The sequence below is a fragment of the Perca flavescens genome, chromosome 13 (genome assembly GCF_004354835.1).
Source record: "Perca flavescens isolate YP-PL-M2 chromosome 13, PFLA_1.0, whole genome shotgun sequence".
NCBI lineage: Eukaryota > Metazoa > Chordata > Actinopteri > Perciformes > Percidae > Perca > Perca flavescens.
This window is the reverse complement of record NC_041343.1, coordinates 16,757,032-17,045,389: the sequence shown is the minus strand read 5'-3', so window position 1 is coordinate 17,045,389 and position 288,358 is coordinate 16,757,032. Positions and strand designations below refer to the sequence as shown.

General features: G+C 39.8%; 15 protein-coding genes and 1 long non-coding RNA gene across 24 annotated transcripts in view; 10 read left to right on the top strand and 6 right to left on the bottom strand.

The window, feature by feature from the left end:
• The window catches only part of mtnr1bb (melatonin receptor 1Bb), a 24,828-nt gene extending 18,842 nt beyond the window's left edge, over window positions 1–5,986 (top strand). Inside the window, exons 2-4 of the mRNA XM_028594711.1 lie at window positions 4,410–4,528; window positions 4,633–4,977; window positions 5,451–5,986. Coding sequence (XP_028450512.1) covers window positions 4,410–4,528; window positions 4,633–4,977; window positions 5,451–5,873 — 887 coding nt within the window. The 3' untranslated portion in view covers window positions 5,874–5,986. The remainder of the gene's footprint in view (window positions 1–4,409; window positions 4,529–4,632; window positions 4,978–5,450) is intronic.
• Window positions 5,987–51,431: 45,445 nt separating this feature from the next.
• On the top strand, window positions 51,432–57,081 carry LOC114566826 (T-cell surface protein tactile). Its single transcript, XM_028595607.1, has 7 exons — window positions 51,432–51,570; window positions 51,808–52,146; window positions 52,626–52,735; window positions 52,841–52,997; window positions 54,742–55,215; window positions 55,816–55,915; window positions 56,119–57,081. Exons 1-7 carry the CDS (start codon window positions 51,489–51,491, stop codon window positions 56,273–56,275), a joined length of 1,419 nt encoding a protein of 472 aa, XP_028451408.1. The 5' UTR covers window positions 51,432–51,488; the 3' UTR covers window positions 56,276–57,081.
• Window positions 57,082–57,802: 721 nt separating this feature from the next.
• LOC114567105 (uncharacterized) lies at window positions 57,803–61,956 on the top strand. Its single transcript, XM_028596019.1, has 6 exons — window positions 57,803–57,910; window positions 58,740–58,844; window positions 58,953–58,992; window positions 59,172–59,296; window positions 59,781–59,836; window positions 60,630–61,956. The coding sequence occupies exons 1-6, from the start codon at window positions 57,904–57,906 to the stop codon at window positions 61,134–61,136; spliced, it is 840 nt and encodes a 279-aa protein (XP_028451820.1). The 5' UTR covers window positions 57,803–57,903; the 3' UTR covers window positions 61,137–61,956.
• Window positions 61,957–65,789: 3,833 nt separating this feature from the next.
• On the top strand, window positions 65,790–67,743 carry timm10b (translocase of inner mitochondrial membrane 10 homolog B (yeast)). The gene is made up of 3 exons (XM_028595990.1): window positions 65,790–66,098; window positions 66,182–66,277; window positions 66,770–67,743. The coding sequence occupies exons 1-3, from the start codon at window positions 66,072–66,074 to the stop codon at window positions 67,448–67,450; spliced, it is 804 nt and encodes a 267-aa protein (XP_028451791.1). The 5' UTR covers window positions 65,790–66,071; the 3' UTR covers window positions 67,451–67,743.
• Window positions 67,744–69,219: 1,476 nt separating this feature from the next.
• Window positions 69,220–76,766, top strand: ilk (integrin-linked kinase). 2 transcript variants are annotated; one of them, XM_028596211.1, is made up of 13 exons: window positions 69,220–69,381; window positions 70,008–70,166; window positions 72,382–72,547; window positions 72,662–72,757; window positions 72,930–73,026; window positions 73,147–73,230; window positions 73,315–73,400; window positions 73,493–73,602; window positions 75,052–75,179; window positions 75,365–75,486; window positions 75,628–75,727; window positions 75,953–76,083; window positions 76,247–76,766. In XM_028596211.1, the coding sequence occupies exons 2-13, from the start codon at window positions 70,078–70,080 to the stop codon at window positions 76,394–76,396; spliced, it is 1,359 nt and encodes a 452-aa protein (XP_028452012.1). In that variant the 5' UTR covers window positions 69,220–69,381; window positions 70,008–70,077; the 3' UTR covers window positions 76,397–76,766. The 2 variants fall into 2 exon arrangements, with proteins under 2 accessions (XP_028452012.1, XP_028452011.1); XM_028596210.1 differs by having other exon boundaries at window positions 69,221–69,381; window positions 69,997–70,166.
• A 1,491-nt stretch (window positions 76,767–78,257) lies between these two features.
• Window positions 78,258–84,779, top strand: smpd1 (sphingomyelin phosphodiesterase 1). Its single transcript, XM_028596205.1, has 9 exons — window positions 78,258–78,525; window positions 78,700–78,972; window positions 80,328–80,648; window positions 80,920–81,200; window positions 81,743–81,916; window positions 82,271–82,442; window positions 82,711–82,787; window positions 83,218–83,363; window positions 83,453–84,779. The coding sequence occupies exons 2-9, from the start codon at window positions 78,754–78,756 to the stop codon at window positions 83,869–83,871; spliced, it is 1,809 nt and encodes a 602-aa protein (XP_028452006.1). The 5' UTR covers window positions 78,258–78,525; window positions 78,700–78,753; the 3' UTR covers window positions 83,872–84,779.
• A 200-nt stretch (window positions 84,780–84,979) lies between these two features.
• Window positions 84,980–94,715, bottom strand: tpte (transmembrane phosphatase with tensin homology). Of its 3 annotated transcripts, none has more exons than XM_028596209.1 (19): window positions 94,694–94,715; window positions 90,492–90,576; window positions 90,261–90,341; window positions 90,114–90,161; window positions 89,865–90,026; window positions 89,259–89,378; window positions 88,219–88,318; window positions 87,997–88,060; window positions 87,799–87,863; window positions 87,592–87,652; window positions 87,421–87,502; window positions 86,967–87,055; window positions 86,766–86,827; window positions 86,596–86,676; window positions 86,032–86,137; window positions 85,825–85,922; window positions 85,653–85,748; window positions 85,480–85,550; window positions 84,980–85,370 (listed from the first exon to the last, which is right to left on the bottom strand). In XM_028596209.1, exons 2-19 carry the CDS (start codon window positions 90,536–90,538, stop codon window positions 85,268–85,270), a joined length of 1,536 nt encoding a protein of 511 aa, XP_028452010.1. In that variant the 5' UTR covers window positions 90,539–90,576; window positions 94,694–94,715; the 3' UTR covers window positions 84,980–85,267. The 3 variants fall into 3 exon arrangements, with proteins under 3 accessions (XP_028452010.1, XP_028452008.1, XP_028452009.1); XM_028596207.1 differs by lacking the exon at window positions 94,694–94,715 and adding an exon at window positions 91,091–91,460; XM_028596208.1 differs by lacking the exon at window positions 94,694–94,715 and adding an exon at window positions 90,965–91,084.
• fgl1b (fibrinogen like 1B) lies at window positions 92,839–97,697 on the top strand. Its single transcript, XM_028596212.1, has 9 exons — window positions 92,839–92,878; window positions 92,970–93,068; window positions 93,329–93,590; window positions 96,045–96,204; window positions 96,344–96,441; window positions 96,558–96,646; window positions 96,734–96,856; window positions 96,969–97,033; window positions 97,299–97,697. The coding sequence occupies exons 1-9, from the start codon at window positions 92,873–92,875 to the stop codon at window positions 97,477–97,479; spliced, it is 1,083 nt and encodes a 360-aa protein (XP_028452013.1). The 5' UTR covers window positions 92,839–92,872; the 3' UTR covers window positions 97,480–97,697.
• A 1,035-nt stretch (window positions 97,698–98,732) lies between these two features.
• On the bottom strand, window positions 98,733–106,433 carry thsd1 (thrombospondin, type I, domain containing 1). Of its 2 annotated transcripts, none has more exons than XM_028595544.1 (9): window positions 106,369–106,433; window positions 105,083–105,158; window positions 104,118–104,234; window positions 102,705–103,099; window positions 101,946–102,606; window positions 100,769–100,930; window positions 100,218–100,632; window positions 99,609–100,122; window positions 98,733–99,518 (listed from the first exon to the last, which is right to left on the bottom strand). In XM_028595544.1, exons 3-9 carry the CDS (start codon window positions 104,167–104,169, stop codon window positions 98,880–98,882), a joined length of 2,838 nt encoding a protein of 945 aa, XP_028451345.1. In that variant the 5' UTR covers window positions 104,170–104,234; window positions 105,083–105,158; window positions 106,369–106,433; the 3' UTR covers window positions 98,733–98,879. The 2 variants fall into 2 exon arrangements, with proteins under 2 accessions (XP_028451345.1, XP_028451344.1); XM_028595543.1 differs by lacking the exon at window positions 106,369–106,433 and adding an exon at window positions 106,261–106,362.
• A 668-nt stretch (window positions 106,434–107,101) lies between these two features.
• On the bottom strand, window positions 107,102–111,990 carry vps36 (vacuolar protein sorting 36 homolog). The gene is made up of 14 exons (XM_028595401.1): window positions 111,790–111,990; window positions 111,553–111,621; window positions 111,393–111,463; window positions 110,871–110,985; window positions 110,652–110,741; window positions 110,058–110,144; window positions 109,843–109,875; window positions 109,587–109,664; window positions 109,229–109,363; window positions 109,011–109,076; window positions 108,806–108,870; window positions 108,342–108,426; window positions 108,088–108,164; window positions 107,102–107,924 (listed from the first exon to the last, which is right to left on the bottom strand). Exons 1-14 carry the CDS (start codon window positions 111,883–111,885, stop codon window positions 107,843–107,845), a joined length of 1,149 nt encoding a protein of 382 aa, XP_028451202.1. The 5' UTR covers window positions 111,886–111,990; the 3' UTR covers window positions 107,102–107,842.
• Window positions 111,991–112,217: 227 nt separating this feature from the next.
• On the top strand, window positions 112,218–121,498 carry proser1 (proline and serine rich 1). 2 transcript variants are annotated; one of them, XM_028596417.1, is made up of 12 exons: window positions 112,218–112,858; window positions 112,941–113,006; window positions 113,503–113,571; window positions 113,790–113,884; window positions 114,010–114,103; window positions 114,445–114,555; window positions 114,835–114,936; window positions 115,691–115,769; window positions 116,057–116,149; window positions 117,346–118,693; window positions 119,380–119,524; window positions 119,665–121,498. In XM_028596417.1, the coding sequence occupies exons 1-12, from the start codon at window positions 112,814–112,816 to the stop codon at window positions 119,788–119,790; spliced, it is 2,373 nt and encodes a 790-aa protein (XP_028452218.1). In that variant the 5' UTR covers window positions 112,218–112,813; the 3' UTR covers window positions 119,791–121,498. The 2 variants fall into 2 exon arrangements, with proteins under 2 accessions (XP_028452218.1, XP_028452219.1); XM_028596418.1 differs by lacking the exon at window positions 116,057–116,149.
• An 897-nt stretch (window positions 121,499–122,395) lies between these two features.
• On the top strand, window positions 122,396–126,618 carry stoml3b (stomatin (EPB72)-like 3b). Its single transcript, XM_028595374.1, has 7 exons — window positions 122,396–122,526; window positions 124,309–124,412; window positions 124,529–124,601; window positions 124,789–124,871; window positions 124,973–125,176; window positions 125,448–125,582; window positions 125,740–126,618. The coding sequence occupies exons 1-7, from the start codon at window positions 122,463–122,465 to the stop codon at window positions 125,926–125,928; spliced, it is 852 nt and encodes a 283-aa protein (XP_028451175.1). The 5' UTR covers window positions 122,396–122,462; the 3' UTR covers window positions 125,929–126,618.
• Window positions 126,619–131,767: 5,149 nt separating this feature from the next.
• On the bottom strand, window positions 131,768–167,517 carry mtus2a (microtubule associated tumor suppressor candidate 2a). The gene is made up of 15 exons (XM_028595938.1): window positions 165,466–167,517; window positions 162,942–163,200; window positions 159,570–159,821; window positions 143,780–143,944; window positions 139,383–139,481; window positions 136,948–137,072; window positions 136,686–136,811; window positions 134,979–135,045; window positions 133,756–133,970; window positions 133,534–133,639; window positions 133,357–133,430; window positions 133,026–133,124; window positions 132,538–132,657; window positions 132,345–132,442; window positions 131,768–132,248 (listed from the first exon to the last, which is right to left on the bottom strand). Exons 1-15 carry the CDS (start codon window positions 167,515–167,517, stop codon window positions 131,768–131,770), a joined length of 4,338 nt encoding a protein of 1,445 aa, XP_028451739.1.
• Window positions 167,518–180,990: 13,473 nt separating this feature from the next.
• Window positions 180,991–201,911, bottom strand: slc7a1a (solute carrier family 7 member 1a). Of its 2 annotated transcripts, none has more exons than XM_028595047.1 (13): window positions 201,618–201,911; window positions 193,054–193,308; window positions 192,780–192,962; window positions 192,463–192,621; window positions 192,056–192,233; window positions 191,252–191,385; window positions 189,544–189,766; window positions 187,871–188,007; window positions 186,941–187,043; window positions 186,146–186,351; window positions 185,871–186,022; window positions 185,640–185,748; window positions 180,991–183,903 (listed from the first exon to the last, which is right to left on the bottom strand). In XM_028595047.1, the coding sequence occupies exons 2-13, from the start codon at window positions 193,238–193,240 to the stop codon at window positions 183,722–183,724; spliced, it is 1,953 nt and encodes a 650-aa protein (XP_028450848.1). In that variant the 5' UTR covers window positions 193,241–193,308; window positions 201,618–201,911; the 3' UTR covers window positions 180,991–183,721. The 2 variants fall into 2 exon arrangements, with proteins under 2 accessions (XP_028450848.1, XP_028450847.1); XM_028595046.1 differs by lacking the exon at window positions 201,618–201,911 and adding an exon at window positions 197,549–197,681.
• A 243-nt stretch (window positions 201,912–202,154) lies between these two features.
• Window positions 202,155–214,627, bottom strand: paxbp1 (PAX3 and PAX7 binding protein 1). Its single transcript, XM_028595663.1, has 18 exons — window positions 213,962–214,627; window positions 213,587–213,706; window positions 213,039–213,251; window positions 211,391–211,612; window positions 211,189–211,289; window positions 210,773–210,996; window positions 210,225–210,414; window positions 208,955–209,078; window positions 206,812–206,914; window positions 206,359–206,474; window positions 206,055–206,254; window positions 205,807–205,954; window positions 205,574–205,695; window positions 205,364–205,440; window positions 205,190–205,256; window positions 204,750–204,896; window positions 203,903–204,057; window positions 202,155–202,955 (listed from the first exon to the last, which is right to left on the bottom strand). Exons 1-18 carry the CDS (start codon window positions 214,284–214,286, stop codon window positions 202,835–202,837), a joined length of 2,775 nt encoding a protein of 924 aa, XP_028451464.1. The 5' UTR covers window positions 214,287–214,627; the 3' UTR covers window positions 202,155–202,834.
• Window positions 214,628–256,250: 41,623 nt separating this feature from the next.
• LOC114566202 (uncharacterized) overlaps window positions 256,251–288,358 on the top strand; it is a 72,912-nt gene continuing 40,804 nt past the window's right edge. The window contains exons 1-3 of one of the 3 annotated variants that reach the window (XR_003694029.1): window positions 256,251–256,389; window positions 256,659–256,782; window positions 281,143–281,764. This is a non-coding gene — a long non-coding RNA (uncharacterized LOC114566202). Of the gene's footprint in view, window positions 256,390–256,658; window positions 256,783–260,669; window positions 260,988–281,142; window positions 281,765–288,358 lie in introns of those variants that run through there. The other 2 variants (XR_003694030.1, XR_003694028.1) reach the window with 2 other exon arrangements.

Below are 288,358 nucleotides of genomic sequence, written 5' to 3'. Positions count from 1 at the left end.
ACTGTTTTCTTGTCCCCATGTGTAAAGCGTCCGTGGTGTTCATGAAATGCGCTATATAAATCTAAGTTAATATTACGTTGGTTGCTACAACAATCTCTTAGTGCTTTGGCTCGTGACAGTGACACCCCTGGTTTAGCTCACGAGACATCCAGGCTAAGAATAATACTTGAACTGCAACGATGCGATCTGTGACGCGTTCTCTTATTGTAAATGAGCAAAATATTCATCGCGACTATATGACCTCCCGGTAACGCTAACTCACAGTAATACATAGTGGGTAATACAGCACCGTAAAGAAAAGACTTTTAAGTCAGCAAGCATAAAAACACTATCGCTTCTGTCCAAAGCGGCCGCTAGAATCAACACAAACTCAGTTACATAACCTCTTTACATTTTTTTTTTGGAGCTATGTTTTCTAAAATACGCATATTAAATTAAACATGCAAAACATTGTGTTACTTAAAATAATAAAGATATAGCTTGTTTTTATGTATTTTTCTTTATGACAACCTAACTCTAATAATAACGTATTCAACACAATTGTCCAATAACTTACAATATGGGAATACAATCAGCACATGTCAGAGGATACTCAACATATTGCACCCTCTCAATACATCCATGTTTGCGATGTATAGAAAACTCCATTCAGCAGACAGTTTCCCCCATTTAATCCTACATGACATATAACGCTTTGCCACTGCCCAGATCCCATCAGTCCCTAACCGAGTCTCCATCATGGTGCAACAATAAATGTAGCTAAACATGAACACTTAATCGACCATACAAAATTAAAACCCAGATAATTTAATTGCACACCCAAAACATTAACAGAACATTATTAAAACACACTTTAGCTAGGACAGAAACAGTTCAGAACATGTTTTTTGTCTTCCCATGAGCCTTTGCACCGCTTCAGCGCAGACCAGTTCAAATGACCCCGCCCCCCCCATACATACTTAAGATCCTTAGATCTGCTTAATATGATCTGTGCACTGCATACTTAAGCTGATTATTACAAACAACTAATGTGGTTTAATAATGAATATGGTTTTTAACGAAACATGAAAGAATAAGTAGACCACTAAAAAATTAGGGTTTACAGTGGTGCAGCAGATTTAAAACTTTAAACCAGAGGTCAGTGAATCTGCTGGACTTCCTGAATCATATTTTGTTGTTTTATCAGTACCTAGAACCACTCGCCCCAACCAAAGCAGCCCCTTGCATTGTTTTATGCAGATGCAAAGGCGGGTGTGTAGTGTGTCGTTGTACTGCAATACAAAATCTCTTCAGCACGAGGTCAAGGAGAGTAAATACTATGTGGTAGGTACGAAACACAAAGAAAAACAAGGCAGAATAAAACAAGGAACAGACAACAAAAATCTCTGAACAGTAAATTACATTCATGGCTAAATGTTTTACAGTACTTAAAATGCAGGACACGTTTTAGCCTATTGGTCTTTGTACTTCCAATTTTCTGCCTCAAAGAGAATCTGCAGCAATAACCTTTTTTTAATTGATCTACTGTCCATCCAAATGTGCATGTCCCTGTTTGATGTATTTGAGCTGGTTAGAGTCGAGCACTAACTTCCAGGTACATTAAGACGGTCAAATCGAAAGGACTTGTCTCATTTCTTACTGGATAAATTGCTGCACATTTCTAAATACAATGTTACCTCAGGGATGTTTATACCAATTAATTGAACAGGATAACATTCCTCCTCTATACTTACTGGTGGGTTAGATAAATGGTGGTGTCTAGCCAAAAAGGCTATTCGGTGAGCCATGGATGAAGTGTTTGCAAATAAGAATTGTCTAGCCATTTATTTATGGGGATTTTGTGGATTTTATTCATTCATGCTGTTATTTCGTTGGTCCCAGTTCGACCGAAAGCTCAAAGAAAGTGAAACACTGCATAAATCTAAGTGCGGATATCCTTTCTATCTGTCACGAAAAAGCAAAAATCAGATACTTAAAATGTGGATTTGCTGTAGGCTCTATGTGTCCTTGCTCTTGCAAAAAACATTTAAAAGGTTTTACTTACTGTACAATATTTGCCTGAGGCAAAAACTACTTTTCAGTTATAGCATAATACTACATCTGAACTCTTAAGAACAGACTAAAAATTTGCTGAAAATCCTGTTCTTCTGTGAACTTCTTTTAATGTGTGGAGTCTAGAGAGTGATGCAGTGCACTTTTTAGGTCATTTTCTTCACATAGTAGTAGCCTGACATGCTTCCAATCCATTTCGGAGTGGCTACATGGCCTGATCATCCACTCTGCAGTGTGTGTTTTGTCTCTTTTCTTCTGTGAGAAACACATTTAACCTCTGAAAATAAGGTGAAAAAAGAAAAAGCAGGATCATTAAGGAGCTCAAAAGGAGGGTTATTGGGTCGTATCATTCAAAAATAACACTGGCTGAGACATTTGTAGCAGCTAAGTGAATAGACACAGGAAAGAACAGGCAGTGGTGGAAGTGGTAGACAGGTTTGCCTTGTGGGGTCAGCTATGTGTGACCAGGCAGTCGGCAGGGCAGTAGAGTGAGGAAGCTGCTGGCCTGCTGAGGAAAGGGCTCTGATGTATAGTAGTGATGACAAGATCGTTTTTTGCCTTGCCTACAAAACTATGAGAAAATGCATTACTCTTTTATCTTGTCTACTGTCATCAGCTTATTCTCCCTTCTCTTCTTCTGCCGCTAACAATCCCATCCTCTGCCGACCTTTAACCTCCTTTTATTTTCCACCATCTTCCTAATTTTCTAATTGACAGATTTGATCATTCATCTCTGAAGATTGAGTTAGACATTGCCTCTTTGTCTTTGTGTCATTTTCTTCCATTTAACAAATTACTAGAGTTGACAGCTTCATTAAAAAATAACAAGGCTGTTAATTGTCCAGATCATGTCTTGTGGAGATAGTATTTTTTAGCCTCCTTAAATGAGATTGGCTCCCCACTTTTAACACCGCCTTTCCTCATGAAAGTGCAGCTTTTATCATGCCTCACCACATTTCCCTCCACTCCTTTCTGGATTCAGTCCCCATTCCTGTCATTCCCTTACCATGTTTTTTTTTTGGCCCCACAACTTCACTGAAAACAAATGTAAATGCAACAATGCAAATCTGCCTAGCATGTCTTCCTACATGAAAGGCATTTAAAAAAGCAAACGAGAGGAAAATCTTTGCAATCCCTCCCTGTAGGCAAAATGCTTTCAAACATGCCGGAAAAATGCACAAAAATAATTTTTGGTTCTAATAGTGTTTATTACAATGATGCATAGATGCCTTTGACAAAGCAGATTAGGTTTCAGTCAACATTATCATATGCAATCATGTGCATGTGAATAACCTGGTGAAGAGCTGTACAAACATCCAATCCACCTATTAGGCATAAAATGAGGGAGAAAACAAGCAGTAGTGCAAAAAATACTGTTTACTATGCATGTTTGTTCATTTCCTCTTTGATTGGTGCAGTCAAATAGGTTGCTACTGCAAATTAAAATCACTGCTTCAGAGTGTGTATATGCTTTCATATGGAAATTCAAAACATTCAAGGTCTCCGAGCAGTTGCTCGTCCAAATTACACCCCTATTCCAGTGGCTGCTGGGTAAATGAAGTTGTAGTGTAATCTAACTATAGTTTACATTGCTCTAAACCCTGAAACAAGATTGTCTCATTCAAGCTTATACTCTCATTTATGAATATGATGAAATGTGATCACCATCATAATCCGTGGTTTAGTGAACAGATGGTTTAAAAAATTCTCACAGGTGTGAATCTACGTGCGCTCATGTGAAACGCGCTGCACTCTATCAGGCTAATGTAGGAGAAAGTGAAGCGGCCAGCTACTGCTCTCGCAAGCACGCACACGCACACGCACGCGCACACACACACACACACACACACACACACACACACACACACACACACACACACACACACACACACACACACATTTCTTTGGTTCATGCCAGAGCAGTGCACATGTGGCAATGGCTGCTTATCCAGTTCTCATGCATTAAAAGCATTGTGTGGTCAGAGAAGTCATTAACAGCTATCACAGAAAGGATTTGTCTTTGCATTTTTGTTGAAAATTACAACCATCTGCCTTGATTTTCCACTGATACATGTCCATTATAATAATAATAATAATAATAATAATAATAATAATAATAATAATAATAATAATACATTTTATTTATATGGTGCTTTACATACATTAGTTGTGTGTGTGAGTATAAAACACTATTCACTCCTTTATCTCCTCCTATTTAACTCAAATTAGAGGGTGAATCCAGTGTTTATAGAAAAGCATATGTATGGTGTGTCCTACATAATAAAGGATGTGATTCATCTCACAATCAGAGAGCAAGTTACAGTAAGAGACTGTTTCCCTCGTGTCTTCTTCTCTAGGTAATGTGTTTGTGGTGAGTTTGGCCTTTGCTGACCTTGTGGTAGCCTTCTACCCATACCCCTTGGTTCTCTATGCTCTCTTCCATGACGGATGGGCACTGGGAAACACACAATGCATGGTAAGGCCGCATCCGTTACCACATGTTTCAGATTACGAACAATACAACACCAGTAAACCCTGACACAAACACTTCACTTACTTTCTCTCTGTCTTTCTGTTCAGGTCAGCGGTTTTCTTATGGGGCTGAGTGTCATTGGTTCCATTTTCAACATCACTGGGATTGCAGTGAACAGATATTGCTACATCTGTCACTCATTCTCCTACAGTCGTCTGTACAGCTATCGCAACACTCTGCTGTTTGTTGCCTTAATTTGGGTGCTCACAGTATTGGCTATTATCCCCAATTTCTTCGTTGGCTCCCTGCGCTATGACCCGCGGGTCTACTCCTGCACCTTCGCCCAGAATGTCAGCAGTTCCTACACAGTGGCAGTAGTGGTGGTTCACTTCTTGGTTCCCATTGCAGTGGTTACCTTCTGTTATCTACGCATCTGGGTACTTGTGATTCAGGTCAGTCTCCTGCTTCTCTACACGGTTATTTACTTCTTTACAGGCACACAGTAGGTATTAATGACGAGGGTAATAACACTAACCAAATAAACCTGTAAACATGCCATCAGTTGTAAATAACACAGACACCCCTTGGACCAAACAATGATAAGCCATTAGCCTTCCAGGGTTCAACCTAATTGGACCTGTAATGTAAACAATATGGTCACTCCAAGTTTACTGGACTACTACAAGTGTAGATTTAAAACAAACTGAACACAGCAACGATTTGGCAAAGTCGTGGAATATCATGTTTGACAGGCAGATAGATGGATGAGATCCCTGGAGTGGTTGTATGTGTGTATATCTGTGTGGGTGTCTGTCGGCTTTTGTGTGTTTTGATGTGTGTAACATAGAGAGGCAGATAGCAACAGTAGCTTTATGGCATCATTAATAGTCTAATTCTTATCTTATGTGTTTTCATCATCGTCCAGGTGCGACGTAAGGTGAAGACAGAGGAAAGCCTTCGCCTCAGACCAAGTGACTTGCGGAATTTCATCACCATGTTTGTGGTCTTTGTGCTGTTTGCCATCTGCTGGGCTCCTCTTAACCTGATTGGCTTGGCCGTGGCCATAGATCCGTCCCGTGTGGCTCACCGTATCCCCGAGTGGCTTTTTGTGGTCAGCTACTTTATGGCCTACTTCAATAGCTGTCTGAATGCCATCATTTATGGCTTACTCAACAGGAATTTCAGGAACGAGTACAAACGCATTGTCACTTCCGTCTGGGTGACTCGGCTTTTTGTGACAGAGACTTCCCGAGCCGCCACGGACGCCAGGAGTATGAGGAGCAAGCAATCGCCGCCTCCGCCACTCAACAACAACGATTCAGTCAGAGATCGCACAAACAAAGAATGAAATCTTAAATCCTTGAGCCTGTTAATTCCTGTTTTTATGTGGCATCTAGTCAGTTGTGCAGCTGAAGAGTATCAAGTAATGGATGAAGCTGGAATATATGGCTTGGTTTTCTGTTTGCTGACATCGAACAGAACAGGGCGCAGATGTTTACATCTGTGGAGAAGTTTTTTTAAATCATTTTTAAAGTTGAGAATAATTATATAATAAATATAAGTTCTTGAAAGTTTATCATTTGGGGGATTAATTTAACAACTTTACTATAGTGCTAAATAAGGCCAAGTTTCCTCTGTGATTATCAACCACCAAGCATTAACAGAGCAAACATTTAAGAGATGAGTTATGTCCTGGGAGAGCCATGCATTGCAGTTTCACTTTGCTTGTACTCTTCCATAAACATTTCATAAAAAATGTAATATCCTTTAATATGTACTGCTGTAAAGTCTTTGACATATTTCACAAAACTGGTTTAAAAGCCTCAAATAGTACAACTCGCCTCACCTGAATGCCAGATGAGGAGATGATGTCAGTCTGTCTGTAATGTATAAGATCAGTTTGGGGGGTTTGACGTGGTGACAGTAATGTGGCAGTAGCATGATACTTCACTCTGCCTGGTCTGACCTTCTTGCACTGCAAAGAATGACAAACAAAACCTTAGTAATGAACATAATACACAAATTCAGGAAATTAACTCAAAGCAATTATTGCACAAACCTATCACCACACTATGTAAAAAGTGCCAATTAACATGTTTGTTTTGGTTTTTTAAAAGTTCCAAAACAAATAGTGTATGTGATGTAGCAGGTGGAGGACACCTACTGTACATATCTACAAAAGTTGCTGTATCCATCGTTCTACATATCACCTTACTACTACAATTACTTCTCAGCTGCTGTGGTTTGACCATTATTTAACTTATTGCAAAACCAAATTGCAGGATAGGTCACTGTAGACTGCATGTAAAACCTCACTTGATATTATCTTTTGAATCCAAAATGTTTCTAACTATGAGCAAAAACAATGTAAGAAAAACATAAGCAGCCTATTTCCTGGAGGGCTAAATATTAATTTCATATTTAAGTTATTCTTAAAAACATTTTTTCCCAAAATATTCCATTTGTTTTCAATTGAATAATGTTGAATAGTTTTCAAACGAGTACATTTACTAAAGTTTAATTAACTATCAATTTACCATTCATTAATAATGTTTTTTATGAAGTATAAAAAAACAATCTCAATATACAGTATACTGTACGACTCTTAACGTAAATATTGCATATATAGCTTCTAGGATTACAATTATTGTTTATTTCATATTAATGTTGTTTGTTTATGTATGCACCAATCACTAAGGCAAATTCCTTGTAAGTGTTCTCCAGGCCACAGCAGGCCAACAAAAGGATTAAAATACACGGAAATTCAGAAAGCCTCCAGCCAGAAAAAGGAAGCAGATACAGTATAACATTTACTGAATATGCAGCAAGCAATCGAAGGGGCACATGTTCCTCTGCCTTCTACATCATATGCAGGATGTGGCAGTCTGATGCATTGGTGATTTTTATTCTTTATTCTGAAATACTTATGTACATAGGTAATGGATCTTTGTAGTTAATTTATTTTCTAATGAAATGTAATTCACCAGGAACACATTTTTATGATTTCAATGTGGAAAAACAAAAGTGTACATAGGAGTTGTACTCACTTTGTCATATTTCTTGACAGAAGAGTGACATCCATTGCCTCTTGATTGAATAGTGTGTTGAAAGATGTAGATTGTTGAGAAGGTACAGCTCATATCTGTATTCCCATCTCAGGGTGCCTATACCGAATATTTTGTCATGCTACAGAGTTGTCTCTAAAACATTTGCAGGTTATAAGCTGTCATATAAGGGAGTCTGAAGACATTTCAAAGGGATATTTCGTACATTACTGTCAGTGTGTTTTTTAACTGTGGTATATTGTTATTAGAGATGTATTCAAAATGTGTTTTTATAGCCTTTATATAATCTGAAGCTAAATAACCCCACACAATTAACGTTAATTACCAGGTTATGCCTAACCTTTATATCCATGTAATTCTACTACAGTAAAGTGCATCGAAAACAACCTCTTGCTTAAGCATGTACATGGCACCACTACGAATACATGTGTTTTTCAGTGTGGAGTGATGAAATCAACTTCTAATTGCATAAATCAAACATCCAAGAGTGGCAAAACAAGGTGTTCATAACAATTGTAATGTTTTTAATTTTATTTAAATTCATTGATGTTTTCTATTACCGGGTAAAAATGTGCAAAACCATATATCAAGAATAGTAACAGATCTCTAAAACAGATCTCTAAATCTTTAAAACACCTTGGGTCTTTAAGGTCTTCTATGGCAAGTGGAATATTTTATATTAAAAACAAACCCATTCAGCAAACTTTGTTTGCCTCCAAAATGCATCTTTTTACACATTCAGGCCAGTAGTCTATACATTTTCTCTTCAGCATCGTGAAGAAGGCCTCAGGCAGGACATTCACTTTGCAGTAGAAGAGAAGAACAAATATTATCTTTTTTTCCTCCTTTGTGTTTTCTTTCGATTCACCCTACAGCAACAGTATGTAGCTATGTTCATTTATCTTTCCTATATGCTCACTGTCGGCAGCCTTACTTTGGGCCTTTTTCTTCATGAGACCAAGCGCTAGCTTAAAGGATAGATTCACACAGCATGTTTGTAAAGCACAAGCTCACTAACCACTCTGCTGCAATGTCTCACTGAGCTTTAACTCAGATGACATCATTATTTAGTCTTACAAATCCTATGGTGAATCTTAATCAAAATTGATAAACTGGCAGTAAAACAGGGTCAAAAACACTATTTATTAGGTGGATTAATGCTGCAGAGTGTAAAGCTAGTTTCTCAAAACAGAAACTACAGGTGTGCTATGTATTATTGTAACTGATTCTGAGTCAAAAAATTGCAAACCTAGCAGTGAAAGTCATTGCAATGTTTTACATTGGAAGATAACAGCTAAGGTTTCTATGTGCTACAAATCATTTTGAGTGGTAAACTCAATGATGCAACATTGCACCTTTCTTAACATCAGTGCACAAATTTCATGCAAGGTTGACGTTTTCCTAAAAGAGGCTTCCCTGAAAAGTAGCATGAGTGAAGTAACCGCTTTGCATTTGAAAAGGCTTGTTTTCGATAGCTTCTGTAATCACAGTCGCTTCATTTTGCTTATTTTTACGGATGCAGTTTTTAATTACGGTCCATAGATCACAAGATATCCGTAAATCAAATTTGATCACATATAGTGATGTACTATTTAAGGTTGTTGCTTATTAAGGCTTTGGTATGATTTTAAATACAACACAGCAGAACTTTTTGATCAGTGTCACTGTCTGCTATGCAGAAACCTGGCAACTTCATAAGCAGATATAAAATATGATTTAAATTTACTGCTCACGGCACAATTCAGACTAGAAGTACCCTTAAGCCTCACTGTTCTCTTCCTTTATTTTTATCTGGACATACTCAGTAGCCAGTTTAGTTTTCTTTGTGTCATTAATGGGTTATGTAACAGCATGACAACATCAGCTGACAGCTAAAGGCAGAAAAGGATGCAACACTGATCAAATTATGTGCAAGGTACCTTCAATTAGATGAAAATTAAATGACAGGCCCTGGGAACATAATTGAATGCACTGATGACAAATCACAGAAACGTAGCTGTTTATGCACCTCCTATACATTTTAGACAGGAAAATAATTGATACATTTCAAACAGTGAGTATGAAAACATGAATGAAACAGCTATTGCAAAGCACAAATCCTTTTCACCTGATAAATAAATATACGTACTCTCAGTGGCAACTTATTTGGCTGCAACTCGTTAGACGTAGGTCAGATCTCTGTTTGCTCGCGGCCTGAATTCTTTGAGGCATGTTCACAAGAATTCCTGTTCAAGCTGTAATGTTTTTGTGTGTGTAAAGAGGCACCAAATTAAACAATTACAAAATTTGTTTTAGAACATGAGCGAGATTGGATATTGCTCAGTGAACTTTGAGCTTTTAGCCAGTCGACTACTCGTGTCTTGATAAGTATCTTTTAATCCAGAGGCGTGTGTGAATGTGCATGCTTGTCTGATGTTGTTTATGAGGTGATGCTCATTTACAAGAGTTCACTAACAGGTGAAGGTCACAACGCCCAGAGGATGGTCTGCGTAACCAAATGGAAATCTGTGGAATGTAATGGACTTTGACATTTCTACATTCAAAAGGCTTAGTTGTGACACTGAGTCTCATCAGAAATGAACTGTGTGTAAAAATATCTGCATTATGTGTACAGTTCTACTGAAACACAATGTTATGTAAAATAAAATTGATATATCATACTTGATATTTGCTCATTAATGCATTTGTGAAATCAGCACTCTCTGAAAGACTTGTTGCGCTCTTATTAAACATATTTCATATTCCATCCCTAAGTACTGTAAGTGGTAAAAAAGTTTTTGTAAAAGCACAAAATGCAATAAAACCCAACACATCGCTCATCGTAGACCAGGATTCCAGACTTTTTAGGGGTGTTTTAATTGAAGGTTTCCTAGATGAGCCTCTTAAGGCACAGAATTAGGGTGAATTGGAGCAAGAGAGCTTTAATTTGCGTAGGAGAGATGGATAGATCGTTTGAGGGGAAAGCATACTGCTGCCCTGTGTTGGTGAAAAGGTGCAGATTTGAATGAGGTAAGCAGCTTGCAGAGTTTAAAGGGAATAAAGTGGGTCACATTAGGCATGCTTGCTGCAATGTGAAAAGATACATCTTGAATTTTGAATGTTGTACTCTTGTTTATCCTTAAAACTTAAATTAAATTGACTGATTGATTAAAACAATTTCCTATCATCAGCCCAAAATAGTGTTTTAGCAGTTTCTTTATACTGACTTACAGTCATATAATACACATATAATAAACATACCTGTGTGTGTGTGTGTGTGTGTGTGTGTGTGTGTGTGTGTGTGTGTGTGTGTGTGTGTGTGTGTGTGTGTGTGTGTGTGTGTGTGTGTGTGTGAGTGAAAAGTAAATGCAGATTGATTTGTAGCAGACGGCAGGACATGGATAAGTGGCTGGAGGTGATCCAGCAACGCAGGAAAGGATTATGATTAAGAAAGGGGGATGTGGTTGAGATAAATTACTGCTTTGCTCATGATAAATAATTGTAATCCAGATGGTGGTCTTGACTCATCCCCATAGTCAAAGTCAATGCACAAATCAGCGCTTTACTGGGATTATAAAGGAAAACAATCAGTCGCTTCAAGAGAATAAAATCAATAAGTGGGAGATTGTGTTATAACAAATTACAAACATTACCACACACAGGCAACACAATATGCGGCCATAGATGAGGAGGTCAACTGATATGAAAGTGATTAATAAGGCTTTCAGGTATAATAACTTTGTTCCACTATTCATTATTGCCATACTCCATTCTTTGCTTACACCCCATCTTAAAAAAAGATGCCTTTGCCTGCTGCAATATCTGTTGGTAAGTGGCCGCCACATGGCAGGAAATATCACGAGTTCAATAGATCAGCAAATAGTTCACACACATTCTCTCAACAGCCAGGCAATTATTATATCAAGGCTTAACTGACTGGTTGAGTTTGTCTTTAATAATTCTGATTAAAATGTAATGTGTGAAAGGGCACCTAAATTGCACCTAATGCATGGATTGACAAAAAATAATCCATGCATTAGGTTAATTTTGTTAATCTGTGTATCACATTATACAATTTTAATTTTCTTTAAAGCAGAGATTAGAAGGCACTCTTTTATGATGTAATGTATCAAAGGCACATATATTATGAGGTTAATGTGTTTATTTAGAAAGTTAGAATTACTTTAATTGAAGAAGCTTTCTTTTGAATTAATTTGTCACCATACGCACAGTGAGATAAAGAGAAATAGCCTTGATTCGAAGATTTTGAAAACATGGCTATAATTATCGTAGGAGCAAATGAGGAAGTAAGTAAAAGAGTGCCAAATTCCGGATAAGGAGGCAGGTTGGGGTGGTGGATGGGTCAAACAAATACAGGACTTTGACTCAGGAGGGTTTGTGTCCCGTGTGAAACAAAAGTCTACTGTCATTTTTAAATTAACCTAGTTAATGTGATGTACGGAGCCCCTAAGGGGACATGAGCAAAAAAAACTTTCATGTGCTCACGTGAAACTTTCATGTGCACACGCAAAACCTTTTCATGTGCGCACATGAAAGTTTCGTGTGAGCACGCAAAACTTTTGTGTGAGCACACGAAAGCCGTATATTGATGTAGCCTGGGCCACACTGGAGACAGTGACAGCTAGAGAAATGACTACAGTACAGGAGTTAGTTGCACTATATTTTAATCTAGGTCTTCATTATAAGGACATGGACATTGCTGCTTTGCTTGCAAATAGTCACCATTATATTGTTTCGATACAACATTTAAAACATTTTTTAAAGTCTTGTAATCTGTTCTGGAGCAAGGGATACAGCGATTTTGGATTGGACAATTACTTTCATTTCTGAACAGTTACAAACATCTGGCCAACTCCACGGATATAGGTGGATGTACACAAAATTCAAGGAGAATGGATTAAACATAAGGAAAGAGGATGTTCGATTAATTCCACGAGAACTCCAAGGGCTGTTGAACGGGAAAACGAGAAAACGCTTAACGTGGTTTAATGTACCTAAACAATGATCAGTTATTACCAAACTTCTCTCTTATATTGCTCCTCATAACCTCTGAAAACTGTAAAAAATAAAATGTAACCAAAAGTGCAGTTATTATGGACGTTATCTGACATTAAGCATTTCTGCTTCACATTTTCAGCAGGGCAGCGGAGCGGCTGTGGGTTGACTTTCTATGGTTCTCATGGGCTTTATAAGTTTAAGAATGTTCCTGTTGAACTCAGAGTGAGGAGACGGCTACGTTGCCAAAACTACTTTGCTAAAGGGTTTAATTATATTTGGCACTTAGACAAATTGAAGCCTTTTGGCATCTATATAAATTCATCTTTAGCCGCCATCCTTTCTAACCGGAGTTCTTTGCTGCAGTGCTGCTGACTGTGGCACTGGCACTGTTCATAACAGCGCAAAATGGCTTTCAAAGCGGCGCACATGAAAGTTTAGTTTCATTTGCTCACACAAAACTTTCATGTGCGCACATGAAATGGTTTTGCGTGCGCACATGAAACGGTTTTGCGTGCGCACATGAAAGTTTCACGTGAGCACATGAAAGTTTCATGTGAGCACATGAAATTAAACTTTAGATTTTTTTGGCTCATGTCCCCTTAGGGGCTCCGTAGTGATGCAACCTAACGTCCTCATTGTAGTAGTTTACGTGACTCATTTTAAGCTGAACCCTGATGTGTTTACTAACCCAATTTTTTTTTTTGGGTAACACTTTATTTGAAGGTATCTACATAAGAGTGACATGACACTGTCATGAACACATGACCCTAACCCATTATTACTTTAAGGTTGGAAAAGCTTGATGGTATTTTTTGCCTCCAACGGCGCCTTCCAGGCAGCTAACCCTAACCTTAACCCTAAACATAACCATTGCCACGCTGCCTGGAAGGAGACGTTGGAGGCAAAAAACACCAAAGACCGTTGGAAAAATCATCTTATTCCGGAGGCCTGAAAGCATCATATTTAATATCTATCAGCTTGTTCCGACCCTTCATTTAAGCCACAGGATATGTTTACACTCAGTGAAATATTCAAACCCAAGACTCCATGTTTTTCATTGCTGAACCATACATATTTCCCAATATATACATATGTTTTGTCTGACATAGTTGATATCTTTGGAAACGTTGAGACCTCTACTAGAATTTAAAATTTAGTTTTGTGGGTTGCAACAATGTTTAGCTGTACAGCATGAGTGAATAATAACAGACGCACCATATCACAACCCCAGCTCCTAGTATTCGTAATGTTGCTACTCTGCCATAACTCTGTCTTTTCAGCTCCAGCCACTCCCTTCTGTCCTACATTAAGCCCTCTCCCACCATTCCCATCACTTGATCTTCCCCACCCACTCATCACCTGCTTCCTATTTCCATAATCAGCCTCGTAGTATATCGGCCCATCTCTTGTTCTCTCACTCATTTCCTGCCAGGTTTCCTGCTAGTTTGCATCCGCCCTAGCTTTCCAGCCTTTGTTCTGCCTGCCTGATCTACGGTTTTATGATTCTCTGCCAGCCCCCTTTTGAATAACTTTGACCCTTTCCTGTTTCCATGATTAAGTAAAGTTGTATCTGTCTGTGAAATGTGCTTTTGAGTTTGGTTTGCTGTTTTTTTTAGCTGTTACACAGGGTTTAATAGCTCTGAGCTTTAACACTGAAAAGTGGACTGCAAAGTTCTAATACAGTTTAAGACACATGCCCTTTTCTTTACACCATCAAAATATGACTGTAATTACTGTAAACCCTTTTCTTTCTTTGTTTTTTTTTTCAGAGAAATGACTTGGTCTATTTTCCAGGAGCCAGACTTCACTGCATTACCAGCAGAAAAGCACATTCATAACTAACGATTTTAAACTGTCTTATCCAGAATACAGCTTTTGTCCTGCTGCCAACAAATTCGGCAAACGGCAATGACTGCTCCACTTCAAACACTTTCAATTACTGTACTTTGCAGCTGGTAGAACTACTGTACACTGACTTGACTGCTACAGGAGTCAGCTGTCTGCATTTGATGAGGACTAAAGGAGCCTGAAGACTATGGTTGTCAAGACAACAGACGCTGTAACAAAATAAAAACAGGCCCAAAGAAACAGAAACTGTAAGGCAGCCAATCTGTCATGTTCCTCAGCAATTTTCTTTTTCTTTTCAGTCTGTTTTATTGCAGCACAATACTCTAAAGTAGTGGTCTGAGCTATCATCCAGTGCCATCTTTAGAACAATGTTACTGCTTGACATAGGTCACAGAAATATCCTTTTTCATTTACACTGAGCCATTCACAGAGAAGGCAGTACATCGTTTAGTTGTTGAGACTGTTCTTTTTTATTAATGATTTCATAGTAATGTCTATTTCTAAAATATAATTTCCACCAAGATCAGAATACTTCCATTATCCATCATTAAACACTTTCATTTTTCTCACATGTATGGTGGCAAAGTGATAGTGTTGCTGGTGTTTTTTGTCTGTGAGCAGGTGCACTAACTTCCCTCCCCACTGTCCACTGACACATGCAGGTTGGTGAGATGGGAGCTCTAAATTGTAGGTGTGATTGTGAGTGTGAATGTGAATGTGTTTGTCTGTGATGGAGTGGAAACCATGAACACAATGGGTTGAGAGGTGGGGTACACCCTGGCCCAATCATGATGGGCTCCAGCCTCGCGTGCTTTAGACAGTGGATGAATGGGTGTGAAAACAAAACAGTATCTTTGATTATTGTCCAAATCACACGCATAAATATGCTCGTGCACCTCTCACACAATACATAAAGAGTAAAATCATTGTTTAAAGTTTCACAATCAGTGTTAAAACAACTGTAGATTCAACTCCACTTGATTTACAGTTCCCAAAATTGATTTCCTTTCTTCTCACATAGCTTTTGTTTTAGGATTTCCAGCATCAGTGCTTCAACTTTGCATTTTCAATCCACTGTAAGATGAAAGTTTCTCTCACTTCACACCCCCTCTCCACCACTAAATTCACCTCTTCTACTTCTAATACTTTTGCTAAGCTATTTATGCCTTTCTCCTCTATTTTATTTTCCATATTTAAACATTTTTGTACTGTATATGATTAATTTTAAGGTCACAGGAATATTTTGTTACATCTAGCACTATGGCTCTTAAGCAAGAATATTTTATTATTGAATTTGCATGTGAATTAAGCTAAAAAGCCAAAATTGACTTGGTGTGTACATGTCTTAACATTTAGACTGGATCTTCTTACACAATTATTCTTTGTTGCATAGAATTTTAGTGGCTATGTGTAATGTATTACCTTAATACATAAAGATACAATGCAAAATCCACATCAGCAGCTTATATTAGTAAGCTACAGTATGTTATAACAAATATGCCAGTACAAGTGAGTGATAATGTATTTTCCAATATGTGAAATACATATAATATAGTATAGTATAATGTATATATCTGAGAAATTATTGGAATAGGTGTTTTGTTAGCAGTGAATTAAATAACCAGAGTTTGGGTATTTTAAGCCCACATGATCAATTTCATCTTAAATAGAAGTAGGGAGTGAGAACATAATTGTTTGGGCAGGCTTTAATTTAGACCCTTAATTTGTGCCCTTTTCAAACTGAACTCCAAGATAATTTTTTTTAAACAGTAAATTTGAAGGGCATTTAGGATTTCCATGAAGCTCCCCAGATGTGACGGACATGACTTAGCTCTTTTCAGCAGCTTACTGTGGTCCCATTGAAGTACATCATTTTATCTGAGAATTTTTTTAATTCATCACCATGTCAAAATGTCAACAAAGAGTCATATAACTTTAACTTCTAACCTTCTAACCCTATTAAGATGCCTTTAAAATTACTGTTACCCTTTCTAAAAAAAAATCTGAATCTTTTTTTCCCCCATCACTCTAATTTTTCTCACCATCTTTCCCTTTCTCTCTTTCATTGTAACAATACATTCTCACAAAGGACATAAAGAGAATAATGTATGTGTGAGATCTGATGCAGCCATCTGGCATAAATTAGCCAGTAATTGATAACATTAGTGCGGCAGCAGGCGTTTAGTTTAATGGTCAATAAATCAACTGGCTGCAAAGTATCCACTAGACAGTATACAAAAGCAGTAAAAAACATATGTCTAATTATATATCACATCAACTTTAAAAGTTAAAAAAAGCAACATTAGCCTAATGTGCAAAAATATAGTGTTTTGCCTTGACTTTCAAATTTCTGTCAAAAATGATCTTTTTTGTAACCTGACAGCCATGTGCAGTGTGATTAATATACTTATATATTATCACATTTGAGGAGGAGTACTCAAGGAGTACTCAAAATAAAATGTGTCATAATTTCTCTTTCCAATTTCATCCCTTATTTAATGTATATGAATTATATTTACTGGTTAGCACACAACAGATAATTAATGTCAATGGCAGGCTTTGCGAATTCTTGATAGTTTATTAATTAATTGAAATGGATACATATAGGCTAGGTAATATATTTTGTTAACTATAGTTAATGTAACGGCTACATAATACCTTGTCAAATGTTTATTTGATTATTATTATTAGTTTGGTATTTTAAAATAAATGTGTCCGTTATTTTCAGGGTAAATTCTTACATTCTCTAAATCGTGGCTGCTGCTTCTAACTAGCTATCCATGACAATTATTCAGTCAATATAAAGTGAATAATAATTGTTCATTTTGTATTATCTATGCAGACATGCTGAGTGCCAGTGGGATCTATGTAGATCTATGAGACAATCTTGACATCTGCATGGCCTGCATTTGAAAATGCTTGTGAAAAGGATGATGGATTTCTCTCCTTTCTGTTTGTGTCACAGATTTAACTGTGAGACTCATTTAAATTTCAAACATGACTGAAGTTGCCACAGTGTACCCATTTTATGAAACTGTTTGCAAACTGCATTTCATGGTGCTTTACAGATACATGTATTTGGTTAATAGGCTATTTCCTCAATGCATTTGAGTGTTCCAACCCAGTCTCATGGCAGTGTTCACATGCTGAACACTCACTGTGCTGATTGGCAGGCAGTCCCAGCTCTCCTGATCCAAATCTGCTCAGCAGAGGCAGTCCAGAAGGTGTCTCAGTTGCCTGACTGGAAGGACTAAAGACAGCATCAAACAGTAATCTGAGATCTGTTCATTACAGCTCCTCTGATAAAATGGAAATATGGATGTGAGTTAGGCAAGTTGAACAGAGAGAGAGAGAGAGCTCCTGAAGACTGTCAAGGTAAATGGTGCAGACACAATGAGAATAGTTACTAAAGATCAATGACATAAGAAACAGTAATATATTTCTCAACCAGTGTAGTTAAATTATTGATTACGTGACACTCTGACCAGTTTATCATAATATGACTTGGCCATCAAAACAATTTAATTCCAGTTGTTATAGTCAGTTTAGTGCTTATAGTGAAATAATCCATTCTGGTAATGACAAAAGCTATGAATTACTCACTGTGCATTGAACTCTCTGTAATACTTCCCAAAAATCATTAGCTTCATAATCCATTTACAGAATATGTTTCATGTTACCTCATCTTACCTCCAGTGAAGCATTCTAATGCTTGGATCTTTATCAAAAGTTTAGGCCTCTAACCTTTTTAACACTTTTCTTCATATATAACGTATCACCTTGTTTTTATTATCATTAATAAAGTCAGTCATTTATTTCATATTGTAAATGAAGATAACACTTTAACCTTCGTACTGCTGCCAAAAGACACTGACTTGTTCAGATCATTCTAGAGGATTGTACACGTGGGTTGGTTTTAAGTGAATTTAACAGCGGTGACAGCACTAAATTACATCTCTCACTTCGTCTTTCAAGCTAGCTCAATCTTCTGCCGGTCTTGCCATTTGATTAAAGTTGTCCTTGGGTGTGTGGCTTCATAAAACATAAATCATTAACAGAGAATGCAAACTTCATGCATACATGAATTATGTTCTATGCGTCACATTTTGTTTTTCCTGAATGGAACCAGAAATAAGTGACAGATTAGGATCCAGATTGGTTACTAACCAACTATGTTACTTTTGTACAAACCCCAATTCCAATCAAATTGGGACGTTGTGTAAAACGTAAATAAAAACAGAATACATGAAATGTGTACCAACATTATGTTGTACAATATGTACCATGTGTAATTTGATTGTCTTTATATGATAATACTGAACGGATATGCCAAAAGAATAAAGACTTGTCTTTATACACAGAAATTAATATTGATGACAGTAGCAATGTTCCACCTCCATCTACCTCCTTCAGTTGGTTCATCAGCAGTGAGTTCAAATCCACTCGCTATATCTGTGTAATGTTGAATTTCAAATGACCATCCATATTGTACTCAGACTCGTGTTGATGGTTGACTTTTGTTGAGTCAAATTTCACTGGTTCATAGCCATTTTCACAGTATTTGCTAATGGTTGATGAGCACAAAGAAAATGTCTGATGTGCAGGTGTTTGTGGTCCACTGTAAATGGGCTTGTTGGACAATGTTTGTATCTATGTTGATTATGTGAAAATAGGCCATATTCCTGATGTTGGGTTGATTGCAAAGTGTTGATCTCTCATATTTCCTGGTCATGTATTAATATCATATGTTGATTGGTTCCAGAATAATCTGCCATACTTTCTGATTGCAATATGGTAGTTGGACTGTGTGTAGAACTTGTATGTATTTATGTGTCTTGTATGTGTTTATACTTGCTGCACATAAAGTTGAAGTTGACTGTAATTTCACCGAGTAACCTGGTGGCCATGTGATGATGTTCCAGCTCAGTAATCACAGTGACTCGGTTTTTTCACTGGTTTGCTCTGGCAGAAAAGAGGTGGGTCCACCTATAATGAAGTTTGGCAAATGAGGTGTGCTTCATTGCTTGATAGGCTGTCCTCTCAGAAAAGACTTGGGGCTTTAAGTTTGGTTGTCAAGCGGAGGGACAAGCTGCATTACTGGTTAGCACACACTTTGAAGTCCAACAACCAAATAAAAATACTGAAAATCACAGTTTACTTCCCTCAGATGTTCAGCTTTTCTCTCCTTTTCAATAGATAAATTGATGTTGCTTATTAATTAGTGGCACAAAGAGCTGTGTTTATAAATGCCCTCATATGACATGTAAACTTGGTTTGCCTCGCAAACAGTCTGCGTTTTCCTCATCTCTGTGTTTTAAACTCATCCCTTTACACCCTATGTTTCACTTTGCCTTAATCAGATGCTGTGCATGTTACTCTTGCCATGATAATAAATCAAAGGATACTTTTGCTATACTTCGCAAGCTCTTATTAATGTATTTAATAATTGGAAAGTACAACATGAAAGCCACACAAATGCAATTTTGTCCTACTCCATCCAACCTCCACATAAGAGCTTGTTGCCATCAAAGACTGTACGTGCATCCCTTCCAAAAAACAAGTTGTTTTTTTTCTGTTGGTTTTTGAATGGCACAAAAGTTAAATTGTATTACAGTGATTCCAAACCAGGAGAAGTTCCACAAAAAGTGGAAATTGGGATTGGATTTTAAAAATACTGTATATCTACATATTTGTGTATAAACATCCAAATGTGGTTATTCATTAATGTTGTGCTAGAGTTTAGTATTTGGACAATAATCAGAAAGCTGCCAAGATGTAACACATTAACACCATGTACACCAATAAAGTAACCCAAACCTGTGTTGCAATTGAGAATGCATTAAAACTACAATAGTTCATGATAACAGGAGCCCAATTCTGTGTGCTACTCAACTGAGGTGAGTATAAGCAATGGTACCAGTACCGTAAGCCCCACTCAAAGGTTCAGGGTTTCAATGTCGATGTGTAACAGCCTGAGCACAACAACACGACAATTCTTCCATTACATCTAGCAGTGGAGCCTTTTCCATGTGTTTGAACAAAAACCTTAACAGCTTTGATTAAATAAGGCTGGACTTTTTAGAGTTAGAATAACCCAGCTGTGAAGTATGGCAGCTAGCTTTTTCACAAATTAATTCACTTACGATAGATTTGTTACAGGGGAGAATGGGGAAAAAAAGCCCCAAATGAAATGAAATGGGAGGATGATTATTTGTGTTGAATAGACTCTTTCAGCAAGCCACTTCTTCTGTAAGGTTAGCACAAGTAACTTTTGTTATTTCCTCTGTGTATAGAAAAGTATACCACCTTTGATCCTGTTCTTCATGCACAGGTGTGTTAATGCATTAGTATGGTTGAGTGTGTGTGTAACCAAGATGTAAATATGGATTCTGCTCCCCTAGTTCAATTAAACACCTCATCAAACAATAAACATGCGTTAACAGACATCACACAACAGACGTCAGACTTGCTATGAGTATGCCATTGGCTATAGACAGCTAAAGGCATTTGATGAATTATTAAGGTTTTTTTTATAATTGATGCCAGTGCCGTCCTATTCAAACCAACAGACGTTTCATTTCAGACCACTCATCATCAAGAAATGAAAAAGTGAGCAGTTTGATCTTTCACTATTAGCAGCAAAGACAGAAAATTGAAAATATTCACAGTTCTGATTGCTTCTACACTTTCAACACTTCGCAGGAAATTTGAGTCGTCCCATTTTCCAAAATAAAGGGCAATATAAAATCAGCAAATCAATTTAATAAACATGATGCGGAAGTTGGCTTCTGATTCAGCGGCTAAGGGAAAACTTAAGGGAAACTTAAAGCTGAAGTTAGCTTTCACAGTTTTTTTCCGGTCCAGATCCAAAACCCCTACACCTAGACTTGTCAAATCTGGACCAAATTATCCCAGAGAGGCTAAGGATTCTAAAAAACACAGTTTCAGATTTGTGAAAGCTTTATTCCATTTGTGAAAATGCAATTAAAGGAGATTTCCCTGTTATTTTTCATATGTAGACCACATAAGACCAAGTCCAGATCCTAAACCACTGTACCTAGACTTGTCAATTCTGGACTAAATTATCCCAGAGAGGGTAAAGATTCTTAAAAACACAGTTTCAGATTAGTGAAAGCTTTATTTATTTATATATCTAGTTGTGAAAATGCAATAAAGAAAGAATCCACTTATTCTATGCGTCTGATGTGGTCTACATACAGAGGTGTCAAGTAACGAAGAACTTCGTTACCTTACTTAAGTAGAAATTTTGGGTATCTATACTTTACTGGAGTAATTATTTTACAGCATACTTTTTACTTCTACTCCTTACATTTTCACGGAATTATCTGTACTTTTTACTCCTTACATTTTAAAAATAGCCTCGTTACTCATATTTCAGTTTGGCTTGTTTTCATTCCGGCTCGTCATCGTTCAAAAAAACACACACAAAAAACCCTATCCAAATCGCTCCATCCGGAGAGAGTGAATGTGATTGTGGTTGGATGAGAAGTATAAACATAGTCATTCCGACACCCTATTGGTTTGTACGCGATCCATCAAACCTGCACAGACCCGGTGCTAATACGCCACTGATGCTTTAACGACCGTTATTTACTGGACCGAATTGCAACGCGGATTTCGGTGCCTTATTTAGGTGCCACTTAGATGCCTGCGCTTCTCTCTGATGCTCCAAAAACAGACGTTAGAGGGAACTGAAACATCGCCGCACGGGACGCTAGTTAACACTACAGTTGGCAGCAGCTAACATTAGTCTACGGTTAGCTAGCAGCTGGAGTAAACACGGTTAAAATTCTGACAGCTAAACGGTGTAAAAGTGTGTCTGTATTTCACTGGAGAGGATTGTAACACCAGACTGTAGCTGCCGTTGTCTGAAAAACACAGACACAGAGATGTGTCACCTTTTTCAGCCCTTCTGAGTTTGCAGGTATGATTTTAATATTACATTATTATTATTATAGTCCCATGGTCCCACCACCTGTGGGAGGAACCGCTGGGGTCGGGTGCGCTGCCACATGGGTGGCAGTGAAGGTCAGGGGCCTCGACGGACCAGACCCGGGCGGCAGACGCTGGCTCTGGGGACGTGGAACGTCACCTCTCTGTGGGGGAAGGAGCCGGAACTGGTGCGGGAGGTGGAGCGCTACCGGTTAGATCTGGTGGGGCTTACCTCTACGCACAGTCTCGGTTCTGGAACCGTACTCCTGGATAGGGGTTGGACTCTTGTGATTGGGAGGAACGGCCTCCCTGATCTAAACCAGAGTGGTTGTTTGTTGTTGGACTAGTAACGGATCGTCTATAACGAACACCATGTTCGAACATAGGGATGCTCATAAGTGTACCTGGTACCAGAGCACCCTAGGCCGAAGGTCAATGATCGATTTTATAATTGTTTCATCTGATCTGAGGCCGTATGTTTTGGACACTCGGGTGAAGAGAGGGGCAGAGCTGTCAACCGATCACCATCTGGTGGTGAGTTGGGTCAGGGGGTGGGGGAAGACTCTGGACAGACCTGGTAAGCCCAAACGTGTAGTGCGGGTAAATTGGGAACGTCTGGAGGAGGCCCCTGTCCGATAGACTTTCAACTCACACCTCCGGCGGAGCTTTTTGTGCATCCCTGTGGAGGCTGGGGGCATTGAACCCGAGTGGACAATGTTCAAAGTTTCCATTGCTGAAGCTGCGGCGAGGAGCTGTGGTCTTAGGGTCTTAGGTGCCTCAAGGGGCGGTAACCCACGAACACCGTGGTGGACACCGGTGGTCAGGGAAGCCGTCCGACTGAAGAAGGAGTCTTTCCGGGATATGTTATCCCAGAGGACTCCGGAGGCAGTGCAAGGGTACCGAAGGGCCCGAAGGGCTGCAGCCTCTGCCGTGAAAGAGGCAAAGCAGCGGGTGTGGGAGAAGTTTGGAGAAGACATGGAGAAGGACTTTCGGTTGGCACCAAAGTGCTTCTGGAAAACTGTTCGCCACCTCAGGAGGGGGAAGCGGGGAACCATCCGAGCTGTGTACAGTAAGGATGGGACACTGTTGACCTCAACTGAGGAGGTAATAGGGCGGTGGAAGGAGCACTTTGAGGAACTCCTGAATCCGACTAATACGCCCTCTATGTTATAGGCAGAGCTGGAGGATAACGGGGGATTGTCGTCGAAGTCACTGATGTAGTCAAACAACTCCACAGTGGCAAAGCCCCGGGGATTGATGAGATCCGTCCAGAAATGCTCAAGGCTGTGGGTGTGGAGGGGCTGTCCTGGTTGACACGACTCTTCAACATTGCGTGGAAGTCTGGAACAGTGCCAAAGGAGTGGCAGACTGGGGTGGTGGTTCCCCTTTTTAAAAAGGGGGACCAGAGGGTGTGTGCCAATTACAGGGGTATCACACTTCTCAGCCTCCCTGGTAAAGTCTACTCCAAGGTGCTGGAAAGGAGGGTTCGGCCGATAGTCGAACCTCGGGTTGAGGAGGAACAATGCGGATTCCGTCCTGGTCGTGGAACAAAGGACCAGCTCTTCACTCTCGCAAGGATCCTGGAGGGAGCCTGGGAGTATGCCCAACCGGTCTACATGTGTTTTTGGATTTGGAGAAGGCGTATGACCGGGTCCCCCGGGAGATACTGTGGTGCTGCGGGAGTATGGGGTGAGGGGGTCTCTACCCAGGGCCATCCAATCTCTGTACGACCAAAGTGAGAGCTGTGTCCGGGTTCTCGGCAGTAAGTCTGACTCGTTTCAGGTGAGGGTTGGCCTCCGCCAGGGCTGCACTTTGTCACCAATCCTGTTTGTAATATTTATGGACAGGATATTGAGGCGTAGTCGGGGTGGGGAGGGGTTGCAGTTTGGTGGGCTGGGGATCTCATCGCTGCTCTTTGCAGATGATGTGGTCCTGATGGCATCATCGGCCTGTGACCTTCAGCACTCACTGGATCGGTTCGCAGCCGAGTGTGAAGCGGTTGGGATGAGGATCAGCACCTCTAAATCGGAGGCCATGGTTCTCAGCAGGAAACCGATGGAATGCCTTCTCCAGGTAGGGAATGAGTCCTTACCCCAAGTGAAGGAGTTCAAGTACCTTGGGGTTTTGTTCGCGAGTGAGGGGACAATGGAGCGGGAGATTGGTTGGAGAATCGGCGCAGCGGGTGCGGTATTACATTCAATCTATCGCGCCGTTGTGACGAAAAGAGAGCTGAGCCAGAAGGCAAAGCTCTCGATCTACCGGTCAGTTTTCATTCCTACCCTCACCTATGGTCATGAAGGCTGGATCATGACCGAAAGAACGAGATCCAGGGTACAAGCGGCCGAAATGGGTTTCCTCAGGAGGGTGGCTGGCGTCTCCCTTAGAGATAGGTTGAGAAGCTCAGTCATCCGTGAGGAGCTCGGAGTAGAGCCGCTGCTCCTTTGCGTCGAAAGGAGCCAGTTGAGGTGGTTCGGGCATTTGGTAAGGATGCCCCCTGGGCGCCTCCCTAGGGAGGTGTTCCAGGCACGTCCAGCTGGGAGGAGGCCTCGGGGAAGACCCAGGACTAGGTGGAGGGATTATATCTCCAACCTGGCCTGGGAACGCCTCGGGATCCCCCAGTCGGAGCTGGTTAATGTTGCTCGGGAAAGGGAAGTTTGGGGTCCCCTGCTGGAGCTGCTCCCCCCGCGACCCGACACCGGATAAGCGGACGAAGATGGATGGATGGATTATTATAGTCATATGATTTTGTCCTAACGTTTTGGGGTTAAGCTGTTGTCCTTAATGACATTGTTTCCCCCTTACATCAGGGGTCTTCAACGTTTTTTAAACCAAGGACCCCTTAACTTAAAGGGAGGTGTAGCAGGGACCCCCTATTACATATTGTATGAAATTAAGTTGCCTATTAAACTGGGCCTACAATAACAGTTAGGGCAACCTAAAGCGTTCTTACATACCCTTTTTTCACAAGCTATTAAAATATTAATTGTTGGCATGATTTTATAATCAATAATTTATGTAGCAAAGCGGTACTTGTGCTATGATATGGCTGAGTGCAGACTGCGATATTCCCACTGCTGATGCTATGACTGTTTGAAATGATCCTGCTACCAATATTTGTAATGTATCGAGGAGTTTAACAACTGCTGGAATGGAATGTGAATGCTGAGTGGGTGATTCAATGTCATCTTTGATTTCTTCCAGTAACTCTAATATTGCATGGCTGCTTGATCTGTAACGCTAAATGATGTTGTGTTCACTGACAAAGTGTGATTCTTGTGTTAAAAATATTTTCAGCCTCGCCTATGTCTTCGTCTTGCTCAAATTACTGTTGCCATTTCACCAGCGGCATAAAGGTCTACGAGGAAACTCGATTGCGGCTGGTTTAGACCTGCTTTTAAGAGGCGGAGAATTTCCCCCGCAGAATAGAGACGCGCTCTTACTGACAGTCTTTGTAAATACCACGGAATATATAATTAGGCGCACTTTGCGCTTATCCTCCCACCTTTTTGGGTGGAACTCCCACTTTCCCCACGACCCTCCCACGAACGCATATTGAAAGCGCAACTTGTCTCTTCTCGCTCATTTGGCAGACAATCTGCAATTTTACCCAAGTGCGCCCTGTCTGTAAATAGCCCACATCGGTTACGTCTGTCTTTGCGACCAATTAGCGCCTGGAAACAGGCGCTAACGGCTTGATAAATCTAGCCCTGTGTGTACTGATTGGAATAAGACAGTGGATAGACTTAATGGTGGTCTTGACTATAATACCTAATAGACATAATTGATGGTGCTTATAGTACAGTCAGAAAAACAACTTGGCCAGGGTTCTCTAAGAATTTTTCAATTTACTTTGCTTCCACAGTGCAACATAGAACAAGATAGATGTTCCAATTTTTTATTTGAATAGTTGTTCAGGAGCAGTTTGAGGCCATCCAAAAGTCCCCTTTCACAGCTTCTCCAAATTCCATCCACCACACTGACTTTCTCACCCTTACTTTCTGTCTCGCTATTATGGATGTAATTCCAAAGGATATTGTGTCATGACTGCTGCTATTCCACCCTCTTCACTTTCATCCTTTTCTTCCAGCTAGGTATGGATATTTACATGCATACTACACAGTGGCACTGAGAGCTCAATGCCCTGCAAAATAAGAAAACACATGTAAATAGACAAAACAAAAGCCCATTAAGGAAATGTCTTAATCAATTTGACAACATGTGCGCAGCATTTAGAAAAAAAACTGCAAAGTGAGAAAATGCACTGCGGGTCAATGGATAAGATGTATTGCACCAACATGGAAATTTGACACCTTGTCAAGCCCACACTTTATGGCAGAAAATGAAAAGTTTCGCAATTTAGCTTTGCCAAGGTATTTAGATTGTACCCGTTTCAATTGGGTTGAATCTGTAGGAGGAGTTTGTTAGGTACAACATGTGGAAATGGTAAAAACTGTCAAAATAAAATGCATTTTCAATTCAAAATGGCCGACTTCCTGTTGCCACACCCAAGCCCAACGACCACTGAAAGCATTTCCAAAGAGGGACATCCTTCTTCATTAGCCACATTTCCAATATAAGTTGTGGTTGTTTTGCCTACATTTTTTTTGTGTTTTACAAGCATACTAAATACAATGGTATATTGCAGCTTTTTTAGATGTGGTAACAGATGCTGTGTGACTACTTTACTCTGTTTAATTACTGTACCACCCCATATCTCCCTCAACTTCATTGGTAAGTTCATTGGTAGTATGCTACAAGTCTGCTGAGCTGTATTACTGTCATTCTTTGTTTGACAAATGTATAAACATACAAGTATTGCCTGTTCATTGTTAACTTATCCTTCACTTGGGTGGAAACTCGTACAAAGGACATGTAAAGCAGAACATATTGTTTTAATCTCAATTCTGTGTGTGTGTGTGTGTGTGTGTGTGTGTGTGTGTGTGTGTGTGTGTGTGTGTGTGTTGTTTCTGTCATTGAAGAATGCTGGGAAGTGTTTATCCTGTATGTGTGGGTGGAGAAGGGACTCCTCCTGGAATTTACATATACAGTTCCTTTTTTTTCTCATTTTATTTTTCCAGAAATTCAAATCCCGTAAGAACCAGAACTTCCCCAGGTCATACTTTATCAACAGCTCTGCCACCTCTAGCTAACATTAATATGTGGCCCATGCGAGATTTGACAAAGTCAATTTTCCTTCAGGCCAACTGAGTTCAATCCTCAAGAAAGGACACACACACACACACACACACAATTTTGTCTGGAGCTATTGACAAAACCTTTCTTACATAATGTAGAAAGAAGCAAGTATTGTATAACTGACTTGATACAAAAAGTATGTATATCGTTTTCACTCAAAAAAAAAAATTTGAATTTGTGTTAATGCATTCATTTTGACAGCAATATATATATATATATATATATATATATATATATATATATATATATATATATATATATATATAAGCACTTTTGCCGAGTACGAGTATTATACGAGTAATACAAGTCAATATCTGTGCTTGGATTAAATAAAAATCCTCATTGGCTAGCTGACAGTGTCTGCGTTTTGTGATAAGCTAGTCACACAGCGCCCCTCCCCTACACACAATCAGATTTATTGTGTTGCTAGTGGTGGTATAAAACTATATTATATTATTCTAATCAGCAATAAATATAACAATTTCTGATCAACCCATATCAATTGCATGCTTAAAATAAGCCCCGCCAATTTCAAGACAACCCGACCCACTTCCGGGTTAAATCCCGTCCACTTCCGGGTTAGGCCTCACCCAGTCCGAGTACAGATACAGATACAGATAATTCATATGGTTAACAGATACAAATACAGACCTCGCTCATCCCTATATATATATATATATATATATATATATATATATATATATATATATATAATGTAGGTCCTCACTAAAAATTACTATGCACTGCTCTACCCCTGGCGTCACGCACCACTCGGATTTGCCGCTTTGCGCTGCGCTCAATGGTCAAATTATGGCCGCTGACCTTTCGAAAGCGCAACTATTGAGATAACAGCATGTCATGTTACCTAGCAACGGGAAATAGCTTCCTTGCCACTATTGATGACAAATATCTGCGATGCGCTTTCCTCTCTGCACTTTGCTCTGCACCATACCTAGCGGTGTGCAGAGAGGAAATCACTTATCTTGTGTAGGTGGCTTAAGGCATAGACATATGCAATCAGCATGGCTCGTTTTTCCCCCTAAATAGCCAGCAGTATACCCTTTCATGTAACATCACAAGTGAGGCAGAATGCAATATCAGAGGTGGTTTCAGAATCTATAGACATATAACCAAAACAAATTACAAAGAATTCACGCTAAGTCCCACATGCCACATATTCACGTGTTCAAGTGTTTCTATATTGTTTATTTTTTTGGCATTCTATTGTTATAAATAATTGTGCATGTTGATTTTGGAAAAACAAAACGTTTTCTAACATTATTCGATCAAAGGTAAAAACATCAACAGATTGTTAATGGAGATTTATTCCACAATTAGAAATTAAAGGTGAAGAATAAGTAGAAGGGACAGCGTTATTCATTTAGGTGTGCATCTCCTGGGGCCTGACTGCATTGCAAAACTCATTCCTGAGCTGGTGTGGAAATATATCAACAAAAGATTAATAGAAGTTTTCTAATACCCCCTGTAAAGATTTACATTATTTTTGCTTTTAAATTCACTGAAGCCCCACTTCTTGCCCTTAAGGACAAACAGCAATTTCGCAGGTGCTTTTAGCATGGTAGTCAAAGTTTGCAAATTGATTTCATACAGCTGTAAAAACAGCTTTGATCTATGAAAATTTCCTAACTTTGTAATTTTATCCTATAATAATGTACCACTAAGCACGTATTCTTAAAAAAGAGAAATTAATTGGTGTTCTACAAGAGATTCATTCAAGGACATAAGTACAATATTTTGAGAACACTACATGAAGGGGTTAAGGCAAATTTAAAAGGCACTCAACTCAGGTGTTGTTTCAAATATTCTGGCTGATTAGACCTTTATTCAGGCTGACATTGGACAGACACTGCATATACAAGAACATTTTTTTATTAGCCCCACAAACTCTAAAATACAAGCTTCTGATGAGTAGTATTTCTCCTTGAGTGGTTAGAAAATGTCTTAGAACCTCAAATTGCCTCAGAAACTCATGCACAGCTGTCACGTACTGGCAGCAGGCATTATACCTTAATCCCAGATTAAGCTTTGAAGCAAGGTTACTCAGTGATTAATCTTAGAAATGGTACACAATTTGGTATTCATCCATCAGTATTTAACTGGGACTTCAGTTTCATAACTGCACAATGTGCTCTGTGAAATGACAGGATGGATTGCATTAGACAAAAATCGGATTCATACATCAATGAATCTGCTCCAGTGTCTCACTTCACCTTTTTTTAAATCTTACTTTGCTTTCTTGTCTGGATTTGTTTCTGATATAACCACACTTTGTGAGACATAACTACCTTTTATTTTACAAAACACTGTGACTTGAGCATTCTTATGCTGATGCAGACTGTGTGATACTTATATGTTTGCTTTTAGACCACCAGGTTGTGAGATCCCAACTCCCTCTAACATTGCACTGGATGAAATAATTGTAAAATATGTAAACTGCTCATATGACCAGACCTACTTGGGCCAAAAGACACTGAGCCACATCTACACTGTGTTCACTCACAATGACAATGGTCTCAAGTGCCTCTATTTCTTCTAAAGGTGTTTCTCTTCCCTTAAATTGTCTGATCATGCAGCTTCTGACTGAATGATCAGTTGTTTATTTGAGACAATCTGCTGCTGAAAATGTAAAATGTAATACTTCCGTAGGCTCAGAAGACACAGCTTTTTAATTGTATTGTGTACAAGTTGAAAATGTGCTGGGAGTCTTTGGACCATGACTATACAAAGCCAGTTTAATCAAAATGTTCCTGGTTTCAGTGACCTGTCCCCAGCTGGAGCTGTCCCCGGAAATGTCCCTGGTTTTCACTGTGACTGACTGACCCGAAATTTGAACGAAAAAAAAGTAAACATTGACCAAACGTATAGTTGCGCACCCTACACACGCAGGCTGAAGACAGCCAGAGCATGGGCTGCTCAGAGCTCAGAGATGTTCTAGAATTTTGGCAGCGTAGTAAGAATCTTTGCCCTTTGTGAGACAGCTGGGCTTCTTTCATCCATCCATTCATTCATTAATTCCTTCCTTCAGCCTACTAGCTCTGACGAGTGTGAGTAGTACAATATCGCTAACTGATATGCGTTGAGTGCTTAGCAAGCTTTCGAATAACATGCTATCGATTCACGTTAATGATATGAGTAGTACAATATCTTATAGGATAGGTAAACCAAAGGTGTTCTTGTAGCCTAAGTCTTATTGTTTATCATCTATGTTATATATTATGTAACGTTTAACCTATATATGTAACATTATTAGCAGTGATACAACTAACAACTAACTACTACTACGGCACACAATTGTACTATAATGACATTTCAGTTTCACTTGAGCTAGCTACTTAGAGGTAGGCTACTTGGTAACTTGTCATTAAATGAAATCAAACCACGTAATAGAGTAAAGACTTATTAAAGTATTCATCACAAACTTGTGCCAGCTGCATTAGGTTGCCAGCCTGTCACTGACGACTATCTCTGGCTGGCTGGCTAGCTCAGCGAGCAAATGTTGATTACAAAACTGCCGATTCTACTCCCTTGCAATTCATTTGGCATTGTTTTTGCCAATAGGCCTACAGCAAATTGCTTGCCTATTTCTCATTGAAAACAGACGTTTTCTTGCCATATTATATCAGTGAATCAATTATGTGTGGGGTGATTCTGAAATGTCATTGTTTAACATACTTACGGTAACATAATTAACATGCTATTTATTTAGCAGGAACTGAGGACTAACAGTTAGTTCACAAAATCAGTCAGATTGTTCTGCTATGGTCCTTGTAGAGAGAGTGGAAAGGAAGGACAGAAGACTGGACATGAAGACGAGTGAAATAGATAAGAGCAAGAAAGGGCAGTGAGAAGAGAGTGAGAAACTAAGGGAGAGAAGAGTGAAGGGACAAAAGAAAATGAATACAAGTGAACAGAGGAGGACAAGAAAAAGTTAAAAGTGCATACAGTGAGGAAAGCTAGAAAGACAAGACGCAATAATGTCTCTCTCCAAGAAAAGAAAATGTAAGGTTAATGACAATATATTGAAAGAATTTACATTTCCATGGCCAGGTCATGATGAGGCAATAGCTTTCTGGATGCTCTGCAATTCCTCTTTCACTGTGGGTAGTGGAGGAAGAACATCTGTGGTAGAACACCAACAGACAAAAATGTATAAAGCTGCCATTATTGCATAACAACAAACGATTCCACCTGTGTGTGCATGGTTATAATTCTGAAGTGCAAAATAGTTCAGGCTACAGCACAGATATTTCCATCCATAGATGAGAATAATCAAGTCTAACCTCTGAATTTCTTTTCAAAGTGCACCAGATTGATGCATTTAAATGTTAAAATAGACAAAACTTTTACAAGGGAGCATGCCCATGGACCCAACTAGGGGGGTTTGTGCCTGAGTGCAACTCTAGGTCTAGTGAGACCCCTTGGGCAGTGTCCCCATTTTAAGTTTACAAAGATAAAAACATTACCTGTTTTGGAGGTATTAATGCTTCTGAGCTGAAAATGTTCCCAGATTTTGTGAACCTACAGTTGTGAACCTACAGTTGTGAAGCTACAGTGTTGTCTTTCTGTTCCTTTAAGGGCCTGTCCTAACTCTCTCTTTTCTGTTTTGGTGAACTTGCTGATTTAGATTAATTCAATTGTTTTTTGGATACTGAGTGAAAAGCTTTAGCAAAAATGCTAAATGCTATATTTATACATACAATTGAGTTTCTTGTTAGGTGGTGACCTCTCGTGTCTGTAGTAATTATTGTAAGACAAGAGCAAACAATTAGATTAGATTAGATTAGATTAAACTTTATTGTCATTGTGTAGAGTACAAGTACAAAGACAACGAAATGCAGTTTGCATCCAACCAGAAGTGCAAAAAGAGAAGAAAAGTGCAATGTGATATTCAAGTAAAGACAGGACAAGAAATATAGTGCAGTGTAGACAGTAGTGTACAGTTGGTTTACAGAAGGTGGTTTAGAGTAATATAAATTAAATATAAATGTGTGCAGTGTATTAGCAGCGGAATATGGCTATGTAATATGAACAATGTATGAACAACATGTACAGATATGTGCAATGAAGCAGAAGTAACATTATAATAGTAGTAAAAAAAATAATATAGATAAATGCAGTGTATAAACGAGGAAGTAAAGTGACGAAGTATATAAGCGCCAAATTCCGCGTGAGCACATAGGTTTGGGTAGCGGAAGGGTCAAACAAACAATACTTTCACTCATGAACCAGGGTTTGTACTCACGTTTTACAGACCTTAGTCCTTGACTTGCATTTCCTAATTTTAGTAGTTTTACGTGTTAGTCTTAAGTATTATTGTTGCCTAAACTTAACTAGTTCCGTTTCACAACTACGTGTTTAAGACTGCGTCCTTATTACTAAATAGAGCGGTCACATGATTACAGTCACATGATCAAACCACCACTGTGAGGTGTCTAAGTAACAAAGACAATTTCCAATAATTAAGAAATTATAAACAAATTCATACTATACAGTGTACAGACACATAAAATACACTTTATACATACGTGCTTTGTCACTACAGTAGCTATGTGACCTCTTCATAAAGGTCTGATAACATGATAAATCATGATCCTGCAGCAGTTGTATTTAGATGTTTATCAGGGAGTGACTAAGGAAAACTAGATTTTTCAGAGCGAATAGAAAGAGAAGGAGGGCTACAGAAACGGCGTCACAAAAAAGGGGGAGAGCATATGTAACTTAATTAAAAGTGACAAGACTTGAAAATGTCACTCTCTGTTAAGACAAGTCTGTAATTAAGAACCCTGATTAAATTCTGGCCATCTCCTAAAGACTGCATGGTGCATTTAAAACATGCCAGTTTAACTGTGGAATCTAATTAGAATGAATGACTTGCGGATCAAGTCCAACTTAGTCTGCCATGCTGCATTCACAATAATGGAAATAGAGGATGAGGAGATTGGGTGGATCAAGTGAAGTGGGATAGAGAAGAGTCTTTGAACAAGTAAAAGAGATGCATGTGTTGGACCATATCAAAGCCCCGTGGTTCCTGTCTTTGTCTGGCTCACTTGTATTTCACTCACTACAATTTGGTATAATATTCTTTTACTGTTAACTCGCCTCCATCAGGCAGACACTTATTCAATTCAGTCTAAAATTAAGACTGTGAACAAGTGTGATAGTGACTGTGTGCTCACCCTACTGATCTAAGGTTGGTATCACTTACTGTGACACTGAACATCAACTAACTTCTGCTATTGCGCAGAGGCTCCGGTATTTATAACAAGATAAAAAACGGCAACACTGGACTGGTTTTAAATTTCAGGGGAAACTGGCCCATCTGGGAGAGTGCTGATCATTCTGTGTCTTATAAGATAGTTAATAAGTGTGCAATAGATAATGACATTATCATTTTTACATCTCAGGAGTACAGCTTCTCCCCACTGGATTCAATCTTTCTTTTCATAAAATGTTGAACTCTAACTAAATCTTTGTTGCTTAATCTGAATGGTTGCTATGTGTATTGATTGCTTCAGCGAATGTTTATTTAACTACATTAGATATATTTTGATATTTATTCATCACAAAGTGCAAACATTCACAGCCTGTGCCTTCTATGTCCAAGGCGTGTAACTATGATGTGTGTTCCACACCTTACAGCTTATAATAGACCAGTTGTTGTCATTGTAAGAAAAGCAACAGAAGAGGAGGTGAGATATACTGTTGACCATAGCTTGGAGGTGTTGTGTTATGTGATGCCACTGCGCAGCTTGTTATGAGTACTGACTGATTATTTTTGCACTCCCAGGCAGGCCTAGTCCACGCGTACACAGGTATTTTTTAAAACAGGGTTTGTTCTTTGTTCGTTTTCAAAATAATCCCATCCACAAATGCACTCTTTAGAAAAATGTATGTCTACATACCAACAAGCCAACAGGTGACAATATAAACCCTGTTGTGCAAAGAAGAAGAAGAAGATGTTGGCCAATTCAGAAGCCTGAGAAAAAGCTGTTACCCGAAGACTACCAACTAGAAGTCCGACATTCTCTTCAAAGACTGGCGATGTTGGTGTCCTGGCAGTGTTGGACTACGTAGCAGTGACCTCCATTCTGGCACCTCTGTTCTACAATGCAATTGAAGAGTAACTACTGTATACATTTACTGTATGTGTAAACATGTTACCAGCACTATTTTGGCCATGCCTGCATTGCAAGAAATGTTGCCTCATTTATGATAAATGTTGTTACAAGCCAAAAACACAGTTAGTCTACAACCCTGTCTACATGACAACACAAACAACGTTTCTAAAAGTCTTCACCCTGCCCAGAATTTTCCAAAAGCTCAATTGTCAGTGACCTAAAATGCTGTTTGTGTGGACGAAATGCCAAAATACATAAAAAAAGCTATGTTTTTTAAAATGCCTGTGACGTATGGAGTAGGCTTCAGTAATATCCATAAAATGGTCCACCTCCTCAAGTGTCAAACTTTGTCTTCCAGTATTTATGCTCCAAAGAAGACCATGAACATAAATTAAAGTAATACAGTGTGTGTTTTCACATAAAAGTGACAGAGGCAGAAGCAGAGGCAGACAATGTGAGGGTATTATCAAATCTTAAGTATATGAGAAGTGAAGTACACTGAGCTGAAAATGTTTTTTTATTCAAGAACTAGCTTGAGCAGCGACAATAACAGTCGTAGAGGAGCTACAGAGAAAAACAGAGCTGAGAGAATCAGATCAACAAATATCCCAGCTACACATTTCATTAAAACTTATTCTGTTGCAGGCAGTTAGCCAAGTACTTAATTGAGGGGGACAGCTAGATCATGCCCTTGTGGAATAGAAGCACTGAGTGCATTTGGGACTGCAGTGCAACAGCAAGCTCCTGCCACAACAATACTTGTCACATGATGCTTCCAGGGACTACAAAACCAGAACACAACTGCACAGCAGTCTCAGCAGAGGTTGGAAGTTGGTAATGTTAAATTGGCTTTTTGTGGAACCACATGAGGCTACATAGTCCATTGTGTTGTGCTAAATGCAGATGAGTTTTCAAAGTTAGACTAAATATACTGTAAATATATTAAGGAATCAACCCTGTCTCCTGGAAATTATGTTTATTGTGTGTGCACCAAATTTGCTTTGCCTAGACTGTATTGCTAGGATTACGTTCCGTAGCAATGTTTGTTTTTTTTTGGCGAAAATGCCACATTTTTGTACCATTATTTAATATTTAGCCAAAAGCACATTCTTTCCCTAATCTCAATCAAGTGCTTTGCATGGCTAAACATAAAAAAAAAAAACATGAATCATGCTTTAGTTGCTACAAGCAGATATTGTAGGAAAACAAACTATATCTGTTATCACAGAGAATATTGCTGATGCATTTACATTCATTCAAACTGTTTCCCAATTATGTTGGTAAAAAAGCATAACGTTTTTGTCATAAAAAGAAAAAAGGTGACAGTGTTGTAAGGAATATATTTAGAATTTGTATTTTTTTGTCCTATCGTGAGCAGTACTCACTGAATATCTGTTGTGTCGGTTTTGGTTATTTATCACTTTTTCTGCTTTAAAGACATGATACACAGTTTTACAGTAGTGGTTGCCTATTAGCTTGTTTGCCAGTGTTACTTTCCAATGCTTACATGACAAAACTGTCCCACTGTTCGGTTATCAATTGCCGTTTTATATTTTGTTCCACAAATAATAGGTTATTTTAAGCAATGTCTTCTTTGGTGAGGACAGTCTCTGGAATTTGAATTGCTTACCTTTTTCATTTGTTGAAAGGGTTTTATGTACGCAGATGACATCCTTTTGCTTCGACCATCATTTTGTTCTGTGATTGATAACAAGGAAGAGGGCAGATGATTAAGGAGTGAAAGCAACCCTGAAACATTCACACCATCCTAATCAATGCAATAACAACAATTTATTTATTTATCGTGAATTTCGTGGGCAATTCTGGTTGGTTTACTGAAAAGTGAACGCCTCTAAACAGCTGAATAGTTTTACGATGAGAGTGTGGTGATTGAAGTTATTAGAAGTCTTCCTGAAAGAATTGAAGAAGTGATTTTAAATCACTCTCTTAGTAGGATTTTTAAGTATTTTTGTTGTTGTTGGCAAAACTACACTCTCTCCCTGATTGTATGCTGCATTGGCATAGAGCCTACACTTCAAATAGAGCCGCCAGCTAACCAGCTGGGAGTCAGGATGCACACACCATGACCATGCCATTTCTCTGTATGTGGCTACTGGAACTGCTGTTGCTGCTGTACTTTACAAGCTAACTAACTGGCTGTTTGTCTGAGCAAGAACAGTGGTAGTTGCATAAGCAGGCTTGATGTGGGTAGAGGAATCAGGCACAGATACTGCTTTGAAAAAGAGAGATGCCTAATGTATAATCGTCTTTGATGTCCCATTTGTTCTCTGGCAGCTTTTGAAAGATGAAGAGAGCGCTCGTATTTAACTTAGGATTTTTTTGTGATATTGTGTAGGTCTGTTTCCAGAATGTTATGTAATTGTCAAATCATCATGTTCTATTGTGTTTATGTTTATTGGTGTGCACCATTCCAATTATCCATAACGACAAGGAAGAGAAGCTCTTCACATTGGTAAAGAATGTGCTCCACTTGATCACATTAAGTTTTCTGAACAATTTGCTTATTTTCCCCCTCCATTAAGATCCAAATTCTTAACCTAAAAAAGACTTCACTGGTTCTTTTGGCCCATTAAAACTGGGCACGCTTTACATTACTGCCAGCTATTTTCCAAAATTTACCTTTAGATTTTTAGATTGATTTCCTATACCTTCTCCTTTCCGAGAGGCAAAATCAGGCCGGTGGAGCATGTCTTCTTAGCGAGTCTGAGAGAACCCAAACCATGAAAAGTAGCTATTATTATAAATTATGCTGTCAGAGTATACTAGCAAAAAGGCAAAAATCGTATCTGCCTCACCCAGTTTCATTCCGGTCCAAGCACAGTAAACTGTAATTGCGTAATGCGTATATACAGACTTCTGCCTGAAGCTCATCAATGATGGCAGACATGCAGGAACCTATAGTGAGAAAAACATCCTCTCTGGTAAAGAAAATAACAAGGTTACAGTCTCATTACAGTACTATCTTTGCCCTGACAAAGGCAGGGTTCTTGACCGTTAACTGGCTTAGGGATGGAGGTCTTTTGTGGATCTGAATGATACTGTTCCACAGAGACAATATAGTGGAAGTGGAGAGAATTCAAATTAAGAGACACCATGTCTCTTAATTTTTTCAAAAATGTCTTTTTAGAGTGTGATCATATGGTGTCCATTATTCAGATGTCTAACATTTAGCAATTTTAACAGCAAATGGCTCTGCAGATGGCAATGTTGCTCTTTCAGTCCCCTGACTTTCCCTTTAGTGCCACCCACAGGTTGACATTTTTAGTCCAGAGTGAAATGTCTAAACAGCTATTGGAAGGATTGCCGTGGATGTTTAGTACAAACTTCCATGTCCTGCTCAGGATTAATTGTATTATCTTTGGGGATTCCCTGACTGTTAATCTAGCCCCATCATCAGGTCAAAATTGTAGTTTGTCTAATACTTTGGTTTATGACCAAATACCTACACTACCAACTATTCCCATCAGCCTCAGCTGTCCTTTGTGTTTACGGCTAATCAGAAAAATTTTATTATGCTAACATGCTAAACTAAGATGGTGAACATGGAAAATAAACATCTGCATGTTAGCATTCTGATTGTAAGCATTTTAGCTGAGCCCTATGAAACACTACAACTCATTTAGACTTAATTTATGTATGCTTATGATACATTTCTGCCTTTAAATCTAATTACTTAAATCTATTTTCTCTATAGTTTCCCCTAAAGGTGCATTTAGAAAGAACCGGACAGTTTTGCTATTTGAAAAAGAAAACTCATGCATAAACTAAACAAATACATTTTTCTAGTTTTAGAGCGCAATGCAATTTTGAATATAATTTGCAAGTTTGCTGTTATTTTGATGACGTGATGTCACTGGCTTCCCAGCAGATCATTGGTGATAAACAATATCTGGATGCAAAAGTAAGAACGTGGGTGAAACATGAGTGTGTTTCGCTATTGCTAAACATTTTATGGAATAGGACTCTGCAGTTGTCAAGAACCATCATCCCCAACTTCAGGATAGCATATAAGGAATATATAGATGTAATCAATACTAATTAATATGATATTTGGAAAAGTTTCTCAGCAATACAAACTTCTAGTTTGACAGTAACAAGGATGTTATAATGGTATTCATCTACAGTAGCCTATTACATACTGATGATGTTGCATAATACTGTAACCTGCGCACAATAATTTTTACATTTTTATTATTTTTTAGCCACCTCTTAACAACATTTAAACTGACATGTTGACACTTAATAAATGAAATCTGTGAGCATGAGGGGATGTAAATTGCTGGTCTTAAAGCTGCTCAGTGGTTGTGAGAAAAGATATTACAAGAGTGGATCTGTCAGTCAGAGGGAGCTGGAGTGGAGCTAATCATGACGACTAATAGAAAGGGGTGGTTGAAGAAGTGAAAGTGAAATTAGCCACAAGGATAATGAGTCATGTCTCAATGTGACATGTTACGCCGTGCCAGCACAGAAGCACATTATGTCACTCCAAACACTGCTGGCTAGTTGGCAGTTCTCTGCTCACTCCTCAAGTCAGAGTGCACAACAAAAACCTCAGAGAACTGAGTTTGCAGTTTTTCATACAACAAAGAAGGTATGAGTGGTCTTTGTGTTCATTATAACTAACCTCCATTACTGTCAGAACGTGAAACACTAACTCTAGTATGTTTTTCTGACACTGAATCAACATACAATCCATTGTGTATATTTGATGGAGGTGAGTGGAATATGCTATTTTGTACAGCGCTGGAAAACAAAAGTCATCAGTAATTAAAGGGGTGATGGAATGCAAAACCGATTTAACCTTGTCATAGTTGAAAAACGACAGTTTGGAGGGTAAATAGGACATACATAGAACCTCAAAATCCCACTGACACCTCTTTCCTCTGCAAATCTCACAATTAGAAACTGCTGCTGAAAACGGGCAAATCTCAACAAAGCTAAAAGTTGACGTCAAATCCTCAACTCCTAGTCTTTGTCACGCCCCAACATTTGCATAGGCTACACCACTGACCTGAGGTCAGCTTAGTCTTCTGAATCTAGCTAGGTCATGCAGATCTCCAGAGGTCCACTATTTAATTACTAAATTCACTTCTGAGACTTTTTTTATGCGAGAAATCAACTATGTAGAGGTCAAATATGGATAATTTTACAAAAATTGATGGCTAATTGCAAATTTTGTCTGACTGTGTGTCACAGTTCAGCAGGCTATCTTGACCGTGGCCGGTGCTGCCTCGCCACCCGGCGTGTCCTCCTTCATAGACCCCGGCTTGCTGTGAGCTAAATGGATCTCAGTCACGACCGGAAGCCTGCGGCGCTCCATACCCACGCAAAGTCACTGTTTCTGGGTTACTGGACTACTAAATGCAGAGGCCCTGACGGAGCTCCAGGGCCTGCAGCTTGCTGCGATCTTTACCCATAGGATTGAAGGGACACCAGTAACTAACGAAACGCAGGTAGGACTTTTAGTCATTGAAATATGTTCTCAGGGCAGCATTGCATCTTATTGGTTCTCTCAGCCGTCCAATCAGTGCCAGGAGGAGGCGGGACATGGATTATTTGAATTTTTTAAGAGGGGGGGCTTGGATTATTTGAAGGAGATCGTTGCAAACAAAAGGAGATTGTTGCAGTCAAGGTAATTGTATGTTTTATGTTGAACTATATTAGAAAATGTCAAGATATTAAAGTATTTGTATTAAAGTAAAGCTTTGTTTTTTATCAACCTGTTATTTAACTAGCTAGCTAACTAATGTAAGTAATCTAGCTTGCAACTTTAGCTAGCTAGTGCTAAGAAATGACAGGATCATAGCTAATGTTAGCTTATATTCTATTAATTACCTTAGCCTAATGAAATGTGTAAGTTTTAATGGCTATGATAGCAGGTTACACTGTTCTCATTGCACCTTATGTTAGGTTTAGGGACATTTTTGCTGCGGTATTCTTGCTGCTCTCAGGGTATCTTGTCATAGCTACATGCTAGCTAAATGCAACTAAATTATTGGCTGCTCTCAGTGCATTTTTGCTGCATAAATTCTAATACTGCTCTTACAGCACGTTGTATCTGCATGCAACATTCATTGGCTGCTCTTAGGGCAACTTCTCTGTATATTCTAATACTGGCTGCTCTCAGGGCACCTTGTAGTATCTGCATGCAACATGAATTGGCTGCTCTTAGGGCAACTTTGCTGCATATATTCTAATACTACTCACAGGGCACCTTGTAGTATCTGCATGCAACATTCATTGGCTGCTCTTAGGGCAACTTCCCTGTATATTCTAATACTGGCTGCTCTCAGGGCGCCTTGTAGCCTTGTAACATAAAACATACAATTACCTTGACTGCAGCGATCTCCTTTTGTTTCCAACGATCTCCTTCAAATAATCCAAGCCCGCCTCCTAAAAAATTCAAATAATCCATGTCCCGCCTCCTCCTGGCATTGATTGGACGGCTGAGAGAACCAATAAGATGCAATGCTGCCCTGAGAACATATTTCAATGACTAAAAGTCCTACCTGCTAACGAAACCCCAAAAATGCATTAAATTGAAAACAGACACAAGTGTTAGCTTTGTAAGACCTTAGGGTAGCTGTTATATGCCGTGACGAAATTCAAACTGTAAATATATTATAGTTATGCCGAAAGTGTAGCTAGCTAGCTAGCCTCGATCTGTAGCTCTACCCATAGGATTGAATGGACACTAGCAGCTAACGAAACCCCTCCTATTCACAAAAATGCATTAAACTGAAATCTGACACAAGTGTTAGCTTTGTAAGACCTTAGGGTAGCTGTTATATAAGTGACGTGATGAAATTCAAACTGTAAATATATTATAGTTATGCCAGCAGCCGGCCAGCTCCGCGGAGCCCCGAGCCCCGGTTGTCCAGTAGCTAACCCAGAAACGGTGACTTTCTCCTGGGTATAGAGCGCAGCGGGGCTTCAAACCAATCAGCGCGCAGCTTATTTAAATATTCATGAGCATACCATATTTGGAAGAAAAGCTCTTGTTACAAATAGGGTCATATTCACAGGGTAGTTATGGGCCCATAAAATAGCATTCGGGCAATTTTCAGCCCAACCAATGTTACATACCCTATTAGGAGACCTTAAGGAACAGTGTGAAATACCCTATCTAATCATTCTATCACCCCATTAAATTAAGGTAACTGTTTTGTGTGCCAGTACTGCAACCCAAAGGTAGAGAATCATTTATTTTCCATTTTCTCTAAAATGGCCCAGTTGTTTAGTTTTTGTCTTGTTTTCATCTTCTCTACCTTCATTTAAGTAACAGTTGAAACTAATATATATGTGAGAGTTTTGGGGTTATTGTAAGTAATCCCCTTTTTTTAAGCAGCATTTTGAAGCAATTTGATTTAATTATTTAAATGTAAACAACACTACAAAATGTTTACTTTGGGAAAATGTAACATGACATGGCGGAGACTGGATGAGGACCTTAATGGGACCAAAACTTACATCGACAAACAGCACTGTTTTCTGTGTTTACAGCACACACAATGTTGAGATTGTAGCACAGAAATGGCTTAAGTGAAGAATTCTGTCACAGAGTACTGTTGCACAAAGGACACTTTTCCTCACAGTGTTATTACAGAAAAGTTGTTGTTTTTGTTATGTTGTGGGTAAGAAGAGCTCTACCCTCCTCGCCACAGTTTTTACAGTACTTTAAACACGCCACTACTAATGCCACTACTAATGCCACTACTGCCACTACACACTGAATACCAACTGGGGCACATCAATAGACAATCAAACATAAATAGCACACAGGGTGAGCCAACACAGTCGTACAAATACTGCCTCTATGATAACACTGAATTGGATAGGTCGGACTCGAAAGAAAAAGCTGGAGGGGAGTTGTTTACTTGTCCCCTGCCCCAAAAAACACATGAAAGGACACACACAAAAGCACACAGACGTGCAGTGTGCACAAACATTTCTGAGCTAGATTAGATGACCCACAGTGCACTCTCTCAGGATCCCTAGACAACTCAAAATCTTAAACCTTCTCAAATGTCATTATAGATAATAACGGACAAGTGAATACTGTCAGAAAACTGTGTGTGTGTGTGTGTGTGTGTGTGTGTGTGTGTGCGTGCCTGTGTGTGTGTGGTGTTAGGTTAGACTGTGCAGATGTCCATTTCAGGAAGAAGGTTTAACTAACTCTGAGTCTAACCCTGATCTCGGAGATACCCTGAGATGGGAAATTGAGTTTTCGGTTCCAGAACAGCTGATTCGAGTTCGTTCAATCAACTCAGAGTAGGTTGACTCAGAGTTAAGCGCGTGCACCAACACAATAAAAAGGCAGCATGAATGGAGCCATGATACTACAAGTCACCATGGTAACAACCCAACACGGTCTTACGGCAGTTCGTAAATGGTCACGTATTTTTAATCTATTGATTCGTGTTCAAGGGGACGTTTTTCAAATTTTTTTTCATGGTGGCCAGTACGAAATGGTCTATACGGAGATTAACGGGGAAAGTAAACGTCACACCCCAGGACACAGCCGCAGGGGAGGACGCCTCACACACCGGGAGACAGCCGTGGGGGACGCGCAACAATAACTGGATGGCGGAGGTTGGGTTTAGGAAAAAAACAACCGGGAACGGACGCCTCACATGCCGGGAAACGGCTGCGGGGGAAGACGCCTCACACACCGGGAGACGGCCGCAGAGAATGAGCAAAAATAACGGGATGGTTAACGGGGAAACAAAATACCAAACGCGGGACGCGATCCCTGGCCCCTTGGGTGAAAGTCCTGAATTGTTTGACCCATCCACCACCCCAACCAACCTCCTTACGCGCCATTTCATACTACTTGCTACCGTAGTTGTGCTGTGACCACGACATATGCTTCCCATTTAAATACATTAGTTTCCATTTTCATGCTGGCCAAAACGTAAAAAACGACAAAAACATCCCTGTGAACATGAATCAATAGATCAAATAACGTGACCATTTCACAAACTGCCATGAGACTGGGTTGAACAACCACAAACAAACTGGTCGGCGGAATTACTCATGCGCACATGCAGCGAGTTTGAATATATTTTGTTTTAAGCAATACAGCTGCTGCTGCTGCAAAATAGTGAGAATTGGTGTGGGAGAAAATTGCTGCTAGAGTCAATGCGTAAGCTCTAATATAGTGTATTAATTTCATATTTAATCACAGGTAACCTATAATATTACTGGTGAAAACTGGAATGGTAGTAGGCTACACCTAATTTCATTTAGGTGCAATCCTGCAGGCAAAAAAGTAAACTACTACTAATCCCATTCTGAGCCTGCAGCACCATCATTAACAGAATTATGATTTACAATCATTTATTTATTTTTAATGTCTCTTACTGGTTTGTGTCTCACGTTTCAGAGTGAGTCATACTCTTCTGACGGCGTTGTAAAGAAAACTGCCGTTTGCAAAAAAACATAACGCGACAAAGAATCTGCTGGGATGTAGAGTATGTCCACGATGGGTGACGTTAGTGATATGAGGACGGATAAGGTTATATAGGCTACATAACTGATAGACTGGGAAGAAAAACGATACCGCTCAAATAGGTAGTTATCTAGAAATGAAACTACATCTATAGTCGGGGCCTCAATATCATCTCCCAAAGTAATACAGCTTCTTCATCAACGGAGGGAGGAGACTGAGAGAAACTTGAGGTTTATTGAAGAAAACCTGCTCCCGACCAGGTTAGGTTCACAGGCTCAGTTACCATAGTAACAGACTCTGAGATTAAAGAGGCGCTATGCAGTTTTGGCCATTCCGCTTTTTGCTCGCAGGTTTCTCTATAGAGCTCCGGAATAGATATTTGGCAGCTCCTATGTTTACTTGTGTCTGACTCCTCACTCAGTCAGTCTGCCGTTTCCTCTTTCTCTGTTCCTCCGACAACGCTTTCCTAGCTTTCTGCTTCTTTTTTGCCAGCTCAGCCATGACGATGGTGTGAAAAACTCCATCGCTACCTTATTAGCCTGTTCCTGAATGGGCTTATGTTTGCAATGGCGTGAAGCAATTTGTTACATTGCGAGACCTGATACCACGCGATACTTCCTGACGCTCAGGCCGAAATTTGCAAGGGTGGTTTTTCAGCTCACAGGCGCTAGGGGGGAGCGAGATGACCACCATTTAACCCGGAAAAAGTCATATAACCATTCCAATGACTCCGAAGCTGATCAGTTAAGGTAAATTAAGCTAAAAAAGCTGCATAGTTCTCTTTTAAGTTACCTCTCTTTCTGAAACAGAAACAGAGTTTCCCTCATCTCAGGGTTAACAAACTGAAACTGAAAACGGGCCTTTTATAAGTTATCTGTAACTTTGCTGAGAAAAACTGTCCACGTTTCATATTCGAGGTCCATGGGTTTGATGACACGTTTCCCTACAGACATATAGCCTATGATAATAACAAGTTATGTGTTAACATTTTGTTGAAGTATTGCAACTTGCTTTCTTACAAGTAAAATTTTACAGTACACGTGTCCTCACTTTCACACAAGCTGATAGAAAGGTGGCTTCTTTTTTGGTGATTTATTTTTTAATTGAAACAATGAGCGAATAGAGGCTAGCTCTGTAGAGTTGAGTAATAAGTCTCTGTGGGGTCACTCATTTCACATTGCACATACTCATCTGTTTGTTGCTAATTAATCAAATATATCATTGGTGCTGTTTATTACAGCTGACCTTTTAGCTAAGCATACTTAATTGTCCATTTTGGTAGATATTTCCAACCTAGGGTGACCAGACTTCCTGATGAATTTAGGACAGTCCCGGATTAAGAGCAGTTGTCCCAAATTAAGAGCAGTTGTCCCAAATTCCATCCCGTTTGTCCAGAAAAGTTGACTTAACCCGAGTTCAGCTTATTTATAGCCTAATAAAACATTGACATCTGATAGATTTCGATGAAACATTATGGTGCTGCCCACAGACGGGCACTGTGACATGGAAAAGTACAAGTTGGAGTGAGGGGTCACACACGAGATGGAGCTGTGTCTATCATAGTAAATTAAAAAAAGATTAGCATGTCTCTCCCACCTGAGGGAGTAAATTAATATAAAGAGAATTAATTAATAAACAAGAGAATTTAACGGCTTTCACACAAAGCTGTTGTTTGTTTAGTTTCATAAGATCAAAACATTTTTTTAGATAGACCAAAAATAAACTCTTCACCACTGGAGGAAAGTGGCTGGATGCCATTCTTTTTGTTGTGTAAAATAGCAAGGGGGTGGGGGGAATGACAACATTTCTCCATTCAAAATCCTACATTGCCAACACATTCACTTTTATCCTCCCTCTGTGCTTTGTTTGAAAGAAATATTTTATTCATGTCCAGGGGATAATTGGGGATTATTGGCTCTAAACTGGCATTTTGATGGCTTTTAAAGAACACCAATTTGAAGACAACCAATAGTGTGTTTCTAAGTATAGTTTTATTATGAGCTTATCTGTAAGAGAGGGAGCCATTGTGAAAACAGGAGTAGTAAGAAATGAACTGACCTCAAACTGGGTGAAGTTGCCCACCTAATTAAATCTCTTTTTGTTGTGTAAACTATTTAAGTAGTCATTGTAAAGTTGCTTGGAATTTTGCTGCATTTTTTTTGTTTGTCCTCAGTGAATCAAAGGCCTAGGGGTATCATGCTAAATTTTTTTAGAAGGGGGCAGAGGATAGGATTGACCATAATTGATAACATCCTTCAACAAACCCACTGATGATGTATAATAATGTATAATAATGTATTATTCCCACTCGGCTTTCATCTGCAGTGCACCCCGCGTGCCTCCCACCACGAAAAATATATCAAAAGTTCACAGACACAATTTATGCACACTGCATACTGTACACTTATCTACACTTTGTACTCTGTTTCTTGATTCACAAAAATAGGGCATCTCTATCAGTGCATCAAAGAACTTAATATTTTGCAGCTGGGTCACTTTATCTTTCATGGTCTATTATAGTTAGAATCATAAAAATAGTTTTCGTTCACCAGAATGATATCACACAAAAACACATTGAATTTGCTTGTTCCCACTGAATGAAAAGGGGCTGACTAATTCCTATGTTTCAGGCCTAGATATTCAATTCAGTGCAACCAAGAGTAAAATAAGTTGAATATCTCTCATTGGTCTTAATCAGTTTAGGTATTATTTTACTGTTCAGTTTAATACAGTTGTTGGTGTTGCCCGAGCCCGACGGGCATTAAGATATTTATATCCTAACCCCTAACCCGAGCCACAGTTAAAATCTCCCTTTTTTAATAATGACACATGTAGGCTACATTTGTTTGTGTGGAAAGCCCACTTTTATTAAGCAACTGTAGGAAGGCATTCAGTAAATGTCAACAGATGAGCGCATCAGTGCACACAGGGCAACAAGCGCATGTTAAAACACAGGCGCGCACCTACATAATAAGCTGTTTTAAATTTAAAATGTGCAATGCCTCATCGCGCTGATCATTTCTAAATATCTGTCGAACCTGGCCTGGCCCGTTGGGCTCAGTTTGGGTATCCATCCTCTAATGTGCGTCCGTGCACGTGACGGAAAGGTGTGTCAGAGCTTTGCTGGGTAGTCTATATCCTTGACATTCCACTTCCGGGATCGTTCTGTTGACGACTGAAAGTCTGCCGGATTTCACTCATTTAGGCCTTGGGCTTCCTTTGTGTGGCATTTTAAACTCTGGTCGATTTATGAGGACTATTAACCTTTTCTCAGATCTCTACAAGGTAAATCCAGACAACTAGTTAGACTATCTGTCCAATCTGAGTTTTCTGTTGCACGACTAAAACAAAACTTTTGAACGTAGGCTACACATGTTCCACCAAAACAAGTTCCTTCCCGATGCTATTTTGCAGTGGCATCGCAGCTTTTCTCCAGTGCTTAATACCGCCCAAGACAATTGTGATTGGTGTAAAGAAATGCCAATAAACCAGAGCACGTTTTTCTCCCATTCAGGAATTCTGTGGGGACTAGCCAGACCCTCCTCCGCAGCATCACGGTGGAGGAAGGTCTGGCAAAGCGAGACTATTTGTTGAGTGACTATACAGATGTTTTTTTATGTTTGTGTTTTTTAATGTTATCTGTTGATTGTTGTAGCAGACGATGAAAGAACATTTTCTGTGTGAACAGACAATAAAGTTTTATCTTATCTCTTATCTTACAAGTTGGGTGAGTGAAAGATCAATGAATACATTGTTACATTTCTGTTTTTGCTATCCCACCTTACACCCCCTTACACTATTCACCATCTTAACCATTTTTTTCAAAAGAAAAACATAACTTTTCCTAAATATTGGGGGTAACGAGGAAAGAAGGAGACACACATAAAAGGAACAATTGAGGAAAGGGGAAAGAGGTGAACACAACCATAGTAAATGTGTGTTTCCCCCCCCAAAAAAATAAGGGCAGTAACAGAAGACCCTCAAATTGTTATTGTGTCTTAATAGGGCAGTTTGCCTTCAGTCCACCCTCCACCATATGCCTCTTTTTGACATCACTTCCAGTGCAGCCTAAAGATTGTGATGGGGTTGTTTTTTTCTTTTCGCATTGGTCCAAGAGACTAGCTCAACATGTACCGACTGTGGTACGTATTAACCTGACTCCGCCAGATGGATTGCTTCGCATTTGCTCGGCACATCTGGAAACTTTCTGTTGGAGAACTTTTGGGAAGGGGCGGAAATACTGGTTAGCTGACTGGATGAACCATCTGTCTATCACCTATGTTGGTAATAGACGGGCCAAATCAACCAATCAGATCCACGAAGCGTATGAAAATACAACCACAAGCCCGCTCCTGCTGCTGCAGGCAAAGCATAGCTCGTTAGCTCAGCAAGCGAGCAACATGTCGGTAAAGGATATTTGCCGTTTGTGTAACGAGAATTTAGGAATAAAAGGCACCATTTCAGGTCCCCGGATCTCAAGATGCCAGACTGATCTGTGAGTGGAAAAGTGGAGCTCGCGAGATCAGGACGGTCTCACGAGGCTAGGTACGTATATCCATGGTTCCCAGAACATGATTTTGGTAACCTCCCTGAAATGTTGCATAGCATCACTAGTCAAAAGGTTGGGTGAGGGTTAAAAGCAAAACTTTTTTTGCCATAGCGACTAGGAATTTTCAAACTATTGAGTCATCATCGGGAAATAGAGGATCCATATTACAACACCAGGAGAGACATTTTAACATTGGCACTATCACAATAAAATTGGGATCTCTGGTGTCCCCTCTAGGGCCCACTAGTTGGGCTTTAAAGTTTTAGTCTTGGTGTTACAATGTTACTTTGTGTAATGTTGTTATTTCAAAAACAGAAAATGTGCCCACTCCTCATAGTATTTGTTTTTCAGTAGGAATGCTTGAGGGACAAGTGCAGACAGGGTAAAAGGATGAAGTGAGATTGAATTTTACCCATCTGGGGTTTTTAAAAGAAAAAAAGCATGTGTGCTGTTGTAAATGGTTCCAGGTTATCCACCACTCCACTCCTGTTTTACACAGATCTGACACTGCTCAGCTCCAGCATGAAAATTAAACACAGGTTCCTAAAATACGATATATCATGAAACTATCTGAAAAAAACCTTTCATTTACAGAGCAAGTTCTTTGTGGAACAATATCCCAAATAACATAACTTTTATCACAGGAAAGGTACATTTTAGAAAGAAAGTCAACTCTTACCTTCAGTTAAATTATTTATCTTGAGGTTTTATATTTTATCTTATTGTGTGGTAGAAAAAAATTAATTTCCTTCTTTGTTTATGTGAGCTACATTGATGTTAACTATGTAATATACTATATAACTTTTTTTGTTTTGTTTGCTTTCTTGTTATTTAGTTTTATAAGCAGATATTATTATGTTTCTTTTCTTTTCTGTATGTGTTATAAAATGTTTTAATATTGTCTGATTTAATGTTGTTTTGGACCCCAGGAAGACTAGCTGGTCATCTAGGCGTCAGCTAATGGGGATCCTTATAATAAATACAAATACAAAATGTCAAGTCCCATGCTTCTTGCTTCCTTTAAAGTAATGAGAGTTCAGATCCACATTACTTGTGTGCCATGATCAATACTCCAATGTGATATTTAAAAAATTGATTGAAAGCCTGTTCATTATATTTTGTAATGAATGTAAAAGTAGTATAGGTTACAGTCTTTATTATATTTAGTAGCAGTACATTGAAGTAGTCTCTCAGGGCTCTGACTGGTTTGTAGTCAGACAATCTGTAAAACATGCCCAGATTTCAATAATACACTGCCTCTAAAAATCACACTTGTTCGCAGAGATAACATTGTGCTCACAGCAAAACTGAGCAGTGAATGTGGCAAAATGAGCAGTGGAGAATGTGTGAATATGTGTCAACAATGGTCACATAGCCCTTTAGGTCACACAGATACAAATAAGAGATTTCCCACGGCTCCCTGGTGGAGTGATGATGCCCTTATCAAATGAAGCATTGCAGCAAGATCCTGTTATACTTTTATAAAACACTGATAGAAGTCTTCCAGATAGTAGTCACTCTTCTAAGCCCTAATTTAAATTATAAAGGTCATACACAGAATATGAATGTAAGGTAATCAATCATCTAACTGCATTGCAGGGGCTTTAAGGAGTATTCATAATAAATGAAATGGAGAGCTCATAACATTTGACGGAGAATGAAAGGTGTTTGGATAGCAGCATTTTGTTATATTAATAACAGTGAATATTGCTTTCTTTCTGAATGGCTAACAAAATTAGATACTGAATAATTGCTAGCCTAATCTTTGAAAATATTGCCACTCATTCATCAAGTGTGTATATCGAGGGTTTATCTTATATGCCTACATTTCTACAGAAAACATTTGCCTAATTATCATCTTTCTCTTAGCAGATAAGATTTTTCCAGTTTATTCTTATGATGAAGTGCTAATTGGATGTAGTTCGGCCATCTTTCTCTCTCTCTAAGATGCAGACACATGAGTCAATTCGTTGTAAAATTAATGTAAGACTTACATTAACAATTAGTCCTGTAATATTTCCTTCTATCTCTTTATCCCAGAGCAGAACTTAACTATAAAACTTGTCATACAAGTTTTATAGTTAAGTTCTGCTCTGAGACATTAAGTACAGCGGGCAAAACAAGGCTATCTAAAGGCTAGATAATATAAAGCAATCAATCACAATTTTCAGACACATAATCTTTAGTGGCTCACCTAGATATTTCTAGATTGTATTGTCTGTTGAGTATGAATTGACCATCAACAGAACAGAAGTTAAATAAAATATATACACATACACATGATAGAAACAAAACTATGACAGATGTATGTACAGCATGGGCCTTGTGTTTGGAAGTACCTGCAAGATTTTTTTTATTTGTGTTTCTTTATTTGAAGAAAGGGCCATGCCTGCACACGTAGTGTATTCATTTGCTCATAAAGACAAAAACGGCATCTGTCTTCCTGGATGATTTAGCTCATCAGTGATGTATGAGTCAATTATCTGCATCTTGTTAGTGAGTCCCAAGAATGAATGTGATAAGCACTGTGGAGATTTACGTCTTCTGCAAGTGTCTGCTTTGCACCAGAGGTTTTCACCGCAAAGCTGCAGCACCAGCACATAATAACTCTGTGTAGCTTCCTGTGAAGATAGGACTTCCTGGTCTCTGTCTCACACTCTCTACCCCACTCTTTAACCTCAGTTGACAGTATACTCTTTCTGTCTTTGCAAATGCCTCGATGGATTCAGCCTGATTGATTGTAATGAGTTTGGGGAGCTCAAACATGGCTGGAGGTGCACTGGGAACAGCCTTCTCGCTCCTGTTTCTTGCTTCTATTATACAAGGTAATCCTGGACAACATGTGTGGTTACTCAAATGATATACCACCAAATATGGGATATTCAGCAGGAGTTTGAAATGTGTATTGGCTTCTGGTGTGACAAGCTACCACAGTATAATGCTATGATTGTATCTTTCTACATTCCAGCAGACTGCTGTCGGTAATATCCATTTCAAAGTGTAGGTGATGTTGTCTCCTCACTTTTTCTTTTGCTTCCAATGCTATCTGATGTGCTTGACAGGGCTCCAGGATGTTGAGGTGTTCCATTATGAAAAGATGGAGGCAGTAGTGGGCCAGAACGTTACCTTACCTTGTACTGTAAAAGGCAGTACTGATCTCAAGATCGTCAGTATTGAATGGAGAAAGAACAAAAATGAAGAAACAAAGCTGGTTCTGTACAGCGAAAAGTTTGGAATCTATCAATTTTGGCCTAATGTCACCATGCAGATTGAGAACACGTCGATGGGCTCCCATCTCCACCTTTTCCAGGTGACAAAATGGGACAGTGGTTTTTATATTTGTGACATCACAAGTTTTCCCCTGGGCAACATCAGGAGAGAAACCGAGTTGGAGATCAAAGGTAAGACGTAAGCTAGTACATGCAAAGCCATACCTACATTGCTCAACCAGACGCTGCAGTCTTCACAGGTTTCTATCTTATTCTCCAATGCATATATTTCATGTTACTCCTGATTGCATCAGAGCGCCGCTCCTCTGCCAAAGTCAGCAGTTATTTACTTCTGAGCAAATGTATCTAATAATTTTAAGAACACATCAAACAGCTTTGGCTCTGTTTGGCCCTATTTTTTTCCCCTCATGAATCATTTAGTCGTCCATTGACACAGGCACAATACACCTGTACCTTCTTTTCATCTGTAAACGAACTGAACGGGTGTTAGGAACAAAATAGAGGCTGCAGAGGACAATGTGCTGTTCATGTGTATTGCATCTGACAGTAATCCTTTGCTCATAGTAGTCATTTGCTGTATTTAGCAGATGTTTTACATAAGCATTCTTTCGTTGTCAATCCAAATTAATCTCACCTTTTCTCTCTATTAGATGATGTTAAAATAATGTGTGATATGGATCACACTGTTGAGGTCTATACTGGAAAAAATTTGACCATTCAATGCAGAGCATTCCCTGATGCACAGTACAAGTGGACCAAGGTAACAGGAAACAGTTAATCGCCCCATTTCAAAACTTACAATACAAAACACATCTTCTCAATATAAAAAGGTATTTGTATGGTACATAATCTTGTTTTGCCCTAGAACAAGATACTGGTGTCAGAGAATGCATCTCTGGAGCTCTGGTGTGTGACTGAGGCTCACACAGGGGTTTATACACTGACTGTCAACACAGGAAACAAAAGTCTGCATCAAGAGTTTATCATCACAGTGCTAACAGCAACCACAAGCTTAAGGACAGGTAAGCCTTTCCATTTCTTTCTTGCCGCTATTTCTCTCTTTGTGTTTTACTCAATTTCAGCTTTTCCTCAGGGCGGATTAACAATCCAGTAGAGTGCCCAAGAGACGGAATGACTTAAAAAACTGCATTGCAACAGAGAGCTGATGCTTGGCTTTTGTAATCATATTGTAGCTCATTCAATTTTAATTTTTAATTAGCTGAAAGGAAAGTGAAATATATTTAAAGGAATTTGAAGCTGCCAGCCATGTTATGAGACCACACCAACTGTGAATAAATTGGGTACAACATCAAAACTTTAAGAGTGAAACTCCCAATTATTTGCTGCAAATCAATTGCCCTGTGGGATTAGGGTCAATACTGAACCAAGCTTAACTAAAAGAGTATTCACAGTTTTAAATGATAAAAAAACCAAACAGCATGTTGTCTGCCTCCACTGGGTATACAGCTTGGTATAGTGCTGTTGGGGTGTGCTTAAGCAGGGAAATAATCCCAGACTGTATTCATGTTTCTCACAAGCATTTCAATGTATGTAACTAAAGCATACCTAACAGAAGCCACACAGACATCAGAAGTCACTTCCTGCTCTTTCTTTCTTTCCTATCTACTGTCAAACCACAAGAACAAAATCAATCAGCAGTCTCAACAGCATCTCTGAATGGTAACATGGGTAAGAGCACAATCTGTTGGACAGATTGGAGAAGTACAACCAAAATGAGCGTTTGAAAAAAATACTGAGAAAAGCTGCTTGAAACGGATACAGCGTTGATTTAAAGCACATTGCATTGCAACATCGGATTGCTTCTCTCAGTTGCGTCTTATAGGGGGATGTGAGATAAGATTAATTTGTCCTGGTGATTGTATGGGAATATGCAGGGTAGAAAACAAATAGTTGAAAACAACTGACACATAACTGATTAAATGTGTTCATTAGTTATGCATTTAGAATTCATGACCAAACCTTTGCTTTAGTAATCTGTATCCATCACAGTCCAGGCTCTTGAATGAGATCTTTGCCTTATTTTACATATTGATTATGTGCTCATATATGCCAACCCGGTCCACATTTTAATGATGTATAACATGCATTGGGTATTATATTTTTCTACATTCAACTTTACAATGTGAAGCTTGTTAAAGGAATAGTTTATTTATGGAAATGCGTACAAAAACCAAATTCTAACATTGACAACTCGCCATTTTACAGGGGCGTTGTGTATGCTGGACTATTTCTTAGCCAGGAACCGTTGTCAGGCAACCAGGAAGTTACTGCACCTAGTGAAGCACATAACTCCCTGTAAAACCACAACTTGTGGGTTTTACATTTCTGTTTGCTTAGATAAAACAAACAAGACATAACCTTTGGAGGTGCTCATTGGCCGAGAGCCAGGCTCGCTGTTTTCCTCTCTTTATGCTAGTATTTATGCTAAGTTAAGCTAACTGGCTACATTGTATCCATACAGATATGAGTGGCATCAATTTTCTCATTTAACTCTTGCTAAGGAAGTGATTAAGCGGAGTTTCCAACACATCGAACTATGCCACTAACCTGAACAGATTCCCATGTGATGGATAGGCTACAGTTTGTTAACCCATGTGCAGTTGTCCATGTCAGGTATTTTTATTCTAACATGTGAGTTCTGTTGAGTCCAAGAAAGTATGTTTTTGATGCAGTGGCAACATCAAAATAGTACAGTTGTCGCTGACTGCATATCTATTGTTGACTAACTTGTGTTGCTACTTTCAGATGTTGTGACAGTGTCACCACAGTCTAATGCAACTGCAGAGGGTTTGACTGAATCAGCAGACAGCAGCTTTACCACAACACCGACCACTGGGCTTTCAACCACTGACAGTAATGCAACTTGGACCATAAGTATGGGCACAGCTGTAGGCGATGATAATCCAAACTCCAGAAATGTCACAGATGGAGAGCATATGACGTCTTTAACAAATTCTACACATGTCAGTGTCACGTCATCCCCTGCCACACACACTGATCCCTATCACTTCAACAACTCCACGGACCAGGAGATAAACCCGACTCACAATTTAAACACATCTGAAGGATCAGTGGCCAGCAATCTGAACACAACATTAAGTTATGATAATAAAGTGTTCAGATCAACACAGGACACAAGGAATGCGTCCATGGGAGGCAATCCTGGTGCCACCCCAACTCTGGGGACTGTAAATACAATGATGCCCATTGATAATGAAGGTAATAGTTACTTAATATTTCACATTTAATTCTTCAATGTTGGCAGATACTAGATTTGCTCCCTTTCCCTCCCATGATCCAATTTCAAGGATAGCATATGTGACCATTGTGTAGAGTAAAAATGAAGTTTTAGGAAGAAAAAAATATATGCTCAGCAATGCATTATATTATGCATTTCCAGTCTTTGTCTGAAACCCAGAATCATCCAACATCCCTTTGTTTGCCTGAGATAGCCTTTTGGGGTTTTGTGGGGCACATTATTTACTCTGTGATCTGCCAACAGTGCACTTAGGTTTGTTTGCGGCTATTTAGGTGAGGTGAGCAGCAGCAGTGCTGTAAAGTAAATAAACAAGAAGTTTAAAAGCAGCACATGACAACAAACAATAATGCTAAATGTTCAACAGGCAAGACCTACTTAAAAAAAAAAAAATACACATGAATATCATCTGCAGTTTTGCAGCCTTACATTTATTATCAATATTTGTTGGAGTCTGCTGGGTTTCACCAGAGTAAGCTGATCAATAGCTTAGAAACACATACTAAGCTGTTGCTGTCCTCCAAAATGACTCCCCCCCCCTCCCCTCTGAATCTGCTTCTCAGATACTGCTGGTGTACGGAGACATCTGTTGTTGCTGTTAATCATCGTTACATTGATTGCTGTGGTTGGCTTTCTCTACAGAAGAAAACTTATAAAGGACAGGTAAAGCTCTCAGGTTCTATCCATACAGCTATCCTCTATACCTGCTTGCACCTATTCAGGGTCATGCACTTGTTGGACCTGATATCTGTCTTACTTCAATTGATGCACATTATCTTTCTGATATATCTGCAAGCTTTTTGGATACAGCCAATTTTCGAGCAATGCCACCTATATTTAAATATTTGTGTTCTCTCTCTCTGTAGGATGGATCTACCGCCTCCATTCAAACCCCCTCCTCCTCCAGTAAGGTATACAGCTGCAAGACACCATGATATTTCAACACAACAATTCCCCACTTCAAGATGTAACTCAGTGACAGAACTTAAAGATATGAAACAAATTAATATGTATATATCTTAATATATAGTGCCTGATATATTGCACAATGACAGCATGCAGTCATTGTGGGGATCTGTGGGAGGCTGTATCCTAACTTTGTTACATGCAGAATTAAGGTAATACTTGCAGATGTAGACAGTATCAAAGTGCAGTTACAACACAGTTGCAGGCAATTGTACAAATGTGGGCTGTGTATATCTGGGGTGGTTTTTTTTTTTATTTTTTAAATGTATTAAATTTTACCATACAGTTTCTAACATTTGAAAATAAAAGCTGGTTTATTTTGTCTCTAAACTGACTTTGAGCTGTTGCACTGCAGGTGCTTGTGTTATTTACATTCTTGCAATATTATATATTCACTGTGACTTTTTGATGAAGTCCCAGCTATTGTATCTTACGCAGCAGTAAATAAGCATCGCAATACTTAGAAACATAACTGTTGGAACTATATGGCAGATTTACTTCCTTTAAGGTAATTATGGCTTCATCTGTTAAGCCTGTGATTTAGGATTTCTTGCACAGAAGCCCAATGTATTTCTCTTGTGTAACTGTTCAGTGCTAATGCTGCAAATTGACTGACGGCTCTATATCAAAGACCACTGTTGTCCACACAAACCACAGGCTACCACTTGAGATTGGGGCGTACCACAAACCACATGGGATAAATAGCTAACAAATATAACTACCACTGGGTGCCATCATATACACAGAGGGAGGAGGTGTTGGACATATTAACTATATTGTTTTTATTATTGTTGAGTATGTACTGGTTTTATAAATATTGTTTTCATTTCGTTTGCAGACCAAATAAAGTGAACCCTGTTTAATTCGGTCTCTCAGTAATCATTTATTTTTTAAACACACATTCACACGCATTTACGGTAGCTGTACTGAGAACCTTTCAAAACTGTTTATTTTCTTCTTCTGATTTTCCGACCACAGCAGCAAAACCAAAATGTACCCTCTGTATGCACGATATACATTCTTGGTATACAATGCTCTCAAGCCCCCGTGCACACAGACAACTGGTATACAGTAATACCTAAAAAGCTCTATTGTACTGTACTGAAAACAAATCTACGTTTGCTTGTTATTCATGGCACTGTGGGGACTCTGGCTTTCAGTGAACTGAGCAGATGGTCACCACAAGTGTATTTATTTTAGGGTTAAGACTTGGATTTAGAGTTAAGTTCAGAATCAGGTTTCTGTAAGTTAAGGCTACAATAGGGGTTGACATTTTTTAAATTTCCCAATTATTCTGAAATTTCTTAGCTGACAAATAATTAAGTGAAAATGTACATTTTCTTTGTATGTTTGTGTGTTGTTTAATTATAAATCCTAATATAGTTGCTAAGAGATATTAATAAACCATTGTAGTCTTACTACATACTAATATGGTGATCTATTCGACATAGTACTGTACCTCACAATGAGATCGAGACTGGGTGCCACAGAATGAGGTTACATTGCTTCCTGTTTGTAACTGAAGAGCAGCCTGTTATCAAAGCACTGTGACGAGAGAGGTAACTTAGGCAAAGTAAAAATAGACTTCAGCGTAGCACACCTCACTGACTAAACACTGTAATGTCCTGTAGCCAGAGAGCAATCGTGTCAGACAGACAAAACGTTAAGTTCAAGACGGCTGGAATATGACAGGTAGGTTCTAAAATTAGATTTAAATGTACAAACGTGGTTCTAATATTGCTACAGCGTACATATCTGTTAATGTTGTATCCCATCCTGCAAAATATTGCGTTTACCACAAAAACAGGAAAGCTAAATCATTTCTAAAGCGTATGTCACAGAACATGGCAGAACAAAAGGTGAAACAAAACAGTGAGTTGATAACCATAACTGTACAGTATGTATAATATATTGCTTCGTTTACTGTAGTTTAGTATCTACACGTAACCTTTTTATGTCACAGTACGTACGGTTATCGTACCATGTGCAGCACACTTGATTTCCGAAACCTAACCAAATTATTTATGTTGCTTACAGAGAAATTAAGATGAATTTACAGTAAAATGTTACAGCAGGAAGAATGATTGTATAGTGTATAATTTGTCAGTGTTTTTTTTTTAAATAATTATTTAGCCTCTAGCTTATTAAAAAAGCAAACATTTTAAGATATTCCATGCAGTAGCACAAAGTACATACACGTGTAGTATACACTTATAATTTAAGATTTGCTATACCAGTTGTTAATGGCTAACTTTTTCTGTTCTATTTTTATTCTTATAAGGTCAGGGATTGGAATTGTCCAGTATTGTTGAAGTATTTGACTACATCTTTGTTTTTCACCAGCGCAAAAGCAATGATGCATTTGAAAAAAAGTGTAATCTTTTCTATTTGTTATTGAGATGTACAGTGGGAAATTCCAAATTGTATTATTGATAGCTGATGAAAATGTTGACTTGGAATACTCTTTTTTTTTATTCCCAGGGAAATACTGTAAGTTTAACTGTTTGAGTTTGTCTTTTAGACTCTCCTGTATATATAGGTCTGGGGCTGGTATCTCTGGCCTTGTTGATCTCTTTGTGTCTCAATGTCATCTTCTGCATCAGACAAAGAGCCACTTTATGCAGAGGTATGGTTACATGTCAAGTCAATTTCTTTTTTAAATGTGGTCGCCATTGACTCTAAACCCTTCAGCAACAGGGCATTATATAAATTGCTAAATATTTTGTTCATACAGACACAAAAGAGTGCTGCTTCACAAACATTTCTGGAGAAAGGTTTGCTTTTTATTTATCTTTTTAATGAGGCTTAAACATGTGTGCATGTCAGCACATTATTTAGTTTAATACATATTCATTTTTAATAAGTAATGAGTGTTCCAATATATTTTTATTTGTAATCTACAAATGACATCGTATTAATGAAATAAACTGGGAAATTATTCCTGTTGTTGAAGCCCGTCACAGGTTGAAGGGCATTATTTTGATAACCTCAATCATGATGAGCAGCAGGAAAGTCCCCACAATCATCACGAGCAACAGGAAAATCCAATCTACGGCAACATCAGCTCAGACAGAAGAGGTGAGCGCAGGCGTGCTTTCTGTAACTTTTTTTTTTTTAAGTACAAGAAATCATTGCATTTTCTTGGAATGCTAGCATACACAAAATTATTATGTATGTCGACCCAATTTATTTATAACAATTATTATAATATTATGTTTCCTTTTTCTTTAGTTATATATTTTAGCAAATGCCATGACGCCAAGTTTTAGAAACATTAAGCTGAAAGTTCATTTGGATCTATTCCATGCAGGTTAAATATATATACTTGCATAATACATAATAAATGCATTTAGATAAAAGTGCATTTCCTTTTCACCCACTGTTTAAATACCCTTAGATTTCCAAATTTTAGATGTGTTGTTTGTTGTCATTTATTCAGTAGAAGAACCTCTAAATGTCTAGATTAGACTCTTCTATTTTCAAATGTATGCAATTCATGTGCGCCTACTGTGGTAAGTAGAATGTAAAACAAATGACCAAATCCTGTCTTTTACTTGTTCAGATTCTGCAGAGCTTTGCTATGAGACGATGACCATGTACCCAAGAGATCACAGGAAGGTAATTGCTGTGACTGTAATGTTCAGACTATGGCCTGTGATGTTGTTACGTACTGTATAATGTACATATTATTTTGTGATACATTTGATAGCATTTGTAGGGACTGTCAGCATTATCGCCGAGTGAAAAGTAAAAAAACTTAAACATGCATGGCTTATTTTTCACCTGCTTGATGTTATTAATTTTCACTGATTTATGCCATTAGTGTTTTTGTGTGGAATGCATGCTAGAATAATGAAACTGTTAAACTTCTCTAAAGCATTGCATCTCCAATACGGAAGATGAAAAGTACTGGATATAACATGCACTAAAGGTAAACAAGCAAAATTGGCTTTGTGAGTTGTTTACAAAATATAATTATATTCTAAACCTAATCGCTTGACTATAATTTGCAAATGTTGGTATTCTAGTTATAGTCCTTGTTACATTCACACTGAAACCAAATATATGGTAACGCATTTGGTGGTATGGTATATGCAATATATGGTAATACATTTGGTGTAAAAATACACATGCAGACCAGTTTAAACCCATGCTCAGTTTGCTGACAGATTTGCTTTCAGAACGGAAGGCAGCTGACACCATAGACATTGTGGTCAATGAAACTGTGGACCAATTAAGAACAAAATGTTCTAAAAATAAACTACATTTACAGAAATACATGAGAACCTATAACCACAAGATCTAGAATGTGTCATTTAAACTGGTGTGAAGTGCTGCAGCTTTTTTTTTCATCAATGTAAACGCCTAAAAAACAGCATTAACTCGTGTTGTCTCTATTGTTTGGAACCAGTCTCTAGAGCCTGACCTGAATTATGCCTCGTTGGATCTAAAGATAGCAAAGAAACGCCTGAAGAAGAATCGCCATCAGCAAGGCCATGCTCAGGGAAGAAACAAACTTCAAGATGAGCTGCCGGTCCACCTCACACCCCCGACAAATGCTTTCTTGGAGGTGGAGGCAGACATGGATGCTTACCTTCCTTCCAGAGACACCAGCACCATGGTTTCACACAGTAGCATCTACCTGAACAGTCAACAGATCGCCCAAGAGACAGAGGAGATGGAAAGAGAAAAGGGCATATACACAGAGAGGAAGAATGGGGGTTGGGAAGGAATAAGAACGAGGGAAGAAGGGCGAAGTGGAGAGTGGAAAGGAGTGCAAGAGACTGAGGAAAGAAAAGATAGTCAAGATAGTAGTAATGGGAGTGTATTCACACAGCTTTCAGAAGTAGAGGCTATTCAGAACGGCACAGATCATTTCATCAGCAGCTTCAGCTACGAGCGTGACCAACAAGATTAGGCAAGACCTCATACTAAGTCTCTTGTTTCAAACTTTTCCGAACTGAATAAGCAACCTGAAAAGGCAAATAAAAGCGCTGTCCATGAATGAAATGTCACTTTCAATAATCAACGAGCTTTGCGCAATTTCCTCTTTGATGCGAACAAACTATGCATCAAAGACTCTCCAGATTGAGCAACTGAGGAAAAAAAGGTGTGCTTTTCTGTGCAGAGGATGTAATAAGCATAGAGGATATGCTGAGAAAATGAAACTCTGTGTGTGACATTTAGAGGTCAAGGGCCACATGGAAATTTTCAGTTTGTTGCAACAGATAAGGAAAACGTCAAATCATCACAGGCCATGGAAGATCTTTGACTGTTTTGGTGACCTATTATCATACATCAACAGGTGTCTCATAGAATGGTGTAAAGGGAAAAAATGAATCTTACATTTGTTTTCCATGCTGTAGGCGTTGGCCAAGGCTCAACACTTTCCTGAATAACTGTACATGCCTGAGCATGGGAATCTGCTTTTGAGTCATGTTATGACTGACGATAAAATTAATAAGATAAAAATTAAAGGCATAGTGGGATAATATTAGTAATGTCATTGTATTTCCCCTTTGGGCATATTGTTATGTAAATGTCAGACACAGAGGATTTTTCACATCAAAGTTACGATAATGGTCATTAGCTTTCTAATCTATTGTATTTATGAGCTAATGCGGATTCTGCTTAAATGATTATTTCCCTTTCTTCCCTCTTGGGGAAGGATAATTCACTGCCTTGCTATCTGCTGAGTGAGCTGAAAGGCGCTATATAAATAAAAGTTATTATTATTATTGTTGGCGCACATTTGTTCCTTTGTTTGGTCTGTATTTTACACGTAGCATCGGTGTAGATGCGTGTTTTTAAACAAACAATTGCCAATGAATAACTTGTCCAAGAGTTCAAACTTAAAGTTGGATATGGCAATCCATTTATTTTAAGTAAACAGCAAAATAATAAAACAAAATAATAATTCTTCTTTTAATCTTACCACGTTATCATACACGTATATGGTCAAAAAAACTGTGACCTTGCTGTGCGCAACACAGCTGAAGCAATTAGGCCACATTTAAATAAACTTTTCCACCCCCAGCGTCACACGCTGATTGCCAATTAAATGGCTCCAACAATTATTATTATTATTATTATTATTATTAATAATAAAGTGGAGGTCTGCAGCACACTAACTGTTTATTGACAGCTTTTCAGTAGCTGACCATGGACTCCTTCCCCCTATGGATTCATTTTAGGCCTCAATTATAATACAGACATACAGGAAAGAAACATAAAAAGACACACAAACAACAAGGCAGGCAGTCCTACTAGATTGTCTTCCTAATGCTTTATCAATGGAAGTGATGAAGGACAAAATCCACAGTTGTTGTTTTTGTTATTCTGTGCAAAAAATGAGTTCTAATCTCCGATCTCTTTAATTAAAAAAGTGCATTAGGATGGGATTTATGTCCAGTATTAACAGGAGTGAATTCAGCAAGCAGCCACGTGTAGAAATGCTCTTGGTTTTCTCTTACATGCCTAGATGTGATTTTATTATACTTAGCTAGACCATTATGTGCTCAAGCTACAATATGTATGTGTTATATTGTGGCAATAAAGGCTGGTCAGCAAAGGGAATACCATTCAACTGTAGTTTGATAATGAAGTTTTTTTCTTCATAAAGTACTCTTAAAAATAATTGTGCTATCCGTGGTTTTAAATGTGTATGCAATGCAATCAGAATAGCTCACCAAAGATACATTTTAGCTCCCCCCCAAAAAAAGACTGTTGATTCTTTTTTCCAGGAGACTTTGCTTAACTGCTAATGGTGCTTTTCCATTACATGGTACCTACTCGCCTCGCCTCGACTCTACTAGACTCTACTCGCCTCGACTCGCTGTGCGTCCGTTTTCCATTGCAGATTTTAGTATCGCCTCAGCGTGGCTGGTCGTCATAGCGACTGCCGTGGGCGTGGCTTAGTAGCTTGCTTTTCCCATTGACATATCCCCGCATATCCCCAACGCATTTCCTGGTTCTCCGTCTCCGTAAACAACATGATATCAAAGAGATAGTTAACGTTTACTGCTCCAGATTTCCCACCGTGGTCACATATATATGACTCTAGAGTCGCTACTCGCTTTGTTTCTCTCACATATATATGACTCTAGAGTCGCTACTCGCTGCGGAGATAATCGCCGTCACTCTCTCACTTCTCCCTCGCTCACTAGCTCCCCACACACACATACGGCAACTCGACACACACACATCACACATGCACACACCAGCGCACCAGTATAACCATCAGGCTACTTGTATGCTACGGAGAAAGCTCTGCGTGGAGCCTCCGGCAGCAAAAAAACACCGCTGGCTAAACTATTTAAAAATGCCATCTCTCGCTAGCAATGCAGTGATCAGTGACGCTTCTTTCCGACCAATCAGCAGCCTGCAGGGTTTCACGTCACCTTCTTGGCTCGCCTCAGCTCGCTTGGAACCTCGACTGAGGAGGTACTAAAAAAAGTACCTGTTAGCAGGTACCAGGTACTTTTTTTCGTAATGGAAAACCAAAAAAGGCGAGTAGAGTCGAGGTGAGGCGAGTAGGTACCATGTAATGGAAAAGCACCAAAAGACTGTCCTTGTGACCTGATATTTGTTCATTAGTGAGAATTCAGGGAAGTCGGATCCCACCATTTCCATGGTGCAGATGTTGTGGTTGCCATGGTCACAAGGCAAGCTGTGGCAAGAAAGTGGCAGCCGCCCTCTTTCTGCAGCTTAGCTTGTGGTTTGTATGTTAGGTCTACTGTAGCTATAGTGGCACTGTAAAGTTAGTTATGAGTTGCTACTGGGCTGGCCTGTAGTTTAACTTCATTTATACTGTATAAGGACAATGAATTGGGATTATGCATATAATAGCATCAGCATTTCTGTAAATGTGCCAGCGTTAGCCAGGTGGCTAATTTTGAACTGCAATCCTTTGGCGAGATGTTTTGAAACCAGTAATGTGATCGCTCAAATTTACAGACAGAAGCCAACAAGACGCAATAAAGACAGTAACAGCAACCATTCTCAAGAGTATGGGCAAAACATGCAGAGTAACAGAAAACAGCAAAACACATAATGCAGCAACAACATCCACTATTTGGTACATGTATCTGCACAACCACCTGATTATAACCATTTTTTTGACACATGCAGACATGCAGAGCAGCAATAAGCTATACAGCGGAGCATACAGTGGCGACTGGTCATTAGGGGCTGGTGGGGCACAGCAAACAAATACATTATTTTTAAATAAATTTAAGATTATGATTATCTATAATTTATTATCTTCACATATGTGTAAAATACGACAAGCATTCAATTTCTTAGTGGCATGAAGAAATAGTGTATTTTTTATTATTATTATTATTATGATAATTATTGTGGTGTACTTTACGCACAGTGGAAAGATTACATGAAATGAGGGAAGCCAATAAGGGTGAATTACATGAAAAAAGTCTTCAGCTAGACAAGAAGCATATAAATGATATGTCACAAACATCACTAACATTGAGTCATGTGTGTTTTCTGATCTGCCACCCCCTATGGTTAATACAATTAAGTTCAGGCTATTTAAATTAGGCCTATACTTGGGAAGGTTAGAAAAGTATTGTGGTCATCATTGATTATGGAAAGATTCTCTTCATTATTCTATGCCATGAAAGCCTCATGCTTTGCATCCACTCCACCTCCTCCCTATCAGTGTTAATGTATACTACTTCTGGCTTTGCTACTGAGAGATTTCATCATCTTATCTGTAAGAGGTCATGAAAGGAGAATATTAACATACATTGTTTTAGGTGTTCGAATAACATAATATGTTGTCTACTATAAATAAATAGCCCAGGCTTATTGAGAGTAGACCAAACTAACTGAACATTTTTAAATCCAGTATGCACACTGTAATCAGTAGGCCTACTTTTGAGGATAACATACTAAGTTATTGACCACTTAACCTGTTTAGGCTCCAGGAAGACGGTTTGCTAGCTTTTCATCCTTTTGACTGTGTGTGACAACAACATTCAGCAACAAGCAGCTGTTCTGTGTTAATGCTAGCAAAAAAAAAAAATTGTAAAATTAAAAAATTAAAGTGTTAAACGTGTATGCATCCTAACCTTACTAATTTAGTTCGGGAAATATACAACAGAGGCGGCCCTCTTTGGATGCAAATGCCTTACTATACTAGCTAGTTTGGTGAAGGGGACTCCAGTAACAACTCCGAACTATTTTTTTATTTATTTATTTTGACTAAGAATTAAACTATTAACGTCAATAATAATATGGACGTATTACAACGAAAATCAACTACACTTAAGAAAATGAATGATGAGCTACTATCTTTGTTTGGCTGCAAGAATCCAAACTTCGGCTATCGTGACTTTTTTGTCGAGCTGTCAAACCACTTATCGTTTTACATTTTAATATCTGTATATCTTTCAGGGAAAAAAAAAACATAGACTGTTAATTTTACATATTTACAGTCTCTGGGGAAAAAACGGAATTGTCAGTTACTATCCAATGCAACTAAAAGTAACATTTAACGCATTCGAAAGGCTAAAAAACCTATGGTTGGACCCCGGAAATGGAAACCTATTTTTTATTTATTTTTTTAAATTGCAGAGTGAAGCGTCACACAGACGTAGACGATCTTTGTCACAAACATGGCAGCGCGCATGTGAATGTCATGCCATTTTAATCTATTCCCTGAATCAGTTCATGTTTGGGCACGCTTACGTTAAAGCTGACGTGTAAATTACATTTTACAGAATTGTGGTTTGATTCACCTCAAACCGCTAAGCCGTAACTTAGCTACTTGATTCATTAGCTGACCAGCTCTCAATGTTAGCATTTTAGCAACAAATTAGCAGTCATCTCTACGATGGATCCTGACCAACAACTGAGAAATGTAAGTCGATCACATTCATACACAGTGTCCGTTGGGTGACATTGCAAATTAACAGTTTGATGGTGATTGTGTGTGTCTTGCAGTTGCGGGATTTCCTTTTGGTTTACAACCGCATGACTGAAACTTGTTTCCAGCGATGCAGCAGCAACTTCAACTACAGAAACCTTACCATGGACGAGGTAACAATACTGAGATCATATGCCTTAACTCATCACCTTTCATTAACTGCTATTTTTGTGCATATATCCTTAAAAAACATGGCCAGAAGTATGTACTATGTAGACAACATTACACCCACGTATGTGTGAGTGTTGATATATCTCCAAAAGCATTGGCATTTATAAGCTCTTATAACAGCCTCTTCTGGGAAGGCCCTCTGCACGATTTTGGAACCTGGATGCAGCAAGATTGTCCCATTTAGCCATATGAGCATAAGTTGGGGTATATGGGGTTTTGTATGAATTTGGGTTCATGGTTTTGTAAAGGTCAGTGACTGACCTCGCTTTGTGCATCATATTGAAAAAGGAAATTACTGCCCTGTCCACATGCTTTTGGCCACATAGGTTAGGCCATATAGTGTTTTATGAACACATAATAAACTTTTATTTAAACAGCACTTTTTTACTGTAGTTATCCACTCATCACCTGTGATTTCTGTGTTGTCTGTCCAGGAGCGATGTGTGGACAGCTGTGCGGGGAAGCTGATCCGCTCTAACCACCGCCTGATGAGCACCTATGTGCAGCTGATGCCTCGGATGGTGCAGCGTCGGATGGAGGAGATGGAGAGCAAGGCGGCAGAAAATGCCAAGGCAGCAGAGGCAGCTGCTTCTGCATATGTGGAGCCCCCTGCCACAGAGGCCTCACCAGCATTTTCAACCACCATCACCTTATCTCCACCACCACAAGTATCTCCACTGCTGGATCAACCTTTTACCTCAATGACGATTGACGATGTCGGAGTCGGACCACAGGCCCACGGCTCAGTCTTAAAGCGAGCAGGATCAGATATTCCAGTTGAGCTTGACACTGCTGTTTCCAAATTCACAGCAGCCCCAGAAGTTAAATTATCAGCTGCCTCCCCACTCACACCTGTGACTGAAACGGTGAATCTCTCAGTGCTTAATGAAGCTGGCAATGGACCATCTTATAAAGCAAGCTTTGCTCAGCCGCCAATAGCTGGTGCCCAAATTGAGTCTGAGATCTCAGCGCCTGTGTTTATGCCATCTAAACCAATGTCTTTATCAGGAGATGTGCCTGTGTCAACAGTAGCTGCACCTACAATGTCCAAATCCATTGAGAGCCTGTCAGGCCAAGAGAGAGCCCCAGAGGTTCCCCCGCCATCAGGCCAGTAATGATGGCCATTCTGGGTCTGTCTTAGGTGGTTAAACTGTTAGCGATATGGCCCTGACTCCCACCACAAACCGTCAGTTTGAGTAACTCAAATGTGAGATTGCTGAAAAAAATAGTTGATTAATAGATTTACATTAATTATTGAATATATCAACTTTTCAACAACTAATATACATGATATGTCATAAGTTTTTCTGGCTACAGTCTCTCAAATGTGAGTATTTAATGCTTTTCTGTTTTCATATTGTAAATAAAAAATTGTTGGTTTGACAAAACTAGCAACTTGAAGACCTCACATTAGACTGTTGACTTGTGCAGGTATTGTCGTCATTATTATTATTATTACTATTATTATTATTATTATTTTTATTTTTTATTTTAAATAAATCAAAATAATTGATAATGAAACCTTAACTTGCAGCTTTAGTGCCCTGTGACCTACGAGGAAAATAAGATTAACCTGGTGAGAAAACATAGTCAAGCATGTCACTAATGATAAGAATATCCTCTATCTATCTATCTATATATTATTTTATATATATATATATATGTATAAAAATATAAATAATGTGTGTATGTATGGTGTTTTTTTTTTTCTGACAGTACTGTGAAGTGTCAGAAATGGTAATTTAAAAAAAAGTAACTTATTTGGAGCATCCCGGAGTGCTCAATCTAATGACCCACTGAACATACTCCTGCTATTTGTTTTGAAATGTGACACCGTAAATGCACACATTGGATAATGTCATAATGAAAATGAGAGTATTTACTTTTTTTCACCTGTTCTTTATTTTAAATGCCCCATTGACAACCTCTTGTATTTGTTGTTTGAAAACATTAAAGGCCCTCCTACTGCGATGGCCTAATTCAACAGTGACTTGGGGCGTTTGTCACATCCTCTCACTGTTGTGAGTTTGAACCTGGTTCATGCCTTTGTCACATATCGCCTCTCTCCTCCCTTCATTTCTGTTTTTTGCACTAAACACGCTATGTACTATATTATCCAGCAGCAAAAGATGATAAGCGATCTTAAAACAGCATTTACAGTGGCTTCATTCCTCAACCACAAAGTTAGTGCCATTCTTCAGCATTGTCAGCCAACAGCTGTGACAGTAAGGATGGTAGAGAAATGATTTAGGCTATATGAAAATGGATAGTTCAAGCCATGTTCCTGTTTGGATAATATGGTCATGTAATAATCAGACATGTTTAGCCATCCTGCTGTTGCTGTAGAGTCCAAGCCAATGAGAGTTACAGTCCCTGTCAGGAACCAGCTAGTACAATAAAACTAATTTAATAATTTCACAGTGGCACATGGAATATGTAACATTATCCAAAAACACAATTTGCAATATTTTAACAAAGTGTCTCTTTAGGAATCATCAATGATTAAGTGTTATTGTGTGTGTGTGTGTGTGTGTATATATATATGTATATGTATGTGTGTGTATATATATATATGTATATGTATGTGTGTATATATATATATATATATATATATATATATATATATATATATATATATATATATATATGTGTGTATAAATGAAACAGAAAATACATTATCATTGGATTTTTCACTTTCACTTTCAACTACAGATGAATGACTAATAGGCATACATTTAATTCAACCAAAAGGGCCCACAACCCTCCGCCACCACACCTGACCTACCTCGGTATTTTCGGCCCCGTGTAGTTATGCCGCTGGATGTAGCATCATTGCATAGCCTCCAGCAGGGAGCGCTGCTGTGTACTGTCCGGGGGACATGGGCTACCAGTAGCAGAGGTTCTCTGTTCTTGCTCACCAGCAGCCCACATCAACTCGGAGGAGCGGGGCGTGGACTCAGACCGACTATTCTCTGCTTTTAAATTTGAGGCGACCGACTATCGGGAAAAATTAGAAACTGGCAAGAAATCGATCGATTCGTACCTGGTAAGAATTTGTAGACGTTTTTGTATGTTTAATGCCTTTGCTTACATTGTGGCCTTTAGAAGTTGTGTTGTGGAAGTCCAACTTCACTTTGACTTTTTAACAATAGATTTCAAAGTGATCCAATAGGCCAGCCCATGCGATTTTCATGGAGGAGGACAGAGCCAAGGGGAAATGTGGGAATGTACAGCTAGGCTATTTATAATACTTCATAATTTCATTTTGATGGGCTCTGGTTGGTTTATGTTTCTTTTTGCAGCAGATAGTGTAAATGTTGCATTTAACAATCAGTAGCTATAGGCTAATAACTTAAAGATTGATCTACTACTAAAATGAATATTTAGGAATACACTGATACCATAAAAGACACAAAAAAACAGTAGAGATAGGCTTCGAACACACAGTCACACCTGAAGGGATACACACATTCATTTCACAATAATACAAGTCCACTTAGTCTCAAACGACAGTGAGTAATATCTGTTTACCTGCCTATATCAGTCCCCTGGAAGATGTACTGTGCATGGAAAAATAATTAGTACAAACCTTTATATTTACTTTGTTTATTGGGGAGCAGAAACACAACTTTTACTCTTATACAAGGAGTCTTTGTTTAAGACCTTTTGCAGGCTACATGTTCCTGATCCCAAAAGAGATTGAAAGAACAAACAGTCCAGAGAGGCAACCCGCAGCATAACCATGGATGACATCTTCACACAGTGTCGAGAAGGGAACTCTGTGGCTGTTCGCCTGTGGTTGGACAACACAGAGAATGACCTCAACTTGGGGTAAATAGATATAAATATGCACATACACACACACAATTCCCTAGAATACATAAAGCTTTAAAGATCACTGCCTTTATCTTGTCTTGGATGTTAGAGTCTAGGTCTATTGTGTAAAGACGTGTGCAATAACACATTAACTACGGTCCTCTGATGAACAGAGTTGACTTTATAGCAAACGCACCACATTTGGTATGGTGGGTGAATGATTCTATGCTGGTGTGTCTGTGTGTGTGTGTGTGTGTGTGTGTGTGTGTGTGTGTGTGTGTGTGTGTGTGTGTGTGTGTGTATGCATACAAAGCAATCCTTGGCACATTAGAGGTGGTCAAATAGTTTCCATATTGTGCTCACCCTTCAACTCCACACACTGCTGTACGTCACCCAGCTTTAGTAATTCCAGTCCAGTTTTTTTTTCCCTTTTCTTCTTGGATTTCTCTCCTTATGATGTCATCCCCAAAAACTGTATGTGTGTATAAAAAGCAGTGGATGACTTATGGAGGTTTCGCAGTGACGTAAATGACTCAGACAACAGAATAAATTTAAAACTCATCAAACGCGAGACTGAAAAGGACATACCTACTTTAGATTATAGTGCTGAAATTATTTAGTTGATTCACACAAAATGTAACAATAGCACAACTGATAATCATTTTAAATTGAATATTTGTGGTCTGCTGGTCACATAAAACAACCATTTGAAGTGGTTTGATGTCACCCTGTTCTCTGGGAACAAGTGATTTTTCACAAGTTGTGACAAAGTTATACATAAAACAAATGAATTTATCTAAAATATAAGCAGTAGAAGAACTTATAATGGTCACAAGTTGTACCCCTATTAGGTAAAAAAAATGTTTAGGATACACAGAGCAGTTTGTTTACCTAATTTCCTTGCTAAAAAGGCGCTACAAGACATCACCGCTTAAAGACCATGGCTATCTCATTCTTGGGCCAGGCCTTATATGTGCAGTTTGATGACGTTGACTTTGAGGGCTGCATAGCTGCTAGCCAACCACGCAACAGCCAAGGCCATTTCCTCTGTTCAATTCCATACAGGGCCAGGCCCTTGCTGACAGAGTGTCTCAGGCAGCTAGCTGCAGTCCCACATAAACATCTAAGAGACCAGTCATTATGCTGGAGGCCTGCTTTGTCTGTTCATCTTAAGAGGCTCATCCGTGTGTGTGTGTGTGTGTGTGTGTGTGTGTGTGTGTGTGTGTGAGTGAACCGGCCCTTTTTTCCCTTCAGAATATCCAATGTGTAACTTATTTTGCAGAAAGAAGGAACTGGAGAGTGAGTCCACTGAGACAAAAATTAAATGCCATTTCAGATCTCCCCTGGGAGCTGCATGTGTGTGTGTGTGTGTGTGTGTGTGTGTGTGTGTGTGTGTGTGTGTTTGAGCCAGTGACACAGAAAGACAAGGAAAAAGAGAGAGGGAGGCTCACAGTGAATGCGTAGCTGAGGATTCCGCTTACTGCTCCTTCATTGGCGAGTTTTTTTTTTTTTTTGCCCGTTACTTTTTATAGCACAGGGTTGGTCAGACCATGAACTGTCTGTCCACAGTGCTGTATCAGTATTAACAAAGAATGTGACAAACTGCTATTTCATTTTAGTGTGAGCTAGCACTGCTGCTATTTCCTACAGGCTATAGAAGCCCTCTTGAGGTTTATTGTCAAACAGAGTATAGAGTTTGTGGCTTTGCTGGGAGTTGCGAGAAGCCTCAGCAGCTGCCTTGGGTTCAGCTAATGTACAGGAGTCACTTGGGTGAAGGGGCCAGTCACAAGTAGGTGATAGCTTGGCTCCTTCTAGACTGCAGCAGTGCTATGTACGCTGTCTGTGTGTTTGTGTTTTTGCGTATGTTAGCAGGCATTCCAGCTTGCACAGACATTTTTATCACTAGGCCAGTCGTCAGATGGGTAAAGGCTGCCGGCAGCACAAGGAAGCATGTGCTTAAGTCTAAATAAAGATTGGTAGGTAGTGGGTGTGAGAACCTGTATGGCTGTGTGTCAACGAGAGAACCACACAGATAGTATTTTGTTAGCTGGTATATGTTCAGAGTTGTTAAGAGAGCACCCTCCTATGCATGTTTCCTGGGAACAAGTACCCTCCAAATGTTGTCATCTTATAGAACATTTTAATTAGACTTTACATTGTTTTAAAGCAAGTTTATCAAGATTGATGGGCTAACTCATTTTTCATTTTGCTCTTCATTCTTGTGTTTTAGTGATGACCATGGCTTCAGCCCTCTCCACTGGGCATGCAGGGAAGGGAGGAGCGGCGTTGTCGACATGCTCATTATGCGAGGTGCTCGTATTAACGTGATGAACCGTGGAGATGATGCCCCATTACATCTCGCCGCCAGTCATGGACATAGAGACATTGTGGCTAAGGTAAACACACTATGTTTACAGCTGGAGCATTCATGCGTTTGTAACACCGTCTTCAAGGAGAGAAGCCTTGCTTTGTTGTTCAATTTTCTCACTTTATGACCTGTGCAATGCCAGCTGATTCAGTGCAAAGCCGACCCCAATACAGTCAACGAGCATGGAAACACACCACTCCACTACGCCTGCTTCTGGGGCCAAGACGAAGTGGCAGAGGTACATTACAGTACACTCACATACACTTCTTTTAGCACAATCTGTTGGCTGAAAAGGCCCTCTTCTGGGGAGAAATGGACACTACAATGCTTTGTTGTCAGTGTCTTTGCTTTAAATCCAAAACCTATGTTTAAAATGTAATGCATAACACAGTAAAACCCTTCTTTTTTAGGACTTGGTGACGAGTGGTGCCCAGGTGTGTGTATGTAACAGGTATGGACAGACACCTCTGGACAAGGGAAAGCCTCATCTAAGACAGCTGCTTGAAGGTCAGAGGTCATTTATGGGCATTTTAACACCCTAACAGGTTATATCTTAGGAAAAGTAAATGATATATTAGCAAAATAAAAATTATCACTTTTTTTTGTATTGTCATTTCTTTTATGTAGAAAAGGCAGAGAAAATGGGCCAGAGTATGACCAAAGTCCCATATAAGGAAACTTTCTGGAAGGGCACTATGCGAACACGACCACGTGAGTAACATTGACTTCATAAAAAGGAACAAATCATATCAAATCAGGATAATTGTTTAATCATTCATTATTTGGCACTTTCAGGTAATGGTACCCTCAACAAGCAGGCTGGTATTGACTATAAGCAGCTTTCGCTCCTGGCAAAGATCAATGAAAACCAGTCTGGAGAGGTCTATTGCACTCTTTGTTTACTGCTGTGTCAGTATTTTTAATTTCTTTTCAGCGCCCCAGTTTTTTACTCGACAATGTGCTCTGTCTGCAGTTATGGCAGGGTCGGTGGCAAGGGGATGAGATTGTAGTGAAAGTGCTTCAGGTGAGAGACTGGACCACCAGGAAGAGCAGAGACTTCAATGAGGAGCATCCGAAACTCAGGTAATTCAAACGTCAGTGTCCTAATAATGGTGGTGGCTTTGGCAGGCTCTTAGCCATATTTCCTGTGGTTTCTGCACACAGAATAGATTTACCAGGGTTCATTTATGGGCATCACACAATCACATGCTGTCAATCTGTTTGCATGCATAAACTAAGATTAATGCATTTGGTTCTGTTTGAATCTCTTCAGAGCCTGTTTGTTTGAGCCATACACAGTCTATAAGCATTTGGACTGACTATTACATGCTGTTAAACATAGTGCTAATGTGAGCATGGATGTGACAGATTGGTGGCCATTGAGGTTGCTGTGGTCAAAGAGAATTTAGTATCTGGTGCAGGAATATTTTGCAACTAGGAGAGAGGGGTTGTAGATGGTTTTGTGACAAAGCAGTTGCTGGCAACTGTTTACTGTGTGATGTGTTTTTCTACAATGTGAAAAACAAATTCCACAAACCCCCGATCACAGTAAACATGAAACCGAGTATAACATAGAATTAAAACCATCATAGTAGAAATGAAACCTTATTTTGAATCCGGTTTGTCATTTTTTCATCAACATTGCCATTTTTGATGTTGTGTCAGTTTGAGCATTATGTTTTAGTGGCTGTTGCACCATATTATTGCCCAAAAGGCAAAAAGTTGTACCTTTCTTAAGTTGTAGTAGTGAGCTAAAAGTCAACTCATACAGGCATGTTAAGACAGGTTTAGCAGGGCCCCCGAAAGGAACTCCCAAATCACTATTGACATGATTATGGCGGTGTTGTGCACATATTCTAAAGGAGCAACTCACAGGCATGTGTCACATGTATTAACACAGAATAAGCCTACTAATTAATACACCTAAATCACAGAATAAAATGACACAATAAAGAACAGTGTAAATCAAACAAGCAAAACACAACATAAAGGAAAGCATATTAGCATATTACCTAAACCAGCTTAATCAGTGCCCACCAACTTCAGCCCCTCATAAAGTGACAGAAAAAACTCACAACAAAACCTTAATAGGACAAAAATAAAGAAACCAGCCCAATTAAAATAATGAACCCTCAGCACTAAGGCTGAGTGTGGCATTGGAAGAACTTAGCAGTGTGCTTTCATGTTGGCTTCAGTTCTTGCCTTCTTTCAAGAATTGAAGCACACATAAAAGTAAAAAGTATTTGGGATGAGTATGCTGATAAATTCAGAGGCCACATATAATCTGACATGTATTGCAAAAATGACAGTATAACTTTAAAGGGCCACCGATGATTCAAATGTGGTGCATAGGTTTCTTTCTGCAGAACAAGCTTTAGGTTATTTCTTGTCTTGATGTTTTTTTCTTAATGGGGTTTCATCCCAACCTTGAAGTTGTTAATTCCTTATCATCTGAGAAAGACCTATGTGTTATAATAAAGTACTCTCAACATTTACACACACTTTCTCTTTCTTTCTTTCTTGTCTTAATAGGATCTTTTCTCATCCAAACATTCTGCCTGTTCTTGGGGCCTGTCAGTCACCTCCATCCCCTCACCCCATCATCATTACCCACTACATGCCATATGGATCCCTCTTCAACATACTGCACCAGGGCACTTGTAAGTATTTTGTGTTTATGTACATATAAAATAGAAATGGCTAATATTTGCATGTAAGTTTATTCTAGCTCCAAAGCACTATGACTGAGGATTGCTACTGCAGACGAAGGACATTACACACCCATCTTCTACCAACTGTATTTTTGTTACTTTTCTCTCTTTGTCTTCTTCTTCCTTTTTCTCAGCTCTGGTCGTCGACCAAAGCCAAGCAGTGAAGTTTGCATTGGACATTGCCAGTGGCATGGCTTTCCTCCACACCTTAGAACCAATGGTTTCACGGCTTTACCTCAACAGTAAGCAAATCATGGTAAGACATCATTCGACTGTCTTTGACCCACTGGCGTATAAGGAACCACAATTATCAACTAAAGAGATTTTCTGCTAACACACAATTAAGGTGTTCCTGTGACTAGGTGATGAGTAACAAGCTGATGGGGTTAATTTGCAGATTGATGAGGACATGACAGCCAGAATAAGCATGGCAGATGCTAAATTCTCCTTCCAGTGTCCTGGTCGTATGTACTCTCCAGCATGGATGGCCCCTGAAGGTATTCATCCCTTTTTTCCTTCTTTGTTCTCCTCCCTTCCGCTTACCTCCCCCTCCCATAATGCCTTCTCAGACTTTATGACTCATTAAGTAAGGAACATACTGTACCTTATAATTTAGTCCCAGTTCAGTGGTAGTCACGCTGTGTATCTGGTGTTTTGGCCCTGTTACGGAATAAAAACAAACCCTCTGATGTTACGGTTTTCTTCGTCCCTCTTGTTTTCAGCCCTGCAGAAAAGGCCTGAAGACATAAACAGAAGATCTGCTGACATGTGGAGCTTTGCGGTGTTACTGTGGGAGCTGGTTACCAGAGAGGTCCCCTTTGCTGACCTTTCACACATGGAGATAGGCATGAAGGTAAGTGGGCGCAGTATTTATCCACCCAGAGGCTTGTACTGTATGTTCACATCCGCATCTCTATATCACTTGGAAATACTGCACCAAACACCATACCTTCAAAATATCCCAAGGCTTTTACAGGTTTCTAACTTTGTATCTCGCCCTCCCCCCCCTTCCTCAGGTGGCTCTCGAAGGTCTTCGGCCAACTATTCCACCGGGGATTTCCCCTCATATCTGTAAGCTGATGAGGCTCTGCATGAATGAAGACCCAGCCAAGAGACCCAAGTTTGACATGATTGTCCCCATCCTGGAGAAGATGCAAGACAAGTGAATGTCTTCGCAGTAATCTGTACACTTACTATGTCTGTATCATCAAGCCACTCTTTATCTTCACTTCAACCATGTATCTGCTAAGCCACTGTAAATAATGCCAGCAACCACTTTCACTACACAATTCAAACTATTAAATATTATATTGCTTGTATAATTTAAATTTGAGGTATAAATGTTCTTTAGCCCATGTGCTCCTTTATTATGCCTGAAACATGTTCACTGAAGTATTGGCAAACCTTTGAATCCAGTGTGGATCATATTCAGTGATAAGTCAGACAAAAACAGATCCAAAGAAATATGTAAAGTAAGGAATGCTTTTATACACATTAGCGAATCCAATGCAATAAATGTTTTATATTTATGACAAATCCTTGTTCTATTATTTTGAGACAGCATCTTCCTTCCTGGAACACATAATGCTCACATCAGTTTTCCAAAAAATAATTTTTAGCACAAGGTCCGCTTGCTGGAAAGTTTTTAGCCAAATCTTGTGGCTTTCTTCAGTGGATGGAGTTTGCTAGTCTTCATGGAAATTATAAGATGATATATACTTTATTGTCCCCAAGGGGATATTTTGCTTCGGCAATAGGGCAACACAGCTGCAATCATCTTAAAACAATACAAAGCCACAATGCAGAACCGTGGCACACATAAGACAAAGTACATAAGTTACATACAACAAGGATATGTAAGATATTGAACATGATATGTAAAAGGATCTGTAAAATATTGCACATGCCCTGGTATTCTATTAGTTCAGATATCCACTGAGCAAACTCTCCACTAATGAAGGCCACAAGATGGGGCTGAAAGCTCCAGGAAACCCTGTGGACCCTGTGCTCAGAATTCTTTTCGTCAAATTGCTATTTCTCAATTAAACATAAACAAAAGAATATAATATTCTTCAACCTTGAAGACAAGGAAATATCAGATAAATACAAATAAGTAACCAAAAATAAGGACTAGGGGGATATAAAAACGAACTCATAAATAAAAACACCAAACACATACAAAATCTAAAAAAAGGAAGCAAAGACATTATGATCCAAAACGTAAAGACGAAATTCCAAACAACAATAAATTAGAAAAATCTACACTTCTCATTTTTGCACTCCTGCTGGACTGCATCTTTCTTAGTGAACAGAGAAACAACTTAAAGTCATGTATAAACCAGTTAAAGGAGGGTTTACTATTTTTCCATTTGCTACAGTGAAGATGATATATATATATATATATATATATATATATATATATATATATATATATATATATATATTTATCCATATAATAGCGAATGTGAGAGATATCAAACTGCCCTCAGTCTTAAGCAATAACCAATTACTTATCGCACCAAAATCTTTGGGAAAAAGGAGAATCTCCTTTTTCCCAAATATTTAACTCCTTAGGAGATAGAAAAAACATGTGGTCTAAGGTTTCTTCATTCTCACCACAAAAAGTACAAGGGTCCACTTATAACCTTTTTTTTAAGGAATGCAGCTGTTGGATAAATTCTATTATCTTAAAATGACTTTCTTTAACATTTGGTGAAATGGGCCACTTGATAAATTTACGGGTAGGCCTACGTTTATTGACTGGGATCTACCCCTCATAGTCATAAAACACCTTAGATTTCAAAAAAGTTCTTATTACATTTCTTATCATATAGTTTACTGTTCAAAAACTAAATCTGGTAATATTGCCTTAACATTTGCATACATTAAGACACTTAATTAACTTAAACATAGGTACCGCAATCCCTTTACATTGCCTTTTGAATTCTCGATGACAGTAATCAACCACCTGCAGTTTGTTACAATTAGCTCGGACCAGGCTCGGACCATTGACATATATATAAGGCTCGGACAGGGAAAGAAAGAAAAAGGTTTGTCACGTGATGAGTCAGCTGACATTCTGTGCCTTTTACAAGACTGGGCAGCAGAGACTCGCATCATAACAAGTAGACTTCAGTGTGCTTCCGACCGATGAGCATACGGCAGGGCGTCTTCTTCTTGTGTCAGTAGCCCACTATTTGTGGAAGTTGGAGCGGGACTGTGTTGGATCTCCTGACCGGCCTGTGTTCACCGCTCCCGGGGAAGACGTCGACGGCCCTCCAGCACTTTTTGACAGGTATGTTACAGTGGCAGAGGAGTAGCTAGCTAGCTACTCAACTTTGTTAGCAGGCGGTTCTACCGGTTTGTGTCATGGCCCCTTCAATGTGTAAGTTGAGGTGTTAAACTGCCGCTGAGTGTTAACGTTACATTACTTCCTTTACGCAACCCGCCTTTCGTCCTGTCCCCACAGAGGCTGCCAACAAACTGTTTTCGGAGGACCTTGCACCTGCTGTCAGTTAGGACAATGAGGCTCCCAACGCTGCTGTCCTCTTTCGGGCTGATAACCTGCACTCTGGTTTTAATGTTGCCGCTGTTTGGGTCCTGTCATCCAGCACCGACCTCAGAGGAGCCAAGGCTGGTGTTCATGAATCAGTTTAGCTTTCTAAAGGTCGGATTTAACTGGAGAAATGTCACCTGCCCCTTGTGCAAAGCCATCTTCACCATCCTTGATATCGCCCTTCTGGTAATGTTTGAAGATGTTTCTTACTCTACTAACGTTACACTATCCTAAGAGGATGCTAGTGCACTTTCGAGAATGTGAAATCCTGTAGGAGAGAAAAATATCTTTTAAAAAAATACTACATTATCTTAAATTCCATCAAATTAAGTTGAAAAAAGCCCTAACAGTTGTTTTAGCCAACAGTTTAGTCCAGGAAGTCAAATATTTAACTGTCCTAAGCAAAACAAAAATCGGTAAGTAGTGGGCAAACAGAAACTGAGAGGAAATGTGCAATATATTTAAAAATACAGTTGCCGTTACACATGTACTGTATCATTAGCAAGGTCATTTTCATAGTATCCTGTAGATTTATTTGCTGGTTTACAAGATCCTTCTAGCTGAAACTAATGATTACACTTCTCAGTGTAACGCACAATTCAACAGAACCACAAACTAAAGGCCCCCCCCCCCCCCCCCCAAAAAAACTGAATAGTATAACCTGGTTGGAGTCAAGATTAAGATATACTCTACTGTAAAAATGACCTGGATAACATTAATGAAAGAGAGATGTTTTTTTTTTTTTTTTTTTTTTTAAATGCAGCTAGGCGTTGTTCCTGTTTTCTGTTTGCTTCTCTTAGTTCTTTGTATAACCAGTGCAAAGATGTCTGACCTCCTATAGTAGCTTGATCTGTGGGCTAAAAGGTTGCTTTAACTCCTGGTTAGATGTCACTGATTGTTGTAGCATCTCTGTTTTGAATATGTTAATATCAAGAGAATTTATTTCTTGAAAATTGGGATGGGAGTACGGTTAGGTTGGTAAGATGATAATCTGACTAATATCATGTTGCTTAATGCAAACATACTACAAAGTTAAAACCAATTATACTGTGATTAACTAATACAGGGTTACTCAAGTTTGCAAACAAATGCAGCATTTGACACTAAGGCCTACATATGGAGAAGGTTGTTTTCCTGTTCTGCCCCTTGAAAACCTAATTTCCTTTTTTCATATGCCCTGGTGTTTATAGTTGATTCAGCCCAAAAACATCCTTGAGACATCTTGGTCATACGGTCTCTTTGTTGACCTCAAGTGCTCCTGTTCAATGGCAACAGCTGTTGACCTCCAAAAAACATGCTTTCTAAACCGGCCAGATTAATTTTTATTCAAATCAAAAGTGTATATAGTACATTTCAATGCTGCACCCGTGCAAGTGTGTGACTTGTGCATAATGTCAAGTGTTATGTGGTCTAGTGGGGGGATTCAGCTTTGCTTGTTTTTCAGGAAGTGGTTTTGTCATCAGTCAGTGAAGCATCATGTCCAAGGACCTTTCAGATGAATCTTTACATGAAATTATATTTTCACATCTCTTTGCCCCTAGAGTGACTCCAATGAAGAGCGAGTGGCCCGTGCAGTAGGTGAGGCGTGTATCCGTTTACATCTGGCTGATGAGCGTGTGTGTCGAGAAATAACGGAGTTGTTCCGGGATGACTTCATCCGGGCTCTGCAGCAGTCCTTGCTGTGGCCCACTGAAGCGTGCTCCCTGCTGGTGGGCCCTTCCTGTGGCAAATTTGATATATATGCTGCCTGGAATATCACCTTGCCAAAGGTCCCTAAGCCCCCTGTTACACCACCCTCTCCTCCCAAACCTGGTTCTCCACAGAGCAGGGTCCTGTTTCTAACTGACGTCCACTGGGACCAGGTGAGTGTTAAGACATGAGCCAAAGCAGAAGAGAACTGAAATAATCACCCCACGGCAATTGCTGGTACACCAGATCCGGTTATACTGCAGTATAAATTCAAGCACCACAGTGCTAACAGCTATGTTAAAGTTACTGATTTACTTGAAATAAATGTTACCGTTTTTACCAGGACATTTTGAATGACTAACCAGAAAACGATAGGACTGTGGGCACTTGACTTTGCTTTGGATCAAGCCCTGCTTCTAAAAAAATAATCCTCTCCACTGACAGGAGTATGTAGCTGGCAGCGCTGCAGACTGCAAAGACCCTCTGTGTTGTCGTAAAGACTCCGGCTATCCCAGCTGGAGGCGAAGGGAGGCTGGGTACTGGGGGACCTACAGTAAGTGTGACCTGCCTCTATGGACGGTGGAGAACCTCCTGGAAAATGCTGCCAGAGACGGACCCTGGGACTGGGTGTACTGGACAGGAGACATACCAGCGCACAATGTCTGGTCTCAGACCAGGAAACAGCAGCTGTCAGAGCTTACGGTCATCTCCAGGCTCATCAACAAGTAATGTTTCTTTAGGATTAACTTTGAGGTTGTTTTTTTTTTTTTTTTACACAAAAGAGACATAATTTCTCTTTCACACATAACATAGTGGATGTGCAGGACTGCAGATAACTTTACCACTTAGCTGTTAGTTATTAAATCAAATAACTTGTAAAACATGTTGAAATGTCAGACCTTTCAACCTTGTTGCTGGTTTTTGACAGCTGAGGCCTGTACTACGAAGCAAGATTTGGCGTTACCGAGGTAACCCTGGGTTGATTGAACTTGTTAACCACTGGCGTCGTGACACCGCTTATGCTGGACCGCGGTTGTTGGGTGAAGCCGGGGTAACTGAAATAAATCCAGGACATGTTGATCTTGATTTAGTAGTGCAGGGGTCCTCTATTGGAATTTGTGGATAAACCAGTTTCTCTAATTTAACCTCAAAGTGGTCTTGTACTCTGACTCCGAACATGTTTAACATTTGGGATGTTATGTCATGTTACCTTGAATAGATCCAAACCGCTGCTGACTCTCTCCTCTTCCTCCCATCTTCTTTCCAGACACCTGGGACCTAATGTGACCGTTTACCCTGCTGTAGGGAACCACGAGAGTACGCCAGTGAACAGCTTCCCACCACCCTTCGTTCATGGCAACAGATCATGCGCCTGGCTCTACGATACAATGGCAGAGGAATGGGCACCATGGTTACCAGAGCAGGCTTTGAAGACTTTGAGGTTTTTGATCTTTGTTTTATTATATCTTAACATGGATGTATGGATGGACATTGTCGTGCGGGTCAGGCCACCATGCAGATAAGATGGAAGTGCTGTTAAAGACAAAGTAAAATCAAGTAACGTTATTTATTTAACGTTATTTATTTAGTTTTTATCATAAACCGTTTTATTTCAGATCTTTGTACTTGCAATTTTACTTTGCAAAACAGTGGGATGTGAACTACAACCAAGCAGAAGTGGTCACATTTACAGAATATTTTTCCCTAGAAAGAGGATTTGGAATGTTGATGGGTGCCCACAGAGCTGAATTTGACATTCTGAGTCCTTCAGCTATGTTTTTGGGTGTAATTTCAGATATGGAGGATTCTACACAGTGGAGATTCAGCCTGGTCTAAGGTTGGTCTCTCTCAACATGAACTTTTGTGCCCGAGAAAACTTCTGGCTGATGGTGAACTCTACAGATCCTGCTAACCAGCTGCAGTGGCTGGTTCATATTCTCCAGGCCAGTGAGGACAAGGGAGAGAAGGTGAGTGGAGCAGCAGAAACAAAAGATGGCCGAAGACGTTGCGTCTGTTCGGTCGCTTTGTAAAGCTGATCGAACACTGGGCTTTATTAATGAGGCTCAGGCCTATGTCCCACTTTTGCCATGTGCTTCATGCTAAATTTGGATAATGACTATGGCATTCTCATTTTACTTTCCTGTAGTCACGGGTACTGAGCATGCAGTTGCAATAAAACACTTTACTAGTGCAATAATCTTCTACGTGGTGTAATTTCCTCCTTTTTTTATTTAGGTACATATCATTGGTCACATCCCCCCTGGCCTGTGTCTTGGCAGCTGGAGCTGGAACTACTATCACATTGTCAATAGGTAGTTACATAGACCATTTCAACCAATAGATGCTGAAGTTGTTGTGCAGTAAAGACAATTGCAGTTACAGTACACCATTTCTGTATCCTGGTTTACTTGCTGTTGTCACTGAGAAGGGGACACAAAGTTCTCAACACTAAACGGGGGTTTCTTGTTAATGTACGATGTTTCAGACTAGTGAATGGAACACTCATCTCCCCAATGTCAGTTTATAGCTCTTGGTATAATTAGCAGATTTGAAGATGATTAGTCAAATAAACATGGTTAACATATTACTGGCAACACTTGTTTCACATCCTCTGTTTGCATGGCTAATATGCAGGGTTTAAGCAGCTGCATGCAGCTTTCTGCAACCTACAAATTAAAAGAGATGAGAGAAGTTGTACAGCGGCCTCTTTCTTGTTTAACACTCAATTTCTTTTTTCCCCAGATATGAAAGTACAGTTACTGGACAGTTTTTTGGCCATACACACATGGATGAGTTCCAAATGTTTTATGACGAGGCAACCATGACTCGCCCATTGGGAGTTGCATTCATTGCTCCCAGTGTCACTACTTACATTAATCTTAACCCAGGTGAGGTTATAAACTACTTGAGTGATCTCCCAACATTTCAGAAGCAACACACAGCTAACTTTTTCTTCTTTTTTTCTTTCTCTATGCAGGTTTTCGTGTCTACTACGTTGATGGGAATTACAAAGGTAGCTCTCGGTTGGTGCTTGACCATGAAACCTACATCCTCAACCTCACAGAGGTAAACCACAGTCCCGGAGCGCCAAGTAGCCCAGAACAGAACCCCAAATGGACACTGCTGTACCGTGCCACTGAGGCCTATGGTCTCACCAGTCTGTTTCCTTCCGACTACGACGGAATGATGCGGACCTTTATCAGTGATGACCGGGTCTTCCAGAAGTTCTGGTACTTAAGACATAAAGGACATGTGTCAGAGCCCTGCAAGGAGACATGCAAAACGTCATTGCTCTGCTTTCTGCGAAGCGGGAGGTACGATGAGCTGGAGCAGTGCGACCTCTACTATGGTTTTGGAGGAAAGTTGGCCCGGGCTGCCAGAAAAACCCTCTGTTGACCTTAGGAAGTTTGCATGGAGAGAGAATGCAATATGACCAAATATGAAATGTAGCTGAAAAATGTATTTTTCTTGTTGCTGGTTAGTCAACAAGGATTGTATGTGTTTGAAGTCACCTGAGCCATTACTCATTTCTTTGAATTTAGATTGTGTGATCCTGACACGTCTGAAGAGTTATGCCTTGTGTTATCAGTAATGTTTTTACAAAGACATCGGATTGTGATTGCAACAGGCCTAGGGTTTGTCAGCTACCGTTCTGCCCAATTTTGTGAAAACTGCTTGAAATTATCCTGAAAGGTGTTGTGTTTACTTGAAATGCACAGAATTGCAGCAGTTAGGTTGTTTATTTTTATGAATTTGGCAGTTCTATTGTGCTGGGTGCCTTGTATCAGGAAAATGGTTAGAAATATCTATCCTTAACAGCATTCTTGAAACCTCAAAATGCTCCACAATGCAATGTTCACATATTTGCTGGGATTTGAAGGTTGTAAAGCAAATTAATAGGCCACTTTTTTGAATTTGGTGAATCTCAGCCATCACTTATAAGCTTTGCAGAGTTGCTACGCAGCACACAGTATCTTCACTCAATTATTTTTGACTTTCTTCAGCAGCACTTTGTCAGTATTCATCCTAATTCTTAGCACCACCTGCCTCAGCAAAGACGTCTTTAAACCTTAACAAGGAACAGTATTTCTCATGAAGGTTTACTTCCTTTTGCACTTTAAAAAACTGTTTTGGCTAGTTAACATCTAGGTTTGATAGACTGAAAGTGTGACAAGAACTGGGAAGGCTCTTGTGATATGCAACCTGTCGTGTAACATGACAAGTAATACAACTTGTAAAATCAGCAAACATTTGGAGTGTATAAAATTATAAATAAAATGTATATTATGAAAGATGTAATTTAATATTTGTCTACTTGTTTGGCTTGCTGTGAAGGAATAAACAGAATACAAATTTAAAGTTGTAATACATTGGTGAAATTTCTCAAAACGAAGGGTACTTTCAACTGCTTTTTATTCTGTAATGTAACTAAGACTCAATGTCAGATTTTTAAATTCTATTTTAGGACACCCAAAAGAACCCACATGCATACAGATGCAACTGATTCAATGGAATATATAACATTTAATGGTAATCTCTACATCTCCATTATAAATTTCAGTTTAAGTCCCACATGACTCTTGAGAGCAAAACTGCAGTCCATATGATTTGACTCAGTGGAGTACTCCACTGTCCTTTTAGATCATACATTCTAAACAAGTAATTTTATGCCTCTCTTCAATTTTAACACTGCACTCTCGTTCATTTGAGTGTGTCCAACCTACTGATTTCTGCTCACAATTAAAAGCACAACTGTCACAAGCCATTTGTTCATCTTTCTGAAGGGCTTTTATTATGGTTCTGAGAAGAACATAGTGACCCCAAAGTCCTCCTTGTACAGGTCCCAGGTTTTTGGTTTGTGTGGGTTGTCTAGCTCCTCCCTGGGTAGAAACAGCCTGTGGAGAGTTTAGAGGGAATGTGTTGAGTTTGAATGAGTTCAGTCGGCAACACAATATGAAAAGTTTGAATCAAGGAGCTAAAGAAATGATTGCATCAGAAACCTACTTGTTGTCCTCTATGAAGGAGGTATTGAACCAGAAGTAGAACGGAACATCTTCGTATCCTTTTGGAAGACCCTGAGGGGAATGATTAAACCAAAATAAAGTGAATCATTAGACACTCCAGCTAAATGCAGTATGCTAATATGCAATTTAAAAGGTGTAAATGCAAACACTCACTGCACTGGATTCAAACATGATCTTCACATCCCCTTCAACCACAGGCCCATTCTGTAGGCTGATGACTGCTGCATTAGCACCCACATCCGGAAACACCTATATAAACAAAATAACACAATCACACATTCAACCAATGAATGAGTGCATGCTGTGTCGAGTGTGTGAGACTTACTGTACAGTTCTCCTGTTTGGCACACACACATTGAAATACCAGCTCTTTCTTCACAATTATCTTCACCTTGAGATCACTACCATCACCTTTACCCACACCTGGGTGAGAGGGGGGAGGAAGCAGATATACATAATACCACAGGCACAAGAGATATGTAAAGGATAAAGTTATGTGTTGGGAGTGCCCTGCTGGTTAGCTGGGTTCTACCTGCTATGGAATGGATGCGGATGCTCTTGATCCGGAGGCTTTGAGGTGGAGGCAGCTGTCTATTGAACTTGTCCTTCATGATCTCGTAGTACCCCACGTACCGGCTCTGTGGATCAACACACAGCAGAGCTAAAACATCTTTACCAAATGATCCCAGGTTTTATTATTAGGTAAACTTTTCTATACTGACAATCTATTCAAATCGTCATAAACTCTCCAGAGTAATCATGAGCTTATAGCAAGTGTATACACTGTATGTGCTGTACATAATACAAATAAATATGATATACACTAGATATGGTAAATGATGAGACTGCTAGGAATTGTATAATCTTCTTAAACTACTTTGATGGCATAAGTTCTAAGAAAAAAAAAAAGTGAGTCCTGTCTATGTGCTTCTTTCACCCCTTGTCTGCCATTGTTTAATTTTTCATACTACCACTGGAAGGCACCAGTCAGACTTTTTTCAAATTCTACACAAAGTCCTAAAATGGGGGAGTTCTAATAAATGCCTCTATTAAATAAATAGTCTGTTAGTTTGGCCCCTGAGTGACTTGTTCTTACCTGAGAGGGAGTCTCCACTCCCTGAAATTTGGAGCTCTGACTCTTGTCTGTCCTCCTCTCACCAAAATACTCCAGACTTTCCTGGTGGACAAACAGAAATCAATGTAAGGAAGTGTTTGAAAATGTTTTGCTCATTTATTAACCCTTCCATGACCAAATCTCATATGTACCTGTGCGCTCTCAAACTGGTCGCTGTCAATAAACCAGGTGCACACCATAGTACCTGTGCGTCCTGTGAACGAGAGCAGTAGAGGGTAAACTAAGAGTGAAAGTTACACACATTCAGCAACTGTACACTAAACTAATGTCTTTGTTCAACTCAAATAATTCCCTAAATGAGAATGAAACAAGTCAGGATCTTTTGGAATCACCTTTCCCTCCTTTACAGTGAATAGCGATTATGTTTTTGGGATCAGCGGACATCCACTCCCTCACGTTTGCTGTGTATTTTAGCATGTCCCTGAGACACATAGTAGAACATACAATGATAAAGACATTGAGATAACCTGGCAAACTACTGTACAACACATAATGCTAGTTAGTGATACATCCTGTTTCTGTATGTGTTCATAATACTTTACAGAAATATTACACACACCTAGACAAAACTGTGCAAACACGCAAGATAAGATAAACTTGGTTGACAGCACACAGGGAAATTTAAGTGCAATTTGCAGGCATTATGGTTGTGTCAATAATGTCAACCTAATGCATCGATACCATTAGAATAACAAAAGGTGTGTAGCTGTAATCCAAAGTGCTTCAGTATAATTACGAACAAAAGGGGGAGGTGAAACAAAACATTATACAGAAAATGTTACACACTCCAACGAAGGGACGTTGTGGTCATCAATAAACACCCGTTCAACCTTGTAGTGGAAAAACTGGGGGTCGTAGCCTTTCTCACCTGGAAACAAAAGATAACGTTGACATGGTTTGTGTGGTTCTACATACAAAGGAATGCAGTGCACGTGACGAGAGGAGGTGCCAACTTACTGCACAGGTTGTAAACTTTATAGTGGTCTTGGTGTTTAGTGTCCAGGAATCTCGCCACTTCCTGCACAGCAAGAGAACAGGAATTATGTTATAAGTTCCTTTTAACAATGGTGCGTATGAATAGATTCATTTTTAAATTGGTGAGCGTATTTAGATTAAAACCATCAAAAGTTAGTAATGCATGTACCCTGGTTGTGTCAGACTTACCCTGATTGGATTCCTGTAGAATGACTGCTTCCCGGAGGAGGGGAAAGACATGGCAATGACACGGTCTACAGAAGATGTAAACAAATGTTCCACTTCTTAAAAAGGGTGTCATTTTTTTAGTCATATATATTTTAGTCATGCATTTTTTTACATGCATTTATGGTGGGCGTTTTGCATTACACAGCATGTAACAACTACCTGTGACATAGGTAAGATCAAGATCAAATCCATCCTTCTGATAACGGCGCTTGTTCTCAGAAACCTGAGAAAAATAGCAGGTCAATGATTAGGAAGTAGTAGACCTCTTCTCTCTTGATGCCAACCCGAATTCTACAAAGCTGCAATCCTCCAGGAGACTCCAGTGAACTTCACTACATTAGTTATTCACAGTTTTCAATGCATCCATGGTGAGGAGCTTACCATCCTCCTGGTGACCTTCTCCAGCTCTTTCCTCTGAGCTGCCAGTCTGAAAACTCTCACCAGGATTATTATTCTCAGGAAACGGAGAAATGTCACCACCCTGATGAAAAAAAAAAAAAAAAAGAACTTATGAATCAATTAACAAATGTAAACATCTTAATGGCATTGGGTATAATGTAGTATTATAAAAAGGTATTTATAAAAAAATTATAAAAACAATAATATGGTATTAATCAGTATTTTTAAGATATTTTTAAGTATATTCAAAATGTGTTCAATAATTTTTTGATGTTCCCTGTATTGATTGTTAGTTGTTCAGTCTGGGTTAAACAAAACGGATTATTTCAATGAAATACTCTGCTCGTTATGAAACGTTTAGAAAGAAAAATGATGTCTATCACAATCACAATCTCGCAATATCATTATTAAATAAATAAAAAAATCCACTGAAGCATTCACATTTTTATTGCCTAAATCCTTGCAAAATATTTAGAGCTCCCAAAGGAAAAATAATCTTTGTTTTTGCAGTATTTAAAAGGGTTCCCAAAATGTGAAAGTACTACTGTAATAATAGTCTTAAAGGCCCTGCTCGCCCACACAGGTGTTTTAATTACTGTGGCTGATGAGACAGCCAGGTGAAAGCTGGGAATTCCGTGATGTCAACAAACTCTACGGAGAGAGGTGTAAAGGGTCCCACCTCACAGGTGCAACCAAACTAACAGGAGAGTGAGGGAGATTAAATTGTCCATTAAAGAGTTAAATTGAGCACAGTTTATACACAGTCATGAGAAGAGGTCTAATCAGGCAACATAAGTGAAAACTCCTGTGTGGGTGGACTATGAATGTGTGAAGGCTAAACTGAACAACAATTTGTGGATTATTATAAACTAAACCTTTATACCCAAATTCAAATCGTCCTTGAAGCCTCCATGTACTTTTATGATTCTTTATCCACTTTACAAAAAGACCAAATGTCCAACACAACAGTTTGAGCCATTTCTAGTGATATTACATGTCCGATAGCTGGGGAAAGCAGGTACCTGGGGATGAGCTCGACTCCTGACAGGTCAGTGAAGGTGTAGATCATGGTCACCACCAGCGTGATAACCACAACACAGGCATCTATGATGTTCAGCATGGAGCGGAAGTAAACTTTGAACCTAAAATTTGGTTAATTGAACACAACATGAGAGAATTTCCATGCTGTTGGAAAAAACAGCCCAGATCATGCAACTAATAGTATGTGCCTAAATCTAACATTACTGTAGTAGGAAGTATTTATTCAGTGACACTGCTAGTACTCTGAGTCATTATGTTTTCCAAGGAGAAGCCCCATACATGCCATACATTTCCTGTCCAGCTTCCTCTCATAACTTCCTGTTTAACAGCTAATCACTTTTGGTTTCTGCTGACAGCGGACTCCGGGAATGTTTGTGTCACTCTTTCAAAAGATTTCTGGTTCTCACATTTACTAGCAAGTTTACAATATTTTGCAATCTATTACAGCAAAACCACAAACTAGTGCCTGAATGAACTCCCTTCTAACACAGTGTCAGCTAATAATTAACATAAGCTTCACAAAGGTAAGATTTAAAAGTGGCTATACTACTACACAACTGCATGCAAGGCCTTCCTTTCTCACTCACCCTTCTACATAGACCCGCAAGAGAACGTCAGCAAGAAAGAAGAGGGAGATAGTGAGGGACACGGCCTCTAAGGCATCTCCAACCTCTCTGCTCTTGGCTGGCAGGGATAAGTCCACAATGACCAGCACAAAGTCCACTAGGATCAATATCACTCCAAATATACTAGAAGAAAAGACAACATCATCAAACACTACCAGGCAATTAAAGAACCATCATTGTCCTCCAAAAGAGTTTGCAAAACACACTCACCGAAATCCAAAGGACATAACAAAAGGTGCTATTTTCTTCCGGATATTGCTGCAAAGGAGAAAAGAAAGTAATGCCTGCCAGTAAATATGCTTCTGAATAAAAGTGTTGCAAACAAAACTGTTTGGAGTGCAAGATGTATAAACTTACTGATACATTGTGTCTGGTACCACACTCTCATCCTTTCCATCGTCAATCTCCACTTTAGCATCCTCCATTTTTGCAATGTTTCTAATAGAAAAGGATAGCAAGATAGATAACATAAACGATATAAGATCTTAACAAAAAAGCAGACTAAAAAGACACACTGCCCTCCAAAACAACACCACCACGCTCACATGTCAAATAAAACAGCAGTTCAAACATTAAAACATTCCTCACCCATTTACACCTGAATCCGACCCTGGACTGAAATAGACAGAGGACATGATATCTTCCTTCTTGCTTTGTTCTTAACGTGGATTGTCTGCATTTAAAAACAAGAGTGTGAAAAGATTAAAACTCCCTTGTTCAGCATGTTGCTCCAAAGTTACAATGTTAAAAAATAAATAAATGGAAAGGCAAGCTAGAGGACAAAAACGTTGTGTCCTGTACTGAAATTAAATACTGCATCTCTTTCACATAAATCCCCCCTTTTGAAAGAAAAACAAATCATGATCAACATCCTGGGTGCATTAGTGCTTCCTAGAACTTATCCCATAGCATCCAGTGTTTACAGCATTCCTGAGTCCTGCCTTCGGTGCATAGCAAGGAAGAAGTAGTTAGCAAGTTGCTTAAGAAAGTATCCAGAATGCAATATTGCCTATAGGAAAAATGAAAACATCCAGCTAGATTCAACAACACAAACCACCCGCCTTTCAGCTCCTCTTTTCCTCTTTTCTTTTCAGCACCTTCCCACAGTCTCTTCCTCTCCTTTGGTTTCCCCGTTGAAACCAAATTAGCCCCAAAAACTCTAATCTAAACTCTCAGCGCCTGCTTACCGTTAGGACTGTCATTCGTGAAATTATACGGGAGTTTGTCTTGTGACTTCTTGTGAGGACAAAGGAAGACGGTTCAAAGGTTAACCGGGTAGATTTTCTTCTTTTTTTTCATTCGCTATTCCTCTTCGTTTTTTTGCAAGCGTAAGAGTTTCGGACTTCCTGGAGCTCAGTGAAAAAACCTCTGCCCTCCTTTTCCTCGCTACTCTTTACTCATCTTTCTTATCAGAACCACACGAAAACTGACTTAGTCTGTGACCAACCTTCCTGTACAAAGCTTTTTTTTAACCAGTGCTAGTATTCGCATTAAAATGCCAGCCAACCGGCTTCTACTGCCCTCTCCCATCTCCCTCCTCTCTGTAACATCTGTTTTTAATTGTTGCGCATTCTCAAAAAGCCCTATCCTGTTGCGAGTATAATGGCATAATGTTAAAAAATTGACAGCAAGTGCTTTTTTGTTGTAACATTTTTAACTAACGTGTGTAAATTATATTTTATTTAGTTAAATGCATGCCGTTATAAAACGTTTGGCAAAACCAAGGGAAAGGCTGAATTAAAGTAAGATGCCGCAGACCAAGGTAGAACAATATAATAACAATATTTTTTTTTTTTTTTCAATTGCCTAAAGTCATGGTTGAAGACATAGCATTAGGCTATCACAGTCATTCATTTTTTTTTTAAATGACGTAGTAAAAATGTAGATTTGATATGGGTGTCTTTTCAATAAAAAAATATTTAAACCGTGTTGTTTAAAACACAGGTTTTTTTTACCACCGACTACAAACCAACACAAGAGGGAGCCATATCCACAGCACTTGAAGTGGATTTACTGCTTTGTTCAAATCATTGTGGATTTAATGCATCACTTGGGTCTTTTGGCTGTTGGTTGGACACATTTAAAGGTCCCATGGCATTTCACTTTATGAGTTTTTCTTAACATTAATATGAGTTCCCCCAGCCTGCCTATGGTCCCCCAGTGGCTAGAAATGGTGATAGGTGTAAACCGAGCCCTGGGTATCCTGCTCTGCCTTTGAGAAAATGAAAGCTCAGATGGGCCGATCTGGAATCTTCTCCTTATGAGGTCATAAGGAGCAAGGTTACCTCCCCTTTCTCTGCTTTGCCCACCCAGAGAATTTGGCCTGCCCATTAGAAAGAGAGACATCGTGGCTTTCAAACGAGCAAAGTGGCAGTTGGTCAAGGCCACACCCGCCCCCCACCCTCCACCTTGCCCCCCCCCCTCCTCAATAGCTACATGCAGAAATGGCACATGGGAAAGCTCATTGTGGGACTGGCTCTAGTGGCTGTAATTCTGCACCAAGGCTGAATTTCGGGAAAGACTTCAGATACAGTATTAGGGGACCACTAAGGTCTATATAAAAGCATCCAAAGAGCACCATGTCATGTTTAATCAACATCCTTTCCCATATCCCTTTTCCATGTAGGCTACTCTAACTTTGCTGTAGCTACTGCAAAACAACCCCTGGGTTTCTGTTTATTGAAGACACCATATGTCCTTTGGGAGTGCAATGAACATAAATCATTAATTTAAGGAAAATAATATACACATTTTAGAATGATTTTATTTACCAAAAAAGGAGAGAAAAATAAGGACAGTACTTTGTCAGTACATCAAACTGGCTCAAAAGTTCATTGTTTGGTAAGGTTGTCGAGTCTGGATCCTCTAATATGGACCATGCAGAACCAGCCCAGTCTATAAATAATACTGACACATTTTCAGAGGAAAAGAACACTGCACCTGGCAAAAACAAGCAGAAGCACCGTGAAATGAAGGTAGGCTGGTGGTGCAGAGATTTTGAAGAAAGTTTGAAGAATTGAAGTATCAGTTTATTCTTTAATCTTAATTATGTGTTTATAATTTCAGACTGATATTGCAGCAAAAGACTTCTTCCTAGAAGTCATGCCAGTGTTGCTGTTGCTGGCTTTGGTGTGCCCAACCATGGCCTCTTCTACACCAGTGTCAGTAAGTAGCTTATCCAACTCTTTAAGGGCTTCAGAATCTTAGTTATTGTATCATTGAAAATGTAAAACATATGGTTCAAAAAGCACAAATCACAGTCAGGCTTTTACATAACTGTCATTCCTAGAATGTCCAGAGTGAAAATCTGTTTAGATGCCTGCAAATGCGGCCAGCTATGCTTTTGCTGGCCCCTCTCTGTGTACCGACATAGTACAACAAATGGGTAGAAATTTCATGTATAACTTTGGTTTTCCTCATTGAAGGCAGAGGAATCATGCGGGCCAGAGGTTACAGCTCTCAAACGCAGCATAAGGAAACTGGAGAATAAACTTTTGATCGGGACTTGGCAGGTTGAGCACTTGCAAATGCACTTCCGGCCATTTCAACCTGCTTTATCTAATACTAAACCTGAAACTGACGCACCTCCCAGTGTAAACCACAACAGCAGTGGGACATTAGACAATCATGATCTGACAGTGATGAAATCACTTCCACCAGCAGGCAGTTTGATTGTCCACGACAGAGGTAAGAAAAGCTTACATCATGTCATATATGTGTTTATTTTAAGTCAAATTACAGTTTCGGATGTGCTAATTACAGAGCCCACAGTGCATGGAAGAACTATGACCTAATATGCAACATGAAGAATGTATCATGGCTTACAATGGCAACGCATTCTCATGAACGGGTTCGTGATATCAAACGAAAAGTTATGCACTAAAACGGATGATATTTAACGAAAACTAAGACCTCCGAGTGGTCACGTGACATCGGCTACTGATCGGCAGTTGCTAGCTGTTTAAGCTACTACACAGCTTCGTGCCGCCGACTAGGGTGCTCAGCATTGTGCTCTGTCAGGTCAGCGGTAGTTGGTGGTTCATTTACCCCAGAATAGGTGACTGTGAGCTGGGTACAGAGCACCGCGAGCTGCCGTTCCTGGTAATCGGTCAGCAGTTACTCCATAATGGGTGACTGTCGGCGCTGAGTGCAGAGCACCGCAAGCTGCTGGTCGTAATGCTTCGTCAGGTCAGCGGTAGCTGGTGGTCTAGTTACCCCAGAATAGATGACTGTGCGCTGGGTACAGAGCACATCGAGCTGCTGGTCATTTCGGCGAAGATTATGATTAAGTTTAGGCAGTGATGCCAGTAACGCGTTATGCCTTACTCTAATCTGACCACTTTTTTCAGTAACGAGTAATCTAACGCGTTACTATTTCCAAACCAGTAATCAAATTAAAGTTACTTATCCAAGTCACTGTGCGTTACTATTTTTGTCATTTTCCTTAGTAAAAATATATAGTTTTGCTTTCTTCTTGTGTCTCGGGGAGTGAAGTCACGTATGCGACAAGTCACGTTTTCAGCATGTGGACAGTTCACGTTTTCAGCATGTGGACAGTTCACGTGTACCACGCAGCAACACAAACGTAAACAACAATGGAGGGAGGAGAGAGATGTGTGTTTTCTAGCTGGAAATACAGTCACTATTTTGAGTTTGTGTCAGCTAAAGACGGCAATATTAAGGTTCGTTGTACACTCTGTGCTGGTGGCGACAAAGTGCTATCTAGCTACAAAAACACTACGTCAAATTTGAGGAAACATTTGGAGTCGCAGCACTGCAGTCAAACTTACAGAGCAGGTCCCACCAGGTGGTGCGAAGCAGAGAGCAGGAGGTCCCCCACCACCCACACAACAAAAGCTGAACAGTAAGTGGGGGAGGGTTGAAGAAGTTGGTCGGGCAGTATGTTGTAGAAGAAATGCTGCCCTTAAACACGGTTGACTCGCTCTCTTTCGTGCCATAATAAACCAGATCCTACTACTGGCAATGCCGAGCTGCCTCACAGTAAACCGGTTGTCATTTTTATGTCGAGGCTGTGGGGGTGTTGTCGGCAGTTGCTGCATGTAACTAATAAAGTAACTTGTAATGTAACTTTGTTACTTTTAAAATCAAGTAATCTGTAAAGTAACTAAGTTAGGGTGACCATATTTTGATTTCCAAAAAGAGGACACTCGGCCCGGCCTCGAGACAAATCCAGACCGGCTTCTCAGAGGTTAATGAACATGCTTTATTGTGTCTCAATGGTGCAAAAATATCTTCTAATAAAATAAAATTAAATTTGTAACAACCTCTAACAAAATAATAGCTCTCTTTTAAAATAAATAAATAATATGAAATAATGTTCTAAATATGATCTCTTCTGTGTTAGAAAATCCAGCTTCAACAAAATATCTCTTAATACCTTTTCAATGTAATAAGATAAATAATACCGTCCGGTCCCGACCTGGTTTTGTGACCACGGTGGGAAATCTTTAGCAGGAAACGCTTCGGCATTTTGTGTGTAATGCTGCTCCGCTGTCTGCTCTGGTCCCTGTGTATGTGCGCGTCTCAGAGCCGCCCACATGGCAGCCTCTCGGGAATTACGTCACACAACAAAGTACCCTAGTATTGTGTGCAAAGCGCCGGTCAATTCAAGTACACACTTAATGGTCCCATGAAAAACAGTGAAAACCGGACATTTTCATGAATTTATAAACCCCCAGACGCCCTGGACAGTAGGTAAAAAGTGGACGTTTGGTCACCCTAAACTAAGTTACTTTTTCAAAGTAACTGTGGCAACACTGAGTTTAGAAAAAGAAAAAGTGAGCGTCATGCGTCAACGAAAGTTTAGTTTTGCACCAAAATGTCTAGTTAAGTTTAGGAAAAGATTGTGGTTTGTATTGTAACTCTCCTAAGGAACACGCATTTCCCAGGTGAAAGTCCTAAATTGTTTTCCCCGGGAAGCGAATTCCGCTCCCTTGCTTGTAAATTCCCAGCCGCGTTCTTACAGCAGCAGTCAATGGTGCACACGCAGCAGGAAGAAAAAATGTGTAAATCATATGAATTACAGTGCTTAACTTTTCGGACATGTTCATGAGAACATCCTGACAATGGTAAGGATGATAATCAGCATTCTTTACGGTATTTTTAATGCTATTTTCCCAGACTGTTCTGAGCTGTTTGACAGACTGAGATCACCAAGCGGTTTCTACCGCATCAGACCCAAATTACACCAGGAGCCCTTTTTGGTTTACTGTGACATGGAGGATGGAGGAGGATGGACAGTGTTTCAGAAACGTCGGCATGGAAAAGTTGATTTCAACAGGTATTTGAGCAGAGAAAGCAGCCCACATGAGAAAATAATAAGTCCCAAAATCATCGCAAAACCCAGCATCGTGTGACAGTGTAGGTGTTGATCGAGCTTACAGCTGTGAGATAAAAGATCTGCCTAATTCTCTTTTTAGAGACTGGGTGGACTACAGAGATGGCTTTGGTGACTTCAAACTGTGGAATGATGAGTTTTGGTTGGGGAATGAGCACATGTATTCGCTTCTTTCAGAAGGTCAGAAATGGTTAAAATCAGTTTAATTTTTAAAATAATATTTTTCTTACAGTATCTAAATTGTCTGGTTGGTTGGCTTTTCTCTCATTTGTTGCCTTTATCTCTTTGCCCTGAAGGTAAGAACTTGGTGAAGATTGATCTAATGGACTGGGATGGCCAGAGAAGTTATTCATTTTATGAGAACTTCAGGATCACTGATGAGGCTGTAAGACAATTTTACAGTTCTGTTTCTGGGATATCAGAAGTCACTGTGATTCTCAAGAAGCATCACATGCTCAATTGTCTATTTCAGAACAAGTACCGTCTCCAGTATGGGCTGTATAGTGGGCGAGCTGGAGATGCTCTGACTGGTGGTGGGATGGTAGAGCAGTGGTCTGCTTGCCTCAGCGGAATGCAGTTCAGCACCAGAGATCAGGTTAGTCATCTATCCCTTTTTACCATTATAAGATGTATGATGCTAATAACTGCAGGATTATTCAGTATGTGCAAATGATGACTGTGATAACACCAATGGTGGTCATTGACAGGACAATGACCGCTACCTTCAGGGCAACTGTGCTCAGGAAAATAAGGCAGGTTGGTGGTTCAACAGGTGAGACCTTTCAAATAAATGTATCTTTCTTCTGCTTGAATTTGCACAAACTACTTCTCTAGAAATACTGTATGAGTTTCTGTACTGGGTTTTGTGAAGACTCATACTGGTCAAGCTAAGGACACAGTTCTTTCCAATATATTGTAAAAGAAAGATTAGTTTAGAACACAAATGCTTTAAAAATACACAAGGGTTTAATCACTTGAATTTGTCTTTTGGGGAAATGTAACATCCTAGATATTGTATATTAACCTTCTATCTACAGATGTCATGCAGCCAACCTAAATGGGAAGTTTTACCGCACAGGGAAGTACAAGGGCCAGTACGACAATGGTGTGGTGTGGGGAACATGGAAAGGCCTTTGGTATTCCCTCAGACACACCACTATGAAGGTGCGGCCTCTGGTTTTCTTGGACAACATGGGCAGTGGAGCAGGGGGAATTTAAAAACACCAGGCCCCACATTCCTGTGTGTGATTCACAGTGAAAAGAATGCGGGCAAAGACTGATGTCATGTTTTAAATTCTTTGTATTCAAATTTCTGCCTTTGCTTCATCATTTGAAACTATTATCTAATGTTGATATTACAGTATCTTCTATTTTCCAGTAAGCAATGCTTTCTATGAAGTGTATATTACTCAAACAATAAACCAAACAGCATCTTAGCCACAATGTCTCAATGACGTTCATTTTTTACTGTCCTCCAACAATAGTTACAACTGCATACTGTTCCTCTACCTTGTGCATTTTGCTGAAAAATGCTTTACAATGCTTATGTCACACATAGAAAATTGTCCCTAAACAGTAAACTAAAGTGTAGTGAGTGGTTCTCACAACAGCAGTGTTGTACAGTGGGTCTTCACAGCATGATAACAGCACATTTAGCAGTGTAGAACAAGACTAACCTGTCTTCTGTAAAGTTTTGAATACTGTTATTGATATTAAACAGAGCATTATACAGATGGTACAAGGCCGTGTTAAATATGATTTAAATACTGAACCAGTAGTTGATATACAAAGAAACCTACGGAGACATTATGAATAAAAACATATATTCATACACAGTATTATTATATTAATGCATATCAAAATGTGAACTATTTAAACAATTTCAATAAAAAAAAACAATAGAACATTTTTTTTCAAACAGAACTTTAAATACAAAAAATTATGTTTTGCTCTCCTTATAGATGAGCAAACATTCTCTAACATACAATACAATATTCACTGATATGTGTATCTGTGTTAAGATTAAAGTGCTCATATTATGCTAATTTTCAGGTTCATAATTGTATTTAGAGGTTGTACTAGAATAGGTTTATGTGGTTTAATTTTCAGAAAACACCATATTTTGTTGTACTGCACATTGCTGCAGCTCCTGTTTTCACCCTGTGTGTTGATCTCTCTGTTTTAGCTACAGAGTGAGGTATCTCACTTCTGTACCATGTTTGTTGGGAGTTGGCCATGCGCACTACGTACTGCTAGCTAGTCAGTTGCAGAGCATGAGGTCGTGTCATGCTAGCAGCTAGGCGCGCATTATAACGTGCATTACAATGTGACGCATGTACGTCACGGAAGTAAAGGCTGGACTACAATAGAGCTGTTTGGAGCAGTTTGTGAACAGTGTTTTCTCTGGAAGATGGTAAGTCCCTTTGGGGTGGACTTTGGGCTTTTTCACTTTGTAAACCTATAACGTGCACCAAAAAGATATATAACAAAATAAGGAAAGGGAAAAAGCCAAAAAGCATAATATGAGCACTTTAAGTCACAGATATAGCAGAGAGGATTTAGGTTAGGAATAAATGCTAATAGCGATAGCAATTCCTGCCGTATAGTACTACATACCGCTAGTCCTCTTCCCCTACATATGCTGAGGACAGATCTAGGTCCAACATCCTCTGCTCTGCCTCACTCAGCCTGTAGGGTGAGCCCCCACTGCTGCTGCAGCCTCCAGACATTGGCAGAGAGTGGCATAGACTTTTCCTCTGCTCCAAGGGCGATACACTAAAGGTGGAGCTGCGCTGCCGCCCTTTGACCCCAGAGCACGACTGAGCCTCCTTTAATTTCCGGGCCAGGATGTTCCTCTGAATAGGCGATGGCCCGCGACGGTTCCAGTTCTGCTCAGCTCGCTGTGCGCGATCCACACTCAAGCTGGAAGGCCCCGTGGCGGGACCCCCAATCCCTGAGATTCCCTCAACACCTCCTGTCTCATCACTAATTTGCCTTTCCCCGATGCCACTGAGGTTTGCTTTAGCATGTTTCTCAGATGCTGATATGCTGTTTGTGTTGGTTCCTGTGTGTTTGAGTTCATTGTTGTGAGAAGGAGCAGCTTTCTCTATCCAGGGCTTCCTCTGGTCATTTCTCTGTGGTCTGGATTTTGCCCACTCTGGGGTCCCGTACTCTGGAATGGGGTAAGAGCTGTATGGCTGCCTCTCCCGTCCTGCTTTATTCCAACAACTTCCTTCAGGAAGGGTCCGAGATCCCACCTGAAAAGGACAAATGTATGATCTTTGTTAATTGAAAAGGCTTTAACATAATAACTACACAGAACACATAAATAGAAGTGGATAGGTGACCTGGGTCATGCTCCTTTCTCTGAACTGTCTGGAGTGTACAGAGGATAGAGGCTGGGGTTTGGTGTCATTAAAACTGGAGGTCCTGCGGAAATTTGGATTCTTATGATAGGAGTTTTCCATCCCTGCATCTCCTCCTCCTCTGAAACCTGCTAACCCACTCCTCTCTACCATCTCCACCCAGTCAGCAGTGCGGTCACGCCATTTTGAGCTGCCCCCACTAGCATGAGCAGAGACAGAAGGACCTAAGACCAGCTCCACTCTGGGACTCAGTCTGTCCGGCGTGACCCTACTTTCTGCAATACAAAAATTATTGTGGTTAGCGTCGTCCTGGAGGCCCAAAGGGAGTGTGAGATGAGCAAATCCAGTTGGTGCAGGGATGGGGGAGTTTGTGGGGGAAGCTGATGTATCCACCACAGTGTCATGAACTGGGCTTGAAGAGACATGGTACAGCTGTGTTGCCTCCTTTAACCCCTTCTTCTTCATTTCTTTCAACTGCTGCTGAGCCAATCGGTACCTGGAGGACAATTAAATTGGTATTTCTGAGATTGGGAAGTGACAGATTAAGTTTGTGTGAATGTGTGAAGAAAGAAAACAATATTGTAAACATACCCAAATATTGGTGGCAACATCTTCTGACCTGTGGGGGACAGTCTTTCTGGGTCCTGTGAGAGAGGTATCACCAGGGTCTGTGAGAGAGACTGACTGCCCAGGAAAGGCCTGTCTTTCTGGGCTACACCCACGCCTCCTGGGGGGACGTGGCCGTCAGACAGGCTCGGTCTTTGGAGGCTGTGGCCACAAATGGATGCCTCATCGGAAAGCTTGCGTCCTCCAGGGGAATGCATGGAGCCTCTGCGGACAGAGCTGCACTGAGGGGTCTTGCAAAGCTTTCTCCACAAAGTCACCACAACAGTAGCCAGAATCACAGCTAGGCAAAGGGAGATACCAGCCACCACAACCATGTTACCACCTAGGGGCACAACTCTGACAGCCACAGGGGGGAGGGATGGAGAAGGAGCAGGCAACACTGGGAAGAAAGGGAGACACTTATCTTAATATGTGAAGTATGCTCCACAGGGCATCTAGTTGTTTTTTTATTTTCTAGTCTAGAAATGTGAGGAAATATGATAAAGTTAAATTCCACATAAAATGAAGAGACTGACCGGCACAGTCCTCCAGTGAGCAGAGAGACTGTTCCTTCACCATGCCGGTGCACTGCATCCCTCCCACACCTGAGGGCAGCAAACACTCACGCACTCGTTCCCTCACCCCCTCTCCACAGCTCACACTGCACACACTCCATGGCAGCCACGGGCCCCATGACTCTGCAGAAAAACAGATTGCCTAATTTTTTTTGGAATTGCAGATAAATTAGTACGTGTACAAGCATTAACCCTGTGTTGTTAATGTCAATTTCATGCAATGCTGGGATCATTTTGAGGGAAATAAAAATCCGGTAGAAGTTTTAACAAATTGGACAATAGATATCTATTTAAAGTGCCCTTCAATTTAGTGGGACTTCTATATATATATATATATATATATATATATATATATGTTGGTGTTGAACATTATAATTTCTTATGAATGACTCAGTTGTGTATATGTACACTGTGCTGAGTTTGAAATTTTAGTATGACGCCTATTTTATTTATTTGATATGTTACATTGGCATTGATTTCATGGTTTGATATGATGATGCTCAGTTTGCACACTGCATTTCCATATCCTACTATAACAATTTCTATATAGTAGCTCAATATCTCACTACAAGGATAATTAATGTGTGATCTTGTCATGTCGACATAGGTGACCCTCGATCTCAATATCAAACAAAAAAAAATTCTGTCTTGCGTGCCCTAAAATAACAAATAATGATATGGTCTTTCTTTTCTCTTCTTAAAGTTTGCATAATAACAAACTTATGAAAATGTCATCTTTTTTTCATGATGCAATGTTCAATCCCAACAGGATATTGCTATTTATAAATATGGAATGACAGTGTGCCAATGAGCAAGCAGACACAATGCCAGGAACCGGAAACCAAAGCAGCTAAGTGGAATTCTTTCATTTTCATTTTAACACCTGTGCTTTTCCTACTGTGACAAGTCAAAATGTCTTCTTGAAAAAGTCTTCTTGACTACTCCATAATGAGGCCATTCCTTAATTACTGACTGAATTTTATTCACCAACACATTTTGTCAATCTGGGAAAATGTGGATGAATTAAGCTAAGCAACTCTTTCCCTTCCTTAAAATCCAGGTTTTACTCAGAATATCACAGTGTAAATGTATTCCTGACAGCTGCCAAATGTGAACGTGTGGACCTATTAAATCTTACCTATACTCCTGTGAACCACCAAACAGGTCTGTGCTGGACTAGGGGAGCGACTGAAGTTGAAAACAAAGCGAAAGCAGTACTTATTCCTTCCTGGGTAAAACACAGAACAGTTGAATTCTGTCTCATTCTCTCCCTGAGTCAGCCAGTTAAAGGCCAACAGAGGTGAAGAGGGCTCATCTGGTCCAAACTCCATCACTGCTGTTTCACCTGCTTCCATCCCAGAGGAAACAGCAACCCCTCTTCCAACACCCGCATCCTTATACAGCATTACTTTGCCATTGATGTGAGCACAAGGTGGGGTTATCAGTTTAACAGTCATAGTCCCTTCACAAGCACTCCTGTAAGCATGGGTGTTTTCCACCAGCAGCTTATAGGAGAAGATACGGGACAGGTAGAGAGGTCCAGAGCTCTTCACATCCTGTGCTGAATGAGGAGACCGTAAAGCCACTCGTATGAAGTCTCTTTCTGTGAAGGGGAAAGCACAGGACAGCTCAACACTCTGGGAACGGAGGGGTTTGATTGGGTGTCGGGTGCGGGCTTGGACCTTGTCGATGCTGTTTCGCCCTATCTGGTTGTACTCCATGTAGCTGACTTCTAGGAAGAGAGCCGAGTCAATGCCGCTGGAGCAAGCCTGAAAGTGTTCATTAGTGGATATCCCAACCTGGAGATAGAAGAAGAGAATATAAATCACTCTGATCACCATTCTGCAGCACAATAAACCAACTTAGTGTGTAAAGTTTAAGATCTTGTTTGTCTTGCCTGAAAAGATCCTGAGTGGTTTCTAGCCCTGTCCACAGCGATGTGAAAGGTGGGCCACTGCACCTGCAGTTCTGAACTCCACCACCAGGAAGTGCTCTCTGTGCTACTGTCGTGGGTGCCATTAGCACGAGAAAAAGCAGAGATGCTAGTCTGCCTCAGCAGGAACCGGAAAGTTCCTGCATACAGGAAGCAAGAACAGTTGAACTCCACCTTACCGGCCGATTGGTTGTTGGGGAGAGTCCTTGTGAGAAGGGTGGTGTTGGTTTCTGTGTTGACCAGAGAGAGGCTTGTGTTGCGGATGGTGCTGCTGTTGGATCTAGTGCTGAATTCCACAAATACACTAGCATTGCTAAGAGCAACGTGGAAGGAGGGCCAGATATTGAGCCCTGCAAAAGCTACAGGAAAGGATGCACAGAAGTCAGAAAGGGCAAAGAGAAAGACTATTTTACCTATTTTATGATGTTTATAATCCTTGCACACACATTTCTGAGTATGTTTAATATGAGTAAAATGTCGTCACACAGATTTTAAATTGTTATCAATTTTTATATACAGTATGCGGTTTGTATATCTGTTTTTTCAATTTTCTTGATGTGACTGTGCAAGCTGTCTGTTATGATACCCATAGGGTCTGTTTCTGGCTCAGTTTACTGCAGTGATTCAACAACATGAGACAGATTTTCTAGAATTGATATATCCTAACATCTGTTAAGGATGTGGAATAGTATAGTATAGTTGACTATTTAATGTTTGGACTGTATGGAAAGTGGAAGTCAAATGGGAACTGGCATTTTTAGTAGACGCCATTTTTAGAAATCAATCTGGAAGAAATGTGACTTAATTGCTTCACTTCTGACAACATAATTGTGCATCATCATTCAAAATATTCCCATCTGATGTATTTCCCATGTCAAGTTCAATTTTAATGACCACACAGCAGCCACAATTGATGGAATTTGCTCATTAAAACTAAATAATGAGCTCAGTTTTCAGCACAGACACTGTGGATCCAAATAAACAACTTTTAAGCATCAGTAGTAGTAAGCCACATATTTCACACAATTCGACAAAATAAATTAAGTAGGCCTAGTTAATTGCTGAACAGTACCTCTGAGTATCTTATTACAATATCAGTACCCAGGGGAAAAGTAAAAATGTTGTACAGTAGCATATTATTTCAAGAGCTATTGTGCTGTGTAATAGGTAAATCCTGTTGTGTAAACCTCACATCCTCACAAAACAAAGAGGGTGTGGGAAGAGGAAGAGGCTGACCCTCCATAGCCTCCTTCATTCCTCCAGGGTGGTACAGCTCATTTAAGTTAACATGTTTGATTGACCAGATGAATGAAAAATAAATAATCCAGCTTTTTTAAACACGTAGTTATGTTAATAAGATGGTGTAGTGACACTTACCATATCCCATGAGCGCAAGCAGGAAGGGCAGCAGTGAGACAGCCTGTGGCATTCCGATGTCCGTGCCTCTGTTTTCTCCTTCACCACATGACCGTCCTCTTCCACCATCCCTGACCTCTACAATCCAGAGGCAAATCCCAAAATGAACAAAAAACAAAGAATCCACAAGAAGGCAGCAGGCAATAACAAATTGTGCTTGTGGGTGTCATCAGACTGCAGAAGGCATGGAAGATGTAGTGCACTAATCTGAGGTATGAAAAACAGGAAGGCTAGAGCATGGAGCTTTTGACCAGTTGTCTCGATTTACAGTGGCGTCTTCCTATTTCCTCTTTCATCTTCACAATGGGTATGGAGAAGTGTAGTAGTTGTTGCCCATAACAAATATTTATAAGGTAGGGCCAACGTGTTTTTTGGTTGCAAAGATTTCCGCTGATTATTTTTCTAGTATTTCCTTAGACACACAATAGACTCCTGACTTTCCCAGACTTTCCTGAGACTTACATTTTACACTCCTATTCAAATTTGGACTATTTGGGATCTGCTTTGGACCAGCCATGGACTAATTACATAAGGTTCCAATTAATAAAAGCAATACATTAGGCTACTTAATGCACTGTAGCTGGAACAAATGTTTGCCTAATGTATTCTAAGGTGAGGAGTTTAATAGATTCAACTCCCTACCAAGTAGTTTACGTTACCTAGAGTGATTATGTTTCTCCTTTAAATATATACTTTACTCAAATAGCCAAAAGGAAGGGTGAATAGGCTATGTGTCAAAATATGTCACGTTTGAAATATTTTCTATCATGAAACACCTCTTAAGTATGAAAGTTATGATTCTAAACCTGGGTTTTGGCATACCTAATAACGTTAGTGCTTAGACCTGAAGTTTAACATGCCTTTGGCACATGTATTGCTCATACCCGTCATTGTTTTGGGATGGAAAGTAAAGCTGTTGTACTCACATTTCATGACTCAGCACAGCATTATCCCTCTCCAATTTTCCAACACTGCAACCGGCATCAGCGTTCCCTCCATGTGCTGTTAATACATGTATTCTGGTTGATAACCTGAAGAATTTTTAGCGACAGCGGAACAAGCCTCACAGACCCAACCGAGTTCTCCGAAGGCGCGCGACCGTGTTTAGAGCGCGTGAGAGAGATCCGCTGACAGTCACTTCACGGTCAGCAGCAGGGCGGATTGAATATTAGCCTGAATATGTGCAACTCACTATTTGTTTCGTCCCTGAACAGGCACAGTGAAAACAACGGTGTAGTGGTAAACAAACCAATAGGCTACTTTCTTTCAAAACTCAGTTAAGAGATTAATATAATTAAAGAGTAGGCCTATTTAAAAAAAAGAAGAATATAAGGCATATATATATATATATATATATATATATATATATATATATATATATATATATATATATATATAATCAATCAACAATCTCCTTTATTAGATACATAGTCAGTTCTCAAATGCCTTTTAAACTCAGTTTTGATGTTTTACCCGAAGTAGTTCTTACTGAACCTGTGTGATAAAATGTATTCATTTTCTAAATATTGTTTCTCAAGTAGCCCATGTAGAAGTGTCCATGCAACACCTTCACCTGCAGTTTCTTTTAAATACAAGATGATAAAGGGCATTATACAAAAACAAGGCACAGATGGAACACCATCTCCTCTCCCGACCTTTTTAAAAAGTGCACTGTAGTGTATAAAAGGAACAAATAAATACACTGGTATCAGTTTAAACAACAGGCCCCTGGGTAAATTAAAAACTGAAGAAAGTGACTACATATATTTGAGATTTCACAGATGGATCTATAATTTATTCATTCAGGCAGTCACACATTAATCTTTTTTTATGTAAATGTGTTGTTAAAAGATTAGATCTAAAAAGAAACTCATGATATAGTCATACGGAAATCCTGAGGATAGCACTGTGTATCCCAACTGCACCAGGAGGCAGGGTAACAAAATTGTAAACAGCAGAACTATTCATTTCACAAAATCTGATTTCCTTCCTCCATATAAAACGACTGACAAGTCATCCTTCTATAATCCATTGATGAAAGAACACATTACTGAGATTTGAATAGTAGACAGCCATTCAGGATAAGGTTAAATTTAAAACGCACCATTGAGTTAATCCATCTCAGCATACAAAAGCAGGACCTATTTTGTCTAGGAAAACATTTCCCAAAAGTTCAATGTCATGCATGAATCCCTAATTACTACGATCAGACCTGTTCTCAGTCCAGCTCTCAAGATTCTTTGAATACAATTAGGTTTATCTAGCATCATAAGTGAACCATATGGCATGGTAATCTAATCAGCTGTAGAGTTCCGCAGACTTTTTTTTTTTTTTTTTTTATCCAGAGAGCTGGCCAAAAACAGGAAGCTTCTGTGGAGAAGAAACAACCATTACTGCTCAGCTCAGTTCACAATGGGAACAAAGAAGTGTTCTACTCTGTGTGTAAGAAGCCCTGCAGGGACGCACGTTTATTAAAAATAAAAGTACAGTGGCAACACTCCCAGCAGAAAGTATAAAGTTTAGACATGAAGCTGCTTATACCAGTTGGGATTTATTACAACATGCTCATATCTCAAGCATATGTCCATAGTTACTCTCAATACATATGATATACTGTGAGTAGATATGGTAATTTTACACACACTTGTTTTGAAAGCTTCACTGTGCCGATTTATAGGGTGCTCACCTTTCAGTTTGGCTTTAAAAAAAAAGTTTTTTTAAAACCCAACCACAGGGACCACAATGGAAATACGTCTTTGGGCTTTATTGTGTTATCCCTGACTAGTTATGTATTTTTAATGTATGACACAGAGTGCTGTTTCATATTTAGGTGGTCAAATACAATCAATCAATCAACCTCTGCAATGAAGGGATTCATTGGCTGAATAATGACATTTGGCAACGTGCCCTACATTTAATTAGCTGTGAACAAAACTGACAGCAGATCAGGCATGTTTTTTTTTTTTATATATTTTAAAAGTTATTCAATGACAATGTAACTGGAGAATAAAGGTCAAAGGTCACATTTATTTATAGAGCACACTGAAAACACACCAGGTTTGTGCCAAAGTGCTTTACAACACACATGATGAAAGGTGATGTAGGGTTTTTAGATTCATTGAAACCTTGACACCTGGGCATATTCTCTGCCTCCGCAGAAGATGAGATAGCATGACACGCTTCATAACAATCCACACTACTTGTAAAAGAAAAAAAAAAAGAAGGTATAAGCTCTGCAACACAAGAATGTGTGAAAAAATGTACACTGTGTATTCCATTGAGTAAATTTTCCCAAACCCATTTATTACTAAACACTCATGATGATCACTCCATCAAGCAGAGCAGTGGTAACACTGCATGTACAGTATTTGAGCATTTATTTGAGCAGTTTCTGGAAAAGCATCTCCTTGATAAACTTTATAGACAGAGTCTAGCTTTAGACCTAGATAGAAAAAGCTGGTAGAACGTAAAGTGGATTGCAGAGATCTCCCACTAATAGAATACCAACCGTTCAAAAATCATCACTAGACCGGGTAGGTACATTATTGCGCTTAAAGTACAGCAGGCACTCTTCTGCTGTACCCCAGTAGGTACATGTAGTAGCAATGCATCAGTCTATCACCATAGACAGTGCAGCCCAGCTTAAGTTATTTTTTCCTATCTCAACAATAATGACTGTCAATAGGTCAAAAGCGGTTTGGGTAGAATCTCAAACCCTCAACAGAGTCGTCTCTACACAAGTGGCCCATCTTCTCAGCCAGCAACAACCTGGAGATGAGGAGGGAATAGAAAAGAAGATACAAAGAAACGACTGAATGCATCAATAAAGAACAATAAAAAGAGAAACAAAGACAACTGTAAATATTCTCATTCTTAAACAATACTGTGTAGTAAAACAAACAGACTGCATCTACAGTATAAGTGAACTTACCTTTCTTTACACAGAAGAACAGAGAGACCCAAGAGCTTTGCAAACTCCTCTGCTGTCAACGACCCTTTGTCTGACACCTGTACAAGAGGAAGAGGAGGAGATAAGACAGGGAATAAGATAAAAGCCTCCAACCTAAGGGTTTGTGACTGTGACTTATCTCAATATTTTTCAAAGATACATATCCAAGATAGCATGCTGTTTGATTAGTCTAAAGCATGTCAATGTCAGTATATGTTTGTAATGGTAAAGCATACACTGTCCAGTGCTGAGGCTATCATTTCCTCTTCGCTGTGAGACTGCAGCTGGACCACCATCACACCGCTGTCAAACACACGCAGCCTGCAAAGAGGACAAGATGGATTAAGAAAACAGTGTGTGTGAGAGACAGATTTATGCTGAATGTTTTATGAAGCTAAAATAGGGAGTAAGGTAAAGAACAGCAACCAGTTTGGGGTACTAGGAGTAGCATGGTAGGGAAACAGACCAGTGATTCTTTTGAAACTCTGGGAAGTGACAGGAAATGACAGTCACAGAGGGCCGGACAATACTTCCAACAACAGGAAGCCAGGCAGGAAGAGCCTGGCCTCTTTCTGGAAAAGCCACAAACCATGTCCTATATTCGTTTAGTAAATAGCCTGGTCTATACATAAATGAATGCATGAAAGTGTGAACATAAGCTAAACAAAACAATATAATGGCAAACAAAAATTCAACTCACCTCAACGGGAGCTTCAACGACTCAAACATCTTGCACGCGTTTACCAAATCTTCTGGAGATAAAAGCTGTGAAAAGAAAGTAACCTAAGTATCTGACACTTTGATTTGTGTGTAGCATGAATGTATAGACGCAAAGTTATGGCATGCCCACTCAAGTACTGTATGAGCTATAAAAACATTCTTCAGTTGTTTTGTGTGAGCATTACCTCCATCCCTCTAGCACGGTTGACGAGACAGTACACTTCAGTGAGGGCCATCATACCCCCACGCTCCTGAGAGAGTAGGGAGTGGTAGAACGAGAGCACGAGAAATAGAGTCAGAAAGAGATAGAAATTGAAAAGACAGTAAGAACATGGCTAAAATTAGTGCTGAATCTTAGCCTGTGTAGATGTGAAACACATGACACACAAAAATTAACACCTACCTCTAGAGGAGCCTGTAGCATATCTCCCAGCTGCTTAGCCAGCTGCATATGGTAATGTGTGCCCGACCCATACGTATCCCTGGTAACAGGGTTAGCAATACCCATGCTCAGTAGGTAGGACTTAAACCGTATTGTCTATAAAGCAGAACATAACTGTTAATAAAAAGCAAACTACTTGAAAACCAAACTGCATGACGTGGCGGCATCATGTAATAACCCTATCAGTTGTGTGTATCATGGTCCAGTGGGGTTAGAGAGTATTACTTAGAGGATTTTATGATTAAAAAGGTAACTATTGCTGCATGTACAGTAATTGTCCTCTTGTTTCTGTGTCGGATTTTGCTGGTCAGTTTCTTACCTCATCTTCTGTAATGTCTCCCTGCTTGTCTTTGATCTTGTTGGCTATAGATCTGGACAGCTCCACCATCTCTTTGGCCTGTTAGTTAGAGTTCAGCATTCATTCAGCAAATCCCACCGCATAGCAGTATATGAGCTTAACACAGGTTTGATATCCATAGCTATGATGTTTTAACAATCATACAGTATAATGGATAAAATATAAGAGGACTTCAAAAAGAAAAATAATGATGTGACAAATCAACTGCATTCTTTACCTTCACCATCAGCTTACTGAGATCCTCGAAGGCCTGAAAAAAAAAAGACCAAAAAGGATAATAGTGCTAATAAATGTTCACAATTTAAATAAAAATTACAAACTCTGTATTATCAGTGGGTTCACAATCATTTTCATCAAAATATGGCTTACTACAAAAACTTCAGCTTGGAGCTTTGAGGAGACACATTTCTCAGTATTTTTGCTTTACAGTACCTCAGAAATGTTTTTGTCTGTTTCTTTCCTTTTCTCCTCTATCTTTCTCTCAATGCCAACAATCCCCACAGCACGTGTTCTTCCTGCCTACATGACCACAAAGGAAAGAAAAACACAAAGTGAAACACAGAGGCAATTCAAAGGACAAGGAAAGACCAACAGTGAGGAAGGAACACATTGTGGTTCACTACTGTTACATGTATTCATTTTAGTGACTATGATGTATAGTGTTTATAAAAAGAAAAGTTTAATGTAATCTTATTTGGAGACACATGACCTAATGTAAGTGAAATGACAGACTGTAGTCCTGCTGTGGAATACTATACTTGCCAATTTCTACCAATTGAGCAATAAGTGGCAGTATCATATCTTGGTTGATAGTCAGAGGCAGAAGTTCTGACTATTTTAACTGTCAAGCCCATTAAAGACAACACTGCCATCCTGTGGAACAAAATGTGAATTGACAGGTGTGTCATCCCCATGTATGTGGTGTGGTAACAAATCACATATGTTTCTGGCATCTGAATAAAAAAAGATATCAAGGAAAATGACAGTGAAAAGGAGAATAGGATAAGCATCTTTTCAGCTTCTAACCTGAGAGCCGGTTCCTGTGGAGATGGGTTGTGAAAATGGCGTATTCTCCCATCTCTTCTGAGTCATTTCCTCTGTTAGCCTCCTGTAAAACTATAAGCATATGACACCATGTCATTTTCAGGTAAATAATCAAACACAGAGTCTCTCTTAAGAAGGCTCATTATGGGGTAAACAATAAGTACAAACATTTCAAACTGCTACTTGTATAAGTGGGACTACCTCAATCTGCCCGTGTTCTTTGAAGGACAGCTTGATGAAGGAGTACTTGCTGTGTTGGTAGGGACCTGGCTCCTTGTTGGCAGGTGCTGCATGCAGGTGGATAACTATTTTTGCACTACAGGATAAAAGATGCCAACAGTTAATTTTCTTCTTGTAAATTGGAAGAATTGTTGTTTTCAACAGGAGGGGAAACATAGCTTAAGTTCCACTTTTTCGTTTTCCCCAGAGCTTTCAACTGCAGGGGGCTATCATATTCTCCCCAAATACAACCACCAGATATCACAAGATCAAAGTTCCGTACTTAATTCCCATAATGACAACTGAACAAACTCCATCTACTGATGAAGACAATGAGAGGCAGTTCTAACCGGCAGAAAATGTTTTATTAAGTGGACCTTGATTAATTGTTATTGGTCAAATACATATTTAGGTATAAAAACTAAAATATTGCCGTTTGCTTCTTTTTTTATGTAATACTGAAATCCTACTTCTCATTTCTGTTGTTAGAACCCAATTACTTACCTCTTTCCTATTCCTGCAGCCTGCTCCTCAAAGAGGATGATCTGTGACAGGGGCATGGCTATGCAGCATTCCTACAGGTGACAGAAGTCATAATGAGCGTCAGCACACAATATGTGAGCAATAACTGCACTAGTACTCACTCAATCACATGCTGTCTTACATGATTTTTAACGTCCCTCCAGATCAACCGATGGGTGCTCAACAAGACAACTCCAACGTCCAGCTTAGCCTGGTACAATGACAGACGTTATTATTTTCTTATAATTTATTAAACCATGTACCTGAACTTTATCAGTACCTCATGTGCACTGTCAACACTGCTGCGTTGCATGTATGTTTTAGCTGCTGTGTTGTTGTTACGGGCTACAAACTAAGCTATCAAGAAAAAAAACTATACCTTATCATCGCCGTCATATAGTCTGACACCTCGTTGCTGGATCACTAAAGTTTCGTTTATTTCTAATAGCCCATTTGACCACGAAAAACGATCCATTTTTATTATTACAACAAACAACTATTCCTTATTCTACTAATTCTAATCATGGATGTGATTCTAAGAATTCTACTGCTCCGAAACCCAGACCCATTTTATGTTTACTTCCTGTACGCTGTCCATAATTGGCCTGAAACTGTCTGCAGAGAAACACTAAAAAAGAACATACAAATTATATAACTTATACAGCCAATTTGATTTTTAATTATGTTGATTATAGATGAACTCTTTTAAATTATACTGTTACTTAAACTAGCTGTAATTATATTATTTTTTTACAGGGTTTTCTGACAGGCTTCCTCGGAGGGGTCCTTTCCGGTGTTGACGTTCCTAGCGCTAGCTGTCAGTGGAAGCTAGCAAGACTGCTATCTTTCCCTGCGCGTTATTTTAAGATTCTGTATGATTTTTTTTTTTTACATGTTCCAGTCTCTATCGTAATTTTAGCCATGACTGGATTTAATCTTAAATTTAATGAACCGATGTACACATATTTTCTTTGCATTTTCTAGTGTTTTTTTGTTGAGCTGTGCTCAGAATTAAGCGTAGCTGTAGCTGGCTAGCTTGTTGTTAGCTGCGGACAAATCTGGTGCAGACAGGTTTAGCACTGCAGACACAGCTTCTCTTGTTTGGAAGTCATTGTTCATGGGCGGAAAGTTGTATTGTATACAAGGACTGTAAAGACCATGCAGCTTTATTACAGAGCTAATGATTTACTGCGAATATGCAATACTTTAAATTATGCTTTCGCAGCATTATGAATTTTAATTAGTAACGTTGGGTCAGTAACATAGTATTTAGACTTAGTCATCCGAATGCATTTTTATCTTAAATCACCTTATCTGTATTGTTAAAAGTGTACTTACCAACTTCGTGGTATAATAACTGTTTTTATTGACAAGAGGCGGGACGTTTGTTTAAATTAACAAACATGGACAAGAAATCATTTGATATTGTCTTGGATGAGATAAGAAAGGTAATGAGTGCCTATTCCCAAATGTTTTGTCCGATTTAAGTTTTGAAATCAGAGTTTAGTAATTCTTTATTCTGTGTTTCAGTGCGTCCTGACCGATCAGCGGATCAAAGCCATAGAGCAGGTGCATGGATATTTCTCCAGTGAACAGGTAACTGTCGAAACCGTACCACTGTCATTTTATTTAGTTTACTGCTCAGTTGGTCCGCTGTGAGAATGTCCGCAGAATCTTCAGCTCACCACGTGCTGTATTTTACCACACTAGATAGACAGGGTTCCCACACCTCTGTCAAGTCCTCACAGTTTGTGCGTGTTTAAACGTGCTTAAACGGTCATTAAATTAAAACATAGTCCCCAAATTCATCCATATGCCTTATATTAGAATCTGATAGTATTACTAATTATTGACTTACCTTATAACCAATGCTGCATATGGTTAGAATTTATTTCTTAAGTACATGGATATGGTGTGTTATATTTAGTTAGATCAATGCTTACTGAGGATAAATGTGTTTTTGCAATTGTTGTCATGCGAAACAAATAAAGTTGGTAGTCAAAATTGTCATGGTCTTTTATGCTACTTCCATACTAGAGCCGTCCATCTTTAGTGTTATTGCAAGTTGTAACCCTGTCTTGAACATCTGCAGGTGATGGAGATACTGAAGTATTTCTCATGGGCAGAGCCACAGATCAAAGCAGTTAAAGCTCTGCAGCATGTGAGTAATATGTGTTTTAAGTGATCGGCACCAAAGTTAATAGTTTGCATTAATAAATATGTTTTCAAAAATGGATATTATTAAATGTGTAAAAGCTACAACATCAACATTGGTGAAGCTTTAAAAAGTTATCATTTTGTCTCAAATTGCCACCTCTCTCTGTCATTGGTATGTTTTAAAGTGTTAGTTAAATATGTTTCTCCTTCTGTTGCTTTTAGAAAATGGTTGCAATCCCTACAACCAAAGTTGCAAATATCCTGAATTGCTTTACCTTCTCAAAGGACAGACTGGTTGTCCTGGAACTAATAGCTTTGTGAGTACATTTTAAAAATGCGTTGAAGCACCCTGAATGTACTTTTAACACTATGCCACATGTTGTAATATCAGCATTTTTGGTTTGGCTAATTGGTTACTTGTTTGATTTCTGTTCCCATACAGGAACATTTCAGATGCTCAAAATTATCGTCCTGTGGAGGATCTGTTCCGCATACACTTGTCTGAGAAGAAGCGGGCTCGCAGGATACTAGAGCAAGTAAGTATCACCTTTACAAGTTCAACTTCATGGTGTTGTTTGTGTTCTAGGTAGGTTAACATAGGAAACCTATCTGCTACTCTTATGTCTTGGTATCAAAAGACCTTGTGGAATCACTTTGGGGGCCATAGCCCCAGGGAACAACTGTTGCTTTGTGAGATGTACAGAGACTAAGTGATAGATGGACCTAAGATAATAATGCAATCAAAAATTAGCTTTTAGAACAGCGTCGTTTATGTTGACAAACCTAATAATTATAATATTTTTAATGCATACTATAAACACAAGCAAACACACACACACACACAGTTTCTAAACTAATACTACTTCTGTGTCACTAGGTATGTAAGGTTGGCTGCAAGGCTCCTGTAGCCATGATCTCCTCCTGTGGTATGATACCAGGAAATCCATACCCAAAAGGCAGACCCAGTCTGGTCAGTGGCACATTCCCTGTAAGTATGTACATGGTTTGTGTTGAGCGTTCCTGAACCATCACCAACTAAGGACAGACATAAAGATATAGATTGTATTATTTATTTTTGTATGTACGTCCCTACTTGTTCCACTTCCATTGTCTCAGGCTATTAATGAACAGAACAAAGTACATAATCTATGTGACATTGAGTGTATTTCTTTGTGTTGTGATTTTAATTGAAGTAGACAGCAAAGAATTGGCATATGGCATGTTTTTTTTCTGCCTAATTAAACCTGACCATTCTTTATGATCACAGGGAATCCCTCCAGTGAAGAAAGAAGGCGAGAAGAAAGAGGACTCTTCTAACAGTCTTGAGGGGAAAGGAATTTCTGCTCGTATTATTGGACCATTCAAACCTGTAAGCACTAGAATGGGAATCGCTGACTAGGATAATGTAACAGTGCCAGGTTGCCCCAGAAAAACCTAATAACAGAGTGACAAGGCTTTACATGCCTAATTACATTAAGCGTGATAAAAACTTCAACCTACATGCCAAGCCATGGTATATACAGTAAGTTAATGATTGACCGTGGTTAGATTGCTGAACTGACTGGAGTAAAGGCTTTAGCAGAATAATAGTAGCACATACAGAAACAAATGAGTCATATATGAGTAAGAACACACACTCACAACGGTCACCCTTCAAATTTAGATGCAAAGCATAGAAATGGACTTTCACTGTACTCCAGCTATTTCTATATAAGGTAAATGTTCTGATGTCTGATGAGGCTATGAAATATGTTTGACTTCTGTTATTTATTAATAACCATCTTGGAATATAGGAACATTATTTAAAAACAACCACCATCTGCTGCATAAAAATGACCATCCAAAGCAGTGGTTTGATCTTCCATATTTTTCCTTTTGGTTTCCATATTTTTTGTCTTATCCTTGATGTAATTAACCTGTTAGTTGTCTTATATTGCCTTTGAAAACACTTGCATTACAGATTCTCAGAATTAGACAGAATGTGCTCATCAATTAAGTGTTTTGTGTGTGTGTGTGTGTGTGTGTGTGTGTATATATATATATATATATATATATATATATATATATATATATATATATATATATATATATATATATATATATAATTTGTTATCCTTTTCTAGTTTCCCTCAACCTACAACCCTCATCGGCCTGTGCCCTACCCTATACCACCGTGCCGACCCCACGCCACCATCGCACCAAGTAAGAAACCAACCACTTACACACACTTATTCCTACCTTCCCCCGCCCTGCCCTGTAATCCAACACTGTTTACAACTTGCCAATAATAAGAAACCAGATGGATAGAAGGTTCTCAGACAATTGAGGAATTTAGTTTCAGGTACAATTAGGAATTCTTTTTTTTTTCTTACTGCCATCTGGGATTGTTTGAGGTGTAGTTAGTAGTGGGATGCGTTGTGTGTGATTCTTACATTTGTGTGTGTTTATGTGTGTGGTGGACGCTGTTAATATTTGCAACTGCTACTCAGGTGCGTACAACAACGCAGGCCTTGTTTCTGTGGGAGGGGTTATTACAACCAGTGTGCCCCCTCCCCCCTACAACTCCACCCACAAAGTAGCAGGTATGATTCGATGGAAGCTCGTGTGTGTGACAGCAAATAGACAATCCTTGAAGCTTGCTGCCTAACTACCTGGCATGTTGCTTACCTGCGCTTCTCAAGTTTAAGGCCTTTATCAGGTGAAGAATGTGCTTCTTACTTCTGGAATGCACTGAGTGACCAGAAAAATGCATCCCCCTTATATTTTAATGCAATGTTGGAGAGATGTCAATTTAATTCTGAATTCATTTTAAGGGGGTGTTTCCGTATTAGATTGCATCCAATGCAACCACATTTCTGTTATATTTGATATAATCCAGAATTTGTTCTTCTCCGAATATGTAGGTGAAGTAGACAAAATGGAAAAATTCAATTTCAATACTTGTCAATGTTATACAGTACAACACCCCAGAATGGTATCAACACACAAACAACTAAAACAGTGGTCATAAACATATTTCTTTTGCAAGGCTGTTGTATTGCATTGCAGGCGTTTTCTGTTTTCTGGTCAGTCGGTGTAGAAGTAGGCTTATGCTTTGGTGAATTGTGTGGACAGGTCTTTGGTTGCCTGGACTGGAAATGGCTTCAAACTAATGTCATTCATGTTTTTCTTACTGGAATCATGCTGTGAGCTAGCATTTAACATGCATCGCTTGGGTTCACGTATTTTTATTTTTATTTTTTTTACACACTGTCTAATCAGTTTTCACAGTTGAAATACATCTTTTAGGGCCTTTGGGGAGATATGTGGTCATATGCATAAAATGTTTCAAGGTGCATTAAATTGACAAATGTGAGATAAGCACACTGTGTCATGAAAATTAATTTAAGATTACCAAGCAAAATAAGTTATTTAAACATTTCCCCAAAGGTAAAAAGAAGACATATTCCAATCTTGAAAATGTTTAGAATTTCCATGTAATAAGTTGCTCGCAGGGATGCTCTCTGACTATTCTTCCTTGCTGTCTCTCCTCTCTCTTTCTCTCTTTTTTTTATAAATGTGAGCGTATTGTTTCTTTTACAATAGTTTGTGTTGGGTTTAACCTATTCTGTCTGTTTCCTGGATAGAACTAGTGATCAGAAAATATGCAACTATGTGATACTGTTTAAATGTATTTCTTTTTTTCTTTTCGTAGTTGATTTGTAACATCATGTCACGTAATAGCAGTCTTCATTTTAGATGACCTTTTTCACCAACTCTGATCTTTTTCTCCCTCAAGGTTACGCCAGGCCAGGCAATCTGCAGAACACCACACCTGGAGTCAACAGCGGGCCCCTCCTCATTCCTCATGGGTCCACGCCTTCTACCCCCATCCAACCCCAGGCTTCTCCTGCTCAGCCGCCTCCCACAACCCCTATAACACCAGTTTTCCCTGGCATGGTTCCCTCTCACAACCCTAATGCCCCCTCTCCCTCCCCTGCTCCATCCCCATCTGTGATTAAAGCAGGCCCACAGACCTCCAGTGGCCATGCTACACCGACACCCTCGTCTGTCATTAAAGCCCACACCCCTTCAGGCACCCCTTGTGGAACTCCTGTCCCCGGCAGCGGGGGCTTCTCTCCTTCCCCCTTCCATGTCGTTTCCCGACCAGGCACCCCTGCCACCTCCCGCAGCGGCCCAGACCCCATATCTCAGGCGAACTCCATGGGCTCAACTCAGCAGAGGGGTTTTTCCCAGTCCACAGACCACCAGTCAGGTCCCACTCACCATGGCATACACCCACAAGCAGGTAACCCCTCTGGGTCAGTGATCCGAAGTTACACCCCCTCTGGACCATCCACTCCAGTTATTCCGAGTTGTTCCACCCCAGGCCCCAGTCCCAAACTCTCCCCAGCTCATTCTGCACAGATTCAGGCTGCCATGGCGGCAGCTGGAGTCCTCAACAGACACACTGGGGGTAGTAACAGTGGCAGTAACAGCCCTGTGCCCTCTGCTTTCAAGGGCACCTCTCGCTCTGGCACACCATCTCTTAGCTCTCTTGTGGTTCCAGGTTCTGCCCAGGCTGCCTTGGCTCGTTCTTTGGGTCTCTCACACCCCTCAGGTTCTCCCCAAGTCTCTCTCTCTAGTCCTGTTGCTATCGGCGGCTTCCAAGCCCTGTCCTCCAGCCCAGCAGCCTCTCATTATCCTTGCCTATCCCCCTTTTCCTCCCTTTCTTCCTCTCTCCCTCCTTCCTCCATGGCTTCATCCATGTCCGCAATGCCTGCCACTACTAACATGTCTAACCATCCACCAACCTCAATCTACCCAGGGCTGCCTCCCAACGCTGCCCCAGGTGGAGCCTCCCCTTTTGGTCTGGGCCTCACCTCTGCCCCCTCCATATTCCAAGGCCTTGCGCCTGGTCCTAGCCCCGCTGCCTTTGCAGGGTTGGGAGTTTCAGGAGGGCACGGTGCTGGGAGCCCTGTGTTGTCTTCATTCATGGGACTGCCAGTAGCCTCTTCATCCTCAGTAGCATCGGTGGCACCACTGCAGGCAGCAGCAGCCGCAGCAGCAGCCGCAGCTGGAGTTCCATCATCATCGCCAGTTTTACCAGGCTTTGCGTCTGCTTTCAGCTCCAACTTCCAGCCTGGGTATGTGAGCTTTCAACATTTTTACTGGCCAGTATACAGAAGCCATGTTATATGGAGAATCTAAAATGAACCTAATGATTTTATATTGATCTCCTGATATTATTTTATGTAGCCTACATGACAATACCATAGCAGCTACTCTATTTTAATGTACTGTTGGTCTGTGTATGCCGATTTTTCTGGCTGTTACAGTAGCCTTATTTTGTCTTCCATTTCTAGTAACCACAGTAGTTAGTAGTTTGATCATATGACAATGATTTCCACTTGCGTGTAAAATGGCTGAAAAAAGGGCGTCATAAATCATGTAAATCAATTTTCCACTTTGGGTTTTATAAGTGGAAACACTGCACCCACAAGTGCAAAGTCCACTTGTACTTCTACTCTGGAGTGTCGGGCCTAGACTTTGGTTTGTGTTGTTCTTTGGCAGTTTGTTACTAGCTGATTGTTGTCAGCCATATATTTAGTGAGTTATCTTTTCAATGAACAAGTGTTGGAACAAACACAATCCTCACCTTTTGCTGACATTTTACACACTCAAGAGGTGGGTGATGTCCTTCTCGCAAGAGCTATTAACTGAGCAAGCAAGTTATATTTCTTTAATATTTATACATGGGGAACGGCAACATAGTTTAGTAAAGCATGAAAAAATATAAACAAATATAGCGTGTGTATTCTGTGTGTTAAAGGTTGAGCAGTGGACTCCAGCCTCCAGGAAGTAGTGGGTTCCCCAGCTTGCTGTCCTTCCCTGGGGTACCAGGCTTCTCTCCCTCTGCTTCCCCTGCTACCCTCGGCGGCCTCCACAACCCAACCATGCAGTCTGCTCTGCTGCAGGTAGACACACACACACACACACACACACACACACACACACACACACACACGCTGTACTCTGGCAGAGTAAAATCATTTACATATCAATTTGATAAAGCCTCTCTGCTACAAAAACACTGCTTTTCTTTGTTTTGTTCCAGGCTCATCCCACATCTGGTTTGGAGAGCTTTCCTCCTCAGCCCAACAGTTTCACCAACTACCCTCCAGGCCCAGGAAACCCCTTTCCCCTCCAACCAGGCCTGCACCCACAGCTGGGTTGGCAGTGAAACCCACAATACACTTTGAAACATTGAGTACACTTACACAACGACCCTTATTGTACACCCTGCCCTACCCTTCAGCAGTTGAGACGTTCACTTTCGCCTGGAACCCTGAAGAGCACAGGACGGGTTGGAGAGTTTCAATAATGTATATGTTACAGCCAGAAGAATGACTTACTACTACAAGAAACACTATATTGAATACAGTTGAAATAGTGTGTGGGGGAGATAGCATATTTCCTATATTATTCATAGTGAACAATTGTAAATATCAGTTGTCAAAGTTGGTAGGTTTTACAAGTAGATGGTTACTGGTTTCAATGTTAGCTGGACTTGGCTGTTTTTAATCAAGTTTATTGACTTTTATTAGTGAATAATGAATTATAGAAATGAAATTGAAAATCATGTAATGAATTGACACTATCCTCGTGTAGTATTTCATGTCCATTCTCAGTGAAACAGACATGCGTGATGAGACATGATACTGATTGATTGTCCTAAATTGAATATTGTATTATGACATGACATGGTTAGGTGAGCTGTATCGCGCGGTCATATTTTGAAGTGGGCACCCCATAAATATTTGTAATCCTCGTGCTGTGTCAAGGGTGGGAGAAAACTAGCATTTGGCAGTTCATGTCTGTGTTTCAGTGAACACACACTTGTGGCTGTCAGCAGTTCACTGTGATACACATTTCATTTCATATGTTTACAAATTTCTTTGAAACGATGCCGCCCTGCTAATGCTATTATTACAGTATTTGACCATATATACTGTATGCAGATGCTTCTGAGAACAAGCATTTGTTGATTGATATATGGACTTGAGATATAAAATGTCTGTATTCTTCAGTAATGCTTTGCAACATAGTGAAAACTGTCATTTTACCTCATTTACTGTACACCTCAGTCCGCTAACAGACAGTTGAGAGTAATAGACACGTTGTGTGTTGCCCTTGTTTTTTTTTTTTTTTTTGTCTGTTTTGCCCTTTTTTTGTATTTGCACCTGTTTTATTATTTGTCAGTAAACTGCTGATTGATTGCTTTAGCTGTTGCTGTTCTCTATTCTGTGTGATGCCATGCCTATCAGGAAATGGAATATAATTACGTGAGGTGTACAGGATAATGTAAAGATAAATATTGACAGCTAGACATGCTATCCTATAGTTGAAGGCCAGTTGTTAAAGAAGTAATCATCACATACCACACCCACCTTATGGACATACTGTATTGTACCAGCAAAGTTCAAAAGGTTAAAGTAAAGGTTCATGATCAGAGAAAGACTTAATTAACAGGATAATTGTTAAATATTACAAAGTACAGCCTCAACAGTGACCAGATAATTGAATCTGTACTGAAGGCTGTGGTAAACATATACCTTAATTGATAGGCAGTTATTGTTTTACTTTCTGTTATTTCATCCAACCCAACCGTTTTACAGCCTACTTACAGTCCATTTATGGCACATCTTGCTTATCATGAGCATTCTTATTATTGCTAAACACTCAGGCGATGCAATCAGTCATGTGTCAATTAGTCATGAGAAACCAGTCACGGGATCTCAATGGAGCCATTTCTTTTTCCCATCATTAAAAATGTTCCATTTCCATTCCTAGTCATACTCTGACACCTGTTATTATCATTGTTATCTCCTTAACCAAACCTGTTATTAGTGGACATTATTTTATTAATTATGCATTATGTTTTTCAGTCACTTAATTAATTTATTTCAAGGCACATTATCTGCTCTTTATAATTTATCTTTATATAACTTTGCTATGTGTAATTATTTCATCATTTCATCAGCAGCAGAATTGCAATATAAATGCTTACATTTATTTAATTTCTATTATGTAAGTAATGTTACAAATTAGTCGTGTACCTTGCTATTTATTCTGAAGGAAAATAATATTAATGTGACAAACATGGTCCCATGTACTACAGCAAGTGTACAAGACATTTTGTTCACCCCAATTAACAAATGATGGCCTCTCTGAAGCCATTATATTTAAAAGACATGTTTTGAGTTTTCCCTATCTGTTCTTTATTTCTTTATTCAATTTAACTCATTTTTACAGACACCATAAAACATTGATAACCATGATTGGTTCTCTACAAAAAGAGCTGTTTTAAAACAATAGAATTGAATCCAGTTTTACAGAGTCAAATGAGCTTGTTTTTGGATATCCACAGATGTTGAAGTGAAATGAGGGAAAGTACAGCATTGCATTCTGCATCTCTACTTTCTACAAAGAAATGCCATCAGTACATTATTTCTTAATCTTTTGGGTTGGGACTGGTAAGGTTGACTATGCAAAGGCCCTATTTGGCAATGAAAGCTGCATTATGAAAAAAATAAATAACATTCATTTAATATCCTATATTATTCTATGTTACCAGTATTTTTAAATTACCTCCTTCATTTATATGCAAAAAATAGGATTTCTTTTTCTTTCATGAAAACTCAGTATTTTATAAACATTGAAAGTATAGATTCCTGTTAGCATCATGATAATTGTATTTGTTGATGATCAACTCAGTGTCGGAGCCACACCTACACCTCTGAGCCACATTATATAGCAGCATTACAGCTTTAAAAGGCTGGGTGACTCCCTCCTCATCAGATACACTTCAACAAACTCTCTCAACACACTTCCCCTCTCAGTTGTAACCAGCACATGGAAATGGATGACCAAATGGAAAGCCAGAAGAGAAGAGGAATAAGCAAAGATGATTTAATATGTAAGATAAACCACATTTCTTTTGTCTGTCTGTGCTTCTGAGCTTTAATGTTACTTCACTGGTTGTGTTAAATATTACTAACACCAGAGTTGGTGTAAGGCTTAGATCAACAAAGGAGTTGTTGACTCTTCCCTGAAACACAAGTTCCATGTTGAATGTTACCGTGACATTGTCAGTTATGTGAGCGGGAGTGTATTGTGTATTATGTATTATGTATGATGTATACGTAGGAGCTCACCTGTGCAGGCGGAAAGCAGCCAGAGAGGCTAGGGCAAAGTAGAAATCCATCGTCATAGAAACAGAAATCACATGAGTCACTGAGATAAGAGTCCCGAAAGCATGTGACTCTGCTAAGTGTTTGTGTGTGTCTCCCTTTATATGTGTGTTGCTCCGTGAAGTCAGGTGAACAAGGAGCTGCCATGTCACACATGTTACGTTTTGGCTTGGGTGTAAATGGGCCTAATTTGGTTGCTGATAATGGCTCCTTTTCATATCACATCATGTTGAAGTATAATTACAGTACTTTCCAAATCTTTGTTATCACCAACCGGTTGGACAGGATCATGTAACGATAGAAGGCTGTGTGTATGCATCCTTTACATGCGCACACGTTCACTCAGGTGTTAGTGATGCACAACTCAACAATCATCACTGGGTGCACATGTGAAGATTTGTGTACAGTTCCAATTAGAATTCCTCCATCCAAAGAAACCCACAGGTTTTGGTGCTATTAAAACCTATTTAATTGAAAAAAAATACACATATGTATAATGAAGATTGGTACAGTGTAAACTAGGATTATATTCCAGCAATTCTCATAAACTATTCAACGGTTTTTCCAGTATTTACCATAGCTCAAGGGAAGTGAAGTTGCAAGGTTCTCTAATGTGCAACAGTGCTCCATTGCAGTTTATTGCAGTGGTAAAATGTCCTTTAGTTCAAAAACAGGAAACCATATTTTCTGTGGTTTGACCTAGAAAGAGAGTGTAATGTTGCTTATAGCACAACAGGAATTATAACCACAGCAGTACAAAGACCATAGAGTTGAAGCTTTTTGCAAATTAAAATATAATCCGCATATGACAGTGTAATACTGCACGGTACTGCGGTATAAACCATTGAGTCTAAATGTGCCCTTGATATGTGTGCATACATTCAATGGAAAGCTGTTTTGTCTATAATCACAAGGTAAACACTGTGACCACCAGGGACTCAGTGTGAAATGTAATGACTTTGTCACAAAACATGCACAAATAGAAACGGAACTACAGTCATTTCAGTTGAAAACTATGACACGGTACAACCTTTCCCTCTCTTAATGACTCATCTTATTACCAAAGCAGCACTCCAGAGATAATGTTGCATGGGTAAACATTTAACTATTTGCACTTATAGTGTGAGAGTTTCTCATAGTGTTAACTGTGCGTTTCTCTGCGTGTGCACTGCTAGTATCAGTGTTAATAAATAATGTTCTATTATGATTTCAAGGACAAAATTAATACCATTGTGTGTAGTGTGTTGGCCTTTTTATAGCAGCTAAGGGTTGAAAGAGGGCCCAAAGGAATTTCAAACTGATCCGTGAGCTTCTGGACCGATGTTTGTATTACCCCTCATTATGCCTCAGTGAATCAGATCTTGTTTCTCCTTGCAAACCTGTTCACATCTCTTACTTTGCTATAACAAGGAGGCTTTCCTCTCTATTTCATATTTGTTTTACGGATTTCACAGTGTGCCATACAGACTCAAACACACACTGTTGTCCCTCTCTCTCTCTCTCTCTAGCTGAACGGACAGGGTCTTTGGGATGCGTTGGTTGGATCCTAGTCATACTCTCTGGCATCTTCACATTTCTTCTCTTCCCCATCACCATCTGGTTTTGTCTGAAGGTGAGTGAACTCAAAAAGTCAGCACAGCAGGTTAGAGTCCAGAAACTGCTATTTCCTTTATTGCACATCTGAATGTGAATTGAGCTTGTGCTGTGGTCATCCTGTTGTTATTGCAGATTGTTCAGGAGTATGAGCGCGCAGTTATCTTCAGACTGGGCCGCATTACAGACAGGAAGGCTAAAGGACCAGGTAGAAACACTCCCAATTTCTATTTGATTTTTTTTTTTGTAAACTGTAAAAAGAAAAGAAAATCCTGGATCGGGTATATCATTTGTGGTTTAAGAAAGGCGTAGTTTTAAATCTTTGATGCAATATAGTAATGTAATGTTTTCTTTTTTTGAACTGAAAATTTATGCTTTCTCCTGTTCGTCCATAGGAATTTTTTTTGTTATGCCGTGTACCGATTCCTTTGTGAAAGTGGATCTGCGAACAGTTTCATTTGACATCCCACCGCAAGAGGTAGGGGTGGCACAAAGAACAACAACAAACTGTCTGAGGGGAAATTATTTTAATTAAAATCTGTGGACACACACACAAACTGCCATGTATTTCTACTCTAGATCCTGACCAAAGACTCAGTTACAGTTTCTGTGGACGGAGTGGTGTACTTCCGGGTCAGTGACCCCATTGCCTCTGTGGCCAACGTGTGTAATGCTGACTTCTCCACCCGTCTGCTGGCTCAAACCACCCTGAGAAATGTCCTGGGGACTAAGAACCTGGCTGAGCTCTTATCTGACCGCGAGGGCATCGCTCACAACATGCAGGTACTGGAAACTATCAGGCGGGCATCTCTGAACCCAGATATCAAATCTGTCCTGTTCATAGGTGTTTGATGGTTGCTGAAGGTTTCTCTCAATGGAGGGCACCACCTCATTTTCAAAAATTGTGAGACATTTGGATGAATCATTTTTCTTTGAATTTGTATTCCTAATGGACAGCTTTATATGTGAATTCCATCTGTGGATGGTATGGAATAAACAATCAATTACACTGTAAGCTACAGGTGTGAGTTCTCCCTCTTCCTTTCTCTTCCAGTCCAACCTGGACGAAGCCACAGACAACTGGGGCATCAAGGTGGAGCGTGTGGAGATTAAAGATGTGAAGCTGCCACATCAGCTGCAGAGAGCTATGGCTGCCGAAGCAGAGGCTACACGAGAGGCCAGAGCCAAGGTCAGGCCATGTAGCATGACACATACAATACATGTATATACTGTACAATGTTATACAATAATTAACACACAATGTGCGTTATTGTCAGGTGTATTATTTTAGGCTAATTAATTAAATTGTGTGCCATCCTAATCTCTCTTTCCTGATGTGCGTATAGGTGATTGCAGCAGAGGGTGAGATGAATGCATCTCGTGCCCTGAAGGAGGCGTCCCTCGTGATCTCAGAGTCTCCGTCAGGCCTGCAGCTTCGCTACCTGCAGACTCTCAGCACCATAGCAGCAGAGAAGAACTCCACCATCATTTTCCCCCTGCCCATGGATATCATATCTCACTTCATGAAGAAGTGATCCCTCAGTTTGCTCATCCTCTAAAAGTCACTGCTTAATGAAACATTAATTGGATGGGATCAGGATACATGCCTGTGCCTCCTTGGTAAATAAACTGTCAGGGTGCAAGATAAGCTATTGTTGTATGGTCGCCATTTTTTTCAGACTGATCATGGAAACAGTTAGTCACGCCGTGACCAGGCCAGCCTGCTAACCAATGGGATTTTGATTTAAGTCATAGTAGTCAGCATGCTATTGGCAAAATGTATTATGAAAATACCATGGCATCATATGTTGTTAAAACTATATGATACATAGTGTCTCATTCATAATAGGCTATTATATGATGTCATTTTGGCCAGTTACATATTTTGATACTGAAATAAATGTAAAATGTTTAAAACAAACTCTAGTCTTATTCTCAGTCATACAGCTTAGAAAGCTTTGGTTGCATTGACTCTTGAATCCCTCATATGCGATATTAGTTTATGTTTTTGTCACTTCACTAGTTTAGAACGTGTTAGAGACTTTATCTCTTCACCATTGAACAGTATTCATTAAAAAACCTGTGCTTCTCCTTTGAAATAAGCACTTTGTTACACTTCATAATAACCATCATTAATACATTTTAAATTGGTAATCATTAACAAATACTTAATATACTATACAAAATGTTATAATGTGTGCAACAATAAACTCAATCAAATCAATCATCTGCATCCATTTTCCATTACAATATTTATATGTTCCACATAATATGGACACCACCGGCTGTAGGGGCTTGACAAGTTAAGGACGCTGTAACCTCGGAGCTTTGAAACTGACTGTCTGCCTAGTTTGTCCTTTGATGACTGCAGGCCACAGTCGTTTTTCCCCAACATGTACTTCAATGCCATTTGCATTAAAAAAGGGAGGAGGATAACGATGAAAATAAAAGACAAGGTGCCAGTTATGAAAATGAAAGAGAGAGAGAGAGAAATGTGAGCTTACCTCTGCAATGAGCTGAGACAAGCGGCTGTCCCTCTGTGAGTAACATTAATAATATTAGTAAACATTATTAATCATAATTTCATTGTTTGATATAACTATTAACTTAAGTGTAATTAACTAACTAAAACCTTTAGTGCGTAACTTTTTGATATTAATAAACGTCTGTTACATCCAAGCCATTGCCAAATGAGTTGCTACAAAGCTAATTAAGACTATCAGCTCCACACAACTCTCTCTCTCTGTATTTCTCAGCATGGCTATGTTCAGAAGATTGTGTGGTCCGGTGGGGGGCTTGTATCATGTGGATGAACGGATTACTTAGAATTCCTCATGTGGGAGACAGAAACTATGCACTATAGATTTAAATCAATTTACCATTTATTAGTGTAAGTGTTACTGTAGACTCTGTGGCAAAAAGTACACTAACTTACTTTTCAGCAGTGTTGCCACAGTTACTTTGAAAAAGTAACTTAGTAACTTTACATTATACTTGATTTTAAAAGAAACGAAGTTAGATTACAAGTTACTTTATTAGTTACATGCAGCAACTGCCGACAACACCCCCACAGCCTCAACATAAAAATGACAACCGGTTTACTGTGAGGCAGCTCGGCATTGCCAGTAGTAGGATCTGGTTTATTATGGCACGAAAGAGAGCGAGTCAACCGTGTTTAAGGGCAGCATTTCTTCTACAACATACTGCCCGACCAACTTCTTCAACCCTCCCCCACTTACTGTTCAGCTTTTGTTGTGTGGGTGGTGGGGGACCTCCTGCTCTCTGCTTCGCACCACCTGGTGGGACTTGCTCTGTAAGTTTGACTGCAGCGCTGCGACTCCAAATGTTTCTTCAAATTTGACGTAGTGTTTTTGTAGCTAGATAGCACTTTCTCGCCACCAGCACGGAGTGTACAACGAACCTTAATATTGCCGTCTTTAGCTGACACAAACTCAAAATAGTGACTGTATTTCCAGCTAGAAAACACACATCTCTCTCCTCCCTCCATTGTTGTTTACGTTTGTGTCGCTGCGTGGTACACGTGAACTGTCCACATGCTGAAAACGTGACTTGTCGCATACGTGACTTCACTCCCCGAGACGCAAGAAGAAAGCAAAAATATGTATTTTTATTAAGGAAAATGACAAATAGTAACGCACAGTGACTTGGATAAGTAATTTTAATCTGATTACTGGTTTGGAAATAGTAACTCGTTAGACTGAAAACAGTGGTCAGATTAGAGTAACACGTTATGTGGCATCACTGCTTTTCAGTGTACTAAGATACAGATTTTAGAAATAAAAGGTTAGAAAATTAAAGAATTTGTAAAAAAAAGTTTATGTGTTAGGTGGTCCTAACACCTTAGAGAGTTGTTGCTGGATATGAATGAAAAACGAAAGAAAAACAACAGGATATGATGTCAAAAAGGTCAATGCAGTACCAGCAAACTCTAGTAGTTCTGCCCAATATACTTTGATGCTTTTGATCCAAACCAATCCTGAGTATTTACAGCATTATGTGTTAACTAGGACAAGCACTTGTATCCAGAATACATATAGCAGGTAAAAACAACTGGAACTCTTGTATGGCCAGCACGACTTATCTATAAATGAAACAAGGACACCACGTGACTTTTCTTGAATATCTTTTAATACTATGTTCTCCCCAAAAAGTACAAATAAAGCATCAACATATTTTGTATACATTACATGTTGAGCTATCTCATTCCTCATCCTGTAGGCCTCCTACGCTACAGTTACATTTTGACACTCACAAATGCAGAGAGGTAAAAGAAGAGAAAGGGAGAGCGAGAAACAGCAAGGACAGAAAAAACATGCTTCTATTATTTTGTTGGTGCACTAAGACACAACTCATGTCGTAAATGTATTTACATTCAAACGTACAAGCAGTGCCAGAACAAACAAATTCAGAAAACTTTGTCTCTGGACCAAATCCACACAGGGTAATTATACAGCTTACCTCCTCAAATTCAGATTCTACTGCTGAAAGTTGATAAGCCATGGAAACATTTGCTACAACAGCATTTAAACATGAACATGGATGTTTCAATCACTAATGGATTAGATAAATTACCCATGTTTCTTGTGGGGAGGCTCAACCAAGTGCTACATATGAAATAGCTGCTACAAAGTGGTCAGACAAGAGGTCTTATTATATCAAACAAAATCACATGAATTCTATAAAATGCAGTCATTACATCTTTAACATTCAGCGCATAGTGAGACACAAATGTCCACAGGACACATTGAAGGGTCATTACAATACCAGTTCATTGTTTAGAAATCATAGTCCATTCAAAGGTGAAATATTAATTGAAGATGAAATATGTGATTTTACGCTGCCATTTGTAAACAATAGTTTTTGTTGCATCTTTGTAGACTTGTATGTTTTTGCAGCTGAAGTGACCTTTAGGGGGACCCTGAAAAACCATTCAATGACGTAGGTGAACTGCAATCCTACAACATTCGAAAACAAAGTGACACTCTGACTGGTATATTCTTACAATTGATGGTTATGCAAAGACATTCTCAAAAACCATCAGTGTAGGTATAAAATCAGTGAGAATTGAGATACATTTCTCAAATTCCTTTGCTGTATTTGACATTCTTTCGTTCAAGAGCATTTAACCCTGTGTGTGTCATACAAAAAATCTCGAAAATCCATGAAAAGATTTTTTTTATTTTTATTTTTTTTACTTTTTCACGGCCATCAAAAGTGCTGGTATAGCAATTAAAGATCTACTTAAAAGTCTATTACTTTACTGAAAAACCGGCAACCCAGAAATGCCATTCTTCACATGCTGGTAAAAGGTTACATTTACTCAGAAAAGTGACTAACCCTAACACATGCTCCCATTAGCAATGTTGCTGTGACTGCCAACAGCCAACACAGATTTACTCTCATCCCTTCTCACTGGCCTTTTTTATTTACAGCGGCTCATTTACATGTTGTTGTAATTGTTCATGTGCGAGTAAATCACTGAGATTACACTGTATTATACTGTGGTTTTCATTGAAAAAGCCAGATGAAAGAATAGGACCCTGAGGGTAAGTTAGTCAGTAGAGTACAGTACAGGAGGCAGCTATGACAAACTGTATGCTATAAAATAATTCTCATTTTTATATACCAAAGGTTGGTTTCTCTATTGTATTTTATATAAGTGGAAAATGATCCTGGGAAATATCTTGGGTGTATAATGTTCTGTAGAGAAGCTATACAAAAGAATTTCTAATCTAAATTTAGAAAATAATTCCCTGAATGATATATTCTTGCACACAGAGAATTCAGTGTAGCTCGCAAAAGTTTGAAGGTAATCCTAAGGGATAAAAAGTGTCATTCAGATAAAGAAACAAGAAGCATCAGAAAAAAGGTTATGAAGAGGTTAACACAGATTTAGAAAGGGCGACACTCATCTTTGCAACACAAGTCACAAAGAGGTAAACAGGGGGTTAACCCATTTTGTTTAACCTACATAGCTTATAGTCCCATTATAATAGCATAAGACAGTCCCCTGAACACTACCTATGTATGTGTAATGACAGCAAGTCAGTATAGCTCCTTTCTCCTGGGGTACATCACATATTCCACTTGTGTCTTATAGGTGATATTTTCAAAGTTACAAACACCATTCATTTCCTTCACACCTCAAACTTAATAAATAGACAGACCACAGCAATAGTAAGTTTCACATTACGACTGGAAGACTTTCACAGTACATGCTTGCTTAATTAGCAAAATACATGTAAATAAATAAGATATAAACATCAGATTTAAAAAAAAAAAAGAAAAGAAATCCACAACATTTAAAATAGTGATTCCTGTGTTAGGTTTCCCGCCCCCTGTAGCGTTGAGCTCCCTGGTAGGTTTGTGTTTTTGTTGTTGCTGTTGAGCTATACAGACACAACAGACTGCATGTTCCCGATGAGGTAAATACAAAATGGCAGACATAGTTTTTGCAAGTAGACCTGAGGGATCCCAAAGTGAAGAGTAGCTCAGTGGCGAGATGCTGCAGGAAGACCTGGCAAAAGTTTAGGTCGTCTGGATTTTGCAGGTAAAATGGCTGGGGTTCCAGGTAGGGTTGTCCCACACGAGTAAAACTACCATTGTTGAACTAATTAAAAAATGTTAAATACACCTTGAGGAGGCTGAAGAACATGATTCACTTTGATTAAGAAACCAATTCTTTATCCAAAGTCCTTCATGAAATAAAAGGTTGGTCGTTCTCTGCTGGTGAGACGGCAAGACTAAGTATAAGGCGCTTTGTTGGGGATTTTTTCAGACAAAAAACAAAAACAAACAAAAATTGACAATGAGAAACTAATCCCAATGAGAGAGAGAGAGAGAGAGAAAGAGAGAGAGAGATATTATATAGCTTATTTTATCAAAGACATGAGCGTGTTTTTAACACACCAGAGAATTTCTTTCTGTTGGCAAGAGTGTGCTACTTTCCATCTGTACAGTTTCTGTCTGTGCGGGACTCATGACTACCCATGCAGGGAGGCTTCACTACATGTCGACACAATCTGTGTCACTATCATACAGTATGTACAGTCTGCGTTTCAAGACTCATTGGGGACAGAGAACTGAGTCATCTGCATCCATTTTCCATTACAATATGTTCCACATAATATGGACACCACCGGCTGTAGGGGCTTGACAAGTTAAGGACGCTGTAACCTCGGTGCTTTGAAACTGACTGTCTGCCTAGTTTGTCCTTTGATGACTGCAGGCCACAGTCGTTCTTCCCCAACATGTACTTCAATGCCATTTGCATTTAAAAAGGGAGGAGGATAACGATGAAAATAAAAGACAAGGAGCCAGTTATGAAAATTGAAGCGAGAGCGAAATGTGAGCTTATCTCTGCAACGTGCTGAGAGAAGTGGCTGTGTTACAGCGATTAGCTGGCCCTCTGTGAGTGGGCGTGGCCGGGCCAGGTGAGTAATTTTGATTGCTCGTTGCCCTGTGAGTGGGCGTGGCCGGGCCAGGTGAGTAATTCAGATTGCTCGCTGCCCTGTGAGTGGGCGTGGCTGGTCCAGGGGAGAGATTTTGATTGGTGGTGGCTCTGTGGGAGGGGGAGCAGTATTGAGCCTGCTGGGGGCAGCCGTGGCAGTGGGTTGGAGAGTCGCACCCTGCAACAGGTGAGGAGGAGAAGAATGGGGATGAGGGGACAGGGGAGGTGGAGAAGGAGCGGTGCAGCGGGGAGGAGGCGGGGGACATGAGGGGGCTGGTCTGGAGACGCCACAGAAGCTCCTCGTTGTTCCGACTCAGCCGCTTCTTCTCACAGCTTTCCTTCTCAACCGAATCATGGAGGTTGGCGTTCTCCTCAGACAGTTGCCTGCACGTAAAAAAAAAAAAAAAAAAAAAAAACGCACAAAGGAAGAAAGTGAAGTGAAGAAAACAGCATCAATGATTATGACTGAGTGTGTCTTACCTAGACAGGACTAGGTTATTTTCAATACGGGCCATCAGATCTTCATTCTGCTGCTGCAGAACCTGGACCTTCTCCTCAAGGAACACGTTCTTTTGGGCCTGCTCAAAAGTAAAATACAACCACAGTGTAATCTTAATGCACCAGACACGTGTGTGCATGTGTGTGTTTGTTGAGATAGGTTGTTTGAGCCTACCACTTTCTCCAGATCGGAGATCTTCTTCTCTTGTTGGTGTATCTGCTGGTTCTTCATTTCCACAACCTCCTTCAAGCTCTTCAGATCTTGCTCAATGTGCTGGTATGGAGCCAAAGCATCCTACAGACACGCGCGCAAACGAAAAAAAGAGAACAAGAAAAGATAAGAATGTGATTGATGGGGGTTGGAAGGATTTTTTAAGATTTGTTTATGACAATGCACATTAATCAACATTTCTGTAAATGTGCCAGTGATACCCAATCAGCTAATTTTCAACTGTAGTCCTAGTTACCTAGCGTGCATGTCTTTATGCTGGGAGGAAACCCATGCAAACACGGGGAGAACATGCAAACTCCACGCAGAAAGGCCCAGAACGACCTGGATTCGAACCAGGACCTTCTTGCTGTGTTAGCAGTGCTAACCACTGAGCCACAGTTCTGCCCTTACAGCAGTGTCTGTGTATTTTCTTATAGAATAGGAGAACTCACGACTATCAGTTCATCTGTACTCCTCCTTAAAGCCTCCTCAAAACGTTTGGCTTTGTTCTTCAGACTCTGGTTTTGAATTGTGAGGGTATCCACTTGATCCTAAAAAAACATCCATCCATCACACACACACACACACACACACACACACACACACACTAATGACTGATCAGATTTCATGTGAAAGATCACTTCAAAGCAAACATAATCATTTTGACACATCTCCCATGATGCCTTTCTTTCTTTCACCTGTTCCTGATACATCGCCTCAGTACATATCAGTGGGCATCAACCAAACAATAAACCCTTAAGTATAATTTTTATGGCAACATACCTGCAGAGAAAGCCGGAGTTTCTCAAAATCCTCCTCGAGAAGCATCTTCTGTTGCTCATGAGCTTTTCTCAAGTCTACACACAAATTCAGAAGCACAATAGAAAAAAAGAGTTGATGTTTCTAGCAGTGCTGGTGTCATTTTTATTTTTTATTTTTAAAAGAGGTCTAAAATCACACCTCTCATGGTACGGGCGTGCTCCTCATGCAGTGTTGCCATGGTGATGTTATGCATGTCTCTGAGCTCCTGAATGGCTGCCTCATGGTTGACTGTCATCTCCTCCATCTAACACACACACACACACACACTGACTGATCAGATTTCATGTGAAAGATCACTTCAAAGTGAATATAATTTTGTCTCTCTCTTGTCATCTCCCATGATGCCTTTCTTTTTTTCACCTGTTCCTGATGCTGAGTCCTCAGCTCCTCCATCACTGACCGATGCTCCTCCTTCAGGTGTTCCGCCTCTGCTGAGTGACACTTTCTGAGCCCCTCCTCCACAGCAGCCAGCTCCGCCTCCTGCTGCAGCTGCAGCTCCTGCAGCTCTCGCTCAAACGCCACCTCCAGTGCTGTCTTCTCCCGATGGAGTCTCTCCCATCGCGCTGAGTTGGATGCTGTGTATGAAACAGAGTGTATCTTGTGATGTTATCTTATGACAGAGTGCAGAATAATAAAGCTTTACTTTATATTCATGACTATACAAACTGGGGTCAGGGTTAATTCACTTATATTTTAGCTAAATACGTCAATATATAATTCATTTTATGTTTTTTATTCAGAGTATAATTTATCAATCTCTTTTAAAAAACAAAGAATTCAAAAGGTGCTCCCTCAATCTTTCAAACTCTCAGAACACATGACTTGTTCAAATCACTAACGAGCCATTGTTGGTAACTGCTTTTCCTACAATAGTCCCTTTCCAACCGGAGGGATTTTTGCAGTTCCTAGAACCTTTTTTTCTCGTGTTCAGACTGGACCAATTTGGGGATTATTAAGTTCCTCTGACCGCAGTTCCTGTAACTCTTTCAGCTCAGGGTCTTTCCCTTTTCCCTTTTCTGCATCTTTTTAATATTGTATTAACTTCACTGTTTAGCATGCCTTCTACTTTTGTAAACAGGTCTTTTACCTATTTAATAGAAAAGTGGGTTACTACAGTTATTTGTACATGCACACATGAAGGTAGGCCTACCTGCTTGATTACTGTAAAAAGAGCAGCAGCAGGTTAAATGGCTGTGGTATCATAACAAAATATTGTGGCGGCTGTGTTAACAAAAGGTCTTTTGTGTTCACACAGCCATCTAATTACACCTGTTGACATTCTTGTGAATTTTTTGTGTTATCATCTCAAAAGGTCTACACTGGCATTCAGACAACTTTGTCTGAACTCCCTTACCCCTCCTACCAGTTCCCATGGCCACTTGGCCAGTGCGAATGCAAACGGCAATACCGGTTTTGGGGGAGAGTAGTTAGTAGAACTGTTTAGAAGTGGACTGTTCCTATAACTACGTTCCTGTAACTACTTGGTCAGAAAGAGGCTATAAGTCATTAGTAATGACTAGTATCTGAAAAAGTCCCATCTGATTTGATTGATAAGGTATTTCATTTGTTTGGTTCTCACTCACCCATTTCCTCTCTGATCTGTTGCATTTCCAAAGACAATTTCCTTTGATTTTCTTCTGTAGTTTTATTCTGAAAATTGGAGGGAAAAAAGTTTTGACAAAGTGCAGGTTCCAAGTACCATAAGTACTTAAAATCAATTCTGGAGTATGGATGCTAACAGTGAAACAGCTAGTTAACATAACTGCTGTATAATGTAACAAGACTACGACCCTACAGCCATGCTAGCAGGTCTGTGAGATTTAAACTTTTGGACAGTGGTGCTTTGAGCTAAACATGAACATCAGCATGCTAACATGCTCACAATGACAACAATGCTAACATGTTGATGTTTAGAAAATCATGTAAATGTTGACCATGTTCATCAGTTTAAAGTGATAGCATGCTAATATGCTAACATGTGCTAATTAACACAAAGGTAAAGCTGAGGCTGATGGGAATGTAACATAGTATTTGTTTAGTTTCTTGGTCATAAACCAACATAGAACTGTTGGACAAGCTTTTAGAGCCACGTGCTAGCATGGTTAAAAACAGACCATAGAAACGTGCCAACGTTTTTATAAACCTCCATGTATAATGCATGGTTCTACTCCACTGCAAGCAAAGCATGGACGAGTTTGTGAAAGGACTGCCAGGATAACGTAAAGCAGACAATGAAGCTACACCAAACATCACAACTACCAAAACAAAGACAAGAAATACTCTCTCGCTCTCGCTGCTTCACAGAGAAACAGCTGATCTCGATTCAGTTCAAAGGGGCTTTATTGGCATGGGAAACAGATGGCTTGATCATATCTGTAGGCCTATCTACAAAAGGGGGCCCTGCAGAAAAAGTTTGGGAACCACTGGCCTACCTGGTGACATAGGCCTACTGTATAGACAGGTTTAACTGAATTTAACCTCATACATGAGTTGCTCAGGAAAATACTGTCATTGTTGCTTGCTTATTGATATGAATTAACGCATAATACAGTAGCCTACTGCATGCTGTTCGTTGTCCATAGCTATACAGTAGCTGCTCTGTCTGACTAATGCCAGCAGAGGGAGCTCAAACATACTCAAAGAGATCTGCACTTAAACCTTTCCTGTCTTATACAGTATGTGCATTGTGGGCTTTGTGATTGCAGCACCCAGACAGTGACCATAAAGAAATCAGACAGTCCCTCGACAGTCTGGCAGCAGTATTACAGCTATCGCACCTCCGAGGCTAAATCATTCCATCAGACACAGAGAGCTGGATGACACCAGATCAGTGACTGAACTCGGGAGGACCCTACCTACAGTCACAATCACTCTTGCTCATCGTGCTGCTCGTGGACCATGCTGTGAATCTCAACTCTGGATGTGAAATACTATGTGTTCATGTTTGTGTGAGCATGTGTTTTCTACAATACAGGCTCTGAGTAAATGGAAAGGTTGAATCATTGTTGTCTATTTACATAGGATCATTGATTTACCCAGTAGTAAGTTAATAAATCAGAGGTTTGATTGTGGGGGACATAGACATAATTATAATGATTTGTACTGTCCACCAAGGAGTAGGCTATTTTGACATTTTAGGCCTTGTAAATATTTAATTTAAGGAAACCTATGGTTAGTACAACATAACACTACAACTCTATATGGGCAGGTGCCCTAGTACAGGATAGCCTTAATATGGCGAAAGACAATATTAATTTTATTGAGTGTAGTGTATTATTCAAGCTGGCTACCTTGAGGCAGTAATGCTGAGTGGTGATAATAAAGGCTTCCAGACCCAAGGAAGTCTTCCTCAGTTCTTCTCTAAGAGCTCCCAACTGCCTCTCCTGCTGCTCACAGCGTCCCTGCAGCCTCTGAACCTAAGTGGCGAAGAATAACATTATATACAATAGTGCAAACACCAAGTGGCGCTGCAGTTTCTCAGCAACTCACCTCTTCTCTTTGTTCTTCTTTTTCTCTTTCCTCTGCTTGCCTTTCTCTCTCTTTCTGTTGAGCCTCTTCTTTCTCCCTCTGCAGGCTCTCCTGCTGTTCCTGCTGCAGCCTCAGGGGGGCCACGCGGCGAGGGGACCCCGGGGGAAATGACCCTCGCACTGCTGCTGCAGGCCGCTGCCCACACTGGACTGTAGGGAGAGAAAAAAACAAACATTTAATCAAGTTAGAAAATAGTCTGCGTGACCATGCATTTTTCACCTGGGAAAAACACTGTAAATACATATAATACAGATATTTAAATGATACATATAGAATATGATATATCCCACTTGTCAGTAATTAGTCATGTACCAATTCTTAAATTTAACTAGGACACACATATCTATAGTAATGTAATAGATGAGTATTAAATCAGAGGAGATTTGACCTGACCTATTGCTAATGACTGTGCTCACATGATAAATGATAGCAAGTTAATTGAATCTTTCCTACAGAGGAATCCTTTGGGATTATTCCCAGTCTGGTGTTCTTCATGATGGACCATCTAATCTCATGATCAATGTGATCATTATCAAGAAATGATTGAGCAGCAGCATGCAATAATGTATGGACATTTGTTACTGTATTGAGTACTTAAGTACTTGTACTTGAGTATATGAGTGTATCATGTGTATTGTGTGAAAACATTTGGCACATGAAGTAAAGGCCATTAATGATGGAGCTAATGTAAAGGCCAGTCAAACACAAACATGTGAAAGCCATTTTCATTTGGAGGGGGCACAGTCATTAACATACAGGCGGGCCGATTAACCTCTGTGTGAGTCACCTTGTCATGTAGTGTGAGCACATTTAGCCTGTGGAGGTACGCACAGCTTTACCCGGATGGACAGAATTCTTTTAAAATGTACCGTCTATACACGCTCACACAGACTCACAGACAAGCCTACGTGTGTAAGTGTCTACACACACACACACACACACACACACACACACACACACACACATGATAACAAAATCTCTGCAGCTCCACATCACCTGCCTAAACCATGTCATTTAGGCCTACTGAAGCATGTGTGTCTCCATGACAACGTGAGGCTGGGCTTGGGGTGCAGGGTCCCAGGTAATGAGTGAAAGATTGGTTAGAAGGAGGTGGGGGGAGGAAATGAGGGGAGTGCTATGGGCCACGGGTAAACGAGAGAAGAGAGTGGAGAGACAAATAATTCAGTAAGAAGGGGGGGAAGGTACCTGAAGGTATGGTGTGATTGAAATGGTGATAGACCTTTAAGGCCAATTTAGCATAAGGTATAAATTAAGTGTATGTGTGCAAGTAAAACCTCAAATAGGGGAATTTTCTCTTGTAAAATGTACGAAATAAACATTAAAAGGTAAAAAAGGATTTATTTCCATGGAATCTAATAATCAAGGCTTTGGTTTTAAAAATGTGAGAAACTGCAAATATCAGCAAGTGTTGCAATATTACATCTTAATCTGTGTCTTTGCCTTGAAGGCACATTAGGATTCCCCGTCTTTGAAAAAGACTAGAAGTCTTGTGAAAATGATATCTCCCTCTTTTGCAGGCAGGCAGGCAGGCAGGCAGGCACGCACACACACACACACACACACACACACACACACACACACACACACACACACACACACACACACACACACACATACACCTGTAGGGTCTAAGGTAAGGCAGAGCTGAGTGAATACTAAATGAGTTTATGTGATTGAGTGTGAAGTCAGCATGCAGATGATAGCAGAGGGGTTGATGGAAGAGGATTAGTGATGCAAGAAACAATGAGAAAAGGTGATGGCAGACCTTGTGCTTGTGGGGTGCAGAGACTAGTGTGTGTGTGTGTGTGTGTGTGTGTGTGTGTGTGTGTTCCTGCCAGGGTGTGGTTAAAGCGTAATTCATGAGGTACATTTGATTTCCATTTCTGGTACACTCTCCAAAGCAGTAAACAACAGGCAAGCTACAATGCTGAAAATCAGAGAGAAAGAAAATGTTTTTATTTTGCGACTGAGTGGGAGGAGACAAGGTCAGGCACAAGATGCAGCAAAGAGAAAGGTGAACAGTAACAGCAGCACTTTGGTGAAGTGAGCTAAGAGAGAGGTGTAGCTTGAGGAGATGTGTGTCAACTCTGCAAGGAAAGATGGGGAGGCCCTCTGCAATTCTATAAAAAAAATATTTTACCACCGCAGAGCCAAGACGAAGAAAGGTACAGACTACATGGATCAAATCACGACATTCGAAAAGGATGCAAGCTGCAAGCTGCTGCTTCTGAGTGTGGGTGGATGAAGAAGAGGTTATAAATGTATGGACAATTTTTGGAAAGGTTTGGGAAGGTAGACGATTACAGTAGGTGGGCTTGAAGAGGAAAATTAGAAGCCACAGTTTATGTATGTGCATGTATGTTACGTATTTTGTTGATGATACTGTATATACATGCATACATACATGATGCGTTTTGATTATGAGGGAAAAGACTCACCCGGGGACTGAGGTTTGGGAGGAACCACCGCCAGCCTCTTTGGGGACGAAGGGAGAGAACGAGTGACCTCTGAACTCCGATGAAACTCCTTCCTGCCAACTGTCAAGGATCATTGGGAATTACTTTAGTCAGAAAAGCACACAATGGCATTTAGATAATAGATGACGAAGTAAATGCAGCAGTAAAAAAAAGCTACCTGCTATTTATATAACATTATGTCAATCAAACATCCTCCTATATACAGACACAAGCACCAAACCAACCATCCTTTGCAGCAGACTCCTCACTCTCTTTTCCCTTTCTTTGCTGATGTTTCCCATTCCTAACTTTTTTCAATCTTTCTGTTACCCTCCTGCTTTCATCTCCAGCTATCTCCCCCCCTGCTGTGTTGTATAACTATGTCCCAAAGGACTCTGGGTCAAAGAGAAGCAAAGCATACTGGGGGAGATGTGCCCATCATCTCCTTGCTCTCTGTGACATTACACTTTGCAGCCAAGGCAATCAAGAACTCTGTGTCGCAGAGTAGGTGAGGTGTGTGGGAGTAGAGAACGTAGCTGGATTTGAAACAATAAATGTAAGATTCCTTACCCAAGATAAAAAAACGTTGGAGAAAAAAAACAGATGATAGTGAAGAAGAAAGGTTTCAGGAGTTTAGCAAGGAATCTGTTGTGAAGCAGAGAGTAGAAATGGAGAGAGGCCTTGAAAAGAAACTAATTAGACCTGTAATGGGAGAGAAGCCTCTGATCCTGAACAAATCCCCCAAATAACCCTGGAGAGATACTTCAGGCCTGCAGAGACAGTGTGTGTGTGTGTGTGTGTGTGTGTGTGTGTGTGTGTGTGTGTGTGTGTGTGTGTGTGTGTGTGTGTGTGTGTGTGTTTTTGCGTGTTCATATTGCATATGTTGGTGTGGTCATGCAAATGTTGCTCTCAGAGTGACTCATTATTGCCAAGCGAACCCACACACACACACACACACACACACACACACACACACACACACACACACACACACACACACGCACACAAAAACCATAGTGTTGCAGCAAGACTGTGTTCAACTTGTACTTGAAGTTGGAATGTAAAGTCTACTTTAAACAAACACTTTCCCAAATATATTTTGGAAAGAGGTAGTTGTGCGGTGTTTAGCTTAGCTGAAAACAAAGACTGGAAAGAGGGGAGAACATACTGTATATCAAAAGTAAAAAAATAAATTAACATGCCTAGCTAGCAACTCACAAATGATCTTGTTCACAGTTATTGGGTAGTAGAAAACTGGGGATAAACAATATGTTGACATGTGCATAGGGCTGGGCGATGTGGAGAAAATCTTTTTTGACCAATTACCTCGATATCGATACCGCAACGATATTGTAGTGATGACTATTAGTGCTTTCACAAAATATTTACACAATGACATTTTTGATAAATAATCATCAGTAATGTGGACATAATGTCTAAGTGGGGAAAAGGCAAATAATAGAACAGCTAGAACATTCTGGTAAGTTCAGAAAAGTACATCACTTTACTACAATGCAACCTTTAAAACCAGGAAAAGAACTTATGCCATATTACGATACACAAAATCTAAGACTAAGTCTAAGTCTCATATCACGATATTGATATAATATCGATACATTGCCCAGCTCTCTATGTGCATTCCATTTGCTAATTATACAATTTATTCTGCAGTATTGATTTACAGTAAACAGAGAAACTCTAGTTGGTTTAGTGCTGGATATGTAACAAGACTAGTCTACAGGCATGGTAGGGGCTCTGTGAGGCTGTATAACCACAGCAGTGCTTAGAGCTAAATGTTATGTCAGCATGCTAACATGCTCACAATGCAGGTATGAAAGTTTAAATGTTTACCATGTTAGTTTAGCCTGTTAGCATGCTATCATTTGCTAATTATTACTAAACAAAGTACAGCTAAGGCTGATGGGAATTTTAAACTGAATTGTGTGTGTGTGTGTGTGTGTGTGTGTGTGTGTGTGTGTGTGTGTGTGTGTGTGTTTGTGTGTGAGAGAGAGCCTCAGGTGAAAGCTTATTGTGGGCTCTGTGCAAAGTATTTTTGTCTGAAGCCTTCAAGGGCTCAGCAGGACCGAGATGTCTGTTCACTGATAGAACGTGTGTGCACATGTCTGAAAAATGTGAGTCTGCACTGTATTGAGATAGACAGAGAAAAATTCAATATATAGTAAAAAGTCTGTGTATGGTTGACAGAGACTACTCAGGTATTTCTTCATCCATACATTACAATTTAAAACCAGCTTGGGCCTACAGAAACACAAGGTTAGAGAAGTTTTTTTTACAGCCATTACTAGGGCTGGTTATTGTTCAAAATAATTTCAATCACTAGCATTATTAGATCTTGGTAGACACATGCTGCATGCTTATTGGCTTACTGACACTGATGAAATGTACTCCTTAGGTATTGAAATTTGGTATTGAATGACGAGGCATTTTTCGATACTCAATGCTATAAAGTGCCTAAAAAGTATTGAAGTTGGTACCCAGCCCTAGCCGCTACTCTGTCTGCATACCTAGCACACAGACTGGCTGGGAAAAAAAACTGTTGACAACAACACAAGAATGATCTCTACAATTTATTTGTTTATTAGTCTAAACAATTTATTAGTCTAAAATGCATTTTGTCCTGGTAAGTTGTGGTCGTTTTTAGATATTCTGCTCACACTACAATAAGAATTCTGTGTCTTTCATTCAATCAGTCAATGCAAAAGTGTAAAGACATGAGATAAGTGTGAGTGAGAAAAGTGTGATACTACAGGGCCTCTGGTGTTAATTTCCATGTGTGAAAAATACAGCTGTATGTGAAAAGCATCACTACCTGTGCGCCTGAACTAGAGCTGGGCGATATGGATATTTCAGCATTCAGGTTTTCAATTGTATTTCATATCTTGTATGTAGGGTACTACACAAGCTTAGTCTGGATATGCAAACGGAAATCAGTTCATTACTTCGTCACTGTCTGGTATTTCAACATCAAGTGCAAGTCGATTAAAAGATGTGCATGAGAAATTCAATGTAACTGAACTCATTGTACTCAGCATTTGTTAAAGTCTTCATCTCATTTCCAGATATTTCCCCATATCAACAATATTGTTGACCAAATACCTCAATATCAATATTGCAATGATATTGTAGGGTTGACAATTGGTGCTTACAAAAAAAATTTACTCTAACTGATTTTTGATAAATAATCATCATTAATGTGTATATAATAACTAAGTGGGTTAAGGCAAATAATAGAAAAGCTAGAACAGTCCGGTAAATTCAAACAATTACATCACTTTACTGTAATTCAGCCATTAAAACCAGGAAAAGACAACACTTATGTCATATCACGATATTACGATATACAAAATCTAAGACGATAGCCAGTCTCATATAACGATATCGATATAATATCGATATATTGCCCAGCTCTAGCCTGAACAGACCATATTGGCACCGTCAGATGACAAGGTCATCAACACTTATTAGCCTTAGACCATGTCAAATCTGTGGTGTTTCTGTTTCATGATACTTCACCATACGTTTAAAAGACATGTATTTTAAGCTTTGAAAACATGAGAAAATGCTGTCATGAACAGGAGTACACTGGAGTAAATGGCCTAAAGAACACTTGAAATGCAATTCCACTCTTGATATCTCTAACGTAGTTCGACACATTCTGTGATTTGATCTTGTAAGTGAAGTGAAGTGTTGAAGTGTGAAGTAAATGGCTTCCAGCATTTCCCAAAATTACTTTCAACAGCCCCTGAAAGCAGAAGCTTGTGATTAGTTAGGTGCTATCTGGAGGAAGAGGAAAGTTGAAAAATAAAAGTTGTGTAGTTTATGCACTGAAAACACAGTATTTCTCTGCTACCATGGATTTCTTATGTAAATATTTGTGCAAAGTGCTTATATCTAGAACATACACACTTTCTCTTTGAGTCCCAAGTACTGACTATTAAATCTGTTGTTTACTATTGCCTTTTTAGAAAGCGGAATGTTCCTCTGCTTCTGAACACCAGTACATACATAATACATCATGTATGGTTAGCTGGTTATTAAATTGTTTACGGCATATGTGACAGCAGCATGTGACAATAGGACACAATCTGTTGCTGGTAAAAAAATGCTTTCTCTCTCTCTCTCTCTCTCTCTCTCTCTCTCTCTCTCTCTCTCTCTCTCCAATGCATGAAGCTTAGACTGTATTTGCACATGGATTCCCTGCTTGTTCCCTTTATGACCACATTTCAATATTCCTGCACAATACTGAAATACACACTTTGATTGTCCATGTAGAAATTGTGCAGAGCCAAATTACAAAAGAATTCTCTCAAAATCCACCAAGAATCATGCTCTGTTCTACCATAAAGTCTTTGACTGACCTCCAGGGGAGCTTCGTGGCTGGGCAGGCAGGTAGCGCCGAGGCAGGGCTGGGGTAGAGGGCGGCTGGAGGCTGTTGCTGCGACATGGTGCCCCTCTCTGGTGATCTGTCGACGGAGGGCCAGTGATCACTCTGTGAAGAGGAGGCTCCTCGCTTACACTCAGACCTGGAATACACACAATTATAAATATGTTATGTGTTATATGTTAATTTATAGTATGTATATATATATATCTTCAGAGTTCCCTCTTTTACTATATCTCAGTTGCTGTCTCTTCCTTCATTTCATAATCACATATTGTTTTTTCTGTAGCCTGATGGGGCTGTGTTATGTCTGAATTTAGGTTCACTGGACTGAGAAATGGTTTGTAACCTCTGGGTCTCGCTGCTGCTCTCAATCTTCCTTTTGGTTAACCTGGAGCTCTGCACTTATCCTACACACACACACACACACACACACACACACACACACACACACACACACACACACACAGTTTGGCACACATGTTTACATAGGGACACTTTAACGCTTCCCACTGAGCAAATACATACACAGAAAAATGCAATGCACACTCACACATAAGCGCACTGTTCATAGCTCATCCTGGCCTATATTGCAGCTATAATCCATTAAATGACTAGCAGATAGTTTACACACTTGCAAGCACACACTCTCACGCACTGTCTATATTCTGCTCATCTCCCCGATCAATAATGACAAAACAGATTGCTCGCACTTGTCCACCTTGTTCATGTGACAAGCGGGGATGATCAGTTTAATGTAAAGCTGCTTGTAAGAAGACATGAGATTGGTGATTACATAAACCATGTAGCACAATCTCTCCACATCCACAAAGATTAGTACAACAGAGTGTAAACCCAGATTTAGTTGTAATGAAACTTATCATTGGTTACTACTTATTCTTTCATGTTTTGTTACGGTAAAAGCCATATTCATTACTAAATCACATTAGTTGTTTGTAATAATCAGCTTAAGTATGCAGTGCACAGATCCTATTAAGCAGAGATATCTAAGGATCTTAAGTATGTTTGGGAGGGACGGGGTCATTTGAACTGTTCTGCGATTGAAGCAATGCAAAGGCTCATGGTAAAAAAATATATGTTCTGAACAATTTCTGTCCTAGTGTGTTTTAATAATGTTCTGTTAATGTTTTGGGTGTGCATTTATGTTATCTGGGTTTTAGTTTTATATGGTCGATTTAGTGTTCATGTTTATTTACATTAGGGGTCTCGGTCATGTTGCACCATGACCGAGACCCGGGTGGAGACTTATGGCCTCTGGGCAGTGAGATGTAGCTCAGAGGCATACAAACTGAAAATCAGTAACTGTGTCTCCTGAGTCAAATTGTCAACACACACACAGACACACGGTACATTAAGTTTGAAGATTACAATGTATGATGTCAATGGTATTCCATACTGTTTTAATGGAACAAATGTATTAAATACATTGTTTTTAAAACCATACTGTCATAAAAGAAAGTAAACAATATTAATATGAAACTAATTATTTCTTTAGTATTGATAGTAGTTGTGTGGAGCTGATAGTCTTAATTAGCTTTGTATCAACTCATTTGGCAATAGCTTGAATGTAACGGACGTTCATTAATATAAAAAAGTTACGCACTAAAGCTAATGCTTATTTTAGGCAACATGACTCCAGAAAAAATTGCTAAAGATTTTTAATAATGACTACTAATGTAATGTAAACTGGATTTGTCTACTGCATCAACTTCCCGCTCTCTGTGTTAATATAGTCTATATCCACCATGTTCCACTTCCGGGAATGCTCCGTTGCCACAGAAATTCCTCCTGATTTCACTCTTTTCAGCCAGATATCCGTTATCTTCCGTTTTGTTTGTTTTGGAATTTTAAACTGGTGGATTTATGAGGACTATGGTTAACTGCTCCTCAGATCTCTGCAGGGTAAATCCAGACAGCTAGCTAGACTATCTGTCCAATCTCAGTTTTCTGTTAAACGACTAAAACAACGTTTGAACATACACCTGTTCCACCGAAACAAGTTCCTTCCCGAGGTTATTTCCCAGCGGCACTCTGGCTTTTCCCGGTACTTAGCACTGCCCATGACGATTGTGATTGGTTTAAAGAAATGCCAATAAACCAGAGCACATTTTTCTCCCACCAGGATGGATGGATGTCATGCCGAACATCTGGCCCATCCCGCATGTGATTAAAAGACACAGCTATTTTACAAAATACACATCTAATGGTAGTATAAATACAAAAAAAACAACCCAAAAGAGCAAAAACAAAATAAAACATCACCACAGATTGTTGTTATTGTCAATACTATGTTGCACAAGCAATGCTATTTTAATCTGTAACTTAAACTGAGTTAAATGATGTGTCTCCCATGGATTAAAAGGAAACACAAGCAGTGGTTGCTTTACATATTTCCTATACATAATAAATTGAAATTGACTGTTAAAAATGGAAAAATACACTAAAGATAAAATTGCTTACATTGTACATATGACAATTCCTTTATCTATGATTTCCCACTGCTGTGCTGTTTACATGCTATCTCACCCTATACTAATAAACCCAGAGCTCCTCCAGGAGTTGATTAGTGAGGCCATTTACAGTATTTCCGCCTCATGAACCAGTCAAGGGCATGGGCAGTGTGTCCAAGCCAGATCTTGGACAGAACACTGCACTGCTGTTACTGAGCTGTGCAATTACTGCTGTCAACATCCTCTACCTGAAGACTTCCTTTGGTTAAAATCTAAATAAGAACAACAAATCTTCTGCATTGACCTCCAATGCTTTCACTGGTGTTTTTTTGAGTTGACACAGATCAATTGGCTGGTTGATATGAACTGAGATGCGCTTATTAATCGTAGGTCAAGTATGTTCAAAACAAATTCCCAGAGCACAGAGCACAGAGCAGAGAGAGGAAGAGTAAATGATGCATTTGGGTAGTCAGAGTGACAAAATTGAGAAATGCTGTGAATGATAAAAAGGAGAGTGCAATTCAGGGGCTTAGAGAAAGAGAGAAAAGGGATGTATTTCATTAACAGTAAAAGCAAGCTGATATGCATCACTGATTGGCAAAATGCCCGACAAGAATGAAATAGAAAAAGGGAAGGTACAGGCTGGCTGCATGGGATCAAGATGAAGCAAACAAAAGAATATAAAAAAAGAGCAACAAAGAGGAGCCAGTGGCAAGCTTAGCATATAAAACGTGGATGAAAAATATCAAAGATATTAAAAAGGGACCATGAGCAAGTATACAGCTGAGGACAAAGACATCAGATTTTTCCAGCTCAGTGGGAGGCCATTTTATTAAAGCAGCTTGCCCCACAGCAAAACTAATGTCAGTAGAATAATGCTGACTCCTATACCTCAGTCCTATATACCGACTGAAGAGGGAACAGATAGCTCAGAATTTTGGTGTTACACACCCTTGGTGTATATGGAAAATGAACCAAGCTGCACGTCACCTGCATGAATAGCCTACCAGTTTTAATTTGATTGTAAAATAGCAAAATTAAGACCTCGGAGGTGTTTCATTTCACTGTACTGTGCATAAACCGTCCTGTCAGCTAAATCAGCATGTTCACATTTTGCAAAAGAAACTAGTCAGTCCAGGTTGCTTACAACACAGATGGCACACGCCCAGGTGAACACACGCATACACAACCACTGTCAGCTGCAGCCACTGCACAGCTTGCAGAGCTGACATGCCAAAGAAATATCTCTTATTCTTCAAAAACATATAGCCCTTGGGGAATATGTGAACACTTTAAATTACTGTATGCTTAAAAAAACAGCAGCATCTGGTATGAATGGACTCATAGGAATATTTAGGGGATAGCTGATAAGCTGGTGGAGGGTTTGACAATTAGAAATGGAAATCATGGGTAAACAAATGAAATAATCTAATCCCACACAGGGAAATCTTTAGTTGTTTAAAGAAATATATATTCTCACACACTGGTTTGATCTTTTTAGTTAATTAGTCTAACTTTAAAGGTATAGTGGAGGATTTTCTTTTTCCGGGTGGATCATCAAGACTATTGGTCCTCCTAGTTGTCAATCATTCTGGTGATATGTTAACGTAAGGCCGTCGTACGTGCACGTCCCTAGCTTTCAGGTGTGTATGTGTGGTGAGCTTGAGCTACGGTTTCAGCCATTCATTGAAGCATTGAAGCTTTTGGGAGAATATTTCACATGCTGGCGTGCGCTAAAAGCACAGGTTGGGCTTCCCACTGATGCCTCAGTCGTGAAGTTTCTGCTCCACAGGTAAAGTTTGACATGCTATTTGGAGAAATCCATTTAAAATCACTGCTAGTAAAAGTTGATGTAAGCTATGATTAGCGATGCTAGCCGTGGCACAAATCACGCACCGCGCACACACGGTAAACATCTCAATTTGTGAAAAAGTGCAAATCTTCTTTTGGAAAGTAGGCTTGTATGAACCATGCCGACAGCAACTTGTAAACAGTGCACACGTTTAATAGGCGTTCCCTCTCGGGAGTGTTGCGCATGTGCATTTTTTCAAAAAGTAGCCTACAGAGGGCGGTTCTTTTCTAAAATTCGGGAAAATCCTCCACTATACCTTTAAGTGTGCCTGTTTAATAAGACTACATGTTCTCACAGACAGATGTCCGCTTGATTTAGTGCTGCTCTATATAGGAGACATTGTGTGTAATTAAGCTTGAAGTTTCTCTTCATCAGAGCCTACAATTTGTCCTGCTTAATAATCGTTGCTTCCTGTCATTCGTTTGAAGCTGCTTTTAACTGTCTAGCTGTTACTCTTCATCCATCAATCATAAAGCACGGGACACTTTACTACCTATTAATCCTGTGATCTTTTATGTTTTTGCTATGCAAACATATGCACACATCTACAAAAATCTCTTGTGACCATGCTGTCACAAGAGAAATATGGAAATCGATCTAAACAACTGTATCACAAAGCAGATCAGTGTCAGTCAGTGTAATTATTTTGTGCCAGGACGTGCCAAAATGCATAATACGCTTGTATTTTGCAAAAAAATATAATATACTGTATATTGTACTTGATTGTGAAATAAGCTTTAATAACATGCAAATTAGTGTCAGTTTGAGGGTAACAAGATGTGTCTAGTTTATTAGATTCATGGATTTGGAGCTAAAAGAATAACTAAAAAAATTTAATAACAGCCGTCAAAATATGCATAACTTGTTCTTTGACTGATTAACTCCCCCTGTTAACAATAAGGTCTGCAAATGCAAAGTACAAAACTGTGCATCTGCAGCGATGTGTGTGAAAGTCAAGGTTAAAGCTGCATACATAAAGCTCAAAGTAATGGCCATGCTGAGACCTGGGCTGCAGACTGTGATATTAGATAACAATGGAGCTGACAGCAACATCCACGGGCCTCCTGTCTTCTGCCAGGACCCAGATGTCAGCAGATTAAACGTTCTGTCCATCCAGTCTAGAGTTGTGCACAACAGTAAAGTATCCTTAACAAGGACAGGTTGGTTTAGAACAAGAACAATAGTTATGAAGGTCTTTCCTCGAAACGTAAATGAGAATGCAGTTTCGCTGCATGGGAACGTACATTTTTAGGTGACAGGGTTACCACAGGATGAAAACATTTACTTGCACGTCGGTAGGGAAAACACCAGATTGACAGTGGTCAGTAGATGCTAGGGAACATAAAGTAATTTATTGGCATTGTAAACAGAAAAGAGGGTTGTCAGTAGGAGAGAGGATGAGAAACAGGGATGCTGTCGTAAAAATGATTTGATGAAAATGAGAAGACCAAGGCTCTGTTTTTAGCACAGTGCAGAATCAGTATCTTTAACATGGTTATTTGATTTTGATGGTCCGGTTTTTACATTCCTAATATTGTTGTCAGTGTGGACCATCAGTTAAGCTCATAAACAGTGATTTACATGGAGCTGGATAAAATACTAGGAGTTTATCAGTTAATGAACAGGCCCATTGATCCCATCCTCACTGTCACAGCTCTGCTTCTTCAATAAGCCTCTGCCATGTTAGTTTTCCTCTCCTCAGTCGCAGAATGGCAGCCATATCTAATTGGCCCATCTAATTTGCTGCTCTACTTGTGTGTGTGTGTGTGTGTGTGTGTGTGTGTGTGTGTATACACACTGCATATACATACACGTTTGTGCATATCTGTGTGCGTGCATGCACCATAGAAACCATCTGTTCACAGTGAGCTAGCATGATTCACAGACCAGATCTGAGCCATGGCATCTGGGGTATGGCATCCTCTCTCCTCCCTGTGCCAATCCGTCCATGCATGCCTCTTTCCGCTCTTTTTTTTATACCACATTCTCCCTTCCCTTCCTCTCATTGAATTTGCTTTTATCACCGCATCTCCCTTCAGCTGCCTGCTCAGTTTTCCCTTCCGTTCATTTGATTTTCACCGAAAGAGAAGACGGATAGAAGTGATAATGCTCTAATAATACAAAGTTTGTTTTGGCGATTGAGTTTTCCATCATGAAGTCAGCGTGGCTCAGAGGCAAAGGCTTCCTCCTGCTGGATTCTCCTCTCAGCTATGTAATGGAGTCTGTCAATCACAGTGGAATTAACAACGTATCCCCATAGGCTTCTTACAAGCGTGGATGCTCTCTTTCTAATGCACATGCACATACACACATCCCTGAAACACCAGAGGGGATGTCAGCGACTGGGCGATTGGTTTAATGGCTAATCAATGTCACATAGAGTAACCTATAGCCCCCCCCACACACACACACACACATGCTAGACAAACACGTTTTGCATGCATGCTATGCAAAAAGGCGATACAAATCAATTAAGGCCATACCAGCTAGCTCAATGCTACATTGGTAACCTGAATGTGAGGATGAGTAAGTCATTTCCAGTTTAGTGTCCTTTGATTTGTTTCACTACAAATAATATATAGTGTATCTTGAAGGTTATAGTTTTTACTTAACAATAAAATACTCAATATTAAAGGGTTGGTACACCCAAAATAGTATATTCTAACATACCTCAAGTGCTAGCCATGCAGATAGTTTTGGTTTTATTTCACCAGTTTCCTTTAGATAAAAGTGCATCTCAACACAGGGTGGATGAATGGAATTTTGTTTATGATGTTTACAGCATTGGAAATCAATAGAACAAACTGTCAAAGCTTTTTATTGGAACTACTTTCTACCAGAGAAATCGTCCCTATGAAAACTATTATCTGTGTTCAGTGGATTGTTATGATTAACCAGGACATTGTGTCTGGGATGAGATTATGCTGTTAATTTATATATATATATATATATATATATATATATATATATATATAATTTTTCAAGGCTGTGAGCACCACAAACAAAGCCATTCCATTAACACTGTGTTATTGGGGTGGAGTAATTTGGGTGACCCATTCCTTTAACATTGTGATTCTAAACTAATGCTTGTACAAAATATAACACATTCTCCCAATCAAAGTAGTTTTCCTCTGCATCTCCACTCTCTTCTCCACAGACACACAATTGCACATGCACACATATACACACATCTGCATGTTACCCATGTTACCCATTGATCAGAGCAGGTTGACGAGCTACGGCAGTGGGGAGTTTAAACTCCAGGGATCCTTCCTCTAACCCACTTTACAGGAGCCTAGCAATCCTTTCCTTAATGATTTCTCCTATCACACAGAGCCCTAATGGAGTCTGTTTTGCTTGCTGATCAATGTGGAAAACGAGCAACTGAGACTGGTCTTTCTTCTCACTGTTACAAAAGGAGGTACTGGGTTGCTGCAGCTTCCCCAACATCTTTGATGGAAGCATGTATGAGAATTCATCTGTCTATCTGTCTGTTCTTTGATCTGAGTTAGAGCACGGTGAGAAGGGGAAAAGATTCCCAAGTGGTAGAAGAAAATCATGGTGTCGCAAACAATCTCCACATGCACACTCCATGTACTTCTAAACACTCGCCTGCATGCACAAATAAATACAGATTAAACAGAAACTTAGAAATTTGAAATTGAAGATTGTTTACTACTCTCACTTAACTTTTCTGTCACCATCTTGCTGCCAATCACAACATTGGTGAATAAATGGGTTTGTGTGCAGCGACTCAGAAACATGCTCCGATATTTAAAACAGGGCCTCTGGCTACATAAGGATTTCAAAATGCAATTCATTTTGGAAAAAATTTACAATATCTAAAATTCAAATCATGGAATAGCTTAACTTTGAACGAAATGTCACCCCTATTTTTTCAGCTTTTCTAAATTGCCCCGAGGACAAAGAAAAAAACAAACTTATCATCATGCAGTACCCAAACTTTGCGGTTAAGGCTCTGGGTAATTTTTATTTTATATCTGGCCCGTTTCATAAGGGTTTAGCATGGAATAAATGTAGGTGGGTCAAATGTATGACAACTAAATCCAGGTCCAGAAAAGACAAGACACAACAACAAGACAGACTTTTAAAAATTGTTCAAGCTTTAAAAATGTAATCCTTTTTAAATTAATTTAATTTAAAAGTGTTCCCCAATTTCCCAAAAAGACATTAGACAACCCCCTGGTTAAAGCTCAACAAGGACTCTCACACTGGGAGAGACAGAGCTGGATCTACAGTCAAGCCCAGTTTAGATGGTTCAAATAGAAAGAGTTCAAATGCCTCACAGCTAAAGGTCACAAGCAGCTCACACAAAAAGTCAAAAGACTGAGTAAATGTTCCTGCTCTCCCCTCCTGCCTGTCTCGCTGTCTCTCTCTCTCTCTCTCTCCCACCCACACACACACACACACACACACACACACACACACACACACACACACACACACACACACACACACACACAATGAACATCAAAGGCCCTTAATCTTTTGCCTCTCATGTCTATCATCCTTCATTCTGGTCTCACCATGCTCCGAGCAGCAGCAGTTCAACAGCAGGAAGTGGAACATTGGGCTGCAGGCACTGCTTTTAAAACTTCTAGTCTTTTGCGTTCTGCTGGCAGGTGTTTTTCGCTTTTTATTGTTTTTATATATTTCAATATACAGTACAGACAAATACAATTGAACAAGAACAAATACCCTCTCCCACCCCCCACCTCCCACCCTCTGCGGTCTCGAAGGAAACCAAAACAAACAAATAAACAAACACAAAAAAACAAATCACACCTTGCCTAGTCACTCTCCTCTAATTATTGTGATGCTGAGGTCATTAGGACTGATACTTATGCTGCTGCATTTTTCTATAGGTCTATACTGCCCTGCAAAGGCAAAAGACCTTAACTCGCTAGAGTGTGAAACTGAGAAAAATGACTTTAAAGTTTCTCTATTTTGCACCCGACGCACAGCGGACTTTTCCCTCCACAGACGCACGTTGGTAAATTAGGGAATGTATTTGCGCTCCCGGGGGCGGTTCAGCGAAAAGAGGAGGCGTGTTCCGGCACAAACGTTCCCTGATGCTATTTTGCAGTTTCAGAAAACCATTCTGCCACTGACCAGGAAAAACCTGGTCTAAAGTCAGTGGCGCTAGTCCAAAGTCAGTGCCGCGTTATTCAGATGCTATTTTAGGGGCGCATGCTTGGCCATAATGTAGCGAGTGCACAACGCGCATACACTTTGCTTCTCTCATCTACACAGATGCAGCAGTTCCCATTTTTGCAAACCATACATAATTACAAAGAAAAATATTACTGAAAATGCGCTTTGCGCGGTGTTTGGATCGGTCAGGAGGCACTTTACAGTACAGTCCTCAAAAAGTTGCAGCATTCTTTGTGGCTTGTTGTGTTTTACACAAAATTTCCATGAATCATGGATGTGTTGATGACCTAAATGAGGAAATATTAGAGGATTTAAGGAAACGTTATGTTGAACTACGGCGGGATTGGACACTGCGGCGGAATCTGGTCCGGGAGTAATGCGCGATGCGCTCCTAGTGGAGCGTATCTTCCAGAAATGTATTGTGGGGTTAAGGGGATCATTGTACTTTCACATGAGGAACTATGCTCATTTTAACAACAGCAATCCTGGAGCATAGTGATGCCGGCAGTGCAGATCAATTGGCCAGGTCCCTTTGAACACTACTTAATATAGTTTCATAGTTGTCCTGGACAATTTGCTGTAGGGACACGTGTATGGCGATGTCCAAAAATCAAATTTTGCTTTGGGTTGGCATTTTAACACTAATGGCTGATGTCACATGCCTGTTGTTAAAATTTTTTTTTTAGATTTATTCCAGTTAATTTTATAGCCGGAGATGGAGCAAAATTCGTTGAAGATCTTAAGAATTTTTGGAATAGAGTCCTCAAGATTAGCAATGTACAACAAAATATTGTCTGCAAATAGTGATATTGCGCTGCTACTGGATTTAATCTGGGTGTTACAGATTTTATTCTGCTTTATGGCTTGAGCTAATGGTGCAAATAGCATGGAGGAGAGCGGACATCCCTTTCGCAAGCCCTGCTTAATGGGAAATGGCTGAGAGTGCAATCCATTGAGACTATGGCCGTGGGATTCACAATATAAAGTACGCACCATGTCAATGAATTTGGCCCCCAAACCAAGCCTCTCAATTACTTGCCACAAGTAGTTCCACTATAGGCAGTCAAAAGCCTTTTCCGCGTCCACTGATAAAACTGCTGCTGTTGTTGGAAGGTTTTTGGCTTCTTCTATTACATGATATATGTATATGGTTATAAAACCTGATTGGTCGGGGTGGACTAGCTTCTCGATAAAGCGCACTAAGCGGAGAGCCAGGACAATCCGTAGGATCTTTGCCCTTCTTTGGCATAACGTAAATCAGCGCAGTGTTGGTTTGTTGGTGGAAGGTACCCTTCTCTATGGCTGAAGTTAAATCTTGTAAAATGGTTGGTCCTAATATGTCAAAATGCTGTAGAAGAAGTTCTGATGGAATTCCATCCAACCCTGGCATTTTCCCCTTTTTAATTGTTTTTAATGCTGATTTAAGTTCCTACAACATTATAGGTTGACCCAGTTCTTCTGCCTCCTCTGGGTCAAGAAGAGGCAGGTTTAGTTCTTTTAGGAGCTTCTGGCACTGTGTTGGATCTGGGTTGCAGGACTCATACAACTTTGAGTAGAAGGATTGAAAAGTGGTGCTGATATCCTTAGAATTCGTTGATATACCTCGGTCTGTGCAGATGCTGTTGATAGTAGCTCTGGATTCGCTTTGTTCTAATTTCAGAGCAAGCAATTTATAAAAAATAAATAAATAAATAGTAACTCACTGTGTGCATTATAAACTCAGCTCTCCTTCTTAGCAGATCACTCAGCTCTGTTCGACTTGTGACTAGAAGAGTATGTGTAGATTTAGAAAAACAAGTCTTAAGGGGTTTCTCTAATGATTTACAGCGTTCTTCCAATTCCGCTGTCCTTGCCTCTCTTTTCCTCTTCAAATTGGCCGCAAAGGAGGATATAAAATCTCTAATAAATCCTTCCTAGTTGCCTGCCATGTATATGCAGAAACTGAGTTGGTATTAATTGATATAAATTCAGCCAGTTTAGTTCTAAATTCTGTATCAAAAGAAGGGAATTATTAAATTGCCATCCCCTAGATCTTTCTCCTAACATATCACAACAGAATGTGGTTATCAGTGCATTGTGATCAGACAGAATTGCTGGTTCTATTGCTATTGTGTGGAACATTGCCTTAAGCTCACTGGAGCACAACATATAATCAATGCGGGAGTGGATGAGGTGATGTGTGGTAAAGAAGGTATAATCCTTGCTAGTAGGATTGTGCATCCTCCATATATCTGTAAGATGGTGGGATTCCACAACTGCTTTAAACATGTCTGATATATGTTTTTGGCTTTTATGTGATTGACCCGTGATTTAAATCTAGTACTGCATTCATGTCTCCCTCTATAATTAGTGAATATTCATTGAGAGAGAGCAATTCATTGGTTAGGCGTGGGAAAAAAATGTCATCATATGTAGACGGTGGATGTACCGAAGCAAATACTCCTTATCGTGGTACATATATAAGATATCCTGCCTGATAAGTCTTTACTGCTTTTGTCTAGGGTGAGTGCGCATTTCCGCGACAGCAACACAATGGAGCCCTTGGTTTTGGTCTTATCACCAGATGAGGCAGCAACCTTGAAGTATTTATTTTGTAGATGATCTCTTTTACGTAAATGTGACTCTTGTATAAGCGCCACATCTATGTTTTTCCTTCTTAAATAGTCCAGGAATTTAGCTTGTTTGATCGGCCCGTTTAGCCCCCTGATGTTAACTGAAAGGATTGAAAGCTCAGCCATCTTCAAAATTCACACGCATACATGTCTTGAGTACCCTACCGGATTTCGCCGAAAAATCTGTAGCAAAGGGTGATATGGGCTGAAATATGTGCCACCAGAAACTGAATTTGAATCATTTATATTTGAATTTGAATTGCTAAACTTGAATAATTGCATTGAAAAACTGAATTTGAATCACATAATTTGAAATTGTATTGTTTAATTTGAATCATTGCATTGAAAAACTGAATCTGAATAGTATAATTTGAAATTGAATTAATTCGTTTGTAACTGAATTCCAATAAAATTTGATCTTCACTGAAAATTCAACTCTCTATATATCCTCACATTCAGTTCTCACTATTCAGATTCAGATCAGCAAATTCAATTTCAAGTTACTGAGACAGACATCCGGGTACTTGGAGGATGAAGGAAGAGCAATCGAGCGCAGATGTGAAAAACAATTTCTAGAATAAGCTATGTGAAAAACACACCAATCTAGTTGGAGCAACAAGCAGACTATGAGCTGAACAGACTGCATCCCTCATGTTCTTTCAGTCTAGCTAAATGTTAGCAAACATAGACTGTAAACTGACCAATCAGTATTTATCATATTTTCAGTCTGGTTAAGTGTCCCATCAAAGCTTGGCTCCGAAACTTACATAATGTGTCCTCAGGATTTATCATGTTCTTTTCAGCCCAGTTAAATGTCCACAAAACATAGACTGTAGACTGAGTAGCCAGCATTCATCATTTCTTACAGTCTGATTAAATGTTCTTCAAAGGCTGGTTCCAAAACCTACACACAGCATTTTGTCGTCGAAGAAAAAGGAATAGACCTGGTTATTTAATGAAATGCGGAGATGAGTGCAGGAGCTCTAGTCTCTTGCAACCATATCGGGTGCTGGTCACGTGATCCCTCCTGTTCCTGTGAGTTTGTGTGTGTGTGTCTGTGTTTACAGATTTAATATTTATAGAGTGGTCAAAATGCATATAGAGGTTTGGACTGCAGGTGATACATTACTGGAGTAAATCTGCACATTACAGTAATATTGGCAGATGCTTACAATAAATAGACACTATGCTAACAAGCAAGAGCACTGCTATATGTTGTACATTTATATTTAGAGTTTAGTTGATACACTTGTCACAGTAACATAACGAGTCACATTAAGTCTGCTGTACGTTGCTGAGAATTCATTTGTGATCTTTGGCCAGAATGCTACAGCAGAATCTAATTTCATTGATTCCTGATATCGATATGTGCAAGTACTGTACAATTGAAGGTATTATCTGGAGTAAAGGGAGGGGTAAATTCAATACTGTTGATTAAGTTGCATTTGTGTCTGGCATTAAACCAAAACAGAAAAATGAAAATCCAAAATCCAGTGTTTTGTTGCGTTTTTCCACAGTACTAGACTAGTGCCACAACTTTTAAGATGTACTTTAAGATAAGGGTTTAAATCGGGGAGGAGATTAAAAAAATGCTTTACAGAAAATTCAGGTTGGTGGAAAATCCAGTGTGGTGGAAATGTGTGTCCTCATGTGCAGCTAATTCTGAATATAGGGAACAAAAAAAAAACTGATGAGTAGAAAAAGAATAATGAAAGGGGAAGAGGAGAAAAAGATGAATGTTGCATTTGCGATTGTTGCACACTAAGGCTGCAACCAACGATAATTTTCTTAATCAATTGATTACACTACCTAAAGCTCCAGATGATGTCTTAACATGGTTTGTATATTCATGTTTCAAAGGGAACTGGTAAATGTGAAGAATGACTTCAAACAATAATATTTTATCAAAATAGTTGCTGATTAACTTTCTGCTAATCGATACATCGATTAATCATTTCAGCCCTATTGCAAACACACACACATGCCAACACACTTGGTCAATACTCACAATGCAATTATAGCACTACTCACTGATTCATCCTTTCTTCTATACTGGCTTTATTCAAACATAAAGAAGCCATTGATGAAAAAAACATTATAAAATGAATGTCTATGCCTGTGTAAAAAAGATGTGACAAGTTTTTTTTAATGAAAATCTTCTGCCACTGTTTTTTTTTAAATAAACACATTCTGCTGAGGAAACCCTAGGGAGTCCTCTTTTCTCTGTTTCTCAGGAGCTGAAAAGCTGCCTCCACAACATTACCGCACTGTTTGTAACAATGTCCAACCAATATGAGAGAGAAAAAAGTACTAAAGATGGAACGAAAGAAAGAACGAAAGAAGTGATGACATAACAGGGGGGCCTGACGTGCGTGAGAATGGAGGTGCTTACGTCAGCTGTAACTGGGAGAGGAAGAGCAAGCATTCCCTATGTAGGTCACACTAAAAAAAACATGCAGCTATCACAAACTCAGCCAACTAACCAACCAGCCTTCCAAGCATAACTGAAAACACAACTGTAAGTACTTCATGACTGGGAAAATCCAGTTCTCCATGACTGAATGAATTAAAAGTATTCATACTATACTGTTATTTCTTAGAGATTAGAGATGGAGACTCGAGTTTGAGACTCAGACTTGAGTCGCACTTAAGTTGCACAAACAGCTGACTTCAGACTTGACTTGCGACTCGACCCAAAAGACTTCAGACTTGACTTGGGCTCGAGCTTCGAGACACGTCAACAACCTGTTTTCATGCAATTATTGCTTTTTAAATGTAAATTCATTCATGTAATTCTATTTTCTTTTATTGGCGCATATAAGTTGGGGAAACGTATGACGAGCTGCATGTCCTCTGCCCTTTGCCATAATGTGCAACGTAACAGCCTGCTAAATTACTGATGAGTCCAGGGAATTACATCATGTGCTCTGTTATTTTGTACATACATTGACTGTAAGAAAAAAAGGTGGCTACAAGCTGAGCTGTCAAATGGGGGAATTTTAAAGCCTTGTTCAGTATATGAATTAATGAATTATCACTGTTGTGGTAAATTGTGAAAATTCATATTATATTTTCTACTTTTATAATGTACCAACTAACAGCCAGCATGCCTTCTTGTCTGTAATATCACACCAACGTTGCACCATATCATCACCTTTTACTCACGAATCCTAAGAATCATCCTGGAGCGTGTTCTACACCTCTAGTCTAAATGATAATGACTTTAATTAACTAATAGTATTGCCCTATTTGGGTCAATCATATATGAAACATGCACAAACAAATTAATGATTGTAACGTAAAGATGTAATGATGATTAACACCCAGTAACTGGCAATGTGTATTGCCAGGAACATCCTTTATATTGTGTAGTACTGTGCTTTGCAAAACTGCAGCTCTACAGTTGTTATTGACCTGGAGCTTGAGTATGAAAATACAAAGTGAAGAATAACGGGGTGGAGCACAGGAAGAGAAAGCAAACTGCAACATAATGAATGTGGGTGGGGGCAGTTTATGCAATCTGTATTCATGAGGAGAATACATAAAAGGAAGGCAATAAAGAAGAAGAAAAAAGCCCAATCAATGATAACAGTGTACTCATGAAATCACATTCTCACAAATGGTAGCAGTGGTGTCAACAGATTTGAGTGGACTCACGGTGAGCTGTCCTGCAGGGGTCACTCTGTGTGCTTTCGGCGGAGTGGGCCGAAGAGACGGAAGACACGCTGGAGCTCCTGACGAAGCCGAAGGCTGCCAGGCGGCCCGCGGGGTGACGACTGGAGCTGAAGCCTGGGGGGCGCAGGCCTGACTGGCTCGCTTTTGGAAGCAGAGACCTGGAGGCCATGGCCTGGGGCTGGGTTGCTGCTGTCGCTGGAGCAGGAGGAGCATTATGGGTGAAAACTTGGTCAACTGTTAGAAAAGCACAATGAAGAATTATGTTCAATTTAAAAAAAAAATTTGGTTATCCATTATTCAACAACATTTTGAAAACAGAAAGTTGTTTAGGAGGTAGCATCGATATTGTCATATGGGGTGTCCTTATACTGAACTGATATTACAGCAGCAGCCAGACAGTATGCAGACAATGATTAACAAAACAATTCATCATTCCCTGCATTTCAAGTCATATGGCAATTAATTGCATTCATGCTTAGTTTGTTTGAGCTGCAGCATGTGGTGCTGAACAGACAGCGCCATAAGAAAAAGAAGTAAAATTGTGTGCGTGCGTGAGTGTGTGTGTTTGAGTAACTACTGTAAACTCATTAACCACCACTCACATCCCAACCAAAATGCAGGACATTCAGCATGGCCGCAATGTTTATTTCCCCTGTGAATCATTCACCATTCGTGTTGACTAAGCTCTCACAGGGCACCAGGAAGTTTTCTGTGTTATGACTCTGACTGCTACAGCGAGCAAATATAATAACAATATACACAACAAGCTGCTAACAGCTGCCTTTGGCTCTGGTCGTGCTGGCAGACTAGGTTGGCGGCCAGCAATTTCTCTAATGCCAACACTGTAATGACGTTCGATATGACACCCACTATTTAGGACACAGAAGATACATCTTTCCAATACATACATTTGAGTTTAGAGTTCACATGATCAGTAGTTTCTCATTCTTATAGGTAATACAGTGATTCTAACTGTTGTTACCCAAAAGCGGTCTATCATTACGGCTTCTGGACTTTAAACCATAAAATAAAATAAAAGGTAGATAAAAAGAGAGGAAAATGAAGAAGAGAGATAACACATTTACAGAGGAAGATAAAGAAAATACAAGGAATCAAAGAGAGGAAGGGAGGATAAAAAAAAGTAACCATAGCCCCATAGAGGCAGCTATTGTCAGGGAGCAATGGGGAGGAATCCTCTTTCTCAGTAATCTATGGCTTCCAACAGCAAGACAGATGAAATGTGCAGGCATGAACAACCAAGGCTGCACACATTTACACACAGTGGGCAGTGGGCAAATCCTTGGATAGAGGCCCCATCTGGGCTACCCAAGCCTGGGGTACAATGTTTAGATCCTGAGCAGAAGAGGAGCATTATCCCCTGCTGGCTGCAAAGATAAGGTAGGCAGGCCTTCTTTCCTCAACTATTTGGCACAGCTGTGTGCTCCAGTACATGCTAGAGGGTAACCACCGCATCAATAAAAGAAAGAAAGAACTCTGAGAGGGGGAATACAATCTCTGTTGGTAGAGAAAGAAAAAATGGGACAGTAAGAGGGAGAACAGTTTCCAGTTTAACTCCCCTCCAGCATCATCAGTGCCGCTGTTCACACTTATCACCTCTTTCCTCCTTCCTCAATATCTGCCTGTGTGCCACGTGATCAGTTTATTAGATTGGAGCTCGCTCCTCTAGAGTGAGAAGGTCAGGTTCATTAAAGATGAATGTCCTCATTTCCCTCTGGCCCCCCACCACTCCATTCATCCCCTCTCAGAGATGAGGGAGAGAAGTAAGCAAACAAACTACCTAAGTGGCTCTCAAAAAGTAAAGTAAAAAATACGGCTACAATTTATGAAAGGGTGAATCATGAATCATAAAACACATTATGAATCATAAAACTCTGTGGACAACAACCCCTGAGAAATGAAAACATTGGCATCCGAACTTGAGATGAATTATGTAAACTGGGCTCTGAAAAGTCAGTGGGACAGGTGGGATGAGCACTATAATGACCAAACGATTTTAATTACACCCCAAGGTATGTTGCGTCAACCTGCATGGGTTTCCTCCACAAAGCGTTAAATTGCATGTTATTAAATATGATACTTGAGTGCATTGCAATCTCTGCAGAGCTACTTTAAGCACAGTGTGAAGACAGGAGGATGAGAGCTTCAATATGCAGAAGTTACAATACATCACAAAAGTCCTGTCCTTTAAGTTGAGGATCCTCATTATCATAACAATAGAACGTTTAAAACCTACTCTGTAATTATGTGAGTAGTTAGAGTACTCTGACTGCTATATACAGTATAATTACTATAACATGTGTACGCAAGATGGAGAGATTTCCCTTCACAAAAGCCTTAAAAGTTGTAATTCACAGTGATGAAAAGGACAAAGAATTAATAAAGTGCTTAATGGCACATTGTTAAAGGTTACAGAAAAGACAACAATGAAAACAACAGAAATCCCTTTATAACATCACCTATAATTACAAGGGTAGACACATGCTACATAAACAGTATATATTTTAGTATATATTTTAGCTGGTGTTTATCCATGCAGTGTGTGCAGGCCAGGGTACAGCAGGGATGAGAGATGATTCCAACAGAAAGATACTGATGTTACTTAAACATTAATTGCTGTGCACTTCAAAGCCTGTAATTCCCAGAGGGCCAAGCAGCACTGAGACACCAAACATATGTATTAATAGGGATTATGATAAGAAAGCCTGGCAAATCATAACACTATACTGATCAATTCTGTATGTGCAGTTTTGGGTTATGGGTGTCTCTTTATGTATGTCTCTGTGTATTTTTCACTGTGTGTCCGGGTTATTGCACTCAGGGAGAGAGCAGATTAAATATGCATTTGAGGTGATAAATGGCAGAGCCTTCCAGCAGCGTGCAGGGCGATGAGCAAATTTCATACTTGAATATTCAGCAGTCAGAGGTGGTATCTGAATCATCTAAATTAGAAATTTGCTGTGTGTTAAGAGAAAGTGTGAGCAAGCTTTTATTTATTGATTTATTTTGTTTTGCAGATGGCAGCCTTTTGGAGCAGAAAAGGTCCCCTCAGAGTATTTCTTTCTTAGAGTCCTCCAATCAGATCAGCCAAAAGGAATCTCAGAGAATGCATTTTAATGAGCTGCCTTCATCTCAGGCCAATATGAGGTGGGGAACAGTCCCACCGCTGCTCGTTGCTACAAAGGAGAAGAAAGATAAAGTAGCTCTCTAGTGTGTCAAATTTTTTGGTTGCTGAATTATAATTTGACACAATCAAAAGAGGCCATCTCTGTCTGGTATTCTTTCTGTGAGGAAATGTTAACATGCTCTGAAACACAATGTGGGGAAATCTCTCACCTGTGTTATCCGGGGTTTTCTGACTGGTCGCTGGGCTGACAGGTTGGACTGGCTGGCTGAAGATCAGTGTTGACCTCTGAACTTGACCAGGCCCTCTGCCCTTGGCTGAGCCAGTAGTCGTCCTGGTGACAGCTCCCAGGCCCAGACGCAGACCTCGGCCGGAGCGCAGGAGGCTGCCGCTCCCTCCGGCTTGAGCGGCCGTCCGTGACAGCAGTGCATCCTCAGCAGTACTCCCTTTAAAACTGGCAGATCGCCCCACCTACAGATCAAAATAATGAAATTAACTTAAAAATACTATTATCAAATAGTATGTACCCTGGGCCCCTGAAACAGAAAATAAATATTAAGTGTGTCAAGCAAAGGGTCACAGTTAATGTGAATAATGATAATACAGGGAGAATTCTTGGTTGATACATGCATGTGTTTGCTATGACTGTAAAAACACCTTTCAGCTTTCACAGATATAGTTAGTTAGTTAGTTATATTTTATTTCTGTGTCATGCCAAACATCTTGGCCCATCCCACATTGGATTACAAGACACCACAAATTCATTTATTCAACAAACTTCTTCCCGTTGCATGTACAAATCCTTCGAACAAATACATGAATACAAATATATAGACATACACATACATATATGTATATACACGTACACACATACCACACACAAACAACTATTTCTCATCTACACTCGATAAAGAGTTTTTTCTCCCAGGCTTTATCTAAATAATTAGCCAATTTATATGTTTCATATGTGAACAGCCATCTCAATCTTTGAGCATCATCCATATTTACCAAATCAATCTCTGCTTTTATCCTACAAAACAAAAAATCACGCTGCTCATGATAAAAAGGACAATAGAAAACAAAATGGAACTCATTTTCTACATCATTCAAACAGCACATAGGACAAATACGTTTTTCCTCTTCTACATTAACATATCGTCCTGTTTCAATAGTCAAAGGCAAAACACCAGATCTCACTTGAGCACATAAGGATCTTTGCCTTTTTGACAAATTATATACAACATAATTCTCAGTGCCATATTCTGGTTTTATCATTACAAAAATACGCAATTTTGGCTTAGCCCATATATCATCAGCCCACTGCTTTTTGTCTTTAGCAAACACAGATTCTTTAAACAAACCGATATTCAGCTTTTCATTATTTAGAAACAAATCCCCAAAACCATAATTACAAAACAATTTGCATATGTCGTTTGACCAAAGACCAAGAATATGTTTATCCCAGAGAAATATTTTCCTTGTCAACCTATTTGCGTCCATATCTAATAGACGATTCCATAACTGGGCCATACATATCTTCCAGCGAGCCTCACATGATTCCCATCCCATGTCTCCCACTATCGCCAATGTAGGGGTATACTTATGCACACCCAGAAAATATCTTATGATTCACAATTAAATATAATATATATAATATAATAATATATAAATAGAGGGCACCTATTGGGATTTTCTGCTGGCGTCCGCATACATGCCAATGTGTTAACCAGCAAAGTCTGGCTGCCATGACATGTTAAAATATTATAATATTTTGCCTGTAACAGTGTGGACAGATTGAGCAGCAAAACATATGTTGCACCCTGCAATTAGCCAAAACCATAATTATATTTGACATAAATCATTGCATCCATATAAACTTAATGCTGTTAGTCATCAAACATTCTGTATGAACAAAGCAAGACATAATGATTTAATAGGGCTGATATAATGTGCATTAGATAATAACTGATAACAAGAATGATTCCATCTCGGAGTGTGTCCACAGCTATGTTTTATGCTGTGAGTAGAAGTAATAATCATGCAGGGAAACTGAGCACCAGAAACATGAGCTGTTTAACATCACCAGCATAATTTGTGTTTTCTCTCAACGGCCTGTGTACTGGACAAAATGCTAACGTGCATGCAGTGACATATAAAGCGCTGCGAATCCTCTTGTCCCTGTGGGCTTTGTACTTCAAAATGCATTAACTATTTATTTCCGCATGTTGGTGTTTGAAGCTGTACGAATGTGAATGCCAAATGAAGCTATTAAATCAGAATCAATAAGGGATGATTTTGAAGTGATAATGAGCAGCTCTTGAGAGAGTGGATATAAAATGCAGAAGATCTGTGATCAATTATACATAGTTTACTGTGGGATAGAATTATGGACTTCAGCTGGTGGAACTGGTATGCAGAATCAACACAATTAACAGAAGAGGGTTGTCTTTACTTGATGTATATAATACAATGTGATTCATAAAGTAATTGCCTCCTGCTAATTGATATGGGAAACATCATAATTAAATCCTATGCTTTTTTCCATTTGTGTGAATGTGCTGTGATAGTGGATTGTGCTAAATCTCAGCATGATAGAAAGTATTTTGTTGAATGAGAATAAGCACAATTCCAAACCATAGTAGAAGACAGAATGCAGGCTTCATTCTTACAAAAAAAGATTTATAATAAAGGCCTTGAAATCAGATACTTACAGAAAGGGCTATACATAATACTAACCTCTGATGGTGCCCCGTAGAAGTTGCTACCCAGTTTAGAGGGTGCCGTGTGGCTGTGTGTGTGTGCAGGGGGAACGGTGTTTGTGTGTCCAGGGGTCCTGATACTCCTGCTCAGCATTCCTGATGGGAAGATGTTTGTCTGCATCTCTTGGCGGTACTTGTCATAAAGCAGATTGGAGGCACTGAGCACTGGGGCTCCTCTGGTTTCTGTGTCGGGCTTGCAGGGGTCTTTAGGGGTGTCTTTGAAGGAAGTGGGTGTCTGGCCGTGTGTGTATGCTGACAGCCTGGATGGTAGAGAGGATACCTGATAAGGTCCGTCAGCAGCCTGAGGCTTAAACTGGGGATTTTTCCGAACGCATGTAATAATTTTGGGCCGAACTCCTTTAGGTTTAAGATTAGGTGATGGGGAGCTCTCTTTGGGGCTGGGGTTGTGGTTAGAGCTCTGCTGGTTGTTAAGAGGTGCTTTAGGGATTCCACTTGAGCTTATATTCGTTTTGACTGGTGCTCTCATGCAACTGTTGCCATAGCCCTGAGCTGATGTCGTTACAGCAGAGTTGCATCCTGACGGGATGTGTCTAAACACTCCAGGGACATTCCTGGAAACGAGGTACATGGAAGGTTGCCTGCGTGGTGAACCCTGGGGTGTCCTGAGAGGGGAGTGAGGAGGGGTAGTTGACCTGGAATCAACCCCCGTTCTATTGGGACTAGAGCAATTCCTTCTGTATGTGAGCTGAGTCTGGGGTTTCTTCTCTAAAGTGGAAGGATTTGAAGGACTTGAATTACGCCATGCAGTTGGAGCAGAGTGTTTTTCCACAGGTAGAGCCTCCCTCTGGGCTGCCTGGTTGGGCTGCCTGGGCTGTAAGACTCCAGGTGCTTTGTACAGGTTGGAGAAATCTGATGGTTCACGTAAAGACGATTTCGTAAACTTTCTGTTTGACCCATTACTCTGTGAATCTGGAGAGGGGTTTGGGGAAGAAGGTTGCCCTGTCTCAGCTTGATGAGCATTGGGCTCTGCTGAGCTCCTCGCTCTTCCCACCTCTGTCTGACAGAGGGGTCTGACGAGCTGTTGCCGTCGTGGTGGCAGCACCCTCTCCTCAAATCCTGCCTTCCTCCTTTGGCCCAGCCCCCCATCAGAGGACAATCCATTACGATAACTTCCCTCCTCCTGTCTCTGATCTTGGCTGTAGTATTGGGGACTGTCATGTTTCTCCTGAGGATGCAGTGGTGGGGAGTTCTGGTTGGCATCTACAGGGGCTGCCCTTCTTCTGGTCTGAGCTGAGGTAGTGTTTGTTGTATTGGGAAAAGGGCTGGTCTTGGAGTTGAACAGAGGGACCAAAGACTGCACTTCTCCGCTGCTATCCAGAGCACTTGAAAGGCTCCCGCTGAGGGAAACAGCTGACAGATTGGAGACAAACACATTTGTCTCAGACTTGGATTCCTTTAGACCTCCCCTTCGTCTCTCCCTGTCTCTGCCTGACCTGGTGTCCCTTTTCTCTATTGAGCCTGTCACACATGTGTCTAGCTCTTCTGTGCTATGACAGGCAATCCTTTTCTGCACCTCTTTGCCCCTCTGTATCCTGCTCTCCACTTTGTTGTTGTCATTGTCATTTCTCCTCACACCTGTCGAAGCAGAGCTGGCAGTTGAGCTTGAGGATATGGACATGGGACCCTCATCCTTTCCATCCCTCATACTTCCTCCATCGTCATCCTCCTCCTCATCCTCCACCTCCTGGTTCCTGGTTCCTAAGAATGTATGTATCTCCTGACACTCCAAAAGCTCAAACTCTCTGAGCTCAGGCTCCAAACATTGCTGCCCAGAGCCCCAGATCACTAACTTGTTGGGGGATTCACTTTGTGAGACCAATGGAGGGATGGAGGTTGTGCTGTAACCTGTGTCCTCTATCAATCCTCTCCCTTCTTGATCACCAATTAAAGATAATTGATTGGCATTATCATCTCCAGATTGGGGGAACTGAATTTGGCTTTTATTTCCAATCTTTTCTCCTCTATCAACATTGACCCTCAGTCCCTGAAAACCAGTTGGGATGCTCATGTCGGACCGATTCTTTTGACGCACTCAAAGACACCTGCAGGCTGTTGAGGCCATCTATGGAGTTACAAGTGTTTCTTCTCTCTCTGTCTCTCCTCTTCAGGGTCTGAGTGATGATGGCCCTTCAGGTGATTATTCCAAGGACGAAATGTCATCTCATGGAACCTATTTTACTTCAACTCGCCACTTATCTGGCATTTACTGTGAGTTAACAAAGCTGTCTTTGATGGCTCTTCGTGGAAAGAGAGGACGGTTCAATCTGAAATAAAAGACAAGAAAGGAAACTGTAAGAAAGGGCAATATGTATGCCTGAAATGCAGCCACTTGTGCAGAACCACACAGACCCACTTGAGGTGTTTTATATTTAGTATGGTCTGGGTAACAGCAATTTCTGAAATCAGCTGTGCACAGCCCACAATCTTGTGCTCTTTACTGGCTGCCCATGGGACAAAAAGACACTGGAAGCACAACAGGAAGTGGATAAGTCTTGGAACTACCTTCAATTTAAAGGCATTTGCATCTTATACGTTTAGTAATAGTAGTAGTAATCTTATATAGTGATCATGTCAGTGTTGTAACCAGCAAGAGTAGTACAGCACTCATAATAGGAATGCAATTATCAAACTATGACTGTGTAGGGCAGAATATAAAGATATAAGTGAAGAGAGAAGTGGTAGATAGCTGAGAGGCTACAGACTGTTTGTATGTAAGTGGAATAACCCTTGGGGTATCGGATGAAGACAGGCGAGGAGGAAGAAAGAGAAGGGTGCGAAGTGTTTTGTAATGAGCTTTATTCCTCAAGAGACATTGAAAAATAGAAGGCAGAATGAGGATAGGGTGAAAACATCTGCACTAACAGTATGATTAAAGGGTAATAGAATATACATACAAACGCTGTCTCTAATATCAAGTGTATGCATGTTACCAACATGAAAAGCGTGAAAATTATGTGTGGGTGTTGAGTAAAAACACCAGCTCAGGAGGGCTAAATCCATACGGTAGGTCTGATCACTGCAGGAGGGTTAACACATTCTCTCAGCATGTCCTCTTTAACATGCCATATGGCTGATTTAGCTAATGCCACGATTTGACCGTACAGAGCAACAGCACATCCTGCTTCATTTAAAGGCTACGTTCTGCAGGATGTACAGAAAACTGAGATTGTTGTGTTGCTCTGAGTAGACACCATTTTAAAGTAACCGACTGTCTGTGGTGCCATTGAAACATGTACAGTCAAAAGATGAGCAGATGGCAGGGAGGGCAAAGAGCTGTTGTCATATCATGACGATCACAGGATAGTTTAATCACAGCAGTATTAAAACCCCCCACAAACTAATAAACAACCACACATCAACGAAAGTTTAGTGACTCTGACAACATGAAATGACTCTGTTATATTTTTGCTCTCAGAGGAAAAACTTCCGGGTGTCTATTCACATCTCATTCTCTCCATAATTATGCAAAAGCTCTGTGAGGAATTCTCTTTCTGCCTTGAACCAGAAACATTAAAACTGCAGAATATTAATGTACTCCATTTACACAGCAAGTATCTTTTGTTTATTTGTTTGTAAAACAGCCTATTTCCTACATCATACACAGAACTAATATAGACCATAGTTATTTGCAATCATCTTGTCTGTATAGGCAGACCAAGATGTTCATTATGTAGTCGAATACATGTCTTCAAACCATTACGCTGCATATTGAAGTAGTTTCCAATGTTCAAATAGAACACCCACCCTCTAAATATATGTGCAGTTGGGGAGTGTGTACTCATTAGCAGGTGTCTTCTCCATGTGTCCAGTGGCAGTGAACTGAGTGAACTGATAGGAAGGAAGCTCTCAATGCCTGCGGCGCCTCTGATGCTGCTTCAATCGGGTGCAGAGCTACAGTTTGTCCAAATGCACTGGCAGGGGAAACATTCAAGGATATAGCTTGTGTTCCAGAAGGTAATCTTAGAAGTAATTTGGACGTATTTTCCTGAAGAGTCTGTTAAAAGAAGGTTGTTTTGCATTGCAATTTGAAAAACCATTTTAACCAAATATCAAAACTTTGCCACTGTATTATATTTTATAAAATGATCAGCTGTTGATATCAGATATTGGTCAAAATAAGCATTTCTTTCCTTTACTGGTAATATTCTGATTGAGATCAGTGATTGCAGAGAGGCAGAGGAAAAATTCATTGTGGTTGACAAATAAACAAACAGCATGTATTATAATCCACACACTGTCTTCCATACTCACTGTGAACAATGCTAATATTTAACCTTAGCTGGTGCACACAATCAAATAATTAGGTAATTATAAAACACAATTCAAAGAGGCGGGGAAGGAGAGGAATTGGAGAGGGAGAGAAACAGAGTGAAGAGAATTCTCTGAGAGGACATGGTGGCAGATCAATTACGGCACTGATGTAGTACCAGAGGTTGTGCTGATGACAGCAGTCTTGGGAGACTGAGCACTAAGCTTGGTCACAGTGAATGAACCACAATAGGCTGCACATCACCTCGCAGCAGAGGCAGACAAAACCAATCTGGCAATACCCTAAACATAATCAGAGAGAGAACAAAATAACCTGCCTGACTATGTGAATAAAATGACCTGTTGTGATGATAAGAAAAAACATAAAAATCTGGTGCATCTTGTGATGCTTCAGAAGACGTTCGTTTGAAGAAAAACAAAATTGAAGTTCTCTCTGCTGTCGCACTGTCTTATGTTGGTGACATAGTGAAAAGTAAAAAAGATCACATGGGATTGAGGGGATAAAGCAGGACTGCTGTTGGTGAGGGGCTGATGTTTCCTTTAACTGGAATATGAATTATGCAATTACAAGTGTAACAAATATGAACATCTTTGATCACCAAGCCCCTTCTCTTTTAGCAGAGGAGACACTGCATTAAAGAGAGTAAGTACACAGACCATTTCTGGCTACATGAGTTGTTTATACGCAGTTGCCAACAGTGCTCCAAGCTAATATAATAGCTAATGTATTCCTTTACCAGTTATCCAAATGAATAAATAAGATATATTTACCTTCTGATGATATAGTAACTTTTTTTTCTGAATTTAAATGTTTAAAAGAGCTATTGATTTTGACTTTTTGATGGATTTCGCAGCATTCCAGATAGAACAAGACTGATATTATTCCTGCATATATGCATGCTCAGTTGATGATAATGAAGGTATAGGCTTTGTTTCACCTTTGTTTCACCGAGTTGACGTAATGTCTCGGTCTGAACTACTCTGGGAAAACAGCAGAAGGAAAAAAACTGCCCTTCTTCTGTTGTCATGGCAATGCCATATCCCTGGGAATTGGAGACACGTCCTGACCCCCATCAGGAAAAAAGGGTCGGCATTAGAAAGAGACGGGCTGCCCTGAAGGTCAGCTTCATGCTTTTACACTCTCAGCTCATGCATACCACTGTAAACCCAGATTTAGTTGTAATTAAACTTTTTAGTGGTCTGTACTTATTCTTTCAATAGTGAATACGTCATTCTTAGAGTTATGTTGTCATAAAGAAAAAACAATATTTATTTAAACAAATTAATTCTTTAGTATTTAAGTAACCTAATGTTTAATATTTGTTATGTTTCTTTGCACGTTTAAATTTAAGGTGCAATATGTAATACTTACACCTAGTGTTTAAAATAGTTACTGTAGTCCAAATTCAGAATACTGGTTAGCAGTTCTGGTGTGTTAGCATGGGGGCGTTAGCCAGGACCAGTCGGGATCACTTCACTGGCTGTGTCTCAATAGTTTTTGTGAGTAACCAACTTGAGTACTATATATAATTCAACGTGAATACACGAAATGACTGAACATGCCCGTCCCTAGTATCGATAGATAGATAAATTAGCCTGAAGCTAATGCTTACCTGTTCAGGAGGAAATTAGCCATCTCTGCATCCTTTGGGGCTCTAAACTGTCTCCATCTTTCAAATACATCTCCAATGTTTACCCAAGGTTTGTTACGTCTCTGGTTTTGCAACTGTTTAGAAACACAGAGTTTTTTTTAGGTCATGTAGAATTTATCTCCATTGATCCTGTTCATTTGTTTGCTGCTTTCATGGCTGTACTAACATTACAGCTGTAGCGCGCTGGGTTTGCGTTTTTACAGGTATATCTGGCAACCCAGCCTGGCTGTCAAACTGGGCAGTTGATAACAACACACAGGCCGAAACACAAACAGAGAACGTAAAAAATTCTGAATTTAGCATTGTTGTCAGAAAAGATAGTATTTCAACTTAGCATGTTTCCTTAATATCTGATAACATATTGTGGTCATTTTTGGATTTAATACAGTAAATATTACATATTGCACCTTTAGCATGCTTATTTTAGACAACATGACTCCAGAAAAAAGTTTACTAATGATTTTTAGCAATGACTACTAATGTTAACTTGATTTGTCTACTGCATAAACTTACCGCTCTGTGTTAATACAACTTAACCTGTTAAGTTTCACCTTGTGTGAAAAACGGCAAAGGGTTTCCACGCTAATGTCTAGTAAATCAACTAATTCGGGATAACAATGAATGCGCAGCCATGGATAAAGATATGTGCAGCCACGGGAACATGTAGTGCACACACAATACACACAGTAGAATAGCTGAGTGAAAGCCAGGTTTGTTTTTCCCCCACCAGGTACATACTGCTCATATAGGAGCAATCCTATCCCTGCAAGAGGGTAGATAGATGGATCGCTGAAGCGATGAGAGGATGGGGCAAGATAAGACGGTATCTCAGCAGTGATCAAATTCAGTGAAGGACAGAATTTGAGAGTCCCTAACCTATCAAGTGCTACATCATCTCAGAAAGAGGGCAAGGACGAGCTGAGAACGCAATATTATGAAGGGACTGGAAATGGAGAAATACAATATAGAGTGGAGTAGAATTGGAAAAGAGAAAGGCCTTCCCCATCCTCTCTTTTTCTTCACTGAATGTGAGCAGGTCTGTGTGGGTGAAAAGTGAGACAGACAGGAGGTGGGAGTGATGAGACATGCAGATGGATACAAAGAGGAAGAGAGTTGACGCAGCAGAGCTACTGCTTTATAATTAAGCTGATGGAAGAGAAAACATAATTTGAACCTCTATAGTACGAGCTATAAAGCCCCGTTCTGAAGTGACTTACTGATATAAGCCCAGGAGTGCAGAGTGAAGTAATAATTGAAATTCCTTTACCATATAGTATATTGCTAATGAGTGCTAAATTACTCCCATTGATGAAACGGTAACATATCTTCTTATATCTTATCCATTTCATACATTTTTGTTCTGCAGGTAGCCCAGATAAGAGTAAGCCCAGAATGTAAGTGGTACCTATATAAGTGGCCTATCCTATCTTTGTTTCTCTCTTAGGGACTGTATGGAAATTATTGGTAGGGGAGAAGGGGTCAGAGAAGGGGGAGGATTTGTGTTTCTTAATTTTGCTGAAGGGAAGGTAGCCAGAATTTTTAAAGAGAGCAGGGGACTGTCAACTTTTTCTCATTCCAGATTCTTTCTTTTGAGATGTATTATATAAAATACAATACAATACTTACACTACAAAGATAGCTTTTATTTTGATATTTAAGGCTGTGCTTTCTTAGACAGCTGCCTTGAATCATGTATCACTTACTTGATCTGAGGGACAATCAGACATCTGATCTCAGACTTCTCAGATACAGCATTGTCTGATCTAATGCACATAAAGTATGTTTTAATTAAGTGGAATGAAATAAATAAAAGAAGATTTTTATAATGATGGGGACGGTCTTGCTTTCAAATTCAACTCTCCTCCCCACCCAAATAGTTTTTCTACAGTCCCTGAAACCATTTCATGATTGAGAATCAGAATAGAGAGAATGAGCAGATTTCAATTGTGAAGAATCTGATTTTTATTCAGTGGATCAAAGTTAGTGCTGCAGAGAGATGTATTGCAGAGAAAAATGTTGTAGCACTTGCAGCAGAATCTCATACATCTTTATCTCAATGAGCCTGTAAAGTCAAGCCAGGTAGGAAGTGTAACACACAACCCCTTTTCTTGTGTCAGTCAGTGAGTTGGTTTGCATTTTCCATGTGACAACATAAAGGCTGTATGTGCATATGAGCGCATTGTTTCTCGCACAAACACACTCACCTGCTCAGACACACACAACCCATGCATACGCACACTCTCAGCGTCTTTGTTGTCGGTCCAGTAGCACATGTGGCTATTACAGAAGCCATTTGTCTTTGGCACTTTGCTTTATTCCTCTCCTCCCCCACTGGAGAGCAGACAGGTTTTATAGCTCCCTGGTCCCAGGGGAACCCCAACGACACACACATTTCTCCTGTGCCATCTCTCTTTCATCCATATTTACACACACACACATATGCAGAGATGTGAATTCCAGAACACTGAAATACAAGCAAAAGAGAAGGCGGGAACACAAATGGACAGAGCGGCGACATGTGAATAACCATAATTTATGACTCCTGAGTGTTAGCACATGACATAATTAGATTTACTGCAGGATTTACATTAAAATGCAGTGTAGCAGTTATCCGTAAACTCCAATCCTTTTAATACAGCACATGCGCTTTGCAAGCATGTAATTAATGTCTAATGACATCATCGTTGCATGTCCATGTACACTTTGTTGTATTGTGTTAGAAATGTTGTTTTGTGTGAAAGTACATTCGAAAATAAACCGACAAATGCTGCACACACCAAAATCATCCTCGTGTCCATTTTGAAAAAAACGAAATGCAGGACAGTATTTCCTTCTCCTTGTACTTTGTATTCTATTCACATACAATCATCCAGCAGGATAAAGCTTAGTGAAAAAGTCTATTCAGAAAAAAGCTAAGCTTTAGTCATCCATTCCTTCTCCTCCTATCCCTGTCAGCGACACAACACGGACAGAAATAGCACTGAAATAAGCTAATCACTCACAGAAGACACAATAGACACCCTGTAGACAGAATTTCACAAGTGGTGATTCACTAAACTGTGCCTGAGTGTTTGTATGTGTGAACCAAGCAATAACTCACTATGCATAGCAAAATGATTACCATCACAGAGAACAGTGAAGCAGAACTGGGAAATATCCAGTATCCTTTGGTTGCTCTGCACTTTTTGTATAGATGTGCATTAAGAAAACAACAAAAGAATAGCTCCTTATCCACAATGTCTCTATCTCTTCCTCCTCTCCCTCCCTCCTCCATCTCCTCTTCCACCTTAATAATACAGAGTTAATGAGGGCAGGGCGAAGTGATCAATCCCATTTTCACCCTTATAGATACGGCACAGCAGCAGACTACATCTGCCCAAATAATCCCTCCTCTCTCCCCTTCTCTGTCTCTCTCTCCCACTTCACTCCCACATACACACAGTCGGAAGCCTTTTTGTACCCCAGGGGGAGTCATTCTATATCACAAGGGGGAACTGTAACAGGATTTCTGCAGGATCTCAGGTCAGAGTGGGTGGTCATACCTAACTGAATAAGGAGAATGAGAAAATTAGATCATCTGCAATAAAAGCTGATTTATTTCTGAATTGGGCACAGGCATGTCGGCATGTAATTGTCGGAAAATCACAATATGCCAATAATAGGATTTATTAGCTAAAGCGAAATGAAAAATCGAGGCATGTGTTCACACATCCATCCATCAATGCATGTTCACACGCAAGGTTTGTCTCTTTGTTATTCACACAGGCTGAAAAGACGACAAGCTGTACTAAAAAAGTAAAACAGAACATCATGAAGAACATAAGCCTAAACTAAGACTGTCACTTTTTGTATTAAACGTGAGCTCAAAAAATGTCCTTGCACATGTGCATGCAAAGTTACACATAGAGTACCACCTACACACACAACTACACACACTCAGGCAGTGACAAAGAGACAGCTTCTCACTGGGAAAAAATGTGGCACACACACACTTCCTGATAAAAAATCTCCTTAATTCTTATTTTTTCAGTGTTGCTTTTGGCAAGTACTGGGAATAAGTCTCCAGTAAATCAGACATTGTCCTGCTTTTGCCGGTTTTGATGTGGTACCCAGCCTGTGAGGATGAATTGTAGTTGAGATGGATAAAGGGAAGACAAATGTGCAGGAAATGAAAAGAGAAATGGCAAGGGGAATAAGATGAGTTGGGAACAAAAAGCAACGAGGAGCTGGAAAAGAGATTAATGTGATTAGAAATACACTGACTGCTACAGTCAGTAGGAGAGAATAAAGAGAAGGAGGGAGACATTAGACTTGGGTTTATTGGTTCATTGAGCCCCACAGTTAAAACATAGACAGGGGTGGCATGGAGGAGAGTAGAAAAACGGTGTCTGTCCACGCTGGTTGCTGGTTGAACCGCATTGTTATTAGCAAAGCCCCTCCACCCACTACCCTCACTCCTGTCGCAGCGAAAAATTAACTCTTGCATGGCTGGTGGGTAAAACTGTATGAGGGGACAAAGAGGAGAGAAAAAGAGTTCACTTCAAATGCAGAGCAGTTGCCGAAAAGGAATTCAATGATAGTGGAATTCTCTGTGGGACTGTAAGGAAGTTGGCACATGCTCACACAAACACACACAGACATACACAGTCAGACATAAAGCTGGGAAGGTGAGGCAGCCCAGACAAAGAAAAGCCGAGTGCAACTTAGAAGGGCTGAGTCACTTCTGTTTATTTTAGGAAAATATGATAATAGAAAGAAATGATGTTGCAGAGAGTGATGAGGGAGTAGAGAGGAATGGGGGGGGTGGGGGATTTAGTTTGTATTGCAATGAGTGAGTGTGTATATGCATGTGTAATGTGCAAGTGGCAAACCCCAGGGGTGTGGGGGAGGGAAAACTGGCAAAGGATTAGTGAGAGGTGAGCGAAGAATAGAGCGAGCTGAGGGTTTTTTGGGGGGTGTTGATGATGTGCAAAAAAAGGATGGTAATGACTGAAGTGGCAGTGTGTATGAAAAAGACTGTTTTCATACATTGGACAAAGGAAGACGAGAGAGTACAGGACGGGGCAAAGAACTCCTGAGGAAAGAAGCTCAGTTTTTGGAATTGCATACAGTATGTTGCCTTTCTGACATATAAGTTTACTTTTGGGAACATAGATGAGGTTCAAAAAGAATGTAGATGTACAGTCTGGAGAAGTATCATAAAAAATTAATGATTCTGTGGCTTTTTACAGTCAAGTATAGCACTTTACAGCTCTGTCCTAAAAACACTGCTACACACACTAGTTTCAGCTTCATTTATAGAGTAGCATTTATTTGCTTAATAAGGGCTGTAGCTTGCTGCCAAATATAATTTAAATTACACAGAAATACATTTAAAAAAAGTGAGGAAAAAAAAAAACTGACTGCACAAATTCAGCAAATGGATACACATGCACACACACACACACAAGTGAAAAAGGTCTTTCATGTTGACACCCCACAGAACGGGGAAGTGTGTGTGTGTGTGTGTGTGTGTGTGTGTGTGTGTGTGTGTGTGTGTGTGTGTGTGTGTCATAAGCGGAGGCGTGCCTCGCCATTCACCCTCTGATGTCCTGCCTGTGACTGCAGGGGAGGAGCTACAACAACCTCATTGCCACCTTGCAGACAAAGACAGCGTGAATTTGAGAATGTGTGTTTGCATGTGTGTTGACACTTCATTCACACTGAATTAACCCACAAGCACACAGACACACACACACACACACATACAGACACACATACACACAGACACACACACACACGCACACACGCATGTACATGCACAAACACACATTTAACTACTTCTACAAAATATGTTCCCATACACATTACTATTCTTCAACTTAGAAACCACTGTGGTATCAAAAAGCACAAACGTTTGTCCAAATTAAGGAGAAAAAGAAGCAATACATGTTTAAAAAAAAAAAAGACTCCTTGGGAATACACATAACATAAAAATTGAGAGGCATACTGACATACTTCTCTCTCTCCTTCACTTATCATCTCTATTACCTCCCTCCTCCTTCTTCTCCTCTGTTCTGTCCTAGAAAATGACCTTGCAGGTGTCACCGGTGTACTACACTCACAGGCTTTGTGACACACTGTCTTACCTGCAGAAACACACACACACATACATAGGCACCTGAGGCCAAGCACTTCAACAAAACACACACATGCATGCAGACACACACACACACACACACACACACACACACACACACACACACACACACACACACAAACACACAGTGCTGCGAGATGGTTTTCCTGGCAGAGATCTGCTAAATTGATCGCTGTTCAGACGTTGCAGAGGTCAGATGTAATGAATCAATCACACATGCACCAGCCTCTGGAACAGCAGCTACAGCCAAGGCCACGGGCTCTGCTGCCCTGCTTTGATTCAGAGTCAACCTCCACATTAACATGACTGGGAGGGATTGGCAAGATTTTGCAAGATGGACTGGGAGATCCATAGACGCGGGAAGTCTCTGATATTGGGATCGATAATAGCAGCAGACAACTTCACTTAACAAAAAAACCACACTTTTCACGAATATTTTATGCACAGGGCAGAATCTATCGACCACATGTCTGGGCAGTTCAGCCAAATGCTAAACGGTGTACTGTGAACCCTCACACAGTTGCAAAGCTGACCAATTTAAGTCAAGTAAACAAAAGTGATACACCCGAACAAAGAGGGAAACATCATCCGCCTGCACAGTCTCAAGGACAACCTGATCATCAGACACCGATCAATCAAAACAAGAGTCAGCTGAGTGTGAAAGACATGCGCTCAATCTTCTCACCTTTGTTTGATCCATTCCTTCGTGTCTTTTCTCTCCTCCCTCCCCTTTAGGTAGCCTAAAGGTGAGGCTGAGGACATGGGAATCGTTGCAAAAGTAACTAAAGCACAAACAAATACTGTCCACTTGACTCCTTGGGCTTTGCACGGGAGTTAGAAGATTTTAAAGAATAGGGGTGAGGTCTGGTGGTAAATAAAGGCGGAGAAGATCAAACTGAAATAAAATGGAAGTATTTTACAAAATGAAACCACTATTTGTGCTGAATCGTGCAAAAATATTTCCTTGATGGTTTGATCAGACTCTGAACAAGGCTTATCTTTATTATATTTATCATTCAAAAAACACTTCCATTAAATGGCTAAAGCCTGAGTCACTAGCCCATAACACAACTATAAAACAAATGGAATGTTCTAGCATTTAAGGATTGGGCTTTGTTTTTGTTCTTCCATTTTTGTTTCTTTTTCTTGATGCCAGAAATTATTATAGTATACAATCCGATGAAACATTGGCCAAAACTAACAAATACAAATTCTTACAAAATAAATACAAATTTCTTGAAAGTCTCTTTGTTGTCACCTCTCAGTGCAGTGGATGATAGCTGGAGTCAGGTCTAAAGCCTGGATAATCTATGTCTGATCATTAGCATCACCCACAGAGACTTGACCTGCTCCATCCATCACAGCAACCTGCTCTTCCCTGTCTGCCCTCACTCTCTCTCCAACCACGGCACGCTATGCTCTCCTTTAAGCCTACTGCTCCACATACAGTAGCTACGATCTGCGGGTCAACTTCCATATTACAGTCTTTTTTGTTGTTGTTGATGCAGAAACACAAATTCCCCCACAAGCTGCACTGCATCAGACTGCGAAAACTAAACGTTCCGATCCGTATTTAGCTCAGAATGCTGCGCGAACCGAATCAGCACCGAGACCCAAATCCTATACAGGCAAAATACGTGCGACACTTCTTCAAGAAACCGATGCTCGACTCCGAAGCATCGTTGCAAAAACAAAACAAAAATACTGGGAGGGTTGTTTTCAATTGTGTGACTTACCTTCAGGTTTCTCTAGAGTTGATTCATTTAAGAATGTCGGTCAAATGCAGCTGAGTTGCAAAACGAAACACAAGCGTGTCTTTCCACTCTCAGAGAGAGAGAGAGAGAGAGAGAGAGAGAGAGAGAGAGAGAGAGAGAGAGAGAGAGAGAGAGATGCTGCGGACAGGAGGAGGTGGAGCGGTGCTGATGCTGCAGCCGACACCTGGCAGAGCATCCTTCTATCAGGCGCCCGGGCTTCTCTCTCTCTCTCTCTCTCTCTCTCTCTCTCTCTCTCTCTCTCTCTCTCTCAACACATTTGCGCTCTCTGCTGGTTCATGTGAGACGTATGATGAAAAGCTATAAAATCAGTGGGTTTCAAAATAAAAAGCCCCCCAAAGGAGTCTGGATGTTGATAAATCTCGTTCTATTGACAAGAATGATGCATAGCCTAAAACATACACGGACTTTAACAAAAAGGACAAGGATAAAAGGACAGGCAAAAACAATGTCTTAACTTATTGCAGTGAATTCCTGCTATTTAGCCTACACGTTGACACTGGTATTTAAGTTTCTATGTGGGATTTTGTGATTGGGCATTAGTTTTTGTTTCTAAAAACTAAGATCCTTCTTTCAGCCCCTCATTTTCAGTATCTCTCAGTCAGTTCAGTCCCAATACTACCAGCAGATGGCGCCAAAGTAAAGACATTTGACTTTCAATGAAAAATATAACAAAAAGGGCAATATGTGTCTTTTTTCTTTGTTAGTCAGTGACATGTCAGACAGTTGTTTAACACTGTAAAATCTGGAAGCCAGTTTATTCTGGCCTTAGGCAGGTGCATACTTAAAAGCTCCATTAAAAGCTAAGGATGAATAACAAAATGAGAAACCATTTATGTGACTCAAATATACTGTTAAAAAGACTGCTTTTGTGCTTATTCAACATTTACTGTACACATTTTAAACACACTGAAAGCCAACAACAACCAAGGAAAACGCAAGCAAAAAAAGGAAAAAGGGAAAAGTCTGAGAGATGAACACATCAAAATGACATGAAGCCATCAACACTGGTGATGGATTTTAAAACATCAAAAGGCTTATTATGTGACAGACGTTACGTAAAGCTATAGGTCAGTAGGGGTTTAAAGCAGCATCAAAGAAGAGAAACAAGAAATTCCTTTTATAATATATTTTATTTATAATATGTATTTGGACATACAATCCTACTTATTTCAGAAAAAAGTAAACACTGAGATTTGGCATGGCAGAAAATAAAAAAAACAAGTACTGATTACATCAGAAGATATATTTTCAAATACACATGAATCCCTTCGTATATTCACAACTAACAAGGAGACTAAACATTAAAACAGGAATCAGTTGAATTGTTGTTATACTGTGCATAGTTAGATTTCTTTGAAACATACAATTTTGGGGATTTTGCATGTGCTTTGACCATTTGTGAAACTGCAAATGTTTGTAGTTGAGGAATTATCAAAACAGTAGATATTGATGAATTTCAGTGTTATTACTTTGTGTAACAATTAAATAAGGTATATTAACGTGCTGTGTAAACAAATTATTAAAACCCCTGTCAGAAATGCATTGTTGACAAAATTTACTTTCTGAAGAAGTAATGTGATCTGTGTCACAGATTTATTAGTACACTCCTACTACAGCCCATGACCACAATTTGTGAACACCACTTGTTTTTGCCACAGTCATCCCAATATCCCAAAGTTATCATGTTATAACTGCACTTTTTAATAAGGCAATAATGGCTAAAGTCATGACAATAAAAGGTGAAGGCAGTGATATTGCCAACCCTGAGGATATAGTTTCAGTTGCACTGATCAAGTAAACACGATATAAGGAAAACAATGTCAGACACAAACAGGGCAACATAATATAAGCCTTTTCTCCAATTTACAAATAATTTACTACAAGAAATATAAACAAAATCTTATATACACAATCTTGATCGTACATGTTTTATAGAAAGCCACTGTGTTGTGAAGGACTCCCGAAACTACAATGAATGCACTTACAGTAAAGGGTAAAATTCATGGGAACATGATATACGTGTTCATGAATAGGTCTGAATTTAAATGATGAATTAAACTTTTGTTAAAGGGGAACTACACCAATTTTACACACCAAAATCTGTTTGCAGTTCTTGGGGAGTACTACTGCATGAAAACTTGTGTAAAAACACCTTTTCTTGTGTCTGATTAATTGCTTCGAGCCATGTTACTTGAGGTAACGTCAGTTGGGTCTGAACACCACAAGTTTGAAAATGTAAAATACGGTGGGTGTGGATTTAGAAAGAAGTGAGATTGTCAGACCTCTGTAGCTCCTTCTTCATCTCGGTTTTATGCTAGCTGCTACTAGCATAACAAACCCAAATCTCCATCTGAACTGTTGGAGGTTGAGTTGCATTGTGGGCAATGTAGGCTCCAGGTTTCGACAAGGAAGAAGAATGCTATGAGTGCATTGCTTAATCAGTGGAGTACTCTTATGTTTATGAAAAAAGAAAATATCTAAGCATTAGATATTTTAATGACAACAACAAAAATGTATGTAAGTAAATGTACAAGCGAGACAAAATCCTACCTGATCAAATTCTTCATTGGCTTTTACTTAACTGTAAATATTAAGTTGAATCATAATCTGAAAAGCACACTGGAAATGACCGTGTTTTCGGAAACGGGTAATCAAATAAGAAAAATGAATAAACACGAGAAAAGGCGTCAAATAAATTGAGAAAAAAACATGTTCTTCCAAATTGAAGATTTTAAGAAGGAAAAATGTCAGCCTGTATTCTTTTTTGAAATGAGAAGCTAAATGTTACAAGCTACAGATGCAAAAAAGACACAGCAGCCAGCACTGTGAAAATCAACTATCATCTAATGTTACATGGGATTAACTGACATTCAGCAAATCACAATGTCTTCATCTGATGATCAACATGCATGCGGGTTCACAAACCAGATTCCATATATTTGCCAAGGGTATTAAATATCCCAAATAAGATTTTGCATTTTATCAACTGTCGTTAGTATTGTGAAGAGGATGTAAAATCAGGTATCTGAGGAGGGGCTACATGTAGATACCAACCATGTTTCTTGCCACCATTTCTTCCCGTCATCAACCATGGCCAAAATAACCACTATTGCTGCTTTGTACCTGTTGTGGAAGACCCAGATTTGCCAGAAAACCAAACGCTGTCGTGTCTGGATTAATAACATAATTCAAAACACAGCTCAGTCGATTTCACTGCTCATAGATGGCAACAATATTCTTTTCTTCCATTTCAGATTTAACAAAGTCAGGACTTCAGGAGTATCTAGACGCTGATTGGCTCCCCTTACACAGCATCACGTAAATTCTTTGTGCAAGTTGAAAGATTTAAACTGGCGTGAATGGCGCAAATTTTGCGTCACATCATTTGCTTTGCCTACCACCAATTAGCGTCTATTCTTGTCTTTGGGCATGTGTCTTTCACATTTGGTGTCAACAAAGCATTAGACCAATCACTTCCTCTGTATTTCTGTATCCCAGCGTAAGGAACTGTCCAACAGCACATGTTGTTTGGTGTCTTGTTACAGACATTTCTGTATCACAATTTTCAGCCAGATCCAAGGCTTTTGATTGCTGGTATCAATGCAATCCTTCAGACCTAAAATTGGACTCATGGTAACCGTAAGCTACAGCTTCCTGCTGTCCCACTTATACTGTGCAGCCATTGGCCCAACCACCCTTTTCTACTAGTGAACGGGGTAATTATATCATTGACAAATGTGTTGCAGTGTATTGTGCAAGCTCTGACAGTGTCTCCCTGTCTCTCAGGGGAGGACTGTTAGAGCAGCATTTCAACATCAGTTACATAAGAGTTGTCAGGTTTAAAAGAATATAGCTATTGGAACCAATCTGTATTTTATCTAATTTTCAGAAGTATGTAGATATATATACATAAGGTACTGTAATACAATAATACAAAAGATGTACTATTGTAAAATGTTCCCGTACCCAGACAAAAGCTGTTACACATTTGCACACAGTCCGACTGCCAGCAATGTAACCCAGACCTCAACTCAACCTCCTGAAACACTGAAATGTCTCAAACACGAGCCCCGCCCACCAAGACAGCCAAGCAGTTGAAGCTCAAGGCCAAGCAAAAAAAATACTAAATTAACAGAACAGTCAATTATGGCTCAAGAAGTTCTACTTTTGCATGAGTATTGTCACGAGTTTTCTACCCAGCAGTCAACAGGGAAAAACACAGTTTTGTGAATTTTAGGTCAGTTATGTATGATTACTTTCCCCCAAAAGGGAAAACTGCCAGTGAATGACAGGGAGTCGTCAAGTCAAAAAATATTCTTACACAGACAGACTGGCGTCAGGGGAGGTCGAGATGTACACAACATGTTTTAATGCGTCCTACAAATCTTCATCGTCCTCTTCCCTGGCATTGATGCCATTGCGCAGGAAGGCCTCTTTTTCTATTGACATGGCTCCTGAATCATGGTCGCACTTGAAGCCGTTCATCTCTGTGTCTGGCGAGCGATGACGAGCGCCCTCAATGCTGTGATGAATCCCATAGCCGAAGTAGATCACAAAACCTTAAAAAGCAGTGCAAGACATGTTAAAATCCACCTCTTTTGCTTGATTTTCGTCTATTTCTCGTTCCCAAAGGGAAAAGCTTATAACAGAAGAACTGCAAGGTGAAATGCATGTATGAGGCTTCATTTGAAACCTAACTTATTCTAGTTTATGGGAATGTGCTTGATTAGCATGTGATTAAAATAAAAACATACACTACAGCAGTTCAAACATGGTTCAAAATAGTTATTTTGGTCCCGTCTAAAAAGAGAAAGGTAATTTTTGAAAAGAAATAACTAAAACATACTTTGTGCCACACTATGCAGAACACAACACATACCTTCTACACCTTGTCAACGAGACCTTTATAAAGTTTCAGAACTCTACTCCTAACCTAATGGAAGCTAGGGAGTTTTCAGGTGTCACTGGTGTGCCAAAACCTCTCCAAGTGACCAAATATTGCTAAATGGTTTTACTCACTTCTATGCTATTAGAAAAACATCCTAAAGACTTAAAATGATTTACAAAACATTTTTACATTCATTCAAACACTGTTGAACATATTTTTTCTCATAAATCAAATGTATGTGCCTGCTGGCTCTGGAAGGCGGGGCTTAGGTCTGTTGTGCATTCATTTGGACTGGCTCCCATTGGATGTTCCTATCATGCTATATACCGTTGGAAAGGGAATGTGATTGGCTACAACTGCCATGATTGACGTGTTAATAGCCAATGACAGCTTTTTCTAAGATGGCTGCTCAGAGATATGCCACAGCCTATTGTCGCTCCACAGCGGGAGCGCTTGCTGGACGTTGGGGGCTGTCCCGGGGTGAAAACTTAACAGAGAAAGGTGGGGATAGTTTCATTGTGTAGGCTGAAAACATTCAGCAACACGGTGCAGGTCATAGAGAAATATATTATTTCAGACGGAACGAGATCGGCTAATGAAGTTAGCAGACAGTTAGCAGACAATTAGCATGGACTTGTTACATAATTTTACCAATCAAACGATGTACAGCATGTCCATATTGACAAAAGTTTTGAACTTTTGTGTTTAAATACTTATTATGTAAAATGTCAGAACATGTCTGTTGTAGACAGTTAAAGAAATGGACTAGTAGAGCCCGTTGGGATTAGTAATTAGTAATTAAACTTGAACAGCTAATGTAAGTCAAAACTGCCTGCAGGCTGTAAGTCACATGATTATGACACAATCGTTAGCCTATTTTTATTAAAAAACGTCTGCTACGGAGCCATAACGTGAGATATAAGGTAATGGAAACTTTTATACATTTTCATGTTTCTTTAGAAATACACAATTGACAAATAAAGTCTTTAAATGCTTCAGATGTAAAGTTATTATTATTATTATTATTATTATTATTATTATTATTATTATTATTATTATTATAGTCAAAATGAATGGCAGTCAATGGGATGCTAATGGCGGGTGAGAGCTAGGTAGCATTAAAATGGCGCCATAGGAGCTACGCGTTGCGGAGACAGGCTTACCCCCTTAGTTTCAACAGGTTAAAACAGTTCCTGCTTGCAACTGTGTTTTGCATAATGATGACATAATAAGGCTGACTGAATGGTCACCTTGTTGGACTGCCTATTTTAAGTTACTAAAGCAAACAAAGTTCCAGTTGTGTGTAATTAGTCTGAGAGCTAATAGTCAAAAGACTGTCTCCTTTTAAGGGATCAATACAAATTCTAGAACTAGTAAGTCAGTTTAAACCCTGGAGAGACTACCTACCTATAGCCATCCAGACAGCAAACCGTATCCAAGTACCTCTGTCCAGCTGCATCATCAGGAAAACATTTACAAACATGCTGATCACTGGAATAAAGGGTAGCAGTGGAACCTTAGGAGGCAAATATAGAAAGGAGACACGGCGACTTGTGTTAAGCAAACATAAAGTGTGTTGAAATAGATAAAAAATCTAATCTAGACTATCCTACACAGACTAAATTTCTGGAATCAAACCTTGAAGGAAAGTTTTGTCTTGCTCTCAGGCTGTCTCCAGATGATAAAGGTGAGAAGAAGACACACCATGAAGATGACACTGAGGGCTACGATGTTCCACACAGCAGTGCCTCCCTGCACTGCCATTATACTGAACACCAGGATCAATGTTCCTGCAGATGTACATATGTTTGTATATCATTTCATGTATAACTCTGCATAAGTGCCATTTAATTTAACACGCAGGACTCAGTTAATATATTTCAAATTAATCCATTGAATGTATGATCACCTACCCATGAGAGAGGCACAAGTGTTGACAGCGAAGCCTGAAAGTGTGGATGGCTCAGGGTTATTTGGGAACAGGAGGTTCTTAAAGCTGAACCTCTCTTCCACACCAGGCAGGATACCCATACTGGGGACACTGATGCCGTCGCCCAGGTCCACATCATCGTGGGTATTTCCCATCTGATACACATGATTGGGCTGCTCCGGCTGGTACCTAACACAATAAAAAAAAATATAATAATACATAAAACATAATTTGTCTGGTGGTAAATTAATGGAGTAGGAAACTGCTTTCAACAAGGCTGACTTTCATTGTTTGCTAAAAAGAGATATAAACATATGTGGCAGCAGGAAGATAGTGATGGAACTGTTAAAGCAATAGTGCGTATAGTTTCTGTTGCCCCCATGAGGAATTCTAAGTAATGACAACAACACTGACGGCGCGTCCACATGATACAGCCTTCCGTGATCGCCCACACGCCCCCACCCCTCCTCCACGCAGTTGCTAGTAGCCAAAGACTCTTCAGAAAAGTAATTATCTTCAGTCGAGCTTCTGCGTGGGAAAGTCACCGGACAACACAATCTTCTGAACATGGCCATACTGAGAAATACAGAGAGAGTTGTGTGGAGCTGATAGTCTTAATTAACTTTGTAGCAACTCATTTGGCAATGGCTTGAATGTAATGGACGTTCATTAATATAAAAAAGTTACGCACTAAAGCTTTAAGTGTTTCAGCTTTAAGCTGGACCAACTCTAAAATAGTGTCCCTGGTGAAAGTCTATAGTTATGTTCCCCCACTGACCTGAGAACCAAAACACAGGCAGCCACTAATGTGTAGGCTAACAGCGTCCCTATTGACATCAGGTCAACCAGGTCCTTCAGGTCGAACAGAAATGCCATGATAGCTAGAAAGAGACAAAAAAAAGAAAGGGTAGGAAAGATTATAATATTTGATCCTGGGAAGCTTTGTTTCTGTACAAAATAATTAGAAAGGACTGTAATGACTTTTAGAAACGGTCCACCTTCCATAAACATGGAGTTTAAATGTCTTGGTCTTGTGTGAACTTTTACTTTTTAGCTACGCTAGCTAGCTAACATGCTAACATCATATTGGCTAAACATCAGCATGTTAGCATTGTCATTGTGAGCATGTTGTTAACATTAGCATTAAGCTTAAAGCACTGCTGTGTGCTACTACAGCACAAACATTTTCAATTAGAAATGAAATGACAACAAATGGTTTAACTGTTTGGTAACACTTTACTTGAAGGTATCTACATAAGAGTGACATGACACTGTCATGACACAGTCATGACACATGAACATAAAGATAACTTGTCATGACAAAAACCGAATGACACTAAAAGAAGCGTCATGTCATAAACGTTTATGACTTGTTTATAATGTTTATGACACGTTCATGAGTGCACTCTCATGTAGATAGATACCTTGAAGTAAAGTCTAACCAAATGTTTAAATGGTTACAAGTAATGGTTATGCCACACTTTCTCTGTTGCTATGTGTATGGCAAAGAGGTAAAAGTCGATTGTGCAGGTTGTACTCTTTTTTTTCTCTCTTAATTTTTTTAAAAATAAACTTTCACATCATCTCATACCTTTCTTCTCCTCTGTATGCAACAGCCCTCTTAATTCCCCTCTCTTCTTCTTTCTCCTTAAATACAGGCCTCTGTTTTCCTTATCTGTCCCTATTTCACATTCCCTATCCATCTTACCAGACATAACCCCGGCAGCGACAGTAGACGTTATGGGGGATTTCCTCTCGCTGACGTGGGCCAGGAAGGAGAAGAGCAGGCCATCCCGAGCCATGGCAAAGATGATTCGGGGTAGGGGGAACATGGAACCCAACAGACTTGGGAAGTGTGGGAAGAAAAACGTCAGATTGGGACGACAGTTGAAGGTGTAGGGTAGAGGAACAAGGGGAAAGGAAGGATTAAAGGAGGTCAATAAGGGAAAAAGGGGAAGAATTTGCAAAAGATGACGAATACGGTTAGCAAGATGGAAGTTGCGGATTAGGGTGGGAAAACGGGCAACAGGATATGAGACTAGCTGCACTGTATAGCAGCAGGGGCATGATGTTGGGCCAAGGATATTCTGATGCCAGCATGCAATTTTTCTCCTCCTTAAACAGCAAATATGGTGCTCCACATGCTCTCCGTTCACTGTAGAAACCTTTGGTTACTTTAGCAAGCAGTTTAGTTTTGTTGTTTAAATTCCTTTTTACACCAACAAAAAAACAAAGTCCAGCCACTGACCCATGTTAGAAAAATGACAAAGAATAACCTGGTGAAAATAGATGCTGTTTTAAAACATGCATGTTAGTGTCTCACCTGCCCCAATGCCAGAGGTGAGGGTTGCAGTTAGCAGGGTTTTGGTGCGGGGGCTGATCCTTGCAATGAACTTGAAAAGCAGCCCATTGTTAGCCCTAGCCCAGATCATACGAGGGAATAGGGAACAAAGCACCCAGCAGGGGGGGGGACCAGGATATATATAGTATCCACCAGTGTTGCAGTCAAGATCACCTAAAGCGAGACCAAGTCATCACCAAGACCAGAGTGTATAGAGACCAAGTCAAGACCAAGACTTTGAGGGGTTGAAACCAAGTCAAGACATAGACCAGACCAGTGCCAGAGCTTCTCCTGTCTCTTGCATTCCCTTTCTTGGGCGTGCGTGTTAAGGGGGTTAAGGGTAACAAATTTCAAATTAGAAATGAGTCAAGTTATTGGTTGCATTTGAAGCAGGAAGTTTTACATCCAATCACAGTAATGATGTTAAGACATACAATTAGACAACGCAGAGGCAATTTTGTGATAGCCTATCTATGCAGTTGTGGTCTTGACCGGTCTTGAAATAAAATCTAGAGTCCTCTTTATCCGAGACTAGACCTTCAAAAAGTGGTTTTGAGACCAGTCTTAAGACAAAGACCTCACAGATACAAGGAAAATCATACAGTACATTTACATATAATAGTGGCATGCAGGAACATGTTTAATATAAAACCACACATCTGTTCACACCCATTAACCATTAAAATCCAGGTTAAATATACTACGCAAACCTTTTTAAATCAAAAATAAAATAGATAATTATTTATCAATACAACAGTCATACAAAATAAAAGTTTGTATGTACCATAACTCCACCATAACCATTAACATCTGATTATTATTAAAAAGAAACTTGTGTTGGCCTTTGGTGAGTTACATAATCACACACTGATAGTACAATATATTCTTAGCGGTGTTCTTATTTTAAGTCAAGGGATCAAATCCCTTCTGAAGTTAAATATACATTAACATAGCCTCACACACATGCACATGAATGAAGAGCACACAAGCATGCATTTAAAGCTAATGGCAGATCTATGCAGGTGTGTGTAACTGCTTACCTAGTAGAGAGGGCACAAAGAGAGCCTACAGCTACAGCATATTTGGCTCCTCCCCAGCCCACATAATTAAAAGCTACAGGCAGGGGGCTGTTGTTATCCAGCAGGTAGTATGGCATCATGAGGGTGAGGGCAGCAGAAACACCAAAGTACGCTACGAAGCAGATAAGCAGTGAGGATACGATGCCGATAGGGATGGCTCTCTGGGGGTTCTTCACCTCTTCACCTAGGGCGTACACAAGGAGCACACAGTTAAACGGCGCAAAAAGTACAAGTTTGCCTATTTGATACTTCACCAGGTGCTGACATTTGCATTCAGTTTTTAAAAGGAAAAGAATCCTGCCTTTTGTAGTTTCAAGACACACATCTCCCTTCCCAGTATTAATATTATCAACTGCTCAATAGCATGGGACAGTGCCACATACATGTAATTCAAATGGAAGAAAAGACAGAAAATGACAAAGCACATTTTATTTTTGTCAGACACAAAGGATAAAGAAACTATTTCCTGCATTTCACTTAGGAGACTATCACTTTTACTGTCTGAAATAGTCATTTGTGCAACTTATTGCATCAGCCCAACATTCCCACATTTACCACACACTGTAATGCAAGGTCTGAGCAGATTGTACACACCATTTACTCTTTTATGGTTGTATTGGAAGAATTCCAGTAAATGTGGAAAACAGGGCAAACAGATGTAGTAAAAAAAACATTTTGCACAGTACTTTGCAACAAACTGAACAAGGATTTTCCCTGTACACCAACAAGACTGAAACACCCAACCATTTAGCTGCAGGTGATTATGCAACAGAGCTCCTCAGGCAAACACTCACGACTTGTTCTGCAGTGGAATCACATCGCGATGATGGAGTGTGTATAAAACTGTCTGGATCCTCTCATACACTATTCATGACAGGTGACAGCGATTGATAGGTTCAGATTATTGGAAGGTCGGGGGCCTACATATGTGTGTGCGTGTGGAGAGGAAGGGGATAATGGCTTCATGCCAACTTAACATTTGGTAGCCAGAATACACACACACACACACACACACACACACACACACACACACACACACACACACACACACACACACACACACACACACACACACACATGATATAATGGTTTAGTGCTCTCTGAGAGTGTGTGTGAGAGACATGCCCCCACAAGGCATACTCAAGCAATCACTCAGGGTCAACCTCTAACTAGCCAATTAGAATTCAGGAACAAGAGGGGTGGGAAAAGCCGGGGGGGCCAGGGAGCAGGCAAACTGGAAGAAACTCCCTTTTTTCTTCTTTTTTTACGATCCGGAGGCCTTGAACCGATTAAACAGAACTACATACATAATGACACACACCCACAGGTGTAGATCTCAACATGGGGAACATATTCTCCTCAAACCTCATACCATGATGTTGGCCCCTAACCTGTGTCACAGTGCTTTATGTTCCACCAAGAGCAAAATTGGGCCAAACACACTAAACTGCATATTTTTCACTCTGCCCTGTCCCTCTTATGTAACACTTCTTGATGTTAAGACAAGCTTAGGGTGGAAATGGTCCCAACTCTAGATTGAGTTACAACACCCCCACCCCCCTCAAATACTGACACATACCCAGGAAGCAGTAGAAGGGATACGATAAGTGGAAAAAGAGGAGAACAGGGCCAACTGAGTGAGTGTTTTCTGCTTTCTTCCAGCACTGACCTGTGGTGGCAATGCAGTCAAATCCGACAAAAGCATAGAAGCAGGTAGCAGCTCCTGATAGGACGCCTGAGAAACCAAACGGCATGAAGCCGCCTTCTCCTAAACTTTCTTTGGTTGGCAGGATGTCTGTCAGACTGAACAAGGAAGGAAAGAATGATTAAAATCAGCAAAGAATAACCTGTATGTGACAAAAGACATTTAAAGGGTCAGTTCACACAAATTACCAACAAACTAAGTCGTAAGGTCTGTGGATTACCCAGAGTAACTGAGAACCATTAAGTATCAAACATAACATAGGATGTTTCACAGAAACGTATTTCAAGTTTAAAAGATAATAAATTGCAATATATCCAGAATATCGAAATATGTTGAAAAACGCAATAATCTCTTGCTGTTTACAAGTGCATGCACTGTGACAAACTCGACAATTCTACTGCAGTAGAACTCAAATTCTATCATTCCATAGTAAAAATCCAAGCTCCTACTAACCAGACAAAATGAATGGAATTTGTTCTGGGACAGATACAAGACACGTGTAAAACAATACCTAAAGGGATTTCTGTGCCAAACTCTGTCACTTCTTTGCTTACTTTCTGTTGAAACCATGGAAACCAATAACAAGTTTAATCAGGTTCAATGTAATGTAATCATTTCTGAATCAAGGCATAGAGAATGTGTCACGGTGCCTTGACATGCAGCTGGAGTCTTTCTCTCTTAATTTTATTATCCCTACTGTACATTTAGCAAGTAGCGTAAAAATATCGTATTGTGGGGCCTCTGGTGATTCCCACACCTAGTTCTTACTTGAGGCTGGAGTTACTGGTATTATTGGCATGTAGGATCTCTTCAGGGTCAAGCTGCCAGTTCTTCAAAGTACCTTTGACCAGACCAGACACCACCATGAACAACAAGACTAGGACGTTGATACACGTAAAAACCTTGTTCACCATTGCTGACTCTTTGACCCCAAATGCCAGCAGACCTAAGAAATAGAGAAGACATGGAAAGGAAAAAGGAAATTACAACTTGTTTTGGGGAAGAAGACTGATCTGGAGAGGCAATAAATTCAACTTGTTACAGAAGTTGTATACTCAAATTTGACAACCAAGATTTTGTAGTGAATATCTGCCACTGCAGCAATGTCAACAAGTGTACAAAGTTCAACAGTTGGATCACAAGAAAGAGGGACTAGAAGAAATACGTTTTCCTACCTGTGAGGGTGATTATGATGACAACAGCAAACATGTCAGGGTACTTTGCCAATACACCCGGTGCATTCATCGACATGTACTCTCTGCAGAACTGCTCTATGCGCTTCCCTACCAACTCGTCGAAGGTAGCGCTCCATGCTCGGGCCACACTGGAGGTACCTGAGATGGAGAAAGACCGGTTGAGGTAGGTTTTCTGGTGTCTGTGCTTTTGGTTGTCTTGTTGTACCCTCTCATTCTGTTTCTTTATCTGCATGTGAACACAAACAACAAAAAAAGGAAACAACATAGTAGTAAATATAGCATTCCATGATATTTACCAATGATATAGGAGAGGATGAGGTTCCATCCAGTGATGAAGGCCCAGAGTTCCCCTACAGTCACATAGGAGTAAAGATAAGCTGAGCCTGTCTTTGGAACACGGGCTCCAAACTCAGCATAGCACAGACCGGCCAACACTGAGGCCAAGGCTGCTATCAGGAAAGACAGCACAATAGCAGGACCTATGGGGTGGGACAATATATCATATGATCAGAGGCTTTAAGATTTGTCTCACAAGTTGTCTTCTTTACATTTGCAGCAATGTTAACTTACCTGAATTCTCTCGTGCAACAGCGCCGGCTAGCACGTAGACGCCAGCGCCCAGGGTGCTGCCCACGCCCAGGGCCACCAGGTCAAAAGTGTTGAGGCATCGGGACAGGCGGGAGTCCTCTGTGTTACAGTCCACTACCTTCACCCTCAGCAACTGCTTCCCGAAACTCAACAGCTTATCCAGCGCCATGGATCACAGTCTGGCCTCAGGGAGGGGAGGGGGAGTAGGTTGACCGGGGTTCAGAGGTCACAGACACCCTAGTGGGAGAGAAAAGATGAGGGACAGTGATTTAAAGTTCCCCACAGTTATAGTTGACTCTGTTGCTTAAAAATAAGCACAGAATTTTTTTTATGTGTTATATAACACAGCCCAAATCTGCAATGTTTAACTACTAGCCAAAAAAATAGAAGCCTATAGGGATAATCCATCTTATTGCTGGATACGTTGCTGACATGGTTTACATAACTCAACTCACAAGAGAGGAGGCAAAGCCCTCGAACCAACAGTTCAACACAAAGAGAATCGTAGAAAACACTTTCTTGAAACATGCCGGGGAGGCTTATCATCACATAGCGTTACTCCTACATATAGCAGCAGAAACTAAACCCACGAAGACAAGGTTATTATTTCCCTTTGCTCTGGTAGTACAGTACAAACAAGGACAATGCGCTACAGTAGTTTCAAACTATCTCTACCCTCTGGAGGCAGCTGAAAGATTTATTTCCTAAGTGGTTGCTGAGAAGATACTCTGGGCTAGATTTATCAAGCCGTTTGTGCCTGTTTCCAGGCGCTTATTGGTCGCAAAGACGGACGTAACCGATGCAGGCTATTTACAGACAGGGCGCACTTGGGTAAAATCGCAGATTGTCTGCCACATGAGCGAGAAGAGACAAGTTGCGCTTTCAATATGCGTTTGTGGGAGGGTCGTGGGGAAAGTGGGAGTTCCACCCAAAAAGGTGGGAGGATAAGCGCAAGGTGCGCCTAATTATATATTCCGTGGTATTTACAAAGACTGTCAGTAAGAGCGCGTCTCTATTCTGCGGGGGAAATTCTCCGCCACTTAAAAGCAGGTCTAAACCAGCCGCAATCGACTTTCCTCGTAGACCTTTATGCCGCTGGTGAAATGGCAACAGTAATTTGAGCAAGACAAAGACATAGGCGAGGCTGAAAATATTTTTAACACAAGAATCACACTTTGTCAGTGAACACAACATCATTTAGCGTTACAGATCAAGCAGCCATGCAATATTAGAGTTACTGGTAGAAATCAAAGATGACATTGAATCACCCACTCAGCGTTCACATTCCATTCCAGCAGTTGTTAAACTCCTCGCTACATTACAAATATTGGCAGCAGGATCATTTCAAACAGTCATAGCATCCGCAGTGGGAATATCGCAGTCTGCACTCAGCCATATCATAGCACAAGTACCGCTTCGCTACAGCGCAATTTACGGTATAGTGGACGGAGAAAGACGCTGATTGCCTGATGGGTGTCAGGGTTGATAAATTCTACGCAAAATGTGGAAGCATAGCGTTCGCTATTACCGAACTCGCATAAACAGACGCAGCGCAAACTGCGCTAGTGTTAGTAAATCTAGCCCTCTGTGTCTGTCCAACATACCATGCGCATTCCTCAGTGCTGAGCTCACAAACTGAGAGGTAATATGTGGTGTGTGGATGAAGAAAAAATACAGAGGGCAGATGGAGAAATGAAAAGGGAGGGGGGGGAGAGGGGGGGGGTATAAACAATGTCCTGCAGCTACAGTATGTAAGTTGTGGCGGACTGATAGAAGTCCAGAGCGACATGCAGCGGCACAACACTGTGACCCCTTCCCAGATAATGACACCTCTCCACATGAGGACATAAACCCCAAACGGTCCTGTCATGTGGACAGTGCAACGGTGATGTCACACCTCATGGAAACTTCCACATAAGGGTAAGCTAAGGTGACGACCTTGTGGGCTTCGTTTTCTTTCCAGAAAACATTCAGTATGCTCACTTACAACTTTCCTTCCTGGAATTAGACCACGCATAAAAAATAAATAAATAAAATGTCTAAGGGACATAAATTACCTGTATACAAAAAAAGCTTAAATTTGCATTAGGAGAAGTTTACTGTTAGTTTTCCTAGAAAACCGTCAAACATAACCAAAACACAACTATTGCTTTCCTAGAGTATGATGTGCCTGAAATGCAACCAGCCACATTACTATAATATATAGTATAGTCTAATCTATAGAGATCTAAAGAAAAAAAAAACATTTCCAAAACACTTTCCTATATTAAGAAGCTGTCTAAACGCTGACCCAAAACACTGCCAGTGATACTGACATGATTGTTTGTTGTTGCACCAAATTGTCCAACATAATCAAGCTGAAATTAGTCAGAAGACATTAAATTCAGCCACTCCCACCTGCAGCTGCTATTTAGTGTTGCGGACGTCACTATTGTCTAAAATAGTAATAAATTATGTTGCATGTCAGTAGTAAGGCTCGCTGAATGTTGGCGTGGAAAGGTTTACACAGGTGCAGGCTCGACTATTGTACCATCGTGGTACTGCCCACCATTAGGAGCCTAGAACATGATGATGTCGCTTTTGGAGCTGATTAATCAAGCAATTAGTAGACAGAAAATGAGTAAATGTGCTTTTGTTATTAAGGAGAAATGGCAACATTTGCTGGTTCCAGCCTCTCAAGTGGGTCTTCTGATAGTAAACTATTTTGAGGTTTTGGACTGTTGGTCGGAAAAAACAACTAACATTTCACATTGGGCTTTGGGAAAGCTGTAATGGGTGTTTTTATAGACCACAAATGTATCTATAAAATAATCAAAATATTAATGGATAATCGTCAGTTGCAGCCCTAGATTAATACACATCTCATGCAAGACTAAACATAAAAGTTGTTAGTGCAGGTTCTTTTGATGTGTTTTGTTACATGCAGAATGTTGTACTGACATGAAAGACATTACAGCATTTTGGAGATAATCATACCCAAATAAAATTCCTCCCAAATGAAAATTGAAATGTTTGTGTTGCATTTACTCATGATGCAAATAGTACTATTATGAAGCCATTATTTTAGCAAAGCTATTTGCAATTTTGTGTGGAGAGTTGTGAAAATGTATCTCAAACCGTGTGTGTGTAATCAGATTTGCAAATGTATAAAAGAATCTCTAAATGCAAACTGAGAGTTGTGAATGTATAATAATAATAATAATAATAATAATAATAATAATAATAATAATACATTTATTTTCTAGACACTCAAAGACGCTTTATAGTTTTGGTTACATAGATACAACAAACAGACAAGGTACACAGACAAGGTTACATAACAGACAAAAGAAACAGGAATAGTATACAGGAATCTGCAAATGTGTATTCAGAATCTGTGTGCCTAATCAGATTTGTATATGTGTAAAAAAAATCTGCAAATCTGTATTTAGATTTACAATGTCCTGAGAAATGTATAGAGAAATCTTTAAATGCGTACACAGGTAAATGTGTAGACAAAGCTGCGTACACACCGACTGGAGGTATGTAGGCTGTATTTCTACTTAAGCACAGTGCGAGCAGAGTGCTACAGACAAATCGCCACATGCATTTGCAGAGCTGTAGCAAAAGTCGCGTGTAAAAAGACAATCGAGAGGCCTGCTGAGTTGTTACTGATGACTGTATTTCCAGCTCTTTTTTCAAATAAAAAAATCTGATTATGCACACATGGATTCTAAATACACATTTGCAGATTTGTGTACACATTTACAAATCTCAGTACGCATTAAGGGATTATTTAAAATTTGATTATATGCACACACGGAATGAGATACATTTCCACAACTTTTTTGCAAATAGGTTTTTTTCTTTTTGCGACAATATTGGTGCCATTTACTTTATAACATACTCAGTAAATGTAATTGCATGCTTAAGAAGTGCAAACATATAGCAAATTAACAGTAAATCTAGAGAAATGTCTTTCTGTTGACAAAAAAAAACTATAATGAAAACAACTGTTGCACAAATAATCCATTAAATTACTGGACCAAACCAACAGCATGCTTACAGTATATCATTAGAAAATAAGTAGCAAATAATTACACGCCTCATGTGCCACATTATTGTAAAACCCGGGAAGGTCATTAACAAAAGCTAAGAATTAAAACACTATTTAAATATCCAGGGCTAATCATAAATCTTACAGGAACAAACACACACACATACATGCACATAAACGCAGAAGAAAGTAACCTATATGAACCATATGACCCCTCACTGACCTGGGTACTGATGTATTATAAGTAGGTATACAGTTCAGTACAATCAGACCAAATAATGACACCTCAAACAGAAGGAAGTTTGACTATTCAATACACCATCATATTTGAAACATTAGGCACAACGAAATACACGTACAATGTCAATGCTGTAGATCAGTGTCAAAATGCCAATAACCAATGACCACAGGTTGGAATGAGAAAATACATGGAGTACTTACTTGAAAACCACCTACAGATGTGTTTCACCTGTTGATCTGAGTGAAAAGTTTTAGAGAACGCTGATTAATAGTGATTAAAAGACGTATTTGTTAACTATTCTTCAAGCTGCTGTGAACACTGCAGCGCGTTTGACGGCAGCCGTTCTAAAATAGAATCCGGAGGAATCACATGGCTTGGCTATTCCAAGCAGCACGCGCGTGCGCACACACGCACGCACGCACGCACGCACGCACACACACATGCACACACACAAGCACAGTCAAAATCTAGCAGAAGCTGGCTGACCGTGAACACCTTAATAAATGTATTTTTACAATAATGACTCTGGATACCTGTAAGCTCTTATATAATTAGAGTTGCAGCTGCATGGATGAAAACAGTCACAGTAACAGTCTAACTACAAAAGCAGCAGCTTTTTTATGAAATGCACCCCAGCAAGCTCCAAAAAGTGGCTGCATCTAGACAAGCCTTTGCATTGGTGTCACTCATGCATCTATGTACATAAATTCATACTGTACATGCATGCTTAGTTTGAATTCCCTGTAATTAAATAATAATATCACTGGAATAAATAGTAAAGTTTCAAAAGTGTAGGGATTAAAGTTACAATAAAAAAAGCATGGTCCCTTCTTATCTCAGTGTACACTCACATACACACATATATCCGACCCAATGTCACTTTAAAAGTGTTTTGGCAGAGAGTAGAGCAGATGAGATGTGGGTAGAGAGCAGAGCCCATCAGTGGGAGGGAGTGGATGAACCGGAAAGGGGGTGTGAGCCTTTGAACCAATGAACGTCGACCATAAATATGACACTGCTTGACATTTAGGATGGCTAGAAGTTCTTTTTAATACCACCTACAAAATAACTAGGTTACATTTTTATTAAATTGTACTGCATTATGTTGGAGGAATAAAAACATGTATGTTGGTGGATTGTTTTCCTGTTTTGGGGTCATTGAGTTCAGCTTTATGCCACATTCACTATAGGCGTCCAGCTGAGTGGAATCATATTCTGAAGGTGGGTTCAGTAAGGAGAAAGAATGGCATGCAACAGCAGAGTGTTGAGTGTAAACAAAGTGATGTGTTGCTGCTCGACCGACCATGTGCTCACTGGGTCACCTTGTGCTTGTGCTGGTGGATTTCAACAATGCCTTTGAATCAGTCGGTCAGATAGTTAAACAGTAAAAGGCAAAGACATAGGCAGCCAAGTTTTGACTATAAAAAAGCATGATTTATAGTCACACTAAGAACACTAACACTAAGAGACATATGACAAAGTGTCCTCCACCTGTCCAAACAAAAAACAACCTTACTCTCATCCTCTTCCCTGACACAGACCAGAGAATTAATCACATATTTTAGGGAACAAAAAATAGACTTTTATCTCCATTCAGTGTAACAATTATGCTAAAATACTAAGGCTCTTTACTTTATGAGTGAACACCATGAGGACTTGAAAGCATATGAAAGGAAGCAAAACAGATATCTCTGTTTAACACTGGAGTCTCTTTGCTGATTATTTGCTGATATTTTGGTCAGACTAACGGTCAGCAATCGCTAAAGATTTGAGACATCTGGGATATTCAGAAAAAAATGTGCAAATCAGAATATCTAAATTATCCACTTTTAAACCTATAATATGTTTACATATTATTCAAAAGTTGAGAAAAAAAACATTTCTTTGGTACCTGATTTCCCTGAGAATATTTACATTTTTGTTGCAATAAAACAGTCCTACTATTTTAACATGGCATATTTGTGTTCATTTGTATTCAGATACGTTGTATATTGTATTGCGTTTGTTCATAAGAACACAGTGTAAGTCAGTGGTACGTTCAACAATTAAAAAGCTGGTAGGGGGCATCACTGCCCACTGCAAACAAATTCACTTTCAGAATCTATATCGGTTTCTATTCCAGCAACTTATCACTTCTGTAATCATGAGTACACCTTGTGTGTGTGTGTGTATTACTGTTACCCAATATTGTGATAAGTACCTGATCAATGTTTTGTACACACTGTAATCCATGCAGCTACATTTGCTTACATTTTGCACACAGCTCGTAGCCTGGTTGACACCAGACCCTTGTCAGTTGTAGAGCAAATCTCAAATTTGCCGGAAGTTCGTCAGGGTTTACCCAGGCTACACAGCTCGGGCAAGTCAACATCAAAAACCAATCCATTGCAATGTGTTTCATCCCAACTGTGAGTATAAACTAGATCCACACACTATGCACAGCAAAGTTCACAAGTTATGCTGGTATTACTAATTATACAGGCAACCAAACATGTAGCGTGGAGATGCAGCGGAGAGGAAATATGAAGCCCTATCTCATGGAACCTGGAAAGCATCCACACACACACACACACACACACACACACACACACACACACACACACACACACACACACACACACACACACACACACACACACACACACACACACACACACACACACACACACACACACACACACACACACACACACACACACACACACCCTTCAGTGCATTTGTATAGGCAACAAACAGCCCTGCAGTCAGCAACTTGCACGCTAGTGACCCACTTCCAGACCAGCTAAAGTTAGACCGACTTAAACTGCTTTTGCCATGAAGATCTAAAAGGTCAACTCTTGTTACCGAGTCATTCTGAAAATATAGAAATATTAGAATATAAAAATGCTGTTGTTAATTCAGCAATTATGTCACTCTTTTTGTCACACTTCCTTCTGATTCCGCTTTTGCCGAACAGTGTTAATGTTTTGTCACTTATGCCGTATTTCCAGCTGCTTTTTCAAATGCCAAACTCTGGTGAGAATCCATTAGGCTGAGGCAGGTGGAGTCATTCCTCCTCGTCAAACTGGAACACTGTGTAAGCTTTATAACACTATGATAGTTCACACTGTTCTTGCATGATTGTATGTTTAGCACAGGAGACTTGACCTTTCCACAACAAAGTGTAGGCCTACTGACATACAGACATCAAGACTACATCAATCATTAAACAATTAAGGGGAGTTTTCACATTTCAACTTAAATGGATTTTTCTTTTTTTTCAAATGTTTAAGCCACAGCTAGCCTAATTACTTTTCCTTTACTGTGAGTGAGTACATTTTCCACCACTTCTAATTTGCGGCTTGCTCTGCATGTCAGTGCCACTTGCTGCTTTCACTCACCCCCTAAACGATACAAATTAAACCAAGGACCATTTAATAAGATTTCGTCCCAGATCCCCCTTCCGGTTATAGATGTTTTATTACAAAAAGTATATAAAAACACATGGCCAAAATATTCATACATTCTGACATTGTCTTACTTTAAGAATTATAGTGAAAATAAATTATTCCCTATTTTGCTGGAGACCTCCTTAAGGACCCCTGGTGGTCCCCTGACCCCACTTTGGTAACCAGCACTCTAGACTATATTCACCACCGTCCCCCTACAAGGTTGCAAACCTCTCATGGCTGATTTCAGACCAGTTTTGAATCCAGGATAGTTGCATTCCTATGCTCCAAATCCCACAGCCACCACCTTCCTCACATGCATCACCAGCCCTCTTTGGTCGGCTACGCTCTACTGACACAGTCCAAGCCAGTCTTAACCTTAACACACCCCAGGGGCCACCGCTCTCATATTACATAGTTAGACAATGCATTTTAAGTAGCCCTTAAATGTAGAACCACCCAAACTACTGGTTCTGCATCGTTAATAACTAAGTTGCAAGTTGCATGAAAAGGAAATTGTGCAACAAAGTTTAGTTTCTTCGGATTGTGAAGCCCCATTCACAGGCACGCTACAGGAAACAGAACCACTTGGGCTTCTATGAAGCAGTGAAAATGGGGTCCGAGCAAAACGAACATGTGGTTTACAGCATGGGTGCTTTCGTGTATTCACGCACCCATTCCATTTTACGCAAGGGAAATTAGTTTCTCTACTGCTCCGTAGCTGGTGTGCATCACCTTAAAATATACCCTGAGGCACAGATACTAAAAAGTTAGTAATTACACACTGCTTATCCATTTGCATGTGGCTATGTAGCATAATGCAACGCTGTAAGAGTATTACCTTGTAGACCCTCCGGGCGCGCATGAAGCAGTGATCCAAGATTTCGAGGTCTAGACCGCAAAACTGCGTCGACACACGGTCGTCGGCAAAGTTGTAACGTCTCTCAGGTGGTGAGGAGTTTAAAGGGTTTCGGACTGCTCTGTTTTAGCGCGTTCAGATGGAGGAGGCAAACAAGCGGCCCCGCCCGCTCATTACCATTAATGTTGTGCAATAGCCATTAAAGGCCGTTTTATAGTCGTTTGTAGTCTCAAACTGCATTACAGCGCTGTGCAGGAAGGTCTGGCAATGCGAGAGTAGTTGTTGACTGCCACAAGTGGCAACTGGTTGAATTTGTTAAGAGTTTTGATCATTAGACAGGCAATCGGCAATATTGAAGAACTTTGACACTGAACGCAACGTCATAGCTGCTCCGTTAAAAACATTTTTTCTTATTAGACATCATTTTGAATTGCCCCTTTTATGGTCAGAATATGTACAATAATGGAAGAGCCCCACCTTATGATCCACAGTTTTCAATTAATTGCAACAATACAGTGATTTATTCAAATGCATATTTTATTCACAGGCCAATACAATACTAAACCAAAAGTCTTAGAAATACAAAGCTCTCAGCTGTAGTAGGGTCATCAGGGCAGTCCACATGTGACACAGGAGAACTGTAGGGTGAAGTGGGAGATCAAAGAACAACGACAATATCAACTACCCTACAGTCTTTGCCAGTGTGCAATTTCTACCTTTTAGCCAAATAGAAAGTTATTTTGGTACATATAGAAAAGTAGAGCATGTGAGAGAAATAAGGTGGTTATGCAGTCTTTACAGGTAGCCAGATTGAAGATGGTGTTAATTTAGAGATCCGATCATTTCCAAACATATGCCAGTAACCCATGTCAACAACTGTACTCTTAATAAATTATGCATTTAAAATATTTTCAGCATGTAGTATAACAGAGAGGTCTTTTAGAGCTGACAATACAAGGCCTCATTTCTGCGTCAGTCTTGTGTTGAGCATATGAGCCCACCTTTCTATACATTATTCACAATATTTACACCAAGGTTTTTTTACCATCTCTTTTCAGGCAAGGTAGCAACAGTTGAGTTTAATTTCAAATCCATTAATGCACACTTTTTTTAGGACTCCAACTTAGTGAACCCCATGACTTCAAATGTGCGGAACATGACAAAAGATGAATGAAAAGTTGCTGTTGCCATGTCCTTCTCTACGACTTGGCTTCCAAAAGGGGCTTGATGTCTTTAATGCCATGCTCGGCTGCCACAGTGATGATGTGGTCCAGGGCATTCATCTGGCCCAACATCTTCACGACCTCTTTGACTTGGTCCCTGTTTGCAGATATACGTTATGTAAGAAGCAGTATAGAGACAGAGCACATTTAAGTCTTGCTCACACTGGAGGGGAAAACAATTCATCGCTCTCCATGGACTTTGTATTGCGTGAAGGTTCCTCCTTGTTAATTCCGTCTGCTTGCAAACAACAGAAAAATGCCTAAAAGCTGCTGTGTGGTGGGATGCACTACCAATGAAGCAAAGCTAACTATATTTCTTAAGCTAAAGCATTTTGACAGTATGCAACTTGTGTAATAGTGAAATGTGGATAAATCAGAAAGCTATGCAGTATTATGAGCGGAAGTGCCTTAAGGCCGCTTTATGCTTCTGCGTCGAATAGACGGCGTAACCCCACCCGCAAATCCTTCTGCGTCTACGCCGGACCTAAGCCATAGACTGACATGCACCTCTCGAAAAATTTAACTACACGTCGCTCAGCCGTGTCTTGGAAGCGTTGCATTTCCCCAGACTCATTTCCTGGTTCTCCTTCTCCATAAACATGAAATCCAGGAGAGGGTTAACGTTTCCTGCTACAGATTTCCCAACGTGGTCAGAAAACACAGGGGGGACACTTTGTTTCTCTATGACTCTAGAGTCGGCACTCGCTCCGAAGCTAATCGCTGTCACTCTCTCCCCCCCCAGTCCATGGTTGCATATTGTTGCGATGAAGGTTTTCCCTTCCAGTGGGTGTGGCTTTCAGAGTACGACTCTTTATTGACAAAACCTATAGCATTACAAGGTAGTGATCAAGGGAGTCATCTAAGAACACTAATTAGTAAATTGTTATTATGTCATTTGACAAAACAGCACTGGCAGTGCAATCTTTTATTGTATCCTTCGAAACGCACCTTCCATAAAATTACAGCAGATAAAGCGATAACAGAATTCAAGTTCCCCAATTTAGACAATTAAACTGTATATGCAGATCTAGCAGAGCCTCTTACTTGGCAGTGCGCCGCTCCACATCAGACCCGCCCAAACTGTTGCGGTGCAATGAGTTGGCCATGTGGGTGAGGAAGCGACAGAACGGCTCCAACTGAGGCAACGTCTGCTGGCCTTTCAGTCCAGAGAACCAGTGCACAGGCAAACACTCCACCACCTGAAAAAGGTAAAAGAGTTAAACACTAGCTCTGTGTCAACCTGTTTAGTGAGTCATAAACAACCACGCTTGACCACCTGCTCCTCCACAGCAAGTGTGTTTGTCAAGTTAAGGCTGCAAGCTGTAAAAAGGCACAGGACAGTGGAGTGCCGCCAATCACATTGACCTGGGCTGAGAGGCTTGTATTTTAAAATATTAGCACCTTTCATCAAATTGTCGGATCCAGGAGAAGAGCCAGTTCCCATTGCTCAGGCGGCTAAAACAACCATCTTATTTTTTTTTTAGACTGGATAGGCACATCATGTACTATTAAATACAGATAAATAAGATGTGTCTTGAATAATCTTGAAACCATGGAATCAGGAATCAAATATTTAAAAAAAAAAGTGCCAACAGTGTGGGCTTCTTTATATAATAAAATGGACCTCATGCAATCTGTGCATACCTTTTCAAATTGTAATTAACATGAGACCCCCTGAATATCCACTCAGGACAAAGTTGAGGGGCTCTTGTACTATGTACCTGCTCGTAATGATGTTGCTCTCTGTCAACCGAGTGATAGGACTTTAAATGTATGGTATTCTCATGGTTGTACATTGTAAATCATTTCAAAACAAGTCACAAGCATCAGCTCTGCAGTGTCTTTTTACACATGAAGTATAGAACTACAAAATAATTGGTGTGTCTCATACCTTCTGGCACTTTGGAACATTGTCCTCCCCAGTATCCGTGGTCTGCAGTGCAGAGAGGATGTATCTATTCAGAGTGCTGTCTAATGCCAGATCCCTCAGACAAGAACTGGATAAAATACCTTCCCACTGCAGGATGTTGCCCAGCAGCTAGGACAGAAAAACAACAGCACATAACGTTAATATCCCAGTAGTTCCATTAGCTGCCACAGAAGTAAATGTTACAATCAGTGGTTAGTGTACAAACTAAATCAAGGACACACACAAACAGTTACAGATGGAAAGCATTTATAGTTGTCAAGTACTGTAAACACCTTTCACACATCCTTTCTGTATGTGGTGTGACTTCCAACAATCATTCAGGACCTTCATTTGAAGGTAACAGTCAGTGTAATTAGTATTTGAATAGATTCATACTGTCTTAACTCCACTTTTGTACATACCTTCACACAAGACCAGAACTGCCTCTGGTAGAATAAGTAAGGGCCGCTATTCTTGTTCTCCAACACACTTAACAAAAGCAAAAGCACGCGTTTAATCAGTTATCAAGTTTTATCATATTGATTGAAAAAAATGCAAACTGGAATTCCTCTAAAGTTAACAATTGTGTAACATACTTTTTGGGGTAGAGTGGAAGGAAGACATCTTCATCCAGAGTCCGCCTGGTCCTAAACACAATAGTTTTCAAAAGTTCCTAAAAGAAAAAAAAAAAAAAAAAAAAAAGGAAATTAAGAAGACAATAATTCTACCACAAGAGCCAAAGTAATCTCCTATTTTGCAGACGTAGTACAACATATTTATGTAGGTAGTAAGAGAGTGGACAGTACCTGTGTGTATCGGTTGTCCCCATGCAGCACAGTAGGGTAACCTTTCATTATTCTGTGAATGAAGCCCACCAGCATGGCTGTCTGACTGTTTGACAGCGGGTCCCACACTTGCTCTGCCAACACTGACGCACACAAACCAATACATAAATACACATTAGATATTTGGTACTGGCCTGTATCATTGTGCCAAGCAAATCTCAGTATGCTGGGTGCAGCTGTGCGGGTTACACTACCTGTCAGTTTGGAGAGGATGACCTTCTCCACAATAGCAGGCAGCAAGCTGATGTCCCCGTCTCCCCTCTGCAACGTGCTGTGCTCCTCAAAGCCGTAAAACAACAGCGACTCAAACCAGAGCATGTACTCAAAATTTGCACATTGAGCCTGGCCAGGGAAAAAAAATGTGGATTTCAGAATTCACCCCTCTCATTTTATTAAAAAAAAAAAAAGAAGAAAAATGTTACACTAAAAACACATGCCTTACCTCAAGAGGGTTCCATGTAATCAGCTGCAGACGGACTAAAGGGTTAAAGAGTTTGGGCAGACAGAGGCCTATGTAAGCATCTCTGTAGCAGTTGGCATATTCTCTCCTCCACACTTCAAAACGGGATTTGATGCAGTCAAGAGAATGAAAGTCCTCCACCACATCTTCAAATACTTTCTTGCATTCCCGGATGATACGATCTGGATGGGATGAAAAGCTTTAGTTAGGCATGAGACACAGAATGACTGCCAATTCTCCTCATTATGGTCGATACTGTAATTTTTGCAGCCAATTAATGATGTACCTCTCTCTATGTTGAAGCTGGTGATGTCAGTAGAGGTCTCCTCATCATCCGATGATAAGCCTTCTTTATGCTCAGCCCTCTTTCCATTCTGCTCTCTAGCTTGTCGCCGCCGAGTTCTGCACCCACCCACAAGCACAATGGCAGACAATTAAAACCAATGAAGAATTTATGATAAACTGTAACCAACTTGGTACTAAAATGATTACCTCAAATTGAGATTGCTTGCATGGCAAACCTATGCTTTACAATCCAAGATACAATCATGGCTGTATTTTTGTGAATAAAAGTGCGGAAAGCTCAGATGCGAGTTTTGGCAATTTGTGGTCCGAGGCAAGCACAAAAACACAGCCTACATGGACAATAGAGCCTGTGCCATTAGCCTGGTAACATTTAGCATAAATTCAGCCTACAAATCCTGGAAACATGTCTTTTGAATATGAGTGAGCTTCATACCGTCGTGCTTCTCTTTCTGCTATCCTCCTCTGACGACTGTTCTCTTGGTATGCTGTGCGGTCTCGACCAAACGAGTCCAGATTAGGAGCCATGACAGCTTTATCTGAAAGAGACAGGAACCAGGTTAGAACCAGCATTAAAAACATTAAGACAACCCATAATCTTATTCTTGGCCCTCAACATCTCACACAACCCAAAGAGTACACAAATTTTGAAATGCTTAAAGAAATTAGATGAGATAGGCAAGTGATGGGCAAAAGGAGGGTTTTAAACGTATGAATAAAATTACAATATTGACCTAATAATATAAATATATATACACAATATACAAAGAAAAAAAAAAAAAAAAAGGTACCACCGGCAATAAAACATCTTATTTGTTACAAATGATTTTGGTTTCAATCATTTTTCTAGTGACTTACCTGGCTGCAACGTCCTACATGTTACAGTGAAAGTGACCGAGGACAAGTCACTAACAGATAGGTTTTTATCTTTAATTAGTGACTCAATGCTTGAGCCGAGTTACAACCACTCCGCTGACTGTGCGACTCGGCCAATAAAGAGTAGCCGAAACAGCTCCTCCCAAAAAAAAAAAAAAAAAAAAAAACAGTTCTCATGTACGTACATGCTCACTCACTCAAAATCACATCTCAATTAACCATAACCACACTCATGAGGGAAACAGGGTGGGAAATTAACTAAGTGGCTGGTGGATGCCCAATGTTACCAGCCACTTTTTCCGGAATTCAAATTTATAAAAGAAAGTGCACTAGCATATTTACAATTGCTTCAATAAATTATTTTGTATTATTAATACATATTTTATTAATATAATTTATTTATTATATATCTAATTTGAACATATGTGTCAGTGGCTTGTTGATCTTTACATTGTAAGTTAATTTCATATCCTGGCCTGGGACACACATTCATAGGTTTGATAAAGGACTTATTGGACTTTAACTTATCATTGATCTTACAATAACGAGAGTAGCTGGCCTAAATTTAGGTCATCCTGTACGTCTCATCTCCGGTTTTTCCTACATCCACCATATATATGTGTGTGTGTGGTCAGTCGCGGGGAAGAACTGAGCAGCAGAGAGCCGACCGGATTAAAACGGCAGCAGCTTTTAGCGACTTAAACATCGTTACAATCTACATTGATGTTAAACTCTATAAAGGTTGGCAAGACGGTCTGAAATATTTTGCACGCTCTTTCGCTGTATGTTTTGTCAATGCGCCACTTGTTCGAAAAGTACCTTCTCTTCTTTACTTCGCCCTCAACAGTTTGTACATCCATAGCTACTGCTGCCTCCGCGGTGGGCCTCTTAACACCGGGGATATGTCGCCACATTTTTTTAACAGATAGTTTTCCTTTCGTCTGTACCTCAGCTCAGCTAGCTACATGATGTCACGGACTAGCGCTGAAAACTACTCGACTATGCGTGGTCAAAGCCCCGGCTGTGAACGGTTTCATTTCCTATAAGTTCTTTACAATAAAAGTCTTCCGTTATTTTTGGTATTTGAATGTTTTTATTATGAAGCAGCAAAATCCGGAAATGTTGGGGATTCATTAGCAGTAACGTAACGCGACTCCTATAAGCTAGAGCTGGGCGATTTGTTTCTGTATTTAATTAAAGTGCATCAACATAAACAAAATTGCAAAGGCAAACCCTTTCTCTAAGTGAAAAGTCACTGTGCAGTGTGCAACAAAAATTGTTAAACATCCAAATTATTTATACTGTATTTGGATTAAAAAAAATTGATTTTTTGAAAATATGAATCGATTTGACCTACCAACTAAATTTTTAAATCAAATAGATTTTTTTTGTGCATTGTTCCTTAGCAACAGCATTCAAAGCTGTCCAAAGCTGTCCAATCCGTTACAAGGAATATTTTACAATCCACCCGTGGCACTGTGGCTGGTATACAAGGCAAAGTCACCCGCCACTTTGAAAAAATACCCGCCATTGGCTGGTGGCGGGTGCCAATTTCCCACCCTGGAGGGAAACATAAATGGGGTTGTGGGAAACAAGAATGGAAACAAGAATGTGAACCACACGCACACGCGCACACACACGCACGCACACAGAACTAACGAGGCCGTTCAAATAAATCATAAAAACCTTCAAGATGGACTGACTTGAAAGGCTTGCAAACTCCGACGATTCATCTTTAATATCATCCTGTCTTCTCTGGACAAGTCGTGAGGCCCGTTGCCTTAGTAACTGGTGCATGGCAGCCTCCAGCTCCAGGACAGCAGGCACCTGAAAGATATGATGTCTTCTGTGACCTCTGACCCAAATAAAAGCGGGGCTCCGAGTCACAGGGATGCCTTGCTGGAGGGACAGGAGGAGCATGATGGGCAATATAAAACTGGAACCAAAATATCACTAGTGTCGGGTGAAAACGTAATAGCTCTAAAATATCCCATTTCCTTGAAGGAAAGCTTGAACACTACAGACGTTTATTTAGCCAATGGTTTAAGCTGAAATATTGACAAACCAAGTTAAATGCATAGTTAAATGCATTAAAACCACACAATTGTAGTAAAATTGTAGAGTTGAAGGTTTTTACCCAACATTATCAATATACAGTTCCAGTCCTGATGTTTACACTGTATTCACTCCATACTAAGTCATACTGATAATGGTAGTAAGTGTCCTGTTCCCATTACCTAATAGGGTTAAAACAGACATTAGTGTGGCATTAGCTGGCAGGCCATGTTCCATGTAGTTGCTGCTCTGCTGCTGCAGGAACAAGACTGAATTATTCTGTTCAGACATGCATTTGGATTACATTTCACTGGAATTGTACCACATACGATTTCATGTGACAAATAAAATTGATTGATTTAGTAAGTAACTATAGGTGAAGACAAATATAGTTTGTGTCGGAGACATCATTTAATTATGTTTTCACAAATTGGACTTTGTTAAGATCGGACACTTGTGTATATAGTTGGCTACGCCACTACACTGGGTTCTCTTACGGCTCCAACTCATCTTACACTAACTTTGTTTACTTTTGTATGTAATGAGCAGTATGAATTAATTATTTTATGAAGTAGCTGAAAACAACCAGATTCATTATGTAGAAAGAGCATTTTCTTTCTATACTTAAACCATTTGCAAAAGTATGTTGCTGAGATAATAGATCAAAGTCATAGTTCTAACTAAAATGAGGGCAGTTGTGAAGCAACTGGCATATACATGGATTGTGCTCCAAGTCACATTGGCTTTTCAGCACTGTTAATTAGCGTCATTAATCGTATCTGAAAATGTAACTAAAAACCAGGCTTTTCATGACTCAATTCATGTTTCTTATTAGATTCTCTTTATACATACATAAAGTGGTTAGAGATCACACAGACACAAAACAGCAAATCAGACAGCAGAGAAATTCTCCCTTACCTTTTCACTGAAACACTCAAGCAAGTCTCCAACATACCCTCGCATCTCTTGCAAGAATTTATATTGTTCTGCATTGTTATTGGATGAGCCCTCCAGCTGCTGTATGGCGCTCTCAGAGGCAGCTAGGTCCTCTTTGATCTGTTTGTAGCGCCTGGTGTTTGAGTCGTGGCCTGCACACATTTGGCTGAGCCTACAGACATGACATACAGGGAAAGACAGTAATGATGACTTAGATGGGGCTGAAGACAAACAAAGCTAGTCTTAAGTATTGACATACAAACTAAGCAGAAATCGCGTTAGAGCACCCCCATCAAATAAACAGAAGCATCATGAAAACTGATTAACAGGACACAAACAGCTAAAATAATGCACTCCTTTGTAGTTGTATGGGGGGAAACTAATGTAACCCCCCTCCAGACCCCCACACTCCCTCTCTGGCCCTCAGATCTGGGATAGCTTTCCTGGGTCTTCAGGATCACAGCACACAAGGCTGGCAGCAGCTGAGCTGAAGACTTATATTAGATGTTGCGGCATTTCACTGAACCTACCTATGCTGCAGGCGTTTCTTTACCAGATCAATGGATACCGGGGTAAGATCACAAATAGGGGTCCCGTAGTGAACTGAGCCATTGTCTGCTCGGCCAGTTGGCTTGGCAGTCTGCGGGGCCACAGTGCTGTAGGTAAAAGGCATGCTGTAGGAACAGCCGTAGGGTTGGCTCTCGTAGCTGTTCTGGTAATAGACCGTGTTGTCCTCTGGCTGGCTGCTTTGGACCTAGTCATTAGAAACAAGAAAAATCCATAATGCTTTTAATACGACAACTAACTGCGTTTGTCTACTACCAATAAATTAGGGATGCAACTAATGGTTATTTGCATTATCAATATTTTTTGGGATTGACATATAACAGAGGAAAGCATTATTTAGCAGTATTTTACAGCTGTTCAGAGATTTAGCACATCTTACCTGGGGTATGCTGATTCCTTTCCTAATCTGCTCCTGCTCCCAACGGCTCACCTCCTCATCCTGACCTGTATCCAGTGCCTCATCATCACTACCCTCAATACCTGTACATGTGAAAGGGAAGTTCATGTCTTAGAGACAACTGATTGAAAACAGTAGTAGTATACATTGAATAAACGGTCAGTGCACCATTTTCTTATAGTACCTATCTCCTCAGCGATCTTTTGTCTCTGGCTTTTGTTCTTGACACCGCTAAAGCGGATCCTCTTCTCTTCCTCATCTTCATCGTCGCTGGCATCTTGGTCTTCTTGTGCCATTCGTTTCTTGGGAGTCTCTGTCTCAACCAGAGGGGTTTCACCCCCCAGCTCTCTAGCTAGTTGCCGGCGCTTTCTGGCAGCATGGATAAATGCTGCATCGGGAATCTCCCCTAGAGTAAGACAGAAACAGGGCATGATCTAAGTACTTATTTTATTGTGTGAGTGTTCATTATTCCCTCACAGCAGCTGTCTTTTTGGTTTTGCTCGTTACCAACATTTTGTTGTACCGTTTAACAATTCGTTGATATGTTCTGAGGGATGGCTTTGTGTCGCCGAACTGTTAACTGGTGATTTTGTAGCACAGAATTCGAATGGTTCTGTATGTCCCAGTTAGGCTTAACAGCAAATTCCCTTTGGATTTTGGGGGGCCACTTATGTGACATCATGATGTGTTATTTAATCCCCCAATGTAGCACAAGTATACTTTATATTTCACAATTATTATATTACAGTAAGTTGGTTGGTAGGCAGCTTTAAGTAGCAGTTCAGGTGGAAGGCGCAAAAAGTTCATGCCTTGTTTGGGTGAGTTTTGTTGAAGCTTTGGTCTTCGTTGTATTGTGCTTCTTTGAAAGATGTGGTTGGCTAGGGACCCTTTTTGTTTGGAGGGACCATATGGGTGCTACGCTTGGTTAAGTGCATGTGTAATTCCAGTTCAGTGTGCTTTGGGTTAGCTGTAATTCTGAAGAGGCAAGGCATTTCAAAAGGTTAATATTTGTTTGTCTAGCTACAGATCACTGGTACTAAATGGTACTAAATGTATAAGAGTAATTTGGGTTAGAAGGTGTAACGTATAAGGTGTACTTATATGGTAAAAGATTTCACTGTTCCCAAGTTGTTGTTCGATTGTTATTGTTTTGAAGAAATGGAAACAACCCAGAGTGTTTTTTCTCCTATTCTGCAACGTATGCGTTGAGGAGCCAGACCTTATTTTGCAGTTCTGTAGAGTAAGGTCTGGCAATGCGAGACAAATACAGACACAACCCAATTACTTTTTTTGAACTCTTTGCATGGCCCACACCACAGGTTGATGTGATGGACTGTCAGGTGCACTTGGCTCTTAAATGTTGTGCTGTACCACTGTGTAGTCTTCTATCTGTATTGTCATTACAAAATGCTTTTTTAAAAAAAAAAAAAACTATATATATATATATATATATAGGAGCGTTACAGCTGGAACACACAGTGGCACGTTAAGTGGCGTGTAGCATAGATACGTGCCTGATTGTGCGCCTGGCCATTCATACCCGACGTATTTCTATGTGCTGGTCACAAAGTGATCCTTCTCCTATCGGCTCTCTCTCTCCGATAAAAAGGAGACAGGATGAGTGGGGAAAACTGTGGTAATTGTAGCCTATATGTGGCTCTGTGTGTGGTTGAGTGAGTGTGAGTGCGTCTCTCTCTGCGCCCGGTGTGTTTTGGCTGTTAAGACCGGTTGTGCCAGTGATGATAGCTGAAACGTTGTGCCAGTGATGACAGCTGAAACAATGCATTTAAATTGTGTGTGTGTGTGTGTGTGTGTGTGTGTATGTTTTCTACCTGGTCTCAAGCTGCTGAGGGAGGAAAGTGTGTTGAATGTTGCTGCAGTGTTGTTGCTCTTGGAGACTTGACCTTGTGTCTGGCCACCTTGACTCTTCGCATCTTCCTCCTGTTCATCAGCACTATCCACCTCCATTTCCTCTTCCCCCTGTTCACTACCCGCTCTGCTGGTAACTTCTTCTTTGATTGAAGCCACAGGCTGAGGTGGAACATCTAGAAAATCCAGATGCAGAGAAAGTTGAGACAAGAGGATAACAGAGTTTACAAACGTCCATTTACATTATAGCCATTTAGCTGATACTTCAGTGTGGCTGATATGTGGCTGATATGAGTACCTTAATTGTCATTGTACATGTACAACGAGATTCAGTGTACTGTACCGTACCATGCTACATAGGAGCAAAAAAGTAGATCTGTATCTGCAGATAATAGCAACTTGTCCAAGTTAAAAAATGAAACCTTAGAAATTACATTTAATTTGGGAGACAATTTAGCTAATGTGACAGCAGAGACGGCAGATGTATCGCATTGACAGTGGGATATCCCACCTGATTTGATTTCCTGTTTGACTCCAGTCTTCTCCAAATCCTCCTTGTATTCTTTCTTCAGCTGTTTGACAATCTTCTTACTGTGAGTGGATTTCTTCACTCTGAACACTTCGGATCCTTCTGTTTACAAACAGGTCATGCGATAAAGTGAGTGGTGAGTCAAAGTTAACCATGCACATCATCCAGGGATCATAGAAATCATTCCCGGACAAGCAAAGTACTTAACTATCTGTAATGGTTGCAATTACAAATACAATTATGTATCCTAAGCAGAAACAAAAAGTCTAACGTTAGCTACTTAAACCGGTCAGGACAACACGCTTTCTTAAGCTAACCGGCAAGCTAACTTAGCATTGGTTTACTAAAATAGCTTACCTTCGTCATCGACGAAACTCAGCAAACTGGCTTTCGTGGGTCCAGGAACCGTAGCTGCTACGACGGCGGTTTCTTTGCCTTTCTTTTCTTTTTTGACAGCTCTTACACTGTTCGCGTTAGGCTGAAAGCCGTTGCTATGATAGTTATCCGTGCTGCTAAGTGCTCCAGGAACGCTGTAATTGGAAGTCTCCATAAACGGGATTTCTTCCACGGCAGGCCCAAACGATATCGGCGCCACTGACGGCGGCTGCCGACTCTCGTCCTGTTCGTCCTCGTCGGACTCATTCCTCCGTCGAAAGTTAGCTCGTTTCGCCTTTTTAAACATGATATAGTTTTGCTAAACACAACAATGCATGGTCTAACGTAGGACACCTTAAAATTGTGCTTGGAGCAGAAGGAAATTATTTCCACACTGCCAGTCGGCCATTTTCTGTCGCGTTTCTTCTTCTTCTTTAAAATGTGAAGCTGAGCACATGCATCACCGGCATAACTCTGCCCTCAGCTGGTCAAAAGTGGTACAGAGGCACAACAGTGACGTGCACAACAACCCACCTCATTCATATGCAATGATAATAAAATGTACGGTAACTCGTTTTCCGACATGGATGTGACGTCACACTCGAGCTACTAGTCGCGATTACAAGACAAAAAGAACGCACCATGAGTTCAGACGACTTGACGAGTTGTACATACGACCTCGGTGGCGTTCTTTTTGCAACTTCCGGTTCGTAACTCCGGAAAACAACTCGTAAATCGACGTAAAAGTAACGCACCATAAGTTAACACCTTATATACTGTCTATGGTTAACACTGAATCAGTATTATGTTTATTGTTATAGCCTATGCGTATCGTTAGTCTTCTGTAGAACCAAACCTATGGAGGGTTGGTGGTATGTAACACTTGATATATTTGGTACCCCTAAAATCGCACATATGCCCAGCCTGGCCCCTCCATTTGAAATAACCGCCACTTTATAAAGCTTTCAATATATCTTAATGGTGTTAACTAGTGCTTTATTTGAGATTACAGTAAAAACTTAAAAAAAACTTAAAAAAAAGATTAATATCCTGCCTAAATGTCAATTATTCTTTAGTTTGTTTGCCACATGTAAGCCTGAGCACTAAAATAAAATCCAGTTTCTGCATTTGTGTCTGAGCTATTGCAATCATTGTGACAACTCATAATACATTTGAGAGATTTGAGATTTGACAGTAAAACACTATATTCTTATGTACCTTCAGAACGCAACTATTGTACTCAAGAGTGACACTGTGACATATAATAATACCTTTATTTATAAAGCACTTTTATGGGGTTGACTTTGACAGCCATTGTGAAATTAGCCCAATATGACAGTTTCCAGTAGGCCTAATGTAATCTCACTGTAATACATTCAAAGTTAATTTGTGTTTGTCAGGCTATGTAGCATGTCCCCTAGTTTAATAGAAAATTGCCATGACAGAGATCTTCAGGAAGTGCCAATTTTGCACTGAAAGTGGCATTATCAACTGAATGACTCTTGACATCTGTCAAAAATATCCATAAAACACTTTTATCCTAAGTCTTGTCCTTTATATTAACATATGGTGTTAAGTAACACTGGACCTTTTACTTTTTACTAGTGGGCCCTGTTTGTACAGCTAAGTGCTTGCCTATTTGGCCATGGACATATTGACTTGACTTAAATAAATAAAATAATATTGTTGAGTTGGCTATCTATGCTTGTCCTTAGCAAGGTCTGTGGTCATCAGTTTATGTTTAAGAAGATAAATAGGCAGACAGATAGACAGACAGACAGATAAGTGAAATAATACCAGTTGAAACTGTTGAAAGACTTCCAACCGTATGACCTTCCCACACTTTTCTTACAAATTTATTTTCCTCAAAATAATCTCCTCTCATTTTAGCTCACTTTCATTCACCCCTCATTATCTCTGGGCTATTCCCTTCACTTACCTACTACCTGACGAAAGCTTTTTGAAAAAATAGTCTGGAGAAGATGAAAGATCCAAATGCACACCTCTGAAATTGCACCTGATCTATATGTATAGTGGTATGTTGAACACATTATGGTCAGACATTATGGACAACGGAAGAGTTGAGAGGAGCATATGTCTCTCCTAATAGGAACAGATAATATGCATTCTGGACTTCAACAGCACTCAGTTCCTTTAATAAATGCCAGACATGAGCTGCAGTTAGTGAGGGTCATTACAGAGCCATTACTTGACATAGTGTCGTGTGCGCTGTGGTAGTGATAATAACTGCTGAAATTAAAGTGTCACCATAGATGAAGCTGGAGTGATATGTTGTGATTAATTAACATCAAGATGACCCTTTGCCATTAAAACAATAATTGGAGATAAATATCTTCCCTTTGATGCTAGCGTTTCACTTTTAAAGTCCCAGAGTCCCCTTTTTGTCTCCATGACACATTCACACATTCATCATTAGAGCAGACAATGTATTCTTATCCTATTGTAATGTACTAAGTGCAAGAAGCCTATCCTCGGCTCAAACCAATCAATTGCTACTGAAAAAGCCATGGTGGTTAACATTTACTTCAGAAATCTATTTGTAAATGCAGTAAAGGCCGGAGTATGCTTGAAACAAACGAGTAGTGACCAAGTACAGTCAAGGAATGTACTATATGTGCTCAACTAATCAGGATAGCTTTACATCCTTATAAGTATAATAACTCACTGAATTCCATATTAGATGATTGATACAAGTTTTGTATATGTACAATGTTAAATAAAGAACAAAATGCAACCCGTGACAGCGTCCATGGTATTAATATAGCATTAATACCAATAAAGCATTTTTCGATTATGGGAACTTAACCACTCGTAACCTGGAGCTTCCCATAGCCTGATAATTTAAGAACTTGTATGGCTTTGGTTCTTGGATATCTGTCTTTGAAAAAGCAATACCCCATTACTTTTTATTCTAACTGTGAGTAGTCCCCATTTCTTAATACTGACATTCAGATCCATTAATCCATTAATACTTGTGCTCTGGTGAGCTGATAGTGTTAACGTAGCTGAACAGTAAGGCAATCTCATCAGTTGAAACCAAGTTGGAAAGATAAAAGTGGCCTTTAATCACTCAAAGTTAAAATGAGACACACACACTTGGACTGATTGTTCTTTAGAGTTGCAACCAAACTTGGGCACAACATTCATAAAAAATCCACTTGGGGGCACTATAGCCCTTTGCAAGCCAAACGCTGTATTATTTGTGGCCAAGGTTCATCCATGTATAAATGCTAATAGAATACAATGACATTTCCTGATCCAGCGAATGTATCTGAAACAAGCCAGCATGAATATAGATGGCATCAATACTGCTACTCAAAGATTCCTAAGGCTCATCAAATCACTCCTCTTATCGCTAAGAGGAGGCTGTCGCTATGTGGCCAGTACGGGTGATTATTTGTATAAGAAAAGCAATTTAATTTTTGCGAGATGTAGCCTATATCATTAGTTGTTTGGTTGTTGTGTGTGTGCAGGGGACCGTGGTAAAATTATGTCTTTCTTCTTTGAGGAGTGTAGCGGCAGTCGTGCCACTTTAAATTATCTTTGCAGGATACAGTAACTATAAAAGGAAGTTATAGAAGTCAAGGTTTCATTTGCACTGATGGAACAAACATCAGGGTTGAATAACCCAGCTTATTAAATACACAGTGTGCGTGTCAAGAGGTAATGAAGATGGAATGAGAATGAAAAAAAAAGAGGTGCTGTAATGGAAGGACAAGAGGATCTACACCTTCCACCTCTCAATGATGAATCCCATTAATGCAAGGCTATATATATATACAGTATATATATATATACAGTATATTAGTTTAGACAAAATTAAGCGGTCAAAATTCATCTGCTTTTAAAACAAACATTTCATCACTTAAAACATGTCTGTATATGAATCATAAAAACCATGTGCTTTCATGAATGCAATCATCTTTTTATAATAGGGGGAGTCCATTTTCTCTAAAGACAGAAATCTTATTTTGGAATTAGCGCTTCATACTCTCAGGTAATAGCGTCCTTTGAAGACAGAAGATCAATGTTGTGATACAAGCATGCATGCACAAAGCTACAAAATATGACTACTGTGAATAACTAATTATACTTATCTCTAACAGGGGATCAGGATTTACTGAGGTAATTTCTTTTTAGACACTGTATGCTTTGTGAGAGCAGAGTACATTAATAAGAGTAGGAATAAAAAGAAGAATAACAAGTGTGTGCGCCAGGCTGTACTGACCATTCTTACTATCAATCACTAAGACAAAATCAAGTAACTAACTGCAACTGTTAAAGGATGCAGACTATTTCAACACTAATGGACCCAAAAGCTCTGACAAACAACAGCACGCATTTGAAACACATGTGTGGGACTGTCTGACAGTTATTTACTGTATAGAGAAACATTTTTTTACCATCTATTCTCTTATACTGGTTAATGTGTTTCTGTGTAGGCCTAGATGCAAGAAGATCCATTTTGTATGGCTTGTGATTGAGTATGTGTGTGTCAGTGAGAGTAGTAGTTCTCCTCTGGCTGCTTGTGTTACATAGCAGAGCTTTCTGTACGTGATGACGATCTGACTTGATTATGGTGCGGGGATGTGTTTGTCTCAGGTGTTAACCCGCACTTGTGAATGCTGCAGTGACCTCCAAGTGCCTCCTTAATGCATTCAAATAAAAGTTGACATTACCCATTTCATGCTTCTTCTCAAATCCCCTTTGGCTGCCGCCCCCCATTTCCAGTTTATACTCTTCCCATCTTTTAAGTGAAGCAGCTAGTGTTGGGGCCGAGTTGTAGGAGTGCAGATAGAATAGTTGCAAAGTCTTTTTTAAAAGAAAGTATGGAGAAGAAAGTTGTCTCAAACTGCGATGTCAGCAACATCACCTTTCCTCTCCTCTAACCCTCCTCCTCCTCCACTCTCATCTATCACTCAAGGTAACATCAAAGCCTAATCACTGGGAGCCATAGTTACACACCCTGTCCAAGCAAGGAAACTCTATCAGGACTTTTGCTCACATGAACATTTACGCACACGCACGCACGCACACACACACACACACACACACACACACACACACACACACACACACACACACACACACACACACACACACACACACACACACACACACACACACATAAACACACACACATAAACACAGCCTACACGTATCTCAAAAACTGTCCCTCTCCTGACAATTTCTCCACTTCCTGGGAGCAGGTATTGGACTCGTATTGAGGATTTAAGAAAACTAGCACATCCTGATCCGTAACCCCACAGAAACATATACATGCTTTCAGAGACTACTTCCCCAGAGCACCTTACAGTAAAGCGGATGGAGGCTAAGGATGAGGAGGGTGGGTGGAGGAGATGATGTGCCTGATTAAAGAGAACACAGAGAGAAAAGTCTGATATTTAAACCCACTTTGAAGCCTCAAACTGGTAAATAAATGATGTGCTCAAGATAACTCAAGAAAATGGCTATGGCTCACACCTGCGGCTTAATGCTTAAATATTCATTTCCTGTCATAGTCACAAACACTTGAGAATGTGTAGGGCCTATAGCTTATCGGAGTGATTTGTGTGTGATGCATATTGAATTGTAAAGATGTTTGCGCTGAGATATGTTGCTCACAAACTGCTGTCTTTGAGTGCAAGTGGATGAGAAGAGAAAGAATTCAGGATTTATTTTCTCCTAATGATCTACTCATCTAAACATCCTCAAAACCCCCTCATCAGCGGACAGCACAGCGGAGAAGAAGCGAAAGCCCTTCGTGCTTTTCATCCACGCTCTTACTATTCTTTCATCCCTGCAATGCTCATAATGGTCCTGAGATTAGTGCTGGATGTGTTAACTAAACTTCTCATTTGGCAGAAAGGGAGGGTGACAAGACTCCTGTTTGAGAGAATTACTGCAGGATAAAATGAAAAGAGAGAATTTTCAATGCGGATGTTTAGAAGATGAAAGGGGAGCTAATTCAAAGAGGAATTTCAACAACATTTTAGTATAAACTAAAGTAATAAGTATGTCATTGTATCCAATTACACACATTCAGAAACATACACACTTTCCACTGCAGATGTTCCCAATCGATGCTAGCCAAACAGAGCGCTAAATAAATGCAATGACTTTGATGATTGCAGATAATACATTTAAATTCAATTTAGTTCATTGTTCTGGGATTGATAGTCTATTGCCGTGTTTTCCACTGCCTGGTGCTCATGTTTTTGGAACCAGCACTTTTCTCTATTCGTTCACCCCCTCAGTGTAGGCGGGACTCTCACGTGAAACTGACGTTAGATCATCTTCGAAGGGACACACGCTGCATCCTTTCATCAGCAGTTTTGCAGGCTGACATTTTTTTAAAAATCTGGGTCGAGTGAATATCGCTCTTAACGATGGCTTGGCTATTTCAAAATCGTGGGTTCCTGCGTTGCACTAGTGACAATCCTCTCTGAACAATCAGTGGTCTGCAGTGTTGTTCCTTCTACGGCTCAGCTCGCTTGGAACCTCCACAAAAAAATAGTTGCTAGTTACTATTCACAACTTTTGCTAATGGAAAACCAAAAAAGAGTGAATCAAGGAAGAGTCAAGCCGAGCAGTATCCAGTAGAAAAGCAGCATATAATACCTGAAATAGCCTAGTGGAAATCATCATAACTATTGGACTTCGCTCACACAAAGTATGCAAGTGCACACACTTTCTCTACACTTCTCCACACTCCACTCTTCATCACTGTCAGCTGATTAATCATTGCATCTGACTGCTCATTAGACCCTCTCTTTTAAAACTGCTTGACCTTGCATCGACTTTTATCACCTCTCATCTCTACATTTTGCATTTCTTTCTCTGATTTGCTTCTCTTCTCAATCTCTTCATTTCCCAGGCAGCATATGTTTCAGACAGTCTTTCAGAGGCTTTTCTCTTCTGTCAGCCTGAGTAGGCTACAGATATTTCAGCACCTTGATTTCAGAGTAATTACATAGGGATAAATGATGACTCTCCCTGCATTTCTCCCCTCGTTCTGTCAACCCATGGAACCGGACCTGGGGCACAGCAATCACTCACTACTACTACTCTGCAGGAGGGAGTTTGAATCTGAATGAAGTTTACAAAGACAAATATATATTTCTCTTTTTCTTCTTGATTTTTAGAGTAATTACATAAGGATAACTCTCCCTGTATGCATTCCCCCATCTTTCTGACAGTAACAGGACCTGGGGTACAGCAATCACTTGCTTGTGCTCTGCAGGAGGGAGTTACAATCTTTCAAAAGTTTACATATTACATTTTTTTTCTTAGCGTTTGACTTTTTGAATCTCTATTTACACAGGAGCTTTAGCTGAGCATGTGTGCTATTTTTCAGCACCACTATGTCACATTCATGCAGTTATATAGATTCCCACCTGGGAGTTGCCAAGGGCAACTGCATTCAGCTGTTTGCCACTGAACAGTCACCTGAACAACTGGGGATTGCTCATAGGTGCTTCAATAATAGCTGTAGAGGGACATCTCATTTACACCTGACCCAGATTGTTTCACCTTCTCCTCTGTTTCAGTCCTGTAGTCTTGTACTAAAATACTTTTCATAATTCCCAAGGTAAAAGGACGTCATAACTGAGACATTCTTAATCAAATCTGGTTTGTGTGCCTTTGTAAATATCAATTGAAGGGCTTTCACACCAGCCCTTTGACTTGAGATTACCTTTTTTGTGATTCCTATCACCTTTACAGAGTGCCTGTTGTTCTTCAAGTCTAAGGGCTATGTGAAGTATATCAGTGAAGAGCATCAAAAGCCAGCCTGATCTTATGTTTGATATCCAGCAGGTTAACAATAACAACTTGAAATTCCGAACAGGTGTGGGGCATCTGTGAGTGATGCATTTGGCCCATGGTAGGAAAAAGAGTCCTGTGAGGGAATGTACAATGAATCCAGAAAACAACAACATGTACTTTTTAACATCTCTTCTCAGGGACACACAAACTCACTAGGGGTAGAACCCCACTGGTGTCCCAGCAGAAGGCCTCACACCAGGGCCTTAATTTAATCACTGCCCAGCAAGGGGAGAGGCCAAGCAGGCAACAAAGCTGCCCTCCAGCCTTCCATCCTCCTGCCATCAATGCTCCCTGTAGGTTGACCCAGGAGAGGCCCTCCCTCACCCTCCACCCTCCAACCGGGTCGTTTGAAGATAAGAGGAACGGTTGTGAGGGGAGGGACGGCCAAGAGGAGGAGAGGTAGATGAAACCCTGGTTGTTCTCTTTGAACTGCTAATCACTGTGTTTAAAGCTGACCTCGCTTCCTGTCTCTCTTTCTGTTTTTGGCTCATTAAAATGTGTACCCTGATAAAGGGTCCAGATGGGAGTTCAACATGAATCACAATTCCTACCTCTGTAATCCAGTCAAACATGTATGTCTCATTTTCTTCCCCAAAGATAAAATAATAGCCTAAATAGCCAAGAGTCATTGCAACTTGAATGGGAAATGATGAATAATCCAGACCTACACTAATTTGCTATTTCATCAATACAATCATTTAGGAATGAGTCCTTGCTGGTGCTACCTGGGGATACTTTATAGGAGAAAGGTTGAGGCTGTTGACAATGTGATCAGGGATATTAAATAGGCCCTGCACTCACCTAGCAATAAAATATGTCTTGGGTGATGTCATCCTAAGTGGCTCTAAAGGCAAACTGTATTGGGAATGAACTGGGATTGGACAACTTGATTAATATTCAAGGAGATCAGGGACATGTGTCCATCTCCATCCACACTGAAATGCCAAAACAATAGGTGAACAGCCAAATATTTTCTTCTGCTTCTTCTTTCAGTGTGCAGACAAAGTGGGACAGCCACTGCCCTTTTAATTAGCACAGTTGTCTCAGCTGGTTAGACCTCTGTGCTGTCCCATCCTGCTCTCCATGATCACTTAACTATGTTTCAATATAGATGAACTGGAAAAAGAGTTGTTGTTATGGACAAACATATTGATTGTCAGATCACAGCTTTATTATTGAAAAGTCTGATGAATGAAAAAACACACAAAAGGTGTGTAGTGTGGATTGAAGGCAAAAATTGAGTGAAAAATATGTGCTCAGATTAAACTAGTTTATTGTGGACATGGTCTTAGATGCATTCTAATGCAAGGTGTGAACTTCAGTCCATGTCTACTGGATTTTGATCCAATTTGCACTGAAGATACTAGGTCTGCACAAGTCCACAGAGACTGCAGGGAGGAGGGTGGAAGGAGGGCATGATGAGGCGGAGTAGAGAAGGAGAGTATGGTAGCAGGGGATCAATCAATCAATCGCTCCTGTTGGTTTATATTGACTCTGCAGTCCCACTGGGCTACCACGGTCAATGTGCTTTCAGGCATTTTGTGTGGGTCGATGAAGGAGCATGCCTGGCTTAACACTCACCTTTATAGGGATACATGCGTGTTTGTTTTATGTAATATATTAGATGATTTTATGCTGAGTCTCTATTGACAGCTGTGCTTGGCATTCATTCTGTCATATAAATCGGTGATGAAAAACTGTCTACATCACACAGTACAAATATCTGCGAAACCTATTAGCCCACACTGATGTCAATGGCCTTTATATTTTGAGCAATGATGGCAAACCCTTCTTCAAATGAGTCAACAATGCTCCAGCCTGTGGGCGTTGCTTGGTTTTTGCTCGACTTGGTCACAAACGTTCTCATTTTACAGCTAAACAGTACACTAAAATGCTTCCTGAAAGCGTTCAAGGCAAGAAATAGGCAATGCAGTAACAGAATCTTGATTCATATTTGATCAGTGCTGCCTAGTTTTACGGTTTACAGTTCACAGAAAAGTCAGAAACAGTCAAATGCAAATCTTGGACATAAAAACAAATAGAGACAAACAAATAGGCAAACAGATGTCAGGTCCTGTTGATCTTTCCCTCCTTTCTGACAGTCCAGATTTTAGGATATGTGAACTTAATGTATGTTCATTTAGTTGTTACAGGAATATTGAATTTAAACTCAATTAAAACTTGATTTAACTTCACTTCACTTCAAACTGATCAAGTGTTACATCTGGGTTAGTTTGTCACATCACAGGCACTGCTACTTAATAATTACTGAACCCTTTCAAGGAAACTCAATTTATAGATGTCACCATTAGGTACCATAACCCACAGTGACTGATCTTTTAAAAGCATTTAAACTGAATAGAAGTCAGCAATGCTGTGAGATAACTAGTCCTTGTCACAGGTGTTGCAACTTTACAGACAAGGTCCTTTCATTGGGAATACATCAGCTGGCTCTGCTGTTAGGCAGTCACTTGCTTTATTGTGTTGTGTTGCTTTGAGTGATGTAACATGCCATTTACTGTAATGTGTCAATTACTGACGTTTAAAAAAAAAAAAATGTAGATGAAGTTATGAACAGATACTCTGAAGAGAAACCACAGACTGAATGGAGCTTGAGTATAAGAAAGTACTTTGAAGTGAGATAGATACTAACTGATAAGGTGATACCTTATCCGTCCTCATATCACTAACATCAACCATCGTGGACAGGCTTTAACATCCAAGCAGATTCTTTGTGTCGCATTATGTTTTTTGCAAACGGCAGTTTTCTTTATAACAGTGTAGCGGATCATACTATAGCCTAAAAGTAAAGCCACTGTATGCAGAGCCGTCATAAAAGTGTCACTCGCTCTGAAACGTTTTTTAAACGTCTTTGTAGGCCTAGTGTTCCCTGGACATAACCAGTGAGAGCCATTAAAAAGAAATAAATGATTATACATTATAGTTCTGTTAATTATCATGGTGATGCAGTCTCAGAATGGGATTAGTATAGTTTACTTTTTCGCCCGCAGGATTGCACCTGAATGAAATTATAGGTGTAATACAATTCCAGTTTTCACCAGTAATATTATAAGTTTACTGTGATTAAATATGAAATTAATACACTGTTAATGCGTACGCATTGACTCGAGCAGCAATTTTCTCCCACACCAATTCTCTCTCTTTTGCAGAAGTAGCCGCTGTCTTGCTTTTTTAACGAAATGCATGTTCCAACTCGCTGTTTGTGCGCATGAGTATTTCCGCCGACCCGTTTGTTTGTGGTTGTTACCATGGTGGAACGTAGAATCATGGCTCCATTCATACTGCCTTTTGTGCACGCGCTTAACCCTGAGTGAATATACTCCAAGTTGATTGAACCAACTCAAATCAGCTGTTCTGGAACCGAAAACTCTGAGTTTCCCATCTCAGGGTAAATCAACTCAGACATCAGGGTTAGACTCAGAGTTTGTTAAACCTCCTTCCTGGAACGGACCCCTGATGAAGACCGGGTGGGGTTCAAGGTGAGTATCTTGGTCGATCATCTTTCTGCTTTGCCAAAGATTTTCTTCTGTTTGCTGATTACAGACAAAACCCTTCTGAGCAGCTCATTCTTCCCTGTGATATTGATCCCTGTGAACATGATATTTGTTCTAATTCTTCCATCTCCTTACATAAATGATAAGAAGACTGTCAGAACACTGGCTAATTGTGTCACAGTGGTGTGTAATAAAAGGATACATATGTAACCAGTTCATTTCCATGCTTGAGTGTGTATGTTTGCAATGAATGTGCATGTGGAAATCCACAGTATTTGTTAGAAATATTACAAGACTACTTCTTTTTTTTTAACCCAGCTGGTCATCAATCATCTAAATGACGTGATGCCATGAGCGTACTGACAGGCTGCGAGTGATGGATGATTGACAACCGATGATTACCTGAGCTGAGGGGTGTTTTTATTCCCGAGTGTAAACCTCTCTGGGGCTTTTAGCTTGTTGGTTCAGATTGCAAGATGACATGAGATGGACTGAGAGGGAAATAAATGTACACTAAATAAATCAAAATCAGCTGTCAAAATTAATCAACTGTGTTTATCAATGTTGACTAGATACAATTTGCAAACAACAACAACAACATGTGTGGCTTTTTTAGATCACATTTTTAACTGTTAACTATTAATGAGCATGCAGGTCTATATGTAGAAGTAAGAAAACCTTTCTGAAACATTGCATGACTACACAATCCGTCCTTCTGAATAGTCAAATCCATCTTAAAATGATATTAGCAGGGTGCTGTAAAAAAGTCGTGATCATAGAAAAGGGTGAAAAGCAACTCATAAGGTGTTACTTTCTATTTAAATTTATTAAAGTTCTGCACATGAGTTGGTCACTGACAGACATTGCACATTGTTCACAGTATAATTTTACTTTAGTCTATTTAAAGCTAATTGAACACATTTTCAGCGTCATTTCAATAATGCACCTAAAACTTTTTTTTTTTTTCAGATGTTCATGAAATCCACAATTTAGCTTTGTGTTTACTGTTGTATTATGCTGTAGATAGATTTATAAAAAATGTGTACTAAAAATGTTAAGAGCATACATTTTTAAAAACAACTCTTATTTGACCTCAATTTGAAAAGAAATGACCTTTATATCTTTGAGTTACTGCAAACATCACTAGTCGTTTTAGAGCTCAGATAATCATTTTTGAAGTGACAAAATGTCTTCAGACAAATTTTGGAAGTGACATACTTTCTACCAACATTTGCAAAGGAAGAAAGAGGTGGTGGAGGTTTGGTTTTACAGGAGTAACTTCATGCTTTGTAATGTGTGGTTTTTCCACCACCCAATCTCTGACACTGTGACCCTTCTTTTATTATGAGTCTGAGGAGTGTAAGAATGGACAATGTTTCTTTGAGCTGGCAAGCCCACTCAATAGACTCAAAGTAATAAAAACGAGTTTGAGAGAAAGGCTAAAAAAAAAAAAAAAAAAAAGAGAGCTGGATTGAGTTGAGTTGAGCAGCAGCGGGTGGACTGGCTAAAAAGTGAAAAGGCTTTTTTTATCTGACAGGTTATTGATTGGCTCAAACTTCCCTAAAGGAGACTTACTGTAAAAGGAGAAACGGATGCTCAAGCAACCCCTCCTCTCCAATGTTGTCAAACACTTGAAATTATTTGAAATCTTGATGGTATTTGAAATAGTTAGAAAAGTGTAGATCAATGGAATGAACAAGAATAAAGAACTGACACTGTAAAGAAAACACAGTTTTCCTCTAAAACATCTTCATATGATTTGCAATATCAAAGGGCTGTCTGTAAAGTTTAATACTAACCAATAAGGCACTGTATAAACATCATTGGGGTGATTAGGGCTAAACCTTATCTTTCCCTTTGTAAAAAAACAAGACCCCAAAAAAATGCAGCATCCTCCCCACAACATGTCAAACTAATAAAATAGTGTTAAATCGGCACATGTTTATTTGTGAATGCAAATGTAATAAGTAATGTCTTGATAAAGCAATCTTGTTGCAAAGGAAGGCTGACCAAAAACATGAATTTAGGACGAGAAGAAAACCCTGCTCTTGTCTCCCAAAAATTAAGACTATCCTACCTTCAGCCAAAAATAAAATTTACAATACCTTTCCCCACTAATAATTTCCATACAGTCCCTAACTGTGAATTAAAAAAATTGCATTTCTATTTAAAATATGAAAAATTGTAGTTTAATTTCTGACTCACTGAGATTCAACTGTTGATCTATGGTATTTGTTACGATATCAATGGTATTTATGGCCTAGCTTCTTCAAGTTCTGTGTAGATCTCTTCTGATTTTGAAAACCATGTAGGCTACAGTCATTAAAGAAATCTTGCACTTGCACAATCATTGGTTAAAACAATGAATTTATGGTGAAATACCATTGAAACATTACTTTAGATCACCCACACACAAGCTACCCATAGTTTCACTGTGTCATCGTTCGTACAATCATTAAATATTGTAGTACAAAATAGGTGATACATGTTTCATTATGGTACTACATGTAAATACATCCCTGTAAAAGTACTGCAGTAGTAGAGAGAATACTACAGACACAGTGGAATCATTGAACACAATCTGAACTGTATTGATGAAAAACACTACAGTACAATCACAACATAGGTTGATTTGAATCAAAGCGAAAATAAATAGCTAGGAAATAGAAAAGAAAAGACAGTACTGTAAAACATGAAATGCAGTGTTCCTCAACTTGCTTGTACTTTAAAAAGCAAAACAAAGAAATGATTATTATTATCTTCATCAACTCTGTTTTGTGGATTTGGCCACAGGTTGTCATCTACATTGCAATTAGCCAAACATCTTGGAAAAAACCTTCAGGCATGGCGAACAATGTGGTATGAGTATATATGTAGATGTATATATACAGTATATATATATAACAAGTATATATCTCAATCATCAGTAATGAGTTGCAGAATTGGACAAGCAATTCCAAGGGCCTGCATGCATACAGTGCAGTACTGTCAATACTGTAAATAGTCTCAAAGGTGGTACATGGGACCATAGAAACAGTGTCTAATAAACAGTAGTATATTACAGTAAAGGTGGTACATGGGACCATAGAAACAGTGTCTAATAAACAGTAGTATATTACAGTAAAGGTGGTACATGGGACCATAGAAACAGTGTCTGATAAACAGTAATACATTACAGTAAAGAAGGATGATGAAATATTACATCCATAGATCATGTTGTCTAATTGGTTCATGCTCCACGCTAACTGGTGACAATGAATCTCGTTATCTTGAAACTTTCATGATCTAAACATGGAATATTGTTTGTCTGTTTCCATACAACTATGCATTAAGAGTAATTCAACAGTTGCTTCTCATTTTGACCAGTTGTATCGATTGATAGTTAGATCGTTGTAATGAAATGAATAGACAATCATCTGAAATTTAATGTGTGAATTGCTTTTTGAAATAGTAGTACTTTGATGTTAAGTTGTGTCTTATTGAACAGGTGATCTTTGTTAAATGAACACATGATCTTTGTTTTATGTGTATTGTATCCAAGCAATTGAAGTGTTGGAGTTTTGAAAAAATGTGTATTTTGATCATTGGTTGTGAGTTTTGTGTCTAGAGTTTTGAAAAATGACGTCAAGGTTCTGAAATAAGTGCCAAAGTGATCGTAAAAAACTGTAATATACTCCTGAATGCACTGACACATGCACTGATGCATGCAAATGGAAGAACATATACACATACTGCACATGCTGTAAGTCCATTAAAACTATATTATTATCCTGCAGTTTTCACTCAGTTTTCACCAATCCATTATCCTCATGACATATTTCAATTAATCTGCCTATGATTGTGGATGTGTGTGTGTGTATGTGTGTGTGTGTGTGTGTGATAAAGCATGTACAATGTGTATTTTTGTGTTTGTGTGAATTTCGAAATAACAAGAAATTGAATTGTGAAATTGAAAACATTTTCATATTCTAGTTTTTGAAGATGAAATTACTTGTATTATTGTGTATTTCTAAATGTTTACATTAACATAACAGACAAGCAAGAAAGATGTTCCAATTTTGGTGCTCTTCCTCAGACAGCAGCAAGATGTTTTGTAGCATCACTTCCTAGAAGTAGGAAGTGAAGTAATTGTTATATAATGCCCAGATACACGTAAATGTAAATATTGTATTTATTTATTTTCCATTTCGATTCAAAACTTTAAGTACACAATGTCATGTCCACTCACACACCCTGATCCAGAAAAAATCTCAGGTGGTGTCCCAGTGGGATTAGTGAGAAAGTCCCAGATGACTGAGGTACTTTCATTCTTGAGGCCTCCGACACAAGCCCCAGCTTTTGTTTATTATTGCACTACACTATATGATTAAACGTACAATTTGTGATACAACTACAGAGCTGCAGAGTGGATTGCTTTAAAGTCTAAAAGGTCGGCCTTCCAGTTAGCCCATTATTAATGATACAGGTTGTTTTCTGAACAGCTCACAGGGAAGAAAGTTGAAAAGTATTAGCCTATATAGATAGCTGGTAGTTGTATAATGTAGTTTTGAGAGTATAATGTACTTCTCATTAATGCTGAGAGTGGGTGTACTGTGGCTTGTTTCTGTGGTGTCAAAGGCATAAATCAATAAAACATTTGTAAATTTTCCAGTTGATAACAATATGTAATATATGTAAATAAATGTTTCCATGGGTGAATGTGGTTATTTGCTCACTTGTGAAAAATAAATAAAAAGTGTGCTAAAATATCATCCATCTCCTCTGATTGTGTGGCAGGCGTGCATGCATGGTGTGCACACAATCCACACACACACACACACACACACACACACACACACACACACACACACACACACACACACCAATAAACACACACAATTCTTTCCACCTCACAAAAACATGTCCTAACTCACCTTATCTCACAACTCATCCGTAATCAAAACTGACACTCCTTGCCTCCACCCAACCCCCCCATCTTCTCCACCTACCCCCTTCTGCTCTCACATCCCAAAATACCAGGCTGCTGAACACTAGACTCTCCCTGTAAGCCCCAGGCCAATTAGTGTGGTGTTGCAGCATTGTTATCTGCCTGTCATGGTGGGTTTCTCCTGCCTTCTCTCTGTATGTGGAAACACAAACTGCTGCTGCCGCGGTTGCTGCCAATGGGCCACAGGCGGCGTGAGAGCCGGAGCGGAGATGGATGAGAAGGAGAGGAGGAAGAGAGGGTGTGTGAGGTGTAGGAAGAATCGTCCTATTTAAAAAAAGAGTGACGTTCGAAAATGACTCAAGTTTTTTACTTATATTGTGCACAATGTTGTATCCAGTCATACTGTCTTTCTCTGCTATCATACACAGAATGAGAGCAACAAGGCCAGGGAAAGGTTAAGCTACTCACCAGATGAGAGACCTTCAAAGCATTATTTTTCTCTCTATCATCATCGCATTATACAAGATAGATAATCATCATGCTGTGGTACGGAGAATTAGGAAAAAGAGGAGGAGGGAGGTTAAGGTCGGGGTTGTGGACTGAGTCATTTTTAGTAAGAGCTTCATAAAAGCTTCCTAAATCAGGACACTGCCTAAGACTGCTGCTGTTTTCATGTAATGCACGTGTATAAAAAGATAGGTGAATCATTTTACAGTTCGCTCAAACCTTGTGTGTTGAATTTAGTTGGTGGTTGTTTACCTTTGGATTACAGTTATGCCTTTAATTTACCAAACCATGTTTCTTCTGACAGAGTTTATCTGCCTATTTATGTCTCTTTATTACCTCCATTCCTGGGATGCTCCAGTTTCACTTTTTTTTCCTCCTTTAAATTTCCTTTAAATATTGAGTCATATATAGATATGTATTGTATACTTTATCCATGTTTTCTCTATTTTAAACTGACAAGTGCATAAAGCACTTAAACTCACATGTTAATTACAGAAATTGTGAATTGAAAACATAATACAACATCATTAATGGCAGAATGTTGTGGGAATATAAACTAAACAGTGCCCCGATAGAGCTGCAGTCAATGTAGTGCATACAACAATAAATACATGAAATACATACGAATGGCAGTGCATTACTTTTCTTAGCTATATGTACGAATGGTTCATGAGAACCGCCTAACAAACTCAGTATGGATAGAGCAACATTAATGGCCATAGGCATAAATGCAATTTGAGAGGTTTGTAGATGGCATTTATGTGGCCTTAGGACACACAGGGCTAAGACCACATGAATGCCGTCTGTATTTACTAAACCAAAACAATAACATATTTAACAAATTTGATTCATTGCTTTAATTTGTGTATCCCAGCAAGCAACGTCATTTCTCATACAGAAAAAAAAATCAAAAGTACATAGCTATGCCCTGGCCTTACCAAAAATGAGGTTGTCAAACAGTAAGGAGAAAAGACAAGAGTTAGTAATAATGACAGCAAAGCCAGGTAGAATTCTCAGCTCAGAAAGTAGTTTGAGCCAACATGAGGTAGAGCCACAGTAGCTAATGCCAGAGATGAAGCCACCACTTGTGAGCTCCTCAGGGTGTGGTGCTGACAACCGCCTACGTACCATCGGCTTCAGCGGTCCGCAGGAATACTACGATGTGTGTGTGTAACTACCTTCTTCTCCTTGTACTCTGAAGACAACCACAAGACTATGAAAAAGAGGAAGCCTATCACAACATTGTGTCTCTGAAGGGAAAACACTGTGATGGTGTTAACACACTGACACCATAACTGCTGGAAGTTTGAGAAAAAGAGAGATTGTTTCCCTCTCATACTAAAAGCCAATAATAAAAACTGGTATGCATGTAATTCTCACTGTTTGAGAGCAATATCCTGTCATTCAGAAAATGAAAGAGTAATCCAAACATGACAGAATTACATAAAATTGTGTTAATGGCTCACAGATAAGCACATTTAATGCACACCCAACCTGCTAGGCACAATGCCTCCCCTGTGCAGCATATAACACATATTCTTACTGAACAATTTTGACAGTGTAACAGAGCTATGTGCCTTGTAATAACAAATGTCAAGCTTCTGTCAGTTAACTACTGTACCTTAGTGAGAACAAAAATGATGTTGACAAGTTGTTATCTGAAGCCCACCACTGTAGCATTTGCTGTTAGTTGAAATGTAGAAATGAGAACAATTATTATTATGTTTACATAAATCTTGGATTTGACATATGGCTTCATTCTCAGCCTACTTTTTCTCCTTTACTCCTGGGGCTCAAAAGTAAAGACTGACTTTCTTCTTGAAATTAGTACTTAGTAATTCCCCATGAAAAGATGTGACTTTCAGGGGGATTCGCTCCTTGAATCACAAGACAAAAATGGCCCAATAACTCTCTAGAATGTAATTCTCAAAGAAGAACTTTGACTCCCACAGCTCTCACTTGAACTTTGCTTTGTTGGGAGACATTTATGCTGCTTACATTTCACACCCAGACATTTTTGCAACATGGACAGAGGGTATAGAAGAAGAATACAGATGATCGTTTGTGCCAGTGCACATAGATCTGATGTAACTATCAGGACGTGTGACTGAGGAGGAAACGTCCTTTCATGTTGGGAGATGGGATGAGGGTTGATAATTGAGAGCTGGGGCTTTCTGTTACCATTGGTGTTGTCAAGTGGGCATCTCCCCCTTAAGATACTTTCATCCTCTCTATTTTTGTTTTTTAAGCATATGCCCACACAAACTCCTAGAGACTTTGATAAACAGACCCCCAGTTATTCACTTCCACCGTCAATGCCGATCAGACTTGAAATCATCTACAATAGAGGCTGACATTAAATCAGAATCCAGCAGGAAACACGGATCGCCGTGGGACAGGAGCGTCGCTGCGATGTGTGGCCGGGACTTGGACGAGACAAGGCTTAGTTTGAGTCTGGGGAGCGAGAACATTTGCATGTAATAATATGTCAAATTAAGTTCTATCAGCTATTTCAGCACACAGTTAGAATACGTAAGCATTTGCATAACATGAATTCATAAAAACTGCAGTAAATTGGCCAATTGTCATGAATTACAGCATAATCAGAAGGTAACAAAGTCCCAATAAAGCCTCACCATTATCACTTTAACCTGGTATGTTCTATTATATTTAGAAATAAGGGGAAAAGTCCTTAACCTTAAGCGTAACTTTATAACATAGAAGCTGATAACAGTGTTCTAGTGGTAAAATGATTTTCTATATTTTTTACTTCAACTTGCATTTTTCATTTTCAGCCTGAGTCACTGGTTGCCCTTTCTGGTCCTGTGTACAAATCTCAAAACTCATATACATGTGGCATACAAATCCGTAAAGGGTACTCTGCCCTCATCTATCATTCCTCTAGTACCAGCGTCAACTCTACCAAGTAAACAGAGGGCCTGAGTGCTGGACTATAATTCCAATTCGGGCTTCAGACTGCTACTGACAATCTCTGGAGGGACTGCAAGTTGCGTACATTTGTCTGCTTGAATCTTCTAGTTCCCTTTCTCCCTTAGCTGTCTTAACATACACCTACACAATAATACATTTTTCCTGACTTCAGCATTAGTTTCAACTACTACCACTGGTTTCTGCTATGTACTGTCCACTGTTATGACTAAAAGCTAGAGAAACTAATTTGTGCTGACGCCCATTGGTCTCCTGAACATGAGGAGCAGAATGTTGGTTGGTGTTTTCCACAATATGACCTAGAGTTGTGAAGGGTGGGTTCCCACTGTTGCTCGTTGTTGTTATTGGGGCATTGTCCTCATGATGTTTTTAATGTGCCAAGTTCCTGTGCATTTAGTTTTTAAATTACATCTGATGTTTGTTTTTTTTTTAATCTTTTTTATTTTAGTTTTTATGTGCTACAGTACCTTTTTGCACCTCAAATCAACCTCTTGGGAAAAAATAAAATTGCAATAACTTGTTTATTGTTTTCTAAGATAAAAAAAGAAGCTTTTAGCTGAAGTTCAAGCAGGAAGACAATCATCATTTTAATTTCCTCATCACGCCTGGTCTCCACCTCTTAATTACTATCCAGTCGACTCGTGGGTTATGTGCACAAGCTTTTCTGTCTCTTTGCTGTCACGGTGCCATGACCCTCTACTTCACCACCTCCACTTCTGTCAAGGACTCATCAACAGTTCCACAGGAGGAGGCCTCTCCAGAATGGATGCAAACAATTGTTGTTGATTGTTTTCAGTCCCAACAGTAAAAGATTTCTGTTTACTGTCAGTTGCTGTGCTGCCATGGAAAAAGAGCATCCTGGCAGGATATGTCAGAGAAGTGATGGGTACAGGTATCTTAGCAATTGGCTGAAGTTTTGCCAAGTTTTAAACCATAGTCCTATAATAGAGCTAAAATGACTGCACTCTTGTAGGTAATACTAATTATCTTCCTCTCCTCCTCTGTTCTTTTCATGCTCATTTATTGGGCCTGCACAGCCTGTGAATCTTCTTTGGCACACCTTGATGCTTCCCTCACATAATGTATTTTTCTCTATGGGAGCTGTTTTGTTACACACACATATGGTTGTGTGGCAACCAAGACTGCCATGGTATTTACTCTTGATTTGCAACAGCCCTGTTTTATTTCATTTCTCATAAGGCCAGTTTGATTTTGTGCTATGTTAATTCACCCAAAAACTTTTCTTTACTGTGTGTGGGAAAATGTGGAGGAGCATTCAGGTTCTTTTTTTTTTAAGTGGAGGAGAAAGAGACCCATGAATAGTAGTAAGTCTCATTACTTTGGTAAATGGGTAAATGCCCCATGGCCTGTACCACCTACATTATGCCAGCTGCAGGAGCAAATTGGTCTCCAGGGATTCATAGACAGCTGTGTGTGTGTGTGTGTGTGTGTGTGTGTGTGTGTGTGTGTGTGTGTGTGTGTGTGTGTGTGTGTGTGTGTGTGTGTGTGTGTTTTCTTTACCATTGAAACTTTCTGCAGCACTGTCAGGAACAGTTTTGGAAGAGGAGAAATGTACTGTTGAATTAGTGTAAACCGCTTTTTAATTGTGCTTGACTTTTTTCACCAGTGTTTTTTTCTGCTGTACACACATTTATTGCTAATTAAGCTATTAGTGTATTATATATGCTGGTCAGAGACAATTGGCAAGTGTTACTACTATTTGGAATTTATTTACATCTCTGTTGACATGTAAATAAAACGTACATTAATAAAGATACAATTCTTCCATGAATATTTCGGCGTACAATACTTTTTAACATGACACTTAAATGGTAATTTGGGGCTAAACGGTTGGGTTACTAAACAGTCTTAAACTCAAAGCTCTCTGTGGGAAAAAATACATATATTTTGCTTTGCAATTGGTACATTCACTCTGTCGTTCTTGTTGGTTTTACCCCCCCAAAAAATCTTCTTTCCCTGCTCAAGGAGAGCTGGCAAAGTGCTAAATGGTGCTTAGTAAAGCTTTCATCATCTGTATCTATGGACATCTCACTAGTCATTCTGATCAGCCCCTGTGGCCAAGCTAAAATCTATGTGTTGTCACAGCATCACTTGCAAGGGAAGTTATTCCACACCTTCATATTAGCCTCAGTGTGTTGGAACATTGTTAATTGGTTCACTAACAAGATGACACAATGTAGCATTAATGTTTGGTATCATGTTGACAATCATTTTTTTTTTGTCCTTCCTGTCATTTACCAGGTTTATCTTTCAGTGGATGTAAGCAGACCTCTTTTTTTTTTTTTTTTTTTTTTTTTAGATCACAGCTGTCTGTCCCTGCCTTCAAGGAAATCTTTTTTTATATATGTTTTATTTGTGCTTTGTGTGCTGTATGAGGTGCTGGTTGGATTATTGCAGAAAGAGCGCCTGGAAAAAGAATTCTTCGCTTGCCCTGGTTAAATGTGTGCCGCTCAGTATTCAGCTGCTTTTTCCACAATCACCTCTGATTCTCAGCCAGTGCTGGAGAGTTCACCAACAAGGTCATGAAGTACAGTCAGACTGAACAGATATTTTCAGAGACCAACAAAAGGGGTGTGAGTGAAAGGGGGAGAGAGAATAGAGAGAAAGAGAGAGTTTGAACCAAAGAGACGTTTCCTGTATTGTGTGTTTAAACAGACGTCAGTAAAGACAACCTTCCCAAAACAAACTTTTTACTCCTGTGAGCCAGACAGATCAGACACACAAATACAAAGCAGAGCCACCCAAACAGACACACTAAGTCTGTGCTTTTGTAAGCGATGAAGGGTGAAAGTAGTCACACAAAGAAAAGCACAAATAATACTTACCCACTGGGCCTCAGACATAAACACACACACACACACACACACACACACACACACACACACACAAAGTGTGTGATGAGCTGAATCATCTTGTGAAGCTGAAGGCCCCAGTCAATGGCAGGAGGTGAATAAGATCAGACAGCTCCGGTGTGTGTACATTTCTTATTTGTCAACCAAAAGGCTGGGGTCTCTACAGTAATTGGTTCGGTTTCCAAGATTTACAGGTAATGGCAACAATTTGTTGACCTCAAAATGCACCTTTGTTTAAATACTCATTGTTTCTTCTTTTACTAGATGATTGAAATGTGCTTTGGTTTGTTTTTGCATGTTGACTATCTTTCATGAATAGGAATTACAGTAAGGTCTGGAATTCATATGAGGCAATTATATAGTTACAGTAATTAAAGGCTAAAATCTTATTACACAAGTGAACATTTCTGATGTTTATCTTGATGATATTTGATCATTTTTGGAGTTAATTATAATGATTATGCTTCTAAAATGCTTATATTCTTCCTGTAATGCACCACAATTCATGTAATGAGGGATTTCATTATCAGGGTAATTATTTCCTTCAGTGATGATTACATCTATCAGCAGTCAAGCACGTCAAACATGAACTCAGAACTTACACCAACTGCTGACAAAGAATTGTACTTGATTAAAAAATACTTTATTGAAAACACCTTTTGACATGATGCCACAACTGTCCATCAACCCAGGCATATGTAAAGATAATCTTAGAGAGAGAGAGAGAGTGTGTGTGTGTGTGTGTGTGTGTGTGTGTCTGTGTGTGTGCGGGTGGGTGGCTCTGGCAAATGGTGATCTTCCCTCTTCCCTTTCTCCTGTTGGTCAAATAGACAACATTACCTATGCCACCTAACACTACAGCATCCTTTAAAATCTATGCACAGGCTAGGGATGGGGGTTGTCAAGGTTGGGAAATGGATGGATTTGAGGATTTGAGTGAAATACCTACCTTCTACTGCAATCCTTAACAATTAGATAGCAGACCATGTTTAAAACGAAGATGTATACTCTGACAGTGAGTTGCCTTTGGTTAAAAAACTGGTCACTTTGCCTTCTCCTGCAACATTTCATAGGTTACCATGGCTTTAGATTGCTATTATTGGTTGAAAAGTCTATATGACATTTAATGACCTGTTTATGCTGGGGATAAAAAGTGGGTGCCTCGATGGCTAGGGGTTAAAGCCATAAATTGCATTATCCCTCCTTTCAGCTCAGCTTTGACTGTTACAAAGAAACTATTTAGATCTTATCTACAAGGAAGGAGTCCATATTTTTAAATTCAAATTCCCCATTTAGCCTTGCCCCATGCCGTTTCAGTGTGCCACAGGGACGTGTACATGGACCTTTACTTTTCAGCATTTATAGAAATTACCTGCTTGCGGGCTGTGGCTCAGGAGGTAGAGCGGCCGTCCACTGATCAGAAGGTTGGTGGTTCGGTTGTCGGTGGTTCAATCTCTGGTCCCTACATGTTGAAGTGTCCTTGGGCAACAACTAACTGTGTGCGTGTGAATATTTATTTGCTCCTGATAAGACTTTGCATGGTAGCCGGAATGTCAGCAAGTCCTAACTGAGGATTGAAAGAGCTGCCTTGTGGTCTTGCATTACCACACCTATCTCTACAGCACTGCAGAGTAAGCTCTGGGGATCTACCACACATACATCCCAGGTTAGGTTGGGAGGATAAAATGTTCTTGGTTGTTTGCATTTCTTTAAACCTTCACAATCATCTTGGGCGGTGCTCCGCTCCGGAAGCAGCAATGGTGGCTCTGCAAAATCGGGTAGGAACTTGTTTTGGTGGAATATTTGCACCCCACAAAATAAAACGCCACATACAATATTAAATGAAGTTAACTGTTCACACAATACAGTGACGTGAGCTGTTAAAATGATCTGGATACTTGGTTAAACATAATTTGCTCTTACCAGTGTATCACCGTGTGTATTAACACTGTATGTATTAACATACTCTTTGTAAATCATTGTAAATCATTCCCAGAAAGAACCAAGCAGGTGTGCCTTGATGCATGATCCAAAATGTCTTCAGAACTTGCCAATTTCAGCATGTAGCTTGCTAGCTCGAAGGTTGTTGTTTTGTTTGAATTCATAAACTACCACTAAACTCTCCAAAAACTAAATTTATGCGCTTTGGGCTGCAGAGCAAAAGGCAACAGGAACCTCCCTTATTATGGACAATGTCCTTGGCTGGCTCCCAGAACTGCTGCAGTGTAACAGAACCGAATGCAACAAGTGGTCAACAGAGCTTTACTTACTGCCCCTGATGGTAGTACAAGGTCAGCAGCAAAAGCTTTGGAGTAGTGGAAGCTACAGTATTATAGTGCAACTATCTGGATTTGACGGGTCTACAAGGGAACAAACTAGCTAGTTTACAGGCATTCAAATGTAAATTCAAATCTGGACACAGCTACAGTTAAGTAACAGATGATTTTAAGGACTGATATGTTTTAATTGTCATATTGTATTATTATTTGTGTTCAATATGTACCCATGACTCCCTGGAAAATAGTATAAATACAGAGTGGATTATCCTGGTGAAATAACGTTACCTCAAGATCTCACTGTATTTTTCATGGCAAGATGTTTCATTAAATTTTGTATTATAATAACAAGAAAGATGTTTAATCTGCATCTGGTATTTCCTCTGGAAAACACACAACCTTCATGAAGAGGATTCATCATATCATAACAAAGGATGACGGGAAATGAAGGGAAAAGTATTACTAAAATATCTCCAGTTTAATTAAGGTAGGTCATTTTTATGCAGATGTCTACACCTCCTTGAAGAGTGAAAGATGTGTTTAACACACATCATAATCAGGGTTCAAAATTAGCACCATCTACCAGCCAAATACTGGTAAAATATTCAAGTGGCTGGTAGGTTTGCTTTACTCACCAGCCATAACAACAATGTTAATCTATTGAGTGGGTGGTGAAATTGGGTTAGTTACTTGCAATTTGGCTGGTGGACGAAAAAGTTCATTTTGAACCCTGATCATAATGTGTGGGGTTAATCGTGGGAAATTGTTTATTAGATTGTGAGTAATGTACTGAATCTCTAGAGACAAATTATCAAGCACACACAAGGTGAATGCATTTATATAAGGGATAACTGATTAATAAAATACAAGTAGATGATGTGTAAAAATGTCAATGCAAACAACAGCAACTCAAAGAGGATGTGGTCAGAACAACTGTCTCAACCACTGTCCAGGGGGCTGATTCTGGATCTGTCTTGGTTTAGTCTATATCCACGACGTTCCACTTCCGGGATTGCTCCGGTGCTGTCGGAAATTCCTCTTGATCACACTCTTTTTGCCTTGATGTCCGTCACCTTCCTCTATCTTTGTGTTGGCATTTTAAACTCCAGTGGATTTAGGGTACATCGAGACAGCTAGCTAGACTATCCGTCCAATCAGAGTTTTGTGTTGCATGACTAAAACAACTTTTGAACGTACACATGTTCAAGCGTTGCTGTACACATGTTCAAGCGTTGCTGTGCTGTTGCTTAGCGCCGCCCATGACGATTATGATTGGTTTAAAAAAAATGGCAATAAACAGAGCACGTTTTTCTCCCATCCTGGAATGCTGTGTGGATTAGCCAGACCATCATCTGCAGCACTGTGGAGGAAGGACTGGCAATGTAAGACTAGTCTTGGGTGAGGTACTGCAAGAGATGCAGCATGGTAAATGCTTCCAGTGGACACTGAAACCATTTGACTGCCACGAGGCAGCGGTTTCAGAGCTGTCACACTGCTAAACTGTGTCTAGAGCTGATCCGTTGTTATACTGTGTGATCTGGAGGGTGCAGGTAAGTTTGACTTTGTAATTGTAGTTGGGTGTTTGTTTTAATTGTACCGGGAAGAAAATATATTTTTTTGTTTTTGTTTAAAAATACAGGTAGAGTGATCTGCAGCTATCTCAAGCCCCTTTCACACATGCAGTCTATCCTTGAGCATGGGGTCATGTGTAAATGGCAGCAGGGATCGATTTTATTATTATTATTAGTATTATTTCAGGGAAAATGCTGGTACGGCTGTGTTGTGAAAAAAAAGCAGGAACACTGCAGGAACAAGCACGTAAAGGGTTACGACCATCTGACAAAAGATGCTTTTGAGTGAACCACTCACAAGTTAGGGTCTCCTGCACACTGCCTGCGTGGCGTGAGCGTGTCAGCTGCGTGGCGTATTCCGTTTTTATTTTGGCTCCCATGTTAACAGGTTAGAGCTTGCACACTGCCTGCGTGACACGCACGTCTCAGGCGTCTCAAGCCGCTCCGAAAACACGTGCATGCTAGAAATAGGACCGATGCATATTTTTCACGTGACACGCAAGCGTGTTGGAAGCGTTTCCAGGCGAAATAGAATACAAAAAGATGTTTATATGTCATTTTGACACAAATACATTTAATAAATGACATTTTGATGTTTGAAAGTCTCTAGGTTTTGACATAAATGCAGATATAAATGTAATTTAAAAAAATAAAAATAAATATTTATCAGTTTTCAAATATTGCACCTGTCAATACAGAACGCAATATTCTGTAGCCTATTGTGCCATCAATACTGCCGACGTTGTCTTTGCTGTAATCAAATCCGTATATATTTATGTTTAACATGAAGTATACTACTGCCTGAGTGCAGCACATTTCCACAGCTCTCTCCCCATTTGTCGAACAAGGCAGCAGCGTCGCGTCAGACATGTTTCTGGTGTGCAAAGACGTAGAAAACGCCACGCAGCCACCACGCAACGGACACGCAACAGAAACGCCACGCTCACGCCACGCAGACAGTGTGCAGGAGCCCTAAGCATTTACGCTTTCGCAAATTTGAATAGTAAAAATAAAATAATATATATTAAACTTGAATTTTAAATACTTTATTAAAACATTGGCACCGTACAAAAACAGTTCCTCGTCCACCATGTTCCTGATAACAATAAGAGACGTCTTCCGCTGCGTACACGTACATCTGGCCGTGACCCATCTTCTTCTGTTGAGTGTTATGGCGGCTGGCATCCATACTGTAGTAGGTGTTGCATCACTGCCATATGCTGGACTGTCCCTTGCCCCATCTATTCTGGCAATGCCATGGCATGTGTAAAAAGACGCAAGGCAGAATTGTTCCTGAATGTAGTGCATGTGTAAATAGTGCAAATCAGTAGCGGTGCCTGAGTGGTGAGTGTAAAGTAGGTGTGTCATGGTGTCTGAGAGGTTTGTGGTGTCAGGTGTGAGCGTGTGATTGGGTGACAACTTCTCATTTCTTCAATTGTCTTAATGCAAAGTTGGTGTGTACTAGATTAATATGATCAGCAAGCAGGGAGCATTTCTGTAATGGGAACAATTAAAGAGCAGTATTTCCCCAAACAGCAAACTCAACCAAAATCAATAGCTAATGCCCAAGGTACAACTGCCTTCTTTAATTCTGGCAGACAATTAGGTTGTTGTTTTTCCATTGGCCTATTCTATTTGCTCATGTCATATTGAAAGGACAGCTTTTATGACTAAATTGAACACAGTGTATGTCTGGATTTAAGTCCAGCACAAACAAACTTACATTCCATTTTTTAGTGTGATTATAACTGATAATTCTAATTTGTATTACCTTGAACTACTGACATCAGTGGGTTGGTTGCTGTGTTTGCCAGCTGGCAAGCTTTTTGTAATTTGTAATGCCACGTGGGAGACAAGCAAAAATTCCCACACATCCTGCTTAATTAGCACTAGGATGCTTACATGCCCATTTTTTCCATTTGGATTCTTATATTTATGGTAAATTCGAAATGACGTGAACGCTAAATTAACATCCAAGTGAATATGTCAGCAGAGTGGGTAGTCATATGCCAGGTCCCTTCAAGGCTGTTCAATTCAGTTCCTAATGGGATTTTTAGGCTGTAATCTGCTTCAGAATTCTTGAGCACCAACATACCTCATGTCAATTAAGGATGCCATTTTGGTCTGCTCCTCTGCTCCTGGGTTTTAAAAAAAACTTCCTTCTTGCATCATAATATGCAAAGTAAAAAAAGTATATTTTTTTAGATGGTGTATGCATAATACAGTATACATTATGTGATATGGGTCTACTGACAATCTTTTTGAAATCTTTTGAAAAAGTGACTGACAGTGTTTTGGTCCTGTGCACCTGTCACTAAAGTGTTGTGGTGTGCAAGAACATTTAAGAGGAAGTTCCTGAAATTCAAATAAGTATTTATTTAGTAGTTTATTTGTCAGGGACAATGCAAAAAAAAAAAAAAAAAAAAAACGTAACAAATTACAAATACAGTTTTCTGCTTAAAAAGGCCATAACATATAATCATTACCTTAAATTAGTTAAATTGAGCACATAATAAATAGTGGCATTCTCATGCATGAGACATGATCATAATTGATGCTACAATAGAAAAACAATGTGCATTGCAAAGTTGAAGTGTCTCATTGTCGATTTTAATACATACTTGAATAAGCAGAACCAATAGTCCCGTAAAGCTATTTGGAGGACAAATATTTGAAAAATCTAGTCAAGTAGCTGGAACGGAGTAATGATGGCACGCCTCTGCCTACCTCTGCAAATGATGCATTTCAATGTTTATGCGTATTCAGCTGGGTGATTTAACAGGAGCAGCTTTTGCAACAGGGCAATAGATAGTGCCCTCTCTCTCTCCCTCTCTCACACAATCTCTCCCCTCGCAAACACAAACACACAAGCACACACACATATTCACAAACACACTTTACTAGCTAGTTGTCCTTGATGTGTCTCATAAAGACAGGCTGAGGAGGCCAGGATAGTTTCAGGCTGTAAAAGCAGCCTGTAAAATCACATTGCATGTAAAGTCACAACAGATGGCTCCTACTGCTACGTCCTCCTCTCTGAAAATGACACAGGAAAGACACTATATACGTGAGAATCACTTTCTGCAGCTATGTGCTTCCCTGAATAAGGGCATGAAATCTTGTTAAAGACAAGGTTGCATATTGAAAGCTATACTCAACAGCTGCTTATTGTGCTGTAAAGTGAAACATTAGAATAACATTAAATGAATAAAAAAACGACTAAGCCCAGTAGGGGGCAGAATTAGTCCAGAAAACATTGATGAGCAATGAGAAAGGGATGGGTGGATTTCTTTTTACCTGGCTATATAACAAGGTGTTGTTAAGCAAGGCAGGAATGTGATATGGTAAGCAATCTATTCATGATTAGAGGACATATGGATTCTATAGATGCAGCTTGTGCAGCTTTGATCTCCATAATAACCTCTTGTATTCAAAAAGCAACTTAAACATACATTTTTCCTAATGTAGGGAGGGGAGAGGAGGAGGCGGATGCTGTCTGTTTTGTTCAGTGGATCACTGGCCTATTTGTTCTTCTGGAGAGTAAGGCCAAAAAAAAAAAAAAAAAAAAAAAAAAAGAAAAAGCGCGGGATGGAGAAGACACAACAAACAAACAAACCCGCTTTACTTAATTATCTTAAGTGAATTAGCCCAGTCATCGCTAGTCTGTAGCTGAATATGCATCAAGCAAAAAATTATTGTGGAGACGATGAAAGCACCTTTATGGCCCTGTCTGTTTTAAAGTGCCAGTGCCTTTTAGCAGCCTATACATGGCAACAGAAGAAGAAGCACTTAAACGCTCCGACTAAATAGGCATGCTGGGTAGAGATTTTAAGGCAAAACAAAGAAACCTTGAGTCTCTACTTCCTCTACCTCTCTGTATATGTAAAGTGTATGAAATGTGGGAAATGGACACACATATATAGGTTTAATAAAAAATAAGTCATTTTCTGATGGTCAACATTTCTAAAGGTATGGAGTGAATATTGGTAATCACAACTGTGTTTTGCTCCAGGAGGCAGTTACCTTCTGATTTAGCTTGTTCTTTCATACAAGCATTGGTAGTCAAAAACCAATCCTCTCCTCCTGATGAGCATACACAGTCCTGGAATGACAATCAAAAAACTGGGAGAAAAAAAAAAAAAAAGAATCTCAATCAAAACAAAGACAGAGACAAAAAACAGATACATCCTTTCTGTATTGCTTTATCTTTCCAGAGTCCTCCACCAAGGACAGAGTGAACTCTAAATAATGTAAAAGGTGAAAGAGGCAATGTAAGAATTGTGGAAAGTGTTAAAGAGAGGTTCAGAAGTGAAAGAAATGATGCTGGACCTTGCCATAAAAAGGAAAAAAAATAGCTGTAATGGATGAGATTAGGCTTTCCTCTTGAAAGGGTGACGAAAAAAGGTGTCGTTCTTTTAGAGAGTGCTAGGTTGAATGTGAGAACTTTTGAGGATAAATGAGAAAAGCAGAGGGACTTTGTGGACATCCGCCTCGGCTACAAGACCTCAATTATCGAGTATTACCTGCATTTGATTACCACCTCTCTCATCCTGCTTTTTTTCTCCTCCTCTCAGTTCAGTCTAAGCTCTCAGGGAGCTTAGAGCAAGGTATAGGGAGAAGCTGAGGGGGAAAAAAAGTATAAAGGCAAAAAAAAAAATAATCTACGGCAATTCTGCTGTAAATGATACACTCGTTTCCAATGAAATAACCTCATAGACATTTTTGCACTTGATTAAAAGTCTGAAGGAGACAAAGGCTATTGAAAATGTGATTCTGATTTTCACTTATTAAGCAGCCATGAGCCATTTGGTGAGTGCATTTACAGCTCTAGAGTGACAGCAGGGAGATTGAGACAAGGACAGAAGTAATGGGAGAACCTGGAAAAGTACACTTGCTTTAATGAAATGTTTGTAATCCCAATTCACATTTTCTGTGTTTCATTGCTGCTCTCAAGGTCTTGTACACAATGCCATCACTATTCTCTCTTTCTCTTTTCTTGCTTTCCTTCCTCTGACTCTTATGCGTGTCATAGTTCAGCAGCACACATGTGCACACCCATAAAGAATTACAGCGAAATACTCCTCTGTACTTTTGTTCCCTATACCGTGCCATAACGGGTACCGGTATATAGCATAGAGGTGACTCTTTCAAATCTGAGGCTATCAAAGCTATGTGCTTTCACACACCTGTTCAGGTTTGACAGGAGGACGCTCAACTCCCAGCGAAAATTAGAAAGAAAAAAGACAAAAGGACACAGAAGGAACACGCATTACCTTTACACACTGCTGAAGTGTCCTTGGGCTAAACACTACATCCCCACCGCCCCCAAGGCGATGCTTTATTGTAGACGATCCATAGTGGCAGTTGGCCTTGCAGAAGGGCAGAAGAATGAACTTATAAACTATTAGTTTTTTTAATTATAATAAAAAAAGAGTAAACTTAGTAATAACTTACCTGCTTTGCCATCTTTCCTTAGTGAAAACTCCATTTTAGAATGGATTAGATGTTGAGCTGAGTACATCAACGAAGACTGTAAAAGCTGCCAAAGAATTTTTAGTGCCTTTTGGGATGCAGATCCTGAAGTCCACATGTGTTCTTTTCACAAACTCAGAGTTGTTGAGCATATTTTTATGCAGTTTGTGCATTTTGAGGCGATTAGCTTGGGAGGCATTTCGGTTTTAATTGTGCCATCTTATTATCTGTGAGCCTCAAAAACACACTGACGTAATGTGTCAACAAACCGATTAGTATACACACCCAAAAAGCGGGCTATTAAGACAATGGGCACGCAGGTACACTCAATTAAAGCCACCAGCACACAAAATAAATAGAAAAATCAAATGGCATGGCATGCATAATATGTCAAAGAATATTTTTTCACAGGCAGCACTCTCAGAACCTCAAATACCCTGCCCTGCTCGGCAAAAATATCTACTGAATGGCCATGCAGTTGTAGATTGGGGGTCCTTGTCTATGACCAGGCTCTGATGCTGTTGTTTTGCACTTGCTTTTTGGATTTCTCCCCACAAAGTTGAAGGGCCCATATTTAGCCCCTCTAAAGTCATAAACCCTAACTTAAAATGTATCATGATGTCTGAGCCAGGAACTCCCGTTAAGTAATTCACCCATGCTTCTATCAGATTGACTGCTAATTGTTTGCATTTGCTTGCTCTAAGCTCCCTCAGAAGTTGGAGGACTTTGCCTTATTGTTGTTGCACACAGCAGTGTATAATATATTTTCCAGTTGTAATCAATTCCAACCATTCTCTAAATTAAGAATCACAGTCTAAATCAACTCTAGAAATCTATGAGTTGTGGCATGCTAGTCATTGCTCCATCTTTCTTTTAATTCATGCATGGTCTAATCACAATTAACAGTTTTACAGCACGTGTTGATAAAATCAGTAGTTGTCATCTTAATGTGGTAATTTAACAAGAATATTAATTATAATCAATTGCATCCTCTCTATACAGTATGTAGGGCTGATCACACATTCTACTGTTCCATCTCTGTCACTCTTAAAGTTGTGAACCGCTGCAAACCCCAAAAGATGTAAGTGAGTGAGATGATAGCCTTGCTGCCTTGGGGCAAAGTGTCTTTAAGTTTCTCTTGTTTACTAAACCTTTTTTGGGACAGAAATATCTTTCAACCAGAGAAGGATACTAAACTGCAGCAGCAAGACAAACACTGACATGCATGCCTACAGACACATGCACACACACACACACACAGAGAGAGAGAGAGAGAGAGAGAGAGAGAGAGAGAGACCAAAGGCTGACTTCATAGACTTGCTTCTGCCTTTTGGGATTCAATTAAAAAAAGTTAAATGATCCTGGGATAACGGCTTCATAGCCTAATGGGCTGAGCTTTATACAGCTCCTCTTCTTCCCTATTATATTTCATTATAGTATCAACACATTGCCTTAAGAGGGGGGGGGGGGCTCAAAGGGTAGATGGAAACAGAAAGTGGGGGAGAGGAGAAACGTGCTGGAAAAGAATATTGGAGAGGATGATTAACTAGCTCATAAACAAAAACCTTTGAAGTAAGTGTTTGATTGTTGGATGCATCATGAGCAACTCCTTGAGGCAACTCAGGCTGTCATTGTTGCAGAAAAAAAAACAAATGTACATACACATTCACACCTTTCTCGTGTCACTTTCTGTGTGTGTGTCTCTCTCTCTCTTTCTCTCTTATACACACATACTGTGAATACACACCATAACAAAAGAGTTCTGAGTAATAAACTATAAAGAATGCATATCAGTCACATTGTTAGAAACAGAAAAATCTTTTTCACCCTCCACAGCATTAGCATCCCTTCCTAGCTGGAAGTCAAGAAGAAACCGAACCAACAAGGATTCAATAAAAACATTAATCACTTTGGTACATCATGATCTAAAGCAGTGAACTGAGATTTCTGTTATTGTGGTACCCAGGAGAAGGTGAGTGTCTCCTCATTTAATGCCAGACTATCTCTCTATTAGTAAAGGACAAGAGCAGAGGGATGAAATGAAGGCATAAAAGGAAGACAGCTTTATAACAACACTGCTGCTTATCTCTTCCATCTCTCCCCCACCCCTCTTCCTCTCTTTCAACCTCCCTCGATTCCCCTGGTTGCTTTGTAATGAAGTTATACAGCAGAGTTTTTCTCAGCTGATGCTGTTTTAAGAAAGAGGAGGGATGGAGGGAGCAAAAGAATCACAGAGAGGAAGAAGTATCAAAGACAACAACGAGGAAAAAAGCCTGGGAAGAAGTGAAGGAGGAGGCAGTGACAGAAGTTGAGATGTGACAACATGCAAGAATGTAAGACATTCTGCCTGTAATCCCTGATATTAAACAATCCCCTTTATTCCCTTTATTAAGCTTATTATTATTTAAGATTAATTAATAACTAATGCTAATCTGTGCAATACCTAGCAAAGACATATGTGTAAAAATACAAATATTCACTCAATTATTGGCATTAATATGAACCTTACATGTAATATGGAAATGTATGCAACAGAGTGCTCAGAAGTGTGATCACATAATTTCCTCTACAGGTGATATGCATTTTTATTACACACACTCTGTAAACACAGATATTGTTAACATAATTTGATGAGTGTGATGTACATGGTAATAATAATAAAATGATTGTATCTGTGTGTTGGAGGGTAATTTATTGGAGGAATATGGTCTGCTCTAGCTAAAAAAAAGACATAGGCACTTTACAGTTAAAGCATTTAAGAAATACCACTGAGTACACTAAACAAAAGGAAAATACACATGTATCAATCTTGGTCACAAAAGACAATGAAAGGAACATTGTTAATGCTAAGGAAGGCTAGGCTGAGAAAAAACGTTGGTGATATTGGCCATAATGTCAATTTACCATAACAGAAATGAATAAGGGTGAATCAGTTGGGGAACCTAACTTTATCTACAACCACATGGTGTTAATTGTATTACCTGCAGATAGATGATGTGAGCAGCACGTGTGACAGTTAAGTGTCATTAATTCTGTACTCAGTGACAAGCCAATCACAAAAGCATGGAGGACCTGCACATTTTGTCAGATCACCATGTTTCAGCAGTTATAGAGGTAATCATGAAGTCCGTCAGTCACTATAAAACAGATATACTCATATAGTAGTAAAGGATGTGAAGACTACCATCAGTAAAAAAAAAAAAAAGACAGGTACTAAAAACTCATTAACATGTCCTCCATACTGCAGTCACTTAACATGTCGTGTCATTTTTGAATGATGTAATAAAAAGAAAGAATTCAGTGATCTTTAACATGATATTCTGGAAACGTTTAGTAGAGATACCCAGGGGCACATTTAATAATTTTACTCACGATTACACCTACTGTGCCACTCTTCAGACTTTGTGTAGCCCAATTTAATGGTCACCAAATGGATGTCGCTGAGGATTATACCGTGCTACAGCAAAGCCTCTGTCAAAAACTCTGTCAAGTGCCATATGGCATCATGAAAATAACAGCCCCGATGTCAACAGACCCTGTTCATTTGGCAAGAAATTGTAATTAAGAAACCCAGCCTCTCCATCAGATCCTTGGACAGTATGTGGTGTTTGTTCATTGCGAAGGCAGTGTTGTCCTAATCGAAGCACAACAGGATACGGTAAACTAATGCCTTCCTCATTAGATAAAATGAAAAGAAAAATAGAGCAAACACTCGGTACAGCTATCTGAGAAATATTTAATTAATATATTAGTATTTTCTTTATTTGCCAAGTACATTTTACACACTCAAGGAATATCTGCCCAGGGACTCCAGTTGTAATGCCATAACCTACATCAAGGGCAATGGCAGGAGTTACCTAGAATGAATGTTTTTTACACACTCAAACTAGGAGCTATGACCAATTTCCACTGTGCACGCAGATTGTGCCGGAGAAGCAAAAGTGTATTTGTGAGTAGAAATCTGCGAGTGTGCTTGGGAGACAACAACACCCTATGGGACGGGACCATGGATGGGACCCCTAAACTAAACCTGATAGTTGTACGACAACAGATGATCCTCTCCGCTCGCTCCTGGAGCTAGGAGTAGTGACGTTTGTTCCTCTTGGCAGCAGGGACTTGTGGTGGTGGGCAGCTGGCGTGGTGATTGACTGGTTGGGGTGCTGGCTAACAGGCAGGAACCTCAGGAATCTCACAGATGGGACCGACCTCTTAGGAGGCGTTAGTGGGGTGACACTTATGTGCGCCCATGGGCTGCTTGGGCTTCACATTTGGTCTCAGAATGATGCTATGTAGGGACTGATGCTTCTTCTTCTGCTCAAATTTAGCCTGAGTGGCTTCCAGTGACTGCCCAAACAGACCCTCAGGAGAGACTGACTCATCCAGGTAAGTGACTTTGTTCCTATCCAGTGCTGTGCCACCACAGCAGGGCATGTGGAAAATGTAATCAGTAGCAAACCTGACCTCGTCGAGTAGGGCTGTCAAGGGACTCACTGGGGGCATCTGTGCCCCAAAGTCTACAATAGCATGAATGCAATGCAAAAACTTTAGTTGTGTGAGAAAACTTCTTTTCCACTTGTCTACTGCTCACTTCTGCTTCTCTCCTACCTCCTACGCCTCATGGGTAAAGTTCTGGTTGTCATTAGATGAAGCACCAGAGAAGCTGGGGAAACGTTCCAGAGAGAAAGGACCAGGGATGAATGGTACAAGGATGTTAGGATTTTAGTTGGAGGTCTTTACTGAAATAGTTGTAATTTAGAAAGTCACAAATAAGGCATCTTATTGCCTGATTTATGGAGACTCTTTTTTTTTTCTCAATGTTGCTTACATTTATTGTAATGATAGGTTTGCATGAAATTAAATCTAAACTCCATTTAATGAGAGCAATGCTGTCACCACATACAATGGCTCTTCATCTTGCCTGATTTTGTGTCAGTCCCTCTCCTGTATATTTTCTAAATTACAACTATTTCAGTAAAGAGCTCCAATTAAAATCCTAACATCCTTGTACCATTGCAAAACGCAAGGCCATATGGACACACAGTGTGTCGGTAGGTAGTATACACAGCATGCATGCATGTACACACGGATATAAGAGGAAACAGTGAAAGGGTAAAATACAGTACATGCTGTCTGCTGCTTTTCATAGGGTGGAGAAAAGCACACACATGCACACATATATACACAGTGTGAGAAGTCAGAATTGATTAAAGTCTCCCTAATTGCACTCTAAAAATGGTGCTTTCCTTTGCCACAAAGACATTTTACTGTTATTGCTGAAGATGCAAGTTCTGCCCCAAGGTGTTTGATTTCCCCTCTCTTTATGCTTGCCTTTAAAACACAATGAAACAAAACAGTTGTATAAAGCTGTTGTTTTTAGGCAGCTCAGTGAAACAATGCAATTACTGCTAATGTAGTTTTGTTTCCAACAACAACACCTTATCTCAACATGAAACTTTAGAAGACCAAATCTAAGCCGACAGCTCCCTTGCAATTTAAAACTTCTTGACAAAACAAGGACAAATTCTAAGTGAAATAAAAAGTTAGAAAGTTGAAGTCAAAACAAAAGTGAAAGTGCCAAGAAAGTAGATGCAACAGCAAACATGTACTAATTATGGTTTATTATTTTCTGTGGTTGTCACAAAGTAGGAAATTAAGAAAGGATAACCTGTGTTAGCTGCACACAAAGATTGCAAGACTTTGCACAAAAACAATGCACATAAACACAGATGCAAGTATCAGAACTACTAACTAGACAAGAGGACTACTACATTAATTATGATCCTAATTAATATGATGGAAGAAGATAGAAGAGCAGAGTTTAGCTAGCATTAACAATTAGCTGGTTGAATGCGTGATGTTTGTCTTATGAGTTAGCATACGTAGGCAAATTGCAACAGACAGTGAAGAATACATACTGTTTGTGATTCAGACGTTGCTAGTTCACTAAGGGTTCCTATGTGGAAATGAGGCAAAAATACCCTGCCCTGAAGTAGGAGCTGAAAGAGTTACAGGAACTGCGGAACTTAATAATCCCCAAATTGGTCCAGTCTGAAGTCTGAACACGAGAAAAAAAGGGTTCTAGGAACGTAATGTTCTAGGAACTGCAAAAATCACTCTGGTCGGAAAGGGACTAATTCTCTCTCTCTCTCTCTCTCTCTCTCTCTCTCTCTCTCTAATGCAGCTATTTAGAAAGCCTCAATGCTGTGAAAGCTTCAAGGTTGCTACAGTGATGTTACAATGGGTGTTGATTGATCGAAATGGCTGCTCTAAATTGTATAATGAGTGTGAGGTGATGGGATCATGATCATGGTAAAGAGACCAGACAGCGTTTGATTTTCCACTCTGGGAGCTTATCACTTCAAGTCATATCGTCTACTGTAGGAGCAAAATCCATCCACACACATCAGAACTGCTCAGCCTGGAAGAGACATGAAAGGGAGAGAGACAGACAGATAGGCAGAGACAAAAAGAGAGAGAGGCAGTACATCTGCATATATGTGTATGTGAACATATGTGATGTGTGATGGCTAGTTAATATCCTTCCTACTGGTTAGGCATAGTAATATCACACTGCATGCCACTTGTTTAACACCAGGACAAAAATTGTGATTATCTAGTGATATCTCTGTGTGTGAAACAAGAATGTGTATGCTTGTGGTTGTATTATTACTGCACATCAGCGATGACCAATGTTTTTCTGTAATGTTCAAATTTTATCTCAGTCTATGGCAGGATGATTACAAACAATAAATTAGGTACAATATACAGTAGATTTGTGACATTGAGAATACATCCAAACCTTTTAAGACTCACATAAGCTGATACAAATCCACATATTTCTCCTTGTTTTATGGTCGACCTTCGTCGTGACAAATGAACAAAGACCTGGCGATGAGGGTTGTACAAGCTTTGAAGCAAATTTTCAGTGGATTAATTTTCATCGGAACTGCTGTGTTGTTTGAAAGATTCAAACAGCTAATTCTTAGGCCATGATAGTCAGAGAGTATAACCGACTTGTGTTTTTATAAATTAATATGCAAAAATGTTCCTGTTGCACAAAGTCTTTTATGATACCCTTTGCCTTCTATATCCCGCTATTTTGGCAAGTGTGATTTGGAATTAACACTATGTGATAGACGGTGAGAGAAACAAGAATAAATGGAGATGGAGCCTAAGAGTAAGTACATGGAGAAAGAGTGAGTGAGTAAGAGATTAAAATGGATTCTGAGTGAATGCTAGTGAAATAGAAAACGACGCAATAATAGAAAACAGCCAAAGATAGAAATTGAGAGTGAATAGGTAGACAGCCAAAGATCGACAGACTGAGATAGAGGGTTATAATGCAAAGATAGGAGGCAAAGGAAGACATAGGGAGAGACAAACGCGACAAACAAGACAGAGAACAATAACGACAGAATCCTATGAGCATATGTGAGGAAACAGAAAAAGAAAGAAAGAGGAAGAAAACAGATATGCAACAAGAGCGTGAGGCGCCCTCCCTCCCCCTGCTGGGCAAAAAGACCAGTGTAAATGAGATCGACTCATTTCCAACACATAGACACAACCACCCACCCCCATCTGTCTTTGACGAACAGGCCCTCATACACACACAAGCACAGGCGCACACACAGACGCACACACGCAACAGCAACCAGAGATGAAAGGAATCAATAGATTATAAGCAGACATCTGAAGAGTCCAGTCTACTCCCGGGAGGATCAACCATAATTGGTCCAGACAAACAGCCAAAGGACAACAACAATAACAAAGCCTCTGCACACAACGAATGCAGCAATTAATAAATCAGAACAGGAATAGCAAATTAAATCTATGAACAAATATCGACAGGGCTTTGAACACATCTCCTTTATCTGTGGCCTGTTGTTGTGGTCTGCCGGTTTCAGCGTGTTTGCACCAATCTTTGCATATGTAAATTAGTGACCATCTCATCTGCATGTATCCCATGTTAGGTTTTGGTATTTGGTGTTCATTTGCTTTTGCCGGTTTGTAGCTCATTAGAGGTTGGTCGATAAACAATTCCATGGTTTAGCTTTCATATCAGGCTGGAGGGTGGTGATCGAATGAAAAACTATGGGACTCAGAATACTTAAACATCGGATTGAAGTCTCTCTCAAGCTTTTGTTATTCACATCAGACACTGTACGTCAATGCTTATGTGTGCCACTCTGTGTGTGTCACCTGTGGTAGAAGAGATGGAAGCCCCCCTTTGCCCTTCTGAATCCAGGGTGGAAATAACAAGTATCTGGTGCATCTAATTGATTTAGTCCATCAGAAGTGTTACTGGAGGCGTGACTGAGGACCACGTCCAAAAGCACAGTGATCCCTTAAGGTAGTGTAGCTCAATAAATCTCTCTAGATCTGAGAGCCAAAACGACGAATACGTTGTCAAGTCGTGTTTGTGTATGAGATTCAAGGCTGTGCTTTTTCAGTTTTTCTAACTAAAACAGTGAGACAAAACCGACAGTATTAATTGCTACTCTTTATATTTTGAATTTTCAAACCACAGAGGTTTCATTTTTGTAGAACTTTCTTGAAAGAAAGGTTTTAGCATCAAGGAATTTTCCTATCTTGCTAAGATCCAGTTACAATTTGGAACAGTGAGGTGGTGAAGAGAAATAGAAATAGAAATAGAAAAGATAAGTATAAACTACAGAAGCAATAAAAGAACAAACAGGAAGACATAGAGCGAAGTTTAGACAAGCATGTTGCATGTCTACAAAGTCAGTGAATCATTCATTTTCAATGGAGCCGCTCAAGGCTGTGCTTTGATATGACATTACAGATTAGACTCTTCTGTTTTTCACCCCCTCTCAGTGAGAGAGCTGCTCACATTCACAGATAGTCTTGCTGGACTGTCTTGAATTGAGGGAATGACTCAGAATGAACCCCTGAGATATTTGGATACTGACAGTGACATAACTAATTCTCCCAAAGAGTTGGTCACTCATACTGATTCACCTTGCCCAGTCTTGGAACCACATTTCAACAGAATAACTGGAGTTACATATAACGTGTTTATCTTGAAATTCTTCAATTAGGAGCATTGTGTATTTATCTTTACTGATTTAGACATAAACATGCTGTAAATAAAATATAAGTTATAGTGGGTGACATAACTGACTGGAACTTAATGATACACTTTCAAAGACATACTATTCAATTTAAAGAGTACACTGGGGGGTGTGGCCACAAAACCTCATCAACCAATTTACTGTTTAGCAAATTAAGAAAGACTGCATTTTTGTTACTGATTAATGGATCACACTGATGGTGAAATGACACCTACACAAAATGTGGTAGGTCACCACAAACAGTTGATATGATATGCCTTGTATCCCTGTCTGAGACACTCCATCAGAGGACATAGGACCATGTATTGCAACAATGTTTCTATGGTTTTATTTGACAGAGCAGGCTCTTTTCCCCAATGTCTCCAAGCAGCAGTGCTAGGTTCAGCACAACAGAATTACATTTCATTGAGATATGGGGTACACAAAATGCACAAGAGATGCCATTGACAAGTATATCAGTACAAAATAGGGCAAGAAGGCACAGAGGGAGAAATAGATTGACACAGCCCATACGGTGACATGTTCCAGGTAGGAGCAATTTATAACTGGCAGCAGTGTAATTATGAGTGACAGTGAGCTCTTGTCAGATTAAAAAATCCACTTAAGTGTCTTCCTTAATGTCATCAATGAGTGATTGTGATTAGGACCAGTTGCAGGTGCTCAGAAAAAAATTAAACTTTGGACATGTACTTTGACATGTGGGTGATATGATCCAATGCTCCAGCTACCAAATGGAAGTGGAAACATTTCTCAACTAGATACAAAATTTGACAAAATCATGATTGTGATATTGTGGTGTGATAACACAAAGCATACATCCATAAATGAACATGAAACTACCGTGGGCATAAATTATATAAGTACAGTTATAAGCCAAATATTCCAAAATATTATGTAAGTCTTTATGGAACTTCAATGCAATGTGTTGGAACAATGACACTGGGAGGACAAGAAGATAACTGGCGAAACTGCTGGGCAGGGCTGAGGAATTTGCTTTAAGTATCATTCATTTGTAGACAGAAATAATTAAGCAGAGAAAGATAAATAATTAATCTTTAACATGTATTAAAATATTCATAGAGTAAGTATAGTAAAATTAAAACTAGTTCAATTCAGTCATTTTAGCAGTTCATTGTGAATTTAAAACAAGAACCTGTTTAAATAAGCAGTAGAGTTTAGTAGGCTATTGTTTTTTTAAATAAAGTTATTTGAAATGACACCTGTCCTAGGTAGAGGGGCGGGATGTAGGTATAACGCTGCAGGAAAAGCCATAGGCGAGTCAGAGTTAATTCTATTTAAACGCTGTGGGTGTCTGCAGAGTGAGAACATGTTTATAACTTCGGTTAACCTCCGTTTGAGGATTATTGCAATTTGCAGAAGGTAAATACATAGTGTGTGTACCAGTTCGATGCAGTTTATAAAAGTTGTGATGCTAATCGCGATTAGCGCGTCAGCATGCTAGCAACATCTCTTACTGTGGTAGCAGTCTGTGTCACTGTATGTTATTAGTGTGTTGTCAATCTTTATTTGTATACTTTTCATACAAAAGTCATGCAACACATGTCATTGTGTAAGTGTTGTTAGGTGCTGTTGTTGAAACTAAAACTAAGTCGGTATGAGATAATATCTGAGCTTTTGGTTGTTTAAAGTGACCGAGGAGATGGACAGAATACTCATTGGACAGAGACCAGGAGCACTCCCATCCTGTGAGCCATCCCTTGGACATTCTCCACCTGTACCTTCACCATGCTTCAGGGCCATTTCCATGGACTTGTGAGTACAAAGTATCATTGCGCGTGCTTGCAAAGCAGTGATTAGTTTTTTAGGCCACATCCCTACTGCATCCTTTTATTTTATTTTAATGGACACTACTTTTGAGTTTCAGAGTGAGTTTATGCTCGTGAGAGTCTGGGCCCCTAGTTGAATATTGAATTTTAGGTAAATGGGTCATTATTGATTTGATATGAATGAAAGTTTAACTATAGGAGAATGCGTCTCCTTTGACGTGATCGGCTAGACAAGGAGATATATATTGCGGTGTAGGATTTGCTGGCACAAACAAAAGTTGTCTTTTCATTAAGTGTTACTCAGCATGAGATCCCTAACAAATGAGTTGAGTGCATTTCCTTTCTCAGAAGACGTTTGCAATAAACCTGTTTGAGTCGTGATTCACTCAGATCTTTAACCCGAGACTTTAAATTGACTGCAGAATCGCAAGTCTCTATTATCATTAACAGTTGAGTCCTACTACAATTCAATCTAAAATGATAACCACGCCACACACAAACCTCTTTCAACATAATCTACTACTAGTCCTAGCCATCTTAGCTGCAAAAAGCCTTATAACTTACAATTTCGTAGGCAACAACAACTGCACAAGTCAACTCAAGCGCCTGAGTGACCAGAGAGACAGTCCGAGACAGGTTGTCCGACCCGCAGACTCACAGCCGGAAGCAGACCATGATTCACTCGAGAACTCACAGGCCCTCGATGACTCGTGAGTTGTCGATGCTCGAGCAAGTCAGTCAATCCCGCGACTAGGTCGAGCAGACAGTCCGAAACATTGCAAGCTCGCCTCGCAGACTCGTGAGTTGTCGATGCTTGCGCGAGTCAGTCAATCCCTCGATTCAGTCGGCTACGTTGTCATGAGTGGATCTGATTCAATCAGACAAGCGAGTGAATTCTCTCCTCGAGCTCAGAGTAAAGCAAATCAACAACAAAAGCCATTCTTTCACTTCTGAAATATCTTACAATGTTCTGCACTGCCTAGCTAGGCTTACTGTAGGTTTGGTGTATAAATTGAATATGTTGAAATGCAATTAGGTAGAGCAGACAGTCAATTTAAAAAATGATAATAATGTATTCACTACAGGCATTTCTCCGATCCTGTTTCTAAGTCTACATTGAAAGCCTATATATTGCTTAGGCTACACTAAGTTAAGACACTAAATAAACAGTCAAAATGCTTTCTTTTCCGTGACTAAATGGCTGTCCTGTGAGCAACTGCATGAGATGGCGAGTGGGTGTGCGCAGTAACTGAGTTTCCTTGGCGATTTAGCAATACTGACTCAAGTGTTTCAAGTGACTCGCACAACCCAGTTCAGTTTGGTGAGTGACTCAGAATAACCCGAATCCTTAAAAGGAACCCGGTTTGCCAGGCCTAGTTTGCAAAGCTGATTTTATTTTTTTCTTCTTCATAAAAAGTACTTAAGCATAGTTTTTTTTTTCTTCTGTCTTTGTTGGCGCATTGCCACTACTTATAAGTGGAATAGTGTGACACCATTGGTAGGATTGTGTATCACGTGACTCACATGCACATTTGCGTCCTTGTGCAATGCACAAGTCAAACAAACAAAACAGGGACCCACTCATAAAAAATGAACTCCATAGCACTAATAGAGGTCTAAAAATTAGGGAACATTTAACCAGAGAAAAGACGAGTTTAAGTTGGTTGTTCTCAAATAAGAAGCTACTACCTGACTGTTTTGTACACTGTAAACTTGCTAATGATAATTGGCGTTGTAGTTTAGCGAATCCATGCATTTTGCCAACTTCAGTCACTCAATGTGTGCTCAAATACTTTTTCACATTCACACACTAATTTTCACTAGCGTATGCAGCAGAACGTCCTCACTGTAAAGCCCAACTGTGTTAACGGAGAGCAGCGCGGCAACTATAGCAGGGTGCAACACTTGAATACAGTAAATGTATAAATGACAGAGTCAGAATTATGTTTTTTAGGCAGGCATAAAGCATAGGTAAATGAATAAATAATGGAGGGTACAAAGCTAATAAACACACTCATTTCATAACTGCAGATAAGAGTAAGTTAATAGGCTCAGTCTGTCTTTCTACATGATAAGCTAACAGCACTTTAATAAGAGGGAAATGAATGTAAATACATTTAAATGTTAGGGGTTTGCGATTAGAGGAGGTATCCCTTTGTTGTTATTTCACTGGCTGGATTCCCCAAAAAGGGTTTGTGTTGATTCCTCTTGAGGCTTTTTTTGAGCGTAATGCTGAACCTCTACTTGATCCAACTCTCTCTGTACTCGCACTAACCCCTCGCATTCATTTAAAAATGAGAAAACCTACTCTAACCTTCTGAAATTGTTATCTTGCTGTTATATTACCGTACACAATATAATAGTACAAACGACCATCAAACAGCCACACTGTAAATCTGATCTTCAAGTTCAACAAGTTTGATAGAAATACAGAAAAATATCACTTTATAGTTATGATTTTTTTGGACTTGCTGTCAAACCTAATTTCATTAAAGGTCTTTTAGTCTGGGATGATTGAGGACTGAGAAAACGGTCTAGTTGTCTCCTTGTGCTTTTGAAGGACAAAAATAATAATTACTGACAAAGCATTTCACCGTTTCCTGGGAGAGTTTTTCTTCTGTGTGCACGGTTAAACAAATACTTAAAACATGGGACCTTTTGTTTAGTTTAGTTGACTTGATGTGAAGGTCAGGGAGGCTAATCACGGGGACTAACTGAAGCCATTTCAATGATCCGTAAATATTACTTTGATGCTGTGTGAATCACGGTTTATAAAGCTTGTCATTACAGCTTTGATATTTGCTAGGATTTGTCTGGTCCGGATGATGGTAAATGCAGTCTATGGAATGGAAAAGAGAGGTTAGCTGTAAAACCACTGATCCTTTTAACCTTTCCTATCTCTGGCAAATGACATTGATCAAAGGAAAAGATCATGTGCTTATGCATTTGCAAGAAACAGGTTGAGTAAAATTAATTTAGACAGCTATTTACTCATTACCCTGCAGGGCTAAGACCCTGCAAACCATTTCATGATATAACTTCCCATAATACCTCCTTTTTCCTGTCCACTCCAATCCTCCACCTTCCCTGGTTTACTTGCTCAGTCGCACGTCTCCCCATCCCTCCTGCTGCCTGCCCTCTATTCAGTCTTTTCTTAGGGAGACATTTAAAGAACTCCTCTGAAATACTAAGCAGTCTTCTTAAAAGAGAAATACTTTGCTACATTTACCATTATGTTCCTTATTAGGCCTAGTCCTTAAGACTTTTTCTGCTCTTGCATGATGGCTTGGACAGGACTCAGTATAACACACACACAAATACACACACACACACACACACACACACACACACTCTTTTAATTGAACCATTTTCTGACAATGTTTCGCTCCATGCTTACCTGAGGAAGATTGATTCTAGATTGAAACTTTGTCTGCTGATGGTTAAATAAAAAATGTGGTTTGGTTTTGCCGTCTTGCTGTAACTGTTGGCCTTGTTTTTTTTAACAGCCTTGTACCTACTATAGTGTGTGCGTGCATACTTTTACTAACAACTCTATAAATGGGGTGGTGATAAAGGCGCAGACAACTGAACACGCATCTGTGAGTGTTTGTGAATGTGTGTGTGAACATCCATTCTCTTACCTCAAGCTCTCTGTTTCTCCAGAGATTAATTTTATTTTTTCTTCCCATTACTATTATGTATTTTCTAAGGGCCTTTTCTGTTTTAGGATTAACCGCAAATGTGTTTACTGTTAGATTAGCTATCCTGTCACATTTGCTCTCTGTGATTTAGTGGCTTAGTCTGTGTGTGTGTGTACTTGTGTTTTTGTAATTGTGTGTGTGTGTGTGTGTGTGTTCTTGGGAGAGGGTTTAGGTGATTTAGTGGCAGTCGAGCAGAATGCAGACCAGCCAGGGCAAGCAGGAGCTCAGCCAATTCTGTAGCGGTGACACAAAACGATAACCATTTAGTTATTGTCATGTCCCTTGCTATTGCACAGCCTTTCAAAAGAACTACATCAAATTTAAACACTGCTTAGGGTTGGGTCTGCACGCATAAGGTGACTGAGCAAGGGATGGAGTAAAACTCCTTTTCCTGGAGGAGGAGTAAGAGGCAAAGCACCAGGGCTGGTGTGATTGAGAGATAACAGCAGTGACCCTGAATTAATTGGCAATTAGAGAGCTGGCAGCATTATTGTTAAAGGCTATAAATTAGGGGTGGGAATCACCAGAGGTACCACGATACGATATTATCACGATACTTAGGTCACGATACGATATTATTGCGATTTTAAACATATTGCGATATTCTGCAATATATTGCAATTTATTACCTTTTTTCCAACTTCATTATTATGTCCCCAAAGGAAAACTTTGTCAACATCTGTTTGTTCATCTCACATGAATTTTATTGCTGTAAAATGTGACTGTCAAGCTGACTAACTAACCAGCACTTTAATGAATATGTTATAAATGTTGTATACACCTGGCAAACTGAACTGTTTGCATTTTTAATTAAGGTGGACTAGACTGTAATACCAACAGGTATGCACTGCTGTGCTACTACAGGTATTTTTTACAATTAAAATGAGTACAAAAACGGCGCGACGGAGTCACGTACCTCGGTTCCGGTGTTTTTAGCAAGTGACAAAATCCTTCATTTTCCACAACGTTGTATGGACGCAGGTCTTTGCACATGAAGTAGGCGATGGCTTGAGTTATTTTCTTAGCTCGCTCTGAATTGGGAGGTAGCTTTGTCAAGCTAAGTGTGTCCAGTGTTGGTTGGTTTTTCGGCGGAGCTGGTTTAGCATTAGCTTTACCGTCCTCGGCTAACGCTAACTCTGGATGGTGGCGTGTGAGATGAGCCCTCATGTTTGTGGTATTCCCTGAGTATTTTATTTGCATACGACACTCCTTGCAAATCCCATGTCTCATGTCCATCTCAGTTGTCCCCTCCTTGTTAAAAAATCCGAAAAAAGTCCAAACACTTGATTTAAACGCAGATGGTGCATTTCTGATTTCTTTCTCTGACGCTGCCATGTTTATTTTATCTACATCCTCCTGCACGCTGACAGTCACCCCGCTGACCTCACCAGAAAACAAACAGCGCCATCTGGTGGACTGAATAAGCAATTGATTTCATTATTGCAATTTAAATAATAAAAGATCGATACTTGGCGCCTGTGTATCGATACAGTATTGCCACGAGAAATATCGCGATACTATGCTGTATCGATTTTTTCCCCCACCCCTACTATAAATAGGATTCTCTTACACAAATGTTTGAGCTTGTGCCAGGTCTGTGTCAATGACATGCTCATATATAGAAGGACTGTTAGTTTCTTACATGACCCCTCTTTTTTTGTCATGGCAACAGCGAACCCATTTAAGTAAACTGCATTTATTTTCTTATTGTGCTTAGAGCAAGGTAGATGGATAGATACTTTATTGATCATGGGAAATTTTGACATCCAGTAGCCTATATGACACACATAAAACACAGATACACACAGGAATAAAAAATAGAAACATATGAATGAAAACAAAGCTGTGAAGGTGTGGTCTAGCCACCAGAACGACTACATGGAGCTGTCATTATAACGGAGTATGTACTAATGGAGGGAGTGCAAATTGTACATATTGCTAATATAAGGTGATTAAAAAGTAATTCAAAAGTAAAAATTGCACAAGAATGATTCCTATGGATAATATAAAATATGAATTGAAGATAAATTTATGAACAAATGCAGATTGTGCATAATAGCCAGTAACTTGCAGTCCAGCAAAAGGTGATTTAAAAAGTGATAACGGTTCAAGAAAATTGAAGATAACCATATAAGCAGCTGCAAAAGGTGTGTGTGTGTGTGTGTGTGTGTGTGTGTGTGTGTGTGTGTGTGTGTGTGTGTGTGTGTGTGTGTGTGTGTGTGTGTGTGTGTGTGTGTGTGTGTGTGTGTGTGTGTGTGTGTGTGTGTGTGTGTGTGTGTGTGTGTGTGTGTGTGTGTGTGTGTGTGTGTGTGTGTGTGTGTGTCGTTTTTTTTCCTGATTGCAGCTGGTCATTTTTCCACCTTGCAGTGCTAAGAGAGGGATGAAGAGGAGGAGATAAGGGAGAGAAGGGTAGAGAGAGCGAGGTGCCTCCACTTTTCAATCCATCTATCCAAGGATGGATTCCCTACTGAGAGCCTCTGGCTTTGTCCTCCTTTCAGCCCCTTTTGTGTGTGCATTTGTGTATTTCTGTGTGTATGTCACGTATAGAGTCAGTGGTTTTAGTCCTGCTATCAGCTCCTGGTGTCAGTCTAGTCTCCTATCAGCCCCTCCCCTCACTCCCCCTACTCCCCACAAACTGTCAGAGGACCCCTCAGGACAGTCTCAACACCATGTTTTGGAGAAATGAACTAGAAGCTGCAGCTTAGCTTGTGCCAAAAATGGACACCGTGTCACCAATAAAAGCACAGTTGGCACGTCCAAATTTAAAGCCTGAATTCACTAGTCCAGCCAGAGATGAAAAATTCCACAGTGTGGACATTGTAGCTGTGAAGCCTACATTGTTTTACACACACACACACACACACACACACACACACACACATATATATTTTCCCAGGCACAGTAATGTACAGTAACTTCATCAGCTCCACTGCATGTTTTGGCATCTGGGTGAGATGATGATGTTGCTGTTTATTTTAACATTTAATTCCTCAGTTCTCCTTTTTAGAGGCCTTTGTGGCAGCTGCCATTGTACATGCTGGAACGATATCACAATAATGTACTGAACAGGTAGTCGCTCTCTTCAGCCCTACTAGAAAGGCTGCATTTTATATTCCGCGCCTACATTGTGTAATTTATTTAGTTGATTCTTAGCAAAAAAAGTTGTTCTTTCACAAATATGTGCTCATTCATGTGTAATTACTTCCAACTAATCAAAGTCTTCTCGTAAGCGTAGAATCTGCCATTTAGAATAGAGATGCACCGATTGACCGGCTGGTGACCGGAATTGGCCGATTTTCACATCACCGGCCATGACCGGCGACCTGCCGGTCAGTCTGACATATGCCGATTTTATTCCGGTCAAATTCACTCGGGAGGCGCATGATTTACATCACGCAACATCAGCACCACACATGCACATGCAGGGTTTCCGCTATATGCATGTAGCAGCGGCGCACTGCCACTCAATCAGCTGTTTATGAAATGTCATAAAGTCGTAATTATACATGGCTCTGCAGAGCCGTCTGCTCTACTGATCTCAGGCGAACAGTCAGCTGCTCTCTCTCCCCTCTCAACAGCTGGAACATGAACACCGCACTCACACGGATCCCGTGAAATATGACAGCTACAGTTTATCGGAAAATAGTGTTGGGCACACTGACTTTGATGAATTTACTGTTTATCGGACCCCAGATGAGACAAGAAGCTAACGTTAGCGAACGCTGCAGTCCCTCTGACCCTGATGCCCTGCTGGCTGCTGTATTCCTCCGACACGCAGTATTAATGTTACTGTTTAAAATGCTTTCCAGGTTAGTGGGGATGCATAGAGATTAAGATTAAAAACCTACCGCCGGTAGCTAATGTTAGCAGCAGATAAGCCTGTTGACAGCAATGGTATTGTTCATGTTTATGCACAACGACAAATAAAGCAAACTTGCTAAAAAAAGGAACTACACGCTGTTTTCAGGTAACGTTACTGTTGACGTTCAAACAGGCCTGTGTGTGTTTTGAGAAATATCTTTAAACTGCAAGGCTATATTTATTTTATTTTTATTTGTTATTTATATATTATTTTATTGCCTTTACTTGTTTTCCCTGTTTTCATACATACAGAAGTTTAGTTTGCTAAATATATCAATTTTTTTTTGTTGGATATTGGATGTGAAAAGAAGGAAATGGTTCTTCCATAACATTGCACTTTAGATGTACAGTATGTGAATTTCCCCCATCAGTAGTCATTTATATAGTTCTATTTTATAGTGATCCAATTAGCTATTCAAAAAATGTTCTATGAAAAATGGTAAATTTTCTATTAAAGAAAAGATGGAAAATAAATATTTGTGTGTGCTGTAAAGCGGTTAGAAAAAATGAAATCGGTATAGGCTGGTCAAATTCGATGAAAAATTGGAAATCGGAATCGGCCTAAAAATTGTAATCGGTGCATCTCTAATTTAGAATCATTCAGAATACATATGATTGAGTCACTCGAATGACGGCAGCCATGTAGCGCCTCCATCTTTAAAATACATTAGCCAAAGAGGGACATACCTCCAACTTTCGTGATTTTTAAACTTAGTGGCACCGTGACGAATGCCAGGGGGAGATTACTCGCCAGGGAAGCAAAAAAGAGAATTAAAATGACAACGCGACAGGCAAAGCAACGAGACCAATTGGAGTGTAAACAATGGAGATACTAAGAGATAATTTCGGGTTCGGCCACTGTAGGAGTTGAAATGCGCTCAGAATGGGAAGGGCTAGAAAGTAATATTCAGTTGGTCATATGCAATTTCACCACTAGAAGGGAGACATTCTTACACAATGTAGCTTTAACGTAGACTTACTACAGATGTGTGACATTATGAGAGGCTTAATGTTCAACTGTCATGCTATTTCTAAGCATATCTTATTTCAAAGAGTGCTATTTCACACAAGTTTCATAATTCTGAGGTCTGGTAAATGTAATTGCAGCTATCTCCAGTTACCACTGAAAACTCCCCTAATAAATGAGAGGATTTTTCAGTGTATTTTCCTCTAAAAGAAAATCCTGCTTTGTTAAACTGTTTGACCCATGTGAACACTGGTGGAGAGGTGGAGATAGTGTCTCTTGTAATATCCTTGAAATGCCCCTTAAATACAGTGAAAAATGGATGTTAATGAATCACCATTAATCATCAAATTCCAATATTTTTGTTTGATTTTGCTGTCAAACTTTTGCAGTCATGGATAGGTCTGGGTACTGAATTCAATACTTTTTAGACACCGACCAAATTGCCTCCTTAGTATCGAAAATTGAAAAATGCCTCGTCATTCAATACCCAATTTTAATACCAAAGGAGTAAATCATGGGCGTCAGTGAGCCAATAAGCATGAAGCATGCTTCTACCAAGATCTAATAATGTCTGTGATTGGCTGTTTAGGGTTACACGTCGTAGAGACACACAGGAAAAACTCTACAATACACAGAGTACACGAAGTAGGAACTGGAAAATAAATAAAAAGATTTGTGCCGTAATGTTGCAATTTCTTTTTGTTTTATAAAATTGTTATCAAAAAAGTATTGTTTAGGAACCGGTATCAATACCGGTATCAAACACTTTTGAACGATACCCAGCCCTAGTCATGGATTAGATCTAGGGATGCAAAGATTATAGATTTTGTTGATTACGATTAGTCTGAAGAATAATCACGGTCCTCAACCTTTTTTATTTAAATTCATCTGAAAAGATTAGAGATGAATCAGGCACACCACAAACAAAGACATTGTTGTCCTTCTGAAGAAGAAGCTGGCCCTTTTTGGTCTAGAAACGGTCTGCTAGCTGGTGTGTCTAAAAGTTGGAGGAGCTGCTGGACAAGATGCACCTGTCACAGGGAGATTCGCAGTATGTTTGCAAGGAATCAATGCGATGGAGAGATCTCTTTGCAGCTTTACGTCCCATAGGGGATGGAGAGGACGTTAAAGGTCCCATGACATGCTGCTCTTTGGATGCTTTTATATAGGCCTTAGTGGTCCCCTAATACTGTATCTGAAGTCTCTTTCCCAAAATTAAGCCTTGGTGCAGAATTACAGCCACTAGAGCCAGTCCCACAATGAGCTTTCCTTAGTATGTGCCATTTCTGTGTCTGTAGCTATTGAGCAGGAGAGCAGGGTGGGGTTGTGGCCTTGACCAAGTGCCACTTTGCTCGTTTGAAAGCCACGATGTCTCTCTCTCATGGGTGGGCTAAATTCTCTGGGCGGGCAAAGCAGAGAAAGGGGAGGTAACCTTGCTCCTTATGACCTCATAAGGAGCAAGATTCCAGATCGGCCCATCTGAGCTTTCATTTTCTCAAAGGCAGAGCAGGATATCCAGGGCTCGGTTTACACCTATCGCCATTTCTAGCCACTGGGGGAACAATAGGCAGGCTGGGGGAACTCATATTAATGTTAAAAAACCTCATAAAGTGAAATGTTCATGCCATGGGACCTTTTAAGTGGTAATGTCAGTGACATGATTGAGCTGTTGCCGAGTTTTGCCTTTTAACTTAACACTATTGTCAGCTCCTTCGCTGTAAATGCAAACGTCGGCTTCTGACTCGTTAGCTGTTAACTGTAACGTTAGCTAACTGGTAACGGTAACAAGCTAACAAACACTTAACAACAACATTACCAAACATTGAACTCGCTAGCAAGCCTACCAACTTGGTTTGAATTCCCTGTTGCAGCTGCAGCTGGCTCTGCTCTGTGTTTTCCTGGTGTTTGCTTACTTGATGTAACGTTAAAAAAATTTCAGCTGTAAGTTAACCCATCACAGGTCGCTGTTGTACATCACTCCGACAGTCAATACTCGCGGTGACTGGCGTCTTGATTTCATGTGTTTAGCGTGTTTGCACACCTGAGAGTTTGTTGTCAGGGAGGTTTAATAACAACTGCACACATTGCTACACATAACGTGGCAGTCAGTTAACACTAGGTGTAGTGGTGCTTCTACGATTTAATTAACCGTGACATTTTAAAGCACGATTAATAGTGAAATTGGTTAACCGCTGCATTCCTAATTAGATCTTCTTAGATATTTCAGCTTTGTCTGAGTCCGATATGTTTTAGGCCAGAGTAGAGCTGCAAGCACCTTGAGTCCAAAGACCAACAGGCACAGAGAACCTTAAGCATACAAAATAAAAGAATCCCCAGCATCACATAAATACAGTGTAAAACACACTTTTACGGTCTTGTGTTTGAATATTAATTTTAATATGGTTGCCTGGTTCTTTTGTACGACCCCCCCCCCCCACAGTCTTTTGTACTTGTACTCATTTTTTTCATATAGTAGATATGTTTTGCCTCCCTTTTATGCTGTATCTATAAAGCATTTTAAAAACTCTTTGAAAAGTGCCTACAAAGTGTGCAAGTGTCCACACATGCATACACACATTCAAGCATGATACAAAAAGACGCTGTTAGCACATGAATAAGACTATAAACTATATTGTATTGCTAGGGTGCAAGGTAACCAGAAGAGACGTGCAGAAAAAGGTCTTCACCACCTCTAAAGCCTCAGATGCTGAGTGCACTGAGAATACTTAACTTTTCATCTATATTCAAGTTTTCCTTAGCACTTCACATTCCACCGGATCTAGAGATTAAATTTCACTAAGTACTTTACATTTGTATGTGCAGAATAATAGTTTATTCTTCTTTCTTCTTACAGTCAGACAATTTGTATATGTAAACTTTTGGAAATGTGGAAAAACCAACCAGAAAGTTTAAGATCCTTTTTTGAAGTGATGAATTGGGTAGTCAAGATGCCCAATCCTCTGCTTCTACATTCAGGAAACTATTCTCTACCTTCACTCCCTCTTTTTTTCCACAAAGTATTTTGTCAGCTAGTTTAAAGAGACGGTTGATGACATCCCAAGCACTCATCAACCCTTTTTCACTCTCCCACAAACTTTTGTAACCTCACTGATTATACTCCTCTCACTCTGGTCTCTGCAGGTGAGATTTTGAAACTGGTGTCCTCCAGCTAACCTCACTAGAGACTTGATTGCACTTTACACAGCTCCTAGTTCAAATCCATGGTTGTTTCGGCTCCTCTGATTCTCTCTTCGGATCTTGTTATCTGATCAAGAATTTCACAGTAGCTTCCATCCTCAGCTCCTACCTGCTGGAACCTGACCACTGTCCTCATTCAATACAATGTGAAAACAAGGTGATACTTCATTGATTTCGCAGGGAACACAGAGGTCAGAGCGCAGCAGGACACAGAGCACAAAGTTTGAGGGGATTTCATGTCTTTGTAAAGGACAAATGAAAAACTGGGATTTAGGGAAGATCAGTCTCTATGCTATTTTATTGGCCCACTTAAAAGCAACTTAATACAGACTCACAAGTTTAGGCAGCATTTCAGTTTTACACCCTTCACTCTGTGCATGCGCATGTCAGCTTTAGTTTAAGAGGCTCCAAAATACTAAAGTGGGAACTTTTCTTCATGAAACATACCCTTTTTTGGTCTTCTCTCCTACATCATAATGCCCATGTTGTTGACTGGTCTAAAAATGTATAAAGCCCACACTTATGCAGTCTCATATAATTTTAAATATGATAAGACAGATTCTCTTTGTGCAACTGTGGTTCTTAATCACCACAAGTACAACCCTATACTTTTTACTTCTAGGTTATCTTTACATTCTGTTTGACTGTATTTATCTTGGGCTAATGGTGAAGCTTGGTTTGCTTGAGGTGGAGCTGTCCAGTCCCACTGTGGTGCTGATTTGTTCACTTGTAGCAGCTCGTTCTGCTTCTTTTCTATCTTCGATTTAGAAGAAGCAAAGTCTAAATTCAGAAGTCAAGTCATACTACCGTGGTTATTTTGGGGAAAGTAACTCAAAAGTCACGCCAACATAGTATAAAGCATTACAATTAAGAGACCGCAATATTGTAAAAATAACTAATTACTCTTAATTAGTTTTTTTTTTTTTTTTTTTTACTTAGTCTTGACACCTCTTTCCTCTGCAAATATCACAATTTGAAACTGCCTCTGAAAACGGGAAAATCCCAACGAAGCTAATAGTTGAACTCGGTGGCTATACCTTATTTGGCTCTGGTCTCTACCTTTGTCACGCCTCAAAATGTACATAGCTACAGACCCACTGGTTTGAGTCCAGCTGGTGTTCTAAATGTAGCTCGCGCATATCTGACACACTAGTTTAGCTGCGAGCTGTGCATTTCCACGGGAATTACTTGATGAAAGTTTGGACGTTTTTTTGGACTCAAAAGGAAGAAAAGGGATGGTGTTGCTGTGTGTTGTTCACCCCCCCGTGTGTCTGTGCTGTGGAGCTTTGCTCGTTGTAAACCAACCAATCAGCGCGCAGCTCATCTAAATATTCATGTGCGTACCATATAATGCAGAAAACCTCTCCTCTGATTCAAGGACAATTTCTTAGAGTTGCATTAGGGAGCATAGAACAGCACCCGGGTCATCTTCAGCCTAACCAATGTTACATACCCTATTAGGAGACCTTAAGGAACAGTGTGAAATACCCTATGTAATCATTCTGTCTCCCCTTTAAGTGTGTACTTAATAATCTTTATTTATTTTTCATGTATTTATTTTATTATATTTGGTGGCTGTGGAACTGTCATCATTACTTTGCAACTGTTGTCCAAGTCAGTACACTATAAGGGCTCCATTCTCTGTTATCAGCGCTAACTGATTGAAATAGACACTTAGTTTTAAACAAATTTATCCAGTTTAGAAATCACTTGGTTCAACTTGGAACCACAAAGCCACTACTAGATAGAAGCCTTTAGGCAGAAAATGCTATATACGGTGTCTTTCCTCCAATTCCTTTGAATATCACGCCTTTATATATAAATTGGAAGATAAACTGTCGGCAATTGTAGCACTCAGTTGCTTGCGCAGCTCTCACTAGGCCTGTTTTTGCAAGATTCGGTTTTTCGTGGAGTATCAGTGTGCAAGAAAAATCAAATAAAGCACAGTGTAAGATGTGCTGCCAATGCCCCCGAAATGTTACAATGACAGAATTGTTTGCCTGTGGTGCATGATATATAATTCCTTTTTATTGATATAATTCTGGTACAGATTGAAAATGTACAATATAAAGAATAGCATGGCTAAAGAAGAATAAACTATATTTCACCAGTGTAATAAATAATTCTCTTATATGGTTTTACCAGCAGAGACCATACAATATTTAATTAGTTGTAGCCAAAAGATGAGTTGTTGGAACAAAGTAAAACACAAAAATACCCCAAATGTAATCATTTTTACTAATTACCTTTTCTATAACCACAGAAATCCATTGACCCTACTGTACCACTGTGTGCTACTTTACTTATCGCATAAGGAGTTTGTGTCTTTCCTGTCACTCTTCACATAATGATATTCAGTAAAGTAGAGACTGTTTCTGCCCACCGTCCGTATACACACACAGACAACCGCTCACCCACATGCCTAATGCATTGTAAGACATGGTGATGGTGAATTTCTTGAAGGTGGCAGTCTTTGCCTCAGGAGAGGCTATGCCAACGTGGGCCTCATAGATTTTCAGGGAGAGAAGTTTATTTGGATGAGTGTGCTCATGATTTTTAAGAAAGTTGGAGGTGGGGGCAAAAGAAGAAAAAATTTAAGATTCTTTGGGGGGAGAGTGGGAAAGGCCTTCAAATTTTCAGAACCCATGAGTCAGTTTGCTGAGAGTCAGGCATGAACACGAGGGCAGAGATGGAAAAGGTTACCCTCAGTAAACCATCATAGGCCTACTAAGCCCAACAACCTGGCGATATATTCATACAGAGAACCAATGTCTTTTGTTTGTTTCTTTTCTCAGTAAGAGAATGCGTTACACACCTGCAGCCATCTTACATCATTCGAACAGCATCATCAGTCAGACTCTAGAGAAAACAGCAAGACAAGGAAGTATTATCTAGCTGGAGGAGAAGGAATGTAAAGCAGGGGTGAAGTTAGGCAAGAGCGTGTAGAAAATTAGGCGCAAGGGACTGAGCGAGGTTTGCCTGAGGATTTACAAAGAAGACCTTGAGGGGGAAAAAAGTTAAGGATAGGAGAGGAGACCCATGAGAAACTGAGAGGGAGAGATGGAAGAAAGCATGAGTGGTTAGCTATACGGTTAGCTATAATATATGTGTGCCTTTAGCCATAACAGGCCACTAGTGCTTGGAACTAGATTACGCTCCTCGGCCTCTCTTGCATAACACTCCGTATCTTCAAATCTTGGACTTTCTTCTTAACAAACTGCATGTTAAAGTTTGAAGTGTAATAAAATGAGTCATTGAAATCAATACTACATAATAAAAAACTGTATACAGAAACAAAAATATTGTAATGGAAAAATGTGGCTGTTCCCTTTTTTTTTTATATGCATAATTATCATCACAATAAGCTTTGCATTTTACATCATCCAGATGAAGAACACAAACCAAAAGAAGCTGCTTATGTCATCATGTTTTTCATCTTTGTCACTGTTTCATCTGATTAGGTGACTCATGTCTGTCTGTGCCCACACATTTGCCACCTAGAGAACCAGTAGTGCATATATGTCTCTGTGTAAAGGAAATAGTTGGGAGACAGAGAGACTCTCTTGTTACAGTAATATTGTGGAAAAAAACAAGCTCTCCGTAGACACATTTAACAAGGGGAAAACAAAGGTCCAACATCTGTCTCCTCTCTGCCACCTGCAAGCCCAGGCAATCATATACAGTACATATGCAGCCAAACATTGGCTAGATACCAAGCACGGCTTGGAGAAGGTCCCAGAGTGTTGGCGTCTGCTGCCTTGTTAACATATTTGGCCTTAGTAGACACAGAGCAGCTCTGTGTGGCCAACGTGGAGAGAGACTCAGTGATTCAGTCTTTCACAGAAGATCTTAGACAAAACATCAAATCGTTCAGTCAAAGGGATCTATCGTAGTATGGGAGTTGTGTTATGGTGTTAATAAGGCATCAATGGTCTAATCTGCTGTTTGTGTACTCAACTACACTGAGAACATCTACAACACGTAGACTCACCCACTCTGGTCAGCACTGTCATTGTTATTTACTTGCATAGTCAGGACAGCAAGTCAGAGAAGTACTCTGCCCTTTGAGTATTCCTACTGTCAAAACAGACAAAGCGACAAAGTAGAGTTAATATATATGCAAAGTAAATCATATATTTATTTTGAACCAATTTCAGTCAAGATTTGCCCTTTTCCCATAAATGGTATGTATGAAAAAAAAAAAAAAAAAAAAATAAAAAATTATTTACATAGAAAAGCACTCATAACTAATGGACAGAGGCTTTTCTGTTTATATAATCAACAATGCCACAAAAAAGAGAAATATATAAATAACTAAAGGGAAATTCATTAGGTTGGTATAGTCCCATTAGTCTGTCTTACTAATGGATTAATTGAACCTTATGAGGGTCGGTCATCTGCTTGCTTTACTCGCACATTTTTAATGTTGGTCGCTGCTAATGTGGGCACTGAGTGGGCGCTAAAAGTTTGTGGTCACGTCTGGTGCCTTTAAGAGCTCGCTGCATTTGCCCTAGTTGGAAATTGTTTAAGAATTTTGCAAGCACCATGGGAATGATTTATCATTTCTTACCCAAGGCTTCCACTACAAAAGAAATGGCATGTTTCTTTTTACTTCATGATTTAAAGTGACAGTCACCACGTCCCCTCAGCATGGCTCTCGGAGTCCCTGGCTAACTCTGAGGTGGCTGCCTGTGTGATTGGCCGGGCAATGTATCAAGGAGAGTGGGCCAGAGGCAGAGCAGGGAGGCACAGATAACAGGCTTATCACCAGGTGAGAAACAGTGAGACCAGGAGACTTTTTTTCAGGCACTGGGCAAATTGGCAGCGTATTTACTGAAATTGCCCACAGCATTACTGTACCTGGCACTTGAAAATGAAATATATGGTGTAAAATATTTTCAACATTTTAAGCTACATGTCCTTAACATTATAGTCACTGTGACTTGTATTCTAGCAGATAATTCTTGATTTTAAATGTTGCAAAATAAATACAATAAAAGACATTTATAATAGTTGTAGAAGCTTGTCCATGCTTTAAAATACATCATGAAATCCCTCACCATTACCAGTTAGGGAGTTTCAAGTGTTTTGCTGTACACAACCGATAATCGTCTCTCACAGTTTTCATGGAAATAATGCTGTCAACATGACTGTTTTCTATTCCCAATGCAGACCAATGCTGTAGGTGTCACATCTGCTACTCCTGTTTTGTCATTTTGCAAATCTTTTGCTCTTTTTCCTGTATTCCAATCATTAATGTCGCCTCTCACTTCTGATAACTGCCATTCCTGTCCTGAAGTCGCCCTCAGCGTGTACCGGCCAATCCCAGTCCGTTTCCCATTCCCTCATTATCTCCCCTGCAAATACTATATACCAGCCCTCCTTCCCCAGTCATTTGCCCGATCGTCTAATGTACTACCCAGTCTTAGCGTTCCAGCCTTCGTTCCTGATTCTTGCCTGCCTTTTCCTGACCACCACCTGTTCCCAATTTCTCCTGCCTGCCCCTTTCCTGCTCAGTATGCCCTTGCAGACTGATTACCTGTTGCCAAACTCTTACCTAGTAAACGAGTGATTGCTTTCAATTGCTCTGCTTCCGAGTCCATTTCTCAGTGTGCAGGACCATTACAGTAGGGCCATTAGTGGAAGTGGAAAAGCACACAAACACACAGTCCTAAAACAACTGCTCACATTAACAAAATAATTAACAAACTGTACTTTTATTACGTTTATGTAATTTATAAGTACTTCAGCCAAAATAACACTCAGGATTGTCTTTATTTAGTATGTGTCCTGTTTAAAGCTTGTTCCTGTAGCCACATACATTTTTTAGCAAACGGAAAAAAACTCCATCAAGGATAGAAGTTCAGTACAAAATTGATCATTGATGATGACTAGGTTGAACCTTCATGTCTACCTTCTGTCAAAAGTAATACTGTTAGCTAAAATACAGTGTGCAAGAATGTGCATTATCCAGTATCCAATATGAAGCATTTATATTGACAAATAGGTTGTTGTGAAATTGGGCTGTGTAAAGGTCAATGCATTGAACCTTGTGTTCTAAAAAGCAGCCCAACTGGGACTTCTGCAAGATGCTGCAAACGCTGTCTCATTAACCGGTGATCACTGGACATCAGTGAGTAATCCAAATTATTTAGAAGTTACTGCACACTATATTGACTATGTATATCAGCATACGGTTTTAGGACTGTGTTGTTTGTATCGTTTTTTATTTTTTACTGTTTTTGTCATTTGGGACATTGTTCACCCCCTTTTCTGTCCAGGAGTATTGTTACATAACCTGACTCCGCCAGATGGATTGCTTCGCATTTGCTCGACATATCCATCTGGGAACTTTCCGTTGGAGAACTTTTGGTAAGGGGCGGAATACTGGTTATTTGATTGGATGAACCATCTGTCTATCACCTATGTTGGTGATAGACGGGCCAAATCAACCAATCAGATCCACGAAGCGTATGAAAATACAACCACAAGCCCGCCCCTGCTGCTGCAGGCAAAACATAGCTCGTAAGCTCAGCATGCAAGCAACATGTCGGTAAAGGATATTTGCCATTTGTGTAACGAGAATTTAGGAATAAAAGTCACCATTTCAGGTTCCCGGACCATATTCCAAAAGAAGGATCCAAGAGAAAAAAAAGCATTAGCGAGCGGCTAACAGAATTAGGGCTACCGCTGGCTGATAATACTGGTTAGCGGATTGGATAGATAGATAGATAGATAGATAGATAGATAGATAGATAGATAGATAGATAAGAAAGAGACCGAAGAAATAGGACTCTAAAATCTAGAAACAATAAAGATAATGAAGTGATAATGCACACTATAAAAATGAACAGAGTACAGTTATTTCCCCCCAGCAAAATATAAGGTCAAAAACTATTGTGGTGTCCTCTCCCTGTTGTTACATGAATGTACAGTAGTCTACACTATATAGTTATTGGTTCAGTGAAGTAAGACTATAATTAAGGAGGATTGTACAATTAGGATAAGTTTTTATAATTGTACAATCCTCCCAAATTATAGTCTCAGTTTACTGGACAACACAAATTTATTGAATCTTTTATTGTTAAAGAATACAAAAAAAATTAATCAACTTAAATAATTTAAGGTGCATTGGTCCACAATAGAAACACACATGTACAACACTTTATATATTGCACTTCATTTAAAACACATTTGGCAACTTTATCAGCCTTTTCTAATTATCTCAACAACTGCCGTAATATATTCATCAAACTTCTAACAACAATATGAACAGCAGTCTTCATACAGCAATATAACCGTAACCATGACTCACATGAATAATAAAATAAAGGTCACATCTTTAAATAACAGTACTTAAATGAACAGCAATACACATGTATTTTAATGCAGGCTGATAACAATAGGGTAAAACCACTGCTGAGTGAACAGAAAAGGCTCCAGGATTAATACATCCTGGCTGTTAGCCTGGTCAGGAGCAGGCTAGCTGTAAAGAATAAATCTCCATGGTAACTTAGGTGCCTCTGTTTTTGTGAAACTGAGTCAAGGCGAAATTGAGCCAGGATAACAGGGAAATTCTGTCTAAATCCCTTATCTTGGTTTTGGGAAATAGCCCTCAGGACAGCCAAACCAAACACTGGCTTTTGCGTAGGTTCTACTACAAGCCTGGGAAGTGATGGGTGAGGGAAAGGGTATTCAGTTGGTTGCCACTACACAATATCACAAGATCTCAGGGAATTGTGTGAAATGTGATCCTGCGATTCTCCATCTGTCTTCAAGTAATGCGTTTGTGTCTGACCTATTAGCTTACCAAACAAATTAGCGTCCGGTGAGGAGCTACGGGAAGCTACAGTAGTGGTTTGGGTATGTGTGACCATTGGTGTTTGACGGCCGCGACTGTTTGTTCAAAACAACAATGGCGGACGTGATAGACTGATGGTTCATCCAATCACCTGCCAGGTATTTTTTTGAAAGTGCCTGTCCTTTTCCAAACAGTTCACAATGACGACTACTCAGAAAGTTCTGGCTCTTAAAATTACCTAGACACTGCTCCTTTAAGAAAAAATTAAAGCATACACACAGCAGTAATAATATTGAGTTGTACCTTGGAAACAAAATCTCCGCATTTATAAGCAGAACTGCTGGCAGAATTCTTTACAATTGAAATACTAAGCTCTTCTCTGATTACAAATCCACTTTCTGTATGGCTTGTTTAGGGAGAATTGTCACATGCTGTAATGTTGCTATGGGTGAATAGTTATCAGTTATAGGTTTACAGACTGGGTGGATATTGTTATAATCAGGATATACATTATGTTTAGTGCCTTTCAAGAGTTATTTTGTGTTGAAATTTAGGTTTTGCATCCCCACTTTCCCCTCAGCTTGCCTTGTCTAATTCTTCTTCACCTGTTTTATGATTTCTTGTATTTCCCAGAATTAAGTTTGAAAGCCTAGATACAGAGGGTGGCCTTGTTGCTTTCAATCCAAGCTGGGTGTGTGGGCATGTAGTCTTTCAAGCTAACAAGTGAGTGAACATTACACATTTTCAAAATGTAACATCTCCTGCGGCAGCATTTCATCATGCTTGTGTCAGTGAAAAAATGGAAATGTTTGTTTCCTCTTCAATGGATCTCTCTTTGTGATTGTTGCAACATGGTGAATCTAGAAAGACATTCTGCTTCACCTGCTCAGTCTGTTGCCAGGCCTATTACTCTGATTTATAGCAACAAATGACCAATGATGTAGTACTTTGATGTTTACCACTTATATTTTAGATTAGATTTAGAATATACAGTATGTGCGTTGGAAATATCTTGATGGTGTTGGGGACCAAGAAGCTGGTTAAACCTGATTTAACCAAAAGGCGTGCGAAAGTGCCAGCCAGAAGGGAAACGCCTCACAACTGGCAGGAAGTCAAAGAACTACAAGATTGTAGTCTTCACCCTTTCAAGAGTTTCGAGTCTTCCTATTGGTTCAGTGGGACCATAAACACAGCATGCAGTCTTAACCTATAAATAACCTGATCCTAGGAAACTCCCTCGTCTTCCATTGCAACTCCGTTGCTGAGGGGAGCACACAAGCGCTTGTGCTGAACTTCCATTTTCTGGAGAAAGTGGATTTTATTTCGGTGGATCCTTGAAAACGCACCAGTGTTTTCATATCTGCAGTGAGAAGGAAACAACGTTTTTCTTCTCAAAGTCGACTAAACTTTCCCCTTTCTGCCTTTTTGGAGGAAGTTTCTCCGTGGCTGCTGACGAGCGCCAAGGGATTCGTTCTGTTTCATTTCTGTGGAAATCTATGGACAGAAACAAACGGACTGAACACACCATGAGAAGGCTTACGTCTGGGCAGAGATAAGTAGTGTGTTTATTAATGAGCAAAGGGTTTGCTACCACTTGTTGCCATTAAGGTGATCTGATTTAATCATGTACTGGTCCATATGTGATTATTAATCTGTTCTGTGAATGTATCAGTGATCACGATACGGTTGATTAGGTTGTGTTAAGTAGCTGGGTATAACTGTAAGCGCTACCTGCTAAGTCACTCCTTTCATGGAGTTTTAGTTACTGTCTGCAATAGAATCGCGAAATCAGCTGTTAGCCACTGGAGTGGTTATAATGACCAAAATTTCCCTCAGTAAGTCAAAAGTCTCAGTCTGTCCTAACTACACGTGTGGTCCAGCAGCTCACAGGAGTAGTCATTTTTGGAGTTGTTTTGTGTTAGAACTACATTTTGACACCGCCCCTCCTTTTTCACACACTCTCTCTCACACACACACTCACACACACACACACACACAGACACAGACGTGTCCATGCTGCTTTGTTTTTGCTTTGTTTTGGTTGTGATATTGTAAAAGATATATAAATTTATTATTGAAGGATTATTGATTAGCTACTGATAATTGTGACGTTAATAAATCTTATTATACTTAATTAGCAGTTGCTTGTGATTATTTGTGTACTTGTTGTAATAATTGCTGGTCGATCAGGTCCGTGCTTGGATTCACCCCTTCCTTTATTTCCTTTTTAAAGGATTACCACAGAAATGAGACTGTTCCACAGTTTGATTATTGGTCCCTGACTTGCAGGGTGGTGCCCCGTTTTGATTGTTTGCCGATTTGATAAAGTTATTAATAACATATTCATACCTTTATTAATATTGATAAAACATCTTTCATAATTTGCCAATGATCAAATCTGTACCCTACGAGAATCCTACAATGGTTAGTTTGACTTGCTCTCTGATTCACATGTATCAGAAGAAATGTACCCACCTAACATAAATGTCAGCCCAGATTTGTGAAGCATTAAGATGCATTGAGATATGATTTTTCCACATTAGAGATAAGTGAAAAAGATGGCATCTGTGATAATGACAGTGCATTCTGTGATTTTGGACAAGAGTACATTTGTTGTAAAGATCAGATAGCACCACCCTCATGTACAGTTAAGGTCAAAATCTGAATAGGTTTAGATAAAAAAGATCAGGGGGATGTCCCATCGGAATGAATCAGCCTCATTCCTGTGAGGCATATTGATACAATTTGTTACCCTATAAACAACAACAACAAAGGTGTTTTTGTTTTGTTTTTGAAAGCAGGGCTTGTCACCCTGAAACTGTCACTATTACTTGACTTCAAAACTAAAACTAACTTTTCCAGAGCTGGCAGCTTTCAAGTAAATAATGTATTATTGCAATTAGAGATCCAACAAATATAAAGAGTTAAACTTCCCATAAGGCCAAAATCTTTTTGAGTTCAGAAAATATTTGAGTGGTTCTGCTCTACAAAAACTAAATTTATGCACACAACATTGAATTAAACAAGGGAACTTTTCACTGTAACTGTAACTATTTATTCATATCATCATCATCATCATCATCATCATCATCATCATCATCAGGACTGTTGAGGGCTGTTTACAAAGAAAAGTTTCCTCCTTATAAAGATTTATTGACTTAAGAAGAAAGAAGAAAGTTACACCCTAAAAGCATGTCTTATTTTCTCCATGATGATGACATGTTGTACATTTTAATCCAGCTGAGGAAGTAAGGTACTTGATGAAGAACGAATGACCCGGCAGCTACAGTTTGGGAGATAGACGGCTCCACATACTGACTGAGTCCTGATGTAATCTGGAACAGAGAGGCTGTAAAAGAAGACTGGCTAGGCAGACAAATAGCATCATCCTTATTTTTACTTTCCCTCTTTTGACACCAGTGTATGACAAATCAAAGACTGTAAGCCAAAAGCAGTGGGAGTGATATACAACCGCTTGGAACAAACACTCCTGCCTTTTTCACAAAACATTTTGATTATTATTTTTTTTCCCACATGCAGGCCCAATTCCGGACCTACAGGCAAAAGTAAGTTGTTGCTGCTACTTTCGATGATGCAACAGGGTGATTTTGCTCTCTGGTGCAATGCTGAAAGTCCAGTGGGAGTAACATGCCTTCCTGCCTTCAAAATACATTATAACAGCATCAGTCTATTTGTCCTGTTTATTGTATTATTCATGAGAATGAATTCCATAACATGCCAATATAATTACAGAACATTTGAGTTTTCTTTGCAAATATATCTTTTTTTGGATGTACGACAGTATCTTGTTTTATTTTGTCTCTCACCGCAGATGGATCAAAGAGGTGTTTGTGTAGGATATTAATTGTAAGAATGGCTTTGTGAATTCTTCATATAATCAATAAAGGGACTATTTTGATTTGTTTTACACAATGGTCTCAGATTCACACAGTTTTATGTGTTTCATCCATCTGCCGTCAGTGTCGCCGTTTCTCATTTCACCCGTTTCTGTGCGTACGCCTAGGTCAGAGTGTCCCTAGAGGACCGCCTCTTTTGCCATCAAGTTTGCTTTCTATAAATCCCAGTTCTTCCGTAGAGAGCGACATATGTCTTCTTTTGTGTGTACTTATTGGACTTTAACTTATCATTGCACTTAGAATAACGAGCGTAGTTCAATTTAGGTCATCGTGTACGTCTCATCTCGTTTTTCCTGCATCCACTGTGTGGGTTTCTGTGTATGCACACGTCTGTCGCCGGGGGAACTGAGCAGCAGCCCCGCCCGCTGCAGAGAGCCTACAGGATTGAAACAGCAGCAGTTTTCAGTGAAAAATCGTTACAGCGTACATTGATGTTAAAATGTATACAAGTTGGCAGGTCGGTCTGAAATGTTTTTCGCTGTATGTTTTGTTGGTAAATGTGAGATGTTCGAGTCACACATGTCTCGTCTTCATATCAGAAACAATGAAATGAATTCGGCGACGTACGTGTGTTACGTCATGTTGGTCGTTGGCTCTCAGCATCACATACTGACGCAAAGTGTGGCACGTGGGACTGATGTGATTGGTTGAAGTCGCAGGGAAATCTGGTTATAGGTCAAATTTGCTGTAAAGTTGCGGTGATTGGTCAAAATTTTGAGTCACACTCAATCCACTGGTGATTGGTTGAATTTGCGTAAATTGTTGCGATCGCGAATTCCTGGATGGACTGAACAATCCGAAACACGTTAGAGATGTTTTATTTTTTTATAAGTGTAAAAATATTTTTGGTTCATTATGAAACTGTGGCAAATTTGACTGTGACTCTGCTTTACAAGCGTAGATGCTGTCAAGCGTGCAAAAGATGCACTGACCCAGGAATAATTGAGGAGGGCCACAGTTGGAGCATCAGAGCCAGCAGAAAAGGCCCCTTGTGTGGAAGCAGCTTAGCACCTAGCAGAAGCACAAAAAGCAAGAGCAGCTTTATAAAAGCATTTGGATCCTGGTGCAGCAAGCAGCTCAAGCACTCTTGTCCAAGTGCAAGCATATTTGATAGAGCAAACAGTTCTTGCTCAGACAACCCATTCCAGAACTGGGGAGTCAACAGACTTTGGTTTCCTGGCCTTGTAGCCACTGCTTCAAAATTCCTCTGTGCCCCCTGCACTACTGTAGCAAGCAAGAGATTGTTGATGTTGATGAAAAGAGGAACAGACTTACAGCAGAGAGAGCAGAAATGCTTGTTTTTATGAGAAAGAACTAGAGATGTTCCGATACCGGTATTGGAAACAATGGGTGACCTGTGTCACCTCCTACTGGGTAGAAGACAAAAGGGCTGTGTGGCTCTTCCTTTCTCTTGTTTGTTTGACTTGTGTCTTAATTAATTTTCAGTTTTTTCTGCTATATATTTTTTATTGGAATAAAAATTCCAATTTGAAATGTTTTTTGTTATTTGGAATGTGGTGTCACCCCAATTGTGATTTAACTTCTATATTTCTCAGTTCCAGCTGCTATATTTTATATTTAAATTTAAATTCATATTTGCACTTAACATTTACAAATAATTTTGACCCCTGTGTGCACTACTTTGTGACTTAATAGTGATGTAATGTTTACATGCTGTTCTCATTTTATGCAGTTGTATTGTTTTATACTGTAATTATAATTCCTGCTTAAGTTTTGACCAATTTGTTGTTGCATTTAAAAGGTTAAAAGATTGAATTTCTTTTACCAAGTTACTGGTGCATGATTATTTTAATAATAAATACAAAAATCAGTAAATGTATATATATTATTATTATTATTATTATTATTATTATTATTATTATTATTATTAATAACTTATTTACAACACTTAAGGCTCTGTCTCCAAAGGTAAAGAGTCTGGTGTGGGGAATGGAGAGCAGGCCAACGTCTAAGGACTGCAGGTTTTGGGCTGGGGTGTATGGATGGAGGAGGTTGGAGGAGGTACAGTGGGGCCAGGGCATGGAGGGATTTGTAGGCGAGGATTTTATATGTGATGCAGGACTTATATGTACATTTATTTGTTTCCTTTTGTTTAACAAAGCTAGCAATGGTTAGTCAAGCCTGATGTTGCATTATACTTAAAAGTATGATCACTTCCACACTGTGAGGCATAATGCTTATTAATTAAACTGTATTGGATGTAGTGGGTATCGGCCAATGCCCAAAGCCCAGGTGTCTGTATCAGGACTGAAAAAGTAGGATCAGTCACAACATCCCAAGTGACAACACTTTTATCGTAATAGTTGAAATAATAACTTCTTGGTTAAGGTTAGGAAATGACTGCAGCCATGGTTACACAATCAATGTTTACAGGAAGCAGGAAGCGAACACCAATCTCTGGTGTTAAAATGTTTTCTTGACTCATCCATCCACCTCAGCCTCCTCTCTCTATGGACTTTATGGCTCTTTAAAGTCACACACTCGTTTTGCTCTTTGCGGGCAGTCATAATTCTATAGGCAGCTATAGGGGTTTGGCACTTGAACTTATGTCATAATTGGGTATTTTGCAGAAATGACTGATGTTGTTGTTTTGGGAGGACAGAAATTCAATAAAACACATTTTCCTGGTATTTGCTTCAATCTACCATCACAGCACCCTTTTTTTTTTTAATCAAAATGGTTATTTTGGGATAAATATAATTTCAAATGTTTATTTTCTAGAGCCTTTTTCTAAACTGTATAATACCTATTATTCTATCTATCTATCTATCTATCTATCTATCTATCTATCTATCTATCTCTATATATATACACACACACACACATTTATATTTTTTTAACATGAAACCTAAAACAAATATGCATAAAATGTTCACAAATATGAATAAAACAAGCACATCCCAGATGGATAATTCATGAAATGAATTATGCAATTCAGGGCACACCTGGCTGCAGCCACTTGGATGATCTGTGGACACTCCATGCAGGCAATCAGGGGATCATCGTGTACTATATGGATGGATATTCAGAATCTGGTGAAGCAGTAATATCTTCTCCACTGTAGTCTCTTTCCCACATGTAGAGTTTGTAGCTAACACATACTGGATGTTTTATTCTTGCCAGTTCATCACTGTTTACATTTCTTGTCCTTGTCATTTCTTGGGAGTCAGTAAACTTACACACACTTCCTTTTTAAAAAGCGAAATGTCTGTGAATATCCATCTTTTTGAGTTAAATAATCGAAAACTTATTTTTTGTCTTTCTTTTTCCCTGTCCTTGTTGGGGAGAAGGTGGAAAGAGAGTGAAAAGAATCACAATTGTTATCAAAGATGATGCACACTCCTTATCTTTGCTTTCCTTTGCAACAATGAAAAGCATACTAATTTAATTTTCTCTCAGGGATGAGACCAGCTCTCCCAACACCCTGCATGTACACCCAGAGCAACTTCTAAGGATGATGTTCTTTTGCGGAGAGACAGTAGAAAATATATCTCAGTTTATATCTCAGGCAGAGGCACAATTCCTCGGAGCCTTGGTGCTTGTGAACTGTTAGCAGCTGCGTGCAGTCGAGGGCTCCTGGCACTCCTCATAGTCACCTACAGTATGATCCACAAACCCTACCACATTTACATACCCTGTATTCATTATTAACTTATAACCTTTTGAATGTTGAGGTTTATACAGGGATGTAAAGTTAAATCTCCATTGTGCACTCTCTGTGGAAAAGTGTGTGTGTGTGTGTGTGTGTGTGTGTGTGTGTGTGTGTGTGTGTGTGTGTGTGTGTGTGTGTGTGTGTGTGTGTGTGTGTGTGTGTGTGTGTGTGTGTGTGTGTGTGTGTGTGTGTGTGTGTGTGTGTGTGTGTGTGTGTGTGTGTGTGTGTGTGTGTGTCTTTTATCCAAGATAAGTGCATTCACATCCAATGATACCAAGAAAACATATTGGGATCAAAGACAAATTCACACTTTTACGTTCTCATTTTAAACATTCTCTCATTTTTCCTCCTTCAATCTCATGCATCAGGTTATCTCACACTTGAACACTGCGCTACCATTTGGGTGCATTCATGTTTCAAGAACACCCTCAGGCTAAAGGATTCTCATATTGATACAGTCTACTGCTGGCTCCTTTGCTGCTTTCGAACCAGTTCAAATGTCTTCCTTTCATCTAGCCATGTAAATAACCTTTGCTTGATCACAGAAAAAAATTCTTGCTGTGGTGCTCAACAGAATGCAGCTCAACGTCTGAGACAAATAAAAGGACGCTGCATAAAATGTAGAAAAAGCAAAGTAGGAAACAGAAGCTTGGCCACAATTGTAATTAGAGCTCGGCTAGGAATTAGTGTTGCCAGATTTGACAAAAATGGACACTTCAATAGTGGGCTGGTTTCACTAAGTGGAGTAACGCTAAGCTTAATGATTCATTTCACCCATTATAGGGCTTTTCAATCAACAGTTTTGGGGAAAAAAACAATCTTGAAATCCAAAACACTATTACTTAAAATCTGTGGCTACTGCAGACAGTGATTTTTAGTACTATCTGCTCTGAACGAGAAAATCTAACCATAACCTTAGACAGTCCTTCTGGGTGCTTTCAGTCACCTTTACTAAACACTAATACCTGAACCTGTATTGTTCTCAAGATGTAAACAGACAGAGAAGACATTGGGAAAAGCTGCCAGTTCATTCTCTTTAGAACAGCTTGATTTATTTACTGGCTCAAGCTTTAGTGCTGTTTGTTCTGGCTTTCGGAGTTTTTCATTCTCACAAACACTGATGGATGTACCCAAAATGAATAATAAAAGAGGTCTTATTCATTAAGTATTAACCTCTTACCATGAATTATTTTAAAAGTGTCTCAAATGTTCTGTGTTGCTGCTATTGGCCCATGTCTACCTTGACATAGTCCAGTAAAGTCCTTTTGTACTTGCCCTTGTGAAGAGATGAGTGTATTAAGTGTTTTTGAAAGCTACTGAGACATATTTCACACCATTTCAGATTTTTGTCACACCGTTCCATTGACACAACCTCTAATCATCTTTAGTCTTTATCCATGAAACCTTATTTCAACAGCCCTGAAGCAGCAGACAGCCTGCCAGTCTGGACACAGGAGCTGTGTAAAAAATCAAAAGAGATTTTGCTCCTGTCTGGACACCAAGGTGTGAGGAAAAGGGGAGCCTTTTCTAAGAAATTCAACACAATAGAATGAGCAGAGCTGCATGAAATCCAATCACAACTAACGGCAGCTGGCTTCTTGTTGCCTACGAAAGTCCCGGAACTCTTGTGGATCTACTAGGGATCTCTACGCCATGGTGATGCCACCAGTAGGAATGCAGTTGAAAGACTCCCTAGCTTCCAGTTTGATAGGAGTAAACATTAATGTTTATCACCAGTGCAAACGTTTGTTTTGAAACTTTGAAAATCCAGGAAGCTCTAACATTTTTAATTTCCTCATGGATAAGATATGATATCAAAGGCTGTTCTCTCCAAGCAGCATTGGTCATATATTCAAACAACTGAAAGCTATATATGAGATTACATGTTCTGTTGCAAAGTAGGAAGTAGCATGTATTGTTCTGCGAACACAAAAGTCTCAGGGAGAGGGTCATGGTGGATGGCCTCATAAAGTGCAATTCAAAGGAACGTGATAGTTTATTTTAATGATAAAGACAATTGCCCTGTAGCTTAATGTATACTATACATTATACTGCGGCTGTGCACCTATGCTTTCTGTGTGGGCACCTTTGCAGCGTTGTCTCTGGAGCTCTCTGCAAGCCCCGCAAACCATCTCTGCGGCTCTGCGCAAGCTGTTCTGCAGAAGTAGAAAAGTGTCCATATACTGACTGTCTCATCTGCCACTAGTAGTTACACTTTTAAATTTGCGCAACACAGATACAACACTGCACTTGTTAGTTATAAGCTGAATATGCCAACCTACCACCGCAAACTACAAGCTGATATATAATATCACAAGTATGGCTTTAAATATTATTGTCCCCTGGCAGTCTGAGCCCTTGTTGATCACTAATTAACTGTAATTTTCTGCATCGCAATAATGATAAAAACGGATTCTTGTTTGTGGAGCTAAGCCTAAAGCAACCAATGTACTTATTTAGTCTCTTGAGGTCTGAGGAGCACCACATGGGACAGGAACTTGAATGTGATTCTTGATGCTTTTCAGAGTCATGTCTCAGCCTCAGCAGCCTTTATTACTGAAAAATGTAAGAGACTGTCACAAGTTAATGCTTTAAGCAAAGTGCACACATTTCGGTTAGACGCCCGCAGTGCTTTTTTCTCTCTCTTAATTATGGGTTGGTTTTTGCTTTTTCTCATATTATGTGTGGATGCAACATGTAGCTGTCCAACATTGACAAACACTTGTACACTTTTACTTGTTAATTTTCCAATTTAAATTTAACATACAAAACCAGCATGAGCAGCTGTCACAGGACATTTCACACATTAATTAGAGATCAACCTGAATGGACAGTGTCATTGTGGTCTGCTCAGGTGAATCTTTTCAGTTTCTTCTAACAAATAGGATTGAGGTAGCAGCTGTGAACTATCCAGTTACTGTTAAAAACTGGTTGAGCTTGTGGCGGATTAGTGTTGTACAGTTTGTGTGAAATCATAGATATTTACCCCTCAGTAAGGAGGTTAGGAGAGGACACTTTCAGAGGAGATTAAAATAAATTGGGAAAGTGAGTGGGCGTTAGGAATTTAGCTACTTAGTGTACTACAGTGTTATACGGTGCATTTGCAGTTCAACCCAGGGTAAGGTTAGCTGCAGCGTTGGATGTTCATGTCTGTAGAGTATTCTTTTTTTAGTGTCTTTTTTTTCTTTTCAGTTTAAAATTTCATTTCTGTCACTGTTGGGGGGGAGTTAAGGAGAGTTTTCAAGGAAAGCATGATTTACATGTAATCTGGAGAAAATGTGAGTCTTCTGGGCCCGCAGCCCGCTGCTCTGAAGGGGGTCAGCCCTATCTTCCCACAGCCCATTGGTCCCACAGCCCTATAATTTTTCTTAAAATTAGACCCTAGGGTTAGGGTCACATTCCATCTGTCCATTGCTACTGGATAATAGGTTGGGTGTAATTGGCTACCAAATTGGGAGAAAGGGGGATAAAATCTGATACATATTTATGATAAAGGAAATAGGGGCCTAATTTTGGAAAAATAAAAATCTTCCAGCTATAGCATATGGAAATGTCTTCCATGAGTTCAACTGGAACTCCGTGACAGCAAATATGTTAAGTCTGTTTCTCTCAACTGTTGTTTTCTCACATCGAACCGGTCTGGTTAATAACTTTAACTAAACTAAAGTTCAGCTGGTCAGAGGTCTGCTGTAACAAGCGCTAACAATATCTAATGTCAGCTATCGTAGCTAACGTTGGGCTCTATGTGAAAAAGAAGAAACCGCAGAAACAGATTTCCTGGCGTTTTGGGAGTTCCAGGTGAACTTGTGAAAGTCATTGCTGTAGATACTGTATACGGTAAAGCCAGAGACTGAGATCAAGCAGTCATGCACGGAGAAGAGGCGGTTGCGGGCTATTCACAGAGGGGTCCGAATGTGTTTGTAGGGACAAGGAGGGATGTGCCAATCAAAGCTCTGTACTAGAGGGCTGCATTGGGATTGTGTCCCGCCGGGTCCTGCGTGACCCAACACAAATCTTGCGGGAGCGAGTGGTTTGAAAGCTCACTTTGCTGCGGGTGGGAACGAGCGGCTAAAAAAACAACTGCGGGATCTGGATGTAGCCTAGCGACAGGTTGGAGTCAATAAATGATGTGGAAAAGAACCTCAAATGAGGTCTTTACAACAGAAAAACAAAGCAAGGCAAGTCTGACATTTGGACAAGTTTCTCAATTGTTTGTGACAAAGATGGAAACAAACTGGACTTTGTTCGTTGTGACAAATGCGCAAAAATACTAGTCTACAACGGACGCAAATCCGGCACCTCTGGGTTGAGGCAACACACCTTCTCTGTTCTCCCCGGTCAAAGAAAGCTGCTTTTCAAAGATTAACAACATCTCTCTACACACATTAAACAAGAAACTACTGAGAAATGTGTGGAAGTGTGCTGTCTAGACATACGGCCATAT

Excerpts from the sequence above, each read along its gene's own strand:
- timm10b (XM_028595990.1), top strand. The coding sequence starts at position 66,072 with ATGGATCCTGACCAACAACTGAGAAAT. Across the intron at positions 66,099-66,181 it reads CTGACCAACAACTGAGAAAT|TTGCGGGATTTCCTTTTGGT; the intron begins GTAAGTCGATCA and ends TGTGTCTTGCAG. Across the intron at positions 66,278-66,769 it reads GAAACCTTACCATGGACGAG|GAGCGATGTGTGGACAGCTG; the intron begins GTAACAATACTG and ends TTGTCTGTCCAG.
- mtus2a (XM_028595938.1), bottom strand. The coding sequence starts at position 167,517 with ATGAGCATCCCAACTGGTTTTCAGGGACTGAGGGTCAATGTTGATAGA. Across the intron at positions 163,201-165,465 it reads TCTACGGGGCACCATCAGAG|GTGGGGCGATCTGCCAGTTT; the intron begins GTTAGTATTATG and ends TTTGATCTGTAG. Across the intron at positions 135,046-136,685 it reads CTCAGCATTACTGCCTCAAG|AATAAAACTACAGAAGAAAA; the intron begins GTAGCCAGCTTG and ends TCCAATTTTCAG.
- vps36 (XM_028595401.1), bottom strand. The coding sequence starts at position 111,885 with ATGGATCGTTTTTCGTGGTCAAATGGGCTATTAGAAATAAACGAAACT. Across the intron at positions 111,622-111,789 it reads TATATGACGGCGATGATAAG|GCTAAGCTGGACGTTGGAGT; the intron begins GTATAGTTTTTT and ends TCATTGTACCAG. Across the intron at positions 108,871-109,010 it reads ACCGTGCTAGAGGGATGGAG|CTTTTATCTCCAGAAGATTT; the intron begins GTAATGCTCACA and ends TTCTTTTCACAG.
- proser1 (XM_028596417.1), top strand. The coding sequence starts at position 112,814 with ATGGACAAGAAATCATTTGATATTGTCTTGGATGAGATAAGAAAG. Across the intron at positions 113,007-113,502 it reads GATATTTCTCCAGTGAACAG|GTGATGGAGATACTGAAGTA; the intron begins GTAACTGTCGAA and ends GAACATCTGCAG. Across the intron at positions 114,104-114,444 it reads CTCGCAGGATACTAGAGCAA|GTATGTAAGGTTGGCTGCAA; the intron begins GTAAGTATCACC and ends CTGTGTCACTAG.
- LOC114566826 (XM_028595607.1), top strand. The coding sequence starts at position 51,489 with ATGAGTTTGGGGAGCTCAAACATGGCTGGAGGTGCACTGGGAACAGCC. Across the intron at positions 52,147-52,625 it reads AACCGAGTTGGAGATCAAAG|ATGATGTTAAAATAATGTGT; the intron begins GTAAGACGTAAG and ends TCTCTCTATTAG. Across the intron at positions 52,736-52,840 it reads CACAGTACAAGTGGACCAAG|AACAAGATACTGGTGTCAGA; the intron begins GTAACAGGAAAC and ends GTTTTGCCCTAG.
- smpd1 (XM_028596205.1), top strand. The coding sequence starts at position 78,754 with ATGAGGCTCCCAACGCTGCTGTCCTCTTTCGGGCTGATAACCTGCACT. Across the intron at positions 81,201-81,742 it reads ATCTCCAGGCTCATCAACAA|ACACCTGGGACCTAATGTGA; the intron begins GTAATGTTTCTT and ends TCTTCTTTCCAG. Across the intron at positions 82,443-82,710 it reads GTGAGGACAAGGGAGAGAAG|GTACATATCATTGGTCACAT; the intron begins GTGAGTGGAGCA and ends TTTTTTATTTAG.
- fgl1b (XM_028596212.1), top strand. Across the intron at positions 96,647-96,733 it reads TCAGGATCACTGATGAGGCT|AACAAGTACCGTCTCCAGTA; the intron begins GTAAGACAATTT and ends TGTCTATTTCAG. Across the intron at positions 97,034-97,298 it reads GCAGGTTGGTGGTTCAACAG|ATGTCATGCAGCCAACCTAA; the intron begins GTGAGACCTTTC and ends TTCTATCTACAG.
- thsd1 (XM_028595544.1), bottom strand. The coding sequence starts at position 104,169 with ATGCCACAGGCTGTCTCACTGCTGCCCTTCCTGCTTGCGCTCATGGGA. Across the intron at positions 100,931-101,945 it reads GGTGGTTCACAGGAGTATAG|AGTCATGGGGCCCGTGGCTG; the intron begins GTAAGATTTAAT and ends GTTTTTCTGCAG. Across the intron at positions 99,519-99,608 it reads GAGAAAGGAGCATGACCCAG|GTGGGATCTCGGACCCTTCC; the intron begins GTCACCTATCCA and ends TGTCCTTTTCAG.
- ilk (XM_028596211.1), top strand. The coding sequence starts at position 70,078 with ATGGATGACATCTTCACACAGTGTCGAGAAGGGAACTCTGTGGCTGTT. Across the intron at positions 73,027-73,146 it reads TCTAAGACAGCTGCTTGAAG|AAAAGGCAGAGAAAATGGGC; the intron begins GTCAGAGGTCAT and ends TCTTTTATGTAG. Across the intron at positions 73,231-73,314 it reads CACTATGCGAACACGACCAC|GTAATGGTACCCTCAACAAG; the intron begins GTGAGTAACATT and ends TGGCACTTTCAG.
- stoml3b (XM_028595374.1), top strand. The coding sequence starts at position 122,463 with ATGGAAATGGATGACCAAATGGAAAGCCAGAAGAGAAGAGGAATAAGC. Across the intron at positions 124,872-124,972 it reads TTGACATCCCACCGCAAGAG|ATCCTGACCAAAGACTCAGT; the intron begins GTAGGGGTGGCA and ends TTTCTACTCTAG. Across the intron at positions 125,583-125,739 it reads CACGAGAGGCCAGAGCCAAG|GTGATTGCAGCAGAGGGTGA; the intron begins GTCAGGCCATGT and ends ATGTGCGTATAG.
- tpte (XM_028596209.1), bottom strand. The coding sequence starts at position 90,538 with ATGTCCTCTGTCTATTTCAGTCCAGGGTCGGATTCAGGTGTAAATGG. Across the intron at positions 87,864-87,996 it reads TGATCTTACCTATGTCACAG|ACCGTGTCATTGCCATGTCT; the intron begins GTAGTTGTTACA and ends CATCTTCTGTAG. Across the intron at positions 86,677-86,765 it reads ACCAGTTTGAGAGCGCACAG|GAAAGTCTGGAGTATTTTGG; the intron begins GTACATATGAGA and ends TTTGTCCACCAG.
- slc7a1a (XM_028595047.1), bottom strand. The coding sequence starts at position 193,240 with ATGGCGCTGGATAAGCTGTTGAGTTTCGGGAAGCAGTTGCTGAGGGTG. Across the intron at positions 192,234-192,462 it reads CATCATAATCACCCTCACAG|GTCTGCTGGCATTTGGGGTC; the intron begins GTAGGAAAACGT and ends TCTATTTCTTAG. Across the intron at positions 189,767-191,251 it reads TGACTGCATTGCCACCACAG|GTGAAGAGGTGAAGAACCCC; the intron begins GTCAGTGCTGGA and ends TGTACGCCCTAG.
- LOC114567105 (XM_028596019.1), top strand. Across the intron at positions 58,845-58,952 it reads AAGAGCCACTTTATGCAGAG|ACACAAAAGAGTGCTGCTTC; the intron begins GTATGGTTACAT and ends TTGTTCATACAG. Across the intron at positions 59,837-60,629 it reads ACCCAAGAGATCACAGGAAG|TCTCTAGAGCCTGACCTGAA; the intron begins GTAATTGCTGTG and ends GTTTGGAACCAG.
- paxbp1 (XM_028595663.1), bottom strand. The coding sequence starts at position 214,286 with ATGTTTAAAAAGGCGAAACGAGCTAACTTTCGACGGAGGAATGAGTCC. Across the intron at positions 213,252-213,586 it reads CAAACAGGAAATCAAATCAG|ATGTTCCACCTCAGCCTGTG; the intron begins GTGGGATATCCC and ends TGGATTTTCTAG. Across the intron at positions 205,257-205,363 it reads CTTCCACTCTACCCCAAAAA|TGTGTTGGAGAACAAGAATA; the intron begins GTATGTTACACA and ends GCTTTTGTTAAG.